Consider the following 240894-nt stretch of genomic DNA (forward strand, 5'->3'; position numbering starts at 1 on the left):
ATGCGTATGCAGGGACAATGGACCCATAAGTCTGCCAAAATCCACCTGGCTGTCCCTCCCACCCACAGCCCTTGAACCTCTTGAAGGTCCTTGAACCTTGAAGGTCTGGTGGGAAACCAGCACACACCTGCAGACATGTTCTCAGCCATGCCTCGCACAGGCCATATCCCCGTCACCCATGTGGGGCAGAGGAAGCCAGCGTACTTATCTTCCTCTGGTTTGCAAGTACTCTCCATAGAGTCATGCTAAGGAGGGCCTAAAGGAGGTGATGTGGCTTTCTGAATTTGAGCCTCACCATGCCACTAGCAAGCACCAGGATGAACAGAGACAGTGAAACAGTGGTAAGAGCTGACCTCTGCTTTTGCCAGGATTTGCATACTTCATTGTCACACATTTATCCTCAACAGCTCCTTCCTCTGACAGTATAAACATGACTCAGTTTCCTTCAGGAGATGAGATGAAAGGATGGATCACCCCAGCTCCCACTTGCCCTCACCAGCACTGCCCACCCCTTCAGGGACTCTTCCACACCATGCCAGAACCTCCCAGATAGGTTTACTGAGGAATGCAGAAATAGGATGACAAGTTTTGCAGGAGCTTCCTCCTTGTGACAGTGTTGCATGCCCATCCCGGCTGCTGCACCTCAGTCATCTCCTCCCCAGCTTGGATTCTTTAACCATCGTATATTGTGCAGCCAAGATGTGCCACAGAGGGCTTTGGGGGATGCAGAGATGTGGAAACCCTCCTTTTCTTTAGCACACGCTGCAGGCATGCTTCATATGGAGGGAAACCCTGGGCAGGGGACAATCTGGGGAATGTGTGGTGCTTTCTTTGATGTGACATTTCCTAAGGATTAATGGACACTGAACCCGGTTCATCTCCTAAGGTAAATCTTGAGGTGGTTTTGCCCTTCACTAACTAGCTGAGACCTGCTGACATCCAAATGCAACAGCAGCAGTTGCAGAATGTGAAGGATTTGAGACAAGGCACTGGAGCAAGGCAGGACAGCATCACATACCTCAGAAACACCCTGTCCACCCTGCTTGCCTGCAGTGCAGGGAGCAGGCTCCTCAGCCTCAAGACCCATCCAGAAACATCTCAAACTGTCTGCACACAGATATAGAAAAAGAAGCAGAAGAGAGGCAGGCTGATCAATGAGTGTGGTACCTATAGGGTACCTGTGGCGTGCTGGTTCCTGGTAAAGAGACTTTCTCTGCTGACACCCACAGCCTGACACTGCTGGAGGCTCTGCGCTTCCCCACTGTTGTGAAAGGCGCCAGCCAAGGACCTTCTATGAGGAAAAATCATCAATGACAGGTTTCCTTGAAACTTTTCAGTTTTTATCAAAACATTCTTTGTTGGAAAGACAGTTTCAGCCAGACACACTGCAGTTGTAATAATCATCATTTTGCTGCTAAAAAGTCAGCAGTGCTGGGGACACCCGGGCACTGCACACACAGTGAAACATCACAACAAGAAAACAGCATCAGACAAGAAGGTTGGAACTCGCTGATGGTATAACCCAAGCATAGAATCACAGGATTAGCTAGGTTGGAAAAGACCTTTAAGATCATCAAGTCCAACCGTTCCCCAGCACTGCCAAGGTCACCCCTAAACCATGTCACTAAAGGCGTGCCTCATCTACACAGTTTGTGAACACTTCCAGGGATGGTGATTCTATGGGAAGTCTCTCCCACCTCAGCATCTCTCCCACCTTGACAGCCACCCCAGTTCTTGTGCCAGATGTGTGTTTAGGGTTATATTTTGATACCTTTCTCTACAGTCACAAGAACCAGAGATCAACCATTCGCCTGAATGAACATGGGACCACAGGGTCTGCCCTCGGGTGTGAAGCCTCAGAACTTGTCATTGCTGGAAAATTGGGCACACAATCTGATGACAATTTCTTGTGTTCCTTGAATTTACCTGATATTTAATCATGTAGTTTAATTATTTAGAGAGGCCCTTATACCTTGGTCAGCTGTGAGCCTGAAGGGGGGTTCTGCAGCACCAGGAATGAGCAGAAGAAACCCCTGCTCTGTGAGGTTGCCCTTATTCAATTATATTTTCCACATGAGAGAAGCAGGGCTGAAACCATCCAACTATGTGCTAAGCTGCTCCTTTCAGATTTAATTTTTTTTTTCATTTCAGCAAATTCTGCTGCCACCAGATTTTTAAGCAGCCACTATTCATATGAGCAAAGAGGAAATTTGAAACTAGCCTTTCTTCTGGAAGCAGCTTAGCTCCACAAATGCTTTTTGTCATCATAAAACCATTTCTGTAGGTTGTTTCACTCAATCCCTTCTTAAACAGATGGCAACCAAAAACTATGGCATTCTTCTGAAAACAAAGCATCTGTCCTGAGCATATTACTGAGGTTCCTGGATGCTTCATCCCAGGCAGCTCTCCGTCTCATCATGCATACTGTGAGAACAGGATGCTGCTCTCCCAGTCACATTTTCCGCATTTTCAATTGCAACTGTATTGAAGTTTCCCTAACTCACCTAATAAGAACTGGAATGAATAGCAGACATCTGGACATTGGGGTTGTTGGATAATCCCAGTTAAAAGGAAGTTCCAGAGCAGCCTCATAGCAGGGCCAGCAATGGGACCAGGCCAGGCCCCCCAAGGCTTTACACAGCTGGGTCTTGAAAACCACAATGGATGGAGACAGAACAACTTCTGAGGGCAACCGTTTCCCTGCCCAGCTGTCCTTGAGGGAATAAGGGTTCCCTTGGACCCTGCAGAGCCTCTCCTGCATCAGCTCATGACCCTGTCTCTCATACTCCTACCATGCACCTTCATGAGAAGTTTGTCTTCTTCAAAGATGCCTTAGCACATCTAGATATTTACAACCTGCACAGGGAGAACCTCTGAGAAACCCATCTTTGTCCACTAAAGTGATGTACAGATTCAGAGAAAGCCTACAGAATGAGTGTAAACCAGTGGTTATTTCCAAGCAAAAGGGATAGAAACTGTATTTGAAACTATTCAAAGCCTGCAGGATCCAGACATCTACTGGGCACTAAGAAGAGAAATCTTGTTCCATTCTTCAAACACTGGTGCAAACCCTTCCCTCAAATACTGTGTGAGCAGGCCAGGCTTTAAACAAATCTATGGGCAAGTGTGTTTACTCAGAGATTTATCTTTCCCTCTCTTGAAGGGCTAACACAGACATAAGGATGTTAGTCAATTTTGCTACAACATAATCTTGGCTAACTAGTGCCACGACACAATGTTGTCTTTTTCTACAGAGAAAACCAGCTTGGGGACAATTCCAGATCTCTTTTCCTATGCAAGTGGATTATCACATACACAGTGTAAAGCGCATGAATGACTTCCCTATTATTTTTCAAACAGAAAAAGACTACATGAGCAATTATAATTGTAGTCATCTTACTCATATATTACACTTTGATGGGATATTGGAAAACTGATGGGTGGCCAGTAAATCAGTGCTATCCTTCAGCTCAGGAATAGCCCACTGTTTTGAGTGGGTATTGTCTGTGATTTTTTCTGTAATGACAGGATGTCCATTAGCTGTCCGAAAACAAAGATGCGGGGTTTTATTTAAAACATGTTGATGTGATAGAATTGGCTTATCTCTCTAAACTAAAAAAAAAAAAAACCAAAAAAAAAACCCACACCCGTAAACATCCATTTATTCACAAAACACATGATGAACAGAGATACAAGTACTCAAAGCTCCCAGATTGCAAGGAAATGTGGACATATCTGGCAAGACAGCAAGATGTGAAAGCTTTTCTTAAATTTCTCACCTCTATATCATACTTACAGAAGCTGTGGCAAGTCTTCTGAAGATCACTGACTGCCTTTGCAGCACTTTGTTTCGTGTCACTAATGTCTGGGCCTAAAGCTGGTGTAACATGCTGAGATGAAATTCGGTGACACCCTCTCCACATGAGCCTGTGCACAACCTGGGGAGCCTGCTCAGGGCTAAAAACATCAGCCACTGCATCCATACAGAGCAAAGAGCCAAGGACAAAGAGCTCCAGACACAGCAAGGCTGGCCTGTCCTCTAACTCGGGAATTTGTATTTTTACATGTTATCATATCTAAGCGCGGTCAGGAGGAAAAAAGCGGGAGTTACAAACCAGGATTGCACTGCAATTCCTGAAGGCATCGACTCTTCTGTATTTTGAGATTCCTCTCTCTGATGGCACAAGGGGATGAGGTGACAAACACTCTTCTGGGTGTGTGGAAATGGACCCATGGCCTGCTCAACCAGAGCCAGACATGGTCCCCAGACAAAGCCACATGAGCAGGGATACAAGCCCCAGGAAGTTCAGCACAGCAAACTTGGAGGGAAGCTGCATCAGCATAAACCAAGGCCATCACTGGGGCTTCTCCAACAACCTAACAGGCACTGGGATAGCTCTAGTCTTTCAAAAACACCCTTGAAATCCCTAAAAGTCATGCACTGCTGCTCTCCCCCGGCTTGGTCTCATTGCGCTGATTAGGCCACATGCTGCTGGGAGGAGTGGGAAAAAGCAGGCATGGCCCAGTGGCTCTGTTTTATTTGCTTTTTGGTTCATTTCATCAGGCTCTGACTCAGTGCAGGCTAGTTGACACAGAGGGTGCCAGAAGGAAAAGAAACAGCCTGTGGGTTTCCTTATACAACAAGTACTTCCACGCTTTGCCAGCACAGCAGGGTCAGTGCAGTGAAACCTCAGCTCTGTCTTCCAGCAGCAGCTGCTCTGTGTGGCAGGGCAGCACTGCTGGGGCTTTGCACGCTGGGCACTGCAGACCCCTGGAAACACTCCCTGTTGCCTTCTGGAAAAGTTTGCAGGAGAAACGCTGACACAGGGCTGCCTGCTGCTTCCAGATAAAGTGGTAAGGCCAGCAGCCACCTGCTCCCACGGGGAGGGACCCCAGGAAGGGAACAGAGCTCAGGCAGGGGTGCAGGGTGTCCCCACACTGTCTGGACAGGAGGGCTGGCATCCCTTGCATTATCCCACCTGGGCTTCTTCCTATCACTTCTGCTTCCTCAAAGACCAGACATTTCAGTTTCAGCCCCTGTTCAGGCAGACCCCCAGGGTGTCCATGCAAGCTGCAGGGTGCTCTCTGCAAAGATGATCCTGATACAGGGAGATGTTAGCAGGATACATGGCTCCTGTCATGCTACTTCCCCAGAAAACTCCTCTCCACCACAGCCCCACTGTCACACACAGTACCACGTGTCATACAACAGAGTCTGCTGTGACTGTCACCATCCAACATGACATGCCACAACAAGGCAACACACACAGGGAATTTTGTGCAGTCTTCCGGAGCTCATGCACAAAGAACACTTGTAAGGGAGGCAGAGCAGCAAGGATGCAAATGGGAGGCACTGGCCCAAGCAACTGTGCTTTCTGCTGCTATTCTAACAGAAAAACCTCTCTACTCATAAAAGTTGATTTTCAGCAGGAAGAAACACATGGCAAGCTTTTTTTCTCCTTCTTGACCCTAACACAGATTACAGCCAAAGAAGGCGGCAGTGCACACGCCCTCCAGCCCCAGCAGGATGATGGATGCTCAGAGAAGAGACTGCCCTGAGAAGCCTTCAGCCTCTCTGCAGCACCAGGAACAAGTCACTGCATACGCTGCTCTAACTTGATCTGCAGTGCACTGGAAACTGCTTTCCTCTCCCCAGCAATTACTTGTATTCTCCATCAGACAGCATGACCTTTGGAGACACTGTTCTCCCCTTGACCCTGCACAATGCTTTTAGCCCTGTGCTGTCTTCTGCTACCACCATAGTGCAAATAAGTGACAATCTCTGTGATGGTGAACAGAAACACTTATCCTACACGAAGTCTTACATGCTGAAGGCTCAGCTTCCAGAAGCCAATGACAAGTCAAATCTCTGAGCAATCCAGAGCATCCAGGGGGCCCTGGCGGATGGAAAAGCTCTATCTAACACCCCTGCAGCATATCTGCTGTTTCACTGGGAGCTGATGGCTCCCTGTGAACCAGAAACTGTGGTTGGCAGCATCGTCTCAGGGCTCAAAGGGCTTTGTGCACAGAGCAGCTCTTCATCCACCCCATGTAGGGAGATGGGGGTAAGTGCAACTGTCACCTCCAAAGAGCTGCTGCTCCTTCCCAGTGAAATGCCCTGTGTTACAGCTCAGCACTGGTCCTCTTTGGTTTTTCTTACACCTCTTTAAATTTTATTCAGTAAGAAAAAATATCACCAGCTTAATATGCCCTTCTGAGTAGCCTCTGACTCACTCAAAGGAGACTCTCACAGTCTCTCCCAGTTTTGTCCACCCGCTGGCAGAGATGGGCAGCACAAGGAGCAAGTCCCTCTCCAAGGCACATATGCCTGTTCCCTAGGAGGCCAGCAGCCCATTCCTACCACCCAATCACCCTACCATGGCTTATAGTGCCCATGAGCAGCAAAGTCCTGCATTCAGGAATCAACAGAAAAATTGCAGCAAAAGCCCAGGGCTGCATTCCACTAAGTGGCAAGAGCAGAGCAGGGTCACTCCAGAGGGGAACAGTGCCAAAATCACCTCCAGCCCCCAGCAGGCACCCACATCCTGCTCCCATCTGCAATGCACGCAGTGAAGGCGGCCGCATTCAGCAACCCAGCAACCCAGGTTGCTGTCCTGGAGGGGGTGCATTCCCTTGCAGCAGTGTGGGAAGTGAGATCTCTGCACAGCCTAACCCCCCACAGCCCCTGCACAGGGCTGGGGTCATGGGCACCTGTACTTCCAGCTGCCGTCCTTCCACCACCCTGCCTGCTCAGACCCCGCGCCCTTTCCATTTGGTAGGGATATTGATCTGCTGGCAGCAATGGGCTGGATAATTAGTCAGGAATTAGGGTTTCTATTACAGCCAGGAGGCTGCCTCAGCTGATTTATCACCTGAATAATTTACTGTGATTGAAAGGAAATTAAAATGAACTCCATTTGACAACTGTGTGCTTTTATGGGCTTTAGTGAAGACTCAAAAGCCAAATTAATAGCCTGGTGTTGTTTAATAGTCTACTGAGAGTAAATATGGGAAGGTTTTTCCTCTCCTGATGTGCTCTCTTAGGCTGGATTTTAGAGTTGGATTTTTTTTTTCCCTCTCACCAATAAGCCACACACTGCATCAGAGGATGTTTCAGTTGGAAGAAGCACAGCTGTAAAAACCACAGGAACACCCTTGCTCTCTGCTCCTTATTGCACTGCTGACACTTGCCCTTCCCTGCCTATTTCTGCAAGTAGAGGGGCTCCCAGCACTGGAGAAAGGGTGGTTGTTCAGGCAGCCAGGCAGGAAGACCTGCCTCTCCTGAGCTCAGTACCCTGACCACCACATACATCCACCACCACCCCAGAGGGTATGCGACTGCATTTGGCACAGCTTGGGATGCTGAGCCCACGTCTGCCTCCCAGACTCCTGCCTGCATTCAGGGAGCTGTCTGCAGAGCTGGCAGGTCAATGCGGAACTCCACTTTGCCTCTTCCTGTTCTTGCTTATCTTTCTCAGTTTTAGCGTTCGTGTCCATTCGTGGAGCCATACACTGTTGTTTTGTTTTCCTTTTTACCTTTCACCTGTCGCACAAGCCATGGGTAAGAACTTGCATTTACATGCTCAAATCACTTCTGCAGGTGGCAGATGAAGATTCTGGACATTCAAATATGGCCATGAGTCAGTTGCATAATTTTGTTACTGGACAACATAAAGTTTTGTGTAAACACAAGCAAATATTCAACTCTGCAGCTCTCATTGCAAGTGTCAGATTATTTGAAGATGCTCAGCAGCCTTTGTCCACCCAAAGGTAGTGTTCTTCAGGAATAAGCATATTATCCACACTCCAGCGACCCAGACCAATCATATGGTCCTTCCTTCTGCTTTTCCAGTAACTGCATTTTGAGAGTACTCTTTGCACATTTAAAACAGACAGATGGGTCACACTTTCTGGCTTTATCTAGGGCTTTCTCTGTTATTCCTGAAGATAAAACCCCAATATTGTTAGGAAGATTGTGCACTTCTGAGCTCTCAGGAGCAGCACTCCTGCAAACGCACCATCCAACACAGCTCCTTACAGTGAAAAATCAACATTCCTCTTTCAAAGCTTTACTTGAACAGGAAGTAAAACTTGAAGATTTTCAAACAGAATTTAAGCCCCTCTCTCAGTCAGTTCAGAGAAGACCTTCACTGTAACTACCTCTGAAACTGAGGACAATCAGGTTTCAACTTCCTGCAATTTTTCCACTATATTAGAAATTTGCAGAGCTCATTAGCTATCCAAATTTCACTTGCCTATGCTTCAAATTCAGACTTATCAACACTGCATGCCAAGAATACATATACTATTATATGTTTGTCAGGTTACTGGTTTCTACCTCAGCTCAGAATATTGACATTTTATCCAGAAATTAATCCAAGAACAGGTATTCAGTTTAGTTCTAGCTAAAAGTAATGGGAAAGCACGAGCAAGGGCCTGGGAATTATCTGCTATTAGCAGCAAGCAGTTCCCTTTTAAGTCAGTGACCTACATAGTGTTGAATCTGGTCACATCATGTTATGCCTCATTATGGCCCTGATCTAAAGTCTATAGAAGTCAACAGAAATATTCCTTTTGGCTTCAATGAGTATTCAATTGGGCCTGTGTATGAAGCTAAAAATACAAGAGAATCCATTTCTGTTGTGGACAGAAATTCAGTATAGATAATTCTCTTCTTTATTCTGGGGAAATTAATGTACTGCTTCTCCTGTTGGGCTGATCCTTCTGTAGATCCTTCATCCCAGCCTTCCCCTTAGAGGCATTAGTCCCAGTCTCTCACAGCAACAAAAAGCATGCTGGTTTTCAAGAACCAGGCTTCACCCCTGCCCGCTTTGATGGGGCTTTAATTCACTTATCCATCCTCCCAGGCCTGAAGTCCTCCGTCCAGATCACAGCTGTTTCCTGGGTCTCAATCTTCAGGCACATCTCCTGCCCATGCTTTAGCTGGTGAATGCATTTGAGTCCACACTTCACACTGCTAATACTATGGGCTGGGCCTGCCCAGAACAGCTTCCCCAGGGAGCTCCATCCTCCATCCTTCTGGCTGGATTGCGGGAAGCCGCCAAAGGACAATCAGCCTCAGCTATGCAAACCCTTGATTTGCTGGGTACAGCCGGCATCTCTGGTTCTGCCAGCTGGATTCTCCTAATGGACTATGCACTGGAAAATCAGCCCACTCAATGTAGCAGCTCTGTGCATAGGAAGGGCACAGCATGAGTGCCAATTCTAGATAAAATCTGAATTGTTAGTGCAGTGATCACAAACAGTGGGGCTTTGCCTATAATAGGGGCCAGGCTGAAATACCTTGCCTGCCATGGACGTAGCCATACAGCAAAATGCCAGGGCAGGCTTCTTGTGTCAGTACAGCTTCGCTCTGAGGGAAGCCTGGATGTGGAATGCACTGGCTGTAGCGCATTCGTGCTAGCACAAACAGCGCTTCCTGTGGCAGGAGGACTGCACTGGAACCGACAAAACAGGGAGCAGCCGGATCCATTTAAACACCCCCCAAGAAGCATGGAGAGGAGAACGGAAACCGCTGCCAGCCCAGGAGGCAGATGCTGTAAAGGCTTTTCTTCTCCAGGACCTGAGGATTATGCGACATTGAAGACATGGACTTTGTCCCAGCTGATGAAAGAACCGCATGGTGCTGGTGGCCAGAAGCCATGAGCAGAACAGTGGTACAACAGTGGTGTTGTAAACATACTGCTACGTGCATATCCAAACCCATGCCCACAAATATGTAAAATCAGTTTTCCATGAGCATTTGCAGCCAAGGCAAATCAATCATGGACTGTTTGCAAAAAAAAAAAAAAAAGTGCACAAAAGTGTACAAACGCCAAGGAAAGGCATTTACACAAGAATTCATGCTTATACCAGAGTTCTGTCAGGGAAAAGAAGGCCAGGGTGCTTTTAAAGTACTGACTTTATGCCTTGGTTACTTGCCCAGAACATAGAGACACAAGAGGGCTTGACTACGTTTGCGCAGCCAGCCCTTAGGCTCCTCAGCTCCCGGCTGCAGGACTTCACCTGCCAGCAATGTTTCTTGCGCTCTACAAGCACAGGTATCTCACATCCATGCTGCAGAGTACATACCCATGCATGAACAGCTGCACCACTGGGTTCCAGGTTACAAAATGAGGCACATAACAGGAGATGCCTCACTTGCCCTCCCCAACACACAGTCATAGAATCATAGAATCCCAGACTTGTTTGGGTTGGAAGAGACCTTACAGATCATTCAGTTCCAATCCCCTGCCACAGGCAGGGAAACCTTCCACTAGACCAGTCCAACCTGGCCTTGAACACTGGCAGGGATGGGGCAGCCACAGCTTCTCTGGGCAACCTGTGCCAAGGCCTCACCACCGTCACAGGGAAGAACTTTTTCCCAAGATCTAAACTAAATCTCCCCTTTTTCAGCTTGAAGCCATTCCCCCTTGTCTTATCCCTACAGAGCCTTGTCAAAAGCCTCTCTCCAGCTTCTTATCACCCTTTTAGGCATTGAAAGGGGCTCTAAAGCCTCCCCAGAGCCTTCTCTTCTCTGAGTAGTTAATTATACAAACCCATGTTGGTGGTGGGATCCCTGCCTCACCCAGTGCATGCAATGGGCACTGTTTCTGAACAAAGGACTGCCTGATATTTAATTTTCTGTCACTGTCCAGTGATTGCCTTCTCCCCCGTCACTGTATGAGCCCTTCCCTGTGACAAGTATTCATTCCCTGTAAGTCCCTCTATAGAAAGCACAGTTTACAGCAGATATGAAAACTCAGATGATGTTTTCCAAGAGCACAACTCATTTCGAGGTGAGAAAAAACTCATGAGTCTCCATTTCATGCAGGTGAACTGAGGGAAACAGTAAAAATGGAAAAGTAAAGGAAATAGATTGGAAGCCCTTAAATTAAAAGGTTGGCAGTCCCACACAACTCATCAAACTTGTCTACCTATATGAGGGTCAATGCACGCTTTCCAACAGCACAGTTTCCAAGCCCAAATTTTGCCCAGAAAATGCATCAGGAGGACTTTGCGGATAACCTTCAGCCAGGGGCCAAGCATGCTGAGACTGCAAATTCTTTGCTACGCAGGAGGAACCTGTCCCTCCTTCCCACAACTCACCATTGCCAAGGGACTGTTCCCAGCACACAAGCAAGGAGGAAGACTTAGAAAAGAAATGCCAAACAGGGAGAAAAAGGAACTTGCTTGTCTAGAGAATGGCAATTCTTCCAGTAAAATACCTGGAGCCTCCTCAGACGAACAGCACATGGGCATCAAATTTTTGTGCCCAAGTAAAGTTAACAATAATTCACCTGGCTGCTACTGGACCAAATTTCTAAGCAAGCAGATAAGCAGTAGGTCAAAAGCTCCTACTAGACTTCTTGCCACATCTCATCTTTATGGGGAGGATCATCTTTTCCTTATTTTCTTCTATAGAAATAGCTCAGGACTCCACACTGCTGACTTAGCTCCTAAAGCAGCACTCTGGAAGTCTCGGTTTACTACAACAATCTACTGCAGGGACAAAACTGGTTTTCCAAATCACATCATTAATGAGCTCAGTGTTTTCTTTCTCATTGATTTCTTTGGCCTCACTAATTGATCCAGACAGCTTCTCCACTGTGGTTTAGTATTGTGACAGCTTTGCTTAACTCACCAAAGAGGTAAAACATGACTGCTTTAAGTAAGGGGTGGAGTTCATACCTCATCATTATGAACCAGAGCTAGTTCACATAGAATACCTACTTTCATCTTGAAAGCTTTACATGCCAGCAAAAAGCAGAAGCCAACCCCAAACAGCCATGAGCCCTTAACCAGGCAAGGCAGTTCTGCTCAACACCTTTAGTAAATCATAGTATCACATTTCTCAGCATCTGACTTCTCAGAGCATACAGAGAGTACCCTGTTAATCAATTAGTAGCTGCGTATCTCCAATCTTAATGATCTGGCTGCACAGGCATTCTTGTCACAGCTTCTTACATGGACCCAGGAAGCTTCTTGCTCCTCCAACAGTTGAATATCCTGAATTTGACAATCGGGATGATATTTCAGCAACATCCTCATTCAGTTCTCCCATTCTTTCTGTTAAACCAGTAAAAGCCTGCCTGCATAAATGTTCACTCACTGATGGCCTGAACGACAGTCCTGCATCACTCAGAGACTTCACAGAAACTAATAGAAATGAATAAACTATCGTCTTCTATCACTGCTCTCTTTGTAAGGATTTTTTCGGCGTGTAAAAGTTTCATAGGGACAGGTCTAACACCACACAACTTCCAAGTGCAGGAGTGAGTGCAGTGCCAGTCCTCTCCTGTATCACCCGTGTTAAGATGGGATAACCACCATCTAGTGGTACGTGGAGGCCATTTCACCTTCCGGAGACAATGCGTCTTTGGCTTTCCTAACGAAAAGAAAACAAACTACGCTCAGCAATTTTCCTATCCTTTTCCATCTTGAGTTCAGCTCTGAAGAGTTTCTTAGCAAATATAAAAGAGGGAAACTACAAAACCAGCAGAAGCTGGTGAAAAACAAATGGCTCTATGAATGAAATAACAAGTGACAGATGTGAGCTTAAAGGCATGAGGAATTTCTATTCTACCATATGACTTTCAGCATAAGTAATTATTTAAAAAAAAAAAAAAATTGATACCAATACCTATTCCTTAACTGAAGACATGATGGTAGCTGGCTGCCATGAGATAATCTCCAGTGGCCCTCAAATGTACAGGTTCCTCCAAGGGAAATCAGTGGTTGCAGTTTAGGAAGTCCATCCACCTTGCTAAAAAGCAGGTCTAATATTAACACTGAAGATTAATGACCAGATATCTCATTAAGTAGCCAGCTAGACCTACACTGGTGCTGACAGCAATATATTCATTTCTACCTACCTCCTTCTCAGCAACTAAATTAAAGGCTGCTTCCCAAGGAGAACACAGAGTCATACCTCATCAGTTTTTGCATGTGCTTCTGTATTGCTCCTGCAAAAATGGAACTTTCCCAAAAAATTAGTGCCAAGTCCTTCTCAAACACACTGCTAATCCATAGGTGCAACTAATTTACCTTCAATACTAATTGGGGGTTTCTCTCAGCAAATGGCCAATTACATGCATAATAAGCCATTTCTGGATGCAAAAATCTAATTTGCGTGCACAATCATGGTAACTATGAACCAAAATTAGAAATTGGGATTTGCACGTCTTCTCCTTGCTGCCTGCAGAGCCTGCTTTTGATTTAACAAAAGCATCAGAAGATGTGATATTCTTTAAGGACTCACTTAATGTAACTGGTCCAGATCAGGCGTAATTTCATATCCAAATACTTGCTATTAATAAAAAAAAAATAAAACTTTTTCCTTCAGTTTTTAAAACTCAGTATTTATGTCTAATGTGCACTCAGCTGAGAGGAGCTTAGATGAGACGATCTTGACACAACACAAGTTTATCCATGTTCTACTGACATTCTTGAGACACATTTGATGATGCCCACCAAACAGACCTCTGCCAGGAAAAAGCGCATCTGGAAAATGTTGAACATTTGCAGTAGTACCTGCTCTGGTTTGATGGGCTCAGTTGTCGTGAAAATGTCAGAATAATGTTGCCTCTCGAAGACTCGATCCAACACTTCTAGCTGCTGCTGGGTGAAAAGGTCTCCTCGCATCTGTTTCCGAAGAAAATCTCTGCCTGGGAGAGAATGGCCATTTGGTACTGGGGATTCCTGAATACCTTTCAAAGAGGAGAGAGAAGGAGAATAAGTAGTCATCACAATGGTGAGACCTACATATGAGTGTCTAATTTTATCCCCTGAATACATGTGGGTACCAGTATGGTAACACCACAAAGACACTTTTGAGAGGAGGTTACAAGCAAGACACACTAACCAGTCCTCCATTACACACAACCCTCAACACAATTTACCATTAATGATTTTACACATGATTTAAAAGCAGGACAAAAGCAGGCTAAGGTCACATCCTTGCTCGCATGACTTTTACTGCACCACCTGAGAACACATCTGGTTTGTGGTCTGGATACCAGCGGACACAGGAGAATCATGTACGCCACCTATGCTACAGTCACAGTCAACTTGAGTCAGCTCCAGCAGGTTCATTTTGCCCAGGTATGCAAAATGCTTCACAGCTTCCTGCAGTACCAGCAAGTCTTGCTGAGCTCTATTCTGTGCCGAGCACTGAGCTATGATGTGCCCCTTGTAGAGAACTGCAGACGCTCCATCCAGCCCCACCTCCCACTGTACTGAGACAGGATGTCCTGGGGCCGAGTTACCACCACAACACCCTCAGCAAGACCTGATGCGATGCACTCTCTTGGTACTGCAGTTTCATTTTGTATTCCTTAAACTTACCAGTATGATGAAAGCCTGGCCTCCACAGCATGTTTATGTCTCTCTCCCCTTTGGCAGAGATTTTTAGCAGAAGTCATAAGTGACTGCCCATGGCTGAAAAGCCATGAGACAAGTTTGAAAAAATGTTTATATTGGCAGCTCAAAAAGACTCCTGCGATACAGGGGCTTGTTTCAATTTGCTTTTTGGAGATTCACAGTGGTTTTCTAGTCTTCCTTCACCTGTCAGTGCTAGAAATGTATCTTTTATGCACTGAAAGCTGAGGTCTGCAGTATTCCCAGGACTCCAGGAGGTGGAACTCCAAGAACAACAGTAAATATCAGATTTCTTCTCCAGACGGCAACACCGCACTAGACAGAGGGAGGAAACATTTTAAAAATATAAAATCTCTGCCAAGATAGTTCTGAGGAGCAGAATTCAAATGCACCCTAAACAACAAGATTTTCATGAGTGTTGCAGTGGCTTACTGTACTGTCCAAGGAGCCTGCAGAGGAATAACTTCACTCAGGACTTCTGTGGTAGATTCTGCATCAAGTTTCTGACAGCAAGTATGAGGAGATCTGTGCAAAGACGCCCTGCTTCTGTAGACAACAGTTTTGTCCTCAGACGTGTGTGGAACACAGGTGGTGCCCAGTGGGCAAGACTTTTCACAAAGGACTATTGATTTGAGATCACTCTTCAGCACAGCTGGATTTTGTAGAAAACCATGTGTATCCACAAAACCAGGCTGCTTTAACGTAGAGGTCTCGAACTGGGGAACAACACATGAAATATTTTTTCAACCTTGCTCACTCTCTGTAACAAACTGCTTGCATTTGATGTTAGCAATTAATGCTAGAAACTTCCTCCTAAATTGTAGTTCAGCAATTTAGGTAACAACAGCTTTGTTTTTACCTGTTTACAAGAAGTCACACAACTTAAATCAAGAGTAGACCATGCTGGCTTTTATGAAGTGCAAGGATCAGTTTCTTCTACACAGGAAAAAAAAACTCTGAACCTGTCCTCTGAATACAAAGTCTAAGCATGTGTAAAGAGCTGTGAAAAAATACAAGGGGATATAGGAAAGCAGTGTATGTATAAATGTATACATATTTTTTTTTTTACTACTCTAAATCAAATAATATCTAATAGACCTGATACAAGTTTAGTCAACCATAGCTTATAAGATTAAAATTCTTGTTCCTAGCTGCATGGTAGCAAAGGGCCAGGAAGACCCTGCCTCTGGAGCATGTAAACACTAGCTTTAAATTTCAGGTTAAACTAATGTTATTTACAATTTGACATCAAAGTTAAAGCTTTATGCATTTTTGGTCTAAAGGGGGTGATGAAAAAGAGTGAAATGACCCAAGACATGGCATGATCTGGAAAATGTTCTTAGGAATGCCAGTACAGTCTGTGCATTGTTTATACACCCAGACATTAGGTGTAAAATGAGACCCTATCATATTTAAATACAGAGCAACCAAGCGGCGTTTCACCAGCAGCATGTTCATTACAGGGCACAACTCTGGATTTCTGGGTGTGAATGTCTTGGAGAAAAGAAGACGGATGAAAGTGAAGTGTGGTGCAGCAGCCTTAGCCAGAGAAAGGCCCTGGGGTCTGGTGGGCAGCAGAGTTGTCCTGGGAGCTTGGCTCCGGCCCCACATCCAGGAGCGCGATGTCCAGAGAGGCACAGGATGGGCCCATATGGAGACAGCTCCAAGCAGCCATTGCACCAGCTTAGCCACATCCATTTCTCATTACCCTCCTTCCAAGGGGAGGTGAGGCAGGGGACCACCCTGCATGCCTGCCACCAAACATCCCAAGAAATACAAGAAAGAGGAGGAGATCTTTTCTGCAAGGGAAATCCAGACAAACACTGAACCAGAGAAACCTGGGAGGGAGCCTATGGATGAAATGCCTTGAGGCCCAGTGCTGGTCAATACGGTGCAGTATGAAATCACACTGAGATGCTGGCGCAGCTCTGGAGGGACTTGGTCTCAAGGCCAGCATTTGGTACAGTGCTGGAAGCACTCCCTGCACAGCCAGCCATAGAGGGCTGCCTCCTCACACCATCCACACAGCTCAGTTTGCCGTGGCTGTCACTTGCCATCCTGAGCGCCTGAGATAGGATCAGTTTCTGAGACACACTTCCATGCGCTACCGGGCTGCACAGAGAAGAAGCAGCAACACATGCAGAGCTACTGCCAGGGAGGGAGTTGGGAGGAATGGGCCAGGCTGGGAGCACAATATGACTGTCACTGTCCAGAGGATCCAGTACCTGTGAGAGGAGTCTGGGAACCACCCAAACATCACTCACCCTCATTACCACTGCCTCTCTGCATCCCATGAATGAAGGAACAGCTTGTTCTTTCACAGTGTTTCCCAAACTTGAGCTAATTCCAGGGAAGTGCTGGATTTTGCTGCACAAGTAAAAGACTTTTTATACACTGTTCATGACATCCAGAAGTTTGTAAAGGTCTTTGGGATGCATTTGGCTGTTAGACATTATATAAATGTGAGATAATTACCATTAGCATTATGCATTGTTTAAATACACTACAATATCTTCGATAATTAAAATACTGTTGGCAGGTTTGAAACAGTTTGTTTTATAACTAGGCTCCAGGGAGTGGTAAAAACATTTTTCATATAATCAATGCATCCACCTAGGAGGGTTATGTTTTGTTGACAGTAGCACTACGTGTGTACCTACCTACTCTGCACAACAATTAGTTCCCAGTCCAGTGGCAGCTTTCCAGAAATGCTAATGAAGAGTACAGATATAATACTCTCCTTAATGCAAAAGAGGACATTCTTCTCAGACAAGTGTTTCATCCCTCATCTCTAGCAGATCACACAAGCAGGCAAAATGGTGCTGCTAGACCACAACTTTCAGAACTACCTGAAATGCAGAGCTCTTCCCACCCAGCACAAGCCCAAAAGTGCCGTCCCACCTGGGGATGTCCATCAGTCCTTGCACCCAGACCTGCCCTAATGCCCCAGGGAGAGCCCCTGCCTCCCACTCTGACAGTACTAAGCCCCAGTATATGCTGGACCTGCTTCACTGCCTCCCACCAGCCTGATCCTGGTTCCTCCCAGGCACACAGCCCTGCTCTGGACACCAGCTCTGCTCCTCTTTGATGTGCATGTCTCTGCATGTGCAGCTGGAGGACTCGCTGTGTCAGGTACAACCTCTGAAGGAGCAGAGCCCCAGTGACACAGAACAGATGCACCTTTGAGAAGAGGTACCATGCAGAGTCTTGCTGGCAAAACGCTGCCTAAATGGTGCAGAGATCATCCAGAAATACTATGTCAATTAAGAGCAAGTTTTTTCTAAGGACCTAATCAAATGGCAAGACCAGTTTAAGGAATTTGACAAATTCTGATCTCTTTTTTTTAGCATACTCTAAATATTTGTCCATGACATGTTTTCTGAAACAGCAAGAGAATATTTTAAATTGCTAAATATGCCTAAACCAGACTTTTAGTGATACTTACCCTGTAACTCACTTGATTTAGAAGTGTTTTGCTTATACATTTTAGAGACTCTGTGCAGTGTTCTTCTGAAGAAAAAGAGAATCTTCTGGTTTCAGATTCTTAGATTATTTTCTTTCTTTAAATAACATGGCTTTAAAGGGTTAATCAAGGAATTACCATGCTAGCACCATGAACAGCCCATATTCATAAAGGACATGATTTCTGTCCCTAATTTGTTCTGTCCAACTTCATTACCTGGTATCATACCTAATTACTTCACCTTATAGGGAAATGCAGGCTAATGAGGAAGGATGTTATTCACCATATTTAAAACATGATGAAGCAAATGAAATATTACGAAGAGGCAAAAAGGTGATTTGTTTCCTTGTAGCATGCCTGTAAATTAGTCTAGAGGAGATGAAGACTTTGTTTAATTACCGTTTGGAAGGCTTTGTTTAAAACATAAACTGAATTTTTATGCCACCTTCTTGAGACTGTTTGGCAGGCAGCAGCCTCACACTCTTCCCAGTAAACTGTTAGTTTCAGGGCCACATATGCAGTAAAAGATCTTTCCATTTACATTATTTGAGTTTTATAAGCACTGTTACTTATTTTTTCAAACGACAGTATCACAGAAAAAGAAGTTTTATATTTTGAAGTGTAGAAAGCTGATCATTGCATAAATATTTTCAAAAGAAATCACTATATTTCACAAAGACAGGTATGGGTTTTGCCATAGATTGGGGGGGGGGGGGGGAAGAGAAATCATCAGAGATCCAAAAATACTTTTCATTTGGAGAAGATATCAGACCATTTCGATGGCACTGATAGAGTCTCTGCTCTGTCTCCATTGCCTGCTGAAGGCAGTCAGAGTAAGGAGCTGACTATGCTAGATTATATTCCCTATAAGATGGTCACCAATATATATATATGATCTTCAACCTCTATTGATTGATCAATTTCACAAGCAAAGACTGGTGAAATGAAGCTGAAATGAACATCATGCTTTAACTCATTGAACCCATCAGGCCTGAGTTAATCTCACTGCCCAGTGTCTCTGATAGAATTCAATTGATCAATCATGTTTCGGTGATAGTACCATTTCAGTGGCTTATTGCTTCTCCATTTCAAGGCTTGACCTGTTAGATATACTTGTACCAGCCCTGCTCCTCCTGGAGGCACAGAGACCAGCATCTGCCGACAGCAGAACATTGCCCTGCCTCCACACTTGGAAAAATTCGGGAGTTGATGAGCACTCCCACCTTTGTATTCTGTTTTTTACATGTATTTTATCACTTTTGCAGTTGGAATGTGTGTGAGAACATGAGGAGTCCCAGTGGACAGAGCCTCTCTCTGGTCCCATGCCACGTTGTCCCGCACTGGGAAAAGCAAGGAAAGTACCAGCTGTGTGGCACACCTGCACTCCAGCCCTGGGGTACAACACAAGCTGTAAGCTGGCCTCTGCGCACACTGTCGATATACACACACACTGCGCTGGGGGACAGAGCTGGCCGGACACTACGCAGCACATCTGTAGAGCCCACAGCAGCAGGGCTGGCCAGCAGTCACCATGCACTGCATAGCCAGGGCTCCTTAGGAGTGATGTCCCACCTCTTTTTATGTTTAAATGTTTAAATGCATTGCCACCCCACTTACCTCTGGCCTGGCCGCCCTCCTGCCCTTTGCTTCTCCACAGTCTCCCAAGGAGCCATCCAGCCAATAGCTGTTTGAACTCTTGTGAACACCCTGGTCCCAGCTGCCCTCAAACCAGCCAGCAGCAAGGGGAGTCCCAGCTCTTGGCAGGCTGCCTTCACCCCACCCATGGTCCATGAATCAGGCTGCACCTCCCCGCTCCCAGCAGTGAACCCCCACTGCAGCACACTGCTCCTGGCAGCACCCATGTGCCACGCTGAGCACATCTGGCAGGCGGCTGCCCAGTGCCTGTATACCCAGAGCTGCATTTGCACTGACACCAGGAAAAGGAATAAGAAAGATCAAAGCAGACAAGCTGCATTATTGGCCTGCTTTTCCTAAAACACTCAGCAGCACAGCGATCAGCACTTTTATCATCAAACAGCCATCTCTGGAGAAGTGATGGAGCTCCTCTCCACTGTAAGAACACTTGCTCTCTAGGAGGAGCTGGAGGTCCTCCCTGATGTATGTGCCGGAGCCATGCTGTAGACTGACAATATGTACAAGCTGAAGCTGTGCTTGTACACCTACAAGGTGCCACCCAACAGCATTGTTGCACACCCAGGGTGCAATTCCACAGCTGCACAGCTGCACCACTGAACTGGTTGTGGGCATCACCAAAAAAAAAGGGTCTTGTTTATCAGAACACTTTTCCCATGAGATTACAGCTCATCTCCTCTTACGGTGATTTTAATCCTGCAGTAGGCGCACAGAAATTTTATTACCAGTCTCCTAGTTCGTGCTAGAAAAGCCCTGCAGTTGCCCCATCCCATGATTCCCTCTGGAGCGTGGTGGGACCTGGAACCTTGGCTCCACAGCATAAGCGTGGTGGGACCTGGGACCTTGGCAGCACTAACATTAATGAACCTGACAGCTCATCCATCTGAGCAGGCACTTGTGCAAATAGTGCCACTGAGTGGAGCCAGACTGCTTGTACACCTGCAAGGCCTGTCCACAGGATGGATTTTGATCACACCACAAGCTTTGCATGCACAGGATGCAGCTCTGTCACTGCTGCCCACAGTACCATGTGCAGGTGGGCTGATGGTCACTGCAGGGCTTCCAGCTGGATCAAGTATCCCAGGCAGGCCTGGGCTCTCTCTGCTGCCCAGCAGCTGCAGGGAAGATTGTGGAGGCAGAGGGGAGACAGGTGCCCTGGGGCTCTCTGGACCACCCCCTGTGATGCTCCAGAGCAGCAGTAAAGCTCACTGCACAGTCTTGCCCACCCCAGCAGGGGTCTGGGCACACAGGAGACAGCAGTCTACAGAGCAGCATGGGTTGTCAGCCTCCACAAAACACTCCGAGGTCATGTCCACAGCAACCAGGCCCATCTGGGCAGAGATCACCTGAGGTCAGTGACTTGAGGGAGTGATGGAGCTTCTGTGAGGTTTCTGATTGCTCTTCTGCTGGAGTTTTATGTTTAAAAAATGGCAAACATGATGGAGTGATACCCCTGGCCCCTCAGCAGGGAATTCAGAAATGCAGGGACAAAGGTTTAAAGGAAGAGGCTGAGCAAGATGGCATGGATGCCTGAGCCCAGCTCACACACAGTGGGCATGTGCAATCCCCCCCATGTCTCCTGGGGCCTCAGGGAACTGTGGGGACCTGAACAAACCCCCAGGGCAGCAGGACCCCTTGGCCAGCTGCAGCATACTGTAGGAATGGGCTTACATTTCTGTAACTTTACAGTATTTAAGGGGAGCTATGACTGCAGGTACTATATATATAAAATAAGTCATGGCAATTTTATTAAAAAATTATTGCGATAAACTAATTCTTTTCCTTATCCATTTTTCGAAGCAGTGTTCAGCCACAAGCTGTGGAGATGTGCACTTGATTTCATGTACTCCCAGCTCAAAGTGCATTTTTAAATGGCTGTTAAAAGCTTATTGAAGCAATTTTAACATAGTTTATACCTACTTCCGTATGAATAACACATCCTTTCATTATTTGTTTCTGAAAAATCATTTCTAGTTATGCTTGAGCAACACAGACTAAAGCAAGTTGAAGATGAAACTGTGCTCTGCATAGCTTTGGAAATATCAAACTGGTCTTTGATTATGACCAACTGTGAGAGGATTTACAGCTCTCAAAAATACGAGGAGAGCAGAATCTGACAGCTGAAGGAAACGCAGTGTTAGGACATGAAAATGCAGCCCAGCTGGGTCTGGGCAAAGAGGAGTGAACACTCGACACAGTAACCCTGGGGCATCTTTTATGCTGGTGGAGTGAAACACCACAGACACTGGCACAGAAAATGGACCTGCAGAAGTTTAATCACCATGAGCACTGCACACCCCACAACACCTGCAGCCTGCGTGGAACCCACAGAGACAATAAAACTTCTGCCATTCCCAGGAACTGACATTTGATGGAGAAAATACAGGCTATTCTATTGTCACCAGTCAAAACTTACCTTTCCATGCAAGCTCTTGAAACAGCAAATTGAAATTCCCACATAACACCTTGAATTCTTCTCAAAGCACTATTTGGGAAACTTACCCAGGCAAAACAGAAACAGTGAAGAGCTGATCCACATCTCACCCACTCGATGAGCTGAACTTCAAAGCACCAAGAGCACTGCTGTATCCCCACAGGTGACCGATGGCAAACCACTGCACTGCCAAAAGCCTTGGCAAAGCACAGAGGACTCCTAAGCAGCAATGCTACTCTTAAAATACAAATTCCTAGCAACACATTCAAATTGTACCACCAACTAACCCATGACAAGGCTGGATCTCCTGCATGCAAAAGAGAGAGAAAAGACTGCAGAGGACGCTTGAGGAAAATTTTTGAGGTGCAAATATCCACATTACACAGCTGTAGAGGATCTCTGAAATTTAATTTCTTCTGACTAATGCACATGGATAAAATACATAAAAATACTGTTCATCTTAGACTTTGTGTAACTTGCAAAAATTTGTAGGCGCATATTATATTTTGTAATTATGTTTCACTTGCATTTTGCCTGTAAGCATTATGCTGGATTCAGTTGAGACATTTCCTTGCTTCAGTTTAAGAGCACACATTTGCAGGCTTGAGACTACAGTTCCTGATTTTGTAAAATGGGGCTTTATTTAATATATGCACAAGAAAAGTCTGCTGGTATTAACAGATTTGTGTGAGTACTGATTATGTATAATAGGACAGAGTGTGGACGTACACCCACCACTAACTTGGATGGTGCACAGCATTTGCCTGCAAGTTGCAGCCATGCTGCTGCTCGAGCATGCAGTTAAACATCATGTTTGGTTTTATTATTGCTATTTCAGTTTTCTAAATGCATTTGTGCTTCCACAGTCTTGGCTTTTTTCAAACTGTGGAACAGACAGGGATAGAAAGTGTGTGCATTGGTGTAGATACACTTGAGGTGGTTGGTCTGGCTCTCATCCTGGGAGACAGATAAGGAACATTTGTTGCTGCTTTGGTTGGCCTGACTTACTCCCCAGTTGTATGAGATGGCATGAGCATTGCCACTTTGGACCCTAAGCTCTGCACCTCTCGTACCCTTCAAGTTTTTTGGTTTAAAGACTGGCTCACCAAGCTAGTCAGCTGCTCTCCAGCATCTTTGAGGAGTCATGGAGATTGGGGTACATCCCAGAAGACTGGAAGAAGGCTACATCACTCCAATCTACAAGAAGGGCCCAAAGGGCAACCCAGGAAATTATAGGCCCATCAGTCTTACTTCAGCCCCTGGAAAAGTTATAGAACAGATCCTCCTGGGAGATATTGCAAGCCAAATGAAGCACATGATGGGGAAAAAACAGGGATTTGCCAAGGGCAAATAGTATTTGAGAAACCTCATAACCTTCTACCACAAAGTAACCTGCTCAGTTGATGTGGGGTGAGCAGTGAACCAGGAATTACCTGGATTTCCCACAGCCTCCTCCTAGGGAAACTGTCACATTATGGTCTTGATAAGTGGTCTGTGCAGTGTGGGGCGGGGGGGGAGGAGGCGGACTAGTGACTGGCTACACCTCACGGGTGGTGGTGAATAGCTCCTTTTCTCCTTTTCCAGCTGGCAGCATGTCACCAGTTGGGGGTACCCTAGGGATTATTTTTGGGCCCAGCGCTGTTCCACGTCTTCATAAGTGACCTGGGATCAGACGTACCATGAGCAAGTCTGCTCATGATACCAAACAGAGGGGGGAAGTGAACACTTTGGAAGGGAGAGCCACTCTGCAGGATGAGCTGGACAGGCTGGAAGAGTGGGCTGACAGCAACCTTATGGAGTTCAACAAGGACAAGTATGAAGTCTTGCACCTATAAAAACCCAATCCAGGTTTTTTTTTTCCTTCCTCCAGGGAAGAAAATAAATAAATTAATTAATTAATAAATAACCTAAAAAAAAATATACATATATATGGCTAGACCTTGGCAAAAAAATTTCTGAAGAATGATGTATCTGAGTGTTCCCTCTCTGTCCCAACAGCCAGCTGTTGGCAAACCAATACTTTCTGTGAATCAATAATCGTGGTCTGAGAGCGAACACCCAGAGTGGCAGACACAGGTCTTACGTCTCTGGGTTTGCTCAGTGCTCTAGCAGGGGATGTGATTTTGACTGCTTTGCAAACCTGCAGCAATGGGGAAATTTTTGTGACTTCCATAGGAAACCACTGATTGACTGAAACCGAACCTTGTTCACTAGTGGGATCATTTCTGAGCAACTGCATGACACAAAGCCCTACTGGGGAAAACCCTGAGTATGTCAAGAGACACCATTCTTAAACTTGATTAAAAGTTGGTTTAGATTTCCAGTTCAAGATCATTTTAGTGTTTAAATAAAGAGTAATGATCCTATATAGAATCATAGAATCACAGAATAACTGAGGTTGGAAAAGGTCCTTAAGATCATCAAGACCAACCGTTAACCCAGCACTGCCAATTCCATCACTAAACCATGTCCCTAAGCACCACATCCCCATGTCTTTTAAATCCCTTCAGGAATGGTGACTCCACCACCACCCTGGGCAGCCTGTTCGAATGCTTTACAATCCTTTTGGGGAAGAATTTTTTCCTAATATCCAATCTAAACTTCCCCTGGCACCACTTGAGGCTGTTTTGTCCTATCATCTATCTATGTATCTATATAGATATATGTCTATATAGATATATGTCTATATATCTATATGTAGACGTATTATAAATTAAATAAGCCTTCATTCCTCATGACTGACCAAATCCAGGCACCAGCTCTTCCTCTCCACCACGTGCCCCATCCCCTGGGCCAGGTGTGTTTCACTCCATTGCATCAGTCTTTCTTACAGTGTACTGCATTGCTGTCTGTGCTGGTGGTGCAGCACATTACATGGAGTGCAGGATGTTTTCTAAGGCATGTACATAACCCAATGGACTGGATAATAAGTCTGCACAACCAGGGCAACAAAGCAGATGTTTGAAAAATATCAGTGTTTCAGGTGTAAGCAAACTCTTCAAATTATTTTCTATGACTCATGCAAGGCATGATTATTCATCATTGTAGCTTTTGCCTAAAATGCTTTCCAAAACATGAAATAAAAACATAAAATTTTTAGGGGGAGTTGGAATTCTTTTTAAGATAAATTAGTTTTAGTTAATGAAAACCTGAAAATATCTCCAACTTTGTACTTTGTGATGAACAACAAATGGCTGACTAAAAGACAACCACTTTTCCTTTAGAATATTTATAGAATCTTTAAGAGGGGTTCGTTAAAGCCTCTCATGGTTTTATTTCCCCAACTGTCTTAATTTAATTCCTTTTAAGAAGAAATGAAGCCCACTCAGGATGTGTGCTGCCTATAATTTTTCTTCTTCACATACATACACCTGTGTATACATAAACAACAACATGTAGCTGTGCTCTGCAAAGCCACAAATACTTTGCTATACCTCAGCTAGAGCTAGTGCTGACAAGATAAAACCATGCACAGTTCACAGAAACAACTAGTTTGCACCACTCTGCTTCCAAGTAAAATAGAAGAAGAAAGAAAAGAAAGGAGGAAAAAGAGAGAAAGGAAAGGAAGAAAGGAAGAGAGGAGAGGAAGGGAAGGGGAAGGGTAAGAAAAGGGGAGGGGAGGGGAGGGGAGGGGAGGGGAGGGGAGGGGAGGGGAGGGGAGGGGAGGGGAGGGGAGGGGAGGGGAGGGGAGGGGAGGGGAGGGGAGGGGAGGGGAGGGGAGGGGAGGGGAGGGGAGGGGAGGGGAGGGGAAGGGAAGGGAAGGGAAGGGAAGGGAAGGGAAGGGAAGGGAAGGGAAGGGAAGGGAAGGGAAGGGAAGGGAAGGGAAGGGAAGGGAAGGGAAGGGAAGGGAAGGGAAGGGAAGGGAAGGGAAGGGAAGGGAAGGGAAGGGAAGGGAAGGGAAGGGAAGGGAAGGGAAGGGAAGGGAAGGGAAGGGAAGGGAAGGGAAGGGAAGGGAAGGGAAGGGAAGGGAAGGGAAGGGAAGGGAAGGGAAGGGAAGGGAAGGGAAGGGAAGGGAAGGGAAGGGAAGGGAAGGGAAGGGAAGGGAAGGGAAGGGACACACTTGTAATGTGTAGCTAACTCCGCCATCGCTGGACAGGAGGCAAAAGGACAGTGCCTGGGGGTAGGTGAAAAGCAAAGGGTTCAAGTAGCAAGGCTGTTATCTCCACCTGACAGGAAACAAGGGGTCTCTTCACCAGTGCACCAGCACCCATTGCTAATTTCCACCTCCCCAAAGACAGCGTGGCATCTCTGCCTGTAGCTGCAGACAGACTGATGACCCAGGATCTGCCCAGCTAGTACCGCTGGGGTGAACCAGGAGCACACCACTGGCACCCTGCACCTGGCATCTTCTCACTACCTGCCCGCACCAGCTCCTATCTGCCATCACAACCAGCGCCCAGCCCTCGGGAAGGCACCCCATGCCCGGGGCGCTGCCTGTCAGGCTCCAACACCTCCCCATGCTGCCAGAACGCGGCACCGGTTGTTACCATAACACACTCGATTGTTCTCAGCAATGCTCCAGCAAATAAAGCCATTAATTACAGTCTCTCCCTGAGCCACTGTTGGCTGGAGTGGCAATCAATGTGCAACCCCTCATTGCCTGCTCTCAGGGAGCAGAGACAGATGCCATAAAAATGATACGCAGCCCACACCAAGCCCTGCCAGTGCAGCAGCAGCAGGCTATGCCCAGGAACATGCGATGCTGTATTTATTTGGCCTCCCACAGCCGTGGGGGATGGCACCCCATTAGGCAATTATTTTTATCTTATAACGTCAATTTACTTATTCTGATTGGCTTCCTGCCACCAATTAGCAATTAAATTGCAAAAGCTTGCTGAAGCTTATTTTCTGTCTCTCTTTCCCCCCATTTCCCTTCCTTCTTTCTCTCTCCACTTCTTTTTGTTAGAGAGAGCACCCTATGTTCAAACATAATTTAATTTATTTTCCTTTCCATATCTCAAAGGAAAATCTATATCTCCCCCTGGAAGGCCATTTGCCCTCTGTTATTAGGAGCTGAGGTATCACAGCACTTGGCAATTTGTTTCAACCAACTATCGGCAGCCCATCAGGACTCCTCAGGACCTCTGCTATCTCAATGCAATTGTATCTGGTATTGCCATTTATGATTTGTTTTTAATAGCTGCCAGTATCCACCAGACAGACAGTTTTCAGTTCTGACACAGTGTGCCCACACCATTCCCTCCCACAGTGGCCACCTCCTCTCCTGGGGTGCTCATCAGCTGCTGATAGAGATCTTCACTCATCCCATCAGCAGAAACCCTTGTTAGCTCCCTAACCAGCTGTATTGCAGGAGGTGGTGGGGTGGCCAGAGCTGCTGGAGGTTATAAGCTGTTCTGGTGACAAACTGCGGCATGCACAAGCTTTGGCCTGCGGTGAGCACAGGGAGCTGGAGCCTGCATGGTGGCTGCATGTGAGCTCTCCATGCCTTGCGATGGGACATGCTGCACCTGTGCACACTCACCACCCCTTCCCTGCCACAGCAGCGCTTGGTCTCCTCTAACCAAGGTCTGACCAAGACATGGCGCAAGCTGGCATTTATGTACCAAAGCAGTGTCTAAGAAACCTTCCCCTTGCTGCTGTGACGTTCCAGAACCAGTGGTGCCTGCCAGCACAAGACCTCACAAGCAAACCAACACCCCTTCACAATGTCCTACTGCAGAGCACCTCCGCCTGTGCCCTCAGGGAGAAGGAAAGGGGATAAGACTGAGTCACACCAACAGGGATGGCTGGCAGATGAGCACCAGTGATAAACATGAGCATTCCCGGCACTCAGAGATCAACATCTGCAGTGGATCTGCAGAGTGACCAGAAAGGTAAAGCAGAGCAAAAGTGCAATCAAGAATGCACAGGCAAATGCTAATCAGCAACAGAGGTGAAGTCTCTCAGAGGCACAGCACACCCAATCCACAGGCACAGCACAGGACCAAAACCCACCTGCCCACACTGCCTTTGGCTTCCCACAGAGCATGTGGGATCATTCAGGGGAAAGCCAGAGAGAGCACAAGGCCATGGAAAATCAGTTACAATCTCTCTGGATGCAGGGGAAACCCTTACACAGGTATCTCTATCACTCCCTGTCCTGCACACACGTGCTTGGTTCATGAGTGGGTGCGGAGCAGAGGATTTACAGAGATGGAACACAAGGAAAAACAGCCCCCAGACATGCACCTTCCTGCAGCTAAGCATAGCAGAACTCCCACCAAAAGGGAACAGAGTGTATCAACCTGAAAACAAACACAGGCCATTGCTTCTCTTTTGTGCAGGGATGCATCAGCGAGGATCCCCTCCTGTGAGAAGGCACAAGAGGTTCAGCTGTGCCTGCCTTGGACAACGGCTTCTCCGAGGGCAGAAGGGACTCCCTGGGTCACATGGAGAGAAGCCAGCATGGAACAGGGCTCCCAAGGGCACCCATGTGCTGGGTCTCCACAAACCTGACTCCAAGCCCTGCCTCTTCCACAGCGCTGGCAGCCTGCAGCAAGACTTGTTGGAGTGCTTCAGTTTCCCCGCTGGTGAAGTGAGGACATTCTAACTGAACACATCGTAATTAGTAAAGATCTCCTATCAGCAAAGTCCTACCTGTTGTAAATTGTCTGTAGTGCCTACAAAAATTCTTTGCCAATTCAGAAACAAGCAGGTGTGTTTATACTGGGCTTGCCATCTAACAGGATGATTGTCACAGTGTTTGTAGTTGACCCTGAGATGCTTGCAAGCTGGGCCAATGCCAACCTCATGAAGTTCAACAAAGCAAAGTTTAAGGTCCTATGCCTGGATCAGAGCAATCCCAGGCACAGATACAGGTTGGGCAGAAAAGACATTAAGAGCAGCCTGAGGAGAAGGACTTGAGAGCATTGATCAAAGAGAAAACTGATCATGAGCCAGCTTCAGTGTGCTCTCATAGCCCAGAAAGGCAACTGTATCCTGGGCTGCATCAAAAAGAGCGTGACCAGCAGGTCGAAGGTGATCCTGCCCCTCTACTCTGCTCTTGTGAGACCTCATTTGGAGTATTGTGTGCAGTTCTAGTGTCCTCAATATAAAAAGGGCATGGAGCTGTCAGAGCAAGTCCAGAGCAGGCTAAGAGGGTGATCAGGGGCATGGGGCACCTCCCATACAAAGACAGGCTGAGAAAGTTGGGGTTGTTCGGGCTGGAGAAGAGAAGGCTGTGTGGAGACCTCATAGCAACTTTCCTGTATCTGAAGGGGGCCTACAAGGATGCTGGAAAGGGACTCTTCCTCAGGGACTGTAGTGATAGGTCAAGGAGTAATGGGTTTAAACTTAAACAGGGGAAGTTCAGGTTAGATGTAAGGAAGAAGTTTTTTACTGTACAGGTGGCGAGGCACTGCAACAGGTTGCCCAGAGAAGATGTGGCTGCCACATCCCTGGCAGCATGCAAGGCCAGGCTGCATGGGCCTTTGGCAACTTGATCTAGTGTGAAGTGTCCGTGCCCATGGCAGGGGGTTTGGAACTAGATTATCTTAAGGTCCTTTCCAACCCAAACCATTCTATGATTCCGTGATCTCCACAACAAGGTTTCAGGCAGAATCTGTCTGGGTTTAACTAGGGCTGGTTTAACAATCTGGGTCCATGTATTGGAATGACATATTCAGAAAGCAAGAAAACAAGCTATGAGGAATACACCACCTAGCATACATACCTAAAGCTATCTCTACGCATATATACACATACATACTTTATGCATACACATGCATTGTGATCATCCATATTCCATCTGTCCATCCATATAGCTATTCCCTATGTAGAGATGCCCATAAAAAAATGCCAAGGGTAATAGAAAAGACCTCTGCACCCTTTGCAATGGCAGTTACTGTCTGGTTCATTCAGTGCCTGATGGAGATAGCATGGTTGCCTGGGATGCACCTTGCAGGTTTCTAAATGGAAGGCTCCAGAATCAATTTTGTGGTAACTGGTTAGATGTTACCAGCTTCCAAACTCAGCATGGGCATCTGTAAGCAAATTCAAGCAGCACCATTACTTTAAGTATCAGAGGTAAGGAAAGCCTTCTGGCTCAGTGAACCACGGGACAGAACAGAGATTTACAATTTGGCCTTGGCTTTCTCTCCAAGGTGACAAACGGGTTCACAGCAGGTGTGGTGCCACAGCTGGTGGTGCAAGGCAATGCTGGAGCTCACAGCCTGCACAGGAAGGTTTGTGCTGCTCCTGAAGTGAGGACAGCACTGGCAGCTTCAGCAGAGTGAGACCGGTTTGGCTGGCATCCACCACTTCCACCACTATCCAAGGGACCTGCTCTGCACAGCAGCAATGTGCCAAGGACAGCCTCCACTAGTGCCAAATCTACTGTGGGTCTGCTCACCTTCCTCTGTCCACCACTGCTACCACACCAGCTCCACAGCCCCCACTGTGCAGGGGGGAATGTTGGTCTGCAGGAGGAAGCCTGTGGGCAGTGCAGTGGACGTGAGTATCTTGGGAAGCTCAGTGAGAACTCATCTTTGGTGGCCACCACTGGCTGGGGACTCCCTACCCAGCAGTGGCCAGGGGAACCATGTGTGGATACCCCAGTGCCAAACCTTCCACTCACAGAGTGGTGGAGTTTTATACTCCAGAGCCAAGTCACTGACACAACAGCTCCATTTTCATCCATGGCATTATACCAGGGAACATACTCAGGAACATCTCGGCTGTCAGGAGGCTCTGGAAAGGTGACCAGGCAAACGGGAACAACACTAAAACATCCCAGAGGTTTACTCTGATTTGACATGCTAAACACAAATGTCCCAAGGACCACATCTCTCGGCATGCCTGCACCCTAACTTCCTCTTAAACTGAATCACTAAGGTGCTGTGGTGCTCAAACAATCAGGCACCAAAAGTTTCTGCAATGGGGACTACATGGGTGCAAGGGAGAGAGAATGGGTCAACTGAGGAGCTATGCAAATTCAAAACTCAAACGCACATTCCTAAACAGTTCCAAATAAAATTCCTTGGATTCAGGCACATTCACAATTATGTTCCTCCCATTCTGGACCACCTCTGCCAGGCCTGGGCCACCCCCCAATTGCCAGTCAAGGTAACAATGGATGAGGACTGTTCTTTGTCCCCTTGACCGGGGCTACACAGGAGAAGAGAGCAACAGTGTCACAAAACCTCACTCTTCCAAATAATGCCACCTCCTGCATCCTCCTGCCTGGAAGGAAAACTGGGGGAGAACAGGACAGAATGGCTGGGTGCTAGTTCTCAGGGAAGCAACTAGAAAACCAAGGAATTAGAGAGGGAAAAACCTGCTACATGACTATTTCTTATTAGTTGACTTACAAAAGGGAAAGAAAAAAAAAAAGTCAGGCACTGTCAAGCATGAAATCTTATTGGGACAATAGAGATAGAATTGCCACTGCTGACAGTAACATTTACAAAGGCATCATGTCAATGCTGCACAGCATGAAACGAGAAGCCCCATCTAGCTGTGTGAATTGTGAAGAGAGACAAAATGTCCCATTTGGGGCACGTAGGAATTGTACCACGAAAAATAACCACTCAGGTGTAAAATCCATTACAGGTGGAAGGGAGGAAATGCAGAAGAGCCCCACCGGCATGGCAGGAGGCTCCCAAGCTCTCTCCAACCACAGGAGTTAGCAAATGGTCTCTGAGCTGGTTGGTTTGGGGGCTTACCTTTGCCGCCAGGCAAGGACAGGCCAAGCAGACAGAGCAGGAACCCACCCATCCCCATACTGCTAGGCTCCAACCCCAAACCAGCAGTCATCACTTGAAGGTTTCCACTTATTACCCAAGATACTGTACCAACTGTCTGCGACCAGGCACTCACTTTGAGCCCTTACATCAGACTGTCAAGAAATCAGTACCACGTTTGAAGGATCTGAATTTTTTAAAGCCTCCGCCACAGAATCTGTCCAACTTAGAGGAACTGCACTCAAGGTGGTCAGGCAGCTGCAGCATACCATGTCCTATGACAACTGCTCTTTATGAGAACTTCCAAACAATTATCTGACATGCAATCAGCCCACAGACAGCAGCTACAGAAAATTATATTGTGAGGCAAGAGAAACCAGAAAGAATACCTTCACCGCAAAGTCCAACAGTAATTGCTCAGAACTATAGGGAGGGAGGAGAGAGCTGAAGCATGTTTAATCAATATAAGACATTCTGGTATCTTCACCTGAAATGTTCAGCTACCCTGAAGCCTCTAATGCACACATTTGCGCGCTGCCTCACAGCCTCTCCCTTGGGGCTGCACCTTCTTTCATGACACCCCAGGATGGATGAGGAGGAGACATATCCCAGCCATCAGAAGTGCTACTCACTCCTGCAGGGCAACACAACATTCACCAGGCAAAACCCAGCACCCACCAGTTACTGCTGCAACATGGCAAAGCAAAGCTTTGCCGTGTGAGATGGCTGCCACTCAACCAAAGCTGCTCTTACAGATGTCTCCTCACTTTGGTTTGTTTTCTTCACTTTTTTACTAACAATTAACATGAACTTGTGTAAAGCATCTGAAAGAAGCACCTTCCCTCAGAGTTTCCATCATTCCTACAATAGTATCATTCCTACAGCACTTGGCCTGCTCTGCTTATAAGTATCTCTGAAGTCCTAAAAGGGTCATCTTTTCTCCGACTCTGTGCCTGTTTAAAAGATGTTGGGAGTACAACAGTGACAGGGCTGCAGAAAGCTTCTGAACAAAAAAAAAATCCTAGCAACAGCCACGCATCTTTACACAGCCCATGACCAAAGAAATTCAGAGAGCAGCAAACACAGCCTTCAGGTGTTTCACTGCTTCAGCACCCTGGAATGTCACTACTGGGAAGCTGTTTTGTGAAGATGGAGCATCCATGTGACCAGAAAGCTGTCACATTTTGCCGATGTTAGTCCCTGACAGATTTTCGATACCCTGACCTCTGCTGTAGCATCTCTTTTGCCATGTTACAAATCAGACAGATCAGTGCCCAGTTGATAGAAGATTTTAACTGGATTTCCTTTCAACATGAAGCACCTCAGCTCAAGATCCTTGTTTTCTAACCTCCCCCTGTAATGTAGAACTGCAACAGCAAAGGAAAATCAGTCTTCTAGAGCCATAACCTTAAATTAATTACCGTAATTATACTTCAATTACAAATACCTCTTTACAGATTCTCAGAGGAGATAGAACATAGGGAAACTCCTCATTCCAGTTTCCTAAGCACCTGCCATAAGAAAATACTTTGATTTTGAAAAGACTTCTAAAAGCACTTTCAAAGTACTCCCAACAATTTGAAAGTCTCAAAAAAGCACTTTTAGAAGTCCAAGTGCTTTGACTGCTCTTTCCATCCCTGAAGTCACAGGCATCATTAGATGGATGGTCACTGTCTGAGGACTGAGAACTGCCACGAAAAAAGGAAGTAGCTGGGCAGACACCTCCAAGCACAGGCCAGTCTCCACAGCTGTGGTTCATGAAGAAAACAGAGAAAGCAAAGGCCATGGCCCTGAAACTGACTCCAAGCAAAAGCATATGCAAAGTTGCTCCAAAGTAATTGTTGGGGTGATAAGTGTGAATGCTATGCTCGCTTCTGTCACAACAGAAGAGCTGAATACAGGGAAACAAACCTCAGGCCACCTGGGGCAACTATCCAGAGGTACAGACAGAAAACAAGCCTAGCTGAATATGAAGTGGGGAAAATGGTTGACATTTGTCTTCTTGTGGAAGTTCAGGAAGACATCAGTGAAATGATGATAACAAGAATGGCAAGGGGCAGGCACACCTCCTATATGAAGACAAGCTCAGGAAGCTGAGGCTGTTCAGCGTAGAGAAGAGAAGCTGTGTGGAGACCTCATAGCAGCCTTCCAGTATCTGAAGAGGGCCTACAAGGGTGCTGGAAAGGGGCTGTTCATCAGGGACTGTAGTGATAGGACAAGCGGTGATGGGTTAAAACTTAAATAGGGGAGACTTAGATTAGATATAAAGAAGTTCTTTACTGTGAGGATGGTGAGGCACTGGAACAGGCTGCCCAGAGAAGTGGTGAATGCTCCATCCTTGGCAGTGTCCAAGGCCAGATTGGATGGCCCTTGAGCAACATGATCTAGTGTGAGGCGTCCCTGCCCATGGCAGGGGAGTTGTAACAAGACGATCTTAAGGTCCTTCACAACACAAACCGTTCCACAATTTTATGATTCTGTGGAATACTTCATCTATCAGACATATATATGTGTTACTGGGTTGGTAGGGGCACATATTTCTGGGTTTTCTCAAGTAAGTCTTCTTTTCCCACCAGTAAAGTCTGCTCAAGCCGCGCCCCCCCCCCCCACCCCCGCCAAAAAAAAAAGGAACAAAAAGAGGGATTTATCTATGTGTGCAGCACATCTGCACATCTGGATGTCCAGTTCTCTGCTCAAAGCTCCTACTGATTGCTGGTGACAGCTGCTGGTGCTCTGCCTGTGCTGCTGGATATCTGGGATGCCAGAAAGCCCCTGGGCATGCCTGTGCCCTGGGAGGTGCAGGGCACACACAAAGCCCAAACACCAGAGCCACTGCACATACACTGCAAAATGCACCTTCCCTTATTTCCATCTACAGGTTCACAGCATAACAAGCCCTTCTGAAGGACTTTGTGCTCCAGCATGGCACAGAGCAAGTAAAGTGCTGTCCTTTGTAAGTCCTACATCCCTTTCCAAGCTCTGCTGTATCCTGGTCACTACACCATGACAAATTTGTAAAGGTGCTCTTCTTGACTTAGGTATATCCAGATAATAAAGACAGCCTACAGGTACGAACCCAAGACTTCTGCAAACTCGGTATGACCATGCAATAGGGGGGAATGGTTTTAAACTGAAAGGGGGAGATTCAGATTAAATGTTAGGCAGAAGTTCTTCCCTGTGAGGGTGGTGAGGCCCTGGCACAGGTTGCCCAGAGAAGCTGTGGCTGCCCCATCCCTGGCAGTGTTCAAGGCTAGGTTCTACAATTCTATGATAATTAGCTAAAATCATGAGAAGTGCAAAATGCAGTCACCAAGTCTGGCACAAATAATCCCATAGGATGTCTTGAGTTTCCTTCCAAAGTTTGTTCATTATGGGATAGTTGTCTAAATAATGGGACTATTCTGCAAGGTCTAGGAGAGGCCAAAATTGGCAGGATTCAGTCCATATGGCACAACTATCTCTAGCCAAAAGATAACCCTTGGTGCAAAGATTACACACAAAGGCCATGGCGGACAAAATCTGAACTGGAAAAGAACTCCAGACTTAGAACACCTCCATTTTCTGCGTCTCACTGATTTTGTGCTCTCTGCTTATGAGTAACTTCCCAGTTGGCAACAAGAACAGTTACAGTTTGAAATATCAACTCTGGCTCTTCCCATAACACTAACAGAAAAAAATGGTTTTCCACTATTATTTAGGATTTCAGGAATTTGTCATTTAAGCCAAGAAAATAATTCTGACCTCAAAATCCTAGTGAGCTCAAATCAAACCTCACACCAACTGCAACAGAAGCAAATTTCAGTGCTCCATGATAATCCTGGTACCTGCACTGCATTTTATACAACACAGAAGACAACTAATGTGCCATTACCCATGCATAGTTACTGTTCCCACAAGAAGAAGAGCAAACTCAGGAGGTGGGATGAAGACCCTGGGCAGCTTGTGCCCCTGCAAGGGCAGTTGCCACAGCATGCAGATCGAACATGGGACGAGGCAATGGGAAAACCATTACCATTTCCAGGGGCACAGAGGGAACCTGACACAGAAATACTTGGTACTTAGATAGTTCCTGTTACTACGGAGTTGCCAAATCATTTATTTAATGCTTTGGCACTGGATCTTTCATGAGGAAATAGCCCCTGTGTCTTTCCAAGCACCGTCTGCTACTGGCCAAATCTCTCTCTTCAGGGTCGGCGCAGGCTGAGATGCCACCGCCTCCCAGAGTTCCCCTTACATGCTTGAAATTGAAGCATTTATTCTAACAGCATGGACATTTTCTGACAGACCCAACTGACATGGATCTACAAACAGGGAAATAGAGGGGGAAATAACAGTGCCACACCAGGTGCATGACCCTCCTCTCACAGAAACACCTCTCTCAAGCATGTCATTACAAAGAAAGTCACAAAAATAACTGGGTGCACCAATAAAACCCCAAATAATATTTAGTCTTCTTGATTTTATTCTTCAGTCCTCTCAAAAATCACTATCACCTTTATGACATGGAAAGCTAATTGTGAAAGTCTGCAAATAATATAAGATATCCATCCTAAGACAAAACTTTTATCACCTCTCTCTGTACATGTATATATAGATATATACGACAGTAAGTGATAGATATGTTAGAGGTACATACATATGTGCTCTGCATAAATACCAGATACATACACATGCTGTACTGCACCTCAGTATTTCCTCCTCTCTGGGTTCTACCAATTTCTCAGTAAAATCAGACAGATTCATCTTGCTCATGACATTTCTATCTTACTTTATATTAACATTCAGAACAAACATCCATCAAAATTGACAAGTCCTACTTTTCCACTAAGCTGCTTTTTCTTTGGAAAACGCATTCCCACAAAAGAATCCTGGCCAGCCCCAGTACCGGCACTGTCAGGATGATCTGACAAGATATCTACCCCTAAACTGGATTTTAGCTAAACATATATGAAGAGGTTATTCCTTGAAAAGCATCTAGCACTCGACAGCTCCTGATGAGAACAGCTGGAGCTACAGCAGGGCTGTAAGGAGTGGTGGAAGCCTGGGCTTTTCATTAACATAGCTCCGGGAAAATCCCCGCTCTGTGGAAGCTGGTGGCAAACCAGCAGGGCTTCACCTCAGAGCTGGAGGAGAGCTCTCTAGAAAATAGGGCCCCGTGGGACCGCATTAAGAGAAAAGTGACAAACATGCTTGACGTGCGCACAAGACAGCTGGTAACCCACTCACTCGGAAAGGGCAGCTGTGCTGGCAGGGAGTTTTCCTGCATCGAGCTGTGAACACGCAAAACCACCCATGGGTGAGCATCACTGGCAGCTGGGGCAGAGCCAGCCCATCCCTCTAAGCCCCTCAGGCGCAAGGGCATGGGGATGTCCACCCCCAAGGATGGCTGCCCGCCAGCCACTGCCATCAGCCTGGCTATGCCTCACGTCCACAGGGATTCTGAAGAGGTCATCTGCTGGCATCAGTACCCCAGAGTACAGGGATAGAGGCAGCCCTAGGTGTTCAGCAGCTCAGGCTGCTACAGGGAAGCTCAGAAGCACATAAACAGCTAACAGCATGGGACGCTCCACTGTCCTATAGAGCTGTCCTGCCTTTGCAGTGCTCATGGGAACTCATCATCCTCAAACATAGGAACAGCTCAGTTTGAATGCTGAAATGCCCTTTGTTTCATTTAGACATGCAGAACTTTCTCAGAAGCCCAGACTACACCATTTTAACAATGCCACAGCTGAGATCTGAACTGATCCATATTTATTCTTTTTTTCCCAAGAATTTCATGAGGAATATCAAAATATTATTCTTTTCTTTCAAAGAGAAAACCTGCTCCAGCTGAGCTCCACTTGTTAACATTTGGGGTGACTGGCTCAGCATCAATAACCCCACAGACAGAGGATGGCTCTTGGGAAAACCTAAGGGTTTTAATTTCACATGCCCTGGAGAATTCAAACTCCTCTTCCAGACATCTACCACCATCCATGAGTGACAGTATCACTACTCAAGTCAAACCACCACCATCCATGGGTGACATTGTCACTACTTGTGTGAAACCACTATCATCTACAGGTAATACTGTCAGTGCTGCTGTCAAACTGCCAGCATAGTCAGAGGCTGTGGACACTTCAGCACATTCAGAATGCTCTGTGTAAGGTACACAAAAGGTAAGTGCAAAGAGTGAAACAAAAGCCCCAGTATTGTGGGAAATCATATCCAAGGACTCAGAAAAAAGCTTTCAATGACATTAAAAAAAAATAAACCTTCACCAACCCGTAAATTGTACTGGATATAGCACAGATGAAGCCATCACTGCAAGGTGAAGTTCAGATCGAACTCTAATAAAAGGATGATTTTGGTGTTGGTGTGGTGAGGGAAAACCGTTTCTTTCAAGGAGCTAACAAATAGATAGGACAAACAGCTTACCCCACTATGCAGCATCAGGAAAGGTTCCCCAAACACAAAGGACCATCTGCATCAGCAGGAGAAATTCAAATCAGTACTTGCTGACCCTGCAAAACCTCATTCCCTTCAAAGGCTTCATCTCATTATAGTCACTGGAGTTATCCCCAGGAGTAATGACAACTCCAGTGAGCAAGCACTGCTGAAGTGAGCCTAGAAATTACTAAAGTAAACTCCAGCACTTCCCTGGGACTCCAGGGAGGGTTTCTTTCTCTTTAACCTCTGCATGGACTTGACTGACTCCATCTGTTTCACCTGACCACCCGCACTACAGAGTTCCTTGTTTTTTCTGCTCTTTCTTCCACCATTTTTCTGTCCATCGCTGACACAGCAGTGGGGTCTGCATCCACATCCCACCATGCTCCAGGCAGGCATCACTCCTGCAGCATGGAACAGTCAGCAGGTACAGCCATTCCCGTCTCCACTAGCTTTGCAATCCCACTGTGCCTCTCTTCCCCGCTGAACATTGCCCAGACTTACAGTTCAGCACTTTGGCATCATGAAGTTCCAAGTTTCTATTATTACGTGGGTTTTTTCTTTCCGTAACTCCTACTTTTTCCCTCAGAGTCTTTCTGGTTTCTACGATTCCTCTTACAGTTCAGATGCCCCAAGGCTTTAGTCCTTTGCACACCACTTACATGGTGCCAAAGACCACAAGGAAGAGCTGGAGAGGACAATATCAATCCCTACCATGTACTGTCAGGCTCAGGTCCGTAGCTGGGGTGAGAGTAGTTATGAGGAATTCTGTCAACCCAGGATGTCACCAGCGGTTAATTCCTGCATTGAACTCCATCTCCCACTGTCTGTAACTCATGTTTTCCTTCTGCTGATGCCTCAGAGCATGTCTGCGGGCTCCTCCACCTCCTGCACCCCCATACCAGTGACTGACCATCTCCCCGTGGACCCTGACAATGCTGCTACCCCTCATTCAACAAGTTCTTCGTGATAGTGATGCTTAAACCCCCAGGGCAAAAGTACCTAAACCCATTTGGGAAACTCCAAGGAGTAAGTCTGAAGTGAGAGGAGATCCCCATTGCTACCAGGAGAGAAGAGGGCTTTTGCAGTGGAGCACTATCTCATCAGAGGTGTCCCAAAATGAGCAGTTCCCTGAGAGCACTTGCAAAGCCAGGACCCAGGTCCTCTGCCAGCACTGACTGCTGGGAAGAGGGGCTCATGGGTGGACAGAGAAATCCCAAATTCCAGCCCACTAAGACAGAAAAACAAAGATCATCCATTGCCAGGGTACATACAATGATATCTGCTTTGTGCTTGTGAAGACTTGGAAAGCCATGGCTGGAAAGGGGGATTTACATGCTGACAACTAACTCCGTGGTGAGCAGGGCTCAACCTGTGACTGCTCAGGTAAGCTGCAGGCTGACGCAGCAGCTCTCACCACCCAGGGCCTCAGCCCAGCTGGGACATCCCCGTGGCACAGTGCTCAGTGGTGAGGTGAGAGCTCTCTGCTGGCAAGACATATGGAGTGTATGGACAGGACAGCAGGACCAAGAGGGCAGAATGGCAGATGTTTGTCTTTGCCGTAAGAAGACAGAGCAGCAGGATGCCCCTGGGCACAATTCACGTGCTGCACAAACACGCTGCAGGTCATGGGACAGACCTCAGATGAGGACAGAGCCATGGATGCCACATCTCACCCCCCTCAGCAGAGCTGCGCACGAGCTGTGGTTCTGGTGTTCAACGTTTAAAATGGAGCTAAACCAAAGTGGAAAAAACACTTTACAAGCAGTCCCAGCAGCCTCCTGGAGGAGATGACATGGAAGCTGCATTGTCTGTTAGCACATGATGAGCTGACAGAAAAGCCTGGTATGGAAGAAAGACACCAAATGCAGAAACAATGCCTGTATAATTAGTCCTCACTCATGCTTAGTCATGTTTGCTTTGCTTTCCTCCGTCTCTCTCCCACCAGAAGTGTCACTGACTTGGAAAGCTCACGCTTTTGCCAGTGCAAAGCACTTCTCAAAGGTGGGTGTCCCCCGCAGCCACTGCAGTAGTGGCACCATCAGAAACGTGCCCAGCAGTTTCAGATGGCTGCACCAATAGGCGCTGCTTGGATGCCCAGACCTGGGGCATCCCTGTGTAAAAATGCAGTGATTGGAGCATCAGGTGGTTTTATAAAACACTGGACTGACCCACCCCCGGTTCCTTCTCATTCCCATGAGTGAATAGGAATTAACTCTTTTGGAGGCTTATCCGAATGGAGAAAAGGCTGTGACCCAAACATCTTTAAATATACCAAGTCTATGTTTAAAAGCAAGACTTTTTTCCAAGAGTCCAGTTGAGATAAAGCATGAGCACCAGTATCATCACACCAGATGCTGACAGCAACATAGGATTATGGTTGGTGAGAATAGAAAGAAAACAACCCACATGAGTGAAGGTCTCCTGCTATGCTGGTTTCAATTCCCCAAATGCCTTCAGTGCTGAGAAGACTTTACACCAGTGAATGTAAAATACGGCCTATGCAGCTGTTTGGTATAGATATTTAAATCTGGGTAGCAGACACTCGCATCCTGCACAGTGCTTTGTTGAGAGTGCCCTGCTCAATTTGATTCCGACAGCATTTCCTGGGGGGGGGACCAGGGCTGGCCTGAAGTTTGCAGTGAGATGCTCATTGCTGCATGTACCCTTTTGCTTTAACCACCTGCATCTACTAGAAGGAAGAAAACAGGCTGACTGGTCTAGCACAGCCTGTGATGCTGACAGGAAACTCCAATCCTCTGTGTCACCACTGCTGCACCCAAGCTGTATGGCAGAGCAATGCCCACCCTGTGTGGACCCTTGCATTAACAGGTCCTGGCTGAGGGGACACTGGCTTGCACACACCAAAACCATGCCAGGATAGTGCAAACCATAGCAGGACAGCCCAGCCCAAGTATGTGCCTCCACACACAGAACTTCAACAGCACAGAAGTAGTGTCACTGACACAACAGGCATGCTGGACTTGTGGAGCAACTACTGTATGCAAATGTTTCACATGCTTGTGTTCATGCACTGCCATTATTGCCTGCAGTATCAGAGATTTCTGCACATTTTTGTGTCAGAAGTGACAAGAAGTCAGAAGCATACTTCTGCATCAGTCAGGCTGTGGGTCATAGACTGGGTTAAGATGCTAGAAGCGTGTAAATGTGCCAGGCTGCAGAATCAGGTAGAAGACTCACAACTAGACATGCAGCTGCCCAACAAAATATGCAGCATTTGGTCTAACAGTCATCCTTCCTATGTAACAAAATGGTTTGCATTTTGCATATGTTCTGGTTTTGGCTGGGATAGAGTTAATTTTCTTCCTAGTAGCTGGTACAGTACATTTTGGCTTTAGTGTGAAAACAATGCTGATAACACACCGATATTTTGGTTGTTGCTAAGTAGCGCTTATCCTGATCAAGGACTTTCCAGTCTCCTGCTCTGCCAGTGAGGAGGGGCACAAGAAGCTAGGAGACAGCAGAGACAGGACACCTGACCTAAACTAGCCAAAGGGATATTCCATACCACAGCACATTATTCTCAGTATATAAACTGAGTTCCCCAGAAGGGACCAGTTGCTCAGGTTGGGCTGGGTATTGGTCAGTGGGTCTTGAGCAATTGTATTGGGCATCACTGCTGGTTAGTGTTTTTCTTTCCCTTTTTTAGTTTTATATTCTCTCCCCTTATTATTTCCCTTATCATCATTAGTAGTATGTTGTACTTTAGTTAAACTGTTCTCATCTCAACCCATTGGGTTTACATTCTTCCAATTCTCCCGCACATCCTGCCTGGGAAGGGGGAAAAAGAAGCAAGAGACCAAGGCTGCGTGGTGCTGAGTTACTGGCTGGGCTTAAACCATGACGACATAAAGCAAGGAAAAGCCACAAGAACAGAGATTCACATAATTCTTCCAACCCTGGTTCGTAAATCCACTGGGAGACAGTTGCATCTCTGTGTGGGTACAGAACCAAGCCTCCCACCCCAGCCCATAGACCAGCCTTGACAGTGAGTCTGGCTGAAGCAGAGCACAGCAGCAGCTGCCCATGCCAGAGGGAAAACTCGTGTACAGGCAGGACGTGCTCAGACCAAGCAGCTCAAGCTTGCCACTGGCTAGCAAGCAGACATCTCTGCACAAGGTGCAGCTTGTCCCTATAACAGCCAGCATCACCCCATGTGCTTCCCTCACATTGGGTAGGAGAACACACAGGAAGTGAACATGCTTAGAAATGAGCAGCAGGCATGGAGTACCTCATACACAGTGCAGGGCTTTTGTGAAAGCAAGAGCCCTGGACTTTGCCTTGCTTTGATGGAGGGATGCCACTCTTGAAGGAACAGCACCAGCTCCTGAGATCTCAGGCAAGAGCCACATCCCATGCCACTGGCTGTGTGCCTGCTTCACAATCCCTCTCAGCCAGGACAGCTCAAACATGCCAGAAGCATCACCCTGCTTGGCTTAAGCCGTTCTGCTGGCTCTCCCATACCTGCAGAGCTCTGCAGAACTCAGGCTGGAAACCAGGGCTGGACAAAAGGAGCGAAGGGAGAAGGTAGGGTGGGCTCTCTACCTGGCTGTGCTTTGGCCCTTCCTTCCTGTCCTGACTCAAGATCCTCAGCTCCTCTTCAAGAGCACTCACGGTCCAGCGACCTTCGCCATCCCATCTCTAGTGTGCACACCTGCCTGGGGACACAGCTGTCTTTTCCCTTTCTCTTACTACTCCTCAAGGATTATTTAATCCCATTTCTGACAGCTCTGACACCCAGGCAGGGGATGTCAGCACTTCCCAAAATGCAGACCCTGTCAAGTGTCCATTATGGGACCACCACCAGCCGGCTGCTGTCAGCAGGACAGTGAAACCCATGCCTGCACTGCCACTAGCTGCAAGCACAGGACAGAGCACTCAGCCCACCCTGACTCAGGGTCTCACTGCCCACCTTTGACTTCCCTAAAACACATCCACTTCACTAGCAGGCAGCTTCAGCAAGATCATTCTGCACATCTCTGCCACCCCCCTGCACCTCTACACTTTGTCCTGAGCTGCAGGGACAGGCAAATGTGCAGCTACAAAACTCGAAGAAGGTGGTCTGCAAGCCAAACAGTGAGCCTGCTGCCCAGCGACCACTGCTACTTGAGGCTTTGGCACTGACTGTATCTCTCTGTCTCCTTACAGAATAGCCTGTTTCTTGTGTCAGTAGCATGTCTTTTAACCACAAGTGAAAGTAACAGATCCCCCACGAAGGCATATCTGCTTCAAGGCCGTATTGCAGCAGGAAAAAAAAATGACACCTTTAGCTATATAAACCAATAAAGACTGTCTGATTTGGTTTGCCCCTGTTGCTACCCAGGAAGCTCCCCACTGGGTTAAAGACTGGTGACATCTGCTGAAAAAGTGTCAAGAGTGAGTGGAACAAGACCAAGTAATGAATCAGGTGGAGCGCTCAATGCAGCTGGAAGCCAGAGGGGCAAGTCCACCCCACTTCACTCCATGGCCAAGGGGAGCCAGAACCACTAGGTATGAGGTGCACAGCCTGTGGCTCCACGAGACATAAGTGGGGAGGTACAGCAACAAGCACACACCTTCCAACAGCTAGTGAGAAACAGCACAACATGGCAAAGACATGGTGCAAGGGGCTTGCTGCAGAAGTAGAAGCTCGCTTGGCTCTCTGAAGTGGGAAAATGGTAAAGTTAACTCTGCCCCCTTGTGCAACTGCATCATGATACAGGCCATAATTAGATGATGTGCTTCTCCACATTAGAGGCTAACATATATGACCCACATCCCTGTCACCTGCAGCATGAAGCCTTGGGACACCTCCAAGGGCACCTCACACCTACCCATGCAGAGGAGCCTTGTGCTGTGCAGGACAGAGACAGGTTACAGACACTCCCAGGGAGCCCCTCAAACAGACAGAGATGTTGAAGTACCTGTTTATACCTCTCCAAATCTGCAGCCCTGAGCCTATTACAAAAGCAGTTTAAATGGCCTTCTGAGGACAGCATTACTGTCCAGCTTAGGAGCTGGAAAACCATGACTCATCCTGCCATAACGATGGGGTTTTTTTTAGAAATCTTGTGCTCTCTTCTAAACCTGGACTGGCAAAAGCTGTGGAATTTCTCAGCTCTGCTTCTGATCTTGTCAAGGAAACATTTAATTATTTTCTCTACAATTAAACCAAAGGCTTCTGTGACCAAGGCACCCAAGAACTGGGCCATCAGGACAGGACTAAAACAGAGCAGAGTGCCTTCACTAACAGATGGCGTGTCTCCTGACCTGGCTGGTAAAACACAGAATTTCTACCTTACCTGCTTTTATGCATCTATGCACCTGTGGCCTTGACTTGGAAAAAAGCATCAGATGTTTGATGGCATAGTTAACTAACAATGGCATATTCAGCAAGTACCTACGCACAAGGAGTTTTGCACTCCCACCATCGAACCATTCCCTGCATGGCTATATTGGCCTGACAAACTTCTCACAGTTTTCTCCTGCTTCGGTAAACCAAGTACTGCTCTGCAACCTGACTAGGCATTTCCAACCTAACCCTGTTTGCACAGCTCAGGCACCAGGCTGCTCATCCAATTTCAGCTGGGTTTCTCCCCAGCTTTGGTTAATGTTACTATGGCTTCCCCCGTACAGAGGGTACAGGGATGTAGGGCCCCACTGGACCCACACCAGCAGCACAAGAGCCGGGGACCATGTGTGCTCCACAGCACAGGGCAGGAGCCTGACCTGGCAGGCAGGAGGCGGCTTCATCCCCTTCAAGAGCAAAAGGGATCCCCAGCCCACCAGCACTGCTGTAGGGTGGGCAGCCACACATCTTTTCAGTGCTCTCCACAGCCTCAGCTGCAGCATCCCCACTGAAGCTCTCGTGTCCCCTCCACCACCACATGTCCACAGTCTTGGCTCCAACCCCTCTCTGTAAGCTCTTACTAAACAAAAAGGATGCTCTAGACTAAAGGTGCTTTTATAAGACACTAACACAGAATTTCTCATCTTTTCCATTCCACTCTATTCCTCACGTCCTTCTCTTCATAGCAGTGTTTTCATTACAAAAATGCCAAGGACATAGAATGAAACAGGACCACATACCCTACAACGGGTCTGAGGAGCACTGGCAATATCCAGCCACAACCAGGCCATGCTTGTTTCCACCTCCCAGACCAATAAAAGCCTCTCAGTGCTGGGGGGACCCGCAGAGATACAGTATGGCAGACAGCTCTGCCATTAACTCTATATGTCTCTGTGGATGGGGAAGCCCCTCTGACACCTTGTATTTCAGGTGGCCAGATAATTAACATGATGGCCACTTTTTCTCTTTTCAGTGGCAGGAGGGGAATGTTACTCGGTCAGGAGGAGGTTCTGGTTAAACTTTTGACACACCGCCAGTGCTATCTGGAACACCCAGACAACCCCCACTCTTCAAAGGAATCTTGCCTCTGGCCACCAGGTCACACCAAAGCTCTCCAGCTTGGCTGGGGCCTTGGCAAAGGCCTGATGAAACAGGACCAAACCCCACCACAGCAGACAGCAATGGGAGACGTCTGAAGCTACATCATGCCACATGCACACAGCATCCACCCCATCCCTGTACCATCCCTCCAGGTCATGCATCAGTGCACACCCCCCACCCAGGAAAAAGTTCCCACTACCTTCATCCCGTTTGCGCTTGTTGCTCTCAGTGCCAGGGGAGGCGATTCCCAGGATCCCGCTGATGGAGTAAGATGAGCCGGCAGTGTCAGTGCTGACAGAGGATACCTGAGTCACAGACCCCGTGGAAGCTGCAAGGCAAAGCCAGGAGGTTAGCAACAAGACAACATGAGTGCCAGCCTACTCAGAAGCCACCAGCTCCTGCAGCATGACGAAGGCCAGCTGGCCACAGGGCTGGGGATCTGCTGGCCCCTGGGGCCCCTCCTGGCTTGGGAAGGACCCCTGCCCATCAGACTGCCACCAGAGCCCTGTGTGAGGGTGGGAGCAGTGACATGGTTACCCCTTGCCCCACCATGAGGGGACAAGGCCATATGCTGCTGGATGGAGGATGCTTTCCTTAAGCATTCAGATGCCCCATCCTAAGCGAGGCACAGTGGGAAGGCACATTTCTCGGGCCAGCAGATGCCATTAGGCCCCAACAGGCCATGTCACCGGTCAGGTGGATGAGCTGCTGGGAACACAGCCATGCAGAGGGAGGACCCTCCCCAGACAGGCTCCCCAGTGAGGTCTCAGGGCAGGCTGCCAGCCTCCTGGCTCAGGAACCTCATGGGAGCACAGCAGCCTGCACTCACCATGCTGGGTTTGCTGCCAACATCCCGCTGGCACAAGCCACCAGCCCCCACTCAGTGAAGAGCCCAGAGTGGCTGGTACTGCCCAGGGACCCAAGGATAGCCAGCTGTGTGCCACGTGGCTGAAAGGTCCTAAAGCTCTCCAAAGTGTCAATTAAATCAAGTTTGCTTTGGCACAGCCCTCAGGAAAGGGTGTTGGCTACATTCAGCTCAGGGAGGGGTTCATTCATCACAGCCAACAAAAGCCTGGAGATGCCCGCCAGGGATGCAGACACTGTGTTCATGTGATGCTGTGGGAGTCAAAGCTGTACAGAAGCAAGCAGAGGAGGGAGCACCGCTGTAACCTCCATCAGCTCATAGGCTGAGCCTGTGCTGGCACACAATCCCAGAAATCACCATGCAGCCCCCAAGCACAGGGGATCCACTGCAGGACCACAGTGAAGAGCCACAGCCCACACAGAGCAAACCTGTGTTAAAATCTGCTGCCTCTATCAAGCCCAAGCCCTGAGAAACAAGATTTGCCTTCTCTGCTCTTGTTTTCCTCAGGGGGACACAGCCCATAAGCCACAATAGCAAAATGAGGGATGCTTTTCCTCCTCTTGAGATTGTCTTGGCATTTCCTGGAGAGAAAGGCTCAGGACACAGTTCTGCAGTGTGACATTTTTGACAAGATCAAAGAGATCACATAGTTCTGCACCCACACTCAAGTGTCACAGTGCCAGCCCACTCTTGCCAAGACAGGGAGAGCAAGCATTTTCCCATTTCAGAGGTGACACCATAAAGACAGAGAGGAACCAGGGCCACCATCCCACTCCCTTCTGCTTACAGAGCAAGGACTTACCCATGCCCCAGTGGCTTTCAGGGAAAAAGGACATCAAGAAAGGAGCCCTGAGCCCTGACTGAGCTGCTCCATCCCTGTTGTGGCATGACAAAGAGGCTACTGTCAGCCTCAGGAAGGGCTGAGGATGCCCCAGGAGCCAGGCCACCCTCCCCGGGATCCGCTCTGCCTGCCTCGGGGCACAACATCACCGGTCTGCAGCTGAATTAAAGTTTCAGAAAGTTTTCCCACCTCTTCACTCAAGGCTGCAAGTGCACAAAGAATTGTGGAAGGGATGGTTGATAGATGAAAAAAACACATTCAAAACTACTTACTGACTAATGATGCAGAAAATGTTATGAATAAGTGTCCCTTTCTTGATTTATTACTTTAATTATCTGACATTCTATAGACCCCCATTAGTGGCTTTTTTTTGGTTTAGATTTCAATTTTCTGTCTCATGGTGAAAGCTATTTATCATAATAATCAGTAAAATTCAAAACCTTTTAGTAGTATTTATAAAATTCATTTACTATGTTCAGCCCTTGGAGAATGACAAAGAAGGTGCATTAGCACATGTGCTGAAGTGTTTTATGCAAAATTATCTGTCCATAAGAATGATTAAAAGTTCTTTAGAATATTTGTTATCCATTATGCTAATTTTTAATTATATATTTTTTAAAGTTTTCCTTACCTATGCTGTGACTGGAAGCTGGGACCTGCTGGTTGGGTGGCTGCTGCACCTTCGTCCGAATGATCCTGCATGTAGTTGAATAGAAAAGACTACTTAATATTAAGCACACAATGGCAGGGGGCACCAAGAACTGCTTTTTTCGGTTCAGGACACACACAATACAATACAAAAACGACTTTCTGTGTATTATCCCCTTGGCACTCACTGAAAGATCAAAGTTTGGTGGGTGAGTTCAGGACCACGTTTTTGCCCCCAGCCCCAGTCATTAGGAACCTTCAGGTGACTGACTCAAACACCCTCATCAGGGTGCTGCAGCTTCAGTGCCTTGAGGACCTAGTCCTTGCTGCCTAGGAAAAGGATACCCATCGCCATTTTGGCACCTCTAGGGTGGAAGTGGGGAGGAGAGGGGAGGTGAGAGACAGCTGGCAGTGCATTCATGGTAACAAACAGCAGTTGCCTGTTGGAAGGCCACCCCATGAGCTTGTATGGGAACCACCACTGGTGATGCCCATCCCCATTCCAGGACACACTGCCATCTTCTTCCCCTACAATCTGTCTGCAGGGTCTGATGGAGGCTGACAGGAGCTTAGTAAGCCACCTTTTTGGCAGCCAGCTGCAAAGCAAAGCTGCTGGGTGTTACACCTCTTTGATGGATGGGTCCTCAGCAGCAAAATCCCCAGCCAAGGACTGGAGCAGCCAGCCCGGTGCAGGGGTCAGGGCGAGTTTCAGTGGAGGAGCACAGCCAAGGACCTGGGACCCTGCATGAGCACCTGCACAAGGCCTCCCTGCCGCTGTGGCAAGGGAAAGATGCGCAAGGACTTCTGACACATAAACATCTTCATCTCTGGATGGACGGAGGACTGGAGCACTTTGAAGCAGCTGGGCATTTCTCAGCTTATTTGAGCAAAACTAATTGCAATGATTAATTAAGCCTTAATCACACAGACTTGCCCCTGTTGTGGAAGAGTGACCTATTATTAATAAATGTTATTAATTAATAGTAATAGTTATTATTCACTCGATATAAAGCAGCAGCTCAAGCTCATCTGCAAAAAGCCATGCCCGCAGCAGGGATGTGCTGAGCACAGTCTGTCCCAGTAGCCCCGACATTCTCCAACAGCAGATATTCCTCTGAAGGGAATAGCATGGCCCCAGGGGATCCCCCCTCTCCAATGAGAGGCAGGGACTAGGGGAGCAGTGTGGGGTGTCCGCATCTTCCTGTGCAGGAATGCCAATTGCTTGGCTTCACCCTCCCTGCAGTAGGACAGGAACCTCACCGTGCCATTTCAAATGGGCTCAGGTCTGCAGCAACAGTGCAGCTCCTGATTTGCACATCAGTGGTGAATAGGGGCATCATGACCTTATAGGGGCATCCTAAGGGTCTGCATCCTTGGTTTGTAACACCCCTATTGGCGAAGCCTTGGAAGTATACCCTGATTTTAAATATGAGGATAAAATCCACACACTACATCATGGAACTGGGAGAACTTAACATTAAAGCCAAGTATTTTGATGTGAATTCAAGGTTTCTTATCATGATAGTTTGGTTTGGGTTTTCAGGATGAGCTCCTAGGCTGGCAAAAACAAATCTCCAGCTAAACAGACTGATTCAAAGAGATTGCGTGCATTTCTAAAAAAGGGATTGCACACCCTCAAAAAAGGAAAAGATCTTAAGCACCATCACAAGCATATGAGAAAGAATGAGATTTCCAGCCAAAAAACTTTGTGCCAAATCACAAAATGAGTTTCCAATGCAATGGCAGTGGGAGTGTAGACACTGTCCATGTGGAAACATACAAGAACACAGCAAGAGGTAGAATATGGAAATTGGCTCGAAACATGACAGGAAGCCACTTTATCTCCCTTTTTCCTAGTGCTATGACTGCCTTTTTTTGGTAGTTTTTCGGAAGATGATGAAAGCTGTAATACACAAACACAGGACTGCTCACAGCAGCAATGCTTCTCATATGGCAGGATGTGCACCGGCTTTAATGGAAGCAGAGCTTGCCCTCAGTTATTTGAGGTCAGGCAGAGTGGTATTTTCCTTCAGTTTCCCTGGTATCTACTTTATTTTCTCAAATCCTTTCTAAAACCAAAAATACCATGTCTGTAGGATTACAGAATGCTTCTCTGGAGCCTCAGGAAGTCAGGGGCTCCCAGGCCCTGTTAACTGTTAACTGACCCATTTGTGCTCTTGAACATGGGAATGGATGACTCCACGTTCAGTTCAGCAAAGCAGAGACACTGCTCTCTGCTAACACTGGGGAAGCCACTCCAGCTATTCAAGCGGCAACTCCATGAATGCAAATCAGGTTGGGATAGCCAATAAAAGAATATTGCATCAATTTATTTCACGTACATGGACACAAATGGGACTTTATAGCTATCTGCATTCAAAGAATTTGCATGCAATCACGCAAGTGAAAACCATCTCACCAGCATGGAGAGGACGGAGCCCAGCACAGGGCACACCTCTGAGCAAAAATGGAAGGACACTGCTTGTCAGGGGTGTGAGTCTGTATGAGACTGCCCAAGCACTCCTGCTTCCAAGTATTAATCCCTTATTATCTGTCTGTCAGGGGTGGAGACATCACAAAGTATTTCACTGTGTTTTTTCAGCACCAGCTTTAGACATCATTGGACTCAGAAGGAAGTGGATGAGTACAGAAGGTGTAACTGAGATGGCAGGAGGTTAGTGCAGCTCCAAACCCCTCTGTGAGCCCAGTCCTTCCAAGCAAGGTCATGGAAAAAAGCTGCCAAAGGCAGGACTGAGTCTCCAAATGAGATTCTCCTGCATTTTTAGAAAACCAACTCAAGGCCACTTACGCACATCCATGTAATAAACAGACAGCCAAGTCACTTGAAAGCTACTGACCAAATTACCTCAGCAATACAACACTGACAATAGCAGGCAGCAGCCAGCATGGTTCTTGGCCAACTTCAACAACACTAAGCAGACATCAGAAGAACAGAATTTGTACCTCAGGCCCATACCATTGGTACCCTCTTCCAGGCACTGGGCACCCCCTTTTTCCAGGTTACTGCCACCTCTCTCAATGGTCGTCTCAGCTTCCCCCCGGAAAAGCACATCCTGATGTACCTCCATGCTATCAAGCAGAACTCATTTGGAGCATACACACAGGATCATTACCAGTGAGGACTGCAACTCCCAGACTGGAGAAAGGACAGGAAAGAAGCAAAGGCCTGCAGCAGAACCTGCCCACTCCTAGAAAATGCTTGTAATCTGTGATGTTTTGGCTGCCGAGGTGAGCCCACAGCTGCTCCCCAGCACCAAACACATAGGGGGAACACAGGAAGGCTAATGCAGCTAATGTTTGCTGTCTTGCAAACAGCCCAAACACCCAGTCCTGCTAACTAAATGGGTATTCAGTGGCGCTTTGAGGAGCACCCCTCCCCAGGACCAGACAGATCTTTACCTGTTAATTGAACTGACACTGGGCACGGTGTCATTGTCACACACTCGCTCGGCGAGGAGTCTATCCCTGATCTCCCAGGCAAACATGGTGGGATTTTGGCGCTTGTACTCTGCAATTTTTTCAACGACTTTGGGTGTGGCGACCTTTGGTTTTGATCCTCCAATCACTCCAGGCTTAATACTCCCGGTTTCATAATACCTGGGACAACATCCAAAACAAAGCTTTAGTTATCACAGACAGGCAAAGAACATGCCTTGAGATTTACACAGAACATAATTTCAAGGTAACCAAACCCCAGTAAATCCTGAGATACATCTTCACTTTCACATACATATTTTCTGCCTATGTAGTGCTTTATCACCTAATAGATTAACTTATATTAATTGGAACTGGGGCCACGGGTTACAATATATATTTTTCTGTAATAGCAAGACAAAAGAAACAATACAAGATTAAAGGGTATGCCGGAATCCAAACTTCACTGGAAATGTATGTTATTAATCAGTGGTACTCGCAATAATAGAAACAAATTTCACCCAAGACCACTTTCTGTGGTGAACTCTTTTGTAGCAAATTACAGTTTATACAAAAATTCTCTGTCATTAATATCTACAGCTTACTATCATTTCATAATTAAATGAAGGCCAGGTATTGTATTTTATATGCACCTCCAGGATAAATATGCCGGTATATCTCTTCCCCATTTTCTGGTTTTAACATGCATGTTATAGTTTTAATAGTTGACATATTTAAAATGCGTTCTTTTTAACAGCATGTTTCCAGTAGATTCAGTTGCAGACTTCAAGGAAAAGATAGCTGTCCCCACTCTGATGTGGGCTGGTTTCTGTGACCAGTTCTGCGGCCTTTCCTCAGGTGTAGCATCTTTACCCACACAAGCAGCTCTATGGTGCCATGCTGGAGAAGACAGAAGACTGGATCCCCACAATGACAGAAATCTGCCTTATTTCTTCACATGTAAATCACACAGTGCTTTTGGAAGCATTGAAAAAAACAATAAATTGCAGCTGAGGTTTCCAGCCCCACAAGTCTTCCCTTTTAATAAACGAGGCCTTGAACATGCTGCTAAGAGCAGCATATCTTACCCACTGAAGGCTGGAATAGAGACCAAGAGCGAGATCGTGCTCCTCTATGCTGTGCTGCCAGGGAGCACAGTGTACAAGGCGATCTCCCAGACATGCATCTTCTTTGCATCTTGTGAATTTTCTTATGAGCAAACAAGAAATAAATAAACCCTGTGCCTGCCTGCAGCAACTGCCCCACTGATCTGGCACATCCCTTCTGCACAGGGCAGGACATGGATCCATGAGACTTTCAACCAGGCTCAAGCCACACACTCTCAGCAGCTTAAATGTGTCCACTCAGTGCTCTATGCCTGTGTTCCTAGTAGGGAGTGCAGAAAAGACCCCTGAAGTAAGAATCTAAGGATGCTGATTAATGTATTTTCTCTGCAGCTACTTGACATGCCCATTATATGAAAAAAAACTAAAATCCCCCGATCTTTCCAGCATGAGCAGAGCACTAACAGGCTGCACAGCCAGTGTCTCTCTCACTGTAACACACAACCATGCTCATCAAATTGCCAGGCTACCTGCCAGGCTACCTGTTTTCAATCTTTCAGGGAGGGCTCTGTGTGCAGGGCCTAAAATTCCTTGAAAGAGACCTACACTGCATTGTTTGCATATGTTTTCAAATATTCTGGATGCAGATGTGAACTCAGATCTACCTGTATCCATGAGCCATTTAACCAGTTTTAACACCAGTTTTAATATATTTAACCAGTAACAGCAAGGGAAAGTGTCAAGTGTCAGAGATGGATTATAACCCTCCTGGTGCCTCTAAACACAGCCTGGTAGTGAGCTTTAGGGCAGAGGAGTAAAATTCAGCTCCCCCTTTGATTCCTGAGGACATGTCAAAATGATGGCAAGCATGGATCTACTGAAAAAAAAATATGAAACATAAATATACTAGAAGTAAACCTATTAAAACCTCACACCCCTGGCTTCAAAATCTTTCCTGCTGGAGTTTCTCTTTTCAGGGTAGTGTTAAAGGAAGCCAGAAAATACCGTGAATGCTTCCAAACAAAATCTTGCCATTTTCTTATTTCTGGTCAAAAACGATGGATGTTACATAAATGTTCTTTTGTGTTTTTCTCCAACAATGCCCCACCACCCCATGGCATGGTACCTCTGGTAGCTACCCCACAATGCAGGGCAGGCCAGCAGAGTAGGCATCAGCCAGCAGTTTGGGAAGCCACGGCTGAGCTGGCGAAACGACATTTTCCATGGCTGACTCACCCTGGTAGGTAACGCCACTACCGCAAAGGCCCTTGCCGCCACAGTACTGTGGCAGCTGCGAGCTCACCAAGGGACACAGCTCTGGTGCCCTCTGGGCAGCAGGGCTTCCATTTCCAAATCCTGAAACCACTGCCTGCCTGCCAGCCCTCACCACCTCAGCCCTGCAAAGGCACTCACACATCAGCAGAAAGACCTGCCTTGCTTGGGAGGCTGCCGGACCAGGCCCAAGTCCTTCTCCCCAGGCAGTCAGGAGAGCTCACTGCAACAGGGGACAACTCTCATCCAGTGGTGCCATTGACACCTCCCTCCACCTGAACAATGCACCTGGGCACACTAAAAGGCCTGCAGGATGCACAGCAGGGACATCCCTGACTCCCATCTCCATCTTAAAGGCAAGGATGGCTGTAATTGGCTTCATATTGCGCACATCAGGTTCAGGCCCTTTGCTCCCAGCAAGCTTCCAGTGCAGAGGAAAAGTGAAAAAGTGAAAAGGGGAAAGTACCCTCCTTCTCTGAGGGTGGGAGTTTCACTTGCACTGCAACTACTGGTTCCCTGCCTCTGGGGGGTTTTCAAGGCTCTGTCAAGGACTAAAAATTCTGACTATAGAATTCCAAAAGTGGGGATTTATCAAAAGGATACCCATCTTTTACACACACACACACACCTGCAATTACAGTGACATTTTATCCACTGTAATTATTAGTTGTGAAAATAATGAGCTATGAAATTCCCATTTGTTGTTGACACCTTCAATGACAAAGCTCTGGAGCCTCACTCTTAGCTATATAGTAAAAATACATCTAGTGGTAGATCTATTCGAACTATCAAAAGTGAAATCATTGGACATTTGCTTGGGAAGTAAATAAATTGTCTGCTTCTTAGTTGTGCACTGATCCTGGTGGGAACTTCTGGTGATTCTGCTGCAGCAGAGAGCACCAGCAGCCGAACCATGCTAGCAGTGTGCAGGCAGCGGATGCAAGCCAGTAACTGAGTTAAACAGCCCATGATGGGCAAGTAAGTCTCACATAAAGCCCATGGAAAGTTGTTTTCTCTAGAATAGCAAAGGCATCAATGCCCTTAAAACTACACTGGCAAGCACACGCATAGCTTGCAGGGGAATGTATCTCCTTGCAACGGAAGTGGGAGGGAAAAAGCAGAGATGCTGAGTGTAACTGCACACGGGCTAGCACAGCTCTCTCAAAAAGCACCACACAGGGCTGTGAAGGCTCCGTGTGAGTAGAGATGAGAAGGGGCTGTGGGGAAAAGAGTGCCAAGAGCTACAAAACCAAGGGCCTGTGACTACGCCAGTCAGTCTGATCCCAAACACTTAAATGGCCATTGAGAGACCGTAAATGCTGCTAATCCAAGCAGATCCCCTGCATTTTGCTTTAACAGTCTTTGCAGCTATGCTATATCCTGAAAAGCAAGTTCTCTAAAAATTGGAGAAGCAAAAGGTAAAAATAAAACAGTAAAATTCTAAACAATGAACTGTGAAAATTCAGTAAATAGTTCACGAATTAACTTTCCAGATTATCCAAAAAAAAAATATGTTCTAACAACAAAATAAAATGTTTTCTTTAATATAGGATGCCCAAGTACCTCAGAATACCTGATGCCCAAAACCATTTTAACTCTATAGTTTATACAGGCTACGTTCAGATTTATTCATGAGATATGAAGAAGCAGTAACGGTATTTTTGACCTGTATCTATGTCAAATTTTAAAACAAAATCAGGAAATCATACAAAATCAGAGTTTTAATTTCTTGTTGCCTCGGTGGTTCGAACAACTCCAGCCTGATCAGAGAGCTACTCCCAAAATAGCAAAAAATAAGATGGTTAATAGTTACTTTATAACTTTATGTCCTGTGCTCTGATTAAAAGCATAGTCCAGCACAAAAGTAGAAAAAGATGTTGAACTAAGCAGTGGGACAGATTGCTAGCCTGTGTGAATGAATGCCCTGCAATGTTGAAGTAATACATAGTATTACTGTTAAAGAGAGTCGTCTTCAGAAAGTAAAACAAGTGATTTCCACAACTTCTGTTTCTTTTTCACATTTTTTGAGGATGACTCCCACATGTCTCTACTCATTCAGAACAGACAGGCACGGGATACATGCTGTATATACAGCGAATACACGTCACATAGCAGGAGAATTACCTATGAGAAACAGTGAAAGGAGCAAACCACACATACGAAGAGTATCACTTTCCCTTCACATCAGGCATGTAAAACCACGAGTGGTCAGGAAGCCCCTCGACTCATTGGGCTTGTTTCCTGAGGTTTCTACTATTCTCCATTTGCCTGCAGCCTTCGGTTCAGGGACCGGCACTGACACTTTTGATGGACACAGCAGACTCGTAGTCCCCCCTTTACCTGCCAAGTATTTTGCTGACGCAGCCGTGGCTGACGCGGAGCTGCCGGGAGATGTCACACGGCCGGACCCCTTGGTGGGCAAGCTCCACGATCCTTTGGCGAACGACATCTGGGAGGGGGCGGCCGTTCACAAAAACACCCCCCAGTTGATTCACGCCTCCATGTCCTGAAATACACAGGGAAGGGGAGAAGGCAGGAGAAGAAGAGCTATGTGAGTGTTTCAGACGTCTCTGCAGGCCAGACTCCCCAGCCCCAGCACTCCCCGGCACTCGGCATCGCCTCCCCAGCATCGGTCCAGCCGATCTTCCCCGGACAGGAAGCACGGAGGCAGCCGTCTGCACTGCCGTACTGCCACTCTCCAGACGGAGGACCCTCCTGCCAGAACGTAGGTCGAGTCCCTTGTAGGAAAATGGCCCCAGAAAGCCACACGCAGAGGTGCCCAGCTCTCTGGACATCTACCACCCTCCTCCCAATGCCAGCTGCCACGTTCACCCGACCGCAACTCTGGGGGCAAGCCCAGTGCTGCCCCATGGAGAACAGGCAACTCGTAAGCCTCAGGCTAGGAAACCAGCTGAAAACACAGCTGGGTGATCGCTCAGCAAGTGCATTGTATCTAAGCACAGAAGGAGATACCCTAAATTACATACATGGATTTTCGGGTTTTGTTGTTGTTTTTTTTTTTTTTTATTTCCCCCGGGTACCTTGACTCAATCAAGAGGAAAAAAAATATATGTCAGAGCATGATTTCTGCTCTTATAATTTACAGCAGTCCTGGTAGATACTATGATCCCACAAATGAAACATGAACATTCAGGCAAGCCCAGTATACTATTTCTTTTCAAGCAGATTTCTACTGTTCATCTTTAACAGCGTGAATCATATATCTGGTGGGAAGCAGGACCCACTTGGATTAACACGAAGGAAGTAAGTAATGAAACTGTGTAAAACTCATGAACATGTAATAATCCCATGTACCATGTGAGGTAATACAATTAAACTCCGTGTTGTTAATCATCCAAACTACTTTGATTACAGGGGAGTAGAGAAGCTGAAAACAAGCAACAGGGGCAGTACAGATGCCAACTCTGGAAAAAACAAAATACAAAAACTCTATTTGCACAGGGCTCGAATGGTAGTGAATAAGATGACAAGCCAAACGCCTCGGTGTAAAAAAAAAAAAAAAAATAAAATATATATATTGGAGGAAAAGAAAAGATTGTATAGAGCTATTTTTATTTAAATCTAGTCATTTCACCGTTGATAAACTGCTGCCAAACTTTGCAAACACCTTCTAAAATTGTCAGGACACATAACGAATCCACATGAAATATGTGATTGCTAAAGGTAGCTTCAGTCTGTGGCAAGCCGACAAGTGCCTGCTCTGCCTGCGTCGCTGCGAGAAGCAGACGGCACTGGACTTGGGCTGGCGCGCCCCCCCTTGCAGCCCCGGGCGCGGGGGCAGACCCCCGTGCGGGCCAGGATGGTGCCGGCAGCGGTAAGGCCACACCGGGGCTGGGCTTATGCCGCGGCCAGAGCGGGGACAATACGATGGTGTAGAGGAACAACCCCTTAACGCTGTGGCGAAGTGTCACCCATCAGCGGCTTTAGCTGTGCAAAATCACACACTGTGCATCCAATATAACTGGGAAGATCCGGTGGTGGTGGTCAGGGAACAGGCGATGATTGGGGGAGGGAGGGGGAAAGGAGGAGGAAAAGGAAAGGGAGAAAAGGAGAAGAGAGGAAGGAAGCAGGAGAGGAAAGGAAGCAAGAGAGGGGAGGAAGGAAGAGGAGAAAGAAGGGAGGAAGGGAGGAAGGACAGGAAGGACAGGAAGGCAAGGAAAGAACAGAGAAACTGGGTGGGAAAAGAGAGGAAGAGAGAAAGGAAAGAGAAAAATAGAAAGATAGAAAGACAAAAAGGGGGGCGGGGGGGGGGGGGGGGGGGGGGGGGGGGGGGGGGGGGGAGATAAAGAAAAAGGAGCATTGAGGCATGCTTTTCCTTAGGGAAAAGGCTGATTTTCCGGCCGTAGGCTGTTCCCAGCCCCGGGAGGCCGGCTGAGCCCGGGTCTGCCCCAGCCGACACATCGACCCTTCAGCCGTGGGGAAACAAAGGCTGGGGCCGCCGTCGTCCTCTCCGCCGCGCCGAGGGACCCCTCCCCAAACCTGCCACTGCTTCGGGAATCGGCTCCAGAGCCAAGGGCATTTTCCTACCCGCCCCGGGTCCCGCTCAGCCGGCCGCGGCGTTCCCTGCACGACTGCGGCCGGGCACCGGGGACCCCGTCGGGCCGGTGGCCAGCGGGAGGCGGAATGCGGGGGGCATGGTGCTCTGGGCCCCTGCCCGGGGAGTGAATGAGGGAGCGGGGCCGGTGCGTGGCTCGGCTTCCCGCTCCGCAGCCCAGGACTCCCCACAACCCGTCGTGGTGCCGGGAGCCTCGGAGCAGCGGACGGGGGAGCCGGGGCGGACAGCAGACGAGCTGGCCTGAGGGCCGGCCGATCCCCTGGAGCTGGGGCGGCGAAGCCGCTGGGACCATGCCGGCGTTACGAGGTGCCGAGGTCTACCTCGGGACGGTCCGTCCCTTGCCGCCAGCTCTGGTTCCCCACCGGCGACAGCCCCCGCCGATGCCCGGCTCCCAGATCCTCTTCCGCTGGAGTTACGCCCCGTACCTGCCCTGGGGAGCAGCGGGTCCGGGGGTCGTTAGGAGGCGAAAAGCCCCGGGCGCTCCGCCCCCTTAGGCCGGGGTCCGGAACGCGATAGCGGGTGGGGGAGTGGCGCGGTGGCGGTGGGTTTACTTCTGTTTTGCCCCTAAATTCCAGCTACTGGCATCGATTTTCCAGGGCTGCGGATGACGGAAGCGGCGCGGCTTCTCCCGCCGGGGTACCCCGTCCTCCGTAGGTTGCAGTTCGCGGGCCCCGCGGTGGCGCGGGCAGAGGCTCCGCACACCCCTGCGGGCTCCCCACCCGTAAAGTTTGCTGTAAAAAAACGGGATTCGGGTCGATGCCGGAATGGACGCACCCCGTGCCGCGGGAGGGACAATCCGTTTACTCGGGAACTGCCGCAGCCCGTTTTCGCCCAGGCGCTCTCTGGAACGGCGGGCAGAGGGACAGCGGCGCGAAGAGACCAACGGGGAAAGACGGAGGGAGGGAGATCTCCATCCCTACGGCTGGGTTGTTTATCCTGCAAACAAATTTCTTCTAGCTCCAGGGCTGCGGTGCACGAGGAAATGAGATTAGTTCTACCTTAAATTCCCTCGCTATCTCCAGCCGTAATGCAGCGTTTAACTCACCGTGAGAGAAGATGTCATTTCACATAACACTGTGCTAATGTACAAGTCTTCCCCGACCTCTCCAGCACGCTGCATCCCGGCAGACAGCGACCTGTTACCTCAGCCACGTCTGCCCGTCCGCTCCTTCGCGGCCGAGCGCCGGGGAGCCGCTGCACCTACCCATGATGTACCGGTAACACGGAACAAAATCCTCCCTCCAGCGACGCTGCGCGCCCTTTGTGGTGCCTGTTTGCTTATTTATTTTCATTACTATTATAATTATAATTGGGTTTTGTTTCGTTAATTTGAATTAACTAATATCAAAACGTCGACATAGAGGGAGAATATCATAGACAAAACTTTTCCGTTCGTCGGTAACACCGGGCGACTTTTTTCCCGGAGATTCGATTTAGGACTGAAAAAATTACATAAATACACACGTTTATCGATAGAAACGAACGCGCATGCACACCACAGGCAAACACGCACACGCGTGTGTACATCCGTCTCCGTGCCCAAACACATTTCGGCGGCGGCTACAATTGATAGTACTAAACGGTCTAAATGGGAGTACGAGGTCCTGCCGCATCCCACCGCTGTCCATCCATCGGCAAAGCACCCACACACACAGCCGTCCTCCCCACGGAGCACGGCGGCTGCGGCTCTTGGTCTGCCCCGCGCCCCGCGGCGGCGACAGCCCCGGACAGCAGTGAACCAAAACCCCGGGGCGGCAGCGCTGTCCGCGATCCCGCGGGGCCCGTCGCGGCGTGTTGGAGAAGTTGGAGTGGCGGTCACTTACTGTGCATCGCTGCGAACGGGTCGTGCTTACAGTGAATTTCCATCTAGGCGGTCCGAGCGGGGCTGCTTCTCCGAGTAAGTCCCGATTCGCCACCGGCTCACGGCCCAGGGGCTGGGGAGGTTGGCTCAGGAAACAGCCGAGGAGAAGAAAAATAAAACCAACCAACAAAAAAAAATCAAGGAAAAAAAAAAGAAAGCAAAAAAAAAAAAAGAAAGCAAAAACCCAACCAACCAAAAAAAAAAAAAACGCAAAAAAAACACTCAACCCAAAAAGGATGAGAAAAAAAGAATAATCGAGTCCCACTCCGAGCTGGGCCCGGCCGACAGAGCGGCTCCCCGCGCCGCCCGCAGCGTCCAGCCACTCCGTCGGGGGCAGCGAGCACCCTCAGCCTAGGGCTGTGCGTCTAACCCCGGCCGCTCTCACGGCGACCGCCGAACCGCTGCACCCGACTCCGGGGCGGCACGGGGCTGGCAAGCGTCTCTATCCGGCGGCCGGAGCCCGGAGGTGCTTGCCCGACGGCTCTTTGTGCTGGCTGCGCCGGCGGCTGCGCGGAGGCGGGCGGGTGGCTGCGGGCGCCCCGTCAGTCCGTCGGTCCGACCGTCGGAAGGGTTCGGTCCCGAGGCGGCGGCGCGCTCCAGCTGTGCCGCCCCCCGCCGAGCCTCTCGCAGCAACTCGCGGAGCCGGGAGGGGCGGCGGTGGGCGAGGGCAGCGGCGGGGGAAGGTGTGCGAGAGGGCGGGGAGCGGGGCGGGGGCCGGGCTCTCCTCGCCTCGCCTCGCAGCGGCCCCGCGGGATCAGGGCGCCCCGTCAGCGGCCGCCGTCCTACCTGGGGGGCCGGCGCTGCGCGCCCATCGCCCCCGCCGCCACCCGCCGGACAGCCGCCGCCGCCCCCTGCCGCCGCCGAGGGCAGCGGGTCCCGGGCGGCGCGGCTCCGCCTGGCTCGGGCGCTGCGCCTAGCGCGCTGCCGGCCCTCGGCGGGACGCGGGGTTGTGGCGGGCGGCGGGGCGGGGACAGGGGAGGGCCAAGCGGGGGCGCGCGGGGCGGGGCGGAGCTCTGTGCTGCCGCAGGCCCCGCCCCCGGGACCGCGCCCGCGCCTCCGGCCCCGCCGCGCGCTGCCCGCGGAGGAGCTGCGGAGGGCGGCCCTTCAGCACCGCGCGGGCGGACAGCGGCGGGCGGCAGCGGGCGGGGCCCGGCCGTCATTCACCGCCACTGCCAATCGCAAAAGTTAACTTGCCGGCTCCTCGCATCGGCAGCCGGGCGGTGCCGAGCCCAATTGGCAGGCACCGGGCCAATCGAGGTGGGGGGCGTGGCCGCAGGCCAGCGAGGGCGGGGCCGCAGCCACGCGAGACCGTGTGCGTGGGGGATCCTGATCAGGGGTCCGAGGGAGGAGAGGTGTGGCCCGGCACTTCCGACGGCCGCCCCAGCCGCGGTACGACCGACGGGTGCACGGCGCGAACCGGCGCCACGGGACCCTCGACGGGCGTCGGTTACCCCACGTCCTGACGGAGGTTCCCGGGGCCGCCAGTCTCCCCCGCGGCAGGACGGCGCGGCCAGGGAGCCTGAGTTCTGCGTGAAGGCTCGAAGGAGGCTGGCCGAGGTCTCCCCCGCCGCTCCCGCCCGCGGTAGCGGTGGGGCGCGGCTGCCCCGGGAAAGGCCCGCAGGAGCCTGGGTCCACCGCGTCCGAGGCCGATGGGTTCCCATTCCGGCCGCCGAGATACTGCTCCCGGCCCCGGCGACACGGCCCCTAGACCAAGCTCCAGGCCTGGTTGGTCTCCGCGGGCCGCATCCGCGCCACTGCGGGTGATCGTAGGGCCGCGCCGAAGTTCCGCGGAGCCGAGCCCCCGCCCTCGTCCATACCGCCTGGCTGCCGCACAGTCGGGAGCGTCCGGCACCCGGCTATGGGTCCGCAACCGCCGCTGGAAGGGGGCGCAGAGAGAACTCCGCCCTCCCTCCCCGGGCCAGTCCCCCGCCGTGCTCTCGGGGCCGAACGGCCCCCCCATCGGCGGCCGGGGAATGGCGGGAGCTGCAGCCGCCAGCGGCGGCGCGGGGTTGGCGAGCGCACAGCGAATTTTCGTTGAAGGCGAAACTCCCGCCGGTGCGGTAGAGCAGCCACCGTGGGGCCGGGCCAGGGGAATGCGGCCATTCCGGGGGTGCGGAGAGTGGGGCCGGAGTTGGCCAGAGGGGGTTCCCCTGTAGTCCCGCAGCTCAGCAAGGGACTGTCCGGCCGCTCGCCCTCCGGAGCCGCTCGGACCTTGGTCCGGTGGGAGTAACCCCGAGGTTGGTGGGGATGCAAGCACAGGAGGGGACGCGCCGGCCTCAGCAGTTGAGGGAAGGGCAAGCGTGGACAGGCAGGGTAGACACCGCTCCCTGTTGACCTTCGACCCTGCCCTCATCCTTCCTTCTGCCCCTTCCTCCCTCGTGGGGTACGGCGGAGTGATGCGGCGGCACCGGCGGTGCCCGCGGCCAGCGGCGGGAGAGTCCTCAGGGAGCCGCGCTGCCCTACCCGGGCAGAGCTCCGAAGCTGCCCCGGCGGGCATCCCTACCGGCCGCCCAGCCGCAAGGGGCGTAGGCTGCGTAAGCATAAAATGCTTTATCGATTAAACGATTATTCAGGTGATTTAACTAATAAAAGGCTCCATCGATCGTTTAGAAATCGCATTTCGCCACTGAGCCGCCAGCCCGCCACGGCGCCCAGCGCCGGCCTCGCTGGCACGCCACAGCCGCGCTCCTCGCGGGTCCACCGGAATGGGGCTCTCCGCGGCCGCTCCCCAGTCCCGGTGCCCTGCGGACACAGAGAGGTCCCGCGGGGGATCGGGGGGTATCTCGGCAGCTCCCCACAGGGAACCGACCCCGCCGCTCGCCCCGGACCTGGCCCCGCCGCACCCGACCGGGTCCCGCGGCGCAGCTCACGCGTGACGGGCCGCGGCGGGTGCCGGCGTTGCCCGTGTCGCGGAGCCCCTGAAGCCCCCGAATCCCACCTGTGCGGCCGGCCCGGGAGGTCGCGTAGGTTTTCTCCAAATTCATCTCGACTCGGGAGGCGGACAGGGAGAAAAGTTTCAACGTCGTGTTACTATTGTCTTCCTTTCGCCTTTTACCCCTTCTCTTCTCTTGTTTTGGTTTTTCTTCTAGTTTTCTTTTCTTTTCCTTTCCTTTTTTCTTCTATTTTTCTTCTTTATTTGCTCTTTTTTCTTCTCCTTCTTTATTTTCTCTTTTTTCTCCTTTTTCTTTTTCCTCCTTTTCCTTTTTTTTTTTTTTGGGGGGGGGGGTCTCTCGCAGGTTGGAGTAATTCAACTCTTCCGCTCCCCGCCGAGCTTTTGCAGCTGATCACTGAGCTGAAACTAAACGTTTTAGGTGGAAAACAGCCTCTGAAGGAACCGTGAAATGATTAAGAAACTGAAGAGCTCATCGCCATGTGAGATCATGTCCTGTTCTCTAAAACATCACAAGATGTCCCCAGACGCAGCCCAAATTCAAGAAAACTCTGACATTTGTTGTAGCAGGAACCGAAGTTTGCTCGCAGCCAGCCGCCCCCCGAGCTCTCCGCCGGCTGCTGCGGAGCGGCGGCACCGGCAGCGATAGCACCTGCTGAGGCAGCGGCACTTGTCCGCTCTGACCCGCCAGCCACAGCCCGTCACCAACTTTTCAGCGGAACCGACTTCCTCTTCCCGGGCTGGGGTGACGCCGCAGCCCCGAGGCCGCGCTCCCCGCCTGGGCGGGACAGTGACTTGGCCACCAGTGACGGGGGTGGGGGCTGCAGAGAGCAGCCCCCCGCCTGAGGACAGCCCTCGGGCAGGAGCGCCCAACAGCCTGGGCCAGCGGCCCAACGGGGGTGTTAACGGGCCGCAGCGGCTCTTTCCCGACCCAGGAGCAGGGGCTGGCGGCGTCCGCTAAGGGCTCCCCCTGTACCTCCCTTTTGTGCAGAGGCCTCCAGCCGGTACCGCCCCGCAGCGGACCCACGGCAGCGTCCTGCGGACCTCGGAGGCTCCGGTGAGGGCGGGGAGAGGGAAAGGGAAGAATTCACGAGGCCTCGATCGCTTCCAGATTTGTTTCTCAGCAAAGCACTCGAGGAAAAGACTAACGGCGCTCCCCTTCCCAAAGGACAAAACAAACCGGCCCCGTGGCGACTCCCGTGAATCGGGACCGGCGGGAGACCCTGCCCGCGGCTCCCTGCCCGCGCTGCGCCCCTCGCCCTCCGGTGCACATCGCACCCGCGGCCTTCCAAGCCACCGCCCCGCCCCTCTCCCACGCATCCCGCGCACACAAGGAGGACGCGGGTGGGTTCTGTCCCGTCCCGGCGTGGCCGCGGCAGGGCCAAGCGGCGGCAGCTTGAGCGGGAGACAGCGGCTGCGGACAGGAAAGGTGTATGGGAGCAGACCATCCCGGGAGGAGCCGGATTTGGCGGCGTGGGGCCTGTAACGGAGCTCCCGGCCGCCTCTCCCCGGGATCCTCGAGAGCTGACATGGGCGAGACTCTGTTTTTAAAACCTTCCTTTTCCTTTCTGTCCATCCCTCCTCTTCGAGCTCCTTCGCATCTGAGGACCGGCGGCCCGGCGGCCCCGGACAGCTCTTTGGCCCACCGAGATACCGCCCGCCCTGATGGAGGGAGCCTAGCTCCTGCTTCTCGCCCTTCTGCTTCCTTTTTCACCAACTTTTCTACACAAATATTTGCTTACAAAGAAATAGCTGGTGGCCGGGTCCCGCTTTGCGCCAGCATTGCCCGAATTGCGGAGCGCTGTGAGAACAGCCTCCTGGGACGGCCCGGCCCTGCTCCTTGACCAGAGGACGGCTCCCCAGACTGGGGGAATGAGCAGAAACCCCCGTCCCTCCGCAAGCTGCCCCCTCCGCGCCTCTCCTGGCCATGCCGGCCCCGGAGCAGAGAGGAGCCGGGAGTTCTTCTTCGCCCTCATGCAGAGAAATGAACAAAAACCACTTTATTATGCTAAAAACAGTCCGCGGGGCTCCCGCCTCGGCAGCGGACGCTCCCGCTGTCCCCGGCCAGAGAGGAGAGAGAGGAGAGGGTCAAGGGACTGCTGCGGGGCCCAGCCTAGCTCTACGAGGGTGCCAGGGCCGTGCATGGCGCCGACTCAGGTGGGCTCCGCGGGGTCCTCTCCTTCGCCGGTGCTGCCCCGACTCGGCGGCCGCCCGTTGCCCTGGGGGCTATGAAGGCTCCGACCCCCGGGCGTTCCCTGGCTGCAGGGACTCGACCCTGGGGTAAATCGGACATCCCCGCGATCGCCTTAACGAAAACAGAGCTAAGGTTGCCGCGAGCAGCTAAGGGGGCCTGACCCTGCGTGCAACGCCGGGGACAAGACTTTCCAGGGCCCCGCCTGGCACTCCTCCTCAGGAGCGGTACTCCGGACAGCAGCATTCCCGCAGCACAGGGGCCGGGGGCGGTGGGGGCTCGTCCTGCCGCGGGGCGGTGGGGGCTCGTCCTGCCACTCCTACCCCGACACCGAGGTGTGATTTAAGGCTGGTCATGAAAAACCTGCTCCCCACGGACGCCCAGAAAAAGCCCCCCGTTATCCCCACGAAGCCGGGATGCTGCCGGTATGCTCAGGCGGGTCTCCGCAGTGGGCGACGTCGCGTCGGGACCCCCGAAGGGAGGACGCAGGAGGAGGAATACCACCGCCCAGCCTGGCGGCAACCAGAGACATCCCGGGCCCGGCGCGCCCGGGGCTGTGTTCAGAAGTAGTGCTGCGCCTTCGGGACCGCGAAGGCAGATGAAAGCTGAGTGGAGAGAAACCGTGAGGTGGCAGAAATCTGTCTTCGGAGTTTTCCAAGGGCTGCTGTTGTTGCCTGCTCTCTCCGAAGTGATCAGGAGATCGTGAACACGGACTAACCTTTTGTCCTTTTATCTCCGATGCATCCCGTTGGGACATAGAAGGATAACCCCCACAGGCGTGTTGCAAAGCCGGGCATGGCTGAAGGCTCGGCCCAACAGCCAAAGCACCTGTGACACCAAAGCACTGCCTGGGCATCTCCTTGACCCTGAGAACCTGTCTGCTCTTGGGCAGCCTCCGTTTCCCGAGGCCCGGTTAATCATGATCTGGGGGGAGTGGAGAGGCAGAGAGGAGCACAGAGCATCTGCAGCCCTCTGCCACCTTTAAAGTTTTTTGCGTTTTCTCACATTTCTTTATAACACACCGGTGCCAAATGTGGAAGAGGGGGAGCACTGCTACAAGTGATTGTCTGCCCCTCAGTCTCTGAAGGATTACAGGGGAGGGGGATTTCTGTTTCAGAAATAGCCACTGATTCTCTTCAGTGCCACAGTTTCCTGTTCCTCCGAGGTCTGTCATTTTAAATTCACAGTGTGGGAGATCTAGTGACGATGCAGCCCAGTATGTTCCCAGAGATAAAAGACAGCTCTCAGATGGGTGTGCTAATTAGACTGAAGTAATTTAAAAGATATTAGATGGGCAGGCCTGTAAAGCTGAGAGCACTTGGGGTAGCATCATGTAATACCAATCTTCAGAGAGCTGTCGCTGGAAGGCATCAGACAATAAAGCTTGAAAGATGAGAGTGTGGAGTGTCCCATCAGCATCGGAGTTTGCTTGGTGGCCCACGTGGAAGAGGTGCTCTGTCCCCTCAAGATTACAATCTAGCAACTGGAGATTAATGGGGAGACATGCTGACAGCCTTGTCAGCACTCTGTGTCCCTGTCCGGTCAGTCCAGCGAGGGGGCAGAGCCAAGGTGGCAGAGCTGACAAAACCAGAGGGTTGTATTTTCGAGAATGTGAGAGGGAAGGAAATGCGGAGAGACTTCTCTTTTTCAGTCAGTATGCATTACAGCTTTTGCTCTCCCCTCACCTACCACCAACTGCTGCCTCAAAAATGCTGCCGGTGGTACATGGTGGTGAGCAGCACGCTGGGGGGCCTTGTTGGGTATATTCAGCAGTGAGAACCGGTGCTGTGCTGCAGCAGGGAGCCCTAGGCAGGTTGAAAGGCTTTTCTGAGAGAGCAGCTACCGCTCTGCTGTTCCACACTCTCACAACAACTCCTCACCACCCTGCTGCTGTGCTTCCTGGACTTTTTTCCTCCAGCCCACAGCCATACAGTGACCAGGGCTTGTGTTTTCAGCAATGAATTTATGTCGAAGCAGAAGACCATCCTAGTTTATCAAAGCAATGAATAGCCTAAACCTGTTTTATCAGTCTAGTGTGGAAGGGTTCAGGGCCACAGTGAATGCTTCAGTCCCCTCTCTCAGTCACTTTCACTGATCTCATGTGCGGTTATTTTGATAGTTAAAAAGACATGGTTTTAAAAGTTAACTTTGCAGAACTTTCTTCCTGCTGACACGCTTATGTGCACAGCTGAAAATGAGCCAGCATCTGAGCAGAGGCCAGCCCACACCAGATGCTGGCTTCTACCTCTTCCTAAGAGCTCTGTGAGCAACCCCACCATACCCTCTGAGATGACTGCAGTGACGTGGTAGAGCAGAGGCCTGGCCTCCTGGGTGTGCAGCGTGCTGGGCTGTAGAGCTTCTCCGGCTCCTGCATGATGGCTCTTCATTTGAACCCAGTGGAAGAGTGTGATCTGTTGTCAGCAGCAAAGCTACCATCCTCCAGCCTGCAGGGCATCCCAGTAGCCTCATTGGGAAGGTGAAGCGCTTGTTTCAGATGCAGTGGAATCTCCTATCTAATCTGGGGACCACAGCCGAGCCAGGGGAAAGTGGCATAAGGGAAGGGTTGCTGAGCCCTTTTGCCACATGGGATGTATGAGGAGGTGCAGCAGCGCGCCTGGGGGATGCATAGGTCTGTGCAGAGCACGGAGCAGGAATCACACCTTTTTTTTTTTTTTGTGAAAAAGCACCCTCAAAGTCCACCATTTGTGGCTAAACTTGGACTTCAACAGTGCCCCTGAGTACCTGGCAAATGAGGTGCCCTCAGGGGCAGGTTGTAACCTAACTTCTGCATGGGCTGCTGCTCTGCTTGAAGGAACAGCTTGCTCAGGTACAAGCCTCTCTTCTCTCTCACTGTATGCATCATCCCATGGGTATTTTGAAAAGAGGGGTCCATTTTGGCTATGCCACAAATAAATAAAATCACTAAGAATGAGTATTCTTTAATGGGAGTTCTAGCTGGAAAGCAATTTACTATACAATGCTTGCTTTTCCAGTTTCTCTTGAGAAAGCCAAGAATAAAAATTTCAACCCAAGTTCATCTTGTGCTGTAACTTTTGTGTTTCCTGCTATTAAAACATTGACAAAGGTCAAATTGATCCCTTTGCTTTGAGAATTACTGGGAGAAGTGGTAGATTGAAAGATAGAAGTTAAATCATGGAATAGTCTGCTTCCAGCAACTGCCAGTGAGGAGGAAAATACAGCTGATTAAGAGAGCCCTTTGCTAGACATAAAAGTATCCAGAAAATGCAAGCAGAAAATAGGAGGTTAAGAAATAAAAGGCTCAAAAGGAGAAATAACCAGGATTACATGTTATCTTTCCTAGATTAGATTTCATGTTAATAACCCATTTCTCCCCTATTGGTTTAAAAAAAAAAAAGGTATTGGACCACAGCCCCCAAACACATAATTAACTCTGCTCAAGTAAATGGCCAAAATCAGAAACTGGGCAGCATTCAGAGTCCAGTTCTGTCCAGTATTTCTCTATATTGGGTGTTTAAAATCTACAGAACAGAGTCGTGCTCCTCCTTGGCTAGCTGGTTGGGTGTTAGGTAAATCTCTCAGTCAACGTGCTGCCATGTACATAAATAGATGCCACTGTAAATTCCAGCTGCCAAAAGATTTTTCATCTTAACATACTTTGCTTCTAGAGAGATTTCAAATTTTCCCTCGAATATTTATTAGATACATCATAGCATGTGCTTCAGGTAGGTGTTTTCACCACCACTTTTCAATGGCTTGTGGAGAGGTTTCCTTCCATAGTTTTAGGAACCATGACTAAAAAATGCAGGAAGGTTTGAAAAATGTATTTTATCATGTTATTCACCCCAGCCCTTGTGCAGGAAGGGCTATACACTCAGAGCAGATATTCAAAGCAACAGTATATTAGCTTGGATGAAACTGTTTGTACACTTTCAAGCCACAGGCCATGCAATTACAGTCCAGGAAGTTTTTCATTCACAGCAGCTCTGGATAAAATTCTGGTTAGACACATGGGCTGGGGAGGGTTTGGGCAGAGCAAGGTAGGGTGCACACCCTGGAATACTGGACTTATCTCTTAACTGAGTGCTGTGACCAGGACCTGGGAGAAACACAGGACAACCTTCACAGCTATAGGCTGGGGGGGTGAAGAGATTCAGAGCAGCCCTGTGGAGAAGGACTTGGTTGATGAGAAACTTAACATGACCCTGCTTAGTGTGCACTCACAGCCCAGAAAGCCAACTGTATCCTGGGCTGCATCAAAAGGAGTGTGACCAGTAGGTCAAAGGAGGTGATCCTGCCCCTCTGCTCTGCTCGCGTGAGACCTCATTTGGAGTATTGTGTACCGATCTGGTGTCCTCTACATAAAAAGCAAATGGGACTGTTGGAACAAGTCCAGAGGAGGGCCACGAGGATGATCAGGGGACTGGAGCACCTCCCATGTGAAGACAGGCTGAGAAAGTTGGGGCTGTTCAGCCTGGAGAAGAGAAGGCTGCGTGGAGACCTCATAGCAGCCTTCCAGTATCTGAAGGGGGCCTATAAGGGTACTGGGGAGGGACTCTTCATTAGGGACTGTAGTGATAGGACAAGGGGCAATGGGTTAAAACTTCTACACGGGAAGTTCAGATTGGATATAAGGAAGAAGTTCTTTACTGTGAGGGAGATGAGGCACTGGACTGGGTTGCCCAAGGAAGCTGTGAATTCTCCATCCCTGGTGGTGTTCAAGGCTGGGCTGGACAGAGCCTTGGGTGACATGGTTTAGTGTGAGGTGTCCCTGCCCATGGCAGGGGAGCTGGAACTTGATGATCTTAAGATCCTTTCCAACCCTGACTATTCTATGATTCGATGAATCTATGACTTATCCACAGCAATTTGCCAGATTTCAGTATCTGCAGAGCACCACTAAGAGTAACTCAGATGCTCCCCCCATTACTGTAGACAAGCAGAAGTCTTTTTGACACCTTTTCCAGAGGAGAGGCTGAACCTCTCTAGCTGTTTATCTCTCTTCATATGTGTACTCGAACCCAGTTCCATAGGCCCTTGCATGGCAGAGTAAGTTTTCCAGCAGTGGGTCTGCTTTTCACATATACAGCTGCATGTCATGGCCATGCACATCCAGGAATGAGATGCAGCAAAAAAAACACAACAGGGCTTGCACCCTTCTGTCCCCTCACCTCTGCACTGCAGCAGTCTCCAGGGAGTTGTACTATCAGAAGACAAATCATTTATACCCATCCTGGAGAGGCTGCCCTGTGCAATAACCCCCTTAACTTGCCCATGCTGCACTGGACAAATACAAATACTGTTGGAAAGGAAAACACAGGAGCACATAGCTAGGGAGGGGGTCTGGGGAAGGTGGTGCAGGGCTATCTGTTGGCAGTGACGAGCTGTGCAGGGCTGTAGCAGAGCAGCTCACAGGGGCAATCTGGGGCTTCCCTGTGCAGCACCTGCAGCCAGGCTCACTCAGATGCCAGGAAAGAGCAAATGATGTTGGCTGGGCCTGCGCTGAGGTCGCGTATTCTGGCCATGGTGCTCAAAAAGGTAATTATGCCTCTTGCCAGCTCTGTTTTCCTTCCTCTGTTTTGCTGCTCAGGGTTTCCATCACCACATCCTCCCTGGATCCAGCTGGACAATAGGGCCAACTGGAAATATCCATACTGTGGCAGCAGGATGGGCCCTGTGTATTGCACCATCATCAAGGTGACTCCACGATAGTTGGCCAGCCCATGGTTTAGTCAGCAGTAATGCCAGCCTGCCGACTGCTCCTCACTGAAACACCACCTCTAGTCAGCACAGGTATTTTTCCAGGGACCATTTCTCTTGTTTTGCCTTCTGCCAGAGTACTCACAGGCTGGAACAGCTGCCTCCTGCTCCCCATTGTCTCTGCTCTCCCACCTTTGGTAAAAACACTGCCACTCACCCTCTGGGCTGTACGGCGCTGCACTCTGTGGTGCTCTCTGCCTAACAGCAGGCTGAGAAAAAAGTCCATTGCCCACCAAGATAAAAAACATAAAAACAAAAAAGAAAAGTTTATCACATTTGCTATCTGTACTTTATCAGTTATTTTAGTTAAAAAGGTCAGAAATATTTCTTGCCTTTTCATTTCAATAATCAGCTTCTCTCCTTTTGCTCTCAACACATTTCACCTGCACCCAAGCCATTAGCCTCATCATAACTTACATAAACTAAAACATTTCTTTCCCTTGGAAATGCTCTTGGGCAGTGTTTCAAACCACCAGGCTTAAAAAAATACTCAAAAAGGCAGCAGCAGCCTCAAGCTGCTGTGGGTCCAGGCTGTGTGAGCAAACCCTGGCTGACCCAGGGATCCTTCCTTTCACCTCTGCTGTTTCCAAAGCTGGGAGTTTCATTCACCTCCTGCCATCCGCTGCTCCCCAGTGCCATACATACTGATATTGGGTGGAATCTATCACACAGAGGGGCTGCAAAAGGATGGTCCATGTGGGATGTGAGCAACGTGTACTGGTTCATATATGTACACCAGCACATCAGGGCTGTTTTCAGTCCTTGTGTTCCATCGAGAGCAATTACCACAAGGGACTTTTTTTTTTTCTCTCCTTAGGTATTTTTGGTGTAATTTCTTATGCTTTATTTGCATTCACTTTAGTTCTGCAGGCCATGGGCTGTGTTTAGACCAGATGACAAAGAGCTTTGCTCTTTATCATCATGCAGCAAATTGTAGTTAACTGGAGACTTTAAGAACAATACAGAAATCTATTTCATTAACTCCAGATACTGCTTACCTCCAATTATACAGCTGTATGAGAATTACTAAGTGTGAAATATAAAAAGGTTGTCTTGTAATTGAAACTTTTTTTATTTAAATTTTGAAATCAGTAAGAAGAAAATTAAAAAAGAGTGGCTTGATAACACCCTGTTTGCTTAATATATAGCTATAACCACCATGAAAAGCAATTTACCCAGTGATACATTCTGCAGGAAGGAAAACTGAAGACTTTCCTTGATTGCTTTAAAACACAAGTATTTCAGTTAAGCACAAGATGAGGCAACATGTATAAGCAGAAATGCAGGATGCACCACCAAAAGAACAAAACTCTGGTGGTCCCAGGTGAGTAGCAGGGATCCTCTGTCACTCCACAGGCAGAAATCACTGTGCAAAACCACGCTCACACAGCCGACCCTGACTGCAGGCCTGGCCATGCCTTGAAGTGAGCTGCTGGGAGATCCACCTGCCTGGCCAGGAAGGGATCGGCTGTGGGCAGGCACTGTCTCATGCCCTGAGGGGCAGCATCAGCTCTTCCTGCTGCATGATGCTCCCCAGGGAGCGCAGTGTCATTGCCCACTCAGCAGCTCAAATGGAAAGGCTTGTTTTCCACTAACATCTAGCCTCTCTCTTTTCTTGGGTTGAAGATCCTAGCATATTATTTGGTGGAGTTGTGGCTCCAGGGTTGAAATGGTGCCTGATGAGTGCCCGGCTGAGCCCAAGCATGTGGGTTTGGGGGAACAACCCTGCTGCTCACCCAGCATGTGCTCCTGTCAGCCTCCAGGATGATGGAGATGCGGAAGACAAAAACTCGTATCTAGAGCTGCCAAAGCGGAACAAAACATTCTTCAGGGGAATTCACTGCTTTTACAGCTCTGCTCTGATAATTACTTCACTCATTAATGCTGCTATTTTAGTTCTGTCTCTATTTCTTGCCCTGTACAACACACATTATTTTGTGTATAGCAACGGATTTCAGCAGAGTTTTTCAGAAGTTCTGCAGCAAGGCACATGGGACTTAGTTAAACCTTTTCTTCTTGAGGGCATGCTGTTGGTTACACCCCTGGACACTCAATGTGTGACAAAGATTTTGCTCTTTGACAGGGGTGCCTTTCTCTAGTCCCATCCCTAGCTTTAGGAGTTAAAAATACCATCTTATCTCATGGCCCAACCTCCCCCCCCCTTCCCCGTTGGAACTTGTCCCCCAGGGTGGAACCTGTCACCACTGTGGAAGAAGATGCCAGCAGCTCTGTTGCTGACTGTCATAATCTGGCCAGGAGGGGTGTTAACCCAGCTGGGTTTATGCCTTGCGGCTTGGCATGGGTGATCAGCAGGTAATTCCCTGTCTTTCTGTCCCATTGTCTGGCCCAGCAGAGAGATTAAAGGATGCACAAAAGGATGGTCTGTCCAAGCCTGAGAAGGGAAGTATAGTGATACTAGATGGGCAATGAGAGAATTCTACTGAGAGAAGAAAGGGCTCGATCTGAAAAATGAAAAGGCTCTGGCATAACCTTTCAGAAGTGGTATGTGGATGGGTGTTTGTATTGGAGGGCAGGGCTTGATGTGTCTTAGGATCTGCAAGATCTATGTGATAAGGGAAAAAAGGCTCCAGCATGAATACAAGTGATGAGCAAGACAAAGACCTGTGGAAACTCTCCACTGCTGTTATCTTGCTCTTTTGACATACGTTTTTGCTAAAAGCTCCACCACTTGGGTTCATGTGAAACTCCCTGGGCTCATCTCTCTGCTTGGAAAAAGCAAGACATCCAGCATCTGCAAGGTTGAGATGCAACTGCAAGAGGCAGCTCCAGGACACACAAAGCTAACAGCAAGTACGAAGGCTCCAAGTTAAAAGTAAAAAACTTACTGTTTTGCCCACTATGTTACCATTCTCATGACCTGACAGTTTTGACTGCTGAGGGTTGTTGGTACCACCCTATCCACAGGAGTGGCACTTAATGCACAGCAAATGTTGTGATGTCTACTGTGGCTAGAGACTTCAGGAGGGAGCACAGGAGCCTTACAGGATGGTGTGAGTCTTGTCTGTCCATGCCCATCTTCTTCAGCACTCGGCCAGGAGGCTGGCACCACCAGCACCATTTGGACGAGGAGATATGTCACCCAAGCTATTCTCACTGCCTTGCCAGCAAGGAAATCAGATGCTCCAGACAGACAGAATATGAGCAGGACAGCTTCACCTCCAGCCCAAACCTCCTCACTCACACAGTTGCTAGCTATCAAACACTTACTACCATGTAACTAGAGTTCTAGACCACAGACTTGGTCCCCATTACACCAGCAGCTATGCAAGCTTCACAACTAAGACACCATACATACAAGCTCCCTTTCCTACTCCTAGTGTTAACTATTTGCAAAAAAAAGAATATCACTAGTGGGCCTTCTCCATCTACATCCAAGTGTTCTTAAGAAGCAGTCATGGTGAGATAGCAGATCTGAAATGCAAATCCTTGTACTGCCTAGGTAATCCACCTGAATCTTATAGTAGTTAATTATATCAACATAATGATACATGATTGTAGCTGGATGAAATTCAATCTAACAACTTCATTTGCTCTGGCTCAACAGGGGTGTTTTGAAATACAAAAGTCTAACTGCAAAATACAGTCTTTAATCCAACCTTAATAACACAGGCATGAAATTTTAAAACCACACAGAGGAAGGGCTTTTCTACCTGCTGTATTTGTTATCCAAGTACTGCAAATGATTTTAAAAACCAGAGTTATCCATATATATATCAGATATCATTTGAAGTAATGAGTGTATTTTTCTAATCTTCCCAATGCCAACCTAACAACCCATTTCCAACATCATGCATAATAATTAATTTCACATTTACAGGGGGTACTGAGTTATGTTCAAATAAAATAAGTTCTAATGAGAAAAATTGGAAGCGGCAGCAAATCAATGTTCCACTCAGCAGTCCAGGTTTATGTGTGTTTGTCTGTCTTTTCTGCATGTATTTTTGTCAAGATTCCATTGTAAATAAGATTTCTTTCATGTTGGGTTAGCCTGGGTAAATATGTTTTATGAACAACAAATAACATTGTAAACATTGAAATAAATCTAAATACCTTAGAAAACATCCTGGAAACTATAGGGTGTTTCAACAGAGACAGTATACTAAATAGGAGGCCACATAGCATGAATTCATCACACAGAGAAAGCTGACATCAAGCACAGCTTGATTTCAAAATAATTCTTAAATGCTCTATTTTAAAAGATCCACTCATAAAACAGACATATACCAAAGAAGCTTCTTTTTGTCAATAGGGCTGTAAAATTTGCCTTTTAAAGGAATACGTTTTAACACTAGCAGAAATCAATGAATCCTAAAACAAAGATTAGAGAGGTTTTCAGTTCTTTCTAGAAATTGATATTCATGGAAGAGATAGTGCTAAAATTCACTGTAGTGACTCTCTGAACCTAAACCTCCAGGATTTATCCTAACAGCCCTTTTTCCAGGACTCCCACTTAAGCCTGTGCCTCTCAGTAACAAGGTGACGAATGTATTTCTGCAAAGCATGTGAATGAGTAATTTTACTTGAGCTCTCATGTACTAACACTTTGGGGCATCCATCTGCCTTTCTGCTATAGGGAACTTGGTACCAAAGCAGCAGCAGGTCTCCGCCATGTTTTATATCCTAGGAAGCCATGCACTGTGTGTTGCGATACAGGGCAGGAGATGCCTCTAAATCTGTTGAACGCAAATGATGTCCTTTATTACTAGGCAAAACCCTTGCATCTTCCTGGGGCAGGATTCTTGCATAGAGTGAAGGCACTTTATTCAACACTACCACAGCAGGGCATGTTTCTTCATAGATAGCTCAAACAAAACTTCTGGCATCAACTCGCACCAGTCAGGAGCTGCTCAGAAAGGGGAGATGGTGGTTTCTTATGAAGTTTCTCTGATCGCATCTCCACTGAACTGCAAAGGAAGGTATTTTTCCAGCCAGTGTCAGGGATTTTGTCTCTTATCCTTTACATCCTATGTGATCTACAAACACATCCCTCTCTCCTCCCTGGTTCTCATCCCTAATGTGCAGCCTCTTCCCTCCCATGCCCTGAGTGTGGCTGTGGTGCTGCTGCAGAGGTGGGCCGGCTACTTGTGCTGGGTGCAGGAGAGCCCCTGCCCAGAGGCAGACTATGGGTCCACCCGTGGATACTTGATGTGGCTGCAGCTGAACCAGAGAGAGAACTGAGAGGACCGAAACCAGAGGGTGTCAAGTGCCATGCAAGACCTGCATCCTGGATCCTGCAAACAGAACAGGTCCTGCACAGGAGTGACTGAATCCACCATCAGCACCAGTTGCATTTTCCGGCTTCCTGGGGATGTCCCTGCAGACATGGGACTTTACCAGTCCCCACACACAGACAGGTCTGTCCCAGGGCCTAATGTTGGGCCTCTAGCTCCCCACACTGCAGACTCCTTGCCTTTCCTTCTGTTATTCCCTGGGACATGCTGATATTTGATGAACACATTTTTATCAAAGCTCTCTTCATGCTAACCTTGGACCAGATTTGGTCATTGAAGTAGGCAGGAGGTCCAGTGAATGATCCCTGACCTGGCAACATCTTCGCCTGCCTGATGCCCAGCACATGGGAGGCAGAGATAGCAGCTCCCTCTAACAGCTCCCATTGCTTGGGAACTGACACAATTCAGCTCACATGAAAAGGGGCACTTTGGGGAATCCACAAGAAGGGTACTAGCAAAGCAGACTCATGCCACTCAACCAGAAATATCTCCTGGCCTTTCTGTATGGCTGAGCAGGGTAATGGGTTATCAACGTCTGGGTCAAACTTCCAGAACAAGCCTTTTGCAGCAGGCCATCCTGCTTGGCCCTGATTTTGAGACTGCTGGGTTAGCCAAAATGGAAGGGATGCATCACCTAGGGAAAATACTGGGTTACAGGCTCCTTTGGACATCTGCTTTACTATGGGAAACAGTGCTCAGTGTCCCTGTGTCTGCTTCCTTTCTGCCATCCACAGAAAGTCTCTGGTTGTCAGCTGCATGGAGAAATGCCATGCGGCTGCAGGACCTGGTGACAATGAAGCCAGACTCCATGTAACCACAGCAGGGCAGGGTCTGAGGGTGGCTGTGCCCCACAGTGGGGGCCAGCCTGAGCATCGTCAGCATCTCCCAGACCAGTCTGGCCCTAACTGCTGGCTGCAGAATGGTGAAAATGAAGCAGCTATTAATAGCTTGTTTGTATAGCTTCCGGTATCCATACATGGTTCCTTGCCTAATTATGGGTGATTCAAGGTTCACTGCCTAATGGAGCACGGCCATCTCTTCCCATAAGACCTTCAGTTGCTTACACCTTCACCGGATTTTAAGAGTCAAGGCTGAAGTTTTCCACATCGTATATTTGACTCCCACTGTGGCTTGGGTTTTGATTTGATTTTGTGGTTTGTTCTTTTTTTTATTTTTTGGGGGGGTGGGGGGGGGGGGGGGGGGGGGGGGTGTTGTTGTTTTGGGATTTTTGTTTGTTTGGGGTGGATTTTTTTTGTTTTTCTTTTTTTTTTTGGTTTGTGTGTGTGGTTGGTTTTGGTTTTTTTTTCTGAAAACATTTTGGTAAAAAGTAACAATTTCTCACTAATATAGCTATCACTGCTGTATTCGTACCACTTTTTTTTTTTTTTTTCCCAGAATTATTTGTTTTGAAGCACTATTTTGACCATTTTTTACCATGAGAACATTATACTTTTGCAGTAGGGAACTCTTCCTGCTTTTCCCTGCAGAAAGACATACATATTTGAGGACACTGTAAATTGCTGGCTTGTATATAATCAGCAACTGGCTGCTCAAACGCACAATTTCCATCTACATTGAGAAGCATCTTGTCTTCCTTTCACTTACTTCCTCTCCCTGGCCCAGCCATGTGTTGGTTTCATAAGGTCTGTTTCAGCCTGGGCTGAGCATGGCATTCTAGGAAAGACTTTCCCTTCAGCCTTAGCTTTGGCCTCCTAGGCCAAGAAGGGAGATTTATCACATCACCAGAATTTAGGTCTTTTCCTAAACAAAGAACATGACACCTTTTCCTTCCTAAAGAACATGACACCAAGACAGTCCTGGTTTAAGCCCAGCCAGTAACTCAGAACCACACAGCCACTAGCTCACTCCCCCCCTTTTCTCATCCCCCTGCTCCAGGAGGGATGGGGAAGACAATCAAAAGAATGTAACACCCATGAGTTGAGATAAGAACAGTTCAGCAACTAAGGTATAACACAAACCACTACTGCTACCACCAATAATAATAATGATAAGGGAAATAAAAAGGGGAGAGAAGATAAAACTGAAAGGGGAAAAGGAAAACAATCAACACAAGTGATGCACAATGCAAATAGCTCACCACCCACTGACTGATACCCAGCCCAACCCAAGCAGCAATCTGACCTTCTGGGTAACTCCCCCCAGTTTATACACTGGGCATGGTGTGCTGTGGTATAGAATACCCCTTTGGCTAGTTTGAGTCAGGTGTTCTGTTTCTGCTTTATCCCCTCTCCCTGTGCCCCTCCTCACTGTCAGAGCATGAGACTGAAAAGTCCTTGATCAGAGTAAGTATTACTTAGCAACAACTGAAAACACCAGTGTGTTATCAGCGTTATTTTCAGACTAAAGTCAAAAACATAGCACGGCACCAGCTACTAATAAGGAGAAAAATAACTGTTACAGCTGAACCCAGAACAGACTATCATGTTAGTTACACACAGTGTAGCCTGTCTGACCATTGACGAGCAGCCAGTCTGTCTCCCCAGCACAAGGACAGACATGACTAAGAAGCTTTCAGAAATATTTCTTGTCTACTCAGTGCAGGGGATTCAATTCAACAGCCCCACTATTTGCTTCCTCCAGCTGCACCAAGAATCATAGAATGATTTAGGTTGGAAAAGACCTAAAGAAAAGACTCATCATTGAGTAGAGACATCTCCTCTCCATCACCTTGCTCCAGTGCTGCTGTATGAAACCCTTCTATTTGTGCTGTTCTGGACCACCCTGCTCCTATCAACATGTGATAGCCAGACAGGCTTGGTGGATGAAGAGATCAGCAATTTTAGCTAATTCTGAAAAAGCAGCTGAAAGAAGTAGCTGCTCAACAGGATGCTCAACAGGATGTTGACTAGGTATGTACTATTTATTTCAGCAATGGAATTAGCTAAAATTGCAATATTTAAAACAGTTCTACATACATCATTATGACCAAGATGTTCTGCTGTTCCCACCAGGTAAGATGTGGCTCCAGCCTGTGCTCCCTGGTACCTCGCATCAGCCATCACTGGCTGCCTTCCCATTGCCCTGGTGAAGAACAGAGTTTTGCCTCCCCAGCCACATGCTACCCTGAGCAACTACCTGCTTTGCCTAGGCTTAATATGACCCACGTGCCTTCACAGGAGACATGGTGTTTTGCTCCTGCAGTGTCCCTGGGGATTTGCCTCTATGGCCTCTATAGCAGAGAGCAAACACCCCAATACAAACACAACTGGGCACTGCACAAAGCTGCTCTCACATGGACACTTCACTACCACAGAAAGTTTATTCTTTGTGCACGGAAAACACACTTGCTTGCCAGCTTTTCATATTCGTAGTTGGCACAGACAGCAATCTGTGGTCACGAATGCCAAAGACTATGCCCAAGTATCAAGCCTGGAAACATCCTGTGGGCTGCTGCTGTGGCATGTCCATCCTTGCAGCTGGTGACAAGCTGTAGCTCTCCTGGAAGGCTGCCTCTGTAGCCTAAGGCAGAAGGAATGAAGTGAGGCTAAGACTGACTGGACACTGTTAATGATAGAGTTCTTGCTCCATTCTGTCCCCCTGAAACACAAAGTGAAGGGAGAGGGCTGTGCGGTGGCCTTGTGGTTAAAGTTGCTGCATCTGCATTAGCAGCTGATGGCTCTGGCAGTGCGTTGGCTGTCACATTTGTATGCGGCACTGCTCAGACTACTTTGGGCTTGTCTTATTTCTGTGTTTGCCTCATTGGCTGTGTTACCCCTATCTGCTGTACTCCTTGTGTGAGACACCTGGGGTTTGGCACTGTCAACAGCCAGCTTCTCCTGAAGGACATTCAAATCAAACATCACTTCACAATGCCCAAGGGAATGGCAGCTCAGCTCTGCAGGGTGTTGCAAGGGGTCAGAGCTGAAGTGGCACCTCCTGGAGTGGCTCTGTGCTCTGTAAACCCTGTGCATGGGGCAAGATGATGGGCGAGTCTGCAGAGCACGCCTAGAGAAACACACAGCCTGGCAATACTGACCTCAGGAACTCCTGCAACACTGGGTAGTGCTGATCTGCAGCTCAGAGGCCACCACAGTGTAGCCCCAGGTTTTTCTCAGGGTCCTGGTGCATCCACACTGCAGCATTTCACAATGCTGTGTGCTCTGGGGTCAAGCTGGTTTGCACAGGTGGCTCAGTATGAACTGCTATTCTGCCTGCAGCTGCAGAGCAGAGGGAGCACCCTGGGGTGTTGAACATCTGCAGGAATGGGCTTGTGAGTGAGAACTTGAGAGCTAGGTAGCCTTCCTAGCCTTCCCTAACTCCCAGAATCATCTCTTCTGGTCCGCCCATCCTCAGAGAATGATGAGTAGTTCTCTGGTGGGACCTTCTTCCCATGAACAAGCACCACGAAGGCAACCAAAAAGAAATGTGGTGCTGGGAGCAGGTCCTGGAGTTGCATAGAATGGGACAAGGGGTTTTCTGCCCTGGTCTGCTGCAAATGTGTTTCCTTCCCTGAGTTCTGCCTGGTGAGGTCTGGCTGTTCTGAAGGACCCCCAACTTGGAGCCCCTTTATCACCACCCTTCTCTTCACTGCCAGTTCCTTGCAGAGGGTGCAGTATACACTGAGGGCTGCACATGGTCTGTTCCTTCACAGCTACACCTCTTGGTTTAGCCAGACCCCACTGCCAAAGTGGGGGATATGGAAAACAGAAGAGGGTTTCACCTTGGTGCAGAAGCAGCTATGGAATAAGCTGGAAAACTTGCTGCACTGGAAATCCTTGTACACAGAAAGAAGGTAAGCTGGACTACAAGAAAACCTTCATCTCTGCAGAGATGTAACAGTTTTGTGACAGAACAGGTAAAATCTCTGCTGATGCTGATCCCAGAATGGGAGTGAGGTGAACAATCATGAATGTCCGGTAGAAAGGCAGAGAGTGTGCTCGTAAATTGTGTGTGAGAGAGCAACAAAGGTTGCGGTACAGCCAGAATTGCCATAGGGTGAGGAGTGCAGACCCCTTCCAGGCAGGTCATGGTGCAAGGGAAAAAAGGAAGAATCGTTGGACATGGAGCTGTTGCAGCAAGTCCAGAGGAGGCCACAAGGGTGATCAGGTGGCTGGAGCACCTCCCATACAAAGACAGGCTGAAAGAATTTGGATTGTTAAGTCTGGAGAAGAGAAGCTATGTGCAGACCTCAGAGCAGCCCTCCAAGATCTGAAGAGAGGCTACAAGGATGCCAGAGAGAGACTCTTCATCAGGGACTGTAATGTAGAACAAGGGTTAATGGGTTCAAACTTAAATAGGAGAAGCTCAGATTTAATATAAGGAAGAAGTTCTTTACTGTGAGGGTGGTGAGGCAGTGGAACAGGTTGCCCAGAGAAGCGGTGAATGCTCCATCCCTGGCGGCGTTCAAGGACAGAAACTTGGGAAAGGGGTACAGGAAGGAAACACACAAGGTGAAGGGATTGGAAACGATGTGGGGCCAGACTGTGTGAGTTTTATCAGTTATAAAGGAGATCGTGAGCACTATCTGTAAGTGCTTTCCTGGGAAGAAGAAATTCGACAGAGGAGGCTGCTGGGTGCAGCAGATGAGATCAGAGCACAGGCTGGCCTCTGGAGCAGATGCCAGATAAACCCAGACTGGAAATCAGGCATACAGTTTTGAACAACACCAAGGTGATTTACTGAGTAGTGATGGAAAACATTACAGGAAGATTGATTTTGTTGTGTGCTACATTATTACCCAAATAGGGTGTTTTCATAAATTGTTTCCACAAAATCATTTAGGGACACTGCATGCTCTGTGCTGTCTCCTGCTCATGAGATACACTCTCTTCCCACATTTGTAAATACCAAAATGTCTATAATGATCCCCCAGGAATAGAAGAAAGCATTTCAGGTCAATTCTAAGGCAGCCAGGAACAGAAATCTGTTATGTGGGGCAGCATCTGAGGAGCAGCCTGCTCCCCTGCCACAGGATGCAGTCCTGGTACTTCCCAGGTTTCCTGTGTTTGTCTCCTCTCATCTTGCAGCAGGGAGTCACACTTCAGAGACCTCCTGGAAATTTTGTTCCCGCAAACATTAGAAAATTTCATCAGCCTGGACAGAAAGACTCACAGGAAAAACAATGTTAGATTAGACTAAAATCTCTGTGGTGAAATAGCCAGCCAGGAATATTATACAACTGTCTTTGTGAATAAGGGCATTTACCAGCCTATCAACCCAAGCTGAAGTCATTGCTCCTTCTGGTCACCTTTCCCTCAAACCCTCCTGATAAAGCAAAGAGACATGGACCACGTCTTCAGCTGCCACAGGCTGACTCTACTCCAGATCTGTTTTAATACCCTTGTTTACATATGACCTGACACACACTTGATGCTAACAAGTAAATAAAAGACTGCAGTTTGATTTACCACAGAATTACACTTGCAAAATAAGAAGGAAAAATAAGCTTGTATTAAGCATTGATACACACACTTGTTTTCAAGCACATGTGACATGTGACAATGTGGATTTGCCCTCCGAGATGTCAGAATTTAATGAAGTAGGAGAAATCCTGCAGAGAGTAGCACAGGACTTAGATTTCTCCTTTTGAGGATTAACTTCATACCCCAGTTTGGGAAAACAAACATTTTCTTCAGTAAATGGAAGTTGCCCACTAGCTTGGGATATCCTTTTACAGTCACTGCATGGATTATTCTATCCTCTGCTGGCCTGCTCCTAGTGACAAAGCACATATTTGTATCTGAATGTACAGACTCATTGGTAACAAGGCCCTGATGTTCTTCCAATGAAAGCCCACTTCATGCAGAAGTTCCAAGGTGTCTTTCTTTTTTAGGCAAAACAATCAGTTTCACATTTTTTTCTGGATCTAGTGAAGATCTGATGCATTGTGGAGTGCAGTCGAGGGGAGCTTCAAGGGTTATACAACAGATCACTGTAACTCATGTTTATAGTCAAAGATTGTCTTGCCCATTGCTTCCTGGAGCAAATGTGCAAGACAGTGGTCTTGCCACAGCCTTGGAGCATTGCTTAAGCATGGCTGAAACTAGTTGGCTTTGATTCATGTCCCAGAAGGGCCTCATTCAGATATTCCATGTGAGACTGGCTTCAGCAACAAAGTGAAGATACTGGCATGCAGATTATTCTCCTCTGCTTACAACACTTCTGATGGCAGGTACCACTAGAGGCACACCATCTGGTCAAAGGACTCAGTGGCTGGATGCACTGGTGAACTCCATTGACTTGACAGTAGTTACCTGAATTCCCGGTTGCTGTGTTTCCCAGTCAGACTGATGTTCAGGCAGGAAGCTGAGCAGAGGAAATAAGAAGAGAAACACATTCACTCTCACATGAAAAAGTGGCTTTCCTTGGGTAATGCCTCTTCAGTCATCCATGAGACTTCCCTTGAAAATCCATATTTAATCCTTCAGAATCATAGATTCATAGAATGGTTTGGTTTGGAAGGGACACCACACATCATCTAGTTCCAACCCCCTGCCACAGGCAGGGACACCTTCCACTAGACCAGGTTGCTCCAAGCCCCATCCAGCTTGGCCTTGAACACTGCCAGGGATGGGGCAGGCACAGCTTCTCTGGGCAACCTGTGCCAGGGTCTCACCACTGTCACAGGGAAGAACTTCTTCCTAGGATCTGAACTAAATCTTCCCTCTTTCAGCTTGAAGCCATTCCCCCTTGTCCTATCCCTACAGAGCCTTGTCAAAAGCCTCTCTCCAGCTTTCTTATCACCCTTTTAAGCACTGAAAGCTCCTCTAAAGCCTCCCCAGAGCCTTCTCTTCTCTGAGTAGTTAATTATACAAACCCATGTTGGTGGTGGGATCCCTGCCTCACCCAGTGCATGCAATGGGCACTGTTTCTGAACAAAGGACTGCCTGATACTTAATTTTCTGTCACTGTCCAGTGATTGCCTTCTCCCCCATCGTTGCATGAGCCGCTCCCTTAAGACAAGTGTTCATTCCCTGTGGGTCTCTCTATAGAAGACACAGCTTACAGCAGATGTGAAAACTCAGACAATGCTTGTCAAGAGCAAAACAGGTGCTCATTTGTAGGGAAATCCAGCCAAACCTATCCCATAGGCCGTTTTCTGGTATACGTGGAGAGAAGTTGGGCCTTTGATGTCACTCCTGATTTCATTGAAGACTGGAATCCTGGCGGGGCAGGTGGGCTTCTCCTATAACCCTGTGGATGTTCATGGACTCTTGACACACATCAAAGTACAGTGAACAGCAGCTCTAGGATGCAGGTCTGCAAAACCTCAAAAATTGTTTGGACAAACACTAAGAACTCCAGCAGGAAGGTCTGCCATGCAAGAGCTGGAAATCCTCTTGCTCTAACCTTCTGCCTGACAGAGAATGGGATCATGGGACAATTCAGGCTGCAAAAGACCTCAGGGTCTCTATAGTTCAACCCTCTGCTTGCAGTGGGGTCAGCTATGTGACAAGATCAGGATGCTCTGGGCTCCATCCAGCCTGATCTTGGAAGTTGCCAACAGTGGATACTGTATGGTCTCTCGCATCACTTTACATCAATATTGCCTTCTGTTACAGCACAGACCCTTGAGACAGGGACTGACAGTAGAGGGTGGAGCAGCTGATCTGTTTCCAAGCAGGTGACTTTCAAGAGCCCCCCTTCTTTATTTGTCATTAAACAAACCAAACCAAGCAATTTGGAGCCTAGGTGGATCCCCAGTTATGCCCTTCTTCCTCTTTCTCTATGTAAGTTATATTTAGTCATATTAATCCTCCCATAAGGGTCTGCCATTCTTACATGGTAGTTAACATAGAATAACAAACTTGTAAAGTCTGAGCAGATTTGATTTGGAACATGTTGATATATTTGGCACCAGAAACTGGGTCACTGATTATATTCCGCCCATGCATCTGGTACTTGTTGTTCACTTCTTGCTACCATGCCAGGAACACAGGTGCTAAAACCTGAATGCTATTGCTCTGGATTTAGGAGTTTACACTGCATGCACTGTGTAATGTCTTAAACTTAGCTTTCAGTTTTCAATAGTGCTATTAAGTAGAATTATTACTTTTTAGGGTTGTGTCTTTTCCCTGTAACTCTCCAAAAGGAAAGAAATCTTCCAAAAAGATCCTTGCATAAGCAGAGTATGAAAGAGAGAATTTAATCATACCACTTGTGCATGGCTTTCAGACTGACATCTGTACATTAAGAATATGTAAAAATACCAATTTCATGCTCTGACAACTTATTCTGCATTGATGAGGGATAATGGGGATAATGCCACGGGAATGCCAAATGTTTAAACATTCACACACTGTCTCCTAGGCCATCACTGGTTCCTTACGGGAAATCCTCCAGAAAACACAGAGAAACAGAGACTGGGAACTGCCAAAACAAATGGCAATAATGAATTAGGAGTTAAAAACTAACAGCAGTGCAGCACCAAGTCTTTCAGCACCGGGTCTTTTCTGGCTCTGAATTGTCCTTTTACTTCTGTCAAAAGAGGAAATTCGCACATGCTCATTTCAGAAGCTGTAGATAAACCCCCAAAAGGTTTTCCACAGAGGACCTGCACGTTCTTCCCTCCACCACATTCTTTTAAGGAACCTGTTTTTTGAAACTGCGGATGTCCAGAAAGTCAATTTTTTCCCTTAAGCCCAGGAACCTCAGAGCAGGGGCAGCAGCAGAAACACTGTTCCCTGTTGGACAGCAGTCCCAGGGGCAAGGGGAGTGCACAGACAGCCGTGTTCTCACTTGTTCGGTCCATGTCCTCTCTGACAGGACAACAGGACCTGCCTTCCCAAGGCTCACAAAGCAGCCCTCTGCACAGCACATACCAGAGCCGCTCTGCTTCTGCACACTCTGAGGGCATGGCTCACCCCACAGAATGCCATGGCACCCCACCACCAAACTTGCGTACAGCAAGAAAGCAGCTGCCTCGCTTGTCCACAGTTCCTGCCTGACCTCTGGCATTTGGCAGCTGGCGAGGGTTCTGCAGTGCTGGCAGTGCTGCATGCAGCAAGCAGACGGGGCTCCCCTCCACATCCCTCAGAGAGCTTCAGCTCTTTACTGAAGGACAGATGTTAGGTTTTTTGGTTCTTGAAATGCTGAGGATTCTTACTTGCTGAAATTGGGAGAGAGCATTGTTACAATTATTTTGCTCACTTAGTGAGAAAATTAGGATGCTTAAGAAAAGGAAATACTTTCCCAGACAAGGGTCAATATGTAGTGAAAGCCATTCTGTCCTCCAGAAACCAATAACTGCCCACTTGGGGACCACTGCAGGGTGGTCACTAGCAGTGCTTGGACTTGGAGCCTGGGCATTTATCTGCTCTGCAAGAGAAGGCAGGTAGGCATGAAGGACATGCTTCAGTGACACCAGTGCGTTGCACCCCTTGGTGCCTAACCTGTGTTCCCATCACTCTGCACACATAAACCACACTGCTACCCCTCCGCCGCTCTGCCTTTCTCCTCTTTTCTCTATGTCCCTCTGCTTCCCAGCTGCTTCTCATTCCCTGCTGCTCCTGCCCAGGTTTCTAGCTGCCAGCACCCCTGGCCCACTCCCTCATTTCACTCTGACTGTCAGCCCTTGCACCTTCTTCCCAACTTCACCAAGTCCCTCCCATCCCTCTACCCATACCCCCCTTGCCCTCTACATGTTCTTGTAGTTCACCACTGACTAGCACAGCTGAAACTGTAATTAAAAAGCTATGAAGCACTGTAGAGCTCGCTCTAAGGAGCTAAATAATTATGCTCCCTCCCCTCTCCCACTTCTCAGTTTGAAGCAGCAAAGTGGAGCACCAGGAAGAGTAGGAGCAGACTGGGGGCCGGGGGGGGGTGAGGGAGAATTTAATTAACTTATTAAGTGCTCCTGTCCCTGCTACACTTGGCTGGGCTGCAGCTCAAGAGGTTGCACAGGTCCAAATGCAGTATAGTGATACATGTCCCTGTGGTCTGCACCCATAGGCAGTGGCAGTAGGAGCCATGTGTAGCTTTCATGCTGTTAACAAAGGTCTTCTAAGTGGAGCCCTGCCAGGGCAAGCCAGTGAGTACCCTGAGGTATGCCAGGGTTCAGGACCTAGATTTTCATACTATTTCAGTGCAAAGCCTTTTGAAAGCACCGTTCCTGTGACCTTGGCAAAGCAGCTTTCACATGCTGAAATGGGAGGCAAGATGTGAAAATGGCAACTGCAATGGCAGATGTCTGCCTCCTCTTCCCTGTTCTTTCTTAGCTGTTCCTCTTCTCTGTCTCCCTCCTCTGCCTTGCTTCTCCCTGTCTCCTTGCCCAGCATTTTGTGAACCATTTTTCAGCCCTCCTGCAGCTGTAACCCGACAGGTTCTGTGTGAAGCTGGTAGACACATGGCTGCCTGCTCCTGCCTGGCACATCAGGGCAGGCCCACTTCAAGGAGGAGGAATGGTTCATCACCTCAATGTTTACATATTTAACTGGATCAGGACAGATGAAAATGAAGTCCATATGCCCAGATACACAATACAAAAAATACCATCGGTGGCAGCTACTGGCTGGAAACATTGTGACTGTCAGGGAACGGCCTACAATAGGTCAGAGATAACCTCCCTTAGCACAGGTAACCGAAACCAAGTAGAGATCATCTCATTCAATGAGTCCAGGTAAAAATAATATTCTACAAGATTGCAAAATTAATCTCTTAAAAATGAGGAGATGATTGCCTGCACACATTTAATTGACCTCCTTGCATTCTTCAGTCACATTCCAACATTGCTCCAGACTGGAAGACACATAACACCAAGTTGACAATGTGGCCAAGACTGCTATGACTTTCTTCAGAGATGCTCTTGGACAAGGTAGCTCCTTCCAGCTGTAAATTCTCAAAGGAATGCCAGGTGAAACAGCAGTTCTAGGAGGCCACCTAGCAAAGTTACAAGCAACAGAAACCAGCATCCTGAGATGGACACCTTATTGCCAAGTAACGCTGCTAAGACTAATTCTGAATTCCTACATGCTGTTTCAAACGGCACTCAGAAACACACTATGAAAAGAAGAGAAGGAAAATCTAGGTTTCTCTTGCCCAGGGTCCTTTTGGAGAGCTGCCCATTCGCGTCAGAGTCTGCCCCGGAGTTCCGAGGAAAGTGGCAGCTGAAGACCTCCCTGGTGAGCAAGCTGCAAGGCGTCCACAAAGGCTACAAACAATGCTGCACATTCTTGGGTGCCACCTACTGGCATTGGGACTGTAAATTGAAAGTTTAGATAGACGGAAAATCTCCTTTCATCCCTTTTCTTCTGTAGGTACAACAAGGTTATGGTGGAAGAACGATGGTCTCCATTGAACTCCTGCAATCTGGAAGACCCAAGGGGACCCAGACCATCCCCAAGCAGCGGCAGATGCTGCAAAACCTCCCTCTCTGAAACCCACACAGATTTCCTCACAGACTCTGGCATGCCTGTCTCTTCTTGCTGGGCTTGTGCAGCCATTTGGCTGCTCCCAAAGTGCAAGCAGGTGAGGAGGTGAAGGGCACGGCAGGGGTGCAGGGCAGTACTGTGGTCATGGGAGAATGGATGCTCCTTTCCCTGCACAGATGTTGACTTCTGGGGGGCTCTGGGCAAATCACAGCAGGAAGATGGCACTGTGGCAGCCAAAACACCATCACCCCCCTTCCTGCAGGGTAATCTGCTGGCTGGGGCTCACTGTGGAGGACGCCCATCCTGTGCTGCAGGCACAACCTGGACAGCCTGGGCTGTGTTGCAATGCCTTTGCAAGAGATGCCTTGAGCAGTCAGCTGCAGCAGATGGTGTTGGGTGGGAAGGAGAAAGGGTTGTTTTCAACCCTACTAATCTCTGCAGCCTTAGAACCCAGTTCTGGGCAGCAGACAGAAGCCTCTTTCCACCTTGAACAGCTTGGAAAGCCACAAGCTGTGGAGGGAGAACTTTCTCCAGAGAGAGATTGCAAGTGTGAAAACACCAGTGCCTGAGGATCACACAAAAGGTGTCACAAAAGCGCCATTGTTCTGAATGCTGGAAACTCTAGTCTGCTTCTCTGCAGCAGCAAAGTACCCTGTACCACAACTAAATAAAAACCATGTCACTTCCCCACCTAGGATGAATGCACTTGAACAATATGAACTAAAAGCTCTGACAGGGCAGTTTCTTCTAAGAGAGACAAGATGATGGCAAACATGTGGCCCTGCTTTTCCTATGCCATTTCCTACCACATTCAGAAACTCAGTGCTATACCTCAACCACTATGCTTTGGTGCTCTCCTAAAGTGGTGACTGCTTTCAAGTCAGGCCTAGCGGAAGACATTCTGGCCCCTGACGACCTCATCTGCACCCTGAACTGGCTGAACTAGAGAAGCTGCAGAGGACACCAGTTCTTTCTGGGTAAGGCTAATAGTGAATGTGCTTGACATGCATTTGGTGGAAGAAGTTACACTGGTTTGTTTGCACCCATCTACACTGATGCAAACCAGAGCAACACAGACCATATGAAGACCTACCTTCAAGCATCCATTACAAGGTAGTCCCATATATATACATATGGCCCAGACTGGGCTCATGAACTAACAGTAAGGTGGAGAACTGGTCACTGGTGGGCTGAGGAGGTGGCTATCAGCTCCCCCTGTGTCCCAGGGCAGCGGTGGCCCCAGTGTGCTGCAGGAAAGCAGTCTGTGGGTACAGGTGACTGTGAGTAGGATGCATCATAAGCCGTTCCTGACTTTCCACAATGACACCACCAAAAGGAAACTTCCTTTCAAGGTCAAATTTGGCAAGAATGAGCTCTTGCAAGCATAAAATACTGCTGTAGTCAGTGCTAAACCCAAATCCTTGAATCTTTCTGCTGCTTATTCCAGAAATACGGAATTTTCTTTTCTGGAAATACTGTGAGGAAAGGTACTGAGGTCTTCCTTCAAACTTGTATTTTACACCATTTAATTTGGTGTCCCAGCAGAGGCTGGCAGGGCAGGCCTGGTGGCCAGTGTTCACCCCACCACCCCAGCCAGGAGCAGGATAAGTGGGGGTCATGGGGGCAGCCCAGTCCCAGGCATATCCATGGGAACTGTGTCAAGCCAAGGCTGGGACTGGATGGCAGCCTGCAGGTAGAGGTCAGGACCAGGCCTGCTGAACAGAACTGTGGTCAGACAGAGCTCCAGGTCAATACAATCCTCAGAGCCCTAACAGTTGTGTAACATTTTTCAATTCTAGTTCATCCTTTAATCATACTAACTGCATGTGTTCTACAACAATTAATTATATGATACACTTGAGAAAGTTTTGTGATATCCAGAGACAGTAAAAACATTTTTTGTTTTGAATGGTACCACGATTAGATCAAAGTACCTGTTGCAAGTATTAAGTGTCACAGCTGTGTTTGACTCTTGCCAGAGTATGCTTGCTCTGTGCTAGAAGGCAAAACCTTCATACTTGTGCATCGTTTTTTGTTCACTTCTTTCTTGACCTACAAGATCAAAGCCTAGAAGATCAGAGAATCAGATCATTTTGCCCTTCGAGAGGCACTTCTGTAGCCAACATGTACATGCGCCCATGTACCGTTCGTGCAGGGTCAGCAGTGCTGCTGGCCTCAAGGGAGCTGTGCAGGCACAGGTCCCAGGGCAGGATGCAGGAGGTGCTCCACAGCTGCAGGGTTACCAGGCACACAACTGTTTCTGCAGCAGATTGTCTGTCTTGTGTCTCCCATGGCTTCCTGTATCCACTTGCTTGTTCCTGCTCGCCTCTCCCACTTCTCTGGTGCCCTGCAAGACTCCCTGTTACTAGCTGCTGTAGCCCATCAGGCTTGTTATGCTCATGAGAACAGAAGCATGCTATGCAGGCTCATACAGGAGCTTGTTTGACAACATTAAATGGGACAACTTTTCCCAAGTAAGGGGCTTTCTATGCTGTGTACACACCTTTGTATGGAGGTCATGGAGCTGGCTAGAGGAGCTTTGTCCTGCAGGTGCACCCCTCCTGTGTGTTGCATACCAGCAAGGGCAATCACTACCAAACCTAAGGCTGTGCTGGGCAGCAAGCAGAACAGAAGACTTGGGCACCTGGTGTTACAGAGTAGTGACAATGCACCCTCAGAGCATGCTGGGGTTTCCACTAAGGGTCAGGAAGAAGCAGCCACCTGCTGCTATGTGAGGTCAGATGGCTTTTGCACAAGCAAGAGGAGCAGCGCTGCAACTGGATGCACATATGGGTGTGTGTATGAGGGAATTGGAGATCACTGTGATGAGGGCATTCAGAACAAAAAATCAGGCTAGTTTGAACTTCAGAACATGACTGATGTTCATTAGCAGCATATACTCATTAACATCACCCTTATGCTTGTAGCTGGTGCGGAACCACTGTGTTCAAGGCAGGCAGCCCTTCACAGTCTTGTGAGTGCAGGAGGCAGCAGGGATGGCGCTTGCCAGGTCTGGCTGCAGCAGCAGAAGTGAGCAGGCCACTCCTGGATGCAAGCCTAGAGCCAAGCTGGGCATCTTCTGCTTCACAGTAGCCCGAGACCATGTCCATGCACAGGCTGTGGGCAGTGGCTGCTGCAGGGTGCTGACAGGCAGAGGGATGCCTCCATGGGACCTGTGGCCGCTTGACATATTTCTTCCCCTGCTTAGCTGTTGCTCCTTCCCACAAAGCCAGAGCAGGCTTTCCAGCTTTTGAGTTTGTGCTTTTCCAAAGACTGGCAAGTGACCACGGGTGCACTATCATTCCTGGTCTCTGGGGTCTCCACGGCCAACCAATGCCTGTATCTTCCAAGGCCTTTGCTGTCACTGCATTCCTAATCACAGAAGAGATGCCTGTCAGCGAGCTCTGCTCCACACAGCATGAACCAGGCTAGGGCCAGTGGCAACTGCAGCTGGGCCACTGAGCAAAACACAGTCCTCTCCAGCACTGCATCAAGACCTTTTAAGAGACTTCCAGTACCTGAAGGGGGCCTACAAGAAATCTGGAGACAGCCTTTTACAAGGGTACATAGTGCTGGCTTTTACAAGGGCTATTACAAGGGCTATAGTGACTGCATAAGGAGGAATGGTTTTAACCTGACAGAGGAGAGATTGAGATGAGATTTTAGGCAGTATTTCTTCACTGTGAGGGTGATGAGGCCCTGGCACAGGTTGACCAGAGAAGCTGTGGCTGACCCATCCCTGGCGGGGATGTTCAGTGTTCAAGCCAGCAGTGTTCAAGGCCAGGCTGGAGAGGGCTTGGAGCAACCTGGTCTAGTGGAAGGTGTCCCTGGCCATGGCAGGGAGGTTGGAACTGATCACCTCTGATGTCCGTTTCAACCTTAACTATTCTATGATTCTATGATTTGATAAAGTGAATAACAAGAACAGTTCTTGCTAAACCCAAGAAGATTTCCATAGAATTATTTTTACCAAATTACCTATCATCATCATGACATAGTATCTAAACACTACATTTCCACTTCTCTATAGAGGTTTGCTTTCAAGAGAAAAAGGGAAAAAACAGCTATTGGAAATCCATGGTGCATTAAACAATTAGTTGCTGTTTATGTGAAAACTGCTCATTTTTCCTAGTCATTGTATTGGAACAAGAAATCAAAACACAATAAAAAGAAAACATGTTAAACTTATGAATAGACTCCACATGAGTACTAGGGCATTACTGAGAATTTCTAGCAACCATCTGGATTTTGCTCCTGAAACAAGATGTCTGCTTTTACACAGAAAAAAATTTTACCTCAGATGTTGACTTTAGTACCCTTAGAAGTTTTTATTTACATCCATTTTTATTCATCTTGTGCAGTAAGCTGCACAGAAGAACCTTTCCACTGCCACCATCATAGCAGCAGGTAAAGGAGTCCTGTGCAGAAATTCAAACTACAGGATATTTTTTATGAAACTATCTGCTGGAGGATAGGAATGCTCTGCAGAGGGATCTGGACAAGCTGGATTGATGGGCTGTGGCCAGTATTACAAGGTTTAACAAGGCAAAGTGCTGCGTCCTACACTTGGTCCACAACAACTGCATCCAACACTCCAGGCTTGGGAAAGAGCAGCTGCAAAGCTGGTCATGGAAAAGGACCTGGGCTGCGGATTGACAGAACTGAACATGAGCCAGTTTGTGCCCAGGCAGCCAAGAAGGCCAACAGCATCCTGGCCTGTATCAGTACCAGAGTGGCCAGCAGGGCCAGGGCAGTGATGATCCCCCTGTACTGGGCACTGGTGAGGCCACACCTCAAATCCTGTGCTCAGTTCTGGGCCCTTCACTACAAGGGAGACATTGAGGTGCTGGAGCAGATCCAGAGAAGGGCGATGGAGCTGGTGAAGGGCCTGGGGCACAAGTCTGATGAGGAACAACTGAGGAACTGGTGTTGTTTAGTCTGGAGAAGGCTCAGGGGCAACCTTGTCGCTCTCTACAACTACCTGAAAGGAGGACGGAGCCAGGAGGTGGCTGGTCTCTTTTCCCAAGCAACAAGTGATAGGACAAGAGGAAACAGACTCAAGCCGTGCCTGGTATATTTAGACTGGAGACTAGGAAAACTTTCTTCACAGACAGGGTGGTCAGGCATTGGAACAGGCTTCCCAGGAAAGTGTTTGAATCATCGTTCCTGGAAGTGTTCAAAAAACATGTATATGTGGCCCTCAATGACATCTTTCAGTGGTGGCCTTGGCAGTGCTGGGGTAATGGTTGGACTTGATGATCTTAAAGGTCTTTTCCAACATGGCTGATTCTATAATATTCAAAACCATTTATTAGAGCCAGCCTTCTGCTTACCCCAGGAAGTCGTGCTTGAGTGCAAATCCTTTCCCTGGCTGGCCTGCAGACACCACATCTTCCTCAGCAACTCCTCCTGCTGCATCTGCCATGATACAAGCACATGGAGGTGTGCAAAGGCCCCATTCCTGCTTGTGACCTGTAATCCACACGGTCATGCGCATGGAACAGAAATAAGGGTGCAGAAACAGATGGTGGCATCAGCATGGTGGTGATGAAGCCAGCTGGGCCAGGGGTTGTTTACTAGCACGAAACTGCAAGTGAGACTGCGCGCTCCCTTGTTTTTCCCACCCCTGAGATTCCTCCCTTGCCCTCACTCTCCTGTCCATTGCTGCGGCTCCCCGCAGGCCTACAAGAGACCGGAGCTCAAGTAAAAGGAGGGACCAGTGGAAACCCCACCGACCACGCGGGGAGCTGTAACGCACCCAGTTCACCATGAATCCTCCTCAGTGCCATGCTGTCCCCAGCCAGACCCAGCTCCGCTCCTCTCTCTCCCTCCATGACAAGCCAGGCAGGATCAGGTATCGCGCGGCCGCTCAGGCAGGGTGTGCCGCGGATGGGCCACGTTCGCCCGAACCAGCTCCCACACAGGTGGCCCACGTAAGCCTGGCCCAGACTGTACGGTACTACCAGCTCGGCGCCGACCCCGGTCCCGCCCCTCTGCCCGGGGCGTGGCCGGATGTACGCCACTGGCGGGCGGAGCGCAGAGCCACCGGTTCCTGCGCGGCGCGTCTCGGTGCGGCAAGCAGTAAGTGATCGGTGCCGGGAGTGTCCGCCTGGTCCCCGGGCTGCCCCGGCCCTGCCACCTATCCCCTCCCTGACCCGGTTCCTGCTCCTCCGCGGTGCCCCGCCGTCCTCCCCTCCCTGCCCCTTCCTCATAACCTTTCCCCTGCCATCTTGCTCGGCCGGGAGTGTTGCTGCCCGTGCGCCTGCCGAGCCCGCCCGCGCCGCGTTCCTGTGAGGGCCGCTCCGCTCCCGCCGCCTCTCTCAGCACGGTGCCAGTCCCGCCGCCAATGCGGCCTACCCGCGGCCTGTGCCGCCGCTGGTTCCGCCTCCCCGCGTGGTGCAGGGCCGTGCCCGCCCGCCTGCTCGGCTCGGCTCGGTGTCCGGAACCTCCGTGCTATTAAAGATACGTGCGAGCCACTGCGTTAGTGTCGTGTCTCTTCGGTATAGCGTGTGCCGGCCCTCGGTGGCGGGCGGAGGCCCTGCACCCGACAGCAGAACGGTGCCGCTCAGACCTGTTCGGGGAAGAACGGCAGCGGCGTGAGCCGGGTCCTCGTTTTGTCCCGCTCGTAGTTCCGGGTACTCGGGGTCGGTGTTTTCCGCTGGCACAGCTGCATCCTGGTCACCAGACTAAACTCTGTGCTGGTCTATGGAAAAGCGAACTTGTTAACTTGAGGATGTTTGCACAGCTACCGTTAAAATCGCTAAAGGGGAGAAAATGTCCCAAAATGCTTGAAATAAACTTGCAATATTTTGTTATTTTCCAGGGTTTGGGTGTAGAAGATTTTTTCCCGTGGTCTCCTGAAGGTATAGCTTGTCACTAGAAAAACATTAACCTCTTCTTCGAAGTTTTGCTTTCGTTTACACTTACTTGCTCTTTATTTAAAGAGAGTACAAAAAAGAAACATTTTCTCAAGCAGACAGCAATTTGACATGAAAATGAGTTTTGTGTGTCAGTTTAGAACAACACAAGTTATCCTTGGAAGAAACAAGTAACAAAGTGTCCTGGGTTTAGAAGTAGCAGTCAATTTTTCTCCTTCTTGGTAGCTTGGTGCAGCGTTGTGTTTCGATTCTCCTCCCCATCCCTCCGGGAGCGGAAAAGGTGGGGGGGGGGGGGAGGGGGGTGAGAAAGAGGGAGGAAAGGGGGGCAGTGAGTGAACGAGCTGTCTGGCTGGGTTTAAACCACGACACAAAGTTTAGCCAATATTAACTAGCGGCAAATGTCACCATTAGATTAGCTTTATGGTGCTCCTTGCCTTTTTCTGGTTACTTGAAGCTGAGGTGATAGTTACTGTACATACTTGTCAGGGTTTTCTGTGCGAAAACCGAGGGTGTGCCTGCCCTGAATCTTCATGACATGTTAAAATGTTTCACTGTGAGAGTGATGCTCTAGGTAGAGCACATAAGTGCCCCGAGTAGCTCTAGGTTTCTGGTGACTGTGTATCTGACCTCGGGTGGCACATGGAAACTGCTACTTTCTCGTATGCTTTGAGTTCCCTACAGAAACTCAACACAGGTGAAGGCAAAAACTGTCTCTTGACACTGACCTTTGATAATGAACATACATTGTTGTGTTGTTTTTTTTTTTAATGCATTCAGATTTGACATTTGGGCATGTTCCTATGGTAACAAGAAGAACAAAGATGTGATTTTTCATTTTGGTGCTGTGCTTCATAACAATTAATAGTTTTGATTGCTTGTCTCTCACAAAGTGAAGTATGCCACTTCTGACGAAGAGTGCAAAAGCAGTTACAGCAGCTGACACGAAAGATTTCTTTTAACTGCATTTGAACATTGAAGTTCTTTATCAATTTCATGTTGGTTGAACCTGTGCAGTATTCTAACAGTCTGAAGCATTGGGCAGTTAATGTAAAGAGAAAAGGTCTAGTCTGCACACTGCTCTGAAGTCTGTTGATATGTCCTGCTGTTCTTCTGGTGTGTGAACCTCTGCTCTGGTAGATGCTTGTGGGTTTAGGAAGCTGATGGCAATTCCTTTAAAAAGGCTTTCTTTTCCATTTTACTGTTGTTCCTGTCCGTTATGAAGTCTGATGGTAGGGTTCTGTTTGTCTTTTTACCTCCTAAGACAGGAGAGAATATATTTGTTACTGTATTTTCTATGTAACCTATGTCATGAAGTGTTAGATTTTACATTATTGCAAAGATTAAGCAGAGAGCAAGAAAAATGAGAAATATTTGGAATTCACTGATGACTTGTGATGGGAATAGTACTCTTGTCTGAAAAGTCAAATTTGCAAAGGATGAAAAAGTAATATTTTTTTGCTACTCGTTCTTTGTTTGTTTGAGATTTTTTCTTTTAAGCTCTGGCAGATCTTAAGAGTTGAAAAATAACGTCAGCAGAAGCAGAGAAGTTAAGCAGCAGCAAAGAGGAGTGAGAAGGGAGAAACAAGTTTGTGAAGCAGGAATGGCATGGGAAAGACTGGCCTGGGCATCTCACTGTATGCCTTCTGTATGTGGGTTACATATGAGTGTCCCAAACTGCACTGAGGTTTTGGTTGAGGATGTAGCTGCCCACATGCAACTTGTAAATTACTGTACTGATTAACTTGTCTGTGTGCTTTTCTCCCTGCCTGCAAGTTGCCATCCACACCTTCCTTCTGATTGCCTTGTGCTTTTGCCAACTTTGGTTATTTTATCCAAGTGTGGGATATTGTTCTTTTAAGAGACTAGATGAGAAGTGCTGCAAGCTGTCTTTGTATATGACCTGGGAAAATTATCTCCTGCTATTTCCACCTGTAGCCATATGGAGTTTTGTTCAGAAATGGTTAAAAGAAACTCAGGTAGCTGTGGTTTTTTTCTTTTGTTTTAACAACAGTAGCTTTTTATCTAAACTGTTCTTACTTATGGCCTACCAGAGAGACAGTCAGGTACATTTGAGGAAAGTTGTGCTCTGGGTTCAGATAGGATTGAGATTTCTCTTGATGAAGGAATGTGGGTTTCCCATCACCTAGGATTTGAAATTCTGGGACTTGTTTGAAAGTAAGGCAGGCCAATTCCAAACTATGATGCATCAGTTTGTAATGCTCCTAGCAGCCTGTATTACCTATCAGATTGGCTAGTCTGTTCAGGACTATTACTTTTAATGTGGTTTTAACACTCAGATACGAGGGATGTCTTTGCTATAGTCTGGCTAGTAGCAAAGATGGCAATTGCCCATAGTCTAAGCCTTTCACTGGTGAAAGGAAATCTAAATTGCTGAAGACTGACAGTCACATACATCTTTCTCTCTCTGAGTATCAGCAGGAATACAGTAAGGGACTGTATCAGTTTGACAGTCTGAAAACAGCAAAACTTTGTCTGTCAAGCTCCTCGTCCTTTCCTAGAGGCAGTGTTTTTCTCTGCTTTAATGCCAGACACCTGAAAAAGGTGTTTCTCACTCTGTGATGAAGAGGGAGGGAATAGCTGTTGCCCAGATCTGAGGTTGGTGAATAGCGGAACTCTCTCAACAGACTGTGTTGTGATGCTGATGGTTTGATTATTCCTGTTTCCAGTGGCCTGCCATACCTACTGAGCAAGAGGAGGAGCCCTTCGTCATTCCAGATGTACGTGGACCTGACAGGAGGAGCCATTGTTTGACCTGAGCTTCTGGAGAGGATAGATCAAAGTGAGTGTAGTGCCATGCTGCCTCCTCTTACTCTTATCTTTGCTGTGAAGTGTCTGTGAGTCAGCTCCTCCGGGGCTCTTTGGCACTCCTGATCCAGCAGTCTTGTTTAGCTGCACGTTTTCAGCCATTGTCATGTACCTACTTTGTGTAACTTTATCCAGTGGGTGACAGAATGGTAAGGAAGGAGTGCTTAAATGACCTTGGCTTTTTGAGTATCACTGAAACTGCAGAATGCTTCAGGGGGATTCTTTAAATTCCTACATTACTAAAGGTCTCTTTTCTCTCTTTTTCCTTTGTAAATGTGTTTGATTGGAGCCATCTCTCCTTTTATTCTCACCCCATGGGTGGGAATAGACCAAGACCTGTTTGAATGAGTAATCCCACCTAAAGTTGAGAGAAATTTTTAAATATGGGTGCTTTGGTCTGTCAGATGCTTTTCTGTCCTGTTGTTTTTTTTTAAACTATCTACAGTCATTCGTCTGACCAGTGTTTTACCTTTTCCTCCTATCTACACTGTCTAAACCTAAGAACTAGTATAAAATAGTTTTTTTGTGTCTATTACCATAAGGTTCTGACCTCATTCTTTCATATTTTATTTGGCATAATAGATATTATATTTATCTAAGAACAAATAAAAACTCTGGAAAAGAGTCTGGCAAATAAAGATATATCCACTTTATCCCTATGTTATTGCTGAATTCTATGTTGGCAGGTGCAAAACTTTCCATGTTACAGTTGCTCTGTGGATAGGAGAGCTTTTAAAACAGATTCTGTAACCTCCACTTTTAGGACTGTATTTGTAGCTTAGAAACCAGTCTGAGTGTATTAGGAGATAGCAGAGCTAAGCATGTGCGTGGATGACTAGTGTTCTGATGATCATTAGATATGGTCTCAAACCAGTGATTACCAGAGTGGCTTCTTTAGCTGGGCAGGTGAGATTGAATGAGGTATGCTGACCTACTGGAAGCCTAAACAGAAAAGAGTACAGCATATGGATGGTCTGTAAGCATTGTATTTTCGTGCTTGCATGCTCATGTTTTATGTGGGTTTGCTTTGTTTATTTTCTTGGGAGAAGTGTTTTCCTCTTTAGTCTGACTTCTGGTATGACAGAAATACAAATGACGTCAAATTTATCAAGACCAGGGAAGGCCTTTTGCAGGGTGTGCACAGAAAACTGTCAATAACAGCTTCTGGGTTCTTTAAATACCATCATCACACAAGTTACTTCTATACAAAGTTCCTGAATCTGGATCTTTGTACTTGTGTATCAGTATGTGAATTTAAACAATACCATGGAACTTACTTCCACAACTAAAAAACTGAACTTCCATCTGATAGCTTTCCTTCTAAAAAAGCTTGTTGGCTTCCCTAGGAGTAACTGTAATACAGAAATAAAGATAGACTTTTCAGAGAAAATCTTTCTTTTTGTCTCCTCCATGCATGATATGATTATGTAAATGAAATAAGGTATCCTGTGAATTAGACAAAGTAACTTTAGAATGTCCTTGGATTACCTTTCTTGCTAGGGAGCAGGTAGTGAACTCTTAAGAGATATTCACCATTTGGTTGTGGTCACAGAATAGCTGAGGTTGGAAGGAACCTCTAGCAGTTGTCTCATCCAACCCCTTTGACTCAAAGCAAGGTGACCTGGAGCTGAGTGTTGAAGGCCATATCCAGCTGAGTTTTGAACATCTTCAAGGGCAGAGGCTCCACAGCCTTCTTGTGCAGCAGAGTTAAAAGGGTTTTTCTTATGTGTAAATGGAATTTCCTTTTTTTTTTTTGTTGCCTTTCATCATGTTGCTAGACACTGCTCAGAAGGCCCTGGCTCTGTCTTATTTACCCCCCCTCCCCAGGTATTTATATACATTGATAAGATCCTCCTGAGCCTCCTCTTCTGGAGGATGAACAGTTGAACAGTCCCAGCAGGCTCAGCATGGCCTCATATGACTGATTGTCCAGTCTCTTGATGATTTTAGTAGTCCCTTGCCACACTCCAGTATGTCCATCTTTTCTAGCACTGGAGAGCCCAGAGCTGTACACAGCACTTCAGATGTGATCTCACGAACGCTGACTAGGGCAGAAAGATCATAGAATCATAGAATTGTTAGGGTTGGAAAGGACCTTAAGATCATCTAGTTCCAACCCCCCTGCCGTGGGCAGGGACACCTTACGTTAAATCGTATCACCCAAGATAACCTCCCTCATCCTGATTGCAGTGTTCTTCAAGGGCACAGGATGCTTTTTGTCCCAGAAATGTACTGGCTTCTGTTAACTTGCCCCATCTCCAGGTCTTTTTTTTACAAACCTGCTCTCCTGGCAGCAGTTCATATGACTTTACACTTACCTTTGTTGGCCTCCATGAGGACCCTCTCTGCTCACCTCGCTAGCCTTCTGAGGAACCTCTGAATGGCAGCACAACCATCTGGTGCATCAGCTGCTCCTCACAGTTTTGCATCATCTGCAAACTTGCTGAGGGTAAACTTTGTCCCATCAGCCAGCTCTTAAAGTGCATGTGTTTAAAAAGTGGTCTTGCTGCGTACCTGAGCAGGGAAACTGGGGCTTTAGTCCTAGATGCACCAGGGCCTTTAAAAGTTCTAGATAATTATTGTTTAACTGGTAGCAGCACAGAGATGTCATAGCTAATGCTGCACTGGGCAAACACTGTTTGCAGGTATACTTTCCCCAGTTCTAGAAGCATTGTAATTGCATTTTCGTGGCATTGTAACTCAGTTCTTAAGTCATGATGGGACAGCGTGACATGGTAGTTTGTACGAAGGCTGCAGATTTCCATACTATCTTTACTATCCTTTTTTTTTTTCTTTATGCTATGTTCAGACCTGAGCTTACGTAGAGTGTGTCTGGATGTTTCTGTATCATAGCCCTAGCACTTCTCATCATAGGAATAAATCCTGAAGTACACGTGTGAATCCACAGCCCAGGGGTAGATAGGCTCCAAGTTGCTTCTGTCAAATACTGCTGACTGTTCCTTCACTGTCTTTCAGGTATGTGTATAAGACCTTACTTACAAAGTAAGTAAGTTACGGAGTTGTGAAGTACCCAGAATTAATAGTAGTTGGTGGGTTGGTGGAACAATCAAAATTCTGGTTCAGACACTCATTTGGCTCCCAGTCCATGCAGGTACCTTAGTTTTGAACACAGGACGGAGGGGACCTCTGGAAGCTGAGAGCATGTTAAGGGCAACTTTCAGAAGACAAAGTCATTGAGTTTAAAGCATATGCACCCTTAAGTAGCTTTTGCTATTATGAATTTGAGCATTGATTGTTGTAGCTGTTAAATCTGCTCAGTTTTATGTTCTGTATGCAGAACTCTGTGACTAAGTATAGCAATTTCAGAAAGGTATCATTTGAAATATGTTTTTGGGCATACATTTGTGACCATTCTGATATAACCTTTGTGATTTTTGTGGATACAGACTATTCACTTTCCAGAATGTTTGTTGGAGATGAAGATGCTGAGGCTATTAAAATGTATGAAGATGAACTTTATCACGAGGAGTCATCCAGTGATGGCATTGACAGTGAGGTGGAATTTCATCTCTACAGCCAAGTCCATTATTCCCAGAATCTTGAGGAAACTGGCATGATGGAAATGGATGAGGAAGCTGAAGTTTCAGGCTTTTCAGGAGTTACTGGTCATAGTTCAGTTCTAACTGAGAAACAGCATGCAAACAAGAACATCACTGAGTCTGTGCCTTGTATTCAAGTTTCAGATGACTCTGAGATCATTGTCTTGTCTGATACATCAGATGAAGACAGTGTTTACAAAAGCAAAGCAATGAAGTCAAGAAGCTTTGTAGCTCAAGGCAAAATACATATGCATTCAAGATCTTCCACGCCGTATCACACCAAAGCTGCTGGATGTAATACCCTGTATCCTGCTGGGTCAGGCATAGACATTTCAAGGCAAATGAAAAGCACTAGTGGGAAGCATAACCCGGTTAGTTCTGCTGGAGCTCATGCCATCCAAGAAGTGCTGGTAATAGATGATAGCTCAGAGGAGGAGAGTTTGGCATCTGAAAGTGATAATGTCGAGAGCTGGATGCTTCTGGGAGCAAGTGCAGATGACAGAGATGAAAATATATTGTTGAACCTTGAAGACTGTGCAAGTCCTGTCAGTGAAGGTTAGTACTTTATTTAATCCCTTGTTTTTCTGTATGCATGAGGATTTGTCTGCGACAATACTAATGTCAATGTCTGAAAAGAAAGATAAACAGAAAGCAGATGGAAGTGTGTAATGATGGGTATGGAACTATGACGAAAGAAATAGCCATTTATTTATACCACTTCAATACCATTATTTCAGTCATATCGCATATGGAAAGACATCATTTTTGCTGGTAGAAATTTAGAAGTAATATCAGAGTGACTCTTGTCAACTTTCCAACTTTCCCATATATTTTGTATTCCTAAAAGCATGTAAGAAGTTAAGGGGAGCAGGGGGAAAAGGGAGTGAAATAAAGAGGGAATACAATGGTTTCTTACTGTAAACAAAGAAAGCAGAAAAAAACTTCCAAACAGTCTGAGGACTAAAGACATAAGGAAGATCAGAAGTGTGAAAGATTAGGAAGTGTGTAACAATAAAAAGTTTGCTGAAAAGTGCTGCAGGGTAGGAAGGTAATCAGTGCTCATAATCCAGGAAGCAGTCTCATTCCTTTCTGTGTGGGAAGATTTCTGCCCCCTGTCTGTTCTGCCTCTCTTCAGCGCAGACATCCTTGCCTGTCGCAGCCGTTCACTCACACCCCCTTTTTTTCCCCTCCCCCTCCGGGTGGGATGGGGAGGAGAACTGAAAGAATGTAAACCCCATGGGTTGACATAAGAGCAGTTCAGTAACTAAAGTATAATACAGAACTACTACTATTACTAATAATAATTCTAAGGGAAATAACAAGGGAAGAGAATATAAAACTAAAAAGGGAAAAAAAACAATAAACACAAGTGAGGCCCAATGCAATTGCTCAGCACCCATAAACCAATACCCAGCCTGACCAGAGCAGCAATCGGTCCCTTCTGGGTAACCACCCAGTTTATATACTGGGCATGATGTGCTGTGGTATGGAATACCCCTTTGGCTAGTTTGGGTGAGGTGTCCTGTCTCTTCTTCCTCCCAGCTTCTTGTGCCCCTCCTCACTGTCAGAGCATGAGACTGAAAAGTCCTTGATCAGGGTAAGTGCTACTGAGCAAAACTAAAACATCCATGTGTTACCAGCATTGTTCTTAGACTAAAGCCAAAACACAGCACTGCATCAGCTACTAGGAAGGAGAAAAACAGCTGTTGCAACTGAACCCAGAACTGAGGGCAAGAACAGAGGGGAGACCTTCTGAGCCGGTCCCTCTCCTGAAGCGGGTTCTGCAACTGCTCATTCAGGGTCTGGCAGTTCAGGTTGTTGACCTAAACTTGATTGTAACTTCTTGTATGGATTCTCAGAGAAATTCTCAGCTGCTAAGATGTAACCTTTTGGTATTCTGTAAATTAATCTTCCACTTGCAGAAAGTTAGTAAATGTGGTGGTTAGCAAGACAGTTTTCAGATGAGATTTTAGATGCGTGTTTGTAATAAACATACTAAGTAACACATACCTTGTCACCAGCAACTAAAAATGTTGTTAGATGATCAATCATGCATTTTTCTTGCCCAGTGGTCTCCCCGAAGCACAAAGATCATTTCCAGAAACAGCGTCCCCTGCCAGTCTGAGAGAAAATGTTACTGGAAGATTGGCTGCTGTGGTAGCAGGACTAGCCTGGTCAGCTACATCATTGGGGACCTTGGCAAGATTTTTATTGTTTGGTTTTATTTTTAGTAAAAATTTTAATTGAATTTTTCAATTACGTAATTTTTCATATGACAGTTTTACTTGGTGAGCACGTAAATGAGGTGGTTTTGGTTTCAGGGAAATGGAGAGTTCTGCAGCGCTGACCTGCAGGCTGACACTAGTGAAGTTTTTCATCAGGGTGGCTGTTTAAACAGTGCTACTGTTCATATGCTGCTACTAAGCTGTTTGAGAGGGGCAAGCTGAGAAATTGTCTTTGCCTCTTTTTCTGGTAAAACGCCTGCTTCTTGCCTGTAAATGTTCAATAATTTTTTCTTAGGGTCGTTCTTGTTTGGTTTTGCACAGCTATCCACTTTGCATATTGATTAATGATACCAGTGTGCTTGCCAAAGCTTCAGAGATCTAAGAAATACTTTCCCTATTCCCAGTGCCATGCCAGAAAAGTGGCAGAGCATTCAGTTGCCATGTCAGAGCCCCAGACAGCCATATTATATTAGGAATTAATGTGATTTTCTGCTCTGTATAGATCTCTTCAAATGCAGTTTCTAAGAATTAACTTGAAGTAGCTAAATTTCATTATTTTTCTTTTTTGTATTTTCATGTCCTGCCCTTTTCTTTGAAGCCTTTCTAGAGCTGATTAGCTTGTCTTTCTTAAATTACTATGCTTCTTGGGGAGCAAATGTTTGGCGCTGTGTGGTGACCACATAGCACAGTTAGTATGTTTTCTGGGAAGTGTCTATTTTTCTTATAACTGCAGGGCAGGCAAATATCTTGGATCTGGGTCCCTTTTGTTCAGTTTACTCTGTGTATCTCCTTGGATTTATGTACCAACATTGCTGATGGTATGCTGAAGTTTACCCCAAAACCCTCAGAAGAAACACTGCTTAAAACTTTAAGCGTATTTCAAAATTACATATACACATTTTGGGAAACATTTTGTAATTAAGTTATCAGAGTAATTATGCTTGCTAGGTGTAACTTGAAAACAAAAATTCATTTCTTCATTCTTCATGATATTCTATGAAGGTGTGGTAGTGCTAATCAAGAGAGGCTTTTAAAAAAAAAATGAATTGTGCTAACTTACAGTATGTTTTTGTAACAAGTGTAGTAATGTTTCTTATTCATATATATATATTCATATATGCTGATAATAAGCAAGCCATATTCAAAGCAGGTAATGAACAGAATTTTCCTGTGCTGTATAAACTTGTCCCACTCTTCAGAATTAAAGTTATTTAATTAAATGTAGGCAATGTAGATATTTTTTGAGATGCTGGAATGGGAAGTCAGACAGCCACATAAGAGGCTAGTAAATATAATTGCTCTTGTCTTACTCTGATTTTTATTCTCAAGCTACATCAGAACTTTTTCAAAACCCATTCTTGCACCTTGCCTCACACCTGTAGTGGTTTTGCCAGCAGCAGCCTTGTACCTGGAGATGTAGGATGTATGGAACATGCATTAGGCACAGGCAGCAAGTGCTGTTGTACACACACATCTTCCTCTTCACTTTAGCTTTTGCCTTTCTATGTATATAAGACTTAGCAGAAAACCTCACCTTGGTGCATTTTCTCTGACTGTGAACAAGCTGGTGACGATCCATTTGGACTGTATGCAGTGGGCAGAGCAGAAGCCTTATGCCCTGGTGCTGGCTCTGGCGCAGGCATCACCTGAGGGCACTGCAGGGCTGGATTTTGGCCAGACCCCTGAGGCTCTGTCACATTCCAGATTCCAGCAAATGTTACTTGGTAACTCTGGCATGCAAAAGTTTGTTTCAGCTGCTCTGTTTCTCATATGTATGGGGATAGGGATGCAAAGCTCAGGCTTAAAATATATTGGTGCTGTACATATGTGTATGTAATGAAAAGCTGAAACAGCAGCAGAATAGTTTTAGAGAACAAACACCATAAATCTTTTCAATGTAACCATAATTTGTTCACTAAGCTCATGCAGCGTTGTATCTCCAGTTCTATAGACTATAAAGGCCTCCTTTGCTGAAACATAAACCTATTAAATCTGAAGGAAAAAATGCACTTTAAAAATATGTGTGTTAGCAAATTATCCTCTCAAAGATATTCTCTGCTAACTCATTTAAATTATTTTGAGACAAACACAGTTCTGTTTTCAGGATTTCTGAAGAACAAGATCAAGTATTTAGGTGACTGCAGAGTATGTAAATTATTATTTTAGGACTTGTAGTATCAGTAAGGCTGGACATAAAGTGTAGCGACTGGTGAAGCCTTTTCTCCCCTAGAACTGCCAGTGACTATGTAAGTGGGATAGACGTCCTGTAACAGTGTCATGGTGTGCTTAGTGTCCAGTATGCTACACATTAAAAAGGGAACTGAAACGTAAACAATTCTCTGATGCTAAGAGTAGCTGTTTGTGTCAGTCTTTGGATGAGTCTTCACTGAGTTTTCATGTCTGAGGCCCTGAAATAGAGATGCTGAGGTTCCACTGGAGTCAGAAATAACTCCTCAAGGAAAGGAATTAAGTGTATCCCCTTATTCTGTTAACTCTTCTGCATCTTACTTGCCTGTCCTGCTCTTCTCTAGCAGACTTATAATTTTTAATATTCTGTATAAACAAATAATGCTTTCTTAGTGCTTCCAACGCTCAGAGAATCCTCTCCCCATACAGCCAGAAAGCTTCAGTCACCACCATATGTGACAGGAAGAGATGTCCCTTTGCCTTGGGAAATGAGGTCTAGTTCCTGATGGTAAACCAAGAATCACCTGTACCTTTCTGCCTCCAGTTGGCATCTTGAAAGTTATGGCTGGTCCACAAACCCTGCTGTTCAATACACAGTTGAAAACCTTTCCTCCCTTTTCTGCCCTCTTTTCAAGTGGCTTTGGATGCCTTACACTTCTCATTTCTGCTTCTGTAACACCACATTAAGCAATACCATACTTGTGCCCATATTTCTGTAAAATGCAGTTTTTCATCATGCATCTACTGGTTTCTCAGCACATAGAGTTGGTTGGCAGCCTTTCATTAATTGGGGTATGAAAATAGCACTGGCTTTCTTGTTTCACATAGCAGGATATCAGGGAAAGCACTTTATGTGTCTGTAGCGACTGTGTCCCTCCTTATTCTGACTTTGTTTTTCTGTGTGAGACTGTGCATGGCTTGGAAGTGAAGCAGGCACTTGACTTACAGATGTGCTGGCTAATCTGAAAAATGGCGACCACATCCCTGTGTGTGTTACTTGCCCCACCTGGCCATCGGTGGGTTTCCTTACGTGGCATTTGGAAAAATGCATGCTGCTGCTGCTGCTTGTTATTTTGCAAAAAAGTCCTTCCTACCTGCTTCAGATTGTATTTCAGAAATGGGTAATTTAACAGATCTAGGTCTTTGGTATGATTTACCTGATTTTTTTAAACATTTAGAGTACAGAAGAAGGTGTGTAAACAGAATCATTACAAACTGTACTGTGTACTAAATGTAGTGAATTCATTTTTAATGTCGGAGCATTTCCAGATCCTTCAAGGAGGATTCTTCTCTCTTCCCTCCACTCTTCTCTATTTTCCAGTAAGAGTATATATGATAAGAATGTTAATCTCTTGTCATTGAAAGTCTTTCATCCATTTCTTCATTAAAAGCTTCATTTTAACATATTTGCTCACCCACATATAGCTGCAATTCTAGTATCTGTTTTTTTCTTATCTTGTGACTTTGGGAAAGACAGCTTTCAAAGCTGCAGCATTAATGCCTTGCCCCTAAGGGGTACAAAAACCAATTCATCTTCCTGTTCCATCCTCTGCCCACCTAGTACTTCCCTCAGAGACAACAGGGTAAGGTGGTCACACTCTTGATTTGAAAGGTTTGTGGAGTGTGGTGTGTATGTTTGGTTTTGAATCCAAAGTTTCTATGAAACAGCACGTATGTACTCTGCTGGGGCCCCAGAGAGAGGATGGTGGTTTTCATCTCTGCTCTGACTTTTACCTTACTAACACAGAAGTGAGGCTTTTCCAACAGCATCACTAGAGACATTATTTCTGGCAGCAGAAGTTGCCCTTAAAAGTAACTGTCACTGGGTATTGGTGTGCCCTAGTAAAGTGTTGGGTTCAGATGCTCTTTGTGGTACTTGCTCCGGAGACTGAGCCTCATCAGAAGCCCTGCCATGGCCTCTTTCACAGCTCTGGCTGTGGTTTCATGACGTGTTCAGACATGCGGCCGTTTGAACAGTTCCCATGAGTGCTGCTGGGCACAGCTGCAGTGCGGGTGTCCCAGGGGTCCTGCCCTCTGCAGCAGCAGCCGCCAAACCAGGGACCAACTTAGCTTCTGCTCAGGTGCAGTGCCTGCTCAGCGGGTGTTCACTCCAGCCTGGGGCACAGAGAGGCTCTTTACCAAGGATGATGCTGTGCTCTGATGTAAGAATTTTTTTTTAACTGCATAGAAACTGTTCTTGGTGTAGTTTTGCCTGTGGTGGTGACCGAATGCAGACAAAGAGCAGTAGACTGTGAGCAGAAAGTGCAAAGCTCAGCTGGGGCTTTAGGGGTCTTGGGAGGTATTTTTAAATGTTTATCACATGATCTTCTAGCTATCTGAATAGATGAAGTAATTGTTGTGTTTGCTATCAGCCTGACTTACTGAAGCTGGTAAAATACAAGTATTTTTAATCTCCTGTGTGGACAGTAGTAATGGAAGGAAGCCAGCATCGAGGGATAAATCATTTGACTTGAAGCACAGGATTTTAGGCCCATCACAAGGGGTTGGAACTAGATGATCTTAAGGTCTTTTCCAACCCAAACCATTCTTTGATTCTATGATTCTGCTCTTAGTGTCTTGTAAAACTGCCCTGTACAAAAAGAAATAGTGGACATAAACAAAGTGCAAGCTAGCATTTCCAAAGCAGTTTTTTCAACCTTCCATTTTGGCACCGATTTCCATCTTGTTTTCCAAGTTTAGAGGTCTTTTCATATACTGACTTACAGCCTTAGTAATCAAGTTTCTCATTTAGTTAAAGAAACCATAACAAAAATACACCTGCAAATGAAAAAGAACTGAAGAAAATAATTCAAATATTTAGTGATGAAAACATTTAAAAAAATGCCTAAAATAAAAAAAAAAGAAAATTTGAAAGCATTTTGATTTTGTCTTTTCCCTAAAAAAAGTGTAGAAAGGAGTTTTCTGTTCAGCAGCAGTAACTACAGCTTATAGAGTCAAAATGGAAATAATAGTCTGATAAATTCAGCTTGTTGTTTTATCTGTGTCAGCCATGCTCAAAAAGGAAATACCCTTTGTTAAGTATCAGTGTTTTAAATGGCTTATTCTAGATGCGTGACTTACTCTTTTCTTATCTATGTGTGGTACCACAGAAACTTAAAAAATCTGACCACATCTGTATTTCTTTTTCTCTCTGTGTTCTGTGTTACTGAAATCCCTTTGTGTATTTTTAAACAGTGAAAAGCATTATTTCTAAAATGACAAAAACTTAGTCACACTTCTTTATTTTTTCCCTTGACAGCTAGTTTTGAACACAACCTTTGCACAAGATCGTATGTTTTTGTGCTAGAATCTTGATATTTGTAGTACCAAGTTAATTTGTCTATGAAAATGTTTAAAAGACATTTTTCATTGTGTTAGGCCACAGAAGAACTATTTAAAGAGCCATACTTCCACATGCTTTTTGGATGCGTAGGTTGTGGAATTGCTGAATTCAGTTTCAGCAAAAGCTGTTTTAAAAGTAAAAGTAAAACAAAACCAAAACCAAACTTCTTGGTGAAAATCAGTTCAGCAATTAAAATATTTTTTATTATTAATACCTAATGGTATGTGGTGCATTTCTTTAAAGCAGCAAGACTTATTAGTGTAGTTCATGCAGAATTTCCTGTGTAACAAATACCTCCCCCGCAAAGCCAGGTTTTATGTCTTGGCTGTTCATGTCTGCACGCTGCCGCATACAGATGGCAGCTTCTCCTCTTGCACCTGCCTCTTCTTGAGGGGGGGAGACCACTATGACAGTTCACGTTGCTGCTGCAGCCATGTCACACCATTGGTGGCTGTGCATCCCCTTTCAAGGGGTCTGCTTGTCCCCAGCAAAGCTGCTGTGCTTCCTGGAGCACAGCATCTCCTTGGGGAGGCAGAGCATGAGGTGCTGAGCAGCTGGAGGGGTTGGCTGGCAGAAAAGATGTCTTGGTGTAAAATTAATGTGTGTTTGGAAATAGTCAGTACCGGGAATTGTGTTCATGCAGGCTAGTAAGCCACACACATGGAACCGTGCTGTCACCTGCTCCAAAGCCTAGAGACTGGGGGGCTTCTGGAAGAGGGTGCAAGCCCATGGCCCTCAGTGCTCCTGCCCAGGCTGTGCCCGTACCCATGCTGGGGCCCTGCCCATGTCTCCTGGTCCCATCCCTCCTCTCGAGCAGTGCCAGGCATGTGGGGCTAGGGGTTGCCTGCTTGTGCCCACTCAGAAGGATGAACCAACAGAGTGGTGCCTGGTCAGGCTGGCTGCACATAAAGCGGAGGTTGATGTCACCAAGTGCAAAGTCTGTGTGTTTGCTGAAACCCTTTATCAGCATGTGGTCCTCAGAACTGCCCTGGCTAAACACTTGGGCTTTTACTGCAGTTCAGGGGGTTCTTGCTTGTGTCTGCTAGAGCCTTAACGTTCCTTAAATGTAGCAGGAGCATTTTGTGCATGAGTTACTATAGCAGAATGCACCCTGGGGTGGTAATAAGCAGTGGAAGTCCACCTCCTATTCGGAAGATACAGCATATGCGTATGGATATTTTCGTTAACAAAAAAACCTTAATCTTCTTTACCATGTAGTGTGGATACTCTTGAATCTCTTAATTATTTAAGAAAAAAATTAATAAAACTAATAAAGTTCCTTTGCAAATCTGAAGAGATCTAGACTAAGTATACCTGCAACCTGAGCAGGTCCTTTATCTGCACAGATTTCTCTGCTATTGTGTACCTTAGCTCTAATTTAAATTTCCTATGGCTTTGGATTGCTGACTAGGTTTTCTGCAAGAGTGCCCATGCTTACATGGTCATATATTCTGGGTGACTTTTTAACTTTTTTTTTTTTTTTTTTTTGCTATTCTGTTGATTGTTATAAGGGAACTTTTTTTTTCCTCCTCCACTTCTGCCACCAGTTTGATCTTTCTTCCTTGTCCCTATTTCTTCGGGTTTCTTACAGGTGGGGAAAAACTCATATTGCAGTTGAATTTTTGAACACTGGTGGGAAACTAATTTAACTCTTCTGAAGGAGAAGTTCAAGATTTTTAAGTAATTAAAAAACACAACAGAAAATATACTGAAAACAAATGACTTAAGGGTTTGAAAAGGGAAAAAGTAAAGTTTGGGTTCGGCTACAAAGGAACATAAATCATGCAGATAAGTGCATGAATAAACACAGAGGAAAAAGGTTTTATTAGTGGATTTTAGAACCTAGAGGAGGACTTACAGGAGGAATTAGATGGCTTGTTAATGCTGTATTGTGTGCCTTCCTGTTCATAGGAGCACCTAGGAAAAGTGGTTTTGTGCTTCAAAGCTGAGGGCAAAATTGACATTCAGAGCAATGTAGAGTATGTATGCACTATCCTTCTCACGAAAAAATGACAAATTTGTCTGTTCCTCTATAGAGAGCTCACTCTGTTTCCTTCTGGTATGGATGGGATTTGCTGTGAAGGTTTGAGCTGCAAGTGGGTTGAACTGCTGAGTTGTCAGAATGGGGACACATGCAGCACATTAGGTAATGTGTAGGTTTCTCACTTGAAAGCATGGAAAATGTATAGTGTGATACCACCACAGTGACCATTAATCTTGTGACAGCTGGTATTCAGTGGTAATTTTCTAATCTGGAGGAGACACAAAAATAGATCCTTGGACTTTGTAGTGTCTGTGCATATGCAGATGTACACACACAGTATATATAACACAAGCTAACGAGTCCTGGGATGATTGTAACGGTTGCCTTTGTACTCTGCTAGTGTATATAACTGGTATTTCCAGAGCTCTTCCTTATCAAAGTATTGTGCACCTTGTGAGATTTCATTTCACATGTAGCGACCCTCCTTCAGAGGCTTGCCAGGTGAGAATTGTGGCATACACAGGCAAGAAGATCGTGGTGTCAATGTGGACCTGGAGTTGTTCACTGGTCCTTCAGCTACTGTCCAGGTGTCCTAGGCTGACTGAATCCTGCCCTTGCTTTCACTTAATTTATCAATTGTGCTGTTCCCTCCTAGTGCTGAGAGAGTTTCCAACCTCCATGTGTAAATCAAAACAACTCTCAAATATCTGGAGAGACTCTGGATTAGGGAGGGTTTTGTCACCAGAACCTGTCTGATTGCTGGATGCTTACAACACCCAGGCTCTCCCAAGAAGCTTTCTGTGCTGGAGTGGTGCTGGTGAGCCAGTGAAGTCCATTGCCCTTGGAAGGTCAGAGAGGCAAGGACCAAGGACCTCTCAGGTGGTTGTCAGAACAGTGCATCCCACAAAACCTCCACTGAGGGCTTCTGGAGAATGGTGATGTTTCTCATTAATGTGGCAATTTTTGCAGTTACAGAACTCAGCTTTAAACTTTCTTTCTATGTGAAAGTTTTTAGCACCAGGAAGGGATTCCCATTTGGCAGGTTCAGTCTCTGCCTGCTTTCTGTGATGGTGGTGGTGGTGATGTTTGTCTGCTTTTCCTCTAATACTCTTGCTAATGTCATTGATTTTACATTGTATGTGACAGTGCCAAGTATCTTGCGTATGTCTTGGGAGATAATGGCACTGTTAGAGAGAAAATCAGAAAATAAAAAACTGTATCTACTCAGCCAGACTTCTGGTGGATGTAGTGATGTACAGCTTACTCTACGAAGCATCACCCACTCTGCAGAAAACCATATGCACAGAACTAGCTGCCAAGACATATTTTGTCACCAGTTTGGTACTAATTCTGTGGGTTCCTTTGATGTCTTTGTACAGTGTCAGGAGCAATACATGGTGGTTGTTTTTCTTTCATTTGACTACTTCTTAAGTGTAGGTGAGGGGAATGTACTCACACTGAGGCCTATTGGATCTAGAAGATTTTGGTGACAGTCACAAAGCAATTCTTTACTCAAAGTGTGTTGATTTATCTGTACTTCGTTGTTGCATTGTGTTGGCACAGGCTGTTGTGGTGTGCTTGTCTTCCTCAGAGTCCTGAAGTGCCAGAAGCAGCAAGGTTTGAGCCAGGCACCCTCAGTAGTGGAAAAATCTTCCTCCATCAACTCCTTAAAAAACCCAACAACCAAAGGGGGGGGGGGGGAAGAATATGGGGAGGCTGCCAGATGCTTTCTTCAGTCTCCTTTTGAAACTCTCTATGCATGGTGAAACACCAGAGTTTTCTCTGCCCTTCTAAGTGGAGGCAACAAAACCTCTGTGGTGATAGGAATTGCGTTCATGTTGTACGCACTTCCCGGTCTAGACACTGCTTGGAAGGTAAGCACTGAGCCGGTAACTGCACCTTGTAGGTTTAAAACTTTAGCTGCAGAGGTCTGGGGACTTCCCTCTCCCCCAGGAGCTGTGGGGGCATCCAGCTGCCAATCTGTGATGACTCCCTCCCTGTTCAGGACGGCTTGTAAACACATGTAAGGATGTGCATATGCATGCCATGTCTGTATGTGTTTATATATCTGTTTACAGATGCGTATGTGAGGGTTCAGCTTTTCCACTTGCACTGTGCTCAGGCAGGATTTCTGGCACGCAGTGTCACAAAGAAAACTAAAGTGAAGGAAGTGGACAACTTTGAATAGGGATTTCTGACATTCCAAAATACGAGAGGCAGCAGTGTTTCTAGCCTTCACCTGCTGCTGGGATGGCTGAAGTCTGTGTGATGGGCTCAGCATGAAACAGAACTGTTCCCCGAGACATGCTCTTCAGGGTGTATACAATTTCTGTGTCATTTAACCATGCTTTTGCTGCTGGTGCAGCTAAGATGGAGTGGGCATGTGTTGGAGGGACTGTCTCATCCAACTTTTTAACGGCTACAGATCTGTTTTGGCATAAAATTTAAAAAGAGGATCCATTTAGGAAATCTGTTAGTAGTTTAGGAAAGCAGTCAGAGCAGAGGCACTTGTGGTGTGGAGGGCTTAGTCCTGTGCGTGGTTCCATGGGGTTTCTCTGGGGCAGTGATGAAAGCAGTTTGTTCCCTGAAGTGTTTTTCTGAGGTATGTCCGTGCTACTTTTGCTTTTCACGCAGTAGTGGGTTTAGTTTGTACGCTTTTATGTAATGTAATTTTTGCTATACCCTTCTTAAAAAAAAAAAAAAAAAAAAGGAAAAAAAAGTTTTGGAAAGTTACAGCTATCCAGAGAGCAAACCTAGGTATTTAAAATGATCCAGTGCTACACTCGTTTGTCAAAGTGAAGCCCCAAACTCGGGACTGGGGCCTTCTCCCACGGTTTTGTATGTTTTTTTCCGAGCACTCTGTGCGGGCGAACGATTCCTTTCTCATAACTCTCCGGCGAACGGGTGACGTAATGAGGTAAGGGTCACGGTCCGCCGGGCTCCGGCTTCTTCAGCTGCGGCTCCGAGGGGCGACTGTGAGGGGAGCCCGCTCAGAGACCGCCGGACGCCGCCGTCCTTTCCCCTCCCGCCTTTCCCCTCACTGCTGGACGGTCCGGCGCTGCCTCCAGGCCGGCCCTCTTCCTCGTGGGCCTGGCCGCCGCGGGGGAAGCCTCGGTCAGCGGTAGATGGGCGGGAGCCGGGGCCACCAGCGGGGAGAAGCGGCTTCGCCGTGGGCGGGGCGGGCAAGCCCCGTCGCAGGGCTGGGGTCAGTGTCAGGGGCAGCCCCGGCCACCCCCTCAGCCCGGCTGGCCGGGGCTGTGGCGAAGGACGACTCTCCCGCTTTTTCCGTGCCTGGTGATTAACGGGATTAAATGTAAGCCGTTGTGTGTTTAGCACCAATTAGTTTCTCATCGGAGAGGTTCGTGATGGCTTTTGTCTCTCGTTCTCATATGTTTTCACTGTTTGACTACATTTGTGGGGAGTGGAGGGAAGCGTTTTTGGAACCCAGTCCGATGTTGTCTCCTCGCCTGCTTTTACAGTAGCTGGGGGCCTGTCTGAACCCAAATATTTGTGATTTTCGTTTGTAATTTTTTTTTTTTTTAACAGCCGTAAAATTACCAACTTCAAGAAACTGTAAAATAGCAAAAGTCCTTTTTGGCAGGCTTTGTGTAATCTCTCTTTCCCTGAGGTCTAAAGTGGGAAGTTTGCACTTCAGTTATGTGTCTTAGTCTTCATGTCCAAAGTACAGTGTGTTTTTAAACACAAATGACACTTCAGTGACGTTTGTCAGTGATGTAATTTTTTATGGTGCACATGTGCAATCTTTGAGGGACAAAAGCTGGGTAGAACTTCCCCTTGTATGCAAATACACCTTTGAAATACATTCTTTAGCAGACTCAAATAATTAGAAGGACCATATGAAAATGTTCCAGGTACTTGGTGAGGCAGAGAAACACAATAACATCAAAATGGAAAGAAACCAAAACCCAGCTGTAACTGCTTTTCAGCCTGTGTTTTTAGCTCTGAAAAGGAAAATAAGCACAGATGAGGAAGCCTGGCAGCTGTCTGCCAGCCACATAACACTTTGTCACAGGGTGGAAAACAGTTGCTTGAACCTGAGGCTGCTCACATGCACAGAAAGATAGGGCTGCCTTGAAATTGGAGTGACTGCCTTTATTGATGAGATAGTGATACTTGCGCTGTTGAGCCTGTAGGTCACTTCGTCTAAGATATTTAGTTAATTTAAAGCCTACTCAGTTTGTTTAGTATTCCACATTCCTCTCACCACAGAGAATGCACCTTCAAAGCCATCCTTCCCCCTCTTTTTATGTCAAAACTTGATTAGTCTGGAGTTGCTTTGTGAGGCTAAAAATCTGGAACTTTGGAGGAGCAAGCAGGCTCTTTGGGAGCTGAATTCTTCCCAAAAGGGATTTTTTGTAGCCTTACTTTGGTGTTATAAAAAGCATAGGAAAAATAATGGTTAGTCAGGATAACGTCATTGAAACTTTCATTTATTTTCAACTTGGCAAATATCTGATTTTTTTAATCAGTAAAACTGTTTCCCAGTTGATGTTCCTGTGTGACTATTCCAGTTTGTATCAGAGGACATCTGACTTAAAATAGGCATAAATGAAAAATACACCCAAAAAAAAAAAAATCATTATCAGTAGTTCAGAAATGTTACAGTTCCAGGAACAACTTTTAATTCTGATGTAGCTCTCTGTAGGTTCTCTGAGAATGTAAGTACATGAAGGAAACACCATAGTTTCCCAGCGCAGGTGGATTGTAATATCGGCAGTACCTTTGCCAGACAGCACAGCTGCTCAGATGCCTTGCAATCACACAACAAAAACCTGAATGTCCTCACTGTGGAAACTGTAGGTATTCCAGTGCAGAACTCCATTGTACACAGCAGCTTGAACACAGCACAGGTATCAAAAACTGTGCTTTCTCACTGCGAACAGTGGGGAAGCATGCTGCAGTAAAGTCATGGGGGTTTATTTTTTTAAGGTTAACTGTCATAAGTGGGATGTTTTTTGTAATTCATCTCACTCTTCCATAATTATGTTGGCTATAACTTTGGGTGTGTCACTTGAAATCAAAAGGAAAGGCAGGACAGGATTGCTAACTTCCGGTGTTAGCGTTAAATCTTATGGTCACCCTGACTGGAATCGGCTTCTTGCCATCTCCTGGTAGGACTGACCACGGTGGGCTGATGAGGAGCTTCCAGGATAAATCAGACTGGGAAATGACTGAGGTCTGAGTGGCTCTTCTGTTCTAGAGGAAATGGATAACTGGTTTAATACAGTAGTTATATTAACTATTAATATAATACATTTTTGTTTTAAAAAAGTGGTATACTTAATGAGGAAAACATGAAAATTGTTGTTAATGTCAGCTAAGTCAAGAATGAGCAGAAGAATAAAAAATGTTTTTCTGATCTGAATTGGAATTTAGACAGTCAGCAAGTTATTTTCAGTTTGTTTTCCAAAATCTAACTATTATTGTGATTTTGAAGTTTATTAATAAAATGAAATGCCGTATAGGACACAATTCTGTATGGAATGAATAAAAAAATCAGAGCCTGTTCAAACGATTCTTATCAAAGAAAAGAAAAAAGGATAGAAGAAGGAAGACAAAATGTCATCAAGAAATCAGTAGCAGATACCATTTCTTCAGCTGCCCCCACACTTAAAATTTTACAATTTAATTATGACAATGTCACTGTAGTTCAGTGAGAAGAAATTAAGACAAGTGACCCAAGCATAAATACTACCATTGCTCAGGGCTGAAAACAGTTGGCTAATGGCTTGTTTAATTAATTAGTATACAAGTGACAGTGCTGAACCTCCATATTCAGCTGCATAGTGCAAGGATTCTAACCCCACATACGCCTCTTGATTAAAAAAAAAACATGTTTTTCAGCTTTTTTCTCTGAGCAGTGGAATACAGGGGGTTTTGAGGTAAAAATAGTTAGTACTCTATTTTCTATTATACTTTGTAAGCAGTTGAACAATTACAGCAATATAGTACAATGTTTTCACAGGTACTTTATGAGATGCGATGGTAATCAAAATCACTGCTATTGCTCTTAGTGATTTGCGCAGAATGCATTGCGTCTTAGGCACTGCACATCACAGAATAAAGAATGTTGCAAGGTATCTGGGGAAGTAAATGTGAAACAATTAGTGATTTAAGAATATGTGTTTAATTTAGGTTATTTTACCCTCATAGAACTGAGGGGGGAGTGGTCTGAAAGACATATCAGTGAAAAGGGGGCAATGGCTCATCTTACAGCGGCCAGAAAGGCATGGTCCTGGCTCATTTACATTTTAACATGGAGTTTTCTGAAGATTGATTTGGTTTGGGTTTATTTTTTTGTTGTTTGTTTTGGGGGGGGGGGGCTTTTTGATTTTTTCTTTTGTTTGTTTTGTTCTTGTGGGTTTTTTTTGTTGTTGTTTTTGTTTTCCTGAACACATCATTAACAGAGCAATTTCTGAAACATTTATGCAAAATGTAGTATAAAGATAGAGCTTCAAAATAAACTTTCGTTGTATCTTTCCAGAAACAAATATGCTACCTGTATTCATTTCAACTCTGTACACACAAATTTTATTTAACAAAACCCATTGCTGTATTTTGTTTACATTTATGCACATATAGTATCTCTAATTACACAACTGTTAAATAAAACTTTTTTGGATGGAGTGTCTGTGAAGAGATACGTATCAGTTATTTCTGAAATTTAAATGTACAATAGCTAATAACAATTAAAAAAATCCCACAGTTGTGCTAAGTTGCTAATGCCAGAGACTGCTAATAAAATATTAGCACTAGTAAGTTCTGTTGTGTTCTGCCCTGGACCCCAATATCAATTTCTAAAATGCATGAGAAAAACAGATGAAATGAATTTGCAAAATAATAAGCTTCTTGCATTTAAGTAATCTTCTTAATCCAGCAAAAATGGAGAAATATTATTTTCAAATTTATTTCATTCCTGTTTTCTGAGGCAGAAAGATGAGATGAGTCTATGAAGAAAATGTTGTTATAGGGTGGGAGTACAGCTACAGTGAGTGGTGATTCACAGCTGGAATAGCTGCATTTTGGATTTTTTCACCTTTAACACTTGTCTATTGAAAGCTGCTCCTTCAAAGTCAATTTTTATGCTGTAGGAGATAGTGACCTTGCAGAAGCTTTGCAGAAATCAAAATGTGACTGCATGGCAACTACTGTAGCACAACTTTTAAAGTAACATTTGCTATTTCTTCAGTTTAACTCCCTTTTATTTTTGAGAGAGAAAGGGAGAATTCCTTACAATATATGATGATCTTTTTAAAGATATATCTTTATAAATAAGTTGGAAGGAAACAGAAAAACCCTTGTTTGATTTCAAGTTGTAAAAAGCACTGGTGGTAGTGACTTCTATCTGTAACACAAGACTCTCCTTTTGGGGGGGGTGGAATTGGTGAATAATTCACATTAGCACAAGTATTTTGAAAGCTGACAAATGAATTCTGATATATCTACTCTATATTGGAGAATTTTGCAGTCCTTTTTAGTGCAGTAGCAAGATTTACCTTTTGGAAAGATACTTTAGTGTTAATGTGTGGTATCAAGGTAACTGCTTTCTTCGTTTTGATACTGAAGTGCTTTATCCTTGTGTTTGAAGGTAAATAAACAAGCTGAGGGAAGGAAAGAATAGTAAAATTTGTTGGGTTCTGTAAGCAGCTTACTTTTTCGTGAAGATTTCTGTGCCTTGAGCAGGATGTACTAAATCCAGATGTTAAAGGCCCAGTGTCCCTGCCAGATGAGAGGTTGTAGGGCAGGGGCATGTTAAGGGATGGAGAAGAATCTGCTTTAGATATCAAGCAAACAAGGGCAGTGCTGTAAAGCAGGCTCTCTTTCCTCAGGCACAAGGGGGTTTGTAAGCACGCCGTCCTGTTGGACTGAATTCCTGCCACGGTTCATGTTCTCGTTTGCAATTTCCTGGGCACTTTCAAAGCATTCTGTTCTCTCTGACTTCTTTTAAAGTGAGATTACTGTTGCTTTTTTAATGCATTTTGGAAGGGTGGCATTTTAACCAGTTTGTTGCCTGGATTCTGATTGCTTTAATCCCTAATCATCTTCCCCACAAAAAGCCAAGGCTGCGTTAAAGAGAGCTCAGGGTAAATTTTGTCATGTGTGTCAAGAGTTGCAAAATGATAACCTGAGTCACTGATCTCCCCTAGTCTAACTTGTGTGCTTCCTCTTATAGTAACTGTTGATAACAGGCATGCTTAGTTTACTTGGTTTTCACTGATGAAGTATTCTGTGGGCCAGGAAGGACAAGCGCGCTGCACTGAACATTGCCCAAATGGCAGCTTTTCTTGTGGTGCTCCTCTGCCACTATCAGATCTTCCAAGCAGCAAGCTCTTCAGTTACCAAAGCTCATTTTTTTTCCTGAATACTGCTTTCCAACAGGTACTTTGCACAGCTGTCCTGTTTTAATTATTTTTCTCTAAACATGTGTCTTAGATTGAATTGTTTGATTATTATAAGATGTGCATCTTTCATCGTGTGCTAAAGCTTGGCCACATATGAACAGCAGTACATGTGTAAGGATTGCTAGCTGGCAGACACAGTGGGATGCAGTCAGTCTTACTGCCTCATCCTAAATGTAGAACACTTATTTTTGATCCTAAAAGAGACGAAATATAACTGTTTCTCTAGTGTGCTCCTTTTTCCACTATTTTTCTGATTAATAATTTATGCGCCTCTTCCAGGTTCCACCAGCAAGTTACAGTATCATCCAAAGTACAGAAAAAGGGCCTGTTGTTGTCTTGCCCATAACTCTGCATTGCCATCTTTGAGAATTCAAATTACCCTTCTTGGCCTTTTTGCCCTATACTTCCCTGATTCCAAAGTAATCCCTTGACATAATTTCAATAGCAAGGAACTCATCTTTGGAATTACACAGATAACATTTTTGATGGCACATACAATAGTTTGAAAGATACTGTCAAATTGTTATTAAATTGGAATACCGTCAATGTTGTATTTTTAAACTGTTCATACATTTTGAAAACTATGATGAAGGCTAGAAACCAACCAGCTGTATAGTGGCCTGAAAATATACCTTAGTTATCACACCAAACAGAAGAAGACAGAAAAAACAGCTGCTAAATGCTGTTTTACAGGCACAGGATATTTTCCATGTCTTTGGAAAGAGAATCTTCTGACTTACCTGAATTTATGAGGTGGTATTGAATGTCTGAATGCTGACACTAGCAGTGCATTGGGCTTGGTTCTCAATGCTTGCTGAGTAGTGTTTCTGTCTAGCCTGTCATCTTAGTCTGTGCCGGTAATTTCTTTATTGTACAGAATTTAAAGAGAACCCCAGCCAACAAAACGCTACCATTCTTCAAATAATTCTGAATTCTGTTCACCTTATCTATGTTTTTTTTTTTACACCCTCCTTACAGAGAATGAGGTGGGAGGTGGGAGCAGAGCTGAAGGTGTTGGGGTAGGAGGCAGAAACTTAGGCTGAGGACTTCCATGCGTGCTAGCAGCTGAGTTGGGTTTGCTTTGCCACTCTGCCTCTTTCAATCCCCCATGCAACACGCAGTTAAAGTGAGCAAGTATGAAGTTAGAAGATCGGAGGCATTTGCAACCAGCACCACAAGCAAGGCTTTTCTTTATCTTCCTTGGAGACCCTGTGCCAGCCAGCTGTGATCAGGTAGTCTGAAGGCTGACTGCAGAAGGAATAACCTCAGATGGGAAGGAGAAGATCCTGTTGCAGCTCTAAGGCAAGGGTTGTCTGGTAATGGCAAGCATGGCAATTCAGAGAGTTTAAAGGTTTTCACAGGTGGTGCCTTTTCTTACCTATGTGAGCACAGATAGGCGTGTGTGATGATGCTCATTTATTTTGCATTAGGTAAAAGATGAGGTAACCAAACCAGCAGAAAAGCCAGATGGTCACATGCTACAAGATGTTTTGGAAACTTAAGTGCCAGCCCACGGCCTCTGAAATACAGCTCAGTCCCTGCAGGATTCATGAGCTCTGGCAGAAGTCTGTACATGTGCCAGAACCACACTGGCCTCTGAGCTACTTGTGTCTCTGTGCCGTGCTCCTTGGAGATATGGGTTTAGGGTGGCTGTCTGCACAGAGTGCAGGTGCACACAAATGCTTAAGTCAGCACCAGAGGTGAGCCCCCCAGCAGCTGGCATGCAGCAGGAGAGAAGCGTTCCAGTGCCTCTGTGTCAACCAACATGTGCTGCTGGGGTACCATGCTTTATGATGGCCTGAAATAGGTATACTGGCTTGGGTGATTGCATAGTCTTGTGCCCAACCTGGTGATAAGTGGCAGCTAACTTGTCCTTAGGCACAGGATTCATAACAGTGTCAAGCCCTGTCTCTGGCAGTTGTCATTTGCGCTGCCTCTTTCTCATGGTGGTCTCCTCCCATTGGGTTTGGAGGATGAATGTCTAGCTGCTTGCAGCCAGGGGCCTTCTGTGGGCTTATGTGGTCAGTGCCACTGTGCGGACAGTCTGACCATGTCCAAATGGACAGGCTATTCCCCAGCCACCGGGTGATGCAAGCAGCTATGACTTGAAACTGAATCTTGAGGGTCTTCAGTGTTAACAAATTTAGTCTGGGATTTTTTTGTTTTAATGTGCATTACTTATGCGGGTTGCTTAATGGGTCATGCTTAAGAGCAAAAGTAGGATAAATAAGACATCTAAACTTCATACCTTTGTAAAATTATGAATTGGAGAGTTTCCTGCCACCAGCCATTACATCATTTGGTCAAGTAAACAAAGGCAGCAGCTCAAGAAGTTTTGTTATCAGGCTCAGATTTTGAACACAAGAGGCTTAGACCACATAAAGTTTCTTGCATTCATTTATGTTTGGAAAAGGAGAAATCCAAGTCAGTAATCTCACACATCTTAGAAAGGAAGAGCATTTGGCTGGGATGTCTTGTTATTAAATGGAGATGAGCCTGCAGTGTAGGAAATCCCTGCAGGGTAGGTGGGATTTTAAGGTTCCAGGACTGTAATTCAAGGGAATTTGAGGATTATATTGCCTCAGTAATTAAAATCCTACAGTGCAAAACTTCATGGTGCATTTGTGGTGAGCATCACTGGAGCAGCATGGAGGCTCATACAGAAACTGTGGTGGCATTTAAGACTTGTGGAGAGAAGACATGCACTACCCAGAAGAAAAACTTTACGTAAAGTCAGAGAGAAATAGAATGTGTTATCTTATTCACATTTTTTTGCAGGATGAACTTTAAGTAAGAATGTGATTGAGATATTGCATTCTGTCAGCAAATCCTGCATTTAAATAAGAGTTTGGAGTATTCTTAGGGGCATTTTGGTTGCATACATGCTAATATTTGTTATCCTTCATGGAACAGCCTAACCTGTGCAGTTAGCATGGTGAGGTCAGTGTATTCACATCTGGATTTCATGGATGTCAGTAAAATCTGTCACCGTTTTTTAATTTTTGGGAAACCACTTTCCACAGTATTATCCTCTAGCTTTCTTCTGTATATGCAATCACTTTATTTAAGACGGTACATCAGCCTTTCTCACTTGCACCTTTCTGTTTCTTTCTTGTAAGAAATATTGCTGGACTCCTGACTTTAGTACAGCCAGCACTGCATGTATGGTAAATCTTCTGATAAAGAAGCACAGTGAGAATGTTGGGTAAAGCTGGCAACTTCTAATTTGCCTGTGATCATGATGGGTACATTTTGCACCGCTTGAGCTAAGCCCTTGCTGACATAGCCCTCCATGCTGTGGTGGCCCACTGTTCCTCCCCATGGCATGCGGGGTCATCACCATCTTCCAAAATGGCTGGTGTGATGTGTGCATGCTTTGTTCATCCTTTGCACAACCATCCCGCCTCTTCCCACGCTACCTGTTCCTTGCCAGAAATGAACTGCTAGAAGTCTGGGGAGAAAAGCAGAGAGGCTTCACCCTCTGAGAACCCACAGCTGGTAACACAGAGACATATGCAAAGTGCACAGTTATGGCCTGGGAAAGTTGCCTGAGCAGAAGCATAGAAGATGGGGATAACAGACCAGGTGTGGCAAGGTCAGAAGAGGAGCTGTCTGACAAAAGGAAATGCCGAGGATTTGGACAATGTCTCTGTCTGTGTGGAGGGAGGGAGGCAGGGAGGGAGAAGTGCACTGTGTAAGGAGTGCATACGGAGGATATTGGGCACAGCCTAGAGATGCGGCACCCAGAGCTCCGGGAGTGACTGTGGGCTGCTGGCTGGGGAGCAGTACTGCGCAGGGTGGTGAGGAGGAGTGAGGAGAAAGACCTGTGTTTCACCATGAGCTAGTGGGCAGATAGCCACAAGAAAAGGTGTCAGCATCACTTGATCTGGGGAGAGGAGAAAGCAGCAGATCTGATGAAGAGCTTTCACCTCCAGCTCTTGGCCCACCCCGCAATCCCACCCTGGAGGAGGCAGAGCCAGCACCTGGCAGAGCCTCAGCTCTGCACTCCAGGGGCTTGGCAGCACCCGATGTGGTGCAGGGCACCCCCTGTCCTGCCCTGAAGGAGGACCACAGGTGGGGTGGGTGCTCTACCTCTGCAGATATGCCACCAAAGGCACTGTGGCTCAGGGGCTGCTGGGAGAAGGGTCGCACAGCCCTTGTTCTTCCTGTCCCCTTTCTGACAGCAGCCCTTCCTCAGCTGTGTTTCATTTCAAATCCTGTCATGGCCTTACTTGGGAAGGACGTCACTGTTACAGTGAATTACAGACTTTGTTTTAAGCGCAGGCCACCACCTTGAGGGTGATGGTACAGAGCTTCAGCAGACATGGGCCATGTACCAGTGCTGCAGGAGCACAAGTTTATCTCACCATGCCATAGCCCTGCCTCAAGCCATGGCTCATGGGGAAGTCCTCACTGGAGGCTAGCAGAGCTGGCATGTGTATTTTGGTATGCTTTCTAATTTGTGGGGCAAGAGTTCTTTGAGTTTGAAGCGAGTTTCAGTGATACCTCAAGCTGCTGGTTATGATACTTACATGATGCTTTAAAAAGTTAAATTTGGTTATTTAATAACAAGGCTTCCTTAATTCTGGCAAAGATACATAACATACAGAGCTAAATGCACTAGTCCTATTTTTTTTTTTTTTAATGAGCAAAACAGTACTAAAATGTTGAAAAGCTTTTCATAGTAAGTAGGTCTTATGTGGTTAATTTTAGTGACAGAAATTACAAAGGCCAAAAGTTTCTGGCACTTCATAAATCCCTGATAGTGAGTTCATGCAATCATAAACGCCATTTATGATGCAGCCATGGTAATAATTCATTTGCCATTTGATCCATCATTCCATCTCAATCTTAATGAGTCGTTTAAGTGAGCTGAGGATAGAGGCCCGGTGGTCCAGCAGCAGCAGGTGCTCTGCTCTTGAGGCTGGGAGTGCTGCTATCCAGCAAAGCCAGGATAGGCCACTGTTTCCATAGCTAGAGACTAAGAGATAGCAATCATCTGCTGCTTTTGGAAGTGGGGGGGAAGTTACAGATTATAAAGTGCGCCATTTTTATTAGTGTAAATAGTGTAATTTCTTTATTGCTCACATACAGGGCCTGGTGGATTAAGCGTTTCCCAAGTTACACTGTTTACGCAAAGCATAGTTTGACTTTAGAATCTTCAGTACATTACTAAAAATGTTGAAACCAAACTTGTCACTGAAATGGAAAAGGAAGTAATCTGAGGAGCAGTTAGATTCAGGTTTTCATTGTAACGTTTATTTGAATTCTTCTCTTGGCTTCTGTTACCCCTGCAAGAGGAAAATCTAGTGCAAAAAACTTCAGTGTGTATCTTTTTTCTCTTATATTTGCTATTATTTCTGAAATTCTGGCTACCATGCTTGAAGTGTGACCATATAGATAAGTGAAAAATGCACAATTAAAAACCACAATAGTTTATTCAGGTAACAGCAGGGTCCAATGATGGCATGGACTATTAAATCAGAGAACTGAGTTAAGTTTTTATTATATAGTTCTACATTGCAGGGATCCCCTTAAACTCAGCAGATACTGCTGGATTTAGGAAGTAAAAGTACTATGCTGCTCTATGGAAAGAAAACACTTTCTGTGACGGAAAGGATGAGAGGAGCTTAGGAAAGGCCTGCACAGCAGACGGTGTGCAGGTTTTGCTGAACAGCTTGCATGGAGTGATGCTCTTTCAGCCTCAGCTGTAACTGTGAAGTCAAACAGTCACATACTATGCAAAACTGACCTCCAGAATCTTAGGAAACAATTTTCTGCTGTATTATGCTAGTCAAGAATAGATTTTAGAAGCCTTAATTACAGTAAGTTTCCTGTCTTCAACATGACGGCTTTCCTTTACTTAAAAAAAGGGGGCAGGAAAGCTCTGTAGCATGAGCTAGTCTTATGTGGCCCACTGGTTTACACCAGTTGTTGGCATAGAGGTGTAAGTGCACCTGTACTACGCAACACATGCTGCTTGCTCTCAATGTTACTCCATGTGTATAATTTCCAGGTCACAGCCAGAGCAAAAGTACCATACCTCCTTCTTGGTTTTATGTTCTGAGTAGAGCAGACTGATAGAGAAGAAGCACAGGACAGGAGGGTGTGGGTGGTTTTAGCTGGCATCCAAAACAGTTTTCTGAAAAAGTGCTGCATTTCTGAGAAGGAGGTGTAAATGCAAAAGCCCTGAGCAGGCTGTGTGCTTCCTGGTTCTCCAGAAACACATCAAATTCATTTTGAGCAGGAAGAGATTTTCTAAACTGTGACTGATGCAATTGCGATCTGGTCCCTGCTGTGGCCTTCTGCAGTTCAGGCAGGGTTTCTGAGCTTGGACACCATTTCCCTATTCCTGCCCAGTTTAAGAAAAAGACAAAATTCTTGTTTACTGCATGGAAATACAAATGAAATGGGAGCAGCTCCTGCATAGTGGTCTCTTTCAGTCAAATACTAAGTTGAGGAAGAATCACTGTGCAGACAGAGGACTTCATTTAAATAAATGAATCATAAAATTTGTTGCCAGTTGCTTCTGTTTAACTTTGATGTTAATCAAAGTTTTTCTGTTTGTGTCACTATAATGCTGTACTATTTTTTTAAAAACTATTTCCAGTGTTTGAGAAGAAACCAATTTTAAGACACATTAAATACAAAAGAAACTAGAATATATACAACATTTAATTAGTGCAATATTGCAATACTTGCAGATGTGTGAAAGATTATAAATTAATTGCTTATCATTTGAAAGAAATGTTTAGTTTTATTGACTGCATTGGCTTACAGCATCTGAATTTTTAACTTTCTAATATATGAAGGTGTTATCAATAATTCTGTTTCCTTTAAAGGGGAAATTTTGTGCAAAAATAATCTTTTAATATAGATAAGGTTGAAGGATCAAATATTTAGAAGTTAGGCAGTGCAGTTATAACATTAAATGCTCATCTTTAATAATGTGTTATATTAATTTTAAATAATGTATCACTATATTCTGTTGCAAGTTACTTCTGAAAAAAACTTTAAGCATTAGTGCATAGTATTCCTTGTTTCAGACTTGGATATTTTCCAAGTCTCAGTTCTAAAAGCTGCCTGGGTGGGAAGGGAAACTTGGTGGTGTGAAAACTGTGATCCTAGGTGGATTAACTCGAATGTGGTATTTGAAATCAGGGGCTAGAAGCGAGTTCAAACCCAGAAGAGCTGAGCTCCACAAGGGTCTCAGTGCCTGGTACTGTCTGGCTGCAGTGCAGTCCTCAGGGACACTCAGTGAACAGACAACTCTGGTTTCAAACCATGGAGGAATTTTGAATTCCTGAATAAGGCTGATGGAACAGTATTCATTGGATGAAAATCTAGATTTGGACATTGCAGGCTTTTTTACTTTCAATGCAGTACTACAGTGCTATCAAAGATTCCCTCTGTACTGTGTATATTTAAAATTCAAGCACTACTTTGTTTTGGACTGTGTTTATATCTTGCATATCAGCTCAACATAAAATCTGGTTTAAAGACTGGGTGTATGAAAGGGCAGTTATGAAAAGGATTTTTTTTTCCATGATCCATCTCAGTATATAGCTTTATATAGTTGCCAGACAGTTTTAACATAATAGAGTGTTTTTTAAATGCTGGGAAAAATCACAGAAATAGCTAGCTCTAAAGAAAAAAATTGAAGTACTTAGAACAATAAAACCCAATGTTAAAATTGCCCAGGCATTTAATTAATAATTTGAACAGTGTGCAGTGAATGAGACGGAAATATGCAGAAAAGCTTTGGTGTTCAGCAAAACACTCAAATATGTGCTTAACTTCAAATGCATGCTTATGTCCTCTAGATTTAGGATTATTCTCATTTAAAGCTAAGCACAGCTTAAATCTTCACCAGGTGGTGGCCAGGGCATTCAGCCTTGCTTGTGGACGCATGCTGGCTGGCACTCCCAGAGCTGGCTTTGAGTTATTAGAGGAGCACATGTCACTGCAACAAGGAATACTTTGGTTTGTAATGAACAGTGTATGAGTGAAAGAGCATGGGGTGGTAATTTTCAAGAAGGAGAGTATTTGCTGCAGTTCTGCAAAGGTCCAGATGCCACTGTGTCAGCCATATAATGGGAAACTGCATGTCCTTGTGTGCTGCATGAGGCAGCAAGGTGACAGCCAGATGGGCAGGCTTGGGTTTTGGGGGATCTTGTCTTTTGATGGCCTGTTTTAAATTCTAATGTAGCATTCATCTATAGCTTCTAGGGGGGTCAGGTAAGATATTCTAAAAAAAAAATAAAGAAAAATCTCACAGATCATAGAATAGATAAAGGCAAGGTGCTCTGGTTTTGGTTAGCACTAACTATCAAAAGCTCTTCCATGCAGCGTAGGACCACAGTCCAGGGCAGCAGCTTAGTCAGCATTAAGCTATTATGCTTCCTTTTTTTTACACTGGCCAAATTGTATTAATAGGATCAAGACCATAGTACTGTCTTGATAACATTTGTTTTCTTTTCACTGCTTGATATATTTGATACAGAGTGGTATTAGTGAAATCAGAAACTGTATTACAATTTTTCTGCCTTTCCCAAACCATTTCTGTCTTGGGTGATGTATCTTGTCATACCTCTTGAAGACACGTAAGCACAGTTCTTTTAAAAATCTGGAAAGAAATCTTTCACCTGGTCAGTGAAGAATTACTTTCCTCACTTAAGAAAAAACACATTTTTATCAGCTTTCGTCAATAGTTAAAGGAAATCTAAATACTCTGCTCTTTTGCCTATGTTAGATTGCTGCCTGAATGTCAGCAGCATGGGAAGTAAGTCTTCGATTTCCAGCTGCTGCTGAAGAAGGTTGTACAAGAGATTATGAACATCCTCCACAGCCTTTGCAAAACATTCTCCTCTAACAACAATAAGACAGTTCCCCAGGAGACAGAGATCCTGGGACTTTAGAGTGAAGTGTGGAAAATACTGGAAAAGAGGATATAAATTCCCATCTGACACAGGTGTGCACACATTACTTTGTAAACGAAGCTGGTAGCATTGGTGAAGGCAGCAGCACCTTTCTTCTGCCAGTCCCCCTATATGTTGCTGTTCTGATCTAGCACACCTGTGCAAACGTGATCCTCATGGAGGAGACAGGCTGAGTCCCATTTGTGAGAAGTTCCAGCCATGTCCCTGCAGATGGTTGTAGAGGGACCTTGCCCTGTCCAAAGCAGGGCAGCAAGCTCTTCTGTGTAAATGCTGTAGGTAATTGCAGTGATGTTGCCACATGTCCTGGTCCATGGTGAACCAGGCTTTAACCATGGGACCTTCAGAATTCATGGTTGTATACTCTAACTTGAAATTAAAGGTCTTAATTAAAGGTTTTTAGTTTTAAAGATGCTGCACTACCTAAGCTATTGCAGTGTTTAAAATATGGCAATGTAAAATTAACATACTGATTCTTTTTTAAAACAACTTTAGCTTTCCTATATTCTAAACTGAACTAACCATTAAACTTTCTGTTGTTCTAGGAGCAGTTATTTAATAGATGTAAACTGTATTATTTTTATACACTCTTTCTGAATTCCTAGAAGAAAAAAGGGAGACATGTTTCTTAATTACCATTTTATTAATGGTAACAGAAATGAAACAAATTCACAAGTATTCTGCTTTTAAACCTGACTTTCCTATGGTCTTTCACATATAGTCAGCACTTACCCTGGCAAATTAGGGTCTCTGTGTTACTTTCAGGTTTCAAAAATAACATGTTCTTAAAAAGAATAGCAAAATTTAGCTGCAGTCTAGGGAGCACAGGCATAGTATGGCTGAGGATGTGGAAATGTGCTGCAGAGCTGCGCACTGAAAACTTTATGCCACTTGTGCTTGCTCCAGAACCACACAGTAATTGTTGCTACTCACAGAGACAAATTAACGTGATTATTAGATTTACTGTCTGGTTTGTTTTGGTTTTTAGTAGCAATGTTTTATCTACAGAAGGGTGTGGGGTTTGAGCACCCAGGCATTCGGTGCTGCTCCTCAGTGTCTGTGTGTTTACATCTGCAATCAGGTAAAAGTTGTGGGTACTTTAAAACTGTAGTAATTGAGAGTCTTCTGGATGTCTGCTGTCAGTTTCTATTCATCCTGTAAAAAAAATATATTGTAGCTATGCTTAGTTTATAAATGTCATGCATGAGACTATATGGCTCTCATTTCAAAATTAAGATAAAAGCTACTGGTTTATGGCACTTTCTTGTAACAAAGTATTTTAGGGCATTTCTATAGAGAGTAGGTAGCTGAGCTCATTTCATCTATTTAGATGAGTGCTGCTTCTATCACAGCAGCATTTACATAAATAAGTGTATCATTTTATTTATTTACATAAACAAATGTATATAAATGCATTTACATAAAGAAGTGTATCATGCCTAAGGACAGGGGGTTGAATATAAGTGATCTCTAAAGTCCTCTCCAACCCAAACCACCTAGGATTCTATGGTCAATGCCAAGTAAGGACATGGATACCAGTTTTTAATAGTGGCGAGCTAAGGTGCAAAGAAGTTGGGTGGTGAAAGATAGCTTACCAACACATCTGTAGGAGAGCTGGGAAATGTATTAACATAAAAATCACACTGCTTCTTCCTTAAGATATTTTAGAATTTTTGTTTTTCTTTTGCCTTGATTTTTATTTTAAGAAAAGTATGAGAGGTTTTTCATGCTGTGACTTGATCTCAGCATATCCAGACATGCAGTTTAGACTAGTATGAAGCAGATAGGAGCAACCTGTGTAAATTTTTATCGGCGTTTTTGTAGGAAAGAGGTGGAGCTTATTTTTTCTCCTGTCACTGTTAATGGTGTTTTCCTAAAACATGATGGATTTATAAATATGTTTAACATGCCTTTCTTTTGTTTGTCATAGTTCTTTGCTCCTAACTTACAGGCACGGTGGCTGAACAATAAGCTGTGTGGTGTGACAGGTAAATTTCACAATTTACCTTCTGTAATAGTGTGCTCTGTACCGCTATTCAGTCATCTCAGAATTTTACTTGCCTGATTAGTTGAGTGCAGCAGATTTTCAATTTAAATGTAACTTCATCTGCTTGATTAAAAATGTAACAGAACATTATCTGTTGCAAATAAAATTCAGAGGAAGAGGTGATTTTGCCTGTTTAAAAATAACATCTGTTTATACTGGCTGGGAGCAGATGATTAATACCTCTTTAATTTCGAGGTTTACCAGTCCAGCTCACCTGTCTCTTTGCATGGATAGCTGAAATTGATGGCTGTCGGGTATAAACATTTACCTGTTGATGTTTATGTGATAGATTTCTTTTTTAAGGATAATATAGAATCCCATCATTGGGCATTAATTTATTTGCTGCTCATCAAGATGATTGACAGTTTTGCCAGCAACATAGAAAAAGGTTTTCCTTCTTGGCATACAGAAGAGGAATTTACCTCTTAAGTAATAAGTGCTTTGCAGAAGAGAACACGTTTCCAAGATTTTTGACTTCCAGTTTTTATTGTAATCTCACCAAAGGGAGGCTGAAGCTTGGCATGAGCCCAGTGGGACATAGCGGGAGGTGGGTGTCCAACAAACAGAAGGGCAATCCTGTGGCTGTTTCTCATGAAGTGATGCTTATTTATGCTGCCAAGCAAAACAAAGGAAGTTCTTTCCAGCTGGAAAGGCGTCCATTTCCACACAGATTTTCCAGGTGCTGGCTATGTTAGTCCCAGCCACCTCCAGCCTGTAACAGTCACTGGCCACAGCTCTGCCCAGCCCTCTGCGCCTGCTCTTTGGCGAGCCCCCTGGTAGTGGGGCACCCTGCCGCCATACACCATGCCAGCACTGCCCTCACCCTCCAGGAGAGATGCTGGAATGTGAATGCTGCAGCTATGAAGGGTAGGAGCAGATCTGGGTCCCCATGTATGTGATAGGTCTGCCGGACTGAAAATGGGGGTCAGAATGGTGCTGCTGTGCAGCTGCCTTTGGGCTTGGGGTGATTGTTCCTTAGCCAGTGCCTGTTCTCTCTCAGCAAAAGAGAGCTGCATGCAAATACCGCCCCCAAGGTGGTACGTGGGCCAATATGGAGAATTGCAAAAGCTGAAATAGTGCTGGTTTGTGAGACTGATTTCTCTGTGAGCCCAGGCCCATTTCTCAACCTGTAACAAAGCCCAGAGTTGCAAAGCCCATGTACACTGTTTTGGTTTTACTGGTGAAAAGACATTTTCTTCAGGTTTGGGTTTGTGGGGTATGTGTGGTTGTTTTTGTTTGTTTTTTTTTTTTTAATGCAGAAATGGTATATTATGGAAGATCTACGGGTATTTAATCTTGCTTCTGTCCTAAAACCCTGAAAAAAATACTTTTTTTCTGTGCATAATCAAGATGTATTTAAATTAATTTCATAGTAAGGTAGCTGAGGAAAATACTGTACCATTTTTGTCTTGTCTAACTAAAACCAAACAGTACACAGGGCCGTCCTGTTACATCTAGGTGGTATCCATGGGATGGTGCTCCTGGCCCCTGGTTTTCAGCCACTTTGCCATGGTGTGATTTAAAACCAGTAAGTTTGCCATAAAGCCTGTAGTGGGCTATTTATTGCAACAAGAAATAAATACAGTGGTGATCTACTCTTTTCTCTGTGTTCCCTCCTCTTTTTTGTTCATTGGTAAGGGCAGCTGGCATAGAAAACACTAATGCAGGTTTTTTTTCCCCACTTATTCTTAGCAAGCCTGGGTATTCCCAGCCTTTCAAGACCCCGTTACATTGTTCCCAGAGCATAAAGTTATGACAACAATGCAAAGGAATCAAGTGCTAAGATTGTAATATAAAGGTCTGTGTGTGGTGCAAAATGCCCTACCATCATGTTTTCTTGTGCTTAGTGGAACCCCTTGTCCTTTTCAATGGCACAAACTGAGTGTCGTATATAGTATAATAGTATAATAACTTAACATACTTAGAAGTTACATATAATATAGTAACTTATATAATAACTTACCTGTGGAGTTATTTTTCTTTTATTCCTGTTGCCAGAGCACCTTGGAAAATTCAAGTTTGATTCTTTTCCAGTGGCTTTGAAATGTCAAATATGCATTTCTGTAAAAATCACGATCTGTTACAAGCTTGACGTTGCTGTCACTGAGATCTGTAGCAAAATTCTTCCTTCCCCACTTGCGGGATATGCCTCGAGACACACCTCACTTTCTGCTAAAAGAAATCTCTGATTGGGAGAGCAGCCCTTGTTGTTCACCGTCTCCTGCATTAGTTCAGGAATTTTTGGTGGACCTGATTGCACATGTGAATTTGTTTATTCTTAGACTAATGTGTTCTCATAAAAATTAGGTTTGTTAAGATACAGTCTTGATAGTAGTAGAGGCCTATGCATTTGTCAGTTCCAGACATGAATGCCTCTTATTTGACACCACTGTGAAAGTGGCAAACCACATCCAAACAGCTTGGGGAAAAAAAAACAAACCCAAAGCACTTTTTTTTTATTTTTTACATTACCATTTGTTTTGCCAGCTATATTGTAAATACAGAAGAATTCTATGTGCTGGGCATGTAAATAAACCATTAGGTTTTTTGTTTTTTGTTTTTTGTTTTTTTTTTTTCAGCATAGTCTAATTCTCTTTATTATATATGAGTGAAAGGCTTATTGTATTTTCAGATCTTGAAGCTCAGGACTAATCCAGGCTGTGTGGAAAACAAGGGGGTGTACTTCAGAGGATTTATTGAAGTTCCACTATTGTTGGTCTGTTAGGTCTCAAAACACAGTTTCAATAGGCCTAGATGACCTCATCTTTCACTGCTTGCTAATCCACAACCTCCATTTTCACAATGTCTTAGAAAAGTTTGTTTAAGGAGACTTGCACTGGAATAATAGGCGATGCTTTGCATAAGTCATAAAGTCAGAGTTAAACAAATACATCTATGTTGTACTTTGTATGCTTAACACTGAAAAAAATTACAGAGTTTGCTGCTTTGCTATATTTTTTTTTGTAATAGTGTTTTTATTTTATTGGTGATGTTAAAACTTCAGGCAGCCTCATACAATCCATAATTAGTCCTTCAGTTAGTGTTTGTGGTTCAGTTATAATTTTTTGAAATGTGTTTGCTTCCATTTTCAGTTAACATACCTAAAAACCAGTGAAACTATCTTTTGGGGGAATCTTACTCCTTGCTTATTCTTCTGCTTGAACCGTGTTGGAAGTCCTCATCACCAACAGTGTTGTGATTGCTGAGGCGCATGGCACAAGTGTCATGGCAGGTCCTGCTGCCCCTTGGTTGCAGGGTGCCCACAGGTCACATGGAAAACTCAGTGGGTGCTGGTGGTCACAGTGCCCTCCAGGCACCTGCCAGCCGCTGTACTGTGTCAGAACAGTCTTGCACTACCTAAAGGGGTACTAAAAAGTACCTAAAGGGGGCCTACAAGAAATCTGGAGATGGCCTTTTACAAGGGCCTGTAGGGACAGGACAAGGGGGAGTGGCTTTAACCTGACAGAGGGGAGATTGAGATTGGATATTAGGACAAATAATTTCACTATGAGGGTGGGGAGGCATTAGCACGGTTTGCCCAAAGAAGCTGTGGCTGCCCCATTCCTGGCAGTGTTAAAGGCCAGATTGGATGGGGCTTGGAGCAACCTGTTCTAGTGGAAGGTGTCCCTGCCCATGGCAGAGGGTTGAAACTGGATGATTCCCACTGTTGCCATGAAGAAGCCTCAGAGAAATGTAAAGAACCTTGAGGATGGCCTCATGCTTCCATGAAAAATATACAGCTTTGGGAAGCAAGCAAAGCCCAGCTGAAGACAGTGAAGAAGATAATGGCTATGCTGGTTTTCTTCAGGCCTCCCTGCTGTCTCACAGTCCTTTTTTTGGAAGAAGGGGTGAAAAACTGGCTGTCATAGCACAGCTGTGTTAAGATTACACAAAAGTACAGAGTGAACCACCCATGTGTCAGCTCTGTGCAGCAGAGCTGGAACTGCTATCCTTGGGTCTGCCACTCGCATCACAGCCCTCCCTACCTGTGTCACAGCTGTGGCTGGGCAGCAACAGGTTGTGCTTCCAGTGCAGATTCTGTTACTGCAGCTTCACCCAGCAGCCGACCAGACCACCTCTGCCACAGCTGGTCTGTGAAGCGCACTGGGCTTCCAGTGTGGGGGTCGGCAGAGGACCAAGTCCTCTTCCCTAGCGAGTGTCTGTCCTGCTCAGTGGACATGTGGGTCAGGCATCAGTGTTAAGGAGCTCCAGAGATGTGTTCATCAGTTTCCTTTGGATTTACTGTGCTTTTATAACCTAACGAGAGACAAGTTTACCTGAGACAAGACTTCACCCAGGGCTTTGAGCCACATACCAGTGATGGAAGGCAATGGGACATTTCTGCAGAAGTAGCCATGCAATGTCAACTTGAGCTGTTTGTGGGTAACTAAGAGATGCCATCCCTCTCTAATGATGACTGGAAGAACATCATTTTACCACCCTTTTTAACTGAAAGCTTTAGCCTGTTCATAGTGCATGGAAGAGAGGATGCTCTGTAGATGTCCTTGCTTTTGATTTTCTCGAGGACTTAGAATCTAACTACATGTTGCATAAAGCTGCCAGTAAGACTTAATTACAAAAGAGAAAAAAAGCAGATCAGACCAGCAAAAATATTGCTGGTCCCACGCTAGAATGTTGTTAGGGTAGCTGATAAACAAAACATATGTGGGATGAACAGTTATTTGACCAGTCACAGAGCCATAAAATGCAACCTGAAGGTTAAAATGCTGAAGTAAGTGGCACCAAATAAACAGAGCCAAATGTAGATCCGCTTATCTGTCAGTCACACAACTGACTTCTGCAGCTGTTGGGTTGGAAGTCAGACCATGGAATATTAGTATTTTCATTCTGATGAATGCCTAGGGCAAGGTAAGGGAGCTGCCCATGTGGCTCTGCCTTGTACCTGATTTGGCTCCATACTGAACCTCTTAACAAAATCCCAGACTCATATTCCTGCTGGCATCCCTTTCTCTCACCTACATTTCCTTCCCAGACCTTTTCTCATTCCCTCTTTGATTTCAGCCAGAGGATCAGATTAAGCCTGCCAGGGGGGGATGGTTTTGCAGTGTTACACTGAGCCCAAGAATAGGCAGGCAGATGATGCCTTCAAAGCCTAGGTGACACAGAGTTCCTGGGGACTGTAAACTGGCCATCCCTCCTGCAGAGAGACTGCAAGAGTTGGTACCAGGTAGGAATGGGAGCTGAACCTCTGACTTCACTGCCTTCAAAAGCCTGGTCGGCAGTCCGGTCTGATCTCTGCAGCAGTGCCCATGCCCTCTGCTTCAAGCCTCATTGATCTTGCAGGCAGGCAGGGTGGGCTGTTCATTGCTTGCTGCACTGCCTTATCTTGCTATTCCCAAAGCTCAGGCACTTGGTTTCCAGCTTGGGAATGCCTCCTTCTGCTTCCTGGAAGATGGGACACCTGCGGTCTCTCATGTCCCAGTGGCTAGCTCTGTGTGTCACTGCAAGGGCCATTCACTGTGAGCCCATGACGTCTCCGATGTGGGGAGGATTGAGACTGAGAGGCATCTGCCAGGAGACAAAACATGACAGATGTCTGGCTGCAGCAGAATTTCACTTTCTGTTGGGAAATGCTGAGTTCTGTGGCCTCTTGGAGAAAAATTCAGAAGCTTCAGTTTTGTAGAGTTCAGAAATTTGAGATTAATTTGTTAACTCCCACATTCAGATTGTCTTGCTGCAGGCTCAAGGATGCCAGATCCTTCAAATACTGTTCTCAAAGTTAGGATGACAGGCATGCATTTATTTTATAAACTGAATTACAGTATGGAGGGTGAGGTGAACAAGGTAACAAAATTTGTGGTTGCATAACTGAGTCATGGGAGGCCTTGTTAAAATGGCACTGGTAAAGTATTTTCTCCATTGATTTGTTTTTATGATACCATTTTTTAAGTCTACATTAGTAGTATTACAGTAAATGTTTATGTAATTAGTTTCTTTAGTTGAACATGCTTATCTGAGCATCGAAGGTAAGAAGGACTATACTGTAATAACACATAGCTGTAGTTTGTTGTTCATACTCTTTTAGCATTTTGCAGTTTGAATCTGGCAAGGGGATTTGGAGTTTTTCTTACACACGTCTACTTTTACTGATGCTAGCACATTTTGACAATTAGAAAAGTGATTGCATTGTTAACATTCATTTGAAAGTAATTTTACTTTTTCTAACAATTTTACTAGTGAAAATGATGTTACTAGGATTTTATGACTCCTTGTTCATAAAGCAGCATGCTGTCTCCTGTGTACACTCTATTAGCATTGTTGATTTTTACTGCTTAAGGTTTATTTGCTCAATTGGTGTGAAACTGTTCTCAAACTTCCTGAGTTTTCCTAAATACAGTTCTTCGTCTGAAATTATGTTACTTCTGCTGTTGGTCAGAAAGTTGCAGCTTTACTACCTGCTGCTTTAAAAACCTGTGCAGGAGACACTGGTGGGGCTTCGTGGTTTTACATATTTAAGTTAGTTTCCATGTTATTTATAGGGCATCAGGAAAACTCATTCACCTCTTGCAAAGAAGTTGTTTCTGAAACTCTAGCTTCTTCCATTCTGAGCCACCAGAACAAATAAAGATACTTTTTTTCCTTTCCACACAATAGTGCTTTGCACAGCTTGCACCCTTGCTGCCCCCTGATGTCCCAGCAGGAAGAGAAAGTTAATTTTCCAAGGGGAAGGCTGCGGGCAGCATGATGGGGACCACCAGTCAGGTCGGTGATAGTGGTACCCACAGGCATTGTGCCAGACCTGGCCTGCCAGGGTTTGGATTGCCAGGGAGGTCTAAGCCTTTGAGCCGAGCTGAACAGCCACCTCCTTTCCACTTCCTGCCTCCATGCAAGGTGTGATGTGAAAACCCAAAGAAGGTAAAGAAGATGGGGGCAACAAAATTGCTTGTTTCTGCAGCTGATGTTTTCAGGAAGATGGATTCCCAGGACAAACTGAATAAGCTGCACGTAATAGCTATGAGAAACGGATTTTCATAAACTTTTTATCCAAAGTAACTCACAGCCTTTATCCAAAGAATTCTTCTATGCAGTATAGATGGTGTTATGAAAATATAAAGTTCATTAACAAGCTATGTGTATTTTTATCCACTTGAATGTAATTTAGAGATTATATACTGTAATAGGATTTATAACATCATCCTTTAATCTGTATGGTTTTATGAACATGTTAAGTACAATTGGCAGAACCTACTACTTGCCTTTAATGTAAAGGTGCCCTACTATAAGAAAACAAGCCACACATTCTTACCTACAGAACTTTTGTTTCTTTTATTGACATTAATGGAATTAAAGAAATCTCTGTAAGCAGCATAAAATACAGACCTGATGAATTCAGCATCTTACTTTCAAGGATAAGGTAGTCCTCCTTTGGGGGAGATTTGTGTTAGATATGGAGGGCATTTGTCTCTTCAAGTCAGCAAGCTGCTGTGCTTGAGGATGTGTTTTAAAAAGTGGCTTAGATAGTACCCCATTAGCTAGGGAAAAGACAGTATTTCACTTAAACAGGAATAAAATTCTTTTACCATTTTGCAGTATATGAAGCTCTAAACTGAATGGTTGGGGAGTAGGTAACTTCACATTTACAGTCTAGAAGTACAAGTAAAGTGAAAGAACAGAAATTTCAGAAAGGACAGTGAAATCAAAGGGTACTGTGGCAGGTGCTGTAGACAGCACACTTTTTAATGAAAATGAAAGTAATGGCCCAAGTCAAGGTATCCTTTCTCAGTGTAAAATAATTCTGGGCATTCTTTATGCTGTTGTGCTTGCTCAAATTAGCTTTTTAATCCTTAAAATACCACACAAAGACAAGGTTTCGTATTACCTAGGATTCAGAACTTCATCTCCCTTTTCGTTGTGGGGGAAAAAAAATATAAAAAAAATAAAAAGGCACTTTCCAGTAGATTTGATTTTAGGGCACCCCATCTCCATTGTTTTGGGCTGGGCACAGGGAGCTGTGCACTTTTCTTCCTGCCCTCCTGTCCTGAGCATTGTCAGAGACTGTTAACACAGCCAAGTGGTCTTCCCAGGTATTCCTTGTCCTTAATAAAAATGCTGGTTATGTTTACTTCATGACAAGTTGCAGTCACTGTCAGTAATTGCAGCACACATGGTGATGCTTCCTCTGTGGTTGTTGTGTTGAGTAGGAACCACCTTCTTCGGGGAAAGGAAAACCTTTCGAAGTCTTCCAGTAGTTGTTTCGTTGTTAGAAATTTTTATAAATGTGTTAGATAGGAGGGGATTAAGAAAATGTGCTAAGTTCAGTGTAACACACAGCCTTTTGGTAACATGCCTTTACCTGAGGACCCTGTGTGCTGGGCTGAATCTTATTTGTGTGTGAGCTGGTTACTACATTGTTAGAAATACAGTGGTAATGTAGGAATATGACTTGTATTCACATTCTGTCATTTCTGTATTTTCACAACAGTTAATCAGGCGTCACACCTTCAGAGGCTGCCATTTTGAGACACAGTACTACTTTTTCTTCATTTAAGTCTACATGGGACAACCATGGAAATGCTGCTGGTCTGCTGAAATGCAGGCTAATTTTGAGAGGGGGATGAGAGAGAAGAATTTCTGTGTAGATGACGAGGTGTGTCTTGTTAAATATAAAACACAGTTTCAGAATCCTTAGTAGCTTATTATGAACCAGGTCATATTGACCGTATGAGCTTTGCCTATGGCAAGGGCCAGTTGCTGCCCTTCGCATGGAGAAGCAGAGCAGCCCTTGTCTGTTCAACTCAGAAGTCCATTTTGTGAAGTACCAGAAAGGAGGGAAATTTGGAAGCTGGGGATAACTTTTCCTGTTCTTTCCAGAATGGTTTACAGTTTGTGAGCTTTTGCTGGTTTGTTTTTGTTGGTTTTGGTTTTTTTTTCTTTTTTCTTTCTTTATTTAGTGTAATGGGCATTTTTCAGTCATTACAGTTAAATTTAGAAATTTAATTTTAATAATGATATTGATCTTGCTTTCATTTTGGGGAAAAGAAATATACTATTTGGGGGAAAAGCAAACTATGTTATTATTTACATATTCTCAGAATTGTTGCTTTCTGTAAAACCACATTTTTGTGCTTCTGTTCCTTTTATTCTTCAAATTCTAAGCAGAAAATCTTGTTATAAAACAGATGCTTCAAACTACTTTATAGAGGCTGCTAAGCCAGCTTAGGGGATCTTAACATTTAAGCATATAATTGTCTACTTAGAGCCCTAGACTGGTGAAAAACAGCACTACATAATGTGTCTATCAAAAGCACTATGTAACCGTCTAGAAATGTGGATACCCACCATGCAAAAATCAAAGTCAGAATCATCTCTACGTTACAGAGTGTGACACTGAACATCAGCATTGACAGTAAAGGGAGAGGGGTGCCTGTGTGCCTCCCTTCCCCTGCAGTGTGGGGCTTGCTGGCGGTCTGGGCTCCAGCCAGACTTGCTGCTGTGGCGCACTAAGACCCGCTGTTCATTCTTCACCATTCATTCCCCACTCTGCATTCCCCACCGTTCATTCCCCAAGCGCAGTCTTTGTCCAGGGGCTTGCTCATGGGGGTTGCTGGATGCCTGGAGTGGATTCATGTGTCAGCTCCCTGCCTCTGCAGCAAGCACTAGCGTTGCATGGACTGGTACAATGACTCATACTCCTCCACACTGTACACAGCTCAGCCAGGTCTTTCCCTCGCTCTGAAGGGTTGGATGGGCTGAGGCTAAGCTCCCCACACCAGAAAAAAAATTACATGGAGAAAGACATCCAGAAATAAAACAGACGCGTGGACAGTGTGGCTTCAACAAAGATACCCGTTTGTCTGCAGATGTCACCTCACAAACCTTCCTAAAATGTCCTTTTCTTTCTTCCATTTCCCTCTATAGCTTTTCTTTACTTTTTGCACTAAATGTCAAGCTTTTAGCATTTGAGTTATTCCTCAGAATGGATCTTTTCTTTGCATAAAAAAAGCTTTGGATGTTTATTTAGGTGTTCACTGAAACTGTGAAGAGTAGTAATTGTGTTGTACTAAAGAGTTAATCCATTTAGTCATGGAAAGCACTACTTAGCCTTTCTCCCCCCCCCCCCCTTTTTCCCTTTTTTTCATTGTAACGGGCATTTTTCAGGCATTACAATTAAATCTAGAAATGTAATTTTAATTATGATATTGAACTTGCTTTCATTTGGGGAAAAGCAGATCTCTCCTATACTACTACTTGCATATTCTCAGTATTGTTGCTTTCTGTAAAGCCATGTTTTTGTGCTTCTGTTCCTTCTATTCTGCAACTTCTAACCAGGCAGTCTTCTTGTAAAACAGATATTTCAAATTATTTTATAGAGGCTGCTAAGTCATCTTAGGGAATCTTAACATTTAAGCATATAATTGCCTACTTAGAGCCCTAGACTGGTAAAATAATGCCCATAGTTTGCTGTATCTCTTGCATGTTGCCTTTCACTTACGTAAAGCTGTCATGCTTGGGTTTTTTTTTTTGTTTTTTTTTTTAACCTCCCTGAACGTGTTCTGGATCTCACTGTACGGGGCTGCTGTCTCTGTTAGAAACACAGCAGGGAAGTATTTGTTTACTGGCTGTTAAAACCCCTTCCAGTGAAATTTCAACACATCTTTATTGGCCTTGGGAGCGCGTTAAAACCTTCAGACTGCAGTGAGTCTGGCTGAGCAGAGCATGTCCCTGGAGCAGCCATTTCCCAAAGGGCCTGGGGTGAGGAGAGGGGGAATGCTGGGACATGAGTGTCGGGGTTCATAGGTGAACCATCCATAGCTGAAGGCAAAGCCATCAATCCCTGCGGGGACCAAGGGGCAAAGATGTTGCTGCATGAATCCGCAGTTTGTCCCTGGAGCAATAGACCTGAGGTTTTGGAGAGAGCATGCCTGGTACTTTATCAGTGGAGGGCTGCCTATGCCTGCCCATGTGCACCCGTGGAGATCAGTGCCTCAAGGGGGGAGGGACCTGACCTGGTTTGACATGTCCTTCAAAGAAATGCATGCTGCCCAGTCCACTGCATCACTGTAGAAGGCTGGGTTATCTCTGCAGTGTCTCCTGGCAGAACAGGCAGTACATGCCCTGTTAAATATCCTCTGTCAAACTGTGTGCTTTTTGCTTATTTCTTCTATACATTTGTTCTTTTTTGATGACTGAAAAGGCTTTTAATGGCACTATTTAGTGCAGGTTGTGAAATGAGAGCAGGCAATTGTAATCAACCATATTTGCTTTGCATAAAATTGATGCACAGTGGAATCTGCTTTTTGTCCTCATATAGCCTTTCACTTAAACCTTGTATTTCATGGTTTTAGGAAAATTTTTAAAGTAACATAAAATAATTATAAATCACAGCATCTGAAGTGCTTAGAGGTGATCAAATTGCAGCAGTTTTTGAATGCTGAAGTGTTGGTGCTGAAACCCAATGGCCAGCTTTTCAATTCTGCCTGTTTTCCCTTTGTACTTCTAAAATGGTACATAAGTAGGAGGAAATTGTTGAAAATATACAAGTGAATGTGTTTATCAGCTAGTACAGAGCTGATGGAGTCAGCAGTTTGCCTGCCACATCCCTTCTACCCCTCAGAAATGGTAAGTTAAAATGCTTTTAAAATGAGTCTGCGCAGGCTAGACTAAAGTGATATAAATAAGGACTGGGAGCTGCAGCTGGATGTGGTGGTTGTTCTTCCCTTATACCACGTGCATTGCTACTGTAGTGACAGGACAAGGGATAATGGGTTAAAACTTAAACAGGGAAAGTTTAGATTGGATATAAGGAGGAAATTCTTTCCTCTTAGGGTGGTGAGGCACTGGAATGGGTTGCCAAGGGCGGTTGTGAATGCTCCATCCCTGGCAGTTTTCAAGGCCAGGTTGGACGAAGCCTTGGGTGACCTGGTTTAGTGTGAGGTGTCCCTGCCCATGACAGGGGGGTTGGAACTAGATGATCTTAAGTTCCTTTCCAACCCTAACTATTCTATGATTCTATAAGAGAATCTCAACTCAGGTTTTATTACCTTCTTGTCAAGTATAACTTCATTATAGTTAGCAAAAGTAGCACCTCTTTTTTAGCCATATTTGTATGTTAAAAGTGTGTTAAACTCTGCATATGAGCATTCTATCTGCTAAGAATAGAACAGGTAAAAAGGTGGGACATGCAGGGTTATTTGTTACAGAAATACAATTATTTTTGTTTTGTCATCAACAAAGATTATTGCACGCATCAGTACTTCTTGGAGTTTGAATTTTAGACATTTAAAATTGCGTATGAATTTATGCTTTTTAATGCTATCGTAAAACCTAAAATTTGCAAAAGATTCAAACAGGGTATGTTCTGTGGTAATCTCAAATACTTTTTAATTGCCATTCTTAAATGAATACACAAATAGAAACAGTGGGAGGGTGCTAAAGGGGCTGTGTAAAATCATGTGTGCATGTATGTGGAGAGAGGATTATTTAGAAGTTTTTGTTGTCTGTTCAGAGCAGGCAGCATTCAGTGAAACTGGCGTTTGAAACAAAGCCTTTCTCCAGGCTTTATGTCATTAAGCTGCATGGCACATGAGGAGCTGCCAGCAATGAGGGCTGCAGGAGAGGTCTCGTACTAGTCCTTGGTGCTAGCTTTTGGTCACAGCTGTAGACAAGAGTTGATCACAAATATTGGTCTGAGCTCCTACAGCTCTGTTTGTGCCCAACATGTCTTGAAAGCAGCAGGTAGCCCTGGCCCTTTGAAGGTAGAATGGGAATAGCTGTTAACTGTGAAGATAGGTTGGCACTGCAGTTCGTTGCTTTTTGCTGTTATTCTGTGGTCTGGCTCCTTTGCATTATGAAGAGACATGGGTGTATTTGTGAAATGATATTTCGCAATAGGCATTTCTGGGGCCATAGTCTGTACCGCTGTGGGCACCCTAGCTCCACACAGGTCTGATGCTGCTGTATGGTGAGCCACACTGCAGAAGCTGCTGTGGTGGACAAGTGACCTGGTGGCGGAGGAAAATGGTCTCCAGAAGTTGGGTGAGAGCAGGCTGCGCTGTGTGGGGACAGCTCGGAAGCACTGCTGGGATCAGGGTTCAGGGCTGCCCCATCCTGCTGGAGGGTGCTGTCCTGTTGCAAGCCCCTGCATATGTTACAGCTGATTGTGGCTCCAGGGCTCATGTGGAAGAACAGAAGTTAGTCTGTCCTTTTGCGGGCCTTGGGCTCTCCTGTCCTAAACCATCTCCATTGAAGAGGTTGAGGGCTCTTCCCAAATGGGTTTGTCCTATGAGCTTTATCACCACATGGGGCACCTCTTGCATCTGGGAGGTTTCCTGTGCCCAGTGGCTCCATTGAAGCATAATGTTATGTAGTTCTTCTGAAATACCACTCTGCTTGCACCAGAGTGGAAGAGGTTGGTTACTTACTCCACATTCAAAATTCTTTTTGATGTTTACATCTGAGCAAGTGGAGCAGGAGGCTGTCATGCTGACGCCAGTCAGCCAGTCCCAGTGCTGCAGCTACATGAAGCCACATCATAGTGGCTGTGAAAAGCTGCTTGAGCTGTGGAGAACAAAGGGACTTTGGTGCCCTGTTCAGATCCTGGCTACAGCAGGTTTTCTTTCTCTCCTCTTTCCTAAGAGATATGTTAACGTTCCTGGTAAATTGGTGGATATTGGATTTTCACAGCAGTGTCAGGGAGGCTTGCCTGTTTGTTACAGTGATCTAACGAATCCTGGCTTAGTACAAAATGGGCTGCAGTCAGTCAAGGGGACAATATGAGCTGGTGAGCTGCTCCGGTTCTGGCACATTTCCTGGACAACCTATGGTACCTGTGCTTTTGGAGGAAAAGGTAGATGGTATGCTCTGATATGCAGCCATAATGTCCAAAATCTGTAGCTTGTTCTAAACAAAAGAAAAAAAAAATTTATTTTCCTGACTTGATGTGGCTATATTTAAAGGTTTAATACAGATTTAGAAATGTAGTTCCCAGCACCTGTTTTTGAAACACCCAAGCATTACATGTTGCTGGGCAATGCAGAGCATCCACCTCTGAAGCAGCATCTCTTTTATAGTGGCAGGTCACTCAGTGCCACCCTCTATAACATCTTGTTGGGAAGTATCTGGCTTCTGCTTAAGAAACGTGTGGGGTGGTTGCAGGCTTTGTCCAGGCATCAGACTGGATATTTAATTATTTTCTGCTGATCTGGCACGTCCTTTCATCTGAGTTATCTCAGTGGCTTCACCATCCCATTTACTTGGTACAGGACATAGTGGATGTTTCCTGCCAGCTTTGGGAAAATTGTGGCAGGTTCAGTAACAGGAACTTCTAACACAAATTCAAAGCTGTCTCAGAATGTCATAGAAGTAGTCTCTCTTCCACTAGGATTTGATCTTGGCTCCTGGGTTAGATCAGCCATGAGGCTCACATGTTTGGCCTGAGAACTGCTAACCTTTTAAGCAGGGTAATGTAAGAGGCACTTTGCTTTCTCCAGCTGCCCAGAAAGGGGGCCTTGGACCTCGGTCTTGTTTTAGGTACTGGTATTGGAGCACAGGCTATGTACATGTGAATCGAAGGAGAGCTAATCCAAGGCAAGGGAACCATATGAAGTAAGAAACCCTCCCTTTTCACTCTGTAACAATGCAGTGAGGCAGACCTTGTCACAAACCCAAAGCATTCTTTTAAAAGTTAAATTTTTAGAGTCTAAGAAGCCAACGAGACTTCTGCCTTTAAAGCATCAACTTAGAAAGGCATGCCCTGAGATCACGCCAAAATTTTTCCTTCTCCCTGCTAGTTGTTCTGTTCCATGCATTTTTAGTAGTTTTTTTCATTAGCAATATTTCCTTTAAAATTTAATTATTTTAATGAGGTGTGCTGATTGGTTTAGGTAGTGCCCTGTGATTTGCTTAACAGAACTACAAATCAAGGTGCAGCTGCAGCAGCAAATAGCTGAAATAAGGAAGAAAAGAGCCGTTGGAGACGAAAGTGACAAAAATCTTTGGGCAAGGGTTCTTTTTGCTGCCTGGCCAGCACAGCAGAGGGCAATCCATGTGCTTGATTTGTTTTTCTGCAGGCTAGAACTTGGAACAAGTACAAGGGATTTGCCATTTCTCCCATTTCTTCTGTGTGCCTAGAAAAACAGTCAGAAAGGACTGTGATACACTTAAAGTTAGGAGCTTATGACAGTTACCTGTAGGAAAAACTCTGAATGTTTAGGAAGCCTAAACTTGCAGGTTCTCTACAGTTTACCTGTTTTAGAAATTTTGAAGTTTTACTTTTCAGAGAATGCCAGTAGGCGAGTGTACTGAAAACACTGACTCTTTTTGCCATGTCTTGTTTTTTATTACACCTTTAAGCCAAACTGATTCAACTTAACTCTTGTGATTTGGGGTTTTCTTTTGGCAGAGTGGTACCGTAGGTCACAGAGCTGCAGTGAGCATCCCTTAGTGCTCTTCTGCTGAGAAGGGAGGTCATTCTGTTATTTATTCTTCCGTTTTTATAAAACACAGCAAACTGTAATTGAAACCAAGTTGCAGCAACTTGTTCAACACTTCAGAACCAGCACCCATTTTTATCCAGCGCTGATATAATTTAGGCTGCAGCTGCTGCAGATAAACACGAAGCCCCAGATGGTGGCTCTGTAATCCTCACGAGAATTCATGTCCTAGAGGCAGCTCTTATCTCTCCAGACCTGACATTGTCTGGAAGTGTGCTATAAAGGGGAATAATATAAACATGCTATGCATGAGTTTCACTTCCTTGAATAACACAAAGACACAGGAAGTTAAGTTAAATATTACAATAATAGAGTTCACATTACGGAAAGCCTGGCTATTTTTGTTACCTTAGTAGTAGCCAGTGGTTTGGGGGTGAAGGTGCACACTCCAAATATTGTATTGATTGTATTTTGCTGCTCACAATTGCAGTATAGAGATCAGTTTAAAGCACATGTGTGCATTTGTTTTGTCTTTGCTGCCTGTCACTGTTAGCTCATCTGGGTAACGTTAAAGATGCCACTTGGCACTCATCACAGCTGTGCAGGAGGTGATAGCAATGTTCCAGTTCTTCAGTTTTCCCAGGAGAAGTGTATCTCAGTGTTGTCCGTATTTTTGTTTTCTTGTGCCCATGCACCTATTAGGCTGTCAAGGCAGGTACAGGATGAACAGCCTCTGCTGCTTTCTCAGCGGCCAGCATTGTGGGGGGATGCTACAGCTCCTCCCAGCAGGTGGAGGGCTTCTGTCTATGGACTTGAAATACCTGTCACTTCATTACCGAGTTACTTTGCTGCCCCATTGCAGGGATAATTTTGCACCTTTTTGTCTATTTCATTCCTTTAAAAATTGTGTGTGTTAAGCTTTAGGTGACTCTGTTTTTTAAAAGTGGTGTTAATCAACTAATTCTAGAAGGTATTGCAGGTGCTTCTGTTGTGTTCATGTACGACTTGAATTTATCTTGTCAGCTCTAGGGTTTGTTTTGATCTCCACAGCAGTTGTAACAGTGTATTTATTCACTGCCTTTATAGGATGATTTAGAAATGGAATAATTTCACAAGGCCTTCTTGCTTCACAAGTTGAAAATTGCTCCCCATCTCCTTTGGTGACAACATGTGCTTGTGAGCGAAAGGAGCTGCTAAAATGGAGTGAATTCTAGCAGAGCTGTAGAGCTGAAAGTCCAAGTATGCCAGCATAACCCTATATTTTTCTTATATCTAACCAGCTACCCTGCCTAAGAGGTAGCTATAGTACTGACTCAAAAGCAGCTAGATAAATTAAAAAAAAAAACAAACAACAAACAACAACAACAAAAAAAAAAAAAAAAACAAAAAAAAACAAAAGTTGCTGAAATGGTGTTCATGGAAACAGGTTATCAGAGGTAAGTAAGTTTGGGGTGGTATTTTAGAAGGATAGATAAAAAGGAATATTTCATGATTGTCAGGAGAGAAAATTTACACTACTGAAAGCCTGACATAGTTGCTACTTTAAAGACCAGCCTTTTGTTGCAAGATATATATGTAGTGAGGTTTTCTGTGCTATAAGTGTGTTAAAAAGTAACAGTATTTTTCAGAAAAAGGAGTACAGCAGAACACACTACAACATTTACTTAGCATCAGTGTCTTGGTATGTATCTTTCTGGTGCTGCGTAAAAGTATCTTGTCTTGCCTTATATATTGCCTGCTGCTGGAGAACATCTCAGGTGGTTCTACAAAAATGTATATCTAAGTCTCTGTAACATTGCAGATGGAGTCATGGGGGCTGTTCTGCTTTATTTAGAAAAGAGCGGCCAAAAGTTGTTAGACTTTTCATTGTAAACAAGGTAAAATCCTTTAACACATTTAACCATGTGAATGAAGAGAACAAATATCGCACACTAAACTATTGACAGTTTTGGTCTAATACAGTTCCAGCTGCACTCAGAAGAGAGCATATATGCTTCCCCCTCCCCCCAACCCCCATGTTTTAAATAGCTGTGTCCCAGCCAATTGCATGTTGGTGAGAATGTACATGTGTTGAAAGCTTCAGTAGTCAGAGTTATTTTGGTTAAAACTGTTTCATGAGGAACTACTCAGTTTTACCTCTCTGGTTTAATTTTGGCAAAATCTGACAGTGGGCTTTAATTGTATCTTGTAAGAGTGGCACTAGCGAGCTTTTATACTTTGGGTTTCCTGCTGTGGAAGTTGAAATTAAACATAATTAAGCCATAATTAGCAAATTCAGAACTGTGTCCTGAAGTTAAGATTTAATTGTGTTTTATCTTGCTATATAGCGATACTGATGGACTTGCTAGGAGAGCCATCATCTTTTGCTAAACCACCTATTGCCAAAGCCAGCAGGTCAGTGGACCAGTCTCCAGAACTTTTCACTGACAAGCCCCTTGATGCTCAGTAGGATGCTCATATCAGCCTGTTGACATAAGCTATTCTGGGTTGAACTGGGGTACTTTTAGGCCTTATTAAATATTTTCTTAATATTTTGCCTGTATACATTTAAGGAAAAAAATGTTCCTGAAGCTGAGTACAGTTGTATGGTTTGCTCATTAGTGATTCTATTTGCATCCCTGAATGATTATTGTTAACATTATTTATACTACATAGCAGTTTCCTGGGTGCACGTTGTTGCATTGCAATATCTGTAGGAGCACAACAGAATGATAACCTCTCAGGAGCTGAGCATACAAGATAAAAGATGTTTGAGATTAATATGCAAACAATTGAAAAACAATGGATACAGAAGGCAAACTATACCACTTCTCAAAGTTGGCTTTTCTGTATAACAAAACACTCAAGACAAGAAATGTAAATGAAGGTAGCTGTAACTACTGGGAGAACAGGCATCACAGAATTTGTACATTATTAGTATGGAAAGCAAACCAGGTATAGTGAGGGTTTATTCCCGATGTAGTCTTAGAAAACAGGGTGCAGTAGGAATGAACTTCCCTGTTTGCACTTGAAATGTTTCTCTGTGTTCTCTTTAATTTTAATGGCATTGATATTCCGTTTGTTTTATGAAACCCTTTATTACAAACAGTTATGAATATGAACATCTCATTTGACTACTGATGAACAGAGGGGAAAATCTAAATTAAAACTTTAAATACCGCTATTTAATTACCCAAATGGCTTTGACTGTGTTAAAGAGTGCCTGGGATTATTCTGTTTTTCAATTTGTTTTAATGCTTCCTTGGTAAAAGCTGATGGATTCCCAGGCCCACTGCTGTCACTGATGAACTCTATAAAGATAAATGACATTATGGTAAATTCCACTTAATGACACATTTTTAATTTTCAGAACACAGACATTTTCTGGCTAGTGAATGAAGGCTAATTACCTCAAGATCAGAACAAAGTAACTCCTCATTTTGAAAGATAATAGAAAAGAAATGTTGCAGATTAATGATGCTATTTATCTTTAAAAGAAAAAAAAATTCTATCTTTATCCTGATAGTGCTGTTCCCTGAGGAACATGGTTATAAAATGAATCTGAAGTCGCAACTTAATAGGTTATTAAAATTATTTGAGTGAAGGCTCCTCTGGTTCAGCCTTTCCATAAATTTAAACTGAAGGTCTGCTGTATTTCTAAAGAGAGCAGTTTGTTTATGAGACCACAGGGAGCAGATAGGTTACTGACAAAAAATGCACTTAACCCCATTCTGTATCTCCTTTTTTTAAGCCTGAATGGAACTGATACATTTCAGAAATAGTTGAGAGAAAAGTTTAAAATGTCTGAATTACATTACACTGGTGTCTCTTCTTTTCAGTGTGTGTCATTAGAAGAAAAAATGGGAACAAGAAACACAAAGGTGAATTTGCTGTGGGGATGTGTCAGTAAATAGCATCAGCTGTGAAATGCTGGAATTGAGAATTTTGTAACTGGTGGCACAGGTGATATGATGGCACATTGATACTTGCTGAGCAGATTTTAGCAGTGCAGTTTCATCTTTCAAAGGCATGGGTTGAAAAATGTTCCTTTCTGGGTTCAAGTTTTGCACCTGCTTGCTTGGACCATCTTGCTCCATGGTTCCCAACTAGATCATTGATAGAACTTCTTCTGTCCCTCTCCATACTGAAAATTACAAGTGTGTCATGAAAGTGAATTTCTGTCAGATACCATTCTCCTGCAGAGAACTAATTTTTTGAGTGTGAAAATGTAGTTGAAAAAGGAAATTTTCATCCATGAAAGTATCTTTCATGTAGAGTTGTAACCCAGCCCTGCAAAGAGCGCTCTTGCTTGTACACTGACAGCCACGCTACGAGAACATGTCGTGCATGGCGAAGCGCTCCTCGTTACACATCCCTGTGTGGTTTTCCCACCTCTGCCACTCATGTGTGAAATACAGGTTGTGGCTTGGCCACAGCAGAGTTTACTGTTAAGTGGGAAGATGATAGGGGTGTCCTCAGCTCGCTTGGCCAGGTGAGAGAGTTGTTGGAGTCGCCAAGGCTGGAAGACAAAAACGTAAAAGGAGATCCCATTCACTAGGTTCAGAAATTGTGGGCTCAAGTCAAAATAGCATTTTGGTGTTGGGTTTTTCTTTGTTTATTGTTTTTTTCATTTTTGTTCCCACGGAAGAGTTTACTGTCGATTTCTCCCGACAAAGCTCAGCTGTGCACTGGTGATGTTTTACCACAGCTCTGTCTGCAGAAAATCACAGATCTGTACTGCTGGAGGCAATGGAGTTGAACGTTTCCCTCTGTTCACTGCAGCTCGGTGACATAAGAGTCAGTGCTCTCCTCTCCTTCCTGAGCTGCTCATCCTTCTCTGCCTTTAGACAGGCAAAATAGTTCACTATTTAAGTATAGCCTAGCCTTTAGAGAGCTACTTTCACTTGCAGCAGTTCTAATGTTTTCTGTCCCTCTGAGTACCTTGCTGTGCTTCGTGATCAGTCCTGCCATCTGTGCTGTAGCAGACTGTGATTCCAAGGCACTGGAGGCTGGTTGTGTTGCCATATACTTTCCTCTCTGTGTCCTATGCAGCCAGAGCTGGGCTGTGGGGCAGGTGCATCCAGCCTGGCCTTGAACACTGTCAGGAATGGAGCAGCTGCAGTTTCTCTGGGCAACCTGTGCCAGCACCTCACCCCCCTCACAGTAATGAACTTTTTTCTTATATCTTAACTAGCTTACCAGGACTTCTTCTGTCTAAGTTAGAACCCATTCCCCCATGTCCTGTTGCTGCAGTCTCTGAAGAAGAGTCCCTCTCAGGTATCCTTGTAGGCCCCTTTCAGATACTGGAAGGCTGCTCTAAGGTCTTCACACAGCTTCTCTTCTCCAGGCTGAACAGCCCCAACTTTCTCAGCCTGTGTTCATACGGAAGGTGTTCTAGCCCTCTGATCATCCTTGTGGTCTCCTCTCAACTCCTTGTGGACAGTTCCATGTCCTTCCTATGTTGGGAACACCAGAACTACACAGTACTCCCAAGTGTGAAAATGTAATTGAAAAAGGAAAATTTGACCTGCTGGTTACACTTCCTTTGATGCAGCCCTTGCTGGATTGCAAATGACCAGTGCCTTGAGGGAGGGTCAGGACTGGGGTTGTGTCTGTGGACATGCAGCACATTTGGGACTGCTGGTGGGCTACGATCTCCACCTGTCGTGCCCCCTACACCTGCTCCTGCTTTTGCAGCCTGCCTTCTCCTCCCTCTTTCTCAAGCCTCCCTGAGGAGGTTCTGAACACCCCTCCATGGTGCTCCACACCACCCTCCTTGGCCTCATGCCCTAAAGCCTGTGGAGCTCTGCCTGCCCAGCCACTCACCACTGCCTGCACCAAGTGGGCTGTGGCTGGTCCAGCCAGCACTGTTGATCCCACCAGCGCCACAGCCATGTCGCTGTGCTCTGGCCCATCCACAGCCCACTGCTGTCTTGCAGAGAGAGCCCTGGCCCATCCAGACTTGCTGGTCCAGGTTGCCCTAGAGGCGCCAAGGAGTGTTACCTCTCCTGATATCTTCAGCACACAGTGAAGGACAGTCCGGAGTCTCTAAAGAAAAAGAGGAAGCTGAGAAAATGCAGTCAGGGCTATACTTCACTCTCTCTGCTCTTCGAGTTTGACAGATAAAAACTATATTTAAAGAACCTCTCCAAATGTAAGAATGCTGTCAAACCACTCTGTTTCATGAAATACTTTAAGATTAGTCATCTAAATGGATTTTTTTTATTATTTGGTCTTAGATAGATTATTGCTACAAATACCTATATATGAATTCTGAGAAGATGGAAGATTTGCAGTCTTTAGAAAAAATGTCTTAAAGGCAACTTACACGTTTGCTGTGCTTAGTGTTATTTGTTTCAGTATTATGCATCATAGAACAATTTGATTTGCATATGAGGTTAAGCACTGAATAATTAGGGTTTAAGCCTATTGCAGTACTTTTGATGGTAGCCATCAGAAAAAGCACCTTTAACATCTGTGGTGGTTTTACTGTTTTTTCCATAGTTCTGACTACTTTTTCCATGTTCCTTTTGCTCATCTTTCGCAGTGAGATCTTTGCTCTTTGCCTGTGACTTTCCTTTCTTTTGGATTGTCCGTCTACTTTACCAATGTTGGTAACCCATGGTCTAATTTTTTTGTTTTTCTGCTAGCCAGAACAAAATTAAAACACTTGGTTACCAGCAAAAGAGACAAGAACACCAACGACAGATAATAATGCACAGTTAATACATAGTGAGAAAGTAAAAACCCAGGTATGGAGCAGATTTCAAGCAATACAGAGAATTTTCAAGCAAGTATTCATTGAATTTTTAAGAGATCTTGCTTAACCTAGGCTTCATTCCTATGGTTTAAGATTCCGCTGTGGATATTTTTTGCTGTGAATGAATCAGCAGTTCATACAATAATATTTTCTATAAATTATTAATCTATTCAAGAAAGTGCAATGTGAGCATATTCTCTGTCCTGAAGGATTCCTGGAGTTTGTTTATGCGGAGGAGCAGTGCCTCACATGCCAGCGCAATTTCAAATTATTTGGAAATCATCTAGCCCCCAGTGAGTTCAGTCCTGGAAGAGTCTGATCTCAGGTACTACCAGGCTGATTCTTCTGCAAAACAAGGTCCAGGAGACCAGACTCATACCCCTGGATGTGCAGCCAGAGCACTCAGCAACATCACCCTCTTCAGGGTGCGTGTGTTGCAAGAGGGTACTTGCAGCAGGTACTGTCAGCACAGGCTGGAAAACTAGGTTTTGGTGTCCCATTGCAAGCTGTTGAGTTTCTTCTTAAGAGAACATTTTGCTTCTCTGTCCAACCCTGATATTTTTAGGTACAGCTCAAATGGTAACTTAACTTGCCTTGTACTTTTGCATTTCTTCTAGAAGTTCAGCAGATACTTCACGAATGTGGCTAGAAAAAACAGTAACTGTAAGGGTTTGGTTTTGGGGTTTGTTTTGTTTTTTTTTTCTCCAAAGGTTAGGGTTGTAGTGCTGGCTGTGGGTGCTTCATATTTTGAAATTTACTTGAAAACCAGACAGCTTACAAAGACTGCTCTGTCTTAGGTAATTGTCAGTGTTCATGTAGGAGGTACACATCATATTATCATCTTAACCTGCAGAGAATAATCATATTGCTGCTTCTTACGCTGCTTGTAATTTCCTATTTTCCCTGAAAGATTCAGTTGGTAAGTCTGCATGTTCTTAGTGAGGAGACTGTATGATGGCAGGGCTCTGACGGAGGATACTCAGCATTTTTTCAGTAGAATTTGCAAGGAGAAAGATACGGCACTTAGGGAATAAACCTAAACTATCTTCTGACTGAACACAATAATTTTTTCACTTTTTTTCAAATTTAGTATTTTGAGGCTTAGAATCACAAGTGTAGTGTGGAGAAGGAGCCTCTTTTAGGTAGATTGTAATATCAAAACTGTATGGTTTTAGATTTTGTAATTGTGATACTACATATATGGAATACAAACCAGTACAATGCTTTATGATGATGTCCTGGTTTAAGCCCAGCTGGTAACTCACAACCACGCAGCTGCTCACTCACTCCCCCTCTTATTCCTTCCCCCACTCCCAGAGGGATGGGGTGGAGAATGGAAAGAATGTAACTCCCACAGGTTGAGATAAGAACAGTCCAGTAACTAAGGTATAACACAAAACTGCTACTGCTACCACCAATGATAATAATGATAAGGGAAAAAACATGGGAATAGAATGCAACCACTCACCAGCCACGAACACATACCCAGACCAACCCGAGAAGCGATTTGGGCCTTCCGGGTAACTCCTTCCAGTTTATATACTGGGCACAATGTGCTGTGGTATGGAATACCTGTTTGGCTAGTTTGGGTCAGGTGTCCCGTCTCTGCTTTCTCCCAGCTTCCCCTCCTCCCTGGCAGAGCATGAGACTCAGAAAGTCCTTGGTCAGAGCAAACATTACTTAGCAACCACTAAAACCATTGGTGTTATCAGCATTATTCCCAGGCTGAAAGTCAAAAACACAGTGCTGTACCAGCTACTAAGAAGGAGGAAAATGACTGCTACTGCTGAACCCAGGACAGATGAAATCCATAGTTATATTTTCCTGATTTTGTTGTAGTAGGCAGAGAGCATCAGAGATGTATATGCTGGTGTTTTGCCTACATTTCTTATGGATTCTTTCTCCAGTAACGACTGTTTATATTTTTAGGTTATATGGCTTTGGGTTGTCTGTTTGACAATTGTCAATATGGCTGAGGAGATGGTATTAAAAAAAAAATAAATAAAAAAATTCATTTAGATGATGTTATCCATAGACCAAGTCTTAAAAATAGCTGGCTTCTGTGGCTGTTGTGGCTCATATCTAGCATTAATACATAAATTCTGCCAGTTGTACTAATGGAATTCCAGTCCCAGAAAGCAGCATTTTACAGCACTGTAGCAGAAAGCAATGTCTGAAACTAAGAGTGTCTCTAAGAAGTTCTTTCACGTTTAAGCAAAAATGTGCTCAGCAAAAAGAAATGTAAATTTAAGAAAAATCTCCAATTTCCTATTCTATGCAAAGCTTTGACTTTTTGCTGATTCAGGCAGTAGGGTTGACATTGGAGCTTCTTATTTCATCTGAAATATTCACTTTTTACTTTGGAACAGTCTTTCATTTTTCACAGCACTATCTTCTGAAACAGTCCACTTTGTATGTATGAATCTGTTTTTCTCCAGATAACACAGAAAGTAAAACTATTAGAAACAGGCTCCCATCTATTACTTCCTTGAGAAATACTAATTTTCAGTGGTGCCCATTTGGGGACTTTACTGATGTTTTTTGCCCCCCCCCCCCCCCTTCAAAAAAGGACAAAAAGAGGAAGAAGGAAATACATCTGTTCTCTAAATTGACTGTGCCAAATGAAACACTAAATTTCAATAGAAAATGTAAAAGGCGCATGGTTAGTGTTAATAAAGCTGTCAATAAAAACCCAATTGCTGCAAGAACTGTGCTGTGAGTGGTTGCTGTATCCTGTGCAAAACCCATACTGGAGTGGCATCTGGAAACAGTCTCTGGAGCCACAGACTTTGCCTGGTGGTCATTGCAGTCATCTGTTTCTTTGGGCCTCACACAGTTAGTATTTAAGACGTGTCAGCTGTACTTTACATTGCGTTTTGCTGTCCAGCTTGGGAATCAAAATGAGGTGCTGCAGGGTGTGTTTTTAAGGAGGTTCGCATAGCCAGACATACATTTTGGGAGTGGAAAGCCTCACTGGAGAGAGAATGGTACATTGCTGATGTTGCATCTGGTGAAACTCCTGCTGCATGTAGGGAGGCTTTTCATGGACACAAACACAGTTTTAACCTTGTATTTAAAAGAGGGATTGCCATGCTATAGTGGTAGAGTTAACATATTCTGAATGATAATTCTGTTTTTCTGTCCATGACTGCCATAGCATGCCTCATCCTGTCTGTTCACCTGTGTGCCATATGGGAGCACATCCTGTGCTCCTGCACCAGCCCCACCATGCCTGCCGCCACCAAGCTGGGGGGAATATGCAGGCTTCAACTAACATAATCTTTTTGGTAGCTGACATGCCTGATGTGTCGCCATTCCTTCCTTCCCCACTCCAGTGGAGAAGTTCAACGTTACAATGTCTCTGGTGCACAGCTTCTCCCTGGTCAGTCTCAGTTTCAAGGGATGTGGATGTGCTGCTCGTCACCAAAGAGCAGGAAGCTTCCTTTGCTGGGAGCCCTGTTGTTCTGTGGCCTGGACAAACCCCAGTGGCATGTCTCCTTTCATAATTTCATATTGTGAACTGCTGATTTTTTTATCTCCTTCTGTTGCTGTTCAGTGGTAACCAGAGACTTTTGCTCATTCCACATGCTTTTGTCCCATTTCTGCCTGTTGTAACCCAGCTCTTGAGGTTAGGACCACCAACTGCCTTATGTTTGTAATAGCAATTTTGCACTAAAATACTATATGGATAGAGAGTGTTAAAGGCAAAATGAGAATGTTTTAATGACATAGTGGAACCTGGAGATTAGCTGCTTATTTAACTAGATAAAAGTATGGCAAGAGGGCACCAGAGAGGAGCAGCAGCACTGATGCTTCTGCAGATCAAGCTCCAGTGAGGACATTTAGAGCACTTACATAGAGGATACTTTGCCAGTAGTTGTTGTTCTAAATCTCAAAAGACCTTCCTGAAGGCTGGGATGTGTAGCTTTGATGGTGTGCCAAATTTGCTTTTAATCCCTGTAAAGTTTTGCTCCCGGGAATGATTTGCCTCACCAAGAGGATCAAGAAGAGAGTTTACACTGTGATGCTTTGTGCAAACACCACTAGATTCAGTGTTCCTTACATGCTGTGGAGGAAGCTTTTCCTGGTCCTCAGCTGGAAGGGTCATGGTTGTAACTTCAGAGCCTTGGGAGGCAGAGATCTTGAAAAGAAAGGAAAAATGCTGTTAAGCTGTAGTGTGAAACAAAAATATGCTGGAAATCAGATGTACTGTAACCCTTCTTATTATGCTAGTGGTTAGATTTGCCGTAATTTGACATTTTCTTAAGGCCAGTCTGATTTGCTTACTTCTCTAGCCTAATTACTGCTGATTTCAGGGTTAGAAATAAGGTCTGCTCCCATAACTCATTGGGGTTCTTTTAAGGTTTGTTTTGTGTATGGATTTCTGACTATTGTTTCTCTTTTCTGGTCACTTCTACTGTTTCAAAATATTTTTTCTGGAAATAAAATCCCTAAGCATCCTTTCTGCTGCTTCATTCTACAAAAGTCACTTCTGTTTGGCTTCAGGTTCTTCTGCACTGAGGCGCTTCCTCACTTTTCCCTTGCCATCATAACATAATCATTGCTGCCCTGTGCCTTGGGCAAATGCTTCTGGAATGGCATTATTTTCCGTGTGTCAGGGGCACACACAGGAGGGTTCCTGCTCTCCCAGCTGCTCATCTGTGTTGCTGAGAGTGCTTGGCCAGGAGGCTGGTCTCTTCTGCTGAGGTCAGACATAGATGGTGGGAGCAGTTGGCACTCTGCTCTTCCCCCTGCACCAGCTCCCAATGCCTTGGCATTCTTGCAGCCACTTAGACGCTCCCTGATGCTGACAACCAATTTCAGGCTCAGAGGCTGTGTTGAGTTAGGATACTTCATTGCTACTGCAAGTCCTTCCAAGCTGAAAGTATGGCAAATGAGAACTGTATGTTCTTTTTGAAAGAGATGCTTTGGGCATTCCTAAAAGCAGTTAGTTTTTTAGTATGTGCCTTTGGAAACAATCACCTCTCGTATGACAAATAATTCAGGTTTTCTTCAGCCACTGCTGTTCTTGTAATTCATGTTTTTTGTAGCCTATTGCCTTTAAAGTTATGTTGAATGACTGAAGTTAAGATATTTTACAAGACTCTTCTGTAGGAAGCAGTCTGTCTTCAAAGTAACTTCTCAAGTATTCTTGTTACCTTTCCTCTCAAAAAAAAAATACAGTTTAAAAACCCATAGGTAGCAAATAGTATATCCACCATTCTTGTCAATGTCACAGCCTTGTGTCATGATGCTGAAAGGTATGTCCTCAAATTATTGTTCACCAGTAGTTGTTTCTTTCAGTGCAAGCCTCATGTATAGCTATTTGTAGAACTGTGTACCTTCTGAATTAGTCAAAGACCTGTCTAAAACCATTTTTTTATTTTCCTCCTGACCCCTCCCCCAAACTTGCTTTTGTTATGTATTGGCTTGCTAATCCTTGTGTTGAGCAGTATCAGACATCACCTTTCTTGGGGGCACTTAGTCCACTCTTCCGCTTTCTTTGTCAAAGGGCTCACTTAATAGGAGAAGTCAACAGGGAGGACAAAAGGGATTGAAAGTTGTATTTAATCGGGGTCAGAGAGGTGGTGTTCAGAGTGACGGGCCCACAGGCAGGCTGGCCTTTTATGCTTTCCGACGCAGATGGTCCCAAAGCATTCAGCTAAGTGAAGAGAAAGCTGCCCAGTGAAAGCTATTGTAGGGCAGCATCGTTACAGTTGAGAAGGGTTGCCAGGGGTAACTGGAGAGTATCACCAGCATCCTGTGATCACTAGGCTGTGCCATTGAAAACCTTAGACCAAGGATCACCCTGGGTCCCCTGGCATCCTCATGCTCCTGCGTAAGGAGCAATATCTTATGCTACCTTTTAAAAATTTAATACCATTATTTTTACTTTGAGGCACATAAACTGTAGAGTCATTTGCATTTCTTAATTTCAGAATAGCCACCTTCTGCAGAATGTACAGCCACTTGCTTTAGAACATATTGCTTTTCTTCCCCTGGGGAACAGTCATAATATTTGACCTTATTAAGATAACACTGTGTTTACAGAAACTTAATTTTTTTAAATTTGTCTGAGTGCAAGAATAGCTGATTTTTATTCTTTTTTTTTTTTTTTTAAGAAAAGGAAGAAGAATGAATAGGACCTTATATTATTCATCACGAATAAAGCCTGCAGGCTTTTGCAAAAGCTTTGGAAACTGTGCCCAAAATAACCCAGGGGGATTGCTACAGTACCTTCTTTGGTCTAAACAAATAGTATATTGCAGGAGGTGAAATGTGTTCCTGAAAAAATAGTCAAATGATGCTTTTCTTTTTAAACAGGAACCCTATTGATTTTTTTTTTGTTGAAGCCATAGATGGATCAGGATGATAACTGTACCCTAAGTCTGTGTGAAATGCCTTTTGAAAGTGAAATAAGAGAATGAACCTTAATCAAAAAGTGTGAGGAGGTCAGCACAAAATGTTAACTGGCGGCCAAGCAGCTGCTGGTCTGTATGTGCCAGCAGCAGGCCGTGGCTGTGCAGACAACATCCCTGGTTGTCCAGGCAGAGAGGTTGCTGGGCCACTGCAACTGTGCTCTGCTGGTGTGGCCAGGAGGACAGAGGTGCTCCCCAGTTGCCCCTGTGGCTCCATGATCTGTGGGTCAGCCTGGGCAGGACATGGTGCCCTGGGACAGGGCTAGAAGGGGTGGGTGCAGAGCCAGCTCTGCCACCCAGTATCCGACGCAGAGCCAGCTGTGCCAGCCAGGGTCCAGTGCTGAGCCAGCTGTGTCACCCAGCAGCACTGCACACTCAGGGCAGCTTCTGCTGGCAGAAGGTGGTGGTAGTGGGGCTCATCTGTTCTGGCAAAGAAGTGACAGGAGCAGATATAGGAGGTCACAGTCTAGCCTTTGCATGGTCACTGGCATTTTCTCACAGTTAGTCATCATGAGGAAACAGTCCTCTGTAATGTGCCACTGAAGTGTCATAGCATTGACATTTATGCAATGTCAGTGTGCAGGGCATCTTCATACAAGTTACTGTACAACTCAAAATTAGGGGAAATCAAAAGGAAAATTTCATGTAAACGTCATAAAGTAATTCAAGGTTTGACTAAGTAATTAGCCATTTGGGATATTTCAGCACTCTTGTATGTTTTTACCAGCGCAAACATTATCTATGATTAAGCAACTCATATTTTCCACTCATTTGTTCACTGCTGCAGGTCACCAAGATAGTCCAGTCTAAGCATTCCCTTTGAAATTGGTAGCAGTGGTGGCATCTTTCGTGGGCTTCCTGGACCCTGGGTTCTCTACTCAGTTTGTTTTCTACTCAGTTTGTTTTTTTGTGTGGTGGGAGGGTGTTACTGGTAAAAAAAAAAGCAGAAGAATTGTGTGGCACTGTAAGACTGCAAGGGAGAGGAAGGGTTTTATAATGGTGAGCAGCCTTGTAAGTCAAAGTATAATCTTCTTTATAATGAAACATAGAAATAATGAAGGCCGGAGGCAGGTATGTAATTCAAAGAGCATGTCATCAGAGACAATGGCAGAAAAAGGAAACAAGCGTTTCTACAACTCCTGAGATGTGTTCTTGTCAAGCGACCAGTTAATTTATCATCCTTTATAGTTCCAAGAGAGGGAAGATAGTTGCACATTCCCTTCTCAGATTAACAAGTAAGCAGTTTGCCCACACATTTTCTTAGACGTTGAATGTTGCTGGTGAGTGATGTAATGTTTTGTTTGAATAGTTTGTTTACTTGGATGCATTTATTTTGGGTAGGTGGCTTTCTACTTTCATACTGTGTTGTCATTTTTTAAAATAACTTGTAGAGTCTTGCTGGATAACAAATTGCAGATTATTTTTTCTTTATACTTCCCTCTGCCCTTCTGTTTAAAAAATAAAAGTAATTATGCAATCACTTTTTTCCTACTGTATCATTGAGCTATTGATCTTGTATGAGCACAGGAGTAAACTAAAAATACAAATAATGCATTTCAAATATACTGTCTTCACAATTTCTTGAAAATGAATGTGTGGTTTTCAAACTTGTGCAGTAGATGCAGAATATATGTCTGAATTCAGTCATACTGGATCCTCTGAATCACTGACTTACAGTAAAAGGAGGGGCAAACTCTAGCATCTCAGGATTTCTTTATTGCTAATATGTCAAGGACTTGAAATAAAACCATTTGAGGTTGTTCTTAGCAGAGGTCCTAGCTGCCACCCAGAAGTGGTAACATTTTAGTAGTTTCCCTTCTCTGGTCTTCCCCTCATTTTAGGAGGTGAGTGTATGGGAAGAATATTATCAGTCTGGTTTTTAATTAACGATAGAGATTTGGACTATTTTTCCTAAACCATTTGCACTCATCATCAGAATTTAATCCTGTGACAGTTCATGGCCATCAGAACAAGGTTCGTGTGTACAGTGGCTTTAGTGCCAGGCCATGTACTTGTGTTGGACTGTGTTGTACACTTGCGCCAACACCTGTCAGTTCTTTATGCTGAAAGGCAATTCCTCACCCATGCAGCCAGGGCTGACCACAGTCTCTGCTGTGGGCAGTTGTTCTGCAGCTACAGTTTGTTTCAGGATCAGGTGAAGACATCTAGGGTTTGATTAAACCAACAGTGAAACCTGCCTGGGGTGGGTGTTACTGCCCTTCGAAGGTACGACAGGTAAGTGTTTTCGGAGGGCCTTTGCAAATGCCAGAACAGGCCCTGCCACAGTGCCCCATGCATGCTGGTCTTGTCCATGCTCAGTGACCAGTAACGGAAGGGTAGACATGAGTGTCCTCTGTCTTCTCCTCTGAAGTCCACTTGGTCTTTTCTGAAGTATCATCTTACATGCTGTCATCTCTGTTCATGAATGTCTCTCATCATGTCTGCCATGTGTTTCCACTTCCCAGCTCCTCAAGAGCTTTGGAAATGGGATTGATCTTCATGAGATCAGTGCAGCTCCACTTCACAGTGCCCCAGTGAAAGGTTCAGAGGATCCGATGTGACATTTTATTGCTTTTCTTGTCTCCTTCCTCTGTGCTTGCAGCATGCTGAAAGGCAGTGCGAGTTGAGTGTCTGTATTATTTGTTTTTTAAAGGAGAGAGAGCTACTGCAGTGCTCAGGAAATTTGGTTGATTGCACATTTTAAATGAGGCATTGATAATTTTTGTCAGCAATAGGACTAGTTCGGTGTTTTCTGAGGGTTGCTAGGTAGAAGCAGAATCTGCCTTGCAACCAGCCCTTTAACCTTTGATTCAGACATCCCTTGCTCTTGTCCAGACGAGAGGGTAAAACGTGAATCAAAGATTTCAGAAATTATTGCCCTGACTTGCAATGTAGAAAATATATTCAGTAAGTTTGCACAGTAGAATCATAACTCTACTACAGTGTATGGGACTTTCAGCTGAGGTGTGGAGGCTATATTAATTAGATTCTTCAGTCTTTATCGGAAAAGAATTACTTAAATCGCAACTTCAGATATGTTTCCGCTTTCTCAGATTAATACAGAAGTTTTATTCCCACACATGAAATTATTAATCTGAATTAAATAGCTGCATATTTTAAAGAATATTACTGTTTAAACACTGAAACAAAAAAAAAATTGCTTTAAACAGAAGATTATAAATTAAATTAAAAAAATATAAATATGAAGTGCATAATTAGTTTCCTATTGGAACAGCAAAAAGTGGATGTTACAGTATTTAAATTCAGGTTGGATGAGTTGATGTATAGTATGTCGTCCAGTTCTATTAATGTCAGGGAAAAGTGCCATTAAACGTCTTAAGTGCTATTTTAAAAATACTTATATGCAACTCAACTGTATGGTACTTCTGTTGTCTGATTCATTTTCAGCAATGGCTCATTAAGTTCTCAGAATTTAAATGCTTGAAATCAAAATTGTGAGCTCTCTTTGTCCCCATGTAACTGTTTCGTAGCTTAAGCATAACACAGGAGGCTGTGAAAGTACTTGAACAGCACCCGCCAGGATTAATATGGTGCTTAACCATTTTGGCACTTCTTCCTTGATTTCATGTTTGTTCACCTGTGGTTGTTTATCCAACTGGACAACTTACATTTATTTCAGTGATTTTTTATAGAACGGGAGTTTTGAATTTGAGTGCAGATTAGTTGCAGTACATTCTTTAGGACAGTAACCACATCCAGCACAAACTATATTTATGCTTAATTTCTCTCTAAGTAGAAGGTGGAGCACAGGGTATGTTGTCTATGCCTAAGAGCACTACGGTTCTAGTTTAATGCTTGTTGGTGATTGGAATTTGGTTAGTAGTGCATTCAGAGTGTGAATTGCTGTTGTCTAATTGCAGTTCAGGGAAACAGGGCTGACTTTTCCTCTGACTTCTTTTACACATTCATGCTCTTGCCAGCATTGCACAAGTTCACACCAGATGCCTTCATTTTTAGTGTCGTTGTTTCAGAGTAAATACCAGTGAAATGCTTTAACCGGTGTTTGGGATCTTTAAAAAATGTGTTGTCTGCCTTTCAGACTCCAGTGATCCTCAACATTTCACGTTCCTGGCTGAAAACACAAGAGCAGCTCTCCAGTTTGTACTGGGCAGCTACTGAGCATGTGAAAAAAAAGTAAATTGCATCGTTCTGCACATCCTTTGCACTGCGGGGTTTGAGGGTGTTGGTAACACCATTTCTAACGTGCTTCCCTTGTGTGCTGTATAGTGGTACTTTGGGAAGAGGTGCAGCTATCAAAGACCTCCAGTCTTTGGAAAGCTCATCATGTTAGAGAATTTAGTAGATCTGGAGGAAAGTTGTCATTCATCACAATAGCATAATTAAGATATACATTGTTTATGGCAGAAGTAAGAGGGTTTTTCTTATTGCTGTGGTATCTGTTTAAGGAGGAAAAAAACCCCAAACAAACAAACAAACAAAAACAACAAAAGAAAATCCAAACCACAGCAACAAGTACTCAAAGTGTAAATAAATATCTCTTTATTACTGTATGAGGCACTTTTGACCCAGCCGCTTCAGTGTCAATTGCAGCTAGCACTGCATCTTCCTCCAGAGTCAAAGGGCTCCAGCTTTTCTTCTGAAAGGATAAAAGATAGTGTGTGTACTAAATATGCATGATCTGTTAAATGTGGGATCTGAGCATGTGGAAAAAATGCATTGTGAGAACTTCCAATTTTTTTGATCCATTGCAGGCTTTTGTAGAGAAAATTTACTCTGTTTCACTGGTAACTCCTTGGCTGCTAGGAAAAGCCATGCTTTAGTGCAGAGGTCTCCAAACATTTTTGATCACACACCCCTATCAGGAAAAACACTTTTGAGCACCCCCACCCCCCCAAAAAAGGAGTCTTTATTTATTTATTATTAATTTATTTATTATAAATTAATAAATAACATGTAGTTAGGTACTAATGTATTATGCACTTTATAAAACATATGCAGAATAGAAAGTAAAAAAGGACAAAAAAAAAGATCAAGTAAACATTATTCTAAGACTATTTTATTTTATTAATTAATGGTAAAAAAATATATTTTCTTCCCATGCTGCAATAGAATATCTTCTACACGTCCTGGGGTGTCTAAACCCTGCTGCCAGGACCACTGCAGTAGTGTGCACAGGAGACAGAGGTGAAATTAGTGGTCTCAAATATGTTTTTTTTTTCCTTGCACCACTGACGTATTTCTAAATGAGAAGAAATTAATTCAGTTATTGGGAATTGAGGCCACATTTCCTTTTCATCAGTTTCTCTTTTCTTTGGAAAACAGGAAAGCGGGTGACATCTTTGCTGCTGCGGTCCCTGTTGCAAAGACAAAACTGTTGTAGCCAGTGAGAATTAGTAGTTCTTTAGCAAGGCCACCTGATTTTTATCACAGTTATGCCTCTTCATAAACACTGTGTTTTCTATTGCGAGCAGAAAACTGATGTTGAGAAGTCCACCCGTGTTGTTCTCAATGAGGAAAACATGTCTTTCTCATGCAGAGCAACTCACATGAAAAACGAGGACTATAATGGAAAAGGACACCATGTTCTTTTGAGTTCCATGCTGCATTTCGCTCTCTGCCCTTCAGAGCCCAGTGGGAGATTCTTCTCAAGAAGCGTGACCCTCAGAGCACCCATGCAGCTTTTGTTAATATTGAGTGCTCTTATATTTGAAGCATCCACAGAGCTTCACAGCAGGCTGAGAGCAGTGTATCATCTTTGCCAGGACCAGCTATGGTCTTCCATGGCAGTGACTCTCAGAAGAGCCACTACACCACTTTGATACATGCTTACAAAACATGACAAAGGTGTTGAGATCTTTGGGGCTTGTCTTGATATGAGAGGTGTTTGTGATGCATGCCTCCAGATGTGGACCAAAGAATCTGCCTGTGTGGTCATACGGTCATGAAGACCAGAATTAGAGCAGAGTATTAACGCTGGAGTTTTCTTCTCGTACAATGATTACATGCTGTTACACATGCCCAGCTGTGTTAGTTCTTGGTAGCCACTTATTGCAAGGAGTGTTACCAGAACACTTCTCATGTCTTCTTTTTCCTGGAAAGTGCAAATCTGAAGAAGATTTAATGTGGAGGGACACTGTGGTGCCCAGCGTGCTGTTTGTATTCCTCATGCATGGCAGATGAGAAGATTTCCTCAGATAGACCTTTTGATCTATGGGAAATCCATGAAGTGCCACTAATTTCTGCTCTTGAATTGTAGAAGTGTGTATGTTCAGTATGAAATTTTTTCAGGACTGTCCTGCATCCTTTTCCTGTTCCATCTTTGCTATAATCCTTAGGAGGATCAAAAAGGGGAACTAGGGGTATATCCAAAGGGATTTCATCTGTTCCAGTTATTCTTACTAGCTTCAGCACAAACTTCAGTTCTGCTCTCAGAGCAATGCAATCTCCCGCATCCTGGTTTTGATCAGGCTTTTTGGGACTCCTTTCATTGGGAGGAAAAGACTGTGTAAACAGCTCTCTAGTGTTCTGTTCTAGTGTCATTTTAGACTGCTTTTCATCACATTAGAGCTCTGTATTAACTTTGAAAGCTGTAAACCTTGCTGGTAGGGTTACACCTTAGTTCCAGCTCATTCAGATTTCTGACTGTATCTTCAGAAGTGTTGAAGGTGTTCGTCCTTCATATCTGTGAAGCCACCACATGATGTGTAGTATTTTGAAATCTTTAAAACCTATAGCCACAGTCTAAGTCTGGTTGTGTTAACAATTTATAAGTTGCCTCTCTTAGGAACAGCAGAATTGCTAAATCAGATGCCACAGTGTCTGGTTATTGTTATCTGGAGTTGGTTGTTTTCTGGAGATAGGTTAGTCTCTGCAGAGTTTGTTTGAATGCTCCAAGGAGAACATGAAAGCGCTGAGGACTGAGGACTGCTGCCAGCAGAACTGTTCTAGCATGACCATCCTGGGTCTACCTCATCCTGGATACCCATGGTGGTTCTTCCCATGTTCCAATAGCTGCTATTCCCCCACATCACTGTGTGAGAGCCTGGTCTGACTTTGAGAGTGGGAAGGAATCATCAGAACAGGGGTGATTTAGCTAGCCTTTGCCCAGAGGGCCAGGTTATCAGCATGAAAGAAAGTTGAACCAAAATTCTAGTCCATACGTAAAGACCAGAAGTTAGCTTGTGTTGAAATGGGATTCATCCTGTGGGTTAAAGATCCTTGGAATTGTAGGGCAAAAGTAGAGGAAAGATCTCTAGTTAAGCTTTACAAGTTTCAGGTAGTCATCTACATCAGTATTCTTCAAACCCAGGAATTTAGTTCCCTATTTCATCGTAATGGAAGCATCAAGAGAACCATGCTGTTTTTCTAGGATACAGTTGATGGTTAATGGTTAATTTGTGATTCAGCTGAAGCATTAATGAATCATTTCCAAGTAGCTTTAAATGTGGATTCCTCTTCATTGTGGGGAGAAACATAATGTTCTTGGCACATGTCTTATACATTGTTCCTTAGAGACACAGTGACTTTGCCAGATCAGACATCACAAGTCTCAGTAGAACAAGGCTTTAGGGACTTTGTTCCCTCTTCTACATTTGTATCTTCTTCATTCTATATTGGTGGAAAAAGATGCAATATGTTGCCAAAATACATTCCCAAGATAAAACTGTAGGTATGCTATGAAATGATAACTTGAGGAGTGAAGCAACAGTACTGTTCAGGCCCAAGTCTCAGCTGTTAACTGAGTGCCATTTTAGCTGACTGGGTAAAGGAATCTGTACAAATCATCAAAACATTGTGTAGGCACTGGTTAGGCTTCTCAACTCCAATAGTTAACACTGATAACTGTAATAGATACCACTTCTCAAGAGCTGATTGAGAGGTGAAGATTCTGTGTGCTTATACAGCTGCCAAAGCCTTTGGCTTCACTTATGACCTTCGATGAAGTGTTGTATTGCCCCTGGCAAAACCGGCTGCACAATAATGGTAACTTAAATAGAAAGTCTCAGTGATGTTGAAGTTGCTAGTAGAGGGTCAATTCTTGCCATCCCATTAGTCCCATAAGGAATTGCAGTGTATTGCTTCTACTGGGACTAAACCCACTATTGCCCTCAGTCCTCCATTCCAGGACTATGGCTGTACTGCCCAGACTTTACTGGCAGGCATCCTGCGAAGGCTGGCTGGAGAGGGAGGATTACAGTAAAAGTCCGTTCAGTACCAGAGTGAATACTGAAGACATGTTGTCAGGTGAATGATGCTAGAAAATGAAAATTATTATTCCTATTTTGAAATTATAATTGTATCTCAAAGCAGGTTTTTTTATGAATAACTTAGAACAGCATAAGGCCATTTATGTCAGTAGTTTATCCTGAAACTTCCCTTTATTTTACGGCACTACTTGTGATTCTGGTTTTGTATGCATTTTTTCACATATAATCTGAGTTAGCATTTATTATTTTTGTTTTAACAAGGATTGTTGAATCTAAAAGGTATTTAAGACAACTTAATCAAATAGCTAAAAAGGCTTTATCCTCAAGGTGACCTATATTCCTTTTTCAGTCATATAGGAAATAGTGTTAGAACTATTCAGAAAGTGAATTCTTGTTGCACCCAAAGAGAGCAATAGATTTGTGTTCTGTTTTTCCTTCTCTAAATTAGGAATCACAGTATAGACAATGGAATTTCTAAATCATATATTATCCCTTATTCTCTGGTGGGAATAAAATGGTCATGTTTGCCTCCTTTTCTCTGTTTAACTTTGACTGCTGTGAAAACTAGGAAGAATAGCCCTGCAGCTTTTCTTTCTTTCTTTTTTTTTTTTTTTTTTTAATCTATTCATTTTGTACTTTTCAGACAGATTTTTCCCCGGGGTGAAACAAAGGTTAACTGAAATTTCCTCTGTTGTGTACCTGAACGAATCAGCAGTTTGAGAAGGAAATCCCATTGATGGGCAAAGAGAGTGACAGGCTCTATTTAAAGAATTCCCCCGACTGTGTGGTAGACCAACCATGCCATGAATTTAACTGTTCCTGTGGTCCCCATACTTGTACCCAGCAAAAAGAGAGAAAAACGTACTTTGTTCTGCAAATGTTGCGCTAAGCTTTGAAAATCATGAGCCACTGAGTTTTGTGAATTAACATTACTAGCAGTGGTCAAGATTTAAAGGAAGCAGTGTTTATAGAGTGAGACAAAACCCAGAAAATTATGCATACTTACAGGAAAAAAACCACATATTTGTGTTTTAAAATGTGTGCATTTTAGCAATTTAGTAGTGTACGTATTTCTAAAAAATGGGATTTACAGAATTATGTTATTGTTGGCTTTTTTCACAGCACATTTTTATTCCCACTTAGTGTGTGAAACATCTTACTTCTAGATGGCCGTAAGAATATACGGAATTGGGGTAGGTGCAGAAGGGCATGCACTTGGAAGTAGGTGCAGGATTTAACATTAGAGAAGTTGTCTGACATTTCAGCTATAAGAAAAGAGGTATAGGGCTGAAGTGCAAATACTAGATGCCTGACACTCCATAAGAAGATGCAGGATGTCCTTACACCTGGACGATTTTTGTATTTCTTACTGCCTGCATAAATATCAAAAGCATGCATTTCTGCATGGTTAAGGGCTCTTAATTCACATGTATTTAACTTAATGACCTCTGAGTCTTCTTGAGAACTGCAGCTCCAGCCCTGGAGCAGGACCCCGCAGAACATGCTGCCAGGGGATTAGACTCTTGCAGTGACGGTTAAGCCTTCTCCCGTGGATAATGGCTACCTAAGTTTGCTTAAAGTTATTTCAGTAGGTCTTGGTTTGGTTTTGTTTGGGTTTTGGGTTTGTTTCCACTTATGCAGGACTGCAGAGTTGTATGTTTTTTTCTTTTTAATCACTGTTACGCTCTTGACCAATGCTGCCTTTGCTTCGATCAACTTCTCACATTTAAATTCATTTAAAAATGGGTTGAACTTTCTTGTTTCTTCACTGTCATCCTTCCTATTTTGTGATGGTTTTCAGAAACATCATGCTGGATCAGGTAAAAGTATTGCAGGTATTTGCCCACTGACAAAAAATGTGCATATTACTGCACATATATATATGATATCAAGGGGAAAAGCAGGAGAATCTTTCATTGCTATGAGAAAATTTCTCAAATTCAACCTCTGTCAATGATTACATTGACTGGTTTCTCTGTGGGAGTTTATGGATCTCTTAAAGTTGCATTAAAGAGATATTGACATGTAATCCATTGTAACAGCAGGTGTCATTTTTTTTTTTTTTTAAGTAAATAACTTTTTTCTCGTCAAAGTGAGAAATCCCTAGAAGTGTCTAAGAAAAATACCATTCCTTCGCCACTGGAGTTAATATAAGTTACTGGGTGGTGCAGAAAGGGCTTCATGAGCTGTGGCTGCTGTGTGTCTCCTAGCCCTGGTACCCCTGCAGGGAATTACCCATGTTGGGATGGAGCTGGAACTTCATACTTCCATTTTTTGGAAGAAGAGCTACTTGAAAACAAAAAAAAGGTGAAGCTCATTACAGCAAATTACACTATAATAAGACTTGAATTAGTTTGGCTGAAACATAAACAGGATTTTACAGATATTCATAAAATGTCACAATGTAAGTTCTTACAGATCTAGATGGTTTTTAGGGGTTTAAGGCTTACCATTTTAAAATGTTATTCCTTACTCCAGTAGCAGTAGAAGCTGTGTCCTGACATGCTAAATATTGTTAAAAGATACATCTGAAACAGTCCTTGCCACAGAGGTCTTGCAGTAGAATGTAATTAGGTTTCTCTATTCTTAATGTGCTATATTAATTAGCAGTCAAAATCCAATTTTTAAAGCCCAGCTTTGAAACATATTTGCCCTTCAGGCCACAGATTGTACTGTCACAGCTTGAAGCAGCATCTTTTACTAAGTTGATCATAAAGTAAATAAAATACATACTGGACATATTTTTCAATTAGAAGGAAGGAGGAAGACCACTTCCCTTCCCCTTTTAGAAAATGAATGTTTATTTTCAAAGTTGAATGTCCATGCTCTACAGCTTTAGTTAATTGAGGCAATAAAGCAAACCTTTGCGGGAGGGGGGGGGCTGCACTTGCTTGGAGAACAGGGATATATTTTCTCCTAGCTCTGATGAGTGAGATAAAAGTGAGTTTTGGTGGTATCAAAAGGACAGTGCCTAACTGTGCCCTGCCAAGCCGGGGTAGCTGGCTCAGCAGCTGGGATCACTGGTGGTACAGCAGATAAGGAAATCTTCTGCACAGTTTATTGTTTATTCTAAGTCAGTTTTTTGTTCTGTGGAAACAGATTGTTCCTCTGGGCAATTTTAGGTTTTGACTGCTGGTCCTTGTCCTCCCTCCTCCCCTCCTCTCCCTTTCTGGAATGAAAAAGAGAAGGCTTGAATGCACATTGAACACTGGTCCTAAATCTGGCTTCACCATGAGCACGGCTTGGAAATTTACATTTTCATGCTGGTGGAGGGATACATGTGAATCTCAATGATCTTTCAAATTTTTTCTTCAAATAAAAGCCAAGCTGTTGCTTACCATTTATCCCACTGTACAGGGGCACAGGACAGGTAAAGTATGATACTTTGTACAGGAAGAACCATGCACAGAGCTTCCATTTTCATCTAAATGTTATATATTTTTCATCCTCTTCTTTCCATGCTCTGCAGTTTCACAAATCAATTTTTGCAAAGTATAAATATAAGAAGTTTATATGACAAAATAGTATTTTTCATTGATATGTAGAAATCAATATTAAAAAGGATATAGCTTTTAACAAATGGAGATGAGGAAGAATAAAAGGAGATATTCTGGAAGATTGTATTAATATACTGTAAACTCACAGGACCCTTTAAGTAATGTAAATTTTGTGTGTGTAACTTCATAGGAAAAAGGGGAACGCCTTGAGATTATCTGAATAGTTTTTAAACTGCTCCTCTCTTAAGAGTAAAAATAAAGTACTCATAGCAGAAATCTACCCTCTGTGTATGTGTCCATCTGAAAAAAGGGTGAAGTGCTTTAACATTGGGCTGGCTTGGCCTTGGTAAACATCAGGTGGCAGATTTCATTGTACCAGCCTTTTCTGAATACAGAAACTATCAGTAATTAGCATGCGTGGTTAATGCTTGTGCTTTGGCCTAAATCACCCTCTCAGTCTTGGGAGGGGGTCTGAGGCTGCTGGCTGGGGCTGTGGGGTGAGAGAGCATCATCCTTGGGTACCTGAGGTGGTGAGAGGTGACGGCTGCACATCCACCCCCAGGGCTGTGGGATGAGCCACCACCATGTCCTCCGGGAAGAGCTTCTCCGGACCTGTGGTCGCAGGCCTGTCGCCTGCATGGCTCTGAGCATTAAGGGGTGAAAACAGAGGTGATGGGTGCTATGGACCACGGAGAGCATGGTACAGAGGAGTCTTCAGCATGCTGGTGTGTGTTGCGGCTAGAGGACAAGTGAAGGGTGGCAGACAAGGCTGGTGGAGTGGCCAGAGTCGTCTCAGACAGGACCCGCAGCCACCCAGGGAGTGGAAGTGCCTCTTGGACAAGTTAATTTATCAAAATACACAAACTACTTCGGGGAGGAGGGGAGGCGTTTGTCAACTTGAGCAAAGTTTCGTGATATATTTAATGATTTAGTAGCAGGCAAAATGCTGTGATCAATGAGAAAAGTTGCAGAATTTTCTTGTCCCAAAGCAAGATTTCAGGTTGGTTGCAGTAGCATAACTCTTTCTACATATTTCAGTGTGAGAAATTTATTGTGAGTAAAAACAAAGCTTCATCCAATCTATTGTGAATTAGGCTTAACTTTCAGATCACCAAACAGATTTAGCAAAGATCTTGTCGTAATATTTCATCATTAAAGATCTCATTAATTTTCTGATTTGAGCAAGTTTTAGTTTCTGGCATTAGGAGTATCTTGCTTTTCCCTTATGAAGCAGGGGATTTTTTGACTGTGAAGAAGAGAAACTTAGTTGGTTTGTCCTAAGGAAGGACATGCCTAATGATTAACAGGAGTTAATTCACTGGTAATTTTGATCTGTAACCTGTTAACAATCTTGCCTGTGCATCTCTGTGAAATACACCACTCACAGTATTGATTGCCAGGGCAGAGTTTTGAATTACAAATATATTTTTCTTTATGAATTAATTTCCTGAACAGGCTTCTGAGTAATAAATAACGCACTCAAATATGTCATCATATTTCTTTACTTTTAATGACTAAACACCAAAAGGCATCATTTTCCCTCTGTCATACCCACAACATGCATCCACTGCAGAGAGCTGGCTCGGTGCCTTCCCTGCCACCCTCTCTGTGAGTACCCTGAGCTTGGGAGAAGCATTCTCCAGCGCTGGGGGCAGGGTACAACCTCTTGCTCTGGTGGTGGTTTCTGCCCTGAGTGACGATGCTTGGGTGAAGGATATGTTGGGTACTTGTGTTGGAGCTCTTGCTGTGGGAGCTAGCATGCATATTACAGTGTAGGTATGACCCAGCATTCAAATTGCTTTACAAATAGGCCAGTTAATTTATTATTAATGCCTCTGTGATGGTCATTGGCTTTGTTGGCATTAGTGTTGAAACTAAAAATATTTCAGAGTGCTGTTCAGATTAGAGCAGATAGTATTAGCCCTGACTTTCGTATGAAGAACAGCAAAAAGGTAGCATGCTGTAAAGCACCCGTTGTATATACGTTGTATATACCTTCTATATACCTTGACATACCTTGTATCCAGATGCTGCATTACACACTTCAGCTGAAATTATTGACATTTCCATTAAATGAAGGGTTAGACATGATGTTGCAGATGATATAATTTACATTTCTTGTCATCTGTCTTTTGTTGGAAATGAATAGTACAATCAAAAGCAAATAAATTTTTGTCTTTTTTTACTGTTTGTAAATCTTGTCGATGCGATTTGTGTCAGTAACATGTAGATGCTTCAGATTTAAGATGGAACGATTTTCATTTAAAAAGTCTGCAAACACATGGCATTAATATGTGCACAATTTTTAATGGTTACTATAAAAGTACAGGTAAAGTGAACACCTCTGTTGACAAGAATCCTCCCTCAACAATGGAAAAGATGGTGTAGTGGTTCAGCTGTCTTTGCACATGAGAGAAGTAAACAGTGTTGACATGCAGAATTTTTAAACAGCTGTGACTACATCCATAGTCACTACTGCCTTTTATCTCCTTTCTGAAGGCAGTAGTCACTACTGCCTTTTATTTCCTGATTTTTTATTTCTTCTGCCAGTCCAAAGGCCATTTGTGAGAAGGTTGTTGTGTGACAGCTGATAATTTAGTGTGTCATCCTGATTTATTGCATATTACCAAATTCTGTTCTGAAATAGAGTTACTTAGCTTACAGTCTTAGTTGCTGTGGTTGTGCATAGTCATTTTGGCATGCAGTGGTCAGAAAGCAGTGCTGAAGACACAGATTTTGTGAATTCACAGGAAGAGAATTTATTTTATGCTGCGTGTTAACTTACTGTTCCATGTGCTACAACTCTGGTAACCTCTGGATCTGAGCTGGGCATCTTCAGGAGTGCAGGCAAAGATAACTCAATCGGAAGCTTTGGAGTCTGTGCCTCGGAAGAAATTAAATCCTTGTCTGAATTTCTGCCCTGAGAGGCAGGACAAGAGGGTCGTGTCAAATAACAGTCCACCCAATAGCTGGAAATGTGCCAATTTTAAGATTAATCAGATTTGTTATCAAGCAGGTTGATAGCTTTCCTTAGCTGAAGATTGAATTAATTTCTCCACTTTGGTACATACATGACATTGGTATTGTCAGTTTCAGTAAGTTCAGTAAACATAATGTTGAATATATTATAGAAAAATCTTCATATAAATGAAATATAATTCATTTTATTTCTGTTTTTCAGGAGAAGATGATGTGGACTGGTCCATCTGTAATAAAGACTTAGAGGTAACACAGACAACCAAGTTGTTCCATAATTGTTTATTTTTATGTTTATTAATAAGCAGAGCAAGATAAACGGGATTGAAAAATCCGTTTGTAGCTTCTGTGTGGAATCCTGAGCAGTGTCCTCCCAAAGGCAGGCTCTTGTACAGTACGTAGAATTTCGTGTATTGGGGAAGGCACACGAGCAGAGAGGGAAGAGGATGTGGAAATCAGAGCAGCTCCACAGACTCTGTGAAGAGGAAGCAGGCTATTCCTTCCTAGTTTCTTCAAATACTTGTAGTTCTTTTGTGGCAGCTTTCCCATTCCTATAGGCAGCAGGATGGGCTGTCTGTATTTGGCCAGTCTCCCTGCACTGCCAGAGGCTCGCCTCAGTCATTGGTACAGTTAGGCTGTAACCTGGAGTACTTGTGCAAGGTGTCACAGCATCCACAACGAGTAAGCTTTAGCTGTAAGGTCCAACTCCTTTTTTTCTCTTTCCAAGGCTCAGTAAAACTACATAATGAGGTGACATTAACAAATTATTTCTCTTAGGAGAAATGGTATTTTTGTACCTCTCCTGTTCACTTGGCCAGAATTTTAATTCAGTTTTTAAAATCTGTGATGTTTGGTAAGCAGTAAAGGTTGAAGATAATTTTCAGTTCTGTCTGCCAACACAGAAAGTGTGTGTGAGGTCACTGGGAGAGAGAGAGTTGTTTCCAGCTTCTCTTTTTTTCTTCTTTTTCCTTTTTAAATCTTTCTTTACAATTGAAAATTGCAGATTTGGTCTAGACTTGTATAGCATTGTACTTTGTCCAAGAAGTTTCCCTTTATGTGTGCAAGGGAACGTATAACTTGCATTTGCAATTAATGTCAGTTATATTTGCATTCTGCGAAAAACTCCAGTTTATCAGGAAACAGCATAGTGAGTAAAAGTGTCTTGACTAATCAAGGGAAAGCAGAACTTCCTAACTGCAATTTTAAAGAGCAAAAAAGAATGTCCCAAAGTGGAAGTTTGAACAAGATAATACTTTTCTTCAAGACAGTGAAGGTTTTCTCTATGACAGAATTATCCAGTTCAAACCTGTATGTGTAAATTGTAAGAAGTTGTATTTCTAACTGAAGACTACCAGCAGTGACCTTTACAAATTTCCAGTTCTAACAAACACTAAGCTAGAGAATCTCAAACAATAAATACATTTCTCTCTTATTGTCTCAGCAGGCACAGATTTCTAACTATGGGAGTGTGAGGCATACCACTGTGCGGTACTACACAGCTGCTAAAAATGTTACCTGCAGAAATTGCAGCAGACCAGGCCATTTGTCCAAGAACTGCCCTACTCCAAAGGTAAATGCAACACTTAAATTACTTGTAGATTCAGCTGTTCTTTTCAGTACGCTTTTGTGCTTGCCATTAGAAGCATTGCTTCAGTGTTTTATTATTTCATTGGAAGTTTGCTCCAAGTTGAAGGATAGCTTGCACATGATCAGTTTACTATATAAAATTAGCAGCCTGTTTTGTGGATGTTATTGCCTTTATAAAAGAAAAAAATCTGTAAGTATAAATGGAGCAAAAAGAGAGTCAAGTATAATACAGAAACTTTTTTTTTTTTTAATCTGGTGAAACCAGTTTTAAGATGTAAAATGTTTTTCAGATGTATTTTCAACAAGGAGAACATAAGGAATCAAAAAATCACCCTTAGTAAATGAATGAAAGCAGGTACCTCAGTGATGAACCATGAGATGAATAATGTTAAAAATGACAGACAAGGTGAAATTGGAAATAACTTTGAGCGGCTCAGATAGATGCCAAATACTCAGAAAATTTGTCCAGGGGCTACAGGTTTTAAAATCAGTCCCTATCCTATGAAGAAGTGGGGGCACTTGTATGAGAGACTGGATTTACCAGTCCCCACAACAAAGTCTGTAAAAGCCTGAGACTGTTTCCCTGAGGCTGTTACCCACACGAAGACTTTGAGTGATTACATCCTACCCAGCTGAAGTGTAAGCCTTTGGAGTGAAGATACACTCACTCACTGCAAAAAAATGGCTTTAAAGAAATATAGGTCTGGCCTCAGAGTAGTTTCCACCATTTTCTATTATTCATCCCACGTGCTTATTTGTGTGAGTCACAAGGCACATAGCCAAGTGGTTATGGTGGGCTGACCACGGCTGACAGCTAGGCTCCCACCCAGCTGCTCACTTACACATACCGTGTGGACTGGTGGAAAGAATTGGAAGGGCAGAAGCAAGAAAAACTCACGGGTCAAGATTAAGACAGTGTAGTAAGTGAAGTTAAAAAACACAGCAACAGCAGCAGGCTGATGCCCAGCCAAGTCCCTGAGCAACAGCTACTCTGGAGAACCTCCCTCCCCTAAGTTCTGTTGCTCTATTGTACAGACGTCCCTTTGGGTGGTTGGGATCAGCCATCCAGCTTGGTCTCCACCAGCCTCTTGCCCACCCCAGCCTACCCACAGCGCACTGACCTACGGCACAGACCATGTTTACAAACCAGTCCAGTGCTTGTGTTACAAACTGCATATTATAGAATCATAGAATAGTTAGGGTTGGAAAGGACCTTAAGATCATCAAGTTCCAGCCCCCCTGCCATGGGCAGGGACATCTCACCATGGGCAGGGACACCAAAGCCACCCAAGGCTTTGTCCAACCTGGCCTTGAACACCCCCAGGGATGGAGAATTCACAGCCTCCCTGGGCAACCCATTCCAGTGCCTCACCACCCTTACAGTAAAGAACTTCTTCCTTATATCCAATCTAAACTTCCCCTGTTTAAGTTTTAACCCGTTACCCCTTGTCCTGTCACCACAGTCCCTAATGAAGAGTCCCTCCCCAGCATCCCTATAGGCCCCCTTTAGATACTGGAAGGCTGCTATGAGGTCTCCATGCAGCCTTCTCTTCTCCAGGCTGAACAGACCCAACTTCCTCAGCCTGTCTTCATACGGGAGGTGCTCCAGTCCCCTGATCATCCTCATGGTCCTCCTCTGGACTTGTTCCAACAGTTCCATGTTCTTTTTATGTTGAGGACACCAGAATTGTACACAATACTCCAGGTGAGGTCTCACAAGAGCAGAATAGAGGGGCAGGATCACTTCCTTTGACCTGCTGGTCCCGCTTCTTTTGATCATGTTCATATTATACAGTTCTGGTTTTCAGCTTTTAAGAAATTTAATGAAAAAAGTAAGTGTTCATTCAAAGTGCCTAACGCTCCTGCTCTGAGTGAAATACAGTTTCTGGTTCAATGATAATTTTTTCTATATTCAATGAGCAAGTAACAAGAGCACTGGACATTTAGCAAGTGCTGAGGCAAGGTCCAAGTCAAGAAAGCACAGGGAGTCTACGGAGTTATGACTTTGAGTTTTACTCTTAGAGGGTTAGACCCTTAGATTCAGAGACTTCCTTCATTTCAGTTTCTTGATGAAACATAACACCTCTGCAAGTACTAGACATTTATTTGGCCTGGTTTCTTCTTTATTTCCCCCCTTTCTTTTTTCTTTTCATTAGTCTTTTGAAACATTCTCATGTAACATGTTTCTCTTTTTGTTTCTGCACAGAAAGTTCCTGCTTGTTGCCTGTGTGCAGAAAGAGGTCATCTACAAAACAGTTGCCCATCACGTTTTTGCTTAAACTGCTCTTTGCCTGGCCACTATTTCAAGGAATGTATTGAGAGACCCTATTGGAATAAACACTGCAGTCGCTGTGATATGAAGGGGCATTATGCTGATGTGAGTATAATCTGTGGCAAAGAGCTCAGTTGATCTTAGTTTTGTTTCTGTCAAAAATTGAATTTAAAACCACATCCTTTTCATACTTTCTTTGATTTTACATAGTGCCTAGGAAAATACTGTAGTTAGCCATCACCTAACCATATCACAGTTTTCTTGAAGAATGTTTCAAAGAAAAGATACTGAAGCATTGTAAACATCCAGTCTTTTGTTTAGTTTTTTTCCAGTTTAGTTAGGGTGGACAAAAATATCCTCATTTCTGTTGAATGGAAGGTGTAGGGAGGTTGGAAGTAAGAGATGTGTAATGCTGCAAGCATGCTGGCAAAAGGTAGAGAGTAATTCTGAATCTCCAGCAGTTTCATGTCTGTGTTTTTTTTCCACTGTGATCACATATTCATCAATGAAAATATTTTTGTAAGTTTAAACTGATGTCTGAATGGGTTTGGGAAGCATCTATAACAATGATGTGTTTTACATTGCAAACATACTTTATGAACAAAATGGAAATGGTACACTTTATTTCTTACGCAAGACGTTATGCAAATGTTATTTGATGTTCACTTATAAAGAAAGCATACCTACAGCCATATTCACGTGTCTTAGCTTAGTCTATGCCTGCTTTTCAGTAAGCCCTCTATTATTTATGAACATGCAAGAAGAAGGATGATAATGACATTGTCTATTTCTGTATCTGTGTGGACAGGCCTGTCACATATCTAGTGTGTAAGAGAATCTGTAAAGTAGTGGAGCAGTTGCAAAATTGTTTAGTCTATTCTTAAGAGAAAGATGTAGATAGAAACATTTAAAGTTTGGAACCTGCAGATGGTTTGTCTTTATCCCATGGGAGCCACACTGCTATTTTCCGCCTTCACTACCATCCTTCAAACCCCAACTTTTTCTACCTAAACCAGCTCAGACAGCTTGGGTGGACACTCTTGTCCTGTTGGCCATCACTCTAATTCCTCATTCATATTATGTTATGCTGCCTCTATGTCATGAACACTGGAGATAAAAAAGTACCTAGTGCAAATAATAATTTCTGTACTGTGTATAACAAAACAGCAGTTCAGAGGTGTTAGCAAGCTTGCACCTATACAGATGGTTCTGACAAGTGGGAATATGGAAGCACTCCTTTTGTCTCACCTGAAGATTGGATATTCAGTGTATTTCCCACCAAATGCTTGGCTGCATGTTTCAGGTTGAGCAGCACAATGGGAGAAGATTTTCCGTTTATTTCACAGGGAGATGGAGGCCCCATAAAGCACATTGATTTTGCTTCTGAGTTTTGATTTAACTGAGCATTTGAAGTTGTCTTATATAAATTAATAACTCTGGCACAAAATTAGGTATGGAAATATTAAAAATGTTCAAGAACTGTAAGGATACTGAAGTACGTTAAAGGTCATCCAGATACAGTATATTCTCTGCACTGAAGACTAGGTGGGAGGTAAGGTAGTGGGACTTCATTTGACTGAGACTTTTTCTTCTCAAAACTTTGGTTGTTTAACAGTACCATTATGGGAACACTCTCTTCAGGGCGTTATCTCCTTTAGTAAAATTTTTCTTCAGTTCTGTTGCGTTTTGAAACAAGTAGAAACTGGTTTGTTCTTGGTGATCAGTCCAAAGCTGTTATTACTGCTAGTGAAAGTTAATAGATACACGAAAGACAGAGAGAGGCTTTATAGCAGGGCTGGTAGAAGCAGGACATGGCGTAACAGTTTTAAACTAAAAGAAGGTAGATTTAGATTAAATATAAAGAAGAAATGTTTTATGATGAAGGTGGTGAGGCACTGGCACAGGTTGCCCAAATAAGCTGTGGCTGTCCCATCCCTGGGAGTGTTCAAGGCCAGGTTGGAGCAGACTTGGAGCAAGCTGGTCTAGTGGAAGATGTTCCTGCCTGTGGCAGGAGGTTAGGACGTAATGAGCTTTAAGGTCCCCTTCAATCCAAGAAGCTCTGTGATTTTATGCTACTGCACAGTAGGTTAGGTCAGTTCTGTACTAATTGCCAATCTGTAATCCTGAATGGGAGGAATGTAATGCCATGCAACACCACTGCATGCTCTGTAAGAAATCTAAAAATTTTGAACAGGAGCATTTAAAATTATTATGGACATCATGTAGCCTAAGTAAAAGCTTCTATCAGTATTTCAAATACATACATATATATATATGTATGTATATAAACAGACTTTTTTTTTGTCACAACTTTAAGAATTTGTAAGCAAGCAACTTTTTTGTTGTTTTTTAAGTATAGTGTACCTCACAGCTAGACACAACTGGACGCATGATTTCATGTCAAGTTTCAGTGCAGAATGAACTATTTTGGCAAGAGTGTTCCACCTCTGAAGGAGACTTATATGCTAATGCATTCTTTAATATTCTTATGAAAGTGTTGAATGCTATACTAATCGCAGGTTTGGTAGAAGAATAAAATGTAGTAGCAAAACAAGCAAAATTTTCAGTATTAGTAACTATATTTAACATTGAAGATTTATGGGATTATAACCAGGCAGAAGTATATTGCCATGATTTTATTTCCTTGTAAGATTAAGTGATACTAGGAGGCTACACTTGGAAAGGTCTGGTATTCATGTGCTTGTGTGGGTGTACGTACAAAGCCCTTCTCAGATAGTCATTAAAAGTGTGTACTTCTCATACAGATATGTAGATACTGTTGAACTGAATTTGAGAAATACAAACTAGATGAAGGTAATGACTTTACAGTTCAATTTAGCAGGAGGTTCAGGTATGACTGTAACATGAAGATTTGTCCTCAAATTTCATAAATACAGGTGGAAGACTTGCTGTCTGCTTTCTTTAATTTCCATGTGGCTTTCCAACAGTAGCTGTTAATGTTGTAAGGGCTGGAGGAAAGACGGAAGTAGTTTGAAGGCCTTTGAGTTTGATACGGTCTTTAAAATAGTACAGAAGTGAAAGCTGAAGTGCAATTAAACACATTTTTATCTTCTTTTTTTTAATCTTGTATGATATTATTATGGGTTTACATGTCTCAGAAATTCAGTCCTGTAGATAGCAATTAACCTTCTATGCTTTTTATTTTTTTTCTCAAATTATGCCATGGTAACATCAGCATACACTCCTATTTTACTTTCTATTTAAAGATATGACTTAAATGTTTGTCTTTCAAATACATCTTTGATTCCTCTAAACATTGGATTTTTATTTTTATTTTAATTCAGACATTTTTAAATCTCTTTCTAAATGTCTCCTCCGTACCTTTATTTCTTCTTTTGGTCAAAGATTGAGAGAGATCCTGAAATGGCTTTTTCCTCACTTTCACTGAATACAGAAGTTTATCTGAGTAACTCTTCTGCCTGGTGAAGCTTATGGTCTGTAACTTCTGTCAGTATATTCAACCCCTGTATCACAAAACTGTGGAATAATTGAGTTTCAGAGCGAAGTTTGACTCTGTAGCTTAGCAGTCAGACATGAGAGACTTCCCTCCATGTATTTTCCAAGTGCTGTTTCTAGGCAGGGGGAGAGGGGCTGTGCAATGGACTGCTCATACATCTATCCTGCCTCTGCTGAAGATGTGCTGGTTCAACACCAAACATAGGAGTTAGGCAGGGAAATCTGAGAGCTTATTACAGGCTCACCATAGAAAAGGGTTTGTGGGATATGCAAATAATGCCTACCACATTTGGAAGCTTACTATTTCTTTTGGTATTGGAAGGTTAGAAATTTAAATTTGGTGTTCCTCTTCTAACTGTACTCATTTATAGCTAGTGTGTGCACAGTACCATTGCCTTAAAGAACATGAACAGTTTATTTCTGCATCCCATTTCTAGTTAGCAGTTAAACAGAACTGTAACCCTTTTCTTTGCATTTCTTTCTACCTTTTCTGTTTTACACACTTCATGAAGCTAGTTCTCATAAAGTACTTTTCTTTCCTGTAAAGATTTATGAGTCCTCTGTTGTCCCAAAATTTAATCCTACCTAAATTTCTGTAGATTATCAGGAACATCGTGGCATGTATTTATCCTGCTTGTTTAGGTCCACCTTAAATCAGAAAGGTTTTCTTTGAAACTTCCAGGCAATTCTTTTGCACTTCTGCATGACAGGCATGAAGCTACCTGTGCAGTGAATGGTGGAGTGTCTGAGCAGCAGTTTCACCTGTCCCATCACTGGAAAGAAAGATGGCACAGTAGAACTGCAGAGGGCAAAGGGATGGTTATGAGGCTACGCAGCACAGTCAGAGAGGGTATGAAAGGCAGAAGGTATCCTTTGAAAACCTGGTGTCTCTATGCAAATAGAGAAAATAAAAGGGATCACAAACTCTGGCAGATTAAATGTGAAAGTGCAAAACTGAGACTGAAAAACAGTTTAAGGGGCACTTCACAGAAGAATCCACACCAACTGTAAATCTTTCTTTATATCAGAACAAGAAGTCTGTAAGGCTCAAGACATGGAAGGAATTCTCTGCCAAGATAAGGCTATTGCTAGCAACCTGAAAACTTTTGGCATCTAGTGTTCATAGTGGAAGAAATCCAGAGACATTCCCACACCGAAATCTTACTTTGTGGAGGGAATCATCTGAGAATCATTCTGAAGAGAATGTTAGGGTTACTGCTAACTTATGAATAGTAACTCATTGCCAGAACTGGATAACTATTACCCAAATGCTGTAGAGGAACTGGAAGGTGAAATAGCTGGATTAGTGATGGCAGTGGTTAACCTTTTGCTTTGTGCTGAACTGGTAACTGACTGGCAAATACAATGGCAAATTTAAAGTGGGTCCTAGAGAGATCTGGGCAGTCAGGCCCACCAGCCTGGTATGTACACCAAGCCAATTTGCAGAAACTCCAGCAGCATGTTGCAATGGATGTATAAATATGATATACGTGGGAGGATCCAAGATTGCATTTTTAAAGGAAATCCCACCTCTTGGAAATCTCTGGAGTTCTTCAAAAGAGAAGGTTGACAAGCATGTGTGTAAACATGATCCAGTTGACATAGTCTACAACTTCCAAAAGGGCTTTGACAAAGTTCCTGACCAAAAGCTTTTAAGGAAACTAAACAGGCATGGAGTAAGAGGATAAAGGTAGGATATGCTAGTGTGGCATGGAAAAGGGTGAACAATAGAGTGACAAGATTTGTTGAGAAGACTGAATTATTTAGAGTGTCAGTGCTGTGAGCCAACTGTGAAGAACTGCCCAAGGACTGAAGAAATAGAGGGAGAGCACAATAAAATGGTGCATGAACTTGAATGGTAATAAATGTAAAGTAAAAATGCCTGGGGAAAAACAATCCCATCTTTGCATATGGAATGCTAGGCTCTGAGCATTACTATTCAGGGCTCAAATTTTGGAGTTATAAGATATGCTCCCCCCAGAAAAATAAGTTCAGTATTCACAAGCTGTGAAAAAAAAGCTGGCAAAATGTTAGGAGTCACCAGGAAAGCACTGGACATCTCAAAACAACTTTAGTCCCTGCATTCTCCTTTAGTCTTCTGCATTCTTCAGCACAGTTACAACTCTTCAGCCTAGAAGAGAGATAATAGAGGAAGGTTCTGTAAAAAGCTTCAAAATTATCTGTAATGGGAGACAGTGGTTAAGGATCAATTGTTTTTTGGTTCTTCCAGTACCAGAGTTAGGGAAATCTGACAAAGGCAATAGGAGCTAGGTTCAGAAGAGACAGAAGGTGACTTTTCATGCAGTCAATCAGTAGCAGAGAGCTGTGAGATGCAGCAGATACAGAAAGTCTGCTCTGATTCTAGAGGAGACAGAAGCAGTTCATAAAAGAGAAATCCATGGATTGTTAGTCAGCACATAGAAACTCCATGGAGCTTGCGCACTTGCAGTCAGTGAGTTGCAGTGCAACAGTTGGGTGTGGGAGAGTTTTAGGGAAAGTGTAACGGTGTCTGCTTACCCTGGTTTTAAGCTCTATGAGGCATCAGCTTATGGCCACAGTTGGAGACCACAGGTGGATGATCTGATGCAGCATGGTCATTATTGGTTTCAGGCTACGTAAACTGATCATGATAACAGCTCTATATGTCTGTGCCTCTGCTAACTTCTGTAAAGCATTAGGAGTTACCAAAAGGGCATTTTATCAAAAACCTGAAAGTGTTTCAACAAGCTCAGTTACTGCTGCTGTTCTGTATCAGTCTGCCTGTTGGGATGTTTCTGCTGTCCACAGGGGCTGGTGGCAGACCACAGGTTTTACTTGAGTCTTGGACTAAATGAGACCAGCATTCTCCAAAGTTCTCCAAAACACTCTGAAAATGCCACTGCAGGATTCACAGGACAGATCTTAATACAATGTTGGGAAAAAGGCTGAAATACTCCTTTTTTTTTTTTTTCCCTGAGATGTTTTCAAATACTTTGGATGCTCAAAAAAAAGTTCTACTATGTCTTTCCCAAAACGTTCACTTTTACTGTGACACAAAGGATGCAGAACAAGCTCCTGTGCAGCCTGTTTCAGAGTGGCTCTCCATAGTTGCATTTTGTTCAGAAGAGATGAGGCAGCTCAAGGTACTTCACCTGGTTCAAAGTTATTTAAAATATTTTCAGGGTAGTGCAGTTGTTATCCATTAAATCAGTCTCTTTCCCTGAGACAGCCCTGAAAATGTATGAAGTCGTTTTAGACGGAGTCATGTTTGAAGTAGCTTAACCTCATGTGTTTTCCTCAGGAATAAGAGCACAGAGCAGGTAGCAGAGCTGTTCCGAAGTTTCAAGTGCAGCTTTTGTCTGTACTAGGAGAGACATTGTGTACACATATACATGTGTATGAATACTTGTGTGTGTGTGTCATATATATGTACTTATGCTTATGTATGTGTAGGCTGAAAGCCCCATGCTGTTAACGTCCTGTGTTTTGTGGGTTTGGTGGCAGTGAGGTGGCCTGTGGTTTACGGTCTCATCTGCCAGCTGCAAGGGGGTTAGGGTTAGAACTTCATAAACAGGGTGCTGGCAGGGAGGAGGCAAAAAACTGTGTGAGTGCTCGGTAAGATGCCTGAGCTTGTCCAGGATGTGGCAGCCATCAGTGCCAGCAGTGCCCAGGTCCCTGTCTCCCGTTAGCCATGCTATGCCATTCATGTGAAGAAGCATGCATGTCTGCACACACCCACACCCTGGGAAGCAGCAAACACTCCTTCCCAGGACACAGCCAGGTACCTTAGCCGCCATTGTCTCCATATGTCCTGACACCTTTTCTGGCCATGTAAACCACCCTTAGCCTCTTCTCTCCCAGGTTTCCTTCTGCTTGTGTCATTTCAGAGCCCATGCTGGGCTTTGCTCTGCAGGTCAGAACATGACTGGAGGTGCAGGGACAAGCCCACAGGGCTGGCTGGTAGCCTTGTAGCCAATGTGGCCCATTCCCACCAGCGGTACCAGAGGTGCTTGGCCCTCACCTGGGCACCTGGGCAGAAAGAGAAGGGTTTGCCCTTCTTCTCCCATTCCCCAGCAGCATCCCCCATTTTTCACACCTCTGGGGCAAGTCTATGTCCACCTAATGGTAAGCATAAGTAAACTTTTCCAGGGTCCTGGTCGGTCCTGGCAGTTAACCAGCCAAGCCCAAACCGCACCAGCAGCGGCGGCCGTCTGCGCTGGTGGCAGGGGAGAGGTCTCGACATCTGCTCGTGCAGGAGAGGTTTTGAAGAGAAGCACTGTGTGTTTTCCGTGGCAGTTCCCATGCAGAGGTGATGAAAAGTGTGTGTTTTGGCAAATCTTTTGTCTTATTGTGGTGGCTTGCAGTGGGGCAGCTCCTAGCAGCCGCTGCTTTGACAAAGCACCAGAGGATTCTGTTAAAAAGTTGTGTTTAGTAATTGTAGTCGTCGTGTCAGACCATAACTGACTTGGAGCTGAAGGATTTTTGCGAGATGAGTAGCTGTGCCAGCAGGGACCCAAGTCTCCTGGGCCAGCCGCGCTCTCATTAAGATTTGCCGCTAGCCGTGGCAGTGTTCGGCAAGTATGTGACGTGCATGCTGTTATTGTATGCTTGGCTTGTCAGCCTGCAGCTTTCTGACACTCACTTATGTCACTCTTTATTCAGAGACGAAGAAGCTTTTGATAATTTGACAAGACAAGCTCTTAAACGATCTAGGTCATGGCCTTCACTGTCTGTGATTGTGAACATATTTCCTGAAAGCCCTGTCACTCATCACAGCTACATTTTCTCCCGGGGAGCAGCAGGCCCATCCCGGTCTCCTGTCAGCGCGTGCATTTTGGTTATTCATACGCCAAATACAGTAGTGGGGTTTTTCCTTCCCTTTTGCAAATGCTCACATGTTAGCGAGGCTAATCCTCTCCCCTGCGCTGCAGTCCCAGCAGGGCTGCCATCGAGGGCCCTCTCAGCGCAAGGCAGACGACCGGCCAAGGGGAGCGGAAAGGAGGAAAGGCCGCTTAGTGCTGGTTTTGTGTTTGCTCATTGTTGTGGAAATATGAGAACTGGTGGCAAGGGCCTTGTCTATTGAGCACTCGAGTCCTGGGCTGCTGTCAGGGGCTGTTTGAGTTTGAGTGTTTTATTTTCTTTGATGTTCACGTTTGAGAATAGGGAAGTGGGAATTAAACAACGGATGCATTAAGCCCTTGTTCTGGTAAAACAATAATTAGCACCTGATAAAATTCAGTATGGGTCAAAATGCACAGTAACCAGACATGATTCATCTGGTGTGGCAACCTTAGCCAGATCAGACTCGTACATGAATAATCACCCTTCCAAATTAACCAAATGCTGGCTGCAGCAATGAACAGCATGGATTTGGGAAAATGAATTGTCCAGCAGCACTTGTGCAGTGAAAGGCACGTGGATGTAGGGAAAGGTGCAGGGAAGCACCTCTGCTGTGCGTTCTACATCGCTTTTGAAAGTAGGCACCCTTTGTGCTGGTACGTCTGAATGCTAGTAAGGTCAGACTACTGGGGCAGGAAATAAATGCAATTTTATTTTAATGTAGTTCATCACACTGCCATCACAGTTGTATACCGCAAGGGCTTTTCTTTAAATGGGGGCCATTCATGGTTAAGTACTTTTAAATGAATAAGAAAAATCACAGGTTGTGTTGTTGTTGGATTTGGTTATGCTCTCTTCCATAGCAAAACTCTTTGCTTCATTTGAGAAGCCAGTATTCAGTAGTAATTGTTAATTATACTTTTTTGTCATTCTGTGATAGACGATACAGACAATAACTCTGAGCTGATCCAAGGTAATAAAACTCCTAGTTAAAAGCATCTTTTCTAAAATGCTGTTGTTTAGCCATGCATCCTTTTTCGACTGTTCTGTGCAACTTCTGAAGTTTGTAAGTGATGATTGTGATGATGAAAAGTGTTACACCAAATTACCATCTGAATGAAGAAATATACTTGGCCAATTTTCCCCTACTACCTTCTTCCTACCTCCCTTAAGTTCTCCCACAGCCTTAGAACATCCTTAAAGATGGTGATGATAAAGCCTACTTTTGAATAGCACTGCTGAGGGACTGTGCCTCTTCCAGTGTTTTGGTAAGAGCTGTGCCAACTGCAGTTTCCTACTCTGAGTTACAGATTTTTGCTAGAAATGATGCCTTTGTGTTAAAAAAAAACAACCCAGAGCAAAAAAAAAAAACCACAACCTCCAACCAAACTATTATTCAAAAATAAAGTTGTTTTATTATTATTATTATTATTATTATTATTATTATTATTATTATTATTATTAAGCTACTGTGTGAGTAAAGGTCATATCACAGAGTGGCATTTTGCCAGTATGTGACAACTCACTGATTGCGATTTTTCAACCATATTAGTCTGGGGACACTGTGGTAATCGAAGACTATCCAGAACTAATGTAGAAATAACTGCCTGCTACCCCTGTGCTAGGCCAGAGAAGGTCTCATGGCTGAAGCCTTTTACAGGTTTTAGAGAGAAGGCAAGGTCTTTGATACAATATTTTTATACGCTAGAGTGTGTTTATGTTTCACACCTCCAAATCCTGTGTAAGTTAGAGAAGGAGGAAAATCCTTTTGTTTGCACTCAGAGACGGCTCAAGTGTGTTCAAACTCAAATGTTGTGCTCTGCTCCTCTGTTAGAAATCTGGTGTACTTCGCACACTTTCTTTATAGAAACATTAATATAAAACTCAAATGTTTACATGCAGTATTTAAGTAAGAGGAGAAATGTCGAATCGTTACTCAGAACGGATTATAGATTTTTCTCCAGAAAATTGTGTTACTGACAGAATGAATATAAATAATTTCCATCACATCCGGGAAAAACATACTGTATATGCCATAGGATGACTGTCAAAAACTTGCATTATTTTTTGAGAGGCTCAGTTGCTAGTATCAGTTGTTAGGAGGGGTTTTATTAATTAATATACTCAGAAGAAAAGAAGGCAAGAATTTAGGCATGAGAGAAAAATTTACTTGAAATCTAAAGAAATGTTAATAGTACTCATTTGCAAGTAGTCATGAGGCTTCAGTATTTGAAATTGGAGCTAAGGCATATTATGTAGATGCCACAGAATAACTAATATTTCTTCTTAAAATACTGAAAATTGAAAATGGCAAACAAAATTGCTACTTGTTCAAATTATTAAGGAGATATTTTAATAGAAGGGTAAATCTTTTAAACAAAAGTGGAAGACTTCTACTGAAGTTACGGAATGCACACTCAGTTAAACACTGAAATGGCTGACAAAGTACCACTATTTCTGTGTCTTTTTATGGCTTGGGGTCATAGCAAAAGGCAGAAATATTGTAAGTTTTATTAAATATTAAGAGCCGTCGAGAAAGTAACCTCTGTCTCATTGATCATTAATACATTCTGATTTTGTTTAAAGAAGAAGATCCACATTTTCCTATTTCCTGTCTCTTATGTATTCCTCAGGTCTACTGTGTTATTGCTGTGATTCAAAAATCTGCTCTGCATTTTTTTACAAGGGGCTACACTTAAAATTTTGTGTGCGAGACTGGCAAGTTAAAAAAAAATAAGCAAGCCGTTGTAAAAATAGAAACATTAAAGCAATCTGTTATGCTTCTTGTTTACAACTCATCTGACATTAGGCTACTGAGGATTATTGCATGTAACAATTATATTTTGATTAAGATAGAGATATGTACAAAAATACTAAAATATTTATATTCCTGCATGAAAGGAAGGTATTTTAAGAGTTAATTTCCAAAACATTATGTAAATTTAAAATGTCAGAAAATGTAGAATTTAAATTAATTTCTGTTTGTTTTGCTGTATTATACTTACTACAGCTAAGAGCACTCTACTCTCCCAAACTTCTAATCTTAAGGGAAGAAGGGCAGAGAGAAAACTGTTACTGGCTTTCTGACAATGGCAGGGAGTGTGTTAAACCAGTGTAAAATTCAATTAAACTGTCTAGCCAGGTTTTTGAAGCTGAAATGCAGACCCTTTCAGTTAAGCTTCTTATTTTCCTGTGACCGACACCAGTGGATACTGTGTTATGCCAAAACCAACAGGCTGTAAAGCACCTTGTTTCATGCTCCTAGCTGATCAATATTTTTATTTTCCAGGCTTGCCCAGAAATATGGAGGCAGTATCACCTAACAGTAAGTAGAAACACCTTTTTTATTTTCTTCTACACCCAGCCTATTTACTCTTCTGTGAACTGCTGACCATAAAATATAGACAAGCATCTTCTGTGAGAAGATAATAAACATCTGAAGAGTTTTTGAACTGAAGAGTGTAGTGAAACTGTCACTATTTTTTAAACATATTTAGGACTTATAAATTTGTTTTAATACTGTAATCATTAAATGACTGCCTTGCAGCACTCTCCCCTCCGGTGACTACATTTACACATATAAAAGGGGTTAAATTTTAAGTTCAGATGCATAGCAGAAGCAATAATCCCAGCTCAGATGCTGGTAATTACTGTGTGTGACAGAGCTTTCTTTTTAAATGAGTAAAATAAATCTCAGCTAGAGTGACGATGTTAGTTTCAGCAAATATGTTTTATAAACTTTTGCAGGTAATTGCAAATTGGTAAGGATATAGCTGTAACTTCTTTGGCCTGCATTAGTTGGTCTTTAATCACTGAAACAGGAATATAAAACTTTGTGAACTGTACCAGTGTATTACTTAATGCTTTTCCTCATATATAGAACAGAGATAAAAATAAAACAAATTATGCATAAATTTGGCAAAAATTGAAACATAGAACAATATTTAACTGATTAAGACAATATTCTATGGATCAGTATCACAAATCTTGAATATATTAATTTATAAAATTATCATACATGAAAACGCCTCTAAAGATTAGGGGGTTTTGCGGTTAGCTGAATCTTTGCTGTCACTGCTGTCCTTATCAACCTCATATGTATGGAGCTTTTATAGATAATTAATTGCTTCTGCCCGTTCAAAACAAAGTAGATAAGTTTGTCCACTAGTTTTCTTTGTGGGTCTTTGGTGAGGGCTTTTTCTTTTGAGCAATAAATGGAATGTGTTTTATAATTTATTGCCTTCACGTCTTCATGGTAGTGGAATGCTCTTTTCTGTTTTTATTTCTAAATTCAATGAATAGCAGAAATCTGGGCTTAAAACCACTTCTTGCATTTTCTGCATAATGATTTTAAAACAAAGATCTGCTTTGGAAATCCTCTATCCTTGCTGAGCATTTACTTTTATTTTAAGCAGAATTGGTACAGTCTTTACAAAAATAAATAAAAATAAAGGAAAACACCATTAGGATCAAAAGTGAGTATTCAGTGAGTATTTTTGTTTGCTTTTTCAAAATTACATGAATGCAAAAGGTAAGTATTGTCTTCGATTATAATCCTGAGGGGTGCATGTAAAAGTGATTTCTGGAATCTTTATGACATTTGGAATCTTAACAATCAGATAAGTATATTAGATGCAGTAATATATTGGTTTCTGTTTTTTGCTGAGGTATGATTTAATTTCATTTTAGTCTTTCTTGCTGTTGAAAATTCCTTGAAAAATGTGTTGCAAACAGTTAGAAAATATGAATTTTCTAAGGGAGCTTAAACCTGACCAAGTGTTTACTAGGGCAGAATTTGAGGTATCTGAGGTAGAAAATTTTTCTGTGAATTTTGTGGAACGCACTCAGAGTTTACACTTTAATTAGTATTAAGCTAACAACATTTGTTAGAACAACCTCAACCTTTGTCAGAAAATGTAGTAGTTACAGATACAAGTGTATTACTAAAAGTATCTATTTGGAAATTGTTAGTGCATTTTGGGGACATTTTGAAATGTGGTCAAATACAGGTACTCAAAGATAATTTGGCAGAGTCAGACAGTAGCTTCCTGTAAATGATTTTTTAGTGGAACTGCAAATTATCTGCAAATAATCCGCATTTCTGATAGGTGGAAAATGCTTTACCTGTCTCAGTTTTTTGAAAGGGAAGACTTGCTTTGACCTAAAGTTACATTAGTAGTCAAATTAAGCCTGGAATGTAAAAATTTCTGTTGCAAAAGACATGCTTGATATTTAAAATAAGTTATTCCTTGAGAAACTGCATTATCTGAATGGCTTAAATACAGGAGTCCCAGCTTTTATTATTCCATTTAAGTATTCTCTTTTGATCTCAAAGGAAAACAAAGTGGTGTTCTCACAAAAAGCAAAAATTCTGTTAGAATAATGTATATTGTATATGTAGACTTGTAGAATTGTAACTAAAAAGTCGAGACCTTTTACTCTCATATTTGTGGAGTGGTATTTCACTACAGAAATGAATTTCTAATTTTCCTAGTTTAGAATAAATATTTCTGTACAAACATGAGAGTAGTTAAAGAAAAATAATAGAAGTTTAAAAAAAAAGTACTGTTATGGTTGTTGCTGTGCTGTGGATTATTAGCAAGCAGACCAAGGCTACAGAGATTTTTTTCCTATGCTTTATCTATGGATGCAACCATTAGATTTAAATTTATGTTGGTAAATTGGTCATGTCACACACACAGGTACATGTAAGTGCAAATAAAAAAAGGCATTCAGGTTTGTAATAAAAGACCATTATTATAATGTTGCTTACAAACGGCCGTTACAAAGTTTGTCTAAATGTTTTGCATTATATAAAGTATTCTTAGTTAATTACAGTGAATGCTCATGAAAAAACACACAGCCTTCCACCTTTCTCTTTTGTGAAGCTTTTGGTGGTTTTATTCATTATCTGGCTCTTTACGAAGAGATGGACTGCCATCTGTTGACTTATTGAAGCCCCTGCACAGAAACATGGATTGACTAGAACAATGACTAAATGATAAATCCATTCTGCTGTTATGGATGGTTTTGTTTACATCAGTTGTGGTGACAAATTTTGGCACATTACAAATAATTTGTTGTATGGGCAGAAATGTCTTACTCCAACCAAAATAGACTGCCAGTGCAAGAAATCTTATGAGCAGTTGAAGTGGCAAAAAGGATTAGAAGCTGAATATTTTAATTTGCCTTTTGATAGAAAAAAAAATTATCATATTGCATTCAATGAAGCTTAAATGTAAAGGCTCTGTGATAATCAAAGGTTTATAAGTGGGTGAAGTTGGTTTCTTTAACCTTGCTCTTTCAACTCTGTTGACTAAAACTATTCTGCAAAAAAACAAAGTCAGCAGAACAATCCAGTTCCCACTGTGGTTTAAGATACTATTTAATACTATTTAATATCCTCTTTAAGATGGTGATTTAAAACTTTTACAAATCATTTTCATTGTGCCTGCTCTCTGTGTATTTCTCTTATATCATAAAGGGGAAATTACGTTTGTCAAAACATGTTTTAAGCTTCTCTTCATATAGGTAGCTGTTTGTAATAAATAGGTTTGATTCTGCTTACATTTATCAGAGGGGTTATTTTCAATTCAAGCACTAAGACAAGGACTTCATTGGCATACCCAGGATAAACAGTTTTCAACATAGCTTACTACAGTGTAAATAATAATACCTCTGTTTTTGTTGGTTTTTTTTTTCACAGACAAGGCATCTGAAGGTCTTGTTAAAGCTCTTTGTTCTAGATTATTGGAAAGCTTAGCTTACAACTTTGTCTTTCTAAAAGCCAGATGTTTCACAAACCCAGAGAAATATGGTCTGTGCTCCAAAGGACATACCATCACATTCCCTTTTTGTCTTAATGATATTGGGGGTGCTCATAGCAGTGCTTTTTCATCCTTTGAATGCTTGGCTCTTTTTCATTCCCTTTCTCCTGACATTTCAGATTTCAGCTATAAAGGTAGGGACATGTATTGAACATTTTGTACTCAAGTGGAGGGCACTTTATAGCCCTCTAATTAAAAAGAGGAAAAGAAGTCAGTGGGAAAACCTGTGAGATTAAGGCACCCTACAGTTTTCATGTGTTTGGTTCAGTTTTGCAGTTTATTCTTAAGTAAATACAACAGCATCCCTCTGTCTTTTATCTGCTAACTGATGACCTAACTGCATGTCCAGTAGCCCCTCCCATTTTACGTAGATCTGCACGCTGGAGGAGCCAAACAGTCCTGCTGCACCCCAGGCTCAGAAGTCCAGCGTGGGGCCCATGATAGCTCATTCTGGAGGGACAGCCCATTTTTGCAAGCGTGGGGGCTGCCATCATTGTTGCCAGCTTGGGGCTCGGGGTGGACAGTAGGACTGAAGCTGCCCTTTGTGGGGGCACTGCGCCATGGGAGGAAGTCATTTGTGTTCTTTACCCAAAACCATGGATGGAACCTCAGGTGCAGACCCACTCCACTCCCATAGGTTGTCCTGTGGCTTTGCTGCCGGACTGCCCAATGAAACTAAAGGTAGGTCCTGCACTGCTGTGGGCAGTCACATTTCCACCCAACACATGACACCACTGGAGAATGAAGAGGAAGTTTATTTTCAGTGCGTAGTGACCCATGTTTTTCTTCAGGCTTGAACCTGCACTTCATCTGTGTGAGTCTTCCTGAAGTGTAACTCAGACCCCTTCTGCACTGCTGGGTTACCCAGATAGGCAAAATCTCAGTATTTCAGTATATATGCACTGCCTGCATAGATCTCCTGATTTGTGCTGCACTGCTTCGTTGTTAGGTGGGACTCTGGTATACAAAAACAGGTCAGTCTGGCTCAGAAGCAAGATGTGGATACAATAATCAAAAAATGTTGCAAGTCTTAGTATTTCCTTCAGTAAATACCTACAGAGTAATGAAATTCTGTGCACAAAATAGGCAAAGCACAATTTTTATTTTTCAAATATGTTTGTTTCTTAGCGTAAATGAATGCATTAAAGCACAAATCCTGCTCAGATTATGTGTTTTCTTTCTGTAAGGATTTTTAATAACCTCTTCCTCCCCTTGTACTGCTCTGGCCATAAGGACTCCTATCCTCTGCCTTCACCAGTCTTATTTCTTTTAAACCTCCTAGGCCAAGATGGCCACCAACAGAGTTTTAGAACCATCAGAATTTTTAGCTAGCAGAAGCTATCATTTAACATACTTTTTGAGAGTCTGTTAATCTTACTTTTAATCCACTTAACATAAAAGAAGGTGAACCAGGAATTGGCTGGTTTGGCCTCCGTACGTAAAAGACATGGAGGGACAATGCATCTTTTGTGTTTAATTTTTGCGCTAGGATTTCTTTGTGTGCATTATTAAAATTCCTCATGGTCTGCCCCTTTTTTCCTGAAATGAAAATGTAAGCAGTGCTGCTTAAAGTCAATCTGTGTCCTTTAAAATGTGGCTTTCAGAAAGAGAAAATTTAAAGTATGACTCTGGAAAAAAAATATTTAAGCTTGAGAGAGAGAACATTTGGTTTCCAGAGAAGCTCTGTAGGTTTTGTGCGGTGAGCAAAGGATGGGTTTCGGGGTATTTCTAGGAGGAAACGAAGCCTGACTTGCCTGTGTGTAGGGATGGGGCTGCCGCAGTGGCTGTAGACGTGGCTGCAGTGTTGGCTCCTCCAGTCTTTGCATGATGCAAGGCTGCAGACCATGAGATCAGCACATTCCTGTTAAATATTTTAGCACTTGGCCAGTTTCTCTCCAGGTCTTTTAAGGTTATTTCTATTAACTCTAATAAAAATACCGGTGTGTTTATGTGGTAGACAGTATATTTATTCATATTGTGGAATCACAGAGCGGGCCCTAACACCATTAATAGGCATTCTGTGGGATATTTCACAGGGAAGGCAACCCAAAATTCCCAGGGATATGAATTTGGGGCTCTGCTTCTTGTGGATTGTGGGGAGACACAAACAGCCAGAGTGTGACCGTGGCCCCACTCTTCTGCCCTTCAGGGAAAGGTGGATTTTCGGTGCTTGGGTTGTTAAGATTTTATATTCTCTGAAAATGCATGCTAGTAGCCTCTTTAGCCAGGGGATGGGGTAGGGCAGATCTTGGATAACAATTGTCTGATAATTTGTTTTTAAATTATCTACTTGCATTGTTCACGCCTGAGCCCTACTACTTTTGCAAGTCCCATTCTGTGAAAGAGGTGCTTCTGAAATGTCTGCATGCACTGCACTGTTGTTCTGCTGAAAATAAGCATGTTAGAAGTGGTTTGGTGTGCTCTCTGTTGGGTCTCTTGGATTTTATTTTACATTCTCTTTATTTCCCCCTACTAATTATAATTTGTCCTGTGTTCTCTTCTTCTCTTTCAATTTCAGATATTTTTTGGGCTATCAGAGACCTAAGCACAAAATCTTTTTCTATAGCAAAGAAACTGTATTTCACAAAAGACAGTATTCTTTCTGATAGATTTTTTTTACAGAAAACTGAGAATTTCAAGACCTGAAATAAGTGTAGGCTTGTGAGCACAAAGCATGTGCTATAGCTTGAAGTATGAAAGAGTGCTAGACAGAGTTCTTTCCCATATTTTTCTTGAAAACTGTTTTTAAGAAATTACAGGAAAACAAGTAGATTTGATAACTTTATATAAATATGTAAGATCTACAAAAAAATACTGCTTAGAGTGTGTCTTTTCATGAAAATGTTTGGGTTTAACTGATACCCCTGCCCACATATGAGTGCCAAATAATTAGGGGATTTTTGTGTGTCGGTTAAGCTGAAAGTTCACATGGTTTTACCTGTAAAACGCCAACATGTCTTTGCACTTGCACTTTCTCTGGGGAAGAGTGATGTTGTCTCGTACCTCTTCACTACAGAGACAGATCCTCAGTTAATGCCTCCTACAGCCATGAGTTGCGGTCGTTAGCCCAGGTTTGTACCTGGCTCTTGCTAGGCTGGACCAGAAAGCTGCCAACATGTGCATGGACCCAAGAGGCCGCTTTGGGTGGGCTCTGTAGCCTTCCAGCAGCACAGCATCACTTACCTTAATCATCTAGGCATGATAGAAAGCATGCCTGCTTCCTCTAACATTTATATGTTTCATGCCCTTCCCATCTGTCTCCCCAGAAAATAAAATAAAAGGTGCTTTTAAATTGAGGGTTAAGGACTGATTGCATCTTGACCAGAAATTGCATTTTGATGTATTTCTGGAAGCAGTCTGGAACTGGGAGAAAATAGAAAGCTTGGCTGACTGAACCAGGTGATTTCCATTTCTCTGATTCTGGGGTTGGTTCCAAATAACCTCTTTGAAGTGTTTTTGAGAAATGGCATTCTTCAGAGAATTCCTGGACTTGAACATACATGTTATTGTTATTTAAGGAACACTGTGTTTTCTGCAAAAGCAGTACATTTTGGGGCTGCCTTTAAATAGAAAAAGGAGAAGAGCAGGGGATGGAAATTAATATATTCTAATATTTTGAATGTTTAAGTCTATGGTTATCTAACCCGTGTATGCCCAGGAAGCTGTTTGTGTGGTACGTGACATTTTCCAAATGCTGTTCTGGCAATTCTGGTTGCAAGATGGGCTCATGACTAGAACAAGTTTCTCCCTCCCATGGAAACTTGTGTGCAGGAATTGCTCTGCTCTCCACATAGAAACTTCCGTGTACATCCCTCCTTTGCTCAGCAAATGCCGAAATGGTTGTGATACGCATTTTTATGATACAGCAAAACTGTGAGATAAGTGGTTAGTTAAATAGAAAGCAGGATAATCATTGTAAGATTCATTGCTGAAATGTCTCCCCATCATACACACAACTGGAGTTCTTTTAAGGGAAGGGATTAAGATGGTCTTTAATGCTGATGAATTTGGTAAAAATTTTCACCTCTCTTTCCTTCAGTTTGAAAAGGTGAACCTATATGATCATTTAAATAATTTTTACTATTTCAAATATTAACCATCTAAATAAGGAAAACAGAATTTTCAAGGCAGAATGATATTTCCAATGCATTTTAAAAGCAAGCTTTTTTGAGGGGAAGGGGGAGAGAAGGGCGTAGGGAGGGAAATCTAGTTCTACAGTAAATTCTCTGTATGAATATTCTCATCAAAGTTCCTATATTCCTGAAAATGATTCCTCTGAACTTGATATGAAGGTGTTTTTTTCTCAATTTTGTTAGAATTTAGTTTCAGAATTCCATAAGAAATAAGAAATTATCTGTGATCTCTCAGACATTTTAAAACAACTAAAAATTATATTTTTGTGTAGGTAACATGAAACGTATTTTGGTGCATTTTTGTATTGCAAGGTGGAAAAAATGTACAATGTCAGTAGAGTGTAAATCTCCACATACTGTTTGCACATATATCCTAACTAGAAACGGCATTTTGCTTGTCCTGTCCACTCAGTATCTGCTTGTAAATTACATGCTTTAATAGTACCAAAACTGTTGCATTTTATTGTGCAAATGCTTTGCATGTTGAAACATCACAGGTATTTATCAAGAGCAGTTTGTGGAGCACTGCACTCTCAGCAGTGTGTGTGAGATCGACCATGTCACTGCCAGACCTGTGAGTTCACCTTTTCAATGATCTGTGTATTGGGAGCAGCCAGGAGCTCATATTGGTGTGAGACAGTAACTCGAGAAAATTATGCTCAATCATGGTAATAATCTATGGATTAGAATTCCTAAAAGTATTCACTGATTTAATTCTGAGAGGGTCTATCATGTCAATATTAATACATCTTGGTAGGTCCTGTCAAGTGAATAGAAAAGTTACTATCCCTGTGACAGAATCATCCTGATTTTGATTTCAAATTTTGAAAAATCAAGCATAAAGGGTATTAAAAGGAACCAAAGACCCTTATAAAGTGATGAGCAGCATAGAACCCAATACCGTAAGTGGATACTGTTTCACCACAGTACTAGAGAAGTCTCAGAGCAGTGGGTGATTTGCATGATATATGTATATATGCATATAGTGCCCATGTAAAGCAAAAGAAGGCAACATCCCTCGGAATTATTGGCTTCAGGGGAGTGAAGTTAGGCCTTCAGTTTTAGCTTATTTTTGAATGTTCAGTTAACATTTGACAAACATAAGCCAGCAGCTGTGAGTATGACTCTGAAATGGGCACAGCCACCCTGTACTGGCAGCACCTCGCATAGAAACAATGACACCACTGCCTTGGCTAGTCTTCTCACTTCTGCCAGAAGTCAATAAACTTTTACTTGGTAGACATTTCACTCTGTTGTCCAGTCTGTGTCTTGCCTGTCCCAGTGGCTCTGCAGTGCAGACAGTGCAACCGTGGTGCCATCCTGCATGGCATGGCACATGGCACTGCAGCAATGCCACCTGCATGGCATGGTGTGGCATGGCAGCACTACAGGAAGGGACGCGACAGAGGCTTTTATTCTCCAGAGATAGGATGGAGGTAACACTTACAGGAAGAGGTACTGTTTTTTACAGTAAACCAAGTGATGCATTTGCAAGAAATGGATGGTCACTGCCTGGGTTGAGAGTGTCTCAGAATCAGCGTCAAGTCCAAAAGCCGCTTGTCTTCTTCCTCCCCCCCCCCTTTTTTTTTATTTTCTCCCTTCAAACTAATAATTTCTTTGCCTATAGTAACTACACATCTTGTAGCTAAGAGAAAGTAATTTCATGTTGCTTCTATGCAGTTAATTCTCATTCTAAAGTATATTTGTAACCTCCTTCAGCACTTAAAAAATGGAGTGGTGAGTGCCTGTGTACGAGCATACACAAACACTGAGGGATTTCTGTGTATTGTTTGGTAGCCCTGAAATATGTTCTGCTCTACAATTAATTGCACCAGATTTGCACACAATATCCAGTTTTTTTCTGACTTATTTTGATAGAAGATGGCACCCTGCTTAAATTAATCCTGCTTTTCTGATGATTGTGTGAGGAGGGAAAGAGAGGGAAAATAGTAGCAGTGGCATATTCAAAAGTTGGTTTGGAGAAAATACTTTTGATCAGTAATACATTTATATGACATGGGAGAGCAAAAATCTGATATTTTTCAATCCATTTTTAGATGATGTAGGCTACTTAGGAAGTCCCAAGTCATATTCAAGTAAAAACTTCATGGAATTGAGACCTTTAAAAACAAATAAACAAAACAAAACACAAACCCAGATCTGTAAGAATGACATGGAAAAGCTTCTTTGCATTAATGGTTGTATATAGGCTGTCAGACATTTCTTCAAGGGCACAGTGTGGATGAACGTCACTCATTGTAAAGCTAGGTAAAAATAATCGTGGTATTACTGAATATATATGATGCTCTTAAATGGAGAATGCGTAAAAAAATTATGGGGAAATTGATAAACATTAACATGCATGGTTAACATGTTGGTAATGTAAGGAAAAATGTTATCGTAAAATTGTCAGTCAGCTACAGATTGAAGCCTAGCTGCTACGACATTTAAAGAAAAAAGCTTGAATTGTTGCTTATTTAGACTGTACCCCAGCAAAAACTCACTGCTAGAAAACTGATGAACCACTCTTCTGGCATCTTGTATCCTCCAGCAGCACTGTATTTTTTTCTGTGTTTACTTCAATTTTAGCTGTGAACAGAAATTGCCTCAAAGCAAGTATCTAGTAAGAATGCTCTCATAAGAAAGTTATTTCAAGTGTGGTGCTTCCTTCTTGCACATCTGATGGTGAAAGGTGATTAGTAGGCGACATAAAGGTTAAAGAGAGAGAGGGAGAGAGGAAGCTGTAAATCATCTAGAATGACAGTAAAAATTAAAACCGTGGGGTTTGTTGGGCTCCCCAGTGTATTACCTAATAAATATAACCATGCTTCAGTTCTGTTCATCTTCTGGTGTTACAGGCTTTGCAAATGTTTGTGTTCAGATTACTGTATAAATGTATGTGTAAGTATGCATATACTTAGTGGAGTGAGGTGAGCGTGCGTGGTACAGTGCTGACCGGTGCTCTCTGCACGCGTACACCTGGGCACATATGTAACAATGTTTGGCCAGTCTCCTCATAAACATCTGAATAAAATATACATGTCCCCATGCATAAGTCTCCTCCTCCTCCCCTGCCTCTTCCCTGCCACCCACCTCCCCCACCCCACTTCAAAGCTTGTGGTCCTTTCTCCATCCTTGTACTAAAAGGTTTCTTTGTGAGCCAGGCCATTTGTCCATCATTGTTTGGGGGCCAAACAGTGGTAAAATACCCTGTCACCGATCCAGAGTGCTGTGAATGGCAGCTTCTCTCTGGACAATTGGCGGTGGTGCAAAGAAATATTCCTGAGAGGATTATTTAACCTTTCAATTTAGGGGGCACAAAGCCTGGCTGATTAATGAACTTTCTGATGGGCGCTGATAAGCGGATCTATTTCTTTATTTCCTCTAAAAGTGATTCCTTCTCCTGTCCCATATTACTATAATCTTAAACATAAAATGTGGCAAATAGATTAAAAAACAGCACTAAAGAGTTTATCTGGCTGGCAAACTGAAGGAGCTAAATTAAAATTGGTAATGAAAGCAGTGGCTGAGCCCTGTATATGGTTTTTAAATGTGCTGTGTATTTTGAAGAGACTTATTCTTCAGCTTGCCTGGTAATGACTGCTTTTGGTGCACAGTCCAGGGCTGGCTTCTGTTATCCACCCCCACCCCCCCCACCCCCCACCCCCCCCAAAAAAATGAGTTGTGTTATCTGGATGACTGCAGACACATATGCATCTCCCTTTCTCACTGCATGGGCAGACAAGGTCGATAGCATTACAAGGTATTTGTGGCAGTGCTTGTTTCAGTTTTCAGAGCTGCCAGTTTTCAGCCAGATTTGAATTACAAAAGAAGAAGCTGGCATGAAAATTGAAAGGGTTTATCGCCTAGTCTGAAGCCTCATAGCACATTGCTTATTTATGCAGTCCATTTGCACCAGGAAATGTAAAAAAGGAAATACATTTTAAAAATAAGGTCATAAAGACCCAGATATGTTTAAGATGGCAAATAAAATATAGATACCTATAATATCTTTCCAGGAAACGATTTCACTTAATGCTGCACATTACTTCAGAGGAGCGCTTATGTTACTGTCATAAATTTGTGCATTTGTGTCACTGTATAGGTAGTCTCTGGGGATTAAGAAGGAAGTGTTTGCTAACTTACTTTAAAATTAAAATAGAAGAAAGATAGGTTTGTAGTTTGAGAGCTACATCAAAAATAGGTGAAGTTTAATGCACTGTCCTATTTAAATAACATTTTGCATTGCGTGTAAAATTAGCCATGGACGACTGGATAGATGCCACCACCTTTGGAGAAGATTGGGATGCTTTTTAAACCATGAAGATTTTGAGGTATTCAGGGATTGTATTGTTGTTATCCTTACTATCTTGCATAAATTCATTTTCTGTATGAGCTTGAGATATTTTTGTCCATTTTTCAGAAAAGACTTTTTGAATTAGTATTTCAGTATTTTTTTTATCTGCTTGTAAGAGCATTGAAAGATTACATTCATTTCTTTTAAATATGTAATATTGTACTTTTTGTCTCTTCCTTGAATGTTTTCACACAGTCAATTGTAGATGCTATTTGCGTCTATTTAAACTGAGTTATAGAAATGTCCTATTTCTGTAGAAAATGACCGCTTCACAGTGTTTGTACTGTGGACAAAACAAGTTAAATTCCTTCTTTTGGAAAAGGTTTTGGTTTTCCAGACTGTGCAATCACAAAATAAAATTTTGTCCATGGATCTGCAATTTAATGTGTATCATGTACTTAAAAAAAAACAAACCCAAACCTAAAAGTTCAGTTAAATCACTGATTTCCTGATTATTTCATTTTGTTTTGTTGTTACCCAAAAAGGTGGAAAGAATGTTACAAGCACATTTAGTAAACACAATTACAAGGTGTAATTAGTGGAAAGATACTCACGTGTGACCTTCAGAACTGCTATTGGAAGAGCAAGTTTTTTTAGATAGCTGAATAAATGAAGAAATAAAATTGGTAAAGAAATTATTTGGTTTATAATTATTTGGGGAACTTAAAAATCAAAATACTAGGTTTCTATTTTTCTCCTTTATTATTATGCATCAAGCTCAATATGTTTCTGCCATGAATTTTCATGAGGGTTTTTACTACGTAGCATGTGTGGCTTAATGATGCAATCACCTGATAGACTAGGAAGACTCCAAAGGAGACGTTCCGGTCTGTTGTGTGCATAATATTTGTTTCAAAAATCTGCCTAATTAAGGAATTACCCAATGGAATGCAAGTCTACTGGGTGCATGACATGGTTAAAGAAAATAACAACAACAAAACCCCTTAGTATAATTACAATATTACATGATATCTTACATTGGCAATTTTGAATATAAGAGAATGGTGCTAACCTGCCATTGTTTCAGCTGGTATGCAAGTAGATTATGATAATCTGCAAAGGGAAAATGAAAGTATACATTTTGCAGTGATAGAGCTGTTCTGACTGTTTCCTTTTCCAACTTCAGTCTACAACCTATGGTGTGTAATGATTCATTTGATGATCATCTTTCAGTGGCTTAAGACATTGGTGAAACATCACTGCTAATGACTTTTACTCCCAGTCTTACATCTTGTTTGTCTCAGTGAATTGTACAAAACCAGACTGTGCAGTATGCAGAACTCATGCATTGGTTGTGGTGGGCGCATTGTTGGAAGGAATGCCCTGTGTTGGCATTTTGGGTTGTGTAGATGTCCTCCCCCTGCACTTCTTTCTTTAATCCACTGTTTAATTACTTATCTTTAGATTGCAAGAAGAAAAAAATACTAAAAATTATCTGATAGATTAGGTATGAGCATAACAATTGAAATAATGGAGCAGAAGAAATAACGCTCTCTTCTCAGCACACAAGAGTGGTGCTGGGTGATTTGGAAGTGGTATAAGTAGCCATAGCTAGCCAGCCCTGGGATGTGCTCAGTAAAGGTTTTATGAAATTATTCCCTCACATGCTAAAGCAGAGTTAGCCGAACTGGTGCTGGATGTAACAAAAAAAAAACCCAACCCTTCAGTGCAAGCCTTAAGCAGAGGCAGTGTGATGGTGAATGGACGCTGATGGATCGGTTGAGGGCATGACCTTGGTTTCACCTGATTACAAGAGTGGATGGCACAGTGAACTTTTCTGAATTTTATTTAGTTGTCAGAGTGGTTTCACTGGCACACGAGATATAGTGGGAAGCTTTTCTTTTGGCAGGTATTTTATCAGTTTGGGTTAGATGTATCTTGGTGAGTTATGAGAGGTGACTGCAGAGTGGGCTCCAGCTGCCCTTGGCTATCAGAGAAGCTGGGTGTGTGTCATTGTACTGGTCTGAATCATGAAGCGTGCCATGTTTGTCCAACATGGGCAGTTTCAGTTGCACAAAAGGGTCCTGCACATCGCTGAGCTCCATGCATCACATAATGCAGAGTAGCAGAGAAATACACAAAAATGGAGACCAGAAGATTTTCTGTAATTAGTGAGATTTAGCCAGATTGCAGATCCTAAGTAGTAATGAGCTTCATAAAAGCAAGCCTTCATTGGATCAAAGTCAGTGCAGATAAGGGGAGCTCAAGGTCACAGAGGGGGCTGCCCAGCAGGTCCATCTGCATAAAAAATTGCTGTCAGAAATAGGCCAGAGAGGCAGCTCTGGCATTTTGATCTCTTGGCCTTTGTCATGGAGATTCCTAGTTGAGAAGGGAGGAAGGCCAGTGTCCCAGATAATGATTAACTGTTTTAATGGCATTCATTCATTCATTCTGCACTAACTACTCATGCAGAAAAAAGGGTTATGTAAAATGACATTAGAAGAAAAATCATTTGTAATCATCGCATCAAGCTGCACTTTGAGGAGACATTAGGAGTAAATCCATGGCGTGGTAGGCTTATGCTTTTTCTTCTGATATTTACTGAGTTTGCTGGTGCATGAAAAGCTTTCAGCAAGAATAGCAGATGGGATGGACCTTTCATAGGTAATGTTATCTACCAAGTTATTACTTCTATATATTGATAGTGAAGTAATCTCCAAGATATCACCCTACAAATGTAGATTATTTAAATGTTTGTAAAAATCCCATAACCCTATAGCATAAAGAAGCTATGCTGATGAATAGTTTATTTTGTACCCATATGACTGGAGTCTTCAGATGCCTTTTTAAGCCCTAAATAAATAGAAAACAGAGGGTTTATAACACAAGGGTTTCCTTTTTTCTTTAGCTTTGGAAAGGGGTAAAGTTATGTAGAGTTGTAATCTGACCTGCAAGTATTCAGTTTAATTTCTTTACTTGAATGTGACCTTTTCTATTAACTAAACAGAAGTAAATGGGGTGGGGGGAGCTGGCTCAGAGCGGGGGCAGTTGGGGTTACAGGGGCTGTGACGTCTGTGGGACTCCTGCTGTAAACGGAAGCCCCACTGTACGTGTTTACACCCAGTTTTCAGGTGGTTTTAGCTGGTCCCTAGCAAGACCAGGGTGCTTGGCAGGTAGTGAAGGGATGGGAGCAGGGTGGGAGTGCAACCAGCATTTGGCACAGCTGTTGAGTTCCAGCTCTCAGAAATGCGCTGAGAACTGCAAGTGTTTGGTGCTGGGAGGCAAACCCAACAGCGAATGCCAGGCATAACTTATGAGCCAGGTGAGCTATTTGCATCTCCTGCTGTGTGTTTAACTGTTGGATTACACTGAAGCACCTAGTGAAGGAGTGTGTAAAGGCTCTTCACATACTAATTTAGCTATATAAATCACTACAGTGCTTTGGTGAGCATGGTCCATTTCTTGTCAGTATCCGTGCAGCTGGCATGTATTTTCAAAAGACCAATTCAAAACAATGGAAGATCTTACTTATCTTTCCTGTAAATAGTAGCAGTGTTTTGAAGTCAGTGTGAGTTTTACTAGAGTTTCAACGCAAGAACACTAGCAATGGCCAAAATCATACTTACTTGCATTTGGGGATGACCATTCACCAGAGGAAGGAGTGAGATCCTTCAGCAGACATTTTAGCAGGCAACATCTTGGAATGTAAAGGATTGTATCTCTGGAATAAGACATGGTTATTGTTATTGTTATACTGCACCTTGCAAAGACCAAATAGTATAATCATGTCATTTTCAGACTGATGTTATGGTGAAAAGGCCTACTTGGCAGAAAGTAGTGGTCTTGATTTTATTTTTGACAGCTGTGTTGCGCTAGTATTCTGGTCACGAAGCTCTTGAGCAGACAGGGACTGACTGAGGGAACCTTCTGGGGCTTTGTGGCAGCATCCCAGTGTGGGGCTTCAGTGGACTTCAGCTTTGAAAGCAGATTTAATATGGCTAAAATTCTACATGGTGGGAAGGCAGAGGAAGATATCACTCGTAGGGTTTATTTTAGCTTTTTAGGAGCCCTGTCCAAAGTGGAGGTGATTTCTGGGGCCACTCCTAATGCTGAAAACTAACTAGAATACAAGTGATTGATCCAGTAAATTAAACCCACAGATTTTTCCTCAAGGGGATGTTAGCATTTGGTGGGGTGTTTTTCCTTGCCTGTTCAATGTATTTATGGTAAAAGAATACCTGAAAAACTAAGCTGCTTTAGTAGGTCACACGCTGCTGTTAGCTGGAGAGCTCTTGCTGTAAGACATGGATGAAAAATATATAAATTAATTTATAGGTGGCGGGTTTTTTTCCTTTCCTTGTTTTCCTGCCTTTTGTGACAAATCACTGTTGGATGTGTCCCTCTGCCTGGTCTTCCTTTAGCCTTCTCCTGGTGAGTGAATGTGAACTGAGGAACGTGAATCAGAAACACGCATTTAAACCCAAGGCTGAAGAGGTTCAAAATAAGGTGACCCTGCAGGTGTGATCAGATTAATAAAAAACAGCATTGGAAGATTTCTGTTGTTTCTGCCTATTTTACAAGTACTGCTGTCATTCTTCTGGAGGCCTATGTGGAACACAGCAGCTCTAACAGTGGAAGTATAGGGTGAAACAGTTTTAAAGAAAAAAGCAATTAGTGTCATGAGCTTTACCAAATGCTACTTTTTTTGGAAGTGCATGCAGTGCTGGAAACAGTAAGGTCGCTGTTTTGCCCTGTTGGATTTTAGCTAGAATTCATGCACCCTTTGTTCATACCCATTCCAACAGTATAGGCTCTGTGGCTGTTATTTTTCGAGGGGATGAATGTGTTGTGTGTGAGGAAAGTAAAGGTATAGACAGTATGTTCATTTATTCCACTTAGTGGTACTAAATGGGGAAAAGAAAAAGAGCTGCCTGTTCCCTTGAATTTGATGGAGCACGCTATATCTTCCTTCACCTTATGTAAGTCCCAGGAGCAGCTGTGGACCACAGGATGGTGTGGTCTCTGCTGGGAGCAGAACCAGTTCCCCATTCTCTTCGAAAGACTGACAGGTCCTCCTGCAGTGTGCCTACTCCTGGGCACTGCTGTTGGAAGCGAACATAAGCTTGGGAATGCAGTGGGTGAAGGTCCCGTATCTCCATCAGATCTTTGCTGTATTGCTTTAAGCAAGGCTAGTTCAGCAATACACAAATGTGCCTCTCCAGCTGGTGGATGCAATAGCTGATGGCCCTATGTGTCCCAGGGGATGGTGGGGCACCTGTGAGAGCCGGAGGGGGTTGGAAGACAAGACGGAGGAGAAAGAGATGAATCAACAGTTTGTTTTCTTGTATTCAGAGCTGAAATAACAGGGTCAGGTGGAATAGATACAGGGGATGCCTCTTCCCACCTCATTTGTGATGCTCAGTCTGAACCTTGCTCTGCAAAATTAGAGTCATATGAGCCACTTGCTTCTTTTTCAAACATAATATTCCAACAGCAAGCAGGAATGTTTTGATTTAAGCATAATAAAATTATATTTATGTCATTTAAATTTGTCTTTAATTCAGCATTCAGAATACTGCCAAACCTAATTCTTGCCTATTTCTATCTTTCAGACAAAGCCAGGACCCATCAAGGCAGCCAGTTCTCACTCTGAGCGCTCTGCTGTAGTGTACTGCTACAACTGTTCCCAGAAAGGACATTTTGGATATGTAAGTTTAGCAGTCTCTGCATTAACATTAAATGTATCCCTTGGGTGGTTCATCTCCGACATGCTACGTGTTTGGAGAAAAGAGCTGGGAGAGTCAAGCTAATCATCTATGAAGGGCCACTCCAATGAAATTAATTTTGGGGAGAATATTGGAAAATAAACAGTTGGTAAACACAGCTTTTTTTTTTTTTTTTTCCTGCCGTGTTCAACATCATGTAAGGTTTTTTCACCACAATCAGCCTGACAATTTGAAATCCCATTTTAGGAATTTTCTGTTTCTGCCTGCTTTTAATGTTCTTCACTTGTAGTTTCTTAGTTTAATTCAGCATCTGAATTAAGGTTGACATTATCCTTCTGTAAGGTGTACAAACATTATGAGCCTTAAGTGGCTTCAGTAAAAACTGGAGATCTGCTGCATCTTCTGGGGTTGCTTGGTGTGATGCTTATCACCTTTTTCAGGCCCCTTTTGTGACAAGTGCAGCTCTCCATCTGCAAATACCAACACCAAACAATGTTAGTTCTTTTCTTTTATGGAATAAATTCATGAGGCACAAGTATTCTAGAAAATGAGTGTTACTCATGCATTGGATAGGTGAAGTTTATAGTTTCCTGCAGCTTAGAGATAGCAAATTCCTTCCTTCTCCTGCATGCTTTGTGTGTTGGCTCCTACAGCTACTGAATATGTGTTGTTAAAAGCTTGCTGCTGTTTCCACCTGAGCAGTTAATCCGTGTGGGAAATAGTGGGACAGGTATGGCAGGTTTGCTGGGATCTTCTCATGGCAGAGCTGAAAGATGAATGGAAGATTTTCAGTGCTGAGCTGTCTTTGGAGAAAAGTGAAGATTTTCTTCTTGGAGCTAAGGCCGTTGTGTACAACCAGGAGACATGGCTGCCTGCTGCCCTGGATTGGGAGGGGCAAGAAATAAGCAGCTGTTGCAATCCAAGCTTGGTGAGAGACCATTGTATGCCGCCAGCGTGGTGTCACCCTTGGCATGGGTACAGACACTGGCTTGACTGTGGTACAGGAGTCCAAATCCTTGGCTTCATCTGCAGGACATCTGCTCAAGGCACTGCTGTGTGTGCAGCAGCAGCGTGATTCCTCAGCAGCACAGTCATGCAAACGAGCTTGTTCTGGTGTTTGGGAACTAGAGCTGATAATGCCTATGAAAACAGCACTGGAACTGATGCTGTTAAACAAAACCAGAATAAAACCCCTGCCAGTGATATGGACTCTAAAATGGACATATACAATAAAAACAGCAGTGAGAGGATTGAAGAAGGAAGTGAGCTGACTGCCAGCAATGGATAAGGAACATTTTACTAACCTGTCAAAAAATGGCATTTGAGGAAGGCAGACAGCTGTACATGGATACAAATACAGCTGCTGTAACAATGATTTGTAAATATGTGGGAGGAGCTGATAGCTTGGATGGAAAATGGTGGTAACTGTCTGAAAATTAGTAAGGCGGTAAAGTGACTCAAGGGCAACACTTTCCAGTTATCAAAGCTAAAGAAGGTAAGATAGTGTTTTTACTAGTGTATGAGGAGCAGAAATAGCCTGAGCAATGACAGAATGGAGAAGTCACACTCACAACACAGAAGGGCAAAAATACCAGACTTCCTATATGCATACAGAAAAAGAACCAGGACACACATCAGATTATGTGATGATAACTGAGCATTTGCCCTCTAATCATTAAACTTCCTGTCCAAAAATGGATGAGGAAATTGGACTGGGAGCCTGGATGTGAATCTGCACAGTGACCCAGCTGGACAAGGAACACTTCTGAGGTTTGCATCTCTCACTGACTGAGAAAGCTGAGAACATAATCAGTGCCTGAGTTCATGTGGTGAGCTGCTCTGTCAGCTTGGAAGATCTGCCTGTAATTTAAGGGTGAAAAAGGATTTTTGTTTTTAATGTTAATATTTTTAACAGAAAAAAAAATACTTATGATGGCAAGCATCTTAACGTTTTTCCGATTTCTATACGTCAGGAATTATGTTCTATTGCTTTTTTTGTGCAGTTAAAGCAGATGAATAACAAACTGACCAAGAAGACAAGGCTAGGGTTAGTTTCTTATAGATGCACCATAACCTGTGCTTCCCACTCTAGTCCTTTCCTTCCATGTTGCCATTTTATCTAGTTTAGGAACACCTGAAATTCCTTTTGTTTGGTAGAGGTCTAGGAAGAGCTTTCCTAGACATAGAGGCAAGAGCAAAAACCTTACTAAATTCCAGAGTTAACTGTGGAGTTCTGGTAAGACCATCATTGCAGACCACTTCTTGTTTGTAGAAGTGGAAACAGTTAAGATATAAAGTGTCAGAGGTGGCATCGCCTGACTGTTATGTTTCCTGAATTTGCTTTATTTCTTATTGACAGACATGGTCTGTCTCTTATGATCCATAAGAGACAGACCATGTCTCTTATGGATCCATAACATTAATGCGTGGTCATCTTAGGGTTCATCCCCATTGGAAAGTTAAGAAGGAGGGTAAGTTAATGAGGAACAGCCTATTGCATTATTCAGGCTGCAGCCAGTTCTCAAGGCAGTAGTGATAAGGAGTTGTACAGTATCTGCAGATGTGCCTTGCATTCACATCCAGTATGCCAATCACACACTCTTGCAGGTTGGTAGCAGGCTCTGCTTTCCATCCTCTGTATGAAACCTCTAGCACTGAAGACTGTCCCAAGAGTATTTAACATTACACAGTGTATGGCAGCAGTGGCAGCTTACTTGAGAGGGAAGGATATATCCAAGTGCGTGTTGGACATTGCTGAGTTAAAAAGGAGTGCTGATTTGGGTGGCATGTGCATTTCATTCACTACAGCTTCTCTCTCTTGTCAGCACATTAACAGAACAAAAAGAAGGAATGGCCACACATCTGGAGAGCAAGCCCTAGATTTGAAGCAGGATCTCAAGCAGTACATTTCACAGGTGTCACACAAAGATGAGTGTGTCTTTGCATACTCCTGTGTAAAGACAATCTGTGTCATTTTCAGTGATCTCTGGCAATGTTTAGGGATAACATTTTCTTTCATTTATTCCAAATAGACAGGCATCTTTGTGCCTGCCTAAAGGCCAGTCTTAGGTTTAACTAATATGAAACACAGGTATTTGAAGTGCCATTTGTCTGTTACTCTTTTCACTTGTCTTAAATCCAGGGAAGGCAGATAGAGAACCCTGGAAAGGTGAGAGAGAAGGTTTCTTTGTGGTTTGATAGGTGGCTGTTCAAGGTGTTCAGTGTGAAATGCAATCGACTTCCAGGATATGCTTTTCTCGGTTGAATAGCTAATGATAACAGCCTCAGGCAATGGATGGACTTGCATGCCCCTTCTAGGTCCCTTTCAGCATAATTTCGCAGTGGGGTATAAGGCTGATCCCTCAGACTTGGGTAGGCTCCAGCTACGAGCTGCCATTGCTCATCCACAGTCCTCTGAGCAGGTAAAGAGAAGCCAGTTGTCACATAGCCTAACAATACCCTTTTGGAGGACACCATGGAGAACAGCATGATTCTTCATTTAATTTCAGCCAAGGAAAGGCCAAATACAAGCTGAGAAATATGAAATACATGCAAAATGCATCTTTGATGTACTCTGCCTCTGAGAAAGAGAGGGGAGGAGGCAAGAGGACACACAGGGAAAAGGGGGTGCTAGAGGTGGCACTGGAAATAATAAACAAAAGAAGGAAAGCTGCTTAGCTTGTAGTGGAAACATCAGGGTGAGTGAAAGATCCTGACAGTTTCTTGAGAATAGCAAGGCCCAGACTTCACTAGATTTGGGCAGTATCCAAGAAGTAGAAAGATGATTGCTAAGCACAACAGCTAACAAGCAATTTGCAAGGATAGAAATATATATATATATCACATGCTACTCTGAGAAAAAAAAAAAAAAAAGGAAAGAACTGTGGGAAACATCCCAGTAAGCCTGACTCACAGACATCGCTAAAACTAAACAGCAGTGGAATAATTCACATTGCTGAATGAAGTGTTTGGGAATAGGCTGACATGCACATGATACAAGAGCCAACCGCTTCCTCACCACAGATAATCGTTTCAGGCTCCTGTCCACTTCCCTACAATCTGATGTGTTTGCACAGCACTCACCTGTAGGATTTGGTTTTCGATTACATCTGTGAGAAAACTGCAGCAGCTAGACTGTCTGCACATGCACAGTGTGGGGAGGATGCTGCGCCCAGCTCCTCATCACTGCTTACTTCCCCTTCAGCCAGTCCCACCCTTGCAGTCTGCCACATTTCTGCACATACTTCCAGCCCAAATGATGTAGTTTAAAAGAGATTCCCTGCAATAAGAAGCATTTTCCTTTCAAGGAGACTGGGTATGTAGCTGTGCTGGGAGAGCAGGAAACAGCTGGTGCGGGGGGACCTGTCCTGACTGCAGGCAGGACAGCCCTATACCCCGGATCCTACAGCTCTGCTTGCAGTCCGCCTCATTTACCTAGTGCTCACCTCCTTCTAGACCTCTGCTTCTGTCGGTGCTACAGATGTGTAGGAACTGCAGGAAGACATAGGATTCCTTCCATTTGCTACAAGAGAACTGCAGCTTGGCTTATGTTACGTATGTTTCTCTGTGTGCACAGGAAGGGTTATTGGATGTTAATAGAATTATGAGTGTTTAAACAATTGCTGGCCACATCCTCCACAGGTGCAGACCAGCATCTCCAGAATCTGACTGATTTTCCTTCCAGACAACTCAGCCACATCTAGTGACTTAAAATGTGTTTTGCAGGAGTGCTCAGAAAGGCGGATGCATGGAAGCATGTTCCCTTCTTCTCCATTCATCTGCTACTATGATGATGAATACGATCTCAAGAGAAGGGCGAACAGATTAAAAAGAAAGGTTGCAGGTACAGTATGTTTTGTGAGATCTCTCCTGCCTTTCAGTTCTTCAGAATACCTTTTTCTGTGTTTAATGTTTTCAGAAATTTTGTGGGATTACTTTCACATACTGGGAAGGCTATAGGGATTTGCAGGTAGTCTTAACAGTAGTATAAGATGTGTGACTTTATTCAACCCTGACTATCATGGAAATTATTGTGGCAAAGTCACAAGGTGGATGTTGTCAGATGTTTTGATTCTAAAAAATCCACTGAGATTGAAAATGCTATAAACTAGCTGGAAGAGGATTAAGATGTAACTTGTTAAGATTCTAGTCTGCTGACAGAAAAAAAAAAACAAACAAACAAAACTATGAAAAAATCTACCAGAGATGAATTTTTGTCTAACCAACTTCATAAATACACAAGGACAGCTGTGATGGCTTGAGCACTATGTTTTAGGTGTTTTGCATGCATATTGAAAGGCACTGCTCTGTTTTACAGAACTATATGAAGCTGGCCTTCTGCCTGAAAAGCCAGAGACACCATGGCAGGAGGAGGAACATGAAGGGCACAGCCGTAAGAAAAAGAACAAGCCTTGGAAAGAACATCGGAAACATAACAAAGATGGCAAGTGTCACAAAAGGGTGAAGATGTCCCAGGCAGAGAAACACAGAGAAGAGAAACACAGGAGTGATGTTGAAATCAGCCGCAACCTGGAAGAGGACTTCCCTAGAGGGTGTAAAAGGCAGGCATGTAAGGGCAGCAAAATCCATCACAAGTTCATTTTCAAGGCATTCTCAGGCAGCAAGACTGCTTACACGCAGGAGCCTCTGAAAGGTGCTAAAAGAAAGAAGAAATGGAAAAAGCGGAAAGATGCTAGTGCTGGTAACACAGAGAATTTATTCCTCATAAAACAGAAGAAGAAGAGGTCTTCTTCCTGGTGATGAGGAAGTAGATAAGTAGCACTGGCAATTAGTGACTCCAGTTCCTCTTCTCTTTATTTTTGTCCCTCTCTTAGTACACTGAATTTGAGTCCACCCCTGAACCCACATGGGCATGCCCAGGCACAAGTCACACCCTGAATTCTGTTACCAGAAGGGAATGCTCTGTCTGTCATGAACTGGCCACTTGACAGGCAGCCTTAGTGCTTGTGCCTGGAGTGGCAGTACTTTTCAGCAGTCCCAGTCTAGGCTATAAGTTTGTTTTCATTGCTTGGGTAAAAGGGAGGTAAAAGGGGCTGTGCTTGGTTTGGTAGCTTTTTTTTTTTTATCAGTGAGGTGTTGCTCTGCCTGCCGGAGCAGGATGTGTTGCTAGGGAACACAGTGCCTTTGGAGCTGATGGTGGAGAGACTCTCATGTTAGGAGAAGCTGGAATGCAGACCAGGGATGTGGATATAAAGCATGTTTCCTGCAGCCACTCAGTATTTTCCAGCTTGCAGCTGGGCACTGTTTCACTTCAGTCCATCCCAGAATGAGGGTGTTGCAAAGTCATTGGCTTGCACTTTGGGATTTGACAGTCTTGTGCCTCATGCTCCATGGATCCATATCCATGATGTGGATCCATCACCCCCAGTGCCACAATTTTTAGTGCACAGGCCCATTCCCTCTCTTTGCCAACCAGTCAGCAGGGCAGGAGAAAGCATCTGAAAACAGAATTTACATCTGAAATTAAATATGTCCTGTCCCCCTTGATGTGGAAGTTATTTCTGGTGAAAAGATAGGAGAGTATGAAAGATTTATTTGGTTCCACACATACTGTGTTAAAATTTAGTACTTTTTTTAAGATAGGTATTTTTGTACACTGGAATTAAATGTGTTTAAAAGCTTTGTAAGAAGTGCTTAATCAAAGAAACACCCAAAATAAAACTTCACAAGGGATATAAAAAAACTGTAGCTTTATTTCACATTTTCTCGCATTACTAAGCATAATTAAAACCAGTTTTCTTCTCTTTCATGAGCTGAAACTACATCACCTCTGGCAAGAGAGTCTTCTGGTTTTGAAAAGGAAATAATGACTCATGACCTGCTCCATCCTATACCACTCCTTTTGCTAAGCAATTGATGGTAACTAACAGCTCAGTTTCAGAAAAGTGCATGTCCTCTCTTAATTTTACTAAGAAATAGGCCTTTGGCTATGGTTGTGTTTTAAAATTGGAAAGCATTTGTAACCTGTGCTAATTTAAGGGCATCTGAGAAACTGATACAGGTACACTAGAAACACTTCAGGATTATCATTCTGCCAGTAGTATTCTTTGCTGGTACTCCCTGAATTCATCGGCTTTTTGTTTGGCAAAGTTGCCAGTGAGAACACTGGTATTTTAGTGACCATATCACCTCATCTCAGAGGTGGCTGGAGTAGAGCTACACCTGCATAATACTTGAGAACCTAATGCCCTGTTTTGCTTATGTGTGTGTCCTTGCTGGCAACCAAAGTTTAATTTCAGTGATCACTTGATTGCAAAGTTCCTGACGATACTGAAAAAGTAAATCAGTTTTAGCCCTAATAAAAGATAATAATAAAAAAAATGAAGAAAATACTAATTCCATTCCTGAAAAGGCTCTACCCTAACATTGAAACTCATCTTTTCTTGTATGCTGAATTTTGCATCTTGTCTTCCAGATGTGTTTCCTCCACTGTTTTTCAAGCTAATATTGAACAAATCGGGGTGGGGGGGAGGAGTTAAGGTAAAAATGTCTCAGCCAAATCGTGGCCTCACCATTTTCTTCACTGTACAGTTGTGTGATAACAACTGGTATCCCTGGGAGTGTTCACAAACCATGTAGACGAGACCCTTACTGACATGGTTTAGTGGTGGCCTTGGCAGTGCTGGGGAGCGGTGGGACTTGATCTTCAAGGTCTTTTCCAACCTGGTCAATTCTATGGTTCTGACCCGCAGAAACCTGACTGTAGGTTGTGACTTGTACCTGTCACTGGCAATAACTGTTGCAAGCACCAGATGATACATTTTTGATGGAAACTTCCCTTGATTTTTCTTCTGAGTCCTACAGATACCTAACCTGGCCCTTGCTCTGATACATGTTTTGCTTGTTGATGCAAGACAGTGAGTAAAAGCACAGGGAAGTGGGGTATTTGGAAGCATATGAAGAGAAAAAAAGGAACACTTGGAAGCAGATAGGAGCTTGATGAAGGAGTTCCTGGCAACATTGCAGGTAAATGCCAGGATCTAAGTGACCAGGGACCGGTGCTGCAGTGCAGCTCCCATAAGCTGCTGACCATCAGGCAGCAAAACTGTGTTAAAGGAAACAACATGCTGCAGAAACATACATAAACTGGAGCAATAACCACAAGTCTACTTAGGTCATGGCAGGTTAAGACATCAGCTCAAATACTACTTTATGTCAGGCTTTGCACAGCAAAAGAGGGCAGATCTGCTGTGGAGGGCCCACTAGAGAATTTGGAGGTGATTCAGAGGGCCAAGATAATGCAGCTATCAAGGAAAGGCTGACTTGTTTTCTAGAGGAAAGGCTAAATGGATAAATAACGTGCAAAGTAAAATTTCTGTTCTTAATATGGGAGTCAGTAGAACAGCAAAGCATGCATTTAAAGAATAGAAAGACACTCAGAATAGTGTGTAACTGAGCCACTAAGAAAAAAGACCCTAAAATGGTAAAGCTGACAAGGGGACAGCAGCGGGCTGCCTGAGGGGGCATGCTGTCTTGCTGGTGGATTTCAGGAAAGAGTTGAACAACCTGGTGGAGATCATAGAATCACATAGTATCTCCAGAGACAGCGCATCTACCAACTCTCTGGGCAACTTGTGCCAGTGTTCTGCCACTCTCATTGTAGAAGATTTCTTCCTCATGTCCAGCCTGAATCCCCCATGATGAGGTTGTCACCCCTCATCCTGTTGCATCAGTCCCTGCTAAAATGTCTTTCCCCATCTTTCTAATAGGCTCCTTTTAAGAACTGAAAGGCCACAATAAGGTCTCCCTGGAGCCTTGTCTTCTCCAGGCTGAACAACCCCAACTCTCTCAGCCGTTCCTCATAGCAGAGGTGCTTCATTCCTCTGATCCTTTTTGTGGCCCTTCTCTGGACCCTCTCCAACAGGTCCATGTCTTTCCTGTACTTAGGACTTCGGAGCTTGACACAGTACTCCAGGTGGGGTCTCACCAGAGCAAAGTAGAGGGGAAGAATCGCTTCCCTTGACCTGCTGACTACGTTTCTTTGGATGCAGCCCAAGATACAATTGGCCTTCTGAGCTGCAAGTGCGCATTGCCCACTCATGCTCTATCTTTCATCCACCAGTACCCCTAAGTGCTTCTCCTCAGGGCTACTCTCAATCCCTTCACCCCCAGCATGTATTGATTGATACCAGAGGTTGCCTTGACCCACTTGCAGGACTCTGCACTTGGCCTTGTTGAACCTCATGAAGTTCACGTGATGAAAGAGGTGGCTGAGCAAGCTGATGAGTGGATGGACCAATGAGGTCCCTTCCTTCAGCAGTCTTAGCAGCCTGGTCCTGCCCTCCCTCATGCATAAGCAGCAGTGCCCTGAGCTGCTATTGGGTAGTGCGAAGTTATGCATGCCCACCCTCAAGCACTGCGGGAACAGAGAGCAGGAAAATGAAGACATCCCACCAGCTGCACGGGACTGCCTGTCCTCAGCAATTGCTCGCCAGCCTGGAGGAGTGCTCAGGTGGCTGAAAGTCAGTGCCCCACATCTCCCAACAGGTACACTCTACTCCAGTTTCAAAATCTTCCCTCAGACTGGGAGTTCTAGCCTCCTTACACATGGAAGTGACAGGGTGCAGTGAGAACACGGATTTGTCTCTTGCCCACCACTGGGGCTGTAGCAAGACCCTCATTTGCAGACCTGTTTCCAGCCTGAGATGGAGTTTCATGGTGTACGGACAGTCAGTGAACCTTCTCTCCCCAGATCTTTAAACTTCACCTGGACCAGTGAGTAAATCATCGCCACTTACCTGCTGGAGGAGAGCCAAGCGTCTGGTCTGTGTGCCCATGCTGGGGCCTCCACTCCCAGGTCTCTTTCTTGGGCCACTTGAAAAAAAATGGGTTTTGTCCTGCACCAGTGGGCTGCCACTCATAATCAGTGCCCCTCAGCACTACCAGTAGAGCTTCTGTCCAGCAGCTGATGCATTTTACAGACCTTAGCCTAAAAATAATACAGTTGAAGATGTTTCTGCATGAGATAAGAAGGATAGGATAAGGAAAATAGCTGAAGGGGTAAAGCGTTTTCCACAATCAAAAATATCACTACATTAGGTACTACTTAAAGGAAAGTACTGCATTAAAATCCTGTTCTTGGCCTGGTGACTTGCAGACTTGAGTTACTTTCATCAAGCTCCATTTTATCCTATTAAACCAAAATGTATTTCAGCTTGTCAGTCCTCCCACCTGCTTTTTTCCCCCCTCCTTTAAAGAACTGTCAGTCTTTACTCCAGAGATGCCTGAGACTGAAAAACATGCTTATCCCAGGAGAGGATAGTGTCTTGAGGTCACAGTTGATGTGCACTGGTGAAGCAACATGAGGAAACCTACACTGCGTGAATAAATAAAGGACTGTAGCTCAGCCCAGACTCAGTGGAGGAGACAAGATGGATGGATCAAAAGGTCAGAGTCTTGTTTGATAATGGGGGCAGTTGTCCCAGGAGTGAAGAGGAGAGTATTTGGTCTATCATTTGTTGCAGCCTCTACGCACCAAGGTTGAGGAAGAAATGAATACTTTTGATTTGAGGTGTACATCTCTGCAGCATACCAGCAAGCAGTAGAAAGGAATTAAATGTGTCTTTGTAATATAGTGGACTAGAGGGCTGGCTCCTCCTTGCAACTTTCTTTTCCCTGAAGTCTGCCTTATATACATATATATGCATATATATATACACATATTTATATATAAAAAACATTTTTCTTAGTATATATTCTTATATACATTCTAGCTAATGTATTTTTTATATATTTTAATACATTTTATATCAAACATATTATAAATATTATATATATATTATTTATATTTACATATATATATATATATATATATATATATCGAGGTACAAGATATTGTAGAATCTGCTAGAAAAGTCATTTAACCAAGCATGTCTGAGCTACACAGCCACCCTGTACTGCACCACTGTGAATAGTGACCAGAATTTTCAATACCAAAGCCAGGCTGCACGGCCCCAAACAGCTCCAAAGGAGAGGTCTGAAACCTGTGGCAGAAAGATGATCTGCTCCCATGTCACCAGTGCTGTGTGGCTCTCCAGCCACATCCCTGGGGAAGCATCAGACATGAGCAGCATCCTTTTGATGGCAGGACTAAAATTTGGGGCTTCCCCCATCAGACAGCACTGGTACCGAGGTGCAGGGTCCCATGATGTTCTGACCAGAGTGTGCTGCCTCCTCCGAGTTGGCACTGCTCATCTGGCAGCAGCATTAGGCAGTCTGTTCTGGACACCACAGCTCTCCAGTCTGACTTCCTGTTTGCCAGCAAGCTGGTACAGATGTTTGCCCTAGGGGGTCCCTAGAGTGTAATGTCAGCTGCTGATCTTCCTGTGGCACCAGGGCACCACAGCACAGAGCTGTGTCCCAGTCCTGCCCGTGCAGAGGCTGCAGTGAAAGCAGGAGTGGGGTGTCCTGGCACTGAGGACATGCAGGCTTAATGACAGAGGAGGGAGCAATTATCACCTGGTTTTGGTGTGTGGAGCCAAAGCCCAGACATGTATGCCTAAAACCTGCTGCTGAGCCAGGAGCAGAGTGCAGGCATGGCCCGCATCACCCTTAAAACCATCCTTCTTCCCTCTCAGGCAAGGAGCTGCAGCTGCACTGCTGGCTTAGCAGGCTTGGCAGACCCTGGAGATTCAGCCCTTAATCTTTGCCAAGCAGTAGTCACTTGCTATGACTCACTTGCAGAGCATGGCTGGAATTTAATTTGCTGTGCTTTGCTAGCCTTTAGCGGCAGCTCAGAAGACACCATTACCTGCCCACTCTGGAAATCTTAAGAAAAATTTGTCTGACGATCAGTTTTGTTTCCAGGCAGCAACCCTGGTCTCAGCTGAGAGGAGGTGCACCACCTCTGGTCCCTGACAGACATGCGGGATCTCATGTACTCCTATAGCCTCTGGTAGCCTGAGCAGCCTCCACCTGCAGTGGAAGGGCCACCTGCCTCACGTGCTGCAAGTGTAGAGGCATGGGCTTAGGCCCCAGGTGCCCGTGTTTGGGGTCACCACCCCCAAATGAGCTGTTGAGCTGATCCCAGCAAGCAGTGGATGTAATTGCAGCTGTGGTGCTTGCACAGAGCAGGACAAAATTAGCTGTCTTTATCTCCTGCCATTTTCCTTCCACAGCAGCTCAAGAGCAGACTGAGCCCTGAAGAGTCAGGTCCTGTCTGTGGTGACCCTTGCAGACCCACAGGCCTTGGGACGGCCTCACTCTTGCCAACGGATTTTGTTCCACCCACATGTCACTGAATGGCTCTTCCAGGAGTGACGAGTTTTTGCCCTGTGAGCAAACCAAGACAGCCAATCCAAGGCTCAGTTTGCCTGAATCCCTGGATGGGGACACCTCAATGCATCAGCCTTTCACAGGCCAAATCAGCAAGGAAGGGTGCTCTCACACTGCTCTGTTCCACATCCACCTTTTAGACGGGACTGCATTCTTCTGCCAGCAAGTCACCAACACACACCAGACACTGGTTCCTTCCCAGAACTGGGTTTGCTTTTTGTGGGAAGGAATCCCTTCTTCCTCATCCAGTCCTTACAGGTTGTCTCCCAAATAGCACTACAATCTACCAGCTAGCAGAGGTGCAAAGGGCTCGATCCAGCATCCACAAAAAGACTTAACATGGAAACAGGGTTGATTCAGCTCACAGTGTGTGCATTGGTCTGGAAGATGATCTCTGCAGTGAATTGAAATGATGAGTCTGGATTAAATCTTGCCCCCTTTCTCAGTGTTGTGGTACAACTCTCCTGCAGGTGTTCTGCAGGAGGAACTCTCTTTCTTTGCAAGAGTTATTACAAAAGGTGAAAAATACAATAGGCTAACAAGTCATAAGTGAGGGAAGCTGTCCACATGGATGAGGCTCTGTGGGTTGATTGCTGCTGCCAAAACATCAGTGGGTGCACTTTCTAAAGCAATGCTGGACCAGGAGGACCCGCACCAACATGAAAGCTTGTCTCCAGCATTGACTTCCTAATTACAAAGTCCTGCAAAACTTAATTTGCATACTGTTTGCTAGGGCTTAGGCAGAACATAAGTGCTAAGAACCCAACTGTATGAGAAATTCAGCACTTGCTGTAGCAGACTAAGCAAAGCTTCTCCTTCTCTTAGCTTGTGGTGTCAAGAGGCTTCTACTGAACTCCTGGTGGATTTTACATGCACTGTGGGGTTTTTGTCTTATAATTATTCTTTTAATAATTTACTTTTAATGAAAGAATAAAGTCAACTCAAGCTGCAAAATATTTTTTTTAAATACATACACATTCTGAGATTATTTTTTAACTTTAAAATTATATCAGCAAATCTGCCTCAGCTAAAGGTAGGAAGCACTACCTAAAGCGGATGTTGCACATAGACTCTATTCCTCCTCTTCCTCTGTAGTGCACTGATTTGGTACCTAAAGTCCTCTGCTTTTTTGTCTTCTTCACAGGGGAGAGAAATCCAAAACAGTTTAGACTAATACCCAAACTGTGTGTGTCCCCTGACAGGCAGAATTATCTCAGAGGAGCGCACGGGCCTGAAAAGCTATTGCTTCCAGTCCTGATTCTGTCCCCAGTCTGGACAGAGGTTTCAGGCAAGAAGGCGCAAGCTGGTGGCTGCATGTCCCTTCAGCTCCTTGCTGCTGGCATGAATGAGGGCATCGTGGAGAGAAAGAAAACGTCATTGTCACGGCATAGTTCTTCCCCTTTTGGGGAACAGGGGTTTACACTGGCAGCTGTGCAGTTCCTGCTGACAGTGCCCAGCAGCGCAGAGGGGACTGACAGAGCACTCACAACTGTGCAGCACTGTTCTGTACTTCAGATGCGGAAAGTTTTGTCTGCAGCCCTGAGTGGCTCTTAACTGTCTTCACTGTGTCCGTTGGTACTGATGCAGACTTTCAGACAGCTACAACTGCCTGTGTCACCTCATGGCACATCAGCCAGTAATTGCACTTTTTTGCATTGCAAAATGATTATTAGCACCTCAGTTCATTATCAAAGCAAATTTAATTTTTCAGTGTAAAGGAGCCAGTTGTATTTATAAAGGAAACACTGTTGATACAGCCCCAAAAAATTAATCCATGACAAATGTAAGGAAAATTAATAGTATTTAACCAGGACAATATTTGACTGTGTCTAATTGTGGTTTGCCAGGTAAAATACACTATCTTTGAAAAGTCCTGACAGAGATTCTGGCAGAAGCATTTTACACTTCTGATGAGACTGCATTTAAACATTGGGGGTTTTTAATTAACCTTGTACCAGTCTGGTCAGATCATACAAAAACTGTTGTGGAAACTCAGTATTCTCCCGTGTATTTGTGCACTGCAGAAGTGTTGTGTACATTCAGGAGGGTCTTGTCTAATTCAAATGCATTGAGGCAGAAAAAAATGAAAAGGAAGAGGAGAAAACAGCAAGGGCAGAACTGCCTTGAAGGGCCCCTGAACTGCAGGTGTGGATCCTCGTAGGGAGAACAGTGGCGTGGACATACAGACACCAGCCAGATTCAGCTGAGACCACATCTGAGAAAGCACCCACCACTGCTTCCCTCTGCCAGCCCTCCCTGCACTGTGGGGGTGCCCACTCATACATGAGAAGCAGAACAGGAACTGAGAGCAGGACACTGATGGGGTGGATGATTCTCCATTTCCTTTTGAAGGGGAAGCCAAAGAACCAGGCTCTACCTCAAGGTCTATTCACCACACAGCGCTTGCTCCTGCTGGTGCAATTGGTCTCCTACAGCTGGAGTCCCTCCGCCATTACATATGCTCTGGACTGCCTTCCTGTGGTAGGCAGATAGGAAGAGGACCACTGCATAGTAACAAAAGCCCAAAGGCTTCTCACTGGACATGAACTCATGCTCACTCAGGGCAGGACAAGTCCCCAGGTGACCCTCCACTAGGCAGGGTCTTCCCTGGCAGACCCCTCTCCTCAGGCTTACCATAGCAAATGAAGCCTGCAGACACACGTGGTCACAGGGACCGCAAAAGTGGAAGGTTCAGCAGGTTTTGAGGCATTTAGGGTGGGGGAAATCTCATAGAGACACGTAGGGATCTCTAGTTCTTCTAAGAAGTTTACCAGCAAGAACATGCTGGTGCAGGTGACATTTTGAATGATGGGTTGGTTGTGAATAGCAGGAACAGGTTCAGTAGAAGAAGAACAAGCTCAGCCGAGGCCTAGGTGCCCCTTAGATCAGAACACCAGAGGTTCTGGTTCACCAAAGCTTTCCACATCCCAGCTGTGGCCCAGCCCCTCTACAGTACCAGCTGTCAACAGCAGCAGGAGAGCTGCATCATTTGGGTGAAGAAATCCCACAGATGGGGTTTTGTCTTGTTAACACCTTCCCCATTACACTTCAGCAGAGGTTTCTTAAGCAACCAGTTCTAGTTCCAGTGCCAGTGCTCCCATGGAGACCTGTGTGGGTACCATGGCCTCCAGCACTCTGGCACCAAATGACACGTCAGATTCCTGCTGTGCTCAGCAGGTTGATGGCAGTTTGTACCTCTGAGCCACTCTCAGGTCAAAGTTGCATCATGTCCTGCTTGCACCCATGTTGTCTGCTTGCTGCAGCCAGTGCTGGAGATGGGAGCAGGATGGTGCTGGCTGGGGCTCCCTGCGCATGGATTGATGCTTCCTGCTCTTGGGGAACATTCAAAGCTTGTCTGAGCTTAGGAAAGGCAACCTGGAGGGCCCCAGTGAATGAAAGCACCAGGCAGGCAGGACAGGCTCCCCCATTTCCCTTGTGGGGTGTGGGTGCTGCAGAAAGAACATCTACCACCTCAGTGTCCTCCCCCAGCCCTGCGGACAGTCCCAGCCTCTCACCCTACCACCACACTCAGTTCTCTTCAGGACAGCTTGGAAATGCATTGTCTTCCCAACTCAGCCTGCTAACTTGAAGCCAATTTGCATTGGATAATTGTTTTCAATTAAGTGATAACAATCCTGTTCTGAACAGAAATAATCTTGTCCAAAGGCCAAACAGTTTATCCTGTCTTGGAGATGAGGCTGCAGCTTTGTGGAGGCACACATCAGTGTCAGCGCCGTTATGCAGTCCCATGTGCTGACTAATTCAGCCCTCTCAAATTAGCCCACCATGGCCCCGGGTGCACCCTCCAGGTCCCCCACCAGCACCCATGGTTCCTGTGCAGGCCCACCAGGTCCCCCAGTGAGCAAAGGGGTTTTGCAACCCTGGCAGTTTTATTTCTGTCCCCAGGTGGGAGCAGAGCTATTTCCCATCTGCTGGTCTCACTTGCCCACTGGCTGCCTTCCTCCTGCAGCACCACCTGGAGCAGGCACATGGTCTGCACAGCAAGTACAGCCAGAACAGAGGTATGCACCAAAACAGCCCAAATCTCCCACAGCCGGATGGAGAGGACTCGGGTGTGTTTTGTGCAAACTTGGCAGCTTTCTGCTCAGCATCTTCCCTGCTTAGTACATCTGGCCTCTGCAGGAACCAGCAGCAGGAGTGTCCAGGTGCCCTTTGTGAACCAGCCTCTTGGTGCTACTTGTGTGCACTGTCCTTTGCTCTTGAAAGAGGCAAGAGCCACTGAGGGTCACTCACACACAGTGTGCAGTGAGTGTGGGTTGGTGACATTCCCCAGTAGTGAATGCATCTTTAACTTGGTTGTCATGAGACAACACAGACAGGAATGCTGCCACCAGAGTTGGCTGGGCTGTATCCTGCCCTCATGTGGGGCAAGGATCCACCCCAACCAATCTGCCTGCTTATAGTAACACAGAATCACAGAACTGCAGAACACTTTGGGTCAGAAGCCACCTTCTAAGCTCATCTAGTCCAGCACTCCTGTAATGAGCAGGGACATCTTGAGCTAGCTCAGAACCACATCCAGCCTGGCCTTGAATGTTTCCAGGGATGGCTCCATCCACTGCCTCTTTAGGCAACCTTTGATAGAAGTCATGGGAATTTGGTTCTGAGATCTGGAGGGTCTGGCCAGCTCCAGCACAGGAAAGGGTAGAGACTGCAGGCAACAGACACGGCTGCAGTGAAGGGCTGCCTGTGATGCTTGTCACTGTGCCTCAGAGATAGCCATGGAGCCAAACTGAACCTGCTGGAGCAGTTGTACACGCACAGATTTATGTTCCATGCTTTACTGGATGGAAGTTGGGGTGGGTTTGTTGGTTTGGGGTTTTTTTTTAATCCACCAAAGCCCAGTCAGTTGGGAAGACTGGACTCCAGAGTTCCTGCAAGTGAAAAATGGCAAATCCAATATCTTTTTAGTAGTGTTTTTATATTCAAATTAGACATAATCTCCATGAATAAAATTACTGTTCCCAAAGGGATCATGCCCAATTTAAATGTATAAAATGTCATTAAAAGGGCACTGGCTTGCTATTAAAATTTAACTCCAGCAAACCCCCAATGTCATTTGTATTATAGTTTTACAATTAAGCCAGAGATGTTGGAAATAATAGTTTTGATGTACAATCTGGTACCATGCAGTAGGAGTGTGTTGTTCCTAAGAAGACTGCAGTCAGACCCATAGCTGGAAACATGGCCACATTGGGTCACTGATCCAATGCAGTGCTGCCTGCAGCTCTGGGGAGGAGTTCAGCCATGGCACTGCTGAGAGGCATCCAGTCGGGAGCAGGTCTGAAGCACTGCACCTTTGACTCATGCTTTCAATGGTCCTATCCAAGACCAAGAGACCAATGGCTGCAGCAAAGATGAGGCCAGCCCAAGCTGCTGTACTGCTGGAAAGACTCCATGCATGGGGCTGGGACCCCCTCTCTTTCAGGCCCATGAAAGCTGTTCCAGGACTGAGCCAGGCAAAGGATGCGGATCCCTTTCCTTGCAGTTTTGCTGTCCCAAAAGTACTGCTCCTGATCATGTGGTACCACCAAAAACATTGCAGGGTACCCTATTCCTCCTTCCCGCTCCTGGCAGCAGGGCTCAGTTGGATCCCAGGAGGGTGAGGTGCAGCATCTATCAAGGCTGGTGTGTGCATGCTTGCTGCCCATCCATGCTGTGGGGATGGCTCACTGCAGCCACAGTTGTCCAAGATAAGGAGCAAGGCACAGACAGCACAGGGAGCAGCTTGGCTTTGTTGCTGGTATTGCCTCTAGTCAGCTGCACTGGTGCTGCATGCCATGGTGCGGCTGCATGGGGAGGACAGTGGTGCTCTCAAAGGCAGGAAATCCCCAGCAGGGATCTTCCCCAGGCAGCTGGTACACCCAGGAAGCAGCTAGAAGTGGCCACAGGATGAAGCGAGGCCAGAGGGGAAGGTCTGCCCTGCATGCTGCTGCACCAGACAGTCTGGAGAGGTGGTGCCAATGCTTACCTCCCTGTCCCCAGCAGAGGTGTAGCTTGTGCCAGGTCATTATGCAGTCCAAAAAGCCAACCGTATCCTGGGCTGCATCAAAAGGAGCGTGACCAGGAGGTCAAAGGAGGTGATCCCGCCCCTCTACTCTGCTCTCGTGAGACCTCACCTGGAGTATTGTGTGCAGTTCTGGTGTTCTCAACATAAAAAGTATGGAACTGTTGGAACAAGTCCAGAGGAGGGCCACGAGGATGATCAGGGCACTGGAGCACCTCCTGTATGAAGACAAGGCTGAGAAAGTTGGGGGTGTTCAGCCTGGAGAAGAGAAGGCTGCGTGGAGATCTCATAGCAGCCTTCCAGTATCTGAAGGGGGCCTATAAGGATGTTGGGGAGGGACTCTTCGTTAGGGGCTGTAGTGATAGGACAAGGGGTAACGGGTTAAAACTTAAACAGGGGAAGTTTAGATTGGATATAAGGAAGAAGTTCTTCACTGTAAGGGTGGTGAGGCACTGGAATGGGTTGAGTAGGGAAGTTGTGAATGCTCCATCCCTGGTGGTGTTCAAGGCCAGGTTGGACAGAGCCTTGGGTGACATGGTTTAGTGTGAGGTGTCCCTGCCCATGGCAGGGGGTTTAGAACTAGATGATCTTAAGGTCCTTTCCAACCCTAACTATTCTATGATTCTGTGATTCTATGACATATAGCTGCTGGAGCAAGTCCAGAAGAGGCCACAGGTATGATCAGGGGGCTAACAGTTTCCCTAACAGATGGTGACCATGCTGAGCCTTGCTGCCATGTACTACAGTCCAAAAGCAAAACCAGGTAATCCTAGGCGGTGCCAGCATCCACTGGAATGGCCTGTCCTGTCCCAGACACAGGCTTCAGCTTTTATTGAACACTGATCAGCATAACCAAGGCACCTTCTTACTCGATGTGCCAGCCAACTGTGCCTGACAAAAGGATGCAACCAATGTTTCCTGCAAAATCTGAGAACCTGAAGACCCCAGCTAAGGCTAGCAGGAGCTCGCCCTCTTGCAAACTGGTCACTGAGTCCAGAGCCTATGCTGGCCTCAGGCATCTGACACTAGGGCCTCTTTCGCTGAGATCTGGAGGAGAAAAAGAAATCCAAGCAAGCTCTGCACATCCTTTCCAGACAGCACCTGCTGTCACAAAAAGCGCACGTGATCCCTGGGAGAGGAGCTGCTGTGCCATCAAGGTGTCTGTCACCCACACCAGGCCATGCCAGGTCACTCAGTGGAGCTGTGGACTGAGGCCAGCCTGGGAAACCACCACCAGTCCTTCCTCTTCTTTTTGCCCCCAAAGCCCAACCCTTTGGAAAAGCTGGATGCTTGCTTTGTGAGGGCCTGGCCTGGCCATGGAAAAGGCAGGAGGCAGGGAGGGGAGCAGCTGTCTGTCCATTCCTGCAGCTGGCCGTGGCCCGTGATCTCAGCAGACCTGGTGCAGTTTGCTTCCAAGAGTCAACATGACAGCATGCACACAAATATGTACTCCACTGGAAGGGACTGCTTAGAAAGCCTTTGCTCTCTGCCAAATAATTACAATGCACTGAAGGGTATAATCAATATTTAAATATGCATTTAACTGTCACTAACTGTTGAGTAAACAGGGGAATGAATACACGTTATAAAATACATGTATTTAACTAACATGCAATTAATGGGGCAAAACAGTCATTTTTTTTTTTTTTATTTATTCTGGGAACAGAACACCTTCCAAAGCATTTTAATTAATGCAGTAATATTCTGAAAACAAAGACCACATTCAATATTTTCACTCTCTTCTTTTTCCCAGAGAACAGAAAAAGCAATCCTCCATGTAGAAGAGCACTGTTAAGCAAAACAGAGTATGGAGACCCCTGGGACAGTTGCGATCAAACAGCCACAAGAAGAGAAAAGTAAACACCCCTCAGTGGACTTTGCAAGATCCACTTCAATTCCTGGCCTTCACCCCAGCAAGGTGACCCTGCAGCCTGTGGGGACTCTGCAGGCAGCACCATGGGGAGCAGCACCAAGAGGACTCTGCCCAGCACTGCACAGTGACACAGAGGTGCTGCAGCAGAGGTGGCCTTGGAAGCTGCAACCATAGGTTGCCCTCATGGCCAGGCTGCTTGCCACCCCAGGGAGAGAGTGGTCCCAGCCACAAGTCCTTGGCAGCACCCAGCATCATGGCATCCTCTGGCAGTCTCCTGTCATCTGTCTTGCAGTTGCCTGAATTACTGCTGAAGCACATAAAGTACATGCAAACAGCCCGCAAAATGGGAAGCATTCATCTGAGACATGCAGCCCAAACGTCCTGCTCATGCTGCAGACAGATCACTTAGCCTTGTCATTGTGTGAGGGTGAGAGTTTTTCACTGCTGTGATATTTTCCCATTAGCCATTACAAGGAGATGCTGCTGGAGGGAACAAGGGAAAGGTTTCTCCTATGCATGACTGAGCTGCAAAGGCCAAATCAAAGGGACAGGTTGTGCCCTGGGTAATTCTTACCTTGATTTCCATGTTAAAACATGATAAGCCATGTAATAAAAACCTTGTTTCCTTTCCACACCCTCATATCCTCAGTACTGGAGCCCTTTATCATGCCCAGCCCCACAGCCATGAACACCACTAAAATTCCAGTAGGGTGCCCTCCCTCCCTGACCGGTGCTGTCTCTACACCCACAATAGCAGCTCTCAACGGGCAGGTGTCCCCTGTCACACCAGAGCCACTATCATGCACCTGTGGTCATGGCAAGTTGCAGAGGTGCAGCAAAGCCTCAAAGCATGGTAATGCAGAGGAAAAACAAATCCCAAGGACCACCCCATAGATGAGCATGAGAGACAGTGAGCTGTGCCATCAGCAGCCACTGCTGCAATAGGTAGTGCCCATTCTCTCTTCTCTGGTCTCTCTGGCTGGGGTCTCTCTTGTACGTGTGGGTTCTGAGAAGTCTGTACTGGAACCAGAACTGTTCAATATCTTCATCAAAGACAGTGGGATTGAGTGTACCCTCTGCACATTTGCAGATGACATGAAGCTGAGTGGTGCAGTTGACATGTCCAAGGGACAGGATGCCAACCAGAGGGACTTGGACAGGCTCGAGAGGTGGGCCCATGTGAACCTCATGAGGTTCAACAGGGCCAAATGCAGGGTCCTGCAAGTGGGTCAAGGCAATCCCCGCTATCAATACATGCTGGGGGACAGAGGGATTGAGAGTAGCCCTGAGGAGAAGCACTTAGGGGTACTGGTGGATGAAAGACTGGACATGAGTGGGCAATGCGCACTTGTAGCCCAGAAGGCCAATCGTATCTTGGGCTGCATCCAAAGTAACGTAGCCAGCAGGTCAAGGGAAGCGATTCTTCCCCTCTACTTTGCTCTGGTGAGACCCCACCTGGAGTACTGTGTCCAGGTCTGAAGTCCTAAGTATAGGAAAGACATGGACCTGTTGGAGAGGGTCCAGAGAAGGGCCACAAAAAGGATCAGAGGAATGAAGCACCTCTGCTATGAGGAACGGCTGAGAGAGTTGGGGCTGTTCAGCCTGGAGAAGACAAGGCTCCAGGAAGACCTTATTGTGGCCTTTCAGTTCTTAAAAGGAGCCTATTAGAAAGATGGGGAAAGACATTTTAGCAGGGACTGATGCAACAGGATGAGGGGTGACAACCTCATCACGGGGGATTCAGGCTGGACATGAGGAAGAAATCTTCTACAATGAGAGTGGCAGAACACTGGCACAGGTTGCCCAGAGAGGTGGTGAATGCACCATCCCTGGAGATACGCAGGGCCAGGCTAGATGTGGTTCTGGGCAACCTGATGTAGTTGAAGGTGTCCCTGCTCATTGCAGGGGGTTGGACTAGATGAGCTTTGAAGGTCCCTTCCAACACAAACTATTCTATGATTCCGTAACTCCATGATTCTCCTCTTGCCACCTGTGTGGGCACAAAGGGACGGTGGGTGAATGCAGCCAGCAGCAAGTGGGTTCTCCCCAGTCCTCCCACCATTCCATGCACACAGTGCTCCTGCAGGCTCTGCTGCCATGCATCTCCCCAGGGGCTGGGTGACAAGCCGCATATGTCTGTCCCGGGGGACCTGTATTACACCAGAGCTAGCAGAAAGCATCCCAGGGCACTGCTGTGCTCATGTTCACTCTGCTGAGGACATGTGACCCAGCAGGCAGAAATCCCCTGTGAGGACCAGCAGGAACTGAAGTGCTGGTAGCGGCAACTGAGGGGCAAAACCTGTGTCTATACAGGCTTCTCCTCATGTGCAGAGATTTACTGAACAGCTTGCTCCTGCATGCACCCAGAGACCAAGAACCACCAGCACACTCCAGATCCCCCATAGTTTGTGCTCTGTGACTTCCTGAAGCACTTTCTGGACATCCTGCCCAAGGGAAAGAGTTTTGCTTTTATTGTCAGAGAAAAGCAGCAACTTAATGAAAAATACGTTTGTTTTTTTTCTTTTGAAGAAGTTTCCAGATTTATGCTAATGTCAGAGCATAATGTCAAGCATCTGAGTCATTAGGTGGCTGACAGCACATCAGGTCATGTTTTTTATTAAAGTGCATGAATCCAAAATGAAAATATTGGCAGACTCAGCATGCAGCGGTATGGTGGGGAAATGCCCCCCATCCGGGCATTTCCAACAATAGATTGCATCTAAAACAGTTCTGAGCTTGGTCCTGACCACTAATGCTCTGCACAATCACATGAAAAAGTCCCTTTTAATTCTTAAAAGAAAAACAGTTTAATCATCGTAAGAAACTATACCTTCAGGGTATCATTTCAAAAATACAGGCAGAGATTAGAAGGGATTTGCGAGATTGTGTTTATTCCCAATTTAGGTGCTTTCCATAAATTAATTATAAAAGCAGGCCCAAACCAGTCAGAAGTACACTGGGAAATTCTCAGAGTGTTAGTCATTTTCATGCACTAATATTCATGCCATCTGCCTGCCTTTTTTCTATTTTCTTCTAAATGATCCATTGTTAACTGTAGCATACTTTCTTTTGCTGCATTTAGTCCCTCTCCCCCTCACCCTGCTGCAGGTAGTAACCCTGGGCATGCTGTTGTATTTTTATGGAAAAAGCATTAAAAGGAGGAAGGCATGTTTTGTTAATTGGCAGCAATGCACAGCACTGCATCACAAGGCATGCACCAGTCATCTTTTCATTCCTGTCTGGGGGGGTTCTCTCCCACCTGTGCATCATTGTCTTTCCAAGCTCCCCACTGCAGAAGACCAGGGGCTGGAGGACCGTATCTCCAGCAGGATGAAGAGTGTGGAATAGGGCTGCACTTGTCATAGGTTCTTCCTGCAGCACATTGTGACATCCTGCGAGAGCCCTGAAGCTCCAGGAGCAGAAGATGTACCAGACGAGGCTGAGCATCTCTCCACGCGTGATATCTACATAATGTAGTCAAAGACCAATTTCTATGTCAGCCTGTAATGGCAATGGTAAAATGCAGGTGCCAAGCATCTCTCAGATAAGTCTCTTCTGGAAGCCGTTACATTTCTGAAAAGTGAGAGAAGGAGAGAAGCTCATTTGGTAAGAATGGGGGACAACAGGACAAGATCTTGTGATGAGATCTGCCAAAAAATGGTTCCAGTGCTGTCAGCGCCACTGCAGCCCACTCAGCAGTAGCCTTGGGATTAATGACCCTTCCCTCACCTTGGGAGCTGCAGCCCAGCTTAACCTACCAGCAGCGTTTGGCTGGGGCAGGGGGACGGGGAGAGAGGAGGAGAGCTGTCAGGGGAGGCAAGCTGCAGGGCCAGGGCTGCAGGACGTGTGTATGGGCAGCCCGATGCGCTCCCTGCAACCCGGGCAGGCACAGGGTAGAGACGGGAGCCAAGCACAAGCCATTGCTGCCACCTAGGATGTGAATCCCTCTCTCCGGGCTGGCATGGGGTCACCACCCCCTGCCCTCAGTGTTCTGAAAATGGTGCTCCCCATATGTGCCTGCAAACAGCTGCTCAGGCAGCCCAATTACCAGAACCAGAGCTCACGCCTCTCCTCACTCCTGCTCTGTGCCCCACTGGGGGTGCTGGTTGGTCATACCCCATAAAGGAGTCCACCCTGAACCCCCCAAAACCTGCACCTGCTGTGAAAATACAAGCACCTCACCTCTGCCACCTATCCTGGTCAGCCCATCATGGAAGCAGAGGTGGTGGCTTGGTTTTGTCCATTGAGCCACCTGGAAACAAGAAGGAAGGGCAGAAGTCAGCACAGGGAAGCACCCAGGAGCTGCCCTGGGTCCAGGGCCATGTCATTTGGCTGCTCCTCCATTCCCTGGCTGGCAGAAACCCAGGCCACTGCATAAAGGCAACTGGTGGTGAGTTTTATCTGTCTGCTCTGAATTCTCTCTAGGCAGAGCTTTGAGCCTTCTTTTAGAGATGGAAGTTGTCACTTTTACGAAAGGAAAATTAAAATATTGCTGCTTAGAACAGCATTGTCCAAAGGTTTTTGTTGCTCCTAAATACAAAATCCTAGCTATCCCTTAAGAAGGATTAAAGAAACTGGCGTGGTTGAAATCCCTAATGGAGACAATATTTATTTCCTCCCTACAGGAAAACTCTGCAAATGCTTTAAAAATAATCTTGTGGTAATACTCTAACAGCCTAAGCACACATTCACCCTCCAGTAAAGGCAGACTTTCATCTGGCTAATAGACTTCTGAACAGAGCCCTGCTCCTCATGGCCCACATGCAAAATCCCTGGCTGTGCAAACTGCACAGAGGAGAGGAGCCCCCTCTGCTGTGGGACAGCGAGGCAAGCGGGGATGCAGGCACACAGCCAAGGCAAGTGGGAGCCACAACAGAAGGAAGCTCAGACCAGACCAGGATGGGAAAAGCTGGGCTCTGCCAGCCTTGGGCGACAGCCGTGCAGGGAGTATGCTCCCACGTACAGCTCCATGTCCCTCTCTCCGAAGAGGAAGTCTTGAATCCAGTGGCAGTGAGGAAGAGAGTGGGAAGAGACTACATTTGGAAGAGCAATCCTGAAAGGCTTTAGCTCTCTGTGGGACAGGGCAGTCCCCCTCCACGTGTGCAGGTGCTGAGGAGCAGTGCAGACCAGAACCTGGAGTCACAGCCCAGGAGGAAGGAGAGGTGAGTGCCTGTGCCTTGGGAGAACCTGTGGGACCACAGCATGAGGTCCTTCTGTGAGCCAAAATCTTCCTGTCACCAGAGATACTGGCAATGACAAGATAAATGACTGATGGAGCAAAAAGCCAGTTCTCTCAGTGCACCCCTGTGGATCCTTGCCTTCATGTTGCCTCTTCACTGACCTTACAAGGCCCATAACAACTTCAGGCAGCTTTGTTCAGCTGCTGTCGTGGTTTAAACCCAGTCAGGTAACTCGTTCACTCACTCCCCCCCTTCTTTCCCTCCCCCTACTCCCGGAGGGACAGAGAGGAGAATCAAAAAGAATGCAACTCCCACGGGTTGAGATAAGAACAGTTTAGTAACTAAGGTATAACACAAATCACTACTGCTACTACCAATAATAATAATGATAAAGGAAATAACAAGGGAAGAGAATACATCACCTCACCACCAACCAACCGATAACTCGGCCCCCCCAGCCCGACCAAGCTCTGACCTATACCTCCTCCAACCCCACAGTCTACCAGCCCTTCCGGCTAACTCCCAGTTACATCCTGGGCATGACGTGCTGTGGTATGGAATACCTCTTTGGTCAGTTTGGGTCAGGTGTCCTGTCTCTGCTTCCTCCTGGCTTCCCCTCCTCCCTGGCAGAGCATGAGGCTCACAAAGTCCTTGGCCAAACCAAAACATCATTGTTATCAGCTCTGTTCCCAGGCTGAAAGTCAAAACACAGCACTGCACCAGCTACCAAGGAGGAGAAAAATGACTGCTACTGCTGAACCCAGGACAGCTGCCTACCCAGCCATCCAGCATAAAGAGGGCAGAGGCACTTGCTCAGTGAATTAATCCATAGGCTTCTGAGTATTTGATCCTTTCCATGGTCCCACCTCCCCAGCTGCCACATTGACTAGCAAGACTCTAGTGACCCCAGTCCTGCACAGAAGTCCCAGCGCAAGTGCCTGATATCCCAGGGCTTGTGCTGGAGGAGACACAGCCTTGGAAGCAGCAGCATGACTGGCAGGGCCACCAGAACTGCTGATGGAGGGCTGTGCAGCACCAGCACAGCAGTGGGGGGGCACTTCCAGGCTCACAGAGAGACTGCTTGGCAAGAAAAGTGACTTGCATGAGGACAGCCAGTGACTGCGTGGTGTGATGAGGCTGACTGACAAGGTCCTGCTCTCCTGCTGCTCCCAGGCTGGCTAGTTCTGGCTTAGGGCAGCCCCTTCCAGCAGAAGATTACCAGTTTTGTCAGGAACAGATCTGGTAGCTGCAAACCATCACCAGGCTATGGCCACCACTCACTCTTTTGCAATGGCAGGAACCATAGCACCACCACAGTGCGACATGACCATGTTTACCCCAGGGAGGCAAAGAGGAGGTAAGCGGTGCACCAGCAAGCAGCAGCACATCTAGCCCCTTTCCCCAAGGCATGGAACAGGGACTTCTAGGGGATTCTGGGTGGGAAGGACCACCCAGACCTACTCTCCCCAGGCAAGGGGCATGCAGAACCATGGGCACAGACCCGCAGGCCAGGTCCCCCGCTCCTCCCAGGAGCCAGTGCCACTGCTGGTGCTCAGCTTTATTCATGGAGACAAAGCACATCCTAAAATCAGAGTGCAGCCATGCCCCACAGCAGAATTATTAATTAAACAACTGGATCCCAACAAATAGACTTTGCTCTGAGAAGTGACCAATTAATTTGGTGGGGGTAAAGTTGGCTGGATTTGGTCCCATCACCAGCCCTCTGGCAAGTACTTTTCCAGTCCAGGGTGATATAACCTCTGGGAAATTGGTTCTCACTCCCAGCACTCCCTGGAGAGCCACGGCTCCTCCTCAAAAACCAGGATGTATGGCCAGGGTGCGGTGGGATGGGATGTACTGGGATGGGATGGGTTGGGATGGGATAAAATGGGATGGGATGGGATGGGGATACAGATGAGATCCAGTCACTTTGCTGGCTGGATGGGATGGGGATGGATTGGGATGGGATGGACTGGGATGGGATGGGGAGACAGATGAGATCCAGTCATTTTGCTGGCTTTTTACAAGGAGCTGCCATTCCTCCACACTCCTGTATCCTCTGAAGAGCTGCAAGCTTTGCTGGGGTGATTTATATTTGAAAGGACATTATCTTCATGTAGTGAAAGCCAGAAGTTGCTTTAGTCCTACCCTGGCATGCACTCCTAAAATCCCGGCAAATTCCTGCTGTACTGAAGAGGGTGACATTTCCATCTCCTCCAGTGGAGCACACAACCAAGTCACTGGCAGAGGCCAGTGCTCAGCTCACTGCAGCTCTGTGGCCCCACCTGTAGCGGCCCCATGGCTTGAGAGGCTAGGTGACGCTGGGACACATCTCCTAGAGCTGCCTCCTGACCTAGTCAGCCAGCTTTCTCTCTTTGCACTGAGCCCACTGGCAGCAGAACACAAAAGCAAAGCACTGGGAATTTGATAGCCTTGCACAGGGGAAGTGTGAAAACCATGCTCAGGGAGGCTGCTCACACTGGGAGGCTTTTACAGAAGTGACAGCATCAATGTGCTAACTGTTAAGGCCAACCCCTGCAAGTCTGCACAGAAGGAAAGCAAAGCTGGCTGTGGACCTGGCTAGGACAAACCCAGCTTCCTTGATTCTCCAGCAGCAGCCCAGCCTCCTGCCAGCAAGTGGAGAAAGACATGGCACCTGTTCATCTAATTTCAGATTTCAGAAAGGTTTTGCAGAGCTCTGAAGAGTTTCCCAGGGGTGGAAGGATCTGTATGAAACAAACCAGACAGTAAGAACAGAATTTACAGCTCAGTTTTCACCAGCATATCCAGGTAACACAAAAGGTCCCATGCCACAAATCAGTGACTGATTAATTGCTTTAACATTCTGAAACTCCAGGGTGAAGCAAAGTGTGGTAGACCAAGAAAAGGCTATGAAGCATCACCCCAGCTCAGGCAGGCTGACAGACACTGTGCAGCATGTCACAAGAAGCCAGCAAAAGTTGGTGGAAGAGGCCATGGTGGAGGACAGTGGTGGGTGCAAAGCTGCAAGGAGCAGGCAGAAGCAGTGGGATGGCCTCCCCCTGGCCTCCTATGGCTGAAGAAGTAAAACACAGCAGGAAAACAATTCAGAAGGAAAATGTGGGAAGAGAATATTGTGACAGGTAAAGATTCCATGGCTAAGCCTTATGTATATGATGCAAGCCTGATGTATTTACGCATTTGACACTGTCCCACACGACATCCTTGTCTCTAAATTGAAGAGACATCAATTTGATAGACAGGCCACTCGACGGATAAAGAACTGGCTGGATGGCCGCACACAAAGAGTTGTGGTCAACGGCTCAATGTCCGGCTGGAGACCAGTAACGAGTGGTGCCCCTCAGGGATCGGTGTTGGGACCTGTCTTGTTCAACATCTTTGTCACTGACATGGACAGTGGGATTGAGTGCGCCTTCAGCAAGTTTGCCGATGACACCAAGCTGTGTGGTTCGGTTGATATGCAGGAGGGAAGGAATGCCATCCAGAGGGACCCTGACACGCTTGTGAGGTGGGCTGATGCCAACCTCATGAAGTTTAACCATACCAAGTGCAAGGTCCTACACCTGGGTCAGAGCAATCCCAGGCACAGCTACAGGTTGGGCAGAGAAGAGATTCAGAGCAGCCCTGAGGAGAAGGACTAGGGGGTGTTGGTTGATGAGAAAATGAACATGAGATGGCTTCAGTGTGCGCTTGCAGCCCAAAAAGCCAACCATATCCTGGGCTACATCAAAAGGAGCGTGACCAGCAGGTCAAAGGAGGTGATACTGCCCCTCTATTCTGCTCTTGTGAGACCTCACTTGGGAGTATTGTGTCCTCAACATAAAAAGGACATGAAGCTGTTGGAACAAGTCCAGAAGAGGACCAGGAGGATGATCAGGAGACTGGAGTACCTCCCATATGAAGATAGGCTGAGAAAGTTGGAGCTGTTCAGCCTGGAGAAGAGAAGTCTGCATGGAGACCTCATAGCAGCCTTCCAGTATCTGAAGGGGGCCTATAGGGATGCTGGGGAGAGACTCTTCACTAGAGACTGTAGTGATAGGACAAGGGGTAACATCTTAAAACTTAAACAGGGGAAGTTTAGATTGGATACAAGGAAGAAGTTCTTTACTGTAAGGGTGGTGAGGCACTGGAATGGGCTGCCCAGAGAAGTTGTGAATGCTCCATCCCTGGTGGTGCTCAAGGCCAGGCTGGACAGAGCCTTGGGTGGATGGTTTAGTATGAGGTACTCCTGCCCATGGCAGGGGGGGTGGAACTAGATGATCTTAAGGTCCTTTCCAACCCTAACTATTCTATGATTCTATGATTCACCTTCACAGCATGCACAAAGGAGTGGGGAGCTGGCCAGGGGTTGCTCTGGAGAGCCAGCACAGGCTGGTATTTTACCAAAAGAAAGGAATTAGAGGAAATACAGGAAATATTAAATGCAAAGTATGCATTCATGTGTGTGTGTATGTCTTTTTTTTACACAGATATGTATATGCAGGATCTATAAAACACCAGATGGGAAAAAATGAATGGCTATCCAGTTTGTTCTATTGGACAAGAAGAAGAAATATACATCCTTCTGTGTATAGCTGCGAGCCAGTCACCAAAGAGGTCACAAACAGACTGGATGCTCCATTGCACAGACAGACCCTTCAGGCTTAGAAAAATTGCCTATGTTTTGCAAATAGCACAATTTCTGTGTACAGGTGAAGTGCTAATTAAAAGGGTTTATTTCTTAGGGTATCTTTACTGATACATCTGCTCTGAAAGGCCCAAAGAAGGCGAAACAGGCCAGCCTTGGGAGCATGCAGTGGGATGGGAGCACCCAAAGCAGAGAGAGATGGTGCAGCCACCTGCTGCTGCTCTGTGCCCTCAAGGGACAAGCAGGTCTGCTTACCCAGCGATGGTTTCACACTGCTTTGGTTTGTCTTGCAATGGCAGAGCAGTTGGAACCCCTCTGGATGTGCCATACAGCCTCCTGGCTGATCTACAGACTTTCCTACCTAACCAGCAGCTGACCCCATGCATCTCCCATTCCTTTCTCCCAGACCCTGCTTTATGGTCCTGACTCAGTCCCTCCAGTTCTCCCACAGTGCTCCCAGTTTCCTCCTACATCCCCAAGTGCTGGCTGATGAGGAGCTGAGTAGGGCTCCAGGTGACTGTATGCTCCTCCAGTGGGCAGGCTGCCTGCACCACACAGCAGGACCAGCAGCAGCCGCAGGCTTCTCTTGCCAGGACCCTGGCCCTGGTCTCCCTTCTTCTGCCCACCTTTAGCAAGCTGGACTGCTGCCAGGCTAGGATGAAAGTGAATGGAGGTTTCATGCACTTTTGGGAAGAATCAGCAGAGATGGATAGAAGTCATTCATGGAGAGAGGGGGTGGGCAGACACTCCTGACGCCCCCACACTGGAAGGCAAGGTACCACAACTCAAATGGCATTGAGCGCTCTCTCCACGTCCCCTCTCTCCAACCTGACAGCTTAAAAAAACTCAAGGATTTGGAAAAGCTGGACCACTTTGATTTGCACTCTGTGTCTGGAGATGTGAGCCACACTCCTACAGCCATCAGTGTAAAAGGTGGACATGTAGAGGGCCAGAACCTTGCAGTGTCCCATGGAGGGAAGGGTTGCATCACACACTGAAGTCAGAAACGTGGTCAGTGCCTTCACCCCTCCATCCTCATTGCCTGGGAACACTTCAGCAAGACCTGCACCTCCTTCAACACTGAACACAGTCATCCACAAGGCAGAGACTTACAGGAAATCATGATCCATTTGTTCTGTGCTCATAAAACTCCTGCCTTTTGAAAATCAAGCACACAATCCTGTGATGCAGGACCCATGGCTCTGAGAAGCACTTGAGATGGGGCAATATGGATGAGGAAGCTATGGGTGTCAGCAGCAGGCTCAAGTGCAATCCCATCTGTGCCTGGCCTGACAACATGGTTTTGACCAGTGCAGGAGCTGAGGAAAAAGAACGCTCAGGAGGTCCTATCACTGTGTATGAATACCTGGTAGGGGAACAGAGATGCAGAACAGGCTCTTCTCAACAGTGTCCAGTGGCAAGGTGATGGGCATATACTGAGACACAGGAAATTCCACCAAAATGGAAGAAAAACACTTTTTCACTTTGAGGGTGGCTGAACACTGGAACCAGTTGTCCAAAGAGATTGTGGAGCCTCCATCTGCAGAGATACCTAATCCCAGCTGGACATGGCAATGGCTCCAGGTGACCCTGCTTTGGGCAGAAGCTGGACAAGGTGGTGTATGGAGGTTTCTCCAGCTTCAGAAACTCTGTGGCTCTGAGCTGCACCCTGTCACATAGGACACCAGTAAGATGTAGTGCGCAGACAGCCTCTTCAGGACTGAGGAGCTAGCACCTTTCCAAAAGGCAGCCATAAGCTTCTTGCCCTGTGGGCTGTCACCTGTAAAGTGAAGAGGCTTGTAGAACCAGGCTGCTGCTGGCTCGTGTAGTGCAAAAGGATTTTGTCACCAAGCTGCGCACAGTGATGTGATCTACAGGAGTAGGACTGAGTCTGTGAGCAAAATACCCTCGGGTCTGGCATGAAAGGCTGGCTTCATCCCACTGGAGCTGACTTCCAGATGCATGCAGGGAAACACACATTCCCTTAACCTTGCCCAGATCATGTTGTCCCAAGCTTTTGCCACTGAGCTGTGATTTTCCGAGACAGAGTGCATTTACTGGGCAGGTTCTGAGAACACTTTGTGCCTGTGAGTCGAGCTAGTGGCTCAGGAGTGGTGATAAGCCAAGGCACTCAAGGAAAGCAGCTCTGAACAGTTATAGCAGATTTTGGAATCTCAAGCCACACAGCTAAGGACACAGTTTATAGGTTCTCTGTGCATCTGTTGCCTGAAAAGTCCATTTGCGCCTGGTGTGATGTAAACCAATTTGACACGCTCACTAGAGATACTATTTATTCAGGCTGGGTGCTCAGTGGACTGTTCCACAAGTCAAACACACCAATGCAGCCTTCTCATTACATTTATACTCAAAAGGTACAGGAAGTACAGTCCCAGTGACAGCGATCGGTTGTAATCTACATAAAATTGTAATATTTGATGTCTCATTCCCGGCACTGTGCTCTCACAGCCCAGAAAGGCAACTGTATCCTGGGCTTCATCAAAAGGAGTGTGACCAGCAGGTCGAAGGAGGTGATCCTGCCCCTCTATTCTGTTCTCATGAGACCTCACTTGGAGTATTGTGTACAGTTCTGGTGTCCTCAATATAAAAAGGACATGGAACTGTTGAAACAAGTCCAGAGGAGTCCACGAGGATGATCAGGGGACTGGAGCGCCTCCCATACGAAGACAGGCTGAGAAAGTTGGGTCTGTTCAGCCTGGAGAAGGCTGCATGGAGACCTCATAGCAGCCTTCCAGTATCTGAAGGGGGCCTATAAGGATGCTGGGGAGGGACTCTTCATTAGGGACTGTAGTGACAGGACAAGGGGTAATGGGTTTAGACTTAAACAGGGGAAATTCAGGTTAGATATAAGGAAGAAGTTCTTTACTGTGAGGGGATGAGGCACTGGAACAGACTGCCCAGAGAAGTGGTGAGTGCTCCATCCCTGGGGGTGTTCAAGGCCAGGTTGGACAGGGCCTTGAACATCATGTTCGAGTATGAGATGTCCCTGCCCATGGTGGGGGGAATGATCTTAAAGACCTTTCCAAACCAAACCATTCTATGATTCTGTGATCCTATGATTCTAATCACTATGCATGCTCTGTGGAAGGGTCTTCACACAGGCTGGGGTCTTTCTGAGCTGTGGATGTGATTTTTAGTATTATAATGAAGGCAGTTCACTTTAGGACAACTTGAGTGAAGACTAAAAGGTGAAAAGTTCAAGAAGAGGAAGACTCATTTACTTCATCTTGAAGACCCCTACCCACAGGAGGAAGACTCATTTACTTCATCCTGAAACCCCTGCCCACGACCAGAGGGAGCACTGCACAGGTGCAAAGGACCTTCTAGCTTATTATAACACGAGGTGGGATAGGACATGAATATGTATAGGCGTATTGTGCAACCTAATGCATATATATAACTTTAGAGAATAAATGTAGAGGGAAACAACACTGAGGTATGCATGACTTTGAGGAATTATCCCCGTGCATCTTAGCGCTGAATAAAAAGCATACCTACTTTACAACTTTAACGGGTTGTGGAGTCAATCCGCATATCAAACTTTAAAGTTAGTTCTTTTCCCAAGTTACGTAATCAAATGGTGACCTGGCCAAGCTGCCAAATAACTCAGTCTTTGGTGTCACCAATCCTGGACATTCTCCTTGGATCCTTCAAACACAACAAAG

The 240894-nt window shown here is 44.9% G+C and overlaps 2 protein-coding genes across 12 annotated transcripts in view; one reads left to right on the forward strand and one right to left on the reverse strand.

Annotated features, from left to right (window-relative positions):
* Positions 1-63220, reverse strand: part of PAX5 (paired box 5) — a 134843-nt gene extending 71623 nt beyond the window's left edge. For 4 of the 9 annotated variants that reach the window (XM_062628380.1, XM_062628384.1, XM_062628387.1 and 1 more), the window contains exons 1-6: positions 62989-63219; positions 55954-56119; positions 51263-51460; positions 47826-47890; positions 45688-45816; positions 13534-13709 (exon numbers count right to left, since the gene is read on the reverse strand). In XM_062628380.1, coding sequence (XP_062484364.1) covers positions 13534-13709; positions 45688-45816; positions 47826-47890; positions 51263-51460; positions 55954-56119; positions 62989-63034 — 780 coding nt within the window. In that variant the 5' untranslated portion in view covers positions 63035-63219. Of the gene's footprint in view, positions 1-13533; positions 13710-45687; positions 45817-47825; positions 47891-51262; positions 51461-55953; positions 56120-60012; positions 60198-62988 lie in introns of those variants that run through there. The other 5 variants (XM_062628386.1, XM_062628381.1, XM_062628385.1 and 2 more) reach the window with 4 other exon arrangements.
* A 31279-nt stretch (positions 63221-94499) lies between these two features.
* On the forward strand, positions 94500-214685 carry ZCCHC7 (zinc finger CCHC-type containing 7). Of its 3 annotated transcripts, XM_062628392.1 has the most exons (12): positions 94500-94532; positions 95275-95314; positions 98017-98129; positions 101030-101131; positions 101563-102270; positions 174278-174321; positions 175517-175642; positions 177866-178036; positions 189516-189551; positions 207096-207191; positions 211935-212052; positions 212527-214685. In XM_062628392.1, exons 5-12 carry the CDS (start codon positions 101580-101582, stop codon positions 212967-212969), a joined length of 1725 nt encoding a protein of 574 aa, XP_062484376.1. In that variant the 5' UTR covers positions 94500-94532; positions 95275-95314; positions 98017-98129; positions 101030-101131; positions 101563-101579; the 3' UTR covers positions 212970-214685. The 3 variants fall into 3 exon arrangements, with proteins under 3 accessions (XP_062484376.1, XP_062484374.1, XP_062484375.1); XM_062628390.1 differs by lacking the exon at positions 101030-101131; XM_062628391.1 differs by lacking the exons at positions 94500-94532; positions 101030-101131 and having other exon boundaries at positions 95256-95314.
* The last annotated feature ends 26209 nt before the right edge of the window (positions 214686-240894 follow it).

This window comes from Pezoporus occidentalis, unplaced genomic scaffold, assembly GCF_034315485.1.
Source record: "Pezoporus occidentalis ecotype Australia unplaced genomic scaffold, CSIRO_AGI_Poc_V1 ctg315, whole genome shotgun sequence".
In the NCBI taxonomy this organism is placed as follows: Eukaryota; Metazoa; Chordata; class Aves; order Psittaciformes; family Psittacidae; genus Pezoporus; species Pezoporus occidentalis.

Coding starts and splice junctions, on each gene's coding strand:
- ZCCHC7 (XM_062628392.1), top strand. CDS start 101,580: ATGTTTGTTGGAGATGAAGATGCTGAGGCTATTAAAATGTATGAAGAT. Junction 178,037..189,515: donor TGAAGGGGCATTATGCTGAT/GTGAGTATAATC, acceptor TTTATTTTCCAG/GCTTGCCCAGAAATATGGAG. Junction 189,552..207,095: donor GGAGGCAGTATCACCTAACA/GTAAGTAGAAAC, acceptor TCTATCTTTCAG/ACAAAGCCAGGACCCATCAA.